We start from the raw sequence: 288358 nt of genomic DNA, 5'->3' as shown, positions 1-288358 counted from the left end.
TGCTTCAGTGAGTAGCAGCGATGAAGTGAGGCACAACGCTGACTTGAGTTCTTTCTCCAAAATGCCTCAGCTTCATGAGCTCAGCCTCTTTTTTCTTAGAGTCCAAGGCCAAAAGGGAACATTGGGATAATTTAGTCTGACCTCCTGTGCAATACAGGCCATAGAACTTCCCCCAAATAATTCCTAGAGCGGAGCTTTTAGAAAAACATCCAGTCTTGATTTAAAAATTGTCAGTGATGGAGAATCAACCATGATGCCTGGTAAATTGTTCCAATGCTTAATTACGCTCACAATTAAAACTTTATGCCTGATTTCCTGTCTGAATTTGTCTGTCTTTAACTTCCCGCCCCTGCATCATGTTATATCTTTCTGTGCTAGATGGAAGAGTTCAGTATTTGTTCTCCAAGTAGAATGTAATCAAATCATTCTTTAACCTTCTCTGTGTTAGAGTAAATAGATAGACTTAAACCGCTCAGTCAATGTAAGTCATGCTTTCTACTCCTTTAATCATCTTTGTGGCTATTGTCTGAATCCTCTCCAATTTATCAACTTCCTTGTTGAATTATGGGCACCAGAACTGAACACAGCATTCCAGCAGTGGTCGCACCAGAGCCAAATACAGAGAGAAAATAACCTCTCTGCTTCTACTCAAGATTCCCCTGTTTATGTAGCTCTGGATCGCAGTAGCTCTTTTGGCAACAGCATCATATTGGGAGCTCATGTTCAGCTGATTATTCATCATGACCCCCAAATCTTTTTCAGAATCACTGCTTCCCAGGATAGAGTACCCTATCCTGTAATGTGGCCTGCATTCTTTGTTCATAGGTGTGTATATTTGCATTTAGCCATATGAAAACACATATTTTTTGCTTGCACCCAGTTTACCAAGAAATCCAGATTGCTCTGAATCAGTGCCTTGTCCTCCTCATTATGTACTATTTCTCCTCATTTATAATTACATTTTGAGACTTATGACTTAGTCAGATTTTAAGCCATTTTATTAAGGATGATTTTATGTTTTCTTCTGAGTCATTAACAAAAAATGTTAAATATAATATATCCAAGAACCAGTCCCAGTGGGACCCAACTAAAAACACACCAATTTGATGATGATTCCCCATTTACAATTACATTTTAAGACCTGCCAGTTAGCCAGTTTTTAATCCATTTAATATAGGCCAGGTTAATTTTATATCAAAATGTCATGCAGTACCAAGTCAAATGCCTTATAGAATTCTATATATAATCTGTCAACATTATTACCTTTGTCAACCAAACTTGTAATCCTCATCAAAAAAGATATTAAGGAAGTTTGACAGGATCTATTTTCCATAGATCCACATTGATTTGCATTAATTACATTACCCTCTTTTAATTTTTTAATAGTTGAAACCCATATCATCCGCTCCATTATCTTGTCCCGGTCAATGTCAGGCTGGCAGACCTACAATTACCCAAGTCAACCAGTTTACCCTTTTAAAAATGGCATAATATTAGCTTTCTTCCAGTCTTCTGGAACTTCCCCATTGCTCCAGGCCTTATTGAAAATCAATATTAACGGACCAGTGAGCTGCTTGGCCACCTCGTTTAAAATTTTTGGATGCAAGTTAACTGGATATGCTGATTTTAAAAATGTCTGACTTTAGTAGCTTCTGTTTAACATCCTCCAGAAATACTAGTGGAATGGAAAGAGTGTTATTACCACCATATCATGAGACAACATCATCTGTTTTTTTCACCAATAAAGCAACAAAAATATTTATTGAACACTTCTTCTTTTCTGCATTATTATTGATAATTCTACCAATTCCATCTAGTAACATTGTTCATGTTCTTTTTGTTCCTAATATACTTTTAACACTCATTATTCTGAACTCAGATGGCCATAGATTTTGCCCTGGGTCTTTTTGCTTCTCATATCAATTTTCTACAGTTCCTAACTTCTGATTTATATTCATTACTCTCAACTTGCCCTTTCTTCCATTTGTGTGTGTGTGTGTGTGTGTGATGCACGTATATATAGCTGGGAGCTGTCTCCCTCTCTACAGCTGCACCGTGTTAATAACAATATAAGGCCACATTCTTTGCTTACTTCCAAAGATCTCAAAATGCTTCATGTGGGTGAAGTCTCCTAACTATGCCATATGAGGTCATTATTATGCCTATTGTAAAAGAGAGAACTGTAGGGGCAGAGAGGTTAAATGTACTGCCCGTAGTCACATAGCAACTCAGTCAGAGTTAGGAACAATAACCAGGCTTCTTGACTTCCACTCCCTTACTCTAGCCACAAGAAAATTTTGTCTCCCTAAGTCACTATGTCATGGTCCACCAAATAGTTTGGTAGGAGGTGTGAAGTAAACAATGCAGATGCTTCAAATGCTGGGCTTTAGTGCTTGGGACTTACCTGTACATGTGGGACTATCACATACACATATCTAATAGGAATAGGGATTTTTATTAAGATTAGCAGATAGGAAGGAGGAGAATCCACTAGATGCAATAGATGACAGTTGTAGAAATATAGAAGTCAATCCAGTACTATCCAATCTCAGTGCTCCACTTGGCAGGCCAGCAGATGGGCAGGTGAATAAGTAAATCAAGTTTGTCTCCCTTTGAAGGGCAAAGAGGCCTGTTGTCATGGATCTTACTGGCCGTGGAGAAATAACACTTCCTGTTTTTCCACCTTGTCCAGTTATCTTCTTGGGGATATATTCAGATTGCCTCACTGTCACCTTCTGGTCTTGTGGAGTCTCAGACGCCTATTGGTGTGTGTGCTCATGTATGCACACACACACACAAGAAAGCGAGAGAGAACTAGGCAAATCCTCTACTCCAATCAGTTGGCTTATTGCCTGGTCCACAACCCAAAGTGTGGTCTCTGATTAAAGTTGGGTGAAATTTTTCATCTTAAACTTTTTTTGCCAAAAAATACAGATTGGGGTTGACGAACACATTTCATGAATTCATGTTGATTTCAGCAAATTGGTTCAGTCTAAATGAAAAGAAGGGGGGAAAAAATCAGAAAAGTCAAAACAAACGATTGTTGTTGTAGCCTATTGGTGTGTGTGCTCATGTATGCACACACACACACACAGAAAGCGAGAGAGAACTAGGCAAATCCTCTACTCCAATCAGTTGGCTTATTGCCTGGTCCACAACCCAAAGTGTGGTCTCTGATTAAAGTTGGGTGAAATTTTTCATCTTAAACTTTTTTGCCAAAAAATACAGATTGGGGTTGACGAACACATTTCATGAATTCATGTTGATTTCAGCAAATTGGTTCAGTCTAAATGAAAAGAAGGGGGGAAAAAATCAGAAAAGTCAAAACAAACGATTGTTGTTGTAGCCATGCTGGTCCCAGGATATTAGAGAGATAATGTGGGTGAGGTAATGTCTTTTATTAGACCAACTTCTGCTGGTGAAAGAGACAAGCTTTTGAGCTACAGATTGCTCATCTTCAGGTCTGCAAACGGTACTCAGAGCGTCACAGCTAAAATACAAGATGGAACAGATAGTTTAGCATAAGTAGTTAACATATAATGTAAGAAACCATTAAAGGTAAAGTGGCCAGTTAACACCTTTGCAGTCATAGGACGGAAATGGGGGGGGAGGTAGTGGGTTACAAATTGTTGTAATAAACCATAAATCCAATGTTTTTAAGTCCGTGATTATTAGTGTCTAGCGAAGTTATGAATTTAAGTTCCCAAGCTCATCTTTTAAAGGTATTGGCAGGTTTCCTTTGAACATGGGGACTGAGAAGTCAGTTAGGGAGTGAGTGCTTTGTGAAAAGTGTTAAACCATGATATGGTGCTTTTGTCTTTTATCATTTTTCTGTGTGAGTTCATTCGAGAGCATAGTGACTGTCTGCTTTAAGAACATAAGAACTAAGCTGTCACAGATAAGAGAGAAGGTCCTCTCACGGATCAGTAACTAGTTAAAAGGCATGAAACAAAGGGTAGAAGTAAACGGTCAGTTTTCGGAATGTAGAGAGGTAAATAATGATGTCTCCCAGGGATCTGTACTGGGACCAGTGCTGTTCAACATATTCAAAAATTATCTGGAAAAAGGGGTAAAGAGTGAGGTGGCAAAATTTGCAACCTCATACAAAATTATTCAAGATTGTTAAGTCCAAAGCAAACTGTGAAGAGTTACAAAGGGATCTCACAAAACTGGGTGACTGAACAACTAAATGGCAGATGAGATTCAATGTTGATAAATGCAAAGTAATGCACACTGGAAAACATAATCTCAACTATATATACAAAATGATGGGTTCTAAATTAGCTGTTACCACTCAAGAAAGAGATTGTGGAATCACTGTGGATAGTTCTCTGAAAAGGTCTACTCAATGTGCAGTGGCAGACAAAAAAGCTAACATTTGAGAAGGGATAGATAACATGACAGTAGATATCATAATGCACTGTGTAAATCAATGGTAGGCCCATACCTTGAATACTGCATGCAGTTCTGGTCATCCCATCTCAAAAAAGATAAATTAGAATTGGAAAAGGTACAGAGAAGGGCAACAAAAATGATTGAGGGTATGGAACAGCTTCCATATGAGGAACGATTAATAAGACTGGGACTTTTCAGCTTGGAAAAGGGATGACTAAGGGGGGATATAATGGATGTTTGTAAAATCATGACCGGTGTGGAGAAAGTGCATAAGGAAGTGTTATTTACCCCTTCACATAACACTAGCACCAGGGGAACCCAATGAAATTAATAGGCACCGGTTTAAAACAAACATAAGGAAGTACTTCATCACACAGCGCACAGTCAATCTGTGGAACTTGTTGCCAGTGGATGTTGTGAAGGCTAAAAGTGTAACTGGGTTCAAAAAAGAATTAGATAAGATTAATGGAGGATAGGTCCATCAATGGCTATTAGCCAAGATGGTCAGGGATGCAGCACTGTGCTCTGGGTCCCTAAGCCTCTGACTGACAGAAACTGGGACTGGCTGCCGGGAATGGATCATTTGATAACTGCCCTATTCTGTTCATTCCCTCTGAAGAACATGGATTTTTCACATCCCTGAGTGACATAGCTATGCTGCTCTAACCCCTGGTGTAGACAGCACTAGGTTGATGGAAGAATTCTTCCGTTGACCTAGCTACTGCCTACAGGGCAGTTGGATTAACTACAGTGATGGGAGAACTCCTCCCATTGGCGTAGGTAATGTGTGCACTGAAGTGCTGCAGTGTTGCAGCTCTGTCACTGTAGCAGTTTAATTGTAGGCATACCTTCAGACTACAGAGAAGGAAAGGGTTTTTCCATTGCTGTAGGAACCTTCCCAAGCAATGGTAGCAAGGTCGACTGAAGCTTTCTTCCATCAGCCTAGCTGCATCTACACTGGGGGTTAGGTTGGCATAGGTGTGGCACTCAAGAGAGTGGATTTTGCACATCCCTGAACACCGTAGCTATGTCAGCCCAAGTTGTAAGTATAGACCAGGCTTTTGAGTATCCCTGAGGCAGCTCTAAACTGCATCATAGGCCATACTGGACCCTTGTAGTCCCAGTGTTTGGGAGAAGGGGTGGAGATATGGCAGAGAGATACCTTTGCCATCCGCCTTCCTCAGGTACACTGAGTGCTGCTCCAGTACATTTGAGGATTTGGCCAGTCTTTCTAGACTGGGTGCAAAGTGGATGTAAGGTGGTACCAAAACAGAATGTTAGCATTTTACACCCATTTTTTACTCCTTTTGTACATCTGTCAAACAGAAAAAGTCACAAGGCACTGGGACAATCAGGCCTCATGAGTTTGTTTCATTTATATAACTTGTTTGAGGAGCTGTGCTTGACTGTATTGATTACCTAACAGATATCTGCAAAGTTTAATCAGTTACTTAGTAGAGCTGTGCAAACAGATATTTTCAGTTTGGCTACTGAACTGGAAAGAAAAAAAATGTGTTGTTTCAGGTCAACCCAAAACAATTTTTTAAAAAAATTCTTCAGTTTGTCAAAAAAGGGTTTTTAACTAAATGTTTCAGTTGACCAAAAAAAAAAAAAAAAAGTCAAAATGAAACGTTTTGATTTTTTTGGATTTTTTTTTCCTGTTTTATTTTCCAACCAAAATAATTTGGTGAATTCAACTCAAATTCACTTGTTATTTTACCTGAATCTGTATTCTTCAAGTATCTCCATGGAAACAAATTTTTAATGATGGGCTCTTCAATCTAGCAGAGAAATGTATAACAGAATCCACTGGCTGGAAATTGAAGTTAGACAGCTTCAGACTGGAAATAAGGTATACATTTTTAACAGTGAGAGTAATTAACTATTGGAACAACTTACCCAAGGATTGTGGTGAATTCTTCATCACTGACAATCTTTAAATCAAGACTGGATGTTTTGCTAAAAGCTCATTTCTAGGAATTATTTTGGGAAGTTCTATGGTCTGTGTTATGCAGGAGATCAGACTACATGATCACAATGGTCCCTTCTGGCTTTAGAATTTATGAATCTAGAATCTATGGAAAAAAAAAAGTGTTGCATGAAGAAAATCATGCAGCTCTACTCCTGAATACCTGTGCATGTGTATATGGAAGGGAGAACTAATTGAGCCAAATTTAGAATCATTGCAAAAATAATTGGTTCAAGATTTAGAAAAGAATGTCAATCTTTTGCGTTATGCTTGGGTTCTAATGGTCTCTGGAAGAGCTTGAATTCTGGACCGCTACACAGGTTTTTGATGCTTCCTTTTTGGGTGAGAGAGGAAGGTTTTCCTGTGCAGGGCATGAATTACTTTAAATCAGAATCTGTATGGTTGGCTTGCTTAGCACAGGCTGACATTTAGTTAGTAAATATGTTTTAAATTAATTTCCCCTTTAAACCAATGGTAAACTATGGAGAAACTAAAGGAACAAATGTTTCATGATAGTCACAACTTAAATAAGATCTTAAAAGTTTTGCAGATTTTTCCACCTCGTCATCAGCCAGGTTTCTTTGATTTTGCCTAGCACTGATGTCAGGGTAAGCAGTCTGGAATTACATGGGAAATCACATTTGCTCTTTTTAAATACTTATTTTTTTTCCAGTTCTCTGGAACTTCCCCAGCATTCCAAGATCTATTGAAAATTAAAATCAATGATCCAGAGTACCTCAACCAACTAGGCTTAAACTCTGGAGAGCAAAGTATCCATTTTAAACATTTTTAACTTTAGAAGATGCTATTTATCATCCTCTTGTCCCCTTTCCCATTTCTTCTCTTTCTCTCTTTCCTCGACATTTCATTGATGAGAATCATGCCAGCAGATCTCAGTTATTCCCATTTTGGCTCTGTGGGCTTTTGTACATGGCAAGTTACTGTGCGGCAAGCCTGGGTGTGACTCTATAACACACCAGCTTGCTGCATAGTGTATCGCATGTGGACACTGCTCCAATGAACTGAAAGTCCTGAGTGCAGTTTGGCAAACTGGGACTTCCAGTGTGCTGTAGCAGTGTCCATGTGGACATTACCATAAAGCAGACTGGTGCGCTGTCAATTCCCATCCTGGCTTGCCTTGTAGAAAGATCTTATGTAGACAAGCACTAATTCATGCTGCTTATTTCCCGCTGTTTATTTGTGCACAGAGACCTGGGCTAGATTCCTTGCTGCAGTTCATGCCTTTCAGTCCCAGAGCCAGCAGCTAGCAAGTCCAGACTCAGAAGGATGGTCCCGCTGCAACAGGCCTCTTCCAGTGGTATAGAGCTAGAATTGGGGGCCTGGCCCCAATTCCTGGCTGTGGTTTTGGTCGATGGGAGTATTAGCGGCCTGTGTAAGTGAGAACAGTTTTCGGCCTGCTTTAGCCCAGCCCAGAAGAAGCAGCCCTGCACAGTGGCCCCAGCTTTATGTGATCTTTGCCCTGACACCCTGGACCCATTCTGTGACCCCCACGGGTGGCCCCAGGTCCTGGCCCTTACTTAAAAGATTGCTCCTTTTTATTCCTGTTTGTCTCTGGTCCCTTGTTTAACATAGGGAGGTAGATGGTACAGTGAGGTAGACGGAAGGGTGTGCAGTGATACACACACAGGTGCTGCACAGTTAGGCAGCTGCCGTGCAAATGTCCTCCACTCCTACTCTCTAAAGCATGAGCCCTGGCCTGTTCAGCTCACCCCTCCTCATTAGCTGGTCAGGAGGGCCAAACCATGTGTCATGAGTTCTGTGGTTGGAACTCGCTTCAAACCTGCCAGTCTTATTCCAGCTCCAAATCTGAAAGAGATTTGCAGCCCTGTCTAGGAAGAGAGCCACTGTAACTCTTGGCCTCCAAACTTCTTCCTGGGAACAAGTCAGAAAGAAAAGAGGGTATAAGTAAGAGGTCCCAGAAATCATGCTTTATTTGTATTTCTCATTGAAGCAAACCTGCCCTGCCTGGCGTAGGCCGGGCTGGGCAGCGTGGAGACTCTGCTCGAAGACAAGGGGCTCACAGCTCACATGATGCAATGGAAAAGCAGCAGGCAGGGATGAGAAACGGCTGAACTTTATTTTTACAAAGTGTGGCTCTTTGGTGGGCTGCAGATTACACTGGAAATCAGACCCTTCACCCCAGGATCCTGCAGCTGTCCCTCTCCCCTCTAATTTTTCTCTGTCAGATTTCAGAGCTATAATTAACTCCAAGACCTTAGCCAGACTGTGTGAGTGCGAATGTGAATGTGTGCGCCTGGGCTCCCTCGTGCAAGTGGGCCTAATCCTCTACGGAAGATTGACAGATTTTTGTGGAGAATAACTTTTTAACAAATTCACTTCTAAATGTCGCTGCTTTCTCCCACCCCACAAATCTGCTGATGCTCTGCAACCTGGACCTGAAACACACCTCGTGATTCCAGTGCTGGGCTCTGCTCACTCCTGGCAGTGCCCCTCAGTCCATTCATGTGCTGGAAGGGGCACTCAACCAAAAGAAGGTTGGGTTGATTTCCCATCCTCTGATGAACTGACTCCTCTCTGGAAACTGCTAAAATATCCTTAGCACACCTGACCTTTATCTATGGGACTCAGAAACAGCCAATTTTTGTATTTGATTTGATTTGATTTTATCCCTTTTTTTTTTTTGCTTCTGGGATGCACCTTATTGCACTAAATGGCAAAGATTTCCAAAAAGGCTTTTCTTAGGAGATGATCGCCTGGACCTGCTATTATTGTAACCCTCTCTTCATCCTCACGTTACAGACTATACACATTGTCCTATGCTACTAATATACTTTCCAAGGAAAATGATAAACATTGCCAGCATCGTACAGCTCAGTAGAAATGTATTCGCCCAAATGCAGTTGTTTTGCTTCTCAGCTGGGAGGGATAGCTTTTGTGGCAGCCCTGGGTTAAAGTATTGGCAGCATAGCATTGCCTCAGTTCTGACCTTCGGTACTGTTTGCTGTTCTGTTGCTGGGCTCCACAGACAGTCCTGCCAATGTATTGTTTGTATTGCCGTAGTGCCTAGGATCACCAGTCATGGACCAAGACCCCATTGTGCTAGGCGCTGTACAAACTGAACAAAAAGACAGTCCCTGGCAAGGAGCTTACAAATTTACCCTTTTTCTATATAATGAATTGTTCTGCATCCAAGCCTGATTTCTGTGAACATGTTCATTATCCATAAATATCTGCTGAACAGTTTGGGCAAAACAGTTACAGTCTATGGAGAGTCTGAAATAAATGATTCTGGGAGTGACTTACTGAAACCATGCCCTTCGAAAGGAACAAGGTATTAAGGGCCAAACCTTCCTCTCCTTTCTTATGTGAGGGGTCCCACTGAAGTCAACGGACCTAACGCTGAGCACACGTTGTAATGCAGGAGTAGCTCCATTAAAGTCATTGGTGCTTATGGTTCTCAGATGAATGAGGCGAGCAAGTTTTGGCACTTTAACAAGACAACGTGAACAGTTATTTTTGAATAAAATGTAAAATGAAAACACGCATAGAAATCATGAAAAATCACCACCTCTACCTGTGTTTAATGATGCAAGAGGCTGTTTAAATCATGTATGTATGCAGCTGCCCTTGTTGGGGCTGATATATGATTTTGTTGAACAATGGAAAAATATTACCCAGAACAGGAGTTGCTCTGTAGTGGATTGAAGATCAGAGTAAAGTCTGAACAGAACAGGAAGTTTGTTAGCCCTGAGGATAATAATGCTTAGCACTTCTTATCCATAGATCACCAAGAACGTTGCAAAGTTTACAAATCCTCATTTTACAAATGGAGAAACTGAGGCACATATGCCTTGCACATATGCCTTGTCTGCAAGTTTTACAAAGTTTAACTAAAATGGGTTTTTAAATTGCTTAATTGCAAGCCTTTAGGTGGGAAGAGTGGGGGACGGGACACTCTTAAATTAATTTTAAATTAGGCTTTTATCAGTTTAGCTTGAATCAATTCCTTACCTGCTTTAGCTAAATCCATGCAAGCCAGTTTCTGTCAGTTTAAGACTGGCCACACAGAAGTAGCACTTGCTGAATTAAATAGATTTAAAAACAGAACTTTGGCTTAACTGGTGAAACTTTAATATAGATAAGGTCATAGTCAGAAAGTGATACAGTTATGATCAGAGAATGAGACAGTAGCAGAATCAGAAGGATCATTCAGGTCTTCTGACTTGTAGTATAGTGTCTGGTCCACAGGACCACTACATTGCCCGAATACTGTGCTTCCATGCTGGAGACCAGAGTAGAAGAGCAACCCCACAGCTTCTTCAACTTGGACTGGCACCCTTTGGGATGTTGTGGGAGTGACAATTTCAGCATCTGGGCTGGGGGAATGCCTGCATTATATCTGAGCTCCAAAGTGGCAATGCAACACGCTCAGAGCTGTTGGCCCTTTTGACTCACGTTCTTTCTGGTGTTGCGGTTCCAAATGTGAACAGGCAATGCGTAGAAAGAGCTAATATCTAGATGATGGGTCAAGCCGCACTGTAAGGCTTTGGATGGTGATCTTGTGCTTTCGCTTCAAAGACCCTCACTGCTAGAAAGCCAGACAGTGGGTTGAAATAGCTTGTCAACAAAAACAGAAGAAGCTTTTTTGTTTGTTATTTAAAGTCAGCTTTTCTAATCCAGTCTAATCTATTTAGGTTCTTATACCGTATTAATCACTGACTTATATTAGCACCTAATACTGTCACCTCTGTCACTACAGAATGGTGCTGATACCACTGTCTCATCACAATCATTCTAATGACTTGTCACTAGATTTTATTTAAGCAACAAAACACTGAACAAGCCAAAATCAACCCTGTTGTAACTGTTGACTGTGATGGAGTGACAGTGGGGTGAATTTAGCTCCTCGGTTTTTGTTTATAAAGAGAACTACAAGCACACAACGTAAATTATTTCAAATATTAGTGGTAAATAGAGCTCGGAGAATATCACAACAAATTGCATATCAACTTTTGTTTGAAATTGTAAACAAATTTACATTGACTGGGTTTGAATCACTTCAGTGTTTTGCTCCCCGTGAATGCGTCAGCTGAATAGTTTGTACTGGCAGGAATGTTTGATGAAATCAAAATTTTACGTGAATATTGCTGAATATTCACAGAAAGTAAATTTCAAATTTGTGATCACAAGCATTTGTACCAGGAATCTTATCCTAAGATCTAATCAGGGAACAGAAACACACCAAGTGACCTCTGGGACCCGTCAAACACATTCTGATTTTGGATTGTGAATATCAAATACTTGAGTCAATATTTACAGCAATCAGTTTATAAGCTGAAATCTGTTAGTATAAAATAGTAGTTGAACAATTTCTAATAACAAATACATTAGTGGAAATCTTAATTTCTTTACAGAGAATTTAGGAGCAGGAAAAAGGACTAAATGTGACAAATTAATTGTCCACCACAAATAGTTTGGCCATCTTTAGTCACGAAGATTGAAGCAAGGTGTCTGTATGAAGTGAAAAGGCTTATAGTAGTAGTGTTACCTAAAAGTATAACTGGACAGCTGACCACATTTATAATCTTGGCATATATCTCCTGTCAAAACATATAAGGAATAAACTAATGTAGAAATCATTCAAAGTTGTTAGAAAATCTAAGTTATCTTGCGTTAAGCATATCACAGTATTTTGGAAATGTCTTGACTTAAAAAACAAACAAACACAGCCCTATTTATGTTCCCAACATACTTAACATCCAGCAGAGGGTGAATAACATACAGGACTATGCAGCTGAAGTACTTGAAACATAAATACTGTACACAGAATTCAATTAGATACCCCATATTGTGAGATATTCAGTCGGAAAACTACAACTCTAAATACTGTCTAAGATCACATACCCATATTTAGTTTTTTTGTATGGACATATACTATATATACTACTTTTATGTTCCACTTGGAGAAGGTAATTTTTGCTATAACTTTGGAATTTCCTTTCCCAAAGCACAGATGTAAGTTACCACTTAAAAACAGTGAAGGGTTAAAACTGTTCTCTTGAACTTAGCAGTGAAATTAGTATGGGGCTGAAAACGCCAGCTCCGTGATTGATGGGTTCATATGGGGCGACCTTCACATTAGCAACGCGACTTTGGTTGCTAGGTAAACACGGGCAGATGGATCCAGCTCTAGTGATTTTCAGCAGTGACGGGTGGCAAAAGTATTTCTGATCCACATTACACCATGCGGATCCAATGAAAATGACTTGGCATGGGGCAGAAAGTATTACATTTGCGTGACAAATAATTACCTGATATCAGCTGAGTTTTTTTCAGAAAGGTTATGCCGCAAATAACCAGCATTTACATAACTTAATTTTTATAAAGTGATTAAAAAAATTAGATAGCTATTTTACTAAAATTCAGCCCTGCCACTGACTGATGAAAGCCAGTCATATGAACATAACATGGGTTTCCTAGCAATTGCATTACAACTGTCACATTGGTTTGTTTGGACATAAAATGGGTATAATTTCTTTTTTCTTTTTTTGTTGCACATATTTTCCCAGTGGCAAAAATGTAGCATTCCGGCAGGGTACTAGCCAGAGCTGTTCTTGTTTCAAGGAGGCATCTTAGCCTATGAAGGACTTCAAATCTGAAGATATTATCTATTCCCCTCTTTATGTTGTTCTCCCTTCTTTTTTCTTCATCTAGTACTTTGCAGTAAAGCCCAAAATTTTAAATGGCGTGTGCCCAATTTAGTCACAACAGCAGTCTTTTCCTTCAATGGGAAATATTTCACACATGTAAAAACATTGTTGCAGATGTGTATAGAGGAAGCTTTGACGAACACTTTATACAATCACCCTCAGTGCTGTGTGTTATCTTCCCAGGACAGTGTCCTCAGTGTGTGGTGTGTGTGTGTGTGCATGTGTATATGTGTGAAATTTCCATTTACATCCTCTGTGCTGTGTGTAACCCTTCACCTGGGATAATGGTGTATGTGTGTGTGATATAATTTCAGTTACAGCCTTTGTGTGGTGTGTCATCTCCCCAAGATGGTGTGCCTTGTGTATGTTTGTGTTGTGATATAAAGTTTCTATCATTGTTCAAACCCTCTTCCCCAGTAATGGCAGCATTTCAGTGGTGGTTGAAAGTATTCCCTTTATCTGTAGGGTCATATCATTCGCCTTGCTCTGTAGCATAGAAGAGAACAAATGAGCACAAATACAGGCCATATGTTACTGATAAGTGTATTGAAGGAGGAGTGGAATGTACATAGCATTGTGCCCCTGGGTGATAGATACTCTTCCTTGAGGCCACCAGTGGGACTGGTCTCCATCCAATTTCAGCTAGAGCTGGGGAGAACATGCTCTCCTTGGCTTCAGCCCCAAGTAAATCAGGGAAGCATCCATTGCTTCTGCCTCCTTTTGAGGGTGATCTATCTATCTATCTAGTTTCTTCCATGCCTTCCCACAGCTAACAGAATTTTAAAAATTTAATCTATTCTTCTCCCCCCTCCCCCTTCTCTCTCCACATCCCTTCTCCCTTCTTATTCTTCTGTTTTCTTTTCCTTTCTTTGCTGTTGTTGTTGTAGCTGTGGGAGAGATAAACAAGAGAAGTGAGTTTTACTCTGAAAGTGGTGAGGTCTGGGACTGTTATCACATACTCTGGAAAGGAGTTGCATAGTCCAGGGCCTGTTGCCAAGAACACTCTGAGCCATTCTTACAAATTTGACCTTAGAGTTGGACAGTTCTGTAGCTTCAGTAGATCATAGCTGTCATGGGACATAATCTGAAAACCAAGGTCATCTGATGTTTGCTTTTTTCCAACAGTGTTATTGACTCATATTTAGCTTGTGATCCACTGTGACCCCCAGATCCCTTACCACAGTACTCCTTCCTCGGCAGTCATTTCCCATTTTGAATGTGTGCCATGGATTGTTTCTGGAGTACTTTGCATTTGTCCTTATTGAATTTCATCCTTTTTACTTCAGACCGTTTCTCCAGTTTGCCAGATCATTTTGAATTTTAATCCTATTCTCCATAGCACTTGTAACCCCTTCCACATTGGTATGATCCACAAACTTTAGAAGTGTACTCTCTATGCCATTATCTAAATCATTGACAAAGATATTGAACAGAATCGGACCCAGAACTGATCTCTGCAGAACCCCACTCGATATGCCCTTCCAGCTTGACTGTAAACCACTGATATCTGCTCTCTGGGAATGCTTTTCCAACCAGTTATGCACCCACCTTATAGTAGCTCCATCCATGTTGTATTTCCCTAATTTGTTTACGAGAAGGTCATGCAAGAGAGTATCAAAAGCCTTCCTAAAGTCAAGATATACCACATCTACTGCTTCCCCCATCCACAAGACTTGTTATCCTGTCAAAGAAAGCTACTAGGTTGGTTTGACATGATTTGTTCTTGATAAATCCATGCTGACTATTACTTATCACCTTATTATCTTCTAGATGTTTGCAAATTGATTGTTTAATTATTAGCTCCATTATCTTTCCGAATACTGAAGTTAAGCTGATTGGTCTATAACTCCCCGAGTTGTCTTTATTTCCTTTTTTATTGATTGGCACTATATTTGCCCTTTTCCAGTCCTCTGGAATCTTTCCTGTCTTCCATAACTTTTCAAAGATAATTGCTAATGGCTCAGACATCTCATCAGTCACCTCCTTGAGTATTCTAGGATGCATTTCATAAGACTCTGGTGACTTAAAGACATCTAATTTGTCTAAGTAATTTTTAACTTGTACTTTCCCTGTTTTAGCCTCATATCCTACCTCATTTTCACTGGCATTTACTGTGTTAGAAATCCAATTGCTACTAACCTTTCTGGTGAACATTGAAACAAAAAAGTAATTTCCACATTTCCACACTTCCTGTTATTGTTTTCCCCATCGCCCTCTATTGAGTAACTGGGCAACCCTGTCGTTGGTGTTCCTCTTGCTTCTAATGTGTTTGTAGAATGTTTTCTTGTTACCCTGTCTCTAGCTAGTTTAATCTCATTTTGTGCCTTGGCCTTTCTAATTTTGTCCCTACATACTTGTGTCATTTGCTTATAGTCATCCTTTGTAATTTGACCTAGTTTCCACTTTTTGTAGGACTCTTTTTTGAGTTTCAGATCATTGAAGATCTCCTGGTTAAGCCAAGGTAGTCTTTTGCCATACTTCCTATCTTTCCTATGCAGTGGGATAGTTTGCTCTTGTGCCCTTAATAACGTCTCTTTGAAAAACTGCCAACTCTCTTGAACTATTTTTTCCCATAGACTTGCTAGTAGATGTCCCAAGGTTCAGACTTAGATACCTTGTAGATCTTTTGGCTCCACCTCACAGTCAGGAGGCCATGCCCTCTGCGACAACACTTCCTAGAGAATCTCTCAGGGCTTTTCTAAATTACTCTCAGCTGCAGTGGTCCCCGAGGAGGAGTTCTACAACTGAGAATAGCCAGATTGCAACTGGTATTCTGCCACACATCCTCACCTCCCCCAACTATCCCTCTGGCTTGGCCCCTGTGCATTGTGCTGTGTGGTGTGTGTATGTGTATCTATGTGGTGTTGCATAGAGCCATTATGCCAGCCCTGCACTGCCCAGGGAATCCCCACAATACATGCATATTCCTCAGGGATTGCATCTGGCTAGTTTACAGCCTCTTTGTACTATTGGAATAATGTAAAGAGACCATACTACATCTGTGATTAGGGCCTCTGGTGCAAGGCAGTGCAGATGAGTCCCTATTATATAAATGATTGTTTGGTTTATTCAGTGTTTAGATTACAGACATTCACATTTTGAGCAAACATGAAAATAAGAATGAAAATAAAGAAAAAGAAATTGTGTGTGTTGTGGAGAGGACTCCACTGTTCAGACCAAAGTGGACCATAGTTATTTGATGCACCAAAATAGAAAGAGAAAACAATTACACAATAGCATCAAATCTCCAATTGTTGAACAATCACTGAAGCCGCATATGCATCATAAGCATCTAGGAATGACTCCACTAAATTGTGGGAAGACATGAGTTTTCAATCAGTTCTAAGTCTTCCATAGCCTCTTCATTCTGATGAAATAGAACTGAAGAAATTGGACTCATAGAGCATAGGAAATTACATGCCTCATCAAAATCAGCATATTTCCTTCGTTCTGCAAGACACATAACCTAGCTGGAAAATTCATGACAAAAGTAGATGTAATTGTAATGTATTAATCTTTTCAACAAAATATTTTCCGTGGGCTCGTGTTTCCTTCACAAGTCCAGAAACCTAAGTATTGGTTATATTTTTAAATGATTTATCAATATTACTATTATCAGTTCAGACTATGAACACTGGAAGAATTTCAATTAATTTAGTCTTAATTCTTTATATTACTTACAATGAAAACAGGCTAGTCAGTTTTATTCTTGCTTCTAATCAGTTTCTATGCAATTTCACTTTCAGGTTCTCATGCAGTAACACAGTGCTACAATGTTTTTGTGGCAATAATGCAGGAGAATGTTTATTCATTTGTTTTAATAGTCATAGCTGTTGGGTTTTTTAAAAATGTTGAAACATTTGTCTTTGCTTTAGTAAAAGCAAATTATAATTTTGTTTTTGCAAAGCCTAAATTCTGTGCAAGTTGTCCTGACAGAACCCCTTAATATTTATTTCACAGTAGCTTTACACACTTTTCAAGTTAAGAATATGATTAAGTGAATAGAACTATTGACCAGATAATGTCCCTAAGATCTGCAAGTAGAGATTGTGCTGAATTCTTCCATAATGGGTGTACTGTTTGCCTCTATTTCTCTGAGAAGCAACCTGAGAGATACTTCAGTAATAAATTACTGTTCAGAGGTGCATATGTCTCTGGTACAAAATAATATACAGTGCATTTGTATGAATGTGCAAATGCATGGATGTTGACAAAATTATTTAAATACAGATCATAGGAGGAAGAGAACTTATATACGAAGTTTATTTAATACACAAATACTGGACCATTATGAAAATGATGTTAGTGTAAGTTCACTAGAAAAAAAAAAAGCCCCCCAGGCATTACATGTGCATCTTAAGTTTTTTAAAAAATTGTATATTATATTCTGTTTTTAGAGAAATAGCGTGTGATCACATAGTCAAACAGTCAAGCATTGTGATAAATGTATCGACTGAAAGGTGCAATGGTAAGGTTCCATGTTCAAGGATTCAGTGGTTTGTCATTTACTAAGACAGCTATTATTTGAAGAGCATAAAAGTTCATCTGAAGTTTTCCTTCAAGCTACAGATTCTGATTTCTTCAGGTTTCAAGGCCATCTCTCATGCCACATTATTGACACCCTCACTCCAAACAGGCATACTTTACCATTCATGTCGGCCCATTGGTTTCAGTGGGACTGTCTGGGTAATAAGGTACTTCATAATGTGACTAAGGGAATCAAAGTCTGATCCTTAATGATTATGAGTCCGATCCAGTTCTAATTGCAGTCAGTGGAATGATTCCCATTAACTTCAAAGGACATTAGATTAGGCTCTAAGGGTATATCTGCACTGTAATTAAAAACCCATGGCTGGCCCGTGCCAGCTGATTTGGGATCTCAGAACTTGGGCTAAGAGGATGTTTAACGGCAGTGTAGATGTTGGGACTCAGGGTGAAGGCCGGGCTCTAGGACCCTGCGAGGTGGGAAGGTTCCAGAGCTCGGGCTGCAGCCTGAAGATCTTCACCACAATTAAACAGCCTCCTAGCCTGAGCCCAGCAAGCCTGAGTCAGCTGGCATGGACCAGCGGCAAGTGTCTAACTTCAGGGTAGACATGCCCTAAATGAATTCAATGTGGAAAGCAAGGGAGGGGGGAAGAGAGCATCAGAAGGGGAGCAAACGTGCAAATAGACTTGGGTGAAAACATACAACTGAGTTCAAAACCCACCACCAAAGTGTGAAGAGATGCTAAAGGGGCTCTGCACATCTGTGGCTCTGAGATATCTGATACAATAAAATTATCTCCTCCGTGGGGACAGATGGAGGCTGAGCCCTAAAATCAGGGCCATGTTGGGAATAAATAGGGGAGCTGCTTTAGAAGAGCACCACAAAGAAAAATCATAAGAGACTTTTATTGCCTTCTCTGTTGTGATCCAGTGAGTTTCCTTAAAATCACAGACTGCTTTTAACAGGTGAACTTTCCAGCGAGGAGACACAAATGCAGCTCTCTCTGTGTCTATCAGGGGGTTCCTTTGGCCTGTATTCGATCTTTTCTCTCACTCTCCTCCCCACTTACATTATTCCTATCCACATTACTTGTTTTAACTCAGCTTGTAACACATCATGGTGTGACTAGCACTAATTATGGCTTGTATCTTGCCCACAACGGGAAATTCTCAAAGGTAGAAGTGGCAGTTAGATGCCTCACTGCCATTTATGCTTATGAAAATCTCTCTCACCAAGGTTAATACTTGGTTAACAGTGGCAATGTTCCTGCTGCTAGTGTAGGCTGATTTTTGTCTTCTTGTAATCTGCACACTGTTGTTTTGCTGAGTACGTGTGACCTCATAATTGTTCCATAGGTAACCAGTTTGTCTAATCATCCTTCTTACCAGATCTCTAAGTGACAGGACATCCTAAAGAATGCAATGTCCCATGGTACCACTCTGTGCATGTCTCTGGGCACTCTGTCTCCTCCTGACTGAAGCACTGTGCAGTGAAATAAATGGCAGTGTCACCTCATCCTGGGGGGTGCTGCAGAAACCTTCCTCCCAGTGTTACCTGGCTCTTTGTCTGGGCATTGCCACTCCGAGTGACAAACAAGGATGTTACATTCTGACACTATAGTGTCATTGAAAGAATTGTCCAGTTGTGCTAGTGAAAGCTTATGCTCACATAGGAACATACAGAGAGCAAAGAAAATGCTCAGAAAGAGTTGAAATTTACAATGAGAGTTTAAGTTCCCACCCAGGGATGTTTGTGAAATGTGGCAGAGGCTGCCGAGGTCTCTAGGCAGCAGCATTAGCAAGTTTTTATGAGGTGGAAAAGCAGATCAGATATATGGTTTCTTGGGGTTGTGTTAATGTGCCCTGATCTCTGAGCACTTCCTCTTCTCTTCTGCATCCAGTGAGAGTATCAGGAAAGGGACTGCCACTATAAGGTTCCCACAGAGGAAGGACTTTACAGGCTGTGAAATGTCATTTCTGCTCTGACTTCAATTTCTGGTAAAGCTGGTTTCTTTTTTCAGCCCAGCTCTAATATGCCCTAGCTCTGCCTCCTCCCTGCCCTAGAAATAAGCTGAATAAAGATTAGGTTCATGAAAGGAAGCCCACCCTTCAGCTAGGGTTTATGGCTTTTGTAGCACTCTTCCTTCAGCAGTAAGTGTGTGATGATAATGCTTGATTATTATTAACACACTTCACTGTCAGTTGACCCAAGGGAGACCTTCAAAAAGAAAAGGGAACTCTGATGTATGTGGCTGAGAACCGTGCTTCCCAGCCATGGAACTGTGGACTGGTACTGATACTTCAGGCTTATGCACAAGGTATTCTGGGCTCCCCTTCCCTCTGTTAATGAGTATGGCCCCCAATGTATTGCCTACTTTCCATTCACATGTTTTCAACAAAAACTGCTGCAATGAAAACTGGTTTACCCTTCATTATGGTTTGGACAATCCAAGCTCCATGCAAACTGAGGAGACAGATAAATGGGAGATAGTGAGCAATGGCTAGGACAGCTGAGGTGTTCGTCTGGTAAACTGACATGGTTTTGCAAAAAAAGCTGGGAACCCTGGTTTAGTGGATCAGTGTGTATGAGAGTACAGCTGTGCAGATCATTGATTTTTCAGTTCAGGTAGGCCATACCAAAATATATTGGGATAAAACAATGTTGTTTTGAACCAAAAAAATTTTTTCCCTGTTTTTTTCTCACCAAAACAAAAAATTGGAAAAAAAAATTGTTTCACATGGAAAAACACCTGAAACTAAACTAACTAAATAAAAAACATTTTTAGGGGGAGGTGGGGGGATCATTTCAATTAGTGTTTGGAGTGTTTTTTGATCCAAAATAAATTGTTTTTCTTTTGTTTTAGTTTTGGGTAGTTTCCACCCCTTTTTTGGTCTTTAAAATAAATATAGCTAAACTTCAAAATGCAATGTCATTTCCAGATGAACAGTTGAAATGTTTCATTTGGAAATGGTTGGCATAAACTGATTTGACTTTTTAAAAAACAATTCTTTTTAGTTTTTGGCCAAGTCAAATTTGTGAATCGTTTTGGGTTCCCTGAAAAATGCAAAAGGACTATTTCCCAATAATTTTTTGTTCAGCGCTGTATGAGTTTGTGTATGTTTCACTGTTATATCGCTAAACCTGTGAGAAATGTTATCTTTGGGAGGTGCAGAAGAGCAGACTATTACCTGAATGCACCCAATGAATATGCAGGATGCTTCCCCAGCACAGCCAAGTCAGAACAGTAATCTGTTATACTCTGTTACCCTTCCCACAAACACACACAGAGGGATAGATGGCATTTCCCTAGATGAATCCAAAGGCTCATTCTCTTGAGTTTGGGTGCTATTTCCATTTTTTCACAATGCTGCTCCATAATCATCTCCTCATAAAGACAGAGCTGAAGTGCTAGCATGAAGAGAGTTAGAATCTCACAGACTCCTGGAGACAAGACAGACAAAGAGTGGAAGAAGCAAAACATTATTAAAGGTGTGGAACTGAACTATTTGCCGAAAGAATGGAAGAGTGGACAAAAGAAGAATGGAAGCGTGGACAGAAGAATGGAAGAATGGACAGAAGAAGAGTGGGCAGAAGAATGGAAGAATGGAAGAGTGGACAGAAGAATGGAAGAATGGACAGGAAAAGAGTAGAAGAAGCAAAACATTATTATTAAAGTTGTTGAACTAAAGCACAAAGAGATTAAGCTATTTGCCCAAAGAATCTGTAGAAGAGTTTAGACTAGCACCTACATCTGTGGGGGCACCAGCCTACTTCCTTAACCACAAGACTACTTTTCCTTTCTAGTTAAGTTTAAACCCAACAAAGTTTGGACCTGATCCTTCTCCTACTGAAATGACAATGAGTGTTTTTCCATGGACTTTAGAACACCCAGGATTGAGTCACAAGAGGCTATAATAATAGGCTACATCATTCCACTACAATCTCCCCAATCTCGCCTTCATATAGAATAAATGTATTGTGCATCTGCCGAAGAAAAGGAAAACATGTAGTCCCCCCCGGCTGGCATTCCTGAAGCTCCCTTCTGGGCTCTAAAAATACGCCTTCTCCTGATATATTTCAGTACTAATTAAGTTTTCACTGTACCTCCCAAAGAGGGTTATCAACATAGTTTACAAAGTGTTATCTTTTAGCAACTGCTCAAGAGCTGGCTGTTTCCTATCCCCCTCCCTCCACCCCATGCAGCCTCCATCATGTTTACATGTCCTCTTATATAAACACAGAGACCAAACAAAAAATCCCTGGTGTAGCTCGAATATTTCCAACCAAAGAGAAAAAATCTCTTGCCAAGTTGTTCAGTAGCTGGAAATGACTTCTCACGTCCACAGATCAGTCATTCTTTTTATTTTTAAATGACTAACCATACTGTGATTAATGGCTCACATAAATGGGCTCAAAATAAATCTGGCAGAAATGTAGGGGAGGAGGAGGGTAGATAGGATAGTAGCTGGATGGAACCACAGCAGGACATAGGTAGCGTGAATGGCATAGCGGGCACTGGGACAGGAAAAAATGTTTTGTGCTATTTGTGGCTTAGGATTGCAGCTGCAGATGGTTTCGCTGTCATGTAGCAAGGTTCAAAGCCCAGAGAAATGTAAGCCTGCATCACATACTCTCTCATTTCTCCCAGTTCACTGTCACTAGTACTTCTCTAGAAGACTCATGCAGAAGTTTGGTAATAATTCCTCTGTATTAAAATGCTAATGGAACTCTTGGCTGCGTACACACACATTATAAATTTACCATACATTGTATCTGCTTTATATTTCACATAGTAGATTGCACTATGTCTGTGCTACACAATGGACAGTATTTCCAACATTATTTTTTCAGAGGTTACCAAACTGGATTGTTATTGCTTTGTTTCTTTGTGGTGACACTTTAGGGTGAAAGTGCTGGACGGTCAGACCTGGAGACTGAAGACATTTGTTTATTCCCAGAACTGGTAGAATGTGGCAGTGCAAGCTGAGTGGCTGATAAAATTTGTGAATGACCCAAAAATTGGTAGAGTGGTAAATAATGATGAGGACAGGGCAGTCATACAGAATGGTCTTGGATCACAGGGTAACCGGTACCTAGCCAAACAAACTATGTTTTAATACAGCCAAATACAAGGTCATATATGTAGGAACAAGGAGTGCAGGCCATACCTACAGAATTGGAGACAGTATCTTGGAAAGGATTGACTCTGAAAAGGATTTAGGGGACATACTGGACAAACAACTGAGCATGAGCTCCCAGTGCAGTGCTGTTGCAAAACGGGCTAATGTGATCCTTGGACGTATAAACAGAGGAGTAGGAGTAGGGAGGCGATTTTACTTCTGTATATGACATTAGTGGGATCAGTCCTGGAACACTACATCCAGTTCTGGTGTCTGCATTTTAAAGAGGATGTTGCAAAAATTGGAGAGACTGAAGAAAACAGCCACAGAAATGATTTGTGGGTAGGAGAAAATGCCTTACAGCATTTTGCCTTAAGGCATAATAAATGCCTTAACATTTTCCTTTGTCAAATGGAATCAAATTATTTTGTTTTGGGTCAGTTCAACATTAGCCTGTGTACACCAGGTTTGCCATGGTGTCTGATGGGAATTGTAGTTCAGGTGCCTCATGCCTGAGTCACTGGGCTTTGCGCTGGTTTATGTCTCACATAATCAGGGTCCTGTTCAAATTGCAATTTAATGGACTACACAGAATTTATGAAATTTAGCCCAATACTATGTATCCCCTTCCCCGAAGCACTGTCCTACATGATGCTGCTGCCACACATTACGAGCTGCACTGAGCATGCATGCATGCCTTTTTCTACCTCCCCACTGTCGGAAAAATTGCAGCAGTTCAGGGTGGACCCAGCAGCCACACATATTCCACTTCTATACTTTACCCATGACCCCATAGGAAGTTTTCAATCAAATTCTAGTTTTCCCAAAAGGTCTGACCCATAATGCCCCATAATGTCTTCTCTCAATGAACTGTCATGTGCGCTATGGCAGTCAAAGGACCGCAAAGCAGGATAAATAAAAATAAATTATTATTTTTTCAATTAAAAAGTATTTTGAAATATTTTGAAAATGTAAATCTTAATACATTTTTATTTTTAAAAATGAACCTATTTAAAATTAGATTTGAATTTATGACACTCTATAGGAAGGCCCAAATCTTATGATAATTTATTAAAATAATTTAAATTAAATTAAATTATAAAAATCAATATTCAAGCTGTACATGTTTGTTGCCAACATTTTAAAGAAAGGCAAAGCACTGAACTGGTGAAAGTCACTGGCTAAGCATCAGCCAAAACAGCTTTTGATGGCAGTCGCCTCTTTCGCAGGTGCAGAGAGAATATTTTCTTCATTTCAGTTTATTCAACTAGTTCAATTCCAGTATTAGTTTATTCAAAGGTGAGAAACCAAATGGGAGCTGAAAAAGCAGGAAAGCTTGTTTTCCTCTTCCAACCTATGAATAAAAACAAGATATCACAAGAAGATATTTACTAGTTCTAAAATCTTGAAGGACATGGTGATCCGAACCAAACAATTCAATTTACAAACCAGAGATAATGCTTCTTTTGTTTAATAAATCAGTTTTAAATGCAAAACATGTTTTGATAAATTTACTTTTTTTCTTAGGTATTCAGCACTTTAAGGTAATTTTATTTAACTGATAAGAGCAATTTTAATGCTGGTTTTGTGCATTTTAACTGAATTCCAATTTCAGTCCAAATGCAGCTTATCACAAATCATGTGTTTAAAAAATCTAGTAAATAAGAATGCATCAGTCACTATTTTCTAACATAATAACACATTTAAAAATTAAAGATTTGAATAAATATAAGTTAGACTATACAGTTGCTTATATAAATGAGTATGGATATAGTATTTCCCCCCTGGATAGCACAGAGAAGCACCAAATTTTGTGTAAAGAGTGTATTTGGTTGCAAATCAACATGTTTTAATGGTTACCAAACAATGAGAATTAACCTTTTTTAAGGAAAATAACTAAAGTACAAATGCAGAATAATATTAAAATAAATTATTTAAATCAAGATTTCCTGCTTGCTGATTTAAATCACTTTGATTTAAATCAATCCACCCTGCCACAAAGCTTCATGGGAGATGTAGGCTGACTGAGGGCCTTAAACCGTAGAGGAGAGAACTACAATTCCTATGAGGCACTGATATTTATCTAGGCTTGGCAAAATTCATTTTTTTGTGTTTGTTTTTGTGATTTCAATGGATATTGGTGTTTATTTTAAATCATTTGTAATGTTTGAATCAATTTAAATTTTCACAGTTCTGGGAAATTATGGGTGGGGACCAGACAATAATTACTTAACTACAGTAGACAATGAAAGTCAAAAAGTTAAATTGTCAACATCATATATGAAATGTACAAAGTAAATATCCTGAAATCAAAGTCTAAAGATATATCTAGACTGCACACCTCTCATGGCGGTGTGTAGGATACATGCAGCTACATGCCACAGTGAAAAGCAGGCTGCATCCACCATATAGTATGTGGCAATGAAAGGCTCTGGCAGCGGGAAGCAACGGGGAAGGGCTCTGGCAGCGGGGAGCTGCTGGAGCCTTTTCCTGTGCCGTCTTTCACTGAGGCAGGGAAAGTCTTCAGCTGCTGGACTATGGTGGGACATTACTGCTGAAAATAGAGGTGTAGACAGGGGAGGCATGAAGAGTGTTGTGTACGGCATGTAACCTAAGCGTTCAGGTGTGTCTTTACTCACTTAAACAGTGCCTCACCATCTATGCTGCTATTTATACCTGTGTCGGCAGTGGGGGCATGCAGAATATATATACTGCATGCTGCCATAAGGACTGTGCAGTGTAGATGTACCCTAATAAGTTCTCAAGCAGCATTTTTCTAATTTTTCCTACCTATGCATTTTGATTATTACTGTTGGAAATATTTTTTCATTGGCTTGTGTGTGTACGGTGAAATCAATATTAACCAGTAAAACTCTAATTCTTCTAAGCCTATTTATATCAACCAAGCTGAAATTAAATGTTTTGAATCAATTCAACAAACGAACACGTTTTGATTCAAGGTTGTGTTCTGTAAAAAATATTCATATTTTAACTTTTGATCCAGATTTGGGACAAAAGCAAATTTTGAAATTTCAGAATAGAAATTGTGATTCTACAAAGGTAATACATTGGCCAAATTTGTAAGTGTTCAAATATTTTCTGTTACATTTTATACAGAAGCACAGTATATATGTTACACATATAATAAGGCCACATATTATGGAATTATTTAATATGGTTTTGGGAATTTCAGAGGGAAAGAGGGAGAGAAGTAGACAAACGGATGCTGGGGAATTTGCACTAGGTTTTGAAACCTACAAATTCTGCAGTAGTATCAAAAAATGAGTAAAAAAGGTGAGCGTTTGGAAGAATTGAAATGATAATTTAGAAAAGATTTTTTCCAGCAATGTTAAAGAAAATTAACATAAGGCTAAGATTTTATCATATAAAGTCAGGAAATTCAGAGTTCAGGTTCCCATAGCAACTCTAAGTCTGCCAATTACATATATTCATTCCAGAAAAGTCTTTCATTACGTCAGCACACAACACAAGGCATAGAACTTAGAAAATATTTATTTTACAGCTCTGGGTTAACTCTGCTCAGGCATAGAAATGTGACATACCATAGGTGATGCTGAAGGAATGCAGAGAGCATTATGAAGTGGGTGCTGGGGTGATGATAGAGCATATAGTTTGTTATGGACTGTGTGTTATGGCATAAAAATTTAAGGCAGAACTGAAGAATCTTGTATCCAGTTGAGACTCCAAGGAAAAGTAGGAAGGCAGTATGCGATCACTTGAATTGGAATTTGGCCAGGCACCACTGTTAACGCCCTCACTTTTATTAAAAGTGCTATGGGATGTTAAGGGCCAGGTTTTCACAACTGTTTATGCCAGCATTAGCTCCAACTGCTGCTGCAAGAGAGAGAGAAAAGAACAGCCAGTACTGTCAATAAGTATCACAGAACAACAAACAAGTTATGGGTGTTGGATTTGGTGACTGTAGTAAATAATACATAAATAGTAGAATATAATCTGTTTTTTGTTTTATGGGGTTTTTTAAGTTAAATGATTTTTCTCCATCATGAGGATAACTGGAACATGAGGATTACACAACTGAACAGCTATGGACACAGTCATGCTTCCGTGAAAACGAAGGAGTAAACATTGCTACCTTTCAGAGGAAAATACTCACGTTGTGTTTTGTAGGGTAACACAACATGAAAATACAGTGGGCCAGTTTCTGTGTATCCCATTGCATGTAATTTTGGGGGGGGTTCCAATATCAAAGTTAGTGAGACATTCTTTACACTATCTCCCAGTGGTGAGGAGACTGCGCCCCATCCTTGCTGATAATGACCTGGAACAATAATAGCTTCTTTCATCACCTTCTGTCTAGATTATTGCAAAGACAATGTGGGTGAGATAATATCTATTGGACCAACTTCTGTTGTGAGAGAAACAAAACTAGCTTTCAAGCTACACAGAGCCCTCGTGTAGCTTGAAAACTTATCTTGTCTCTCTCACCCACAGAAATTGGTCCAATACAAATATTTTCTCACCCATCTTATCTCTCTAATATCCTGGGACTGACACTGCTACAACAATACTACATCGATTAGTGCAATGCAGTCTCTGGGGGCTTGAGAGTATCAGACCTGAGAAAACTAAAGAGTGTGCAAAATACAGCAATACACTTAATCATCAACATACGTTACTAAGAGTACTTCACAAATCAGCTCCACCCCCATTCACTGGCTCCACATAGAGCACTGAATCAGTTTAAGGCCTTGGTCCTTATTTTCAAAGCATTAAATGATCTGTGCCCAGATTACTTAAAAACCCGTCTCATCCTTGAGAGCCCTTCAGAAACAATAGAGCTGTTGTCCTCCTGGGTGAAGCTCCTTAGAGGCTGAGTTCTCTTAGCGGCTGGTCCCAGACCATGGACCTCACTGTCAAAGAAATTAATACCTACCCAAAAACACATCGTATTCTGAGCTAAATGCTTACATCTCCTAAGACCAACAAATGGGGCTAGATCCACAAAGATACTCAGGTGCCTGACTGCCTCTTTAGGCAGAGACAGGTGCCTGCTGAAGGCACAGATCAATGGGGGTTATATACCTATGCTATAGCAACACAGTTAAGTTACAGCACTGCAGCTGTGTCATTGTAGCATCGTAGCGTAGATGCTTCCTTCATCAACAGAAAGGGTTTTTTTATTGATGAAGTTAATCCAGCTCTCCCAGAGTCAGCAGTTAGACTGATGGAAGAATTCTCCCATTGACCTAGCTTTGCCTTCACTGATCAACCTAACTACAGCACTCAGGGTACAAAACTTTTCACAACTGTGAGTGACACAGCTTGGTCCATCTAATTTTTAAGTGAAGACCAGGCCTAGGCACCTTTGTGAATCTGGGCCCTGGGCCCAACTCCTTTCCTCTGCTTTCGGCAGCTCTCTGTTCAAAGCCTACCTCTCCTCATGCATTGTATGGCAAGCCTGGGCACCTAACTCATGGCTCAGGATTTCACTAGAAAGCAGGGCACTCAGCAGTTGGACATGCCGTGCCTAAGTTTTTTAGAGGAGATGGAGAGGAGAACACATTTGTTTCCTAATTTGAGGCACAAGACACCCAGCAAATGAGGCATTACAGAGGACAGGAAGTCAGGTTATTGCTGTCTATCTAATCTGTCTATCAATCTAGGACCTGTCACTGGTATTTGATGCATATCTCATGAATATAGGTCAAGACACTATTGGCTAATAAATCATCTGCTCCCTTTGTGTGAGCATTTAACAAGATATGGTGACAGTGAGAGGGATGCAGCTGGTTCTTTTTATTTAAGGGAGGCTCCGCTTTCAAAAGCTTGTGAAGCTCGGCCTTAACTGGAAGGATTCGGAAAACTGAATCTTTAAAGAAGACACCTTTTCTGCAAAGTGTTCATTAGGCATTGGAGTGAAATAGATGTTGACAAAAACAAACAAAAATAAAGGGTCAGATTCTTCACTGCTCTGCTTTCTGCTCAGCACAGCAGTTATGGCTCCTTAAAACTGTGCCCATCCTTGGCACAAGTTAGTTCAGCCTGGGGTTTGTTCTTTTGGGATATTTTGAATTAAGGCAAAGATACAATAAAACATTAACATACTATATTACTTATACAGGATCAGGTATCAAAAGAACCCGTGTAAAGATACTAGCTTGCTGCCTGGGACACTCTCCTTCACGTTCAACCAAATTTCTAAATATTCGTCCTCTTTTTGGTGCTTCTCTTGTGTATGTACTTAGTGTGAAAGCTCTTCCATGACAAGGACTTTCCATATTTTACAATTCCATAGGAAGAGAAGTCCCATTTTTCCATTAATGTGCAATACAAAGTTTGCTGCTAACAATTAAAAAATAAATTGCAGTTGAAGATAGCTGGATAAGTACTCTAGCCATGCCTCCAATATGTCCTCTTGACAGGAGGGCATAGAAGACAGCTGTACCAGCTCAACAACCACTGGGGGCCACCCTATGCCAGAGATAGGGTCAATCTCCATCCCATTTGTCCCACTCACAAAGAAATGAAGTGAAGCAGAAAATCTGGCCTAAAGAGTTATAAACAGTCTAACTAAAAATCCTTCTCCTCCCAAGCTTTCAGTCTCATGTGATGGTCTTCCTTTGCTCATTCTGCAGTCACCATAGAGCCATTAGGGTGAACCAGATCTGAATGTCCATTTTTATAGTTACTTTGTATTTTATACATTTGGAAATGGTGGGAAAGAACACAAGTTTTACAGATACGTTTCTGGCTGAAAACAGTTTTCATGAATTTACACCAGCTGAATACATATGTCACTGGAGTTGGCAGATGATGAGGAATCTCACTACAGTCTTCTCCCAGGAGGTGACCTCCATCCTCCAGGAACACAGGGATTAGCTAAGCCAGTAGAGCATGTGCTTAATGCTGGTGTGGAGAATGGAAAGTCCTACACTGCGTTAGTGGAGTCCTGTTACAGACACAACGCTGACAACTGTAAAAAGAAAGAAGAAGAGGAACAGAGTGTGAGATGGACTGAAACATGTATTATAACATCACTACTAATGAACACTACCGTTAAGGTTTAAAAAGTCATTGCGTCCTGTACTTTTCTTTCAGTTCTTTATAACAGTGTCATTAATGTTGCATTTGGACTATAATTTTTACAAACTTGATTTGGTGAAAGATGAATTTTTTGAAAAGTTTAAACAACATTTATTTATCCGTCTCTGAAAATGTAAACATTAATATGTAAGGTTTTCAGATCTGGCATGTAGAGAGGCAGTGTGCTCCCCTTTCTGTGCTGCAGTTTTCTGATGGGGGCAAGACTCCCTCTTTTCTTCCTCCTTTGGGGAAGGGACTGTTTCTCACCATGTGCATGTACCGTTCCTAGCATGATGAGGTCTTGATCCTGGCTGAGGCCTTTAGATATTACTGTAATACAAATAGGTAAATAAATAATATCTTGGTTCAGTGAGAATAGTGACTGTAAGCAAATTTGAAATCAAATAACTAAGGACTCCTGAAAGTAGAAATGATCAGAGTGGGAGAAAGAGTAACTAGTTTGTCCTAACAGATTGTAGTCTGAGTAATCAATTTGCCTATGCTTATTTATCTATTTGTCTTAATAATTTGTAGCACATTCATGGTTTTTACATAATACCATTAAAAGATGTATTAGAAATTAGAATTAGAAAGTGCTGGTTACTTACATAGCCAAAAAATATCAATAAAAATGCTGCAGAAAAAAATATCAATAAAAACAGAAAAAAGTGAAGAGATGAAAAGACCATCTCTTAGATTAGCCAAGAACTAAACAAATTCACACTCAGATGGACCACAAATGGAATGAATTCTAGAGTTTGGGGGCCTCCTCTGAGGATATTCTACTTCCTACCACCAATACTACATATCATGAAACTGTCACCAGAAGAGTCTCAGTTAATCACTGCTATCACGGTGGTACATAGTATCTCAGTGGACATCCTTTGCTTCCTCAGCGTTTTCCCTTTGGGTGGTAGGGGACCTGGAGTAAACCAATCTGACTCCGGAGGGTTTTTCTCTTCACTCAGATTTTATTTTCCCTTATTTACATGGTGGGCCTCAGGATAGGCCCAAGAAGTTCTCTTGAGCAACACAAAAGAAATCCCCAAATTTACAGTGCAAACAGAAATACTTCCTCCTACCCCCTCTTCTGGGGTGTTAACCCACCATGCTCGTCCTAGTTGCCAGTGTTTCCCTAAGAAGCTGTTATCTTAGTTTCTTTCCCTATAGGGAGGGGAGACAGCCTTCCACCCAGGGGAAGCCTTTCCTTCCTGCTGCCACAGCCACTGCCCCTGCTGCAGCCTGTCTCTCATCTCTCCTCTCCCTTCTCTCACCAGAAGAAGGGTTTTTAAAGGTCACTGGCAGCCTTAACTCTCCTCAAATATCTCTAGTTAACCTGAGGTAACCTCTTTTCAGTTCGCAGGGAAGAGTGCCTTCACCATTCTAGGATTGATATATCTGCCCTCCACCACTCTCTTATATCTGACAGAACTGACTTTGTCAAAATAGGGAGAGACATCAGTTTCCAAAATGTGTAGAGCTTTAAAGAGTAAAACCAATACCTTGACCTGCACCCAGAAATAGAGTGGAACTAGCGCAATTCATGGAACACATACATCAATTAATGTTCAACAATAATTCCAAGAACAGGACATTGTATTAGGGTAGCCTAGAGACGACAAAGGCATGGATGACTGTGGTAAGGTCCAACAGTAGCTAAGGATGATGTTAAGCAGCATTTACTAAAGTTTTAACATTTAAAGTCAGATGATCTGGATAACTTGCACTCAAAAGTTTTTAAAAATTGATTGAGGAGCTCTCTCGACCACTGATGTTAATTTTTCAAGTCTTGGAAAATTGGAGATGTTCCTATGGAATGGAAGAAAACCTGTCGTGCTTACATTTTAGAAGGATAAATGGGATAAATAGGTAATTACAGGCTGGTTAGCCTGTTATCAATGCTGGGCAAAATAATGGCATGGCTGATATGGGACTCTACTCAATAAAGGGTTGAAAGATAGAAATTTAATTAATGAAAACCAACACAATTTCATGAAAAAACCAGGTCTCATCAAACAAATGACATAATTCTTTGAAAAGATTATGAGTGTGGTTGATAAAGGGAACTATGTTGATATAATCTGCTTAGACTTCTGTAAAGCATTTATCTTTGAAATGCTTACACTATACCAATGTAGCACATATTATGTTGATTAAAAACTAGCTAAATGATATACCTCAAAACATAGTTGTTAAAAGGGAATCATTATTAAATGGGAGCATTTCTTATGAGGTCCTACAGGGATCAGTTCTCGGCCCAATGCTCTTCAATATTTTTATCAATGATCTGCAGAGAAATACAAAATCATTTTTTTGTAAAGTTTGCAGATGAAACAAAGATTGGTGAGGTGAGAAGCGCTGACATGGTCGTGTCATGGATACAGAGAAATTTGGATCATACGGTATGCTGGGCAGTGTCACACATCTATTTTAACGGATAGCTGTAAGCCTGAGCTGTTGCATGGGCGTTATATGTAAATATGTGTGCAAAAAAAGCCGAAAGCAGGGGCTCGTGTTTCCATGCATTGTATTGCAGTGAGCAGTGTTGCTGTTTGTACGCATTCCCCAAAATCAGTGCACAGAGCTTTCCCCTGGCTGGAGGCACAACCATCTCTTTGTCACCCCACGTAGCTGTTACTCCCACCTTCTCTGATCAACTGTAGCATTCCAACTGTCACAGAACCTTTGGTCTCCAACGTTCCATCTGCTTTTCACAGGGGCCAGTAATGGCTGAACCTGGTGATATTATGAGCAAAAAGAACTCTCAGCCATGCTTGTAGCTATTTCCATCACCTCACCCTGATTCTACGGACAGAATGACAATCCTGAAAGATTTGTGTTGATTTGTGCATGTGACAAATGTTCTGTGTGTGTTTGAGGTTATTGTGTGTGCTGGTTGTGCTGTTGTGTGTGCATTGTGTTGGGCTGGGTGAGTTGTGTGGGTGGCAAATGAGGAGTGAATGCTCTGGTGAGAGGCTAGGTGTGTTTGGGGTTATTGTGTGTGCTGGTTGTGGTGTTGTGTGGGTGGTTTTGAAGAACTGTGGCTGTCAGGCCAAGTAATCCATCATCTGTAGAATAAGGGTGGTGATTTGTCTGATATCACTATTGTCTAGGACTCTTGACATGGCATAGATACATGCTTTACTGAAGCTGTATACCAGACAAGTGTAATTCATAAAGTCAAAATGGCAGAGAACTTAAAAACTGGATGGTAACAAACCACAAAACCCAGTGATGATTCACCTGGTGGTATTTTGAACACAAAGAGGCCTCAGCCATTCTTGTCATCACTCCAAACTGACTCTACAGATGTAATAAGCTTCAGAATGACACACACAGTGACATTCTTGGTATTTTATTATATATAGATACATCCAAATGCAAGGTCACAAATCTAGGAACCGTGAATGTAGGTGACTCTGGTAGGATGGAGGATTGTATCCTGGAAATCAGTGAAATTGAAAACAACTTATGTCCAGATTTTTAAAGGTATTTATGTGCTTAAAGATGCAGACAGGCACCTGGTAGGATTTTCAAAAGCATCTAGGGAGTTAGGTACCAACATGCTTTTTAAAATCCCACTAGGCACCTACCTGCATCTTTTGAGCACCTAACTACCTTTAAAATTCTGGCCCTTAGTGATCATCATAGATAACCAACTGAACATGAGCTCTCAGTGTGAAGTTGTGGCAAAAAGTGCTAATACATTACTAAGATATAATAACAGGGGCACACTGAGTGGTAGTAGAAAGGAGGTTTTACCATTGTACATGGCATTGGTGAGACCAGTATTGGAATACTGTGTCCAGTTCTGGTGTTGACACTTTAAAAAAGAGCTACAAGAATAATACGAGGTCTGGAAAATCTGTCTTACAGTGAAAGACTACCATAGCTCAATTTTATTTTGTTTATTGAATAGAAATTAGCGAGTCAATTTGAGCACAGTCAAAAATTAGTTACACAGGGAGAAAATACATGATAACATTCAACGACAGGAAGATTAAATGTCTGGAAGATAAAGCTAGCAAAATTCAAACTGGAAATAAAGTGGACATATTTAACAGTGAAGGAAATCACTGTTACTGGAGCAACATACTGAGGGGTGTGATAAATTCTTCATAACTTGGAGTCCTCAATGCAAATTCAGACTGGACGTCTTTCTTAATGGGTCCTTTAGCTGAACTGTAAGTTGCTGGATGAAATGCAGGGATCACTGGTGAAATGTTATGGTCTGTGTTATGCAGAGTGTCAGACTAGATGAGTGTGACATATGGGGGTATTTGATCATGAATATGGATCTATACCCCACAATATGTTTTATGTGTAGGATTTCTGAGGTGTTAGAATGTCAGGGGGAGCACAAAAGACAGTCTTGGTGCGCTCCACCACAGTCACAGGACCTGTGATTGAATACCATTACGGTTGAATGGGTCTAAGTGCCAAACAGGGCAACTATCACAGGGGCATTCTCCTAGATGGCCAAGCTGGCTGACTGAGAAAGAGCCTTTCTGGGGCAGAAGGAAGACTTCACACCTGAGCCCTATAACAAAGGCCAATGATCAGTGTGTTAACTGGGCTCAGTCTCACAAAGGAGGGTGGGGCTTTGAAAAAAGGTAGTTTTACTGAGATACTGGACAGATAGACTGGAACAGGTGCTCTGGAAGGCAAACTGAGGCCAGGCTGCTTCACTCTCAAGAGCTCCTTGGCTTCCTAAAAGAATGTAAATTGGGCCTGTTCTAGTCCAGTAACTGAAGAGGGAAGACAATCTAATTTCGTTTATAGCCAAGTGTAAGATTAGGTGAGTCCAAATATGCAAGTAGGCTGTCCATTGCTTTAAAATAATTTTCTCTAATGCTTTGTTCGGTTTGCCATTAAACATGCTTGTTTTAAGAAGGCTGTTATTCACTGTACTATTGGTTACAAGCTCCTGAGCGGAAGCAGGTGTCCAGTCAGACCTGCATGGTAAAAAGTACTTGACAATGAGGGGTGTTGTACCCAGGTTCTGGTCTAAGAGTAGGATGATGCAAAACCTCCCCCAAGACAGGTAAGGGCATGAGGCTTTACACCTGGGGGATGCACTCGGAGACACCCGAAAGAGGACAGATGTGTAATCAGCCTTGTATCTGTGATCGTAATGATAAACATTCTGGAATAAAATAATTGTTATTCTCAAAAAGAGTGTGCACATGGAGAAGTTATCGTAAAATAGCTGTAGCTATGCCAGGAAATGTCCTCATTTAGACAAGGCCTCAAGAGCCCAATGGCCCTGGAAACTGTGAGGGATCCCAGGCCCATGAGTCCCCCCACACCACTCTGGCCATGACTGCCACACAGCAGCTCATGTGAGTAACCAGGGAAGAGCTAGTTTGTAGAGGGCCCTGCACCTCCCTTTCTCCAGCCAAAGCTCTTGGTTGGGGGAAACATCCAGCCACCCGATTGGCTAGGGAGTACTATATAAACCAGGAAGTAACAACAGGAAGGTGCAAATAGAGGACTCCTTAGCTGACTGTGACTAGGGACCCCTCCTGCTTATCTGACTCCTGAGCCCTGCTACCCTGCCTACTCCTGGTTTCTGTCCTCCCATCCATAGACCCCCATTTACTCCCAGTTCCTGCTGTCCTGCTCTACTGCAGGCCCCTGCTCCTCAGCCTCCATCAGGGATCGCTGGCTCTGGCACTAGACATTATCTCTGGCTCTGACCCCTGACTTGGCACCAGACTCCATCTCTGGCTCCGACTTTCGGCCTGTAACTTGATGTTGTCTTTGGTTTTACCCTCTGCTCTGACCACTAGGCATGACTGCCCATTCCCTAATCACTGCAGAAACATGCTCTTGAACTTCCCAGCTCTGAGCTCATTGTCACCTCATTGCTAGAGTGGATTCAACCCCTCCGGCTTCCTCCTTGTAAACTGATAAGCTCCTCTGTGCAAATTGGCTTGGCAAGTCACAGAGGTATTGGGTGATACCGCACTTCAGTGAGTGCGTGCAGCATTTATGAATAATCCTTGTGATATAATAAGGTGACTGTGCTGAAGGATTTCAACAGGACAGGAGTCTCTTGTAGGGAGAGTGACTGATGTTTGGGAATGAAAGGGCAGCATGAGTCAGGCAAGGAAAGCAGGCTGGAGCACAGGAAATAGCTTGCCTTTAACAAGAGAAGAGGGAGAAAGCAATAGAAACTTCCAATAATATTTTGAAGCCAGCCATCTCACTCATCCTAGTGCCAGGCACCAGTGAACCCACAGGAAAGAGCAGATGGCTTATTTGGAAAGACTTAAAGCAACTTTTGTCTTGTGTGTTATTTTCTGTCTGTGTTCCTCGGACTTCAAAGTAGTTAGAGACCCTTTTTTTAGATTTGGTGTTGGGAGAGCTGTAAAGCAAATGCCAGTTTGGAAAACAATAATGTTTCTTTCTAAATTCTAATGATCATACACTTTGTCAGTTCCAGCGACTGTTCCAGTCATTTCCTTTTGGTTCAGCCATTTCACATACACATAATAAATCTGCAGTCATGTGGATGTATAATAGCCATTTCCTCTCTCCCCCTCTCTTTTTCCACCCTTGAGCGGGTCTACTGCTTTTTTGGAGAGTGAGGCTTGAAAGACTTTGGTGAAACATCGATTCACCTTCTATGTGGAGAGGGGGATGTATAGTTTGGATGCCTCCATCTCAGTGGAAGAGAAACCAATCTTCTAGGACAGTGTTTCTCTACAACCAGTCTGTGGACTGATGCCAGTCTGTGGCAGCCATCTTGCTGGTCCCTGAGATTTCCAATGCACAAAATATTAATATTTAAAATGTAAAGGTTTTTGTACTTACATTTTACATCGCTGTGTTCATTCAATTATTTCTAAGCATTTAAAAATAATAAATGATAAATAAATCGACTGAGTTGACATTGGTTGCCAGATACTGAGAAGCGAAGCACGTTTGTGCATATTTGTTGGAAGGAAGTAGTTAACAGAAAGTAGTGAGCAAAATTTAAGTTCTAGTGAATTTTTTACTTAGCTAAACCAGACAATGTCATTGTCAAAGCAGTTACCTCTGGATTGATTTTTCAGAACTAATAGAAGTTCAGAAAAACATAAATAGAGATGTGAGTGACTCCGAATGTGATAAGGAAGAAGGGGTTAGAAATGAAAAGGAAATGTACATCCTTCAATCGAAAATACGATCTGTCTTATATTAAGTATGGGTTTGTGGCCAGTGAGGATATAGAATGCCTGAAAACTCTCTGTGCTGTATGTGGCATGACTCTGAGCAATGATCCTATGAAACCTTCAAAAATTATTCCACGTCTTGAAACCTAACATCCAAATTTAAAAGAAAAGCCAGTGGAATTCTTCCAATGGAAGTGACAGAGCAAAAGAAACTACTGCACATTGCAAATTAAGGTATGTTAAAAGCATCATACCTGTTGTCCCTACGCGTAGTAAATTTCCACTTACAGCTGGTGAAGATCTAGTCATGCCTTCAATAATAGATGCCTGTTGTGAAATCTTGGGTGATGCAGTTGCCAAAAATGTGATTTGCATTTCACTGTCAAATGATACTGCCTCATGTCGAATCACTGATATTGCAAAAGATATTGAAGCTCAATTGTTAGAAAGGGTGAGCACATCCAGCTGATTTGCAATTCAGTTGGATGAGTCAATGGACATTTCTAACACAACGGTTCTTATTGTGTGCGCTATGCCTATGAAGCCACATTTCACAAAGATCTACTCCGCTGTGAAGAACTGCCACAAAACACAACAGGTGCTGAAATCTCCTAGGTCTTAAATGAATATGTGACAGGACATGGACTTCAGAGGGACTGCTGTGTTGGGATTTGCATTGATAGAGCAGCCACAATGACAGGCAGAAATTCAGGTGTAATGGTGAGTGATGGAAGTTGCACCAACTGCTCAAGCAACACACTGCTTTATTCGTCAAGAGATCTTGGCAGCCAAGGAATCATCTCCAGAGCTTAATGATGTCCTCGGTATAGTTGATAAAACTGAATTTTGTCGAAGCAAATTGACTCAATTTTTGTGTCTTCGCTACAATGTGTGAAGAAACGGGGTCCGAACACAATCACTTACTCTTACACACTGAAGTGCGGTGGTTATCCAAGGCAAAGTATTAAACCGCGTGTATGAACTGCAGCATGAACTTGCATATATGTATGGCAGCATACTTTCAGGATTTACAATGGCTCGCCAAACTTGCATATTTGGCAGATATAATTGATTACTTCAATCAGTTCGATCTCTCTAAGCAGGGCAGCCAGCCTTCCCTCTCCAGGCTCCTGGGATTGAGTGCCCCTGCTCTGCTTGGCAGCTCCTTTTATACAGGACTCCCAGGCCCTGATTGGCTATCCCGCAGCTCCCTGCCATTGGCTGCTTCTGCAATGGCCCTCTTAACCCCTTCCTGGCCAGTACAGGGCAGATACCCTGCCACAGGAAGTGTATTGATTGTCTTTGTACTGACTAAGAAGTTCATGATCTTTAAAAAAAAAAAAGCTCCAAGTCCAAAGAGAGTTGGGTGCAACTGTTATGACATGTTCCCATTGTTTGCATTTTTGGCTATTGATGACAGTAAAGATGTGAATCTGCCTCTCCTATGTGAAATATTACATCTCATTTTAAATCAATTCCCCAAAAGTTTCAGGACTATTTCCCATCAGATGCTGATCCATCGAAAGGAAAACAAAGGGTTTGTGATCCATTTTCCTTTCTAGAAACTGAGACCTCTCTGTCACCATCATTGGAGGACAAGTTGCTGGAACTGTCAAGTGATGAGGGCCTGAATTTACAGTATCATGAAGTGATTCTACCTGTTTTCTGGATCAAAGTCAGAAGTGATTAGCAATAACTCAGTGAACTCTCTGTGAAAACTTTGCTCCTGTCCCATTCCACATGCCTCTGTGATACTGGATTTTTAGCGATGACTGCAACGAAAACAAAATACCACAACCAGCTTAGCATTGGAAAGATGTTCCACTTGTCCTTCTCAAACATTCATCCCTGGATTGAAAGACTTGTGGCTACAAGACAGGCACAAACATTTCGTTAACAGTATGGTGAGTGAATCCAGCTGATTTTTAAAAAAAATATTTTTTAAACTGAGTCAATTGAATTCTCTCTAATGTACAAAATGAGGTATACAGTTGTAGACAAAATTATTAGTACCCTTCATTTGAAACAATGTTTAAAAATCAGGTTAAAATATTCATATCAAGTAAAAAATGCCTTACATGCAGATAGTGCAAAAAAGAAATGCCTGAAAAAACAGCAAGAAATACCAGTGAAGCGCTGTTCTTTTCTTTTTCTCTCTCTCTCTCAAGTGGTCCATGATAACTTAGGAAGGCATCAAGCTGGTCTCTGGTATCAAAAAGGTTGCAAAATACTGTTTTAGGGGACAGACTGTCTAGAGTAATTAGGAGGGCGATAAACTAAAAACAAAAGGTGAGGGTGAAAAGATGGAACAAATAAGCACTTGTGTAGTAGCCAAAAATAAAGCTATAGAGAACAAAAGTAATCAAAGAACCAAAGGGCATGAAGAGAAGAAATTCTTTAATTGCCTGTGTAATAAACAAGAAGAAATGGAATTGCTCATTTATTAGCATAAATTCAACCTAGTTGGTGTTACTGAAACCTGATGAGAAGATTTAGTTGGGTTTGGTCCTATTTTGAACAGGGGGTTGGACTAGATGACCTCCTGAGGTCCCTTCCATCCCTAATATTCTATGATTCTATTATATGCATGATTGGAATGTTAAAATAACTGATAAGCTATTTAGGAAGGATCGAATAGGCAAAAGGTGCGGGGAATGACACGCTATGTCAAAAATGACATTACTTACTTTCAAGTCATTGACAACTTGGAAGAAGATGATCTTGATTATTTATGATCAGTATTCTAACAGATAAAGCACAAGCTGACGTGTTAGTTAATGTCTGCTACAGACCACATACTAGAGAACAGGATGAATGGCTCCTTAAGTGCCTATTTCAGTGTTGGAAAAAACCCTGTATTATAATCAGGGAATTCATTCTGAGTGATTTATGCTGGAATCAGACTGCCAGAACTAAAACATTCTTGGAATTTCTAAAAATTACAGATGACTATTTCCTAATTCAAAAAGTGTTGCATCCAACGTGGGAAAATTTTGACGTGTTGACAGACAAAGAGGAATTGATCACAGAATGGTAGCATAGCTATAAGTGTTTATGATTTGATTCCATTTGCTATGTTCAAACAAAATAAAGTCCAGATCAATAATATATGTACTTGATGCTTTAAAAGAGCCAATTTCACAAAGCTGAAAACAATTATGAACCAAATCAGCTGGGGAAAGAATTTAAACAGAAAAATGTGAGTGATAATTGGGAACTGTTTCAGATCATTTTGCTAGATGCCCAAAAAGCCACAGTATCACACTGAGGAAGAAGGCCATACTGGTTAAAAAAACAACCTGGCTTAGATGAGATGTGAAAGCAGCTCTCTCTCTCTTATATATATATATATATATATATATATATATATATATATATATATATATATATATATATATATATATATATATATGAAAGAAAGGGGAAGTAAACAATAATGATACAAATCAGAAGCTAGCAATTGTAGAAAACTGATAAAGGAAGCAAAAGGCACAGGCACAATCTATGTTAAGGACAATAATAAGGAGTTTTTAAGTACATTAGGAATAAAAGGGATTCTAATAATGGTAATGATCCATTAATAATAGATGGAAATGATAGAATTGTCAGTAATAATGAAGAAAAGGCAGAAGTACTCAATAAATATTTATTTTGTCTATTTGGGAAAATGACAGATTATATAGTCATATCATATAATGGTAAATAAATTATTTCCATTCCAACAGAAAGTGAGGAGGATTTTGAACACCAGCTACTAAAGCTGAATATTTTTAAATCAGCAGGTACAGGTAATTTGCATCCATGAGATTTAAAAGAGCTGGCTGATGAGCTCCCTGGACCATTAATGTTGCTTTTCATTGATTCTTTGAATACTGGGGAGGTTCCAGAGGACTGGAAAACAGCCAATGTTGTGCCAATATTTAAAAAGGGATAAACAGAATAACCTAGGTAATTATAGGCCTGCCAGTCTCACATTGATCCCAAGGAAAACAATGAAATGGCTGTTATGGGACTTGATTAATAAATAATTAATTAATATAATTGATGCCAATGAACATGGATTTAAGGAAAATAGATTATAGCTAACTAACTTTATCTTTTTTAAATATGATTACAAGTTTGGTTGATGAAGGTAATAGTGCTGATAATGTGGAAGAAAACAAGTTTTTAGATGACGCAAAGATTGGTAGAATGGTAAATAATGAAGGGTACAAGTCACTAATAAAAAGCAATATGATTGCTTGGTTATCTGGGTGCAAGCAAACGATATGTGTATTAATCCAGCTGAAACAAAGTCATATATTTGAGAACAAAAATTATAAACCATACTAGATTTTCACAATGATCTCTTCTCTGAATCTAGGGTACTATAGGGTTCAGTTTTGCCTCCCTCCTGTTCAATATGTACAAAAGGCCATTACTTGGGTTAGTGAGTAACTGTGGACAGTGCCTTCAGTGTGTTGATGGCATCCAGGTCCATGTCTTTATTTAATTTAACCTGGCTAGAGAAACGGTGTCATTTACCCAATGCCTGGAAAGCTGGCTGAGGGCAAGTTGGCAGAGGCCTAACCCAGAAAGGTTAGAAGTACTGTTGGAAAAAGCAACCAGAAGAAAAAGCTGAAGTTATGTCCAGTGCCAGGCTGAGGGAGTGTACCTGCCATTTTGTAAACAGTTTTGGTGTTTAGGGAGTCATGATAGCTCCTAATCTGCTCCTGGATGTACCATGAATAGCTGTGGCCAGGGCCGCTCTCTCCCATGTACTGTTGGCAAGAAGACCTTTTCTTTCATATGTGAACTTTTCTTTGACTCCCCATACCTCTGCACCTCAGGTTTAGACCATTGTTGTGTTAATTACATCGGGTGACATCAGAAGACTATTTAGAAATGCAGATTAGTGCTAAACGTTTCTGTCCATTTATTAAGTACTTTTCATTCAGAGATACATTAGCTGCACTGGCTGCTTGTTAGGTCCATGTGGAATGAAAGGTTATGTTTAGACCTTTAATGCCCTAAGTGGTTTAAGACTTTGTTGCTTGAGAGACATCCCTTTCCTCTTGTGAGACTGTTGCACTTTAGATCAGCAGAGGTGCTTGTTGTAGGTGTCCCTGGGTTTAAAAAAGGGGGTAGGGCTGTTGGAAAGACTTTTTCTATAATCGGTCCTTGACTCTGGAATTTATTTGCCATTCATCTGAAATAGCAGGAACATGTATCGGCACTTGGCATTTTAAATGGACCAACTTTAAATCAAATAAGGACAAACGTGCACCCATAACTGCCTAAGAAGCAATGTACCAGGATCTAAACCTAAAGTCAAGGTAGGCACCACTTCCCTCTGCTCCACCCTGTCTCCTGAAAAGGCAGCCTTGTGCAGATATACTCAGATCAAATTGCACGAGAAGGCTGAGTTTAATTCCCTACAGGAGTTTTATGTTACAAAGAATATTTTGAGACCTAAATTCATGTTGACATCAGCAGGGTAATTCAGTTAGCTGTAGTCTGTACTGGTGTGGAGTCATTAGACTTTCAGGAAGGGAAAGAAGCTCTTTGCCTGGTAACCTGACACTAAGAGCCATAGGTTCATAGATTATATGAATCTATGAAAATTTGGCCCCAAGTTTTTGATTACCAGGAAACCCTAAGGGCCAAATTTTCATAGATTCAACCTGCCCGCTAAATTTGTGCCTACATTTTCACAAACTCAGCATTTGGAGTGTGCTATTTTCCATGCTCTATAACTTGGTTTTGCCTGAACAGACATGGCATTTGTGTATTCAGATCAGCAGTCTTCAAGCATATATTATATAGTTTGCACACACAAATCTGAATTTTACGGTATGCAAGTCTTGTGTTCCTAAAACATCACACCCAAAACTTGCACATGCTGGAGACTGTTGAATGAAAATTCAGAAGCCATTTTTAAAATGTCCCCCTCTGTTTAGTATCTGCTACAGGTCAGCCACATAGTGGGTCGTCAGTCATGGGTGGGCCCCAGGCACGATAGTAATCAAACACAAAGCAATTGAAATACATTATGAATTAAGTGCTGTTCATCTGGGCAGTGGCCCATGAACTGTGATTTCATCCAGGTAAAAAAACTTCTCCTGGAATCCCAGCTGTAGATGCTATTAACTTCACTCACATTTTGGTTTTTACAGGAGCCAGGAATTTTTCACAGGGGAAGTGGGTGGGACTGTGCTGAAGGGCCAGGATCACAGAAGGCTGCACCCCATAAGTACTGGCCACCTGCTAGACAGAGCTCCATCCTGACCCCAGCCCTTCAGCATAGCCCCATCTGCTTCACAGGGCCATGCTTCAGGGCCGAGGAGAGGAGGGGGCTCTGTCTGGCAGAGGCAGTGGATGGGGCTCTGTGCAGGCGGTCTGGGCTGCCAGGACCCAGCTTCTGAATCCTTCCAAGAAGAGTCTTAAACCCACTGAACAGGAGTCTGTACCTTTGGGATTTGATAATCTCATAGACTCATAGACTCTGAGGTCAGCAGGGACCAATATGATCATCTAGTTTGACCTCCTGAACGACACAGGCCACAGCACCTCACCCATCCACACCTGTAATAGACCCCTAACCTATGACTGAGTTATTACAGTCCTCAAATCATGGTTTAAAGACTTTAAAGTACAGAGAATCCACCAGCAAGCGAGCCATGCCCCATGCTACAGAGGAAGGCAAAAAAACCCCAGAGTCTTTGCCAATCTGCCTGGGGGAAAATTCCTTCCCGACCCCAATTATGGCGATCAGTTAAACCCTGAGCATGTGGGCAAGATTCACCAGCCAGACACCCAAGAATTAATTCTCTGTAATAACTCAGAACCCACCCCATCAAACATCCCATCACAGGCCATTGGCATATCTACTACCAGTAGTCAAAGATCAGTCAATTGCCAAACTAGGCTGTCCCATCATACCATCTCCTCCATAAATTTATCAAACTCAGTTTTGAAGCCAGCTAGGTCTTTTCCGCCCACTGCTCCCCTTGGAAGACTATTCCAGAACTTCACTCCTCTGACGGTTAGAAACCTGCATCTAATTTCAAATCTAAACTTCCTGATGGCTAGTTTATATTCATTACTTCGTGTGTCCATATCAGCGCTGAACTTAAATAATTCCTCTCCGTACCTGGTATTTATCTCTCTGATGTGTTTATAGAGAGCAATCATATCTCCCCTTAACCTTCTTTTGGTTATGCTAAACAAGCCAAGCTCTTTGAGTGTCTTCTCATAAGGCAGGATTTTCATTCCACGGATCATCCGAGTAGCCCTTCTCTGCACCTGTTCCAGTTTGAATTCATCTTACTTAAACATGGAGGACCAAAACTGCATATAGTATTCCAGATGAGGTCTCACCAGCGCCTTGTATAACAGTACTAACACCTCCTTATCTCTACTGGAAATACCTCATCTGATGCATCCAAGGACTGCATTAGCTTTTTTCATGGCCACATCACACTGGTGGCTCATAGTCATCCTGTGACCAACCAATATGAGTAGCTGCCTTTATAGGGCCCCTAATTAGGGAAGCCCCACCCTCTAATTAGGATCAGTTGATCTCAGTACACCAACCAGTGCCAGCCCCTGCAAACTGAAGGGGGAAAAACCCCAAAACAAAACAAAAACAAAGACACACAACTCAGTCAAACACACCCACTGCTCCTAAGGCTCACTCAAACTCTCCTGTTTTCAGCTCTGTTTGCTGGCTCCTGTCCTGCCAAATCTGCTGGACAAACTAACCTCAAGATGTGCAGATGTCCACATCTGGATGAGATGTGAAGATGATGGTTCATCTGAATTTGTTGTTAAACGTTAATTCTTGTTAAACATAATTTACACAGAAAAAAGTGGGGCAGATGTGAGGTGCACAGAAGAAGGGAAAAATTAATGCAAGAAAGAAAAGAGTTCTTTTCCCATGGGGCAGAGAGGTTCAAAGAATATTTTGAAGATGGTAGGAACTGCAGCAGAGAAAACTGTGTTGTGGGACCAAGTGAAGTCTGGTGTTACATAACTTGATGGAGTGGAGAGGCTGTGTCTTGAGTTAGGGATCTTTGTGGTCAACTTGGCGAAGTCCATGGACAGTTTTGAAACTGATTATGAACTGGATCTTGAAATAAATAGAGAAACAAATGTAGTTTTCTGGGAATGGGGTTATGCAGTCACAATTCTCTGTATGTGTGACTAGATAGGCATGACATTCTGCATGAGTTGGTGTTTGGATTCCTGGGATTTGGGGATGCCAGAAAGAAGGAAGTTGTGATAGACAAGGTGAAAGAAGACAAAGGTGGGATGAGGATTTCAACAGAGGTGGAGATGAATCAGTGAAAAAAAGAAGTAGAAAATGAGAAGAACAATGCAGGACTAGAACAAGCAGGACAGGAAATTGGTCATTTAGGATACACCACCCTGAACTTAACAGAGGATCTCTATAGCTACTCCAGAGGAGATCCTGGTTTGCTTGATTCCAGAATGTTCTTGTTAACATGCTATGGGAGAAAAAAGTAGCATCACTCCTGTATGCATGGAGTAAGGGTGGCACATTTCATTGCCCAGAGCTGATGCACAGACAAAACTCTCCAGATTTCTTTTGGGCCAGCACAGTATTTGTTATTCATAGAGAGGTGTCTATAGGGTCAGTTGTAGCAATCTCAGTGTCCTGACACTTGTGCCCATAGTGCTAATGAAAAGATGTTTCAGGGTTTGATTGGCAAGTGACATCACTGGGTGGTGGTGATATGCAGATTTTCTACCAAGCCAATGCTATGATACCTGGTAGGAGAGCAAGCTGTTCAGGGCAGATCAACTGGTTAGATGGCTGAGTTCCAACATTCTGAATTTTACAGAAGGGAATAGGTTGAGGTTCCTCAGATTTGACCAGACATTTTTTAATACAAGTGGGAAAGCAGGTAGTTTCTGTAGCTAGCAGCATGCTGGCCTTTGCATTTTACCTACAGCTATGATAGATATCTATCCAGAGCAAGCTCACATCAGTGAATAGAATGACAGCAGAGAGTAGTTTGGAAATGTCTGATGTGCGCTAGCAATGCAATGATACGTTAGCCCATCCTCACCACATTGAGAATCAAGGGCACTCCATGGCCAACGCAGTTACAAGAGTTATTGGTCTGGGTAATTGAAATAACAGATTTGACTTACACTGGCTGGTTGTAAGTCCTGGGTGTATTCTCCTGATCTTCCCAGCCTAGTGCGGAGAAGCTGCAGAGAGAAAATGATTTTGAATGCCACAGCATTGAAGCCACTGAGAACGGCAGTGGCCTTTTCCGTCACGTGCACACTGAGCCCCCCGTTCTTTCATCTCATGTACTGATGCCTAGTGAAATCTTATAGATTGCCAATCGTGACAATCAGATGTTATCAAAGGACTGCACAGAGGGTTAATAATAGTCATTTGTGGATGCCTGACTCTATCATTCTGTCAATTAGTGGGTCCCAGGTCAATGTATCCTGCAGGGCATCTGAGCTACAAAGGGTAAGAAGTCCCATGCACAGGGCCACCAGTAGTGCCCAGTGCACTCGCCAACCTGCTGGCCTTCCTCCTTGCTGTCTATTAATGTTTGTGAAGGTTACATGTCCCATGTCAGGAGGGAAATGGACCCCTGAGTCTGTTCTTTCCTTCTAACGGGGCTTAGGCCATCTGAGGTTTCTCTTTGAGGCGGTGCTCAGCTGTGACCCTACATCATTCTCTTCTGCTCTGCCCCCTTCTGATGCGATTCAAGGCCTCCCGTCCCCCAGGTGTGGTGTTCCAATGCTCCTGTGCAAAGCTGCAGCCTGTTTAAATCAATTCTGACACCCAGCACCTCTCTGTTTTCTCAGCCTGCCTACTCCAAATATTTCCCTGAAGCCTTGACAAACCGTGTATTCACAGGGCAGCTCCAGAGTAACAAGTTTTCATTTTTGAGGCCGTTGGATGGGGAGCTTTGTGGTGTGGCAGCCTGCCAAAGAGTGATCATTTAGCCAGGAGCGCTCACTATTGGGTAGTTAATTTGACATGCAGAACAGAGTGGTTAGGCTCTCTCCAAAGGCCAGTCAGACACTTGTAGGTTCCCGGTACTAAATTGTACCTGACGTTTAACTCCAAGCTTTAAGGCACTTGAGTATAAAACTTGACTTCAGCGAGACTGATCAGCCACACAGCCATTCATTCACTTTGACACAATCAATTTTCTCCAGTGGATTGTGTGACCATTAGCTGCTCTAAAGAGATGTGTGAGTCTCAGAAAGCTTTCCACAACCTCTGCAGTACACAGTCAGCAACAAAGATGAAAAATTAGTGCTGGCAAATAGAGTTCCCCTTGATGCATGCCATAAATATGAGCTTAGGAAGAGCAGGACCTCCTTATGTGTAACAATTTGAGGGTCTGAATGCATCGCTTTTATGCTAATTATAGCATTACTAGGAAGGAGCCAACCTGTTTGAAACATTAATTTCTCCCTCTCCCCTCCCCATAGTGTCTGCGGGTTGTTGAGACTGGGACTGAGAGGCTATGCCTGCATTGGAGCTGGGAGGTGTGCTGCCCAACTCACGTAGATGTACTTGCGCTAGCTCTGCTCAAGCTAGTGCGCTAAAAATAGCATTGTAGCCGGGGCAGCACAGGTGGTAGCTCAGCTGCCCAAGGACATACCTGCCTGGACCCCCCCAGATACATACCCACGTGGCTAGCCCAAGTTGCTGCCTGTGTTACCCCGGCTATGCTGCTGTTTGTAGCGCAGAGCTAGTAAGAGTATAGCGCCATGAGCTGGGCATCACACCTCCCAGCTCAAATGCCGGCATAGCCAAAGGTGTGATGTGAGCACACATTCACTAACAAATGCAAACGTTATAAAAGTCTAGTGTTGCCAAAACACACTGCCTATAACACATGCTGAATTGGTTGCATTACAACCTAAGTTCCCTTCTGTACTCTAAAATAGTCAGACACATTTTTTTTTCTTATGAGTCCCAGGTGGCGCCTAGATACTTTGCCAAGACACTTTGAGAAAGATTATTCGTGCGGTTTTTGTATCAGTGACAAGAACCAGAAGTGGTGGAAATGTGGAAAGCCCATCTGTGGGGAAAGTCCATTCAGTGCTGCAGATTTTGAGGAGTCTACAGAGTCCGGATAAGCTTTGGATTGAGCTTTCGGATACGTATCCAAATGGATCCTGTACTCAGAACCTTTTGAGGTTCCCCCATCACTGATGATTTGCACATTTTCAGGTGAGATTAGCCTCTGTGAATGATAACTCAGGGCCAATCAGACTGCTGCGCTGACCTTACAGTCAAGCCTCTGTCTCTGTAGCTAAAAAGGACGTTGTATCTATTGGATTCTGCCACTTGAAGAAGTGGGGAAAAACATATTACTATAAATAAAATAAATTTTGTATTATTTCAATTGCTATTGATCTTTCTTATTTCAATTCTCTCTCCAAAATGTGTGTAATGCCTTCCGGGCCTTTGCATCACTATTATTATTATTATCCTTGTTAGGCACTCAGATACTATGAAGGCAGCTATAGCAAGAGGCACCTGAACTACAGCTCCTACGAGGGACCGTAGCTTCCCATAGACACAGATTAATGTTGGGTTTACCACAAGTGAAACACTTTGAACTGAAACATTTCGGCCTGCCAAACTGAATCAGAGTTGAACCAACCCTAAATACTTCCTCTGAATTTTCCCAATGAAAAATTGAAGGAAAAAAAAGGCAAAAAAAATCAATATTTTCCCACAAACAAATTCAATGTTGCTGTAACTGCAGTTTCAGATGAACAAACACTTTGCTAAAAAATGCTTAACTGACTCCTTTTAGCTCTTTGTGTGTGTGTGTGGAGGGGAAAGCCTGAAACTTGCCAGGCGTGGTCTCAACCAAATGGTGAACTCCTGTGAGAAAGACTAAGGAAAATCCCTTCAGCCGTGTATGAGTTGAGGGACCATAAAGCCTGTCTGCGCTGCAAAATCTTGCTAAAAAGCGACTTTCAAAGAAGGTAAGGGAATGTCAAGGTTGGGGTGAGAGGGGAAGGCTGCAGCACTTTTATTTTCCAAGTGTCAGCCTGACAGCTCAGTGACTCAGACCAACGAGTTACCCACAGAACAGGCACAGCTCAGCGGCAGTGTATTTAGTGATTCTGAATATTTTACTACACTTTGACTCCTGTTGTTTTTCAGGTCTGCTCTCTGAGGAGCTGTCTCCTGCATTCATGGGCTCCTGCTTCAATGCTACCCCAGCATGCACTGTGCTGGTGACGTCACAGTTCCTGTGGAACACTGGAGCTGACCTTTAGGGATCAGGTCAGTGCTGCGTTGTGCCATATTTTAGGTCTGAAAAATAAGGCGGTGACTATATACATAGCAGCTCTGAGCTGGTATCTCTCACTGTCACAGGGCTGCTGCCTCTAGAGCCTGTTCCTTCCCCCTGCCTCCATTCTTTGGACTCCCTCCTTCAGCTCTCTCTGTCCTTTCATGGCAGACACTCCCCTCAGCCCTAGTTCTTTCCATCCACCCACCAACTCTAAGCAGAAATGGCTCCAACCCATGCATTGGAGAGCCACAGTGGGCCCTTCTCTGTTTGGAGACACAGCTGTGCTGTGTGTCATACATGAGGGGCCAATTGCAAGCGGAAAACAAATATGGGAGAAAGGGGAACATGGTTCAAGTTTGGAAGCACCAGCCCTGCTCTTCTCATGGTAATGCAATGCTCTGGTTGTAGCACTGAAAAATACTAGAATGGATCTACTATGCATATAGTTTTTCCTTTGACACGTTCTCTTAAGACTTGATCCAAATCTCATTTAAGTCAATGGAAGTATTTCTGTCGGCTTTAAGGGGATTTGGGTGGGCCATTGTATCTTATGGTGCACGAAAGAAAAGGATAACATAATTAGAAAGGGGGCAGTGGAGGGGAAAAAGGATTTCCCTGTGTCCTAAAGAAATGTTTGCACGGGCTCTAGGATTCTCTGCTGACTTTTAATGATGAGGCGAATGCATGCTAGGAGACACACCAGATGGAAGCTGGGGAGTCTGCACTGTGCTGAAATGGGCCTTTTCCTGCTTCGTTGGAGGCATTCAACACCTACTCTTAAAGCTGTAGATTTTGTTCCAAACACATTTGCAAATCACCTCTCTGGCAGGTTAATTGTGGCTGGCAGATATAGGGAGGGAGACAAGTTAGCGAGGGATGGGTTTCTGCTGTCTATCTCTGCACTTCTGAAGCTCTACATTTCTTCTACATACTCCTACAAAATTATAAAGAATTGGGGGAAGAATGGGCAAGAGCTGGCCATTGGGATGGTTACTGGAATAGGTATCAGAATGAACTTACTGTATATTTTTCGATAAAATACTACAGACGCTGAACATTGTGTGGTTGCCTTTGTCAGTGTCTTCCATGAGCTAGCCGCCTACCGCTTTCCTTTCCCCCATGATTAGTGTAACCAAAATGTGAATGTTATCACCTTAGCCCCCCAGTGCACAGGGCATGGGGGAGACACGCAGTTGAGTAAAAAGCAGCTGTGATTGCTGCCATAAATCAGAAGGATTTTAGAATCTGATGACAAACCTAATTCCTGTCAGAAAAGAGCAGAGCTGACCCCTCCCAAAGTGTCATCGAAACCGGGCCATAAAAATCACAGCTGTCACCAAAACATGTCTAGCCTCTGGGGAACATGCCATCTTGGGGACTCATCTGCTCTGTGCATGGCCAAATTCCGAGCCCTCAGGCACATTCCACTTGACATTTTGTCACATCTATTGCTGGTGCATCTGTTCAGGGGCATTAACTCTTCTTAAATCACTTTATCCCCTTTTTGCTCTGAAAAAACAAGGCTACAGGAGATGGCGAATGCTGAGCTGGGGCGATAGCAGGAAATATCGTCCATATGCTTAAGCACAGGCTGCAGGCAGCTCTGGGTGTAACTAATCCCTCTAGGCCACTTGATAACAGTAATAAGGTCAAAAATCAGATCTTGATTCCCCATAAATATTATAAAGACATGATTCTCATTCATAGTCATACTTAATTATATGAAACCTTCCCCGTCCATACTCCTGGCCCCAGTGCACTGACAAACTCCTATTTTCAAAGAGGAAGGATCACAATGCATGAGTTTAAAGCTGGACTACACATATGCCCACTGGGTTGGTAGGCATAAGTGCAGCTAGAGAATGAACAAGCTTGTGAAACAGTTGAAACTCAATTCTCAAGCCTGTTAATGGAATAAAGTCCTAACTTAGCTCAAAGAAAATGAATTAAATGAGAATTCCTGTGTGCTTCCTGTTTACAAGGTAATAACCCAGCCCTTGACTAAATCAACCTGTAAGCCAAAGAACAAGGAAATAAATAACAGCTAATATTTATTAACAGAAATTAATTAATAGCAAATAAACTCTAATACTCAAAGCGGATGCATTTATCAGGCTTAGATATGGTTATTATTAGAAGTGAGTGAATAGTTTGTTCTGTAATAATTCATCTGGTGTATTTAGCTTCTCTTCCAGTTTGGGAATTGCCCACAGTTAACTTGTGATTTTTCCTATCATACAAGACTATTCACTGATTAGTTTCAGTAACCAATTCTCAATCTGTAGGTAGCTTGTGAACAGTTTGTAGCACAAATATTGTGTATTGAAAATTCCAGTTCCAACTGTTAATTTTGATTTGCGATATGAGTCATGTGGCATTGCATCTGTGCTTTGATTAGATGAGCATAATTCTAGTCAATACTCAGGCTTACAAATTCAAACCGTGCTTTCTGCAAATACTGGGAAAACTCATTGCTCCTCCAAACGGTCCAGCCAGTAGCCTTCTTTGCTAACGTATTAACAGAGAGTTACATAAGGGACATAAATGCAGGTAAGGAAAATTTCATTTTTCTTATTTCAGTGAATAAATGTGGAAAACGTTACAAGGTATTTGCAAAACTCATGTCATTATTACTGACATTTATATTTCTTTTCCTTCTTCCCCTCGCTCATTCAAACCTTTCCATCCCTCCCACTCCAAAACATCTTCACTTCCTTACAGCAGAGGCAGGCTCACAGATCAAGAATAACAAGAATTGCCGTGCAATGCTTCAACTCACGTTGAAATCTGAATTTGGACATCGCTTATTCTCCCAGTTCTGTTGTGTTATTAAATATCAGGGAGATGGAGGGATGAGGATGTGTGTCTGAATGGAGGCTGAAAGCCTTCCTGAGATCAGCCAATTAGAGGAACTTTTAAAAATGTCAGTCCGGTATGCCCTAGCTGCTTTGCACTGCTCCAGCAAATCACAGTAGTCTGAGTTAACAGATGCAAAGTAGTTGAAACAAACCAGTGAATTTCATCTGCCAGTTTTCCTCACTGCTGCCTACAAACTACTCTGAGTGGTACCCCCATATGCCCAGTCTCCCATATTTAATTTTTATTAAAGCACCTTCCCAATAAATTATATGATTATAGATTAGCAGTTATGAAATGCAGACAGGTGATAAAGAATGCTAAAGGTATCAGTGCAAAAATCTATGGCCAATGAGGTTGAGAGAAATTAGAAGGTTTTTAAAAAATGTATCAAGAACAAAAAGTATAGGTCCAATACTAGACAGAGATGGTAAAAATCTCAATAGCGATGCAGAAAAGGCAGAAATAGTCAATAAATATTTCTAATCTATTTTTGTAAACAAGCTGGATGTGTTTATCCCTTACAGTGAAAATTAAATACTTTCTATTCCAAGTGTAACTAGAAAAGATTTTAAAGAGCATCTACTAAAATTAAACATTTTTAAATCTGCAGGAGTGTTTCAATTTGCTGAGGAGTTCTCTGAGACATTGATGTTGATATTTAACAGATCTTGAAACACTGAGCAAGTTTCACAGGACTAGATAGAAGCTAATGTGCCAATATTTTAGAAGAGTAAATGGGATGGCTCATGTAACTGTAAGTCGGTTAGCCTGATGTTGATCCTGGACAAAATCATAGAAATCATGGAAAGGCTGATATGGGATGCAAAATGTAAAGAATTATAGAGTGCTAATGTAAGTAATAGGTCCAGAGGGGTAGCTGTGTTAGTCTGTATACAGCAAAAACAACGAGAGTCCTGTAGCACTTTAAAGACTAACACATTTAATTTCTGCAGGCATAAGCTTTCGTGGGCTGCAACCCACTTCATTAGATGCAAGAAATAGAAATCAGATAGGGAGTATATATATACATCCAAGGGTAAGGAACAACAATGGGGAGGGTAGGTGTTAGCAAAGTCAGTTCAGTTAGAGTAGATGGGGCCTATTCACAACCATTGATTAGAAGGTGAGAATGTGTGAACAGTGACAATTACTTCTTGTAATGAGAGAACCATTCCAAGTCCCTATTCAGACCCAGTTTGATTGTGTCAAGTTTGCAGATGAGTTCCAGCTCTGCAGTTTCTCGCTGAAGTCTGTTTTTCACACCTGTTTTCCAGGTGGCTGAAGAAACAAATTGACAGAGCCAGACAGGTACCCAGAAGTCACCTACTACAAGACAGACCCAACAAAGAAAACAACAGAACACTACTGGCTATCACCTACAGCCCCCAGCTAAAATCTCTCCAACACATCTTTAAGGATCTACAACCTATCCTAGCAGATGATCTCTCACTCGCTCAAGCTGTGGGAGGCAGACCTATCCTTGCTTACAGACAGCCCCCCAACCTGAAGCATATACTCACCAGCAACCGTACACCATACAAGAAGAACACTAACCCAGGAACCTATCCCTGCAACAAACCCCGTTGCCAGCTCTGCCCGCACATCGACTCTAGTGACACCATCACGGGTCCTAACCACATCAGCCACACCATAAGGAGCTCATTCACTTGCACATCTACTAATGTAATATATGCCATCATGTGCCAGCAATGCCCCTCTGCCATGTACATTGGCCAAACCGGACTGTCACTACACAAAAGAATAAATGGACACAAATCAGACATAAAAAATGGGAACATCCATAAACCAGTCGGAGAGCACTTCAATCTCCCAGGACACGCTGTAGCTGACTTGAAAGTTGCTATACTTCTACAAAAAACTTCAAAAACAGACTTCAGAGAGAAACCGCAGAGCTGGAACACATATGCAAACTTGACACAATGAAACTGGGTCTGAATAGGGACTTGGAATGGTTCTCTCATTACAAGAAGTAATTGTCACTGTTCACACATTCTCACCTTCTAATCAATGGTTGTGAATAGGCCCCATCTACTCTAACTGAATGGACTTTGCTAACACCTACCCTCCCCATTGTTGTTCCTTACCCTTGGATGTATATATATACTCCCTATCTGATTTCTATTTCTTGCATCTGATGAAGTGGGTTGCAGCCCATGAAAGCTTATGCCTGCAGAAATTAAATGTGTTAGTCTTTAAAGTGCTACAGGACTCTCGTTTTTAATGTAAGTAATCTTAATCAGCAATATTTTATGGAAAACAGTTCCTATAAAAAAACCGTTATTTTTATTTATTTATTGAGATCACAAATTTTATTGATAAAGGTAATTGTGTTGGCCTAGTATTTTTAAATTTCTGCAAGGCATTGGATTTAGTCCCGCCAACATTCCGATTAAAAAAGAATCAATATAGCATATGTTAATTGGATTAAAAACTGACTAAACAATAGTTATCAAAAAGCAATGGTAAAAGGGGACTGCGAGGTGCGTGTTGCAAGTGGGATCTGTTCTTTGCCCAATGCTATTCAATATCTTTATCAGTGATCTGGAAGAAAATATAATTGTTGGTAAATTTGCAGATGACACAAAACTTGGTGAAAATATTTCCTAATATCTAAATTAAATTTGCCTTCCTTCAGATTAAGCCAATTACTTCTTGTCTGATCTTCAGCACACATGGAGAACAGTTGATCACCATACTCTTTATAACTCTTTATATGCCCTTAGCATATTTGAAGACTATTATGAGGTCCCCCCTTAGTCTTTTTTTTTTCTCAAGCCTACACATGCCCAGTTTTTTTTAATTTTTCATCATAGGTCAGGTTTTCTGAGCTTTTTATCATTCTGGTTGCTGTGCTCAACAATTTGTCCACATCTTTCCTAAAGTTCAGCACCCGGAATTGGGCACAGTACTTCAGCTGAAGCCTCACCAGAGTTGAGTAGAGGAAGACAATTAACTGCTGTGTCTTACCTTCAACGTTCCTGTTAATACACGCCAGAATATTAGCCTTTTTCACAACCGCATCACATTGTTGACACATATTCAATTTGTGATCCATTATAATCCTCACGTACTACCACCTAGCCAGTTATTCCCTATTTTGTAGCTGTGCAGTTGATTTTTTGCTTCCTAAGTGTAGGACTTTATACTTGTCTTTTATTAAATTTCATCTCGTTGATTTCAGACCAATTCTTCAATTTGTCAAGGTCACTTTTAATTCTAATCCTGTCCTCCAAAGCCAGAAGTCAAAAATTATAATAACAATTTATTATTATTTAGTTAGTTAGTTAGTTAGTTAGTTAGTTGCTAAATAACTCCTTTATCTGATTCCCCTGTCAGCTCCTAATTTGAACAGAAACATTTCAGATTGTTGCTGAGCATTCCCTCTGTCTGAAATGGAAGTTAATGAGCTTCAGAAGTCAACCAGATAGCAGGAGAATTCCCCACTTCTGTCCAACTATCCCCGTTCCCCTTCATCCTAAAATCTGACGCCTACTGTCTTGGGGAAATGTGTTGTTGCTCCGGAATCTGCAACTCTAGCATTCCAACATTTGCTGCAGAAAAAAAACAATGTGCCAGTTCCCAAGTCTTTTCTGTCCAGATTCCCAGAATTCCCAGAGAGTGTCCAAACACCTTTAGATTTGGACTCCTCATTTTAAATGTTAGCAAAGGTTGGATGATTTACCAGAAGTTTTGCTTTTTCAGTTTGAGCCAAGCATGCCTGCCAGATCTCTTGAGAGACGATGTAAGATTTTCCAATTCTGAATAAGCCAATGAAGCATAAAAATATTGAAACATAAAATAAATGTGTTTCATGAAAAGATCCTGTGTTGTCAAAGAGGGGCTGGCAGGCACCTAAGGACTCAGGGATCTTTTCTCTTCTGTGACCCAAGGCGGCAGAGAAATAACCTTTGCCAGCCGTTGGACACAGGACCGCAGTGATGCCAAACTTCCTATTTTCATGCCTGGGAAAACTTTATGGAAAAATCTATAACTGTTACAGGATGTCATGAATTGTTATGATGATGACTACTAATTTTTCCAGATATAGATACAGACGCCATATTTTATTTTCTTTAACTACTTTTTTGTAACCATAACTACTGTAAGTCAACCCATTTAAGGTGTCACCCATATAAGAAGTACATAGTGTCAATGGATTTGCATAGTAGTTAGAAGAGTTATAGTTACATTGCAAAGATACTTCTACAGCTCTTACTAATTCCTGGTTTTCCCCATATTCTTCCTTTGGCCTCCCAGTCTTCTTTGCTTGAACATTTCCAGGCTATTATTCCTCTATCCAAGAGCTGCACGATTACCATATAATTACAGTTCAATGTATTTACACTGCATTTTACGACCCAGGGCCAGTTTCTCAACTGGTGTAACTGGCATAGCTCCAGTGATTTATGCCAGCTGAAGATGTCCCCCACATTCCAAAGCACCTTAGATGGTCATCCAGATTATCCAAACAAGAATCGGTTTCTCAGTGTGGCTTTGTCTTTGTTTCTATCTGAACCTTGCTGTCTCTTTCCATCTCTGTCTTTCTGTCTCTAACTGTTGCTTTCTGTTTATATGTCTCTTTCACAAACTGCAATAAGCCAGGGCTTAGAAAGTCTGCTTGTCTACTCAAGAGGGACAAATCAAGCCCCACTGGGATTCACAAAACCGCTTAGCCAACTGCCACCAAACACTATCGGTGCCTAAACTCTCTTGGCACCTAGATTTTTGCAGTAGAAGTTCCCTACGCATCTTTGTTTCTGCCTTTGAGTGTGTGCGCAGTGCAGCCCCATGCCCGACATCCAGATGCCTAAGCCCAGAGTGAAGCAGAACCTGGGGGAAACAGGTGGTGCTCTGCCTAATTTGTCTGTGGAGCTCAATCCAGTAAGCAGGCTCACAGCTTGTCTACCAGACCATGCCCCATATGAGAACTCACACAAAATAGCCCCAAAGCGGGCGGTGAGGGGGGGGAAGAGGACCGCCCCTCGTAACTTTTAGCCCAGTGTATTCACTTGGGATGTGAGAGACCTCTGGTTCAAGTTCCTCCTCTGTCTCGGGGGAGAAGGGATGTGAGCAGGAATCCACCACCTCTCAGGCACTAGGCAATGCAATATTCTGAGAAAGGGGATCTCTCCTCTCTCCTCTTGAAGCTGGTTCACTGAGGATAAATACTTTAAAAATTACCTGGAGCAGGGAGACTGAATCCTGGATTCCCACCTGAGTGCACTAACCTGCAGAATACAGTCATTCTCATGCTTCTTTACTCTCCTGCTCTGGCCCAGTGACTCATTATTTATCAACAGTTATCCTAAATGCCTGGCCAAAAGTATGTGATCCTTAACAACCGCTTATGGTGCTGCTGCTGCTAAGATATGGGCAAATCTAACTTGAACTGTCTGAGAACAATACTGTTTGACAAAGGTGACCTTGGAAAACTCCCAGATTGTTTGCTTCCTGGGAAACTAGCCTTTCCTTTCCCCACCTTGAGAGTTGACTCCAGTTGTCCTCTCTTCATGGCAAATGGACGGAGAGATGATGACATTAGGCCACTCTCGCTCAGCAGCTCCCTTTTCACAAGAAACGCATTCAATTAGAGTATTTTAATTAAAATGCTTTGCTGTAGCATCCTGTTTCCAATCCCTGCTGTAAATTCAGCTTGACATTCTCCCTTTAACAGGTGGCTGGGATTATTTTGAAAGCTGCCAAATGGAGGGAAATAGAAACAGGGCTGGAGATTGAGCTACAGGAATAGAGAGGCAGGTGTGTGTGTGTATGTATGTATGTACGTACATATGTACATACTCTGGTGCATACCCTTCAGTATGTACTGTATTAAATGCTATCCATTTCTATTATGGTTCCATGTTTTCATGTGATTGTCACTTTCTGCAATTCTCCCTTGTGGTTGAAATTTTCCACTCTCAGTATCAGTCTAGAAGTGAATTATCTTTCTTTTACTTTCTGTTTGATGAGATCAATATCATCTAATGAGCTAGTAAACTTCGGCTTAGGTACAGCCAGTTTTGGTGCACCCTTTTGGAAGGGTGGCCTGATATGGAAACCGTCAGGCAGAGCAACAGCTGCAAACGGCAGCCAGGTAGGCATGGGGACCTTGAGGAGCGGTCAACTGGCTTGTATGCCTTTAGCAACTACAGCTGTATCAGCATTATGTTATTGGTGCATGGGAAATAAAGGGCTAAGTATATGGGGGTAGATGGAGGTGTTACCAAGAGGTTAAAGCTCAGGAGAAAGAATGGGTGGGACTGAGAAGTGAGAAAGGTGGGCAGCCTGGAGAGAGGGGCTGATGAAAAGCAAGACGGCCACGAGGCAGAAAGGGAGGGGACAACTGGAGCCCAGGATAGTAAAGGGGAGGGACCAAGGTGAAGGAGAAGTGAAAGAAAAACTTAGAGGAGGAGGCAAGGGAGGAGCCCAGGAAGTGATCAGAAAGGAGTGGAAATAAGGAAGGAGCAGAGAGAGAACAGTGAGAAAGTGAAAAGGAGGAGGGTGTACTCAATGTGGGAGGATGAAGAAAGAACAAAGTTTGTGTTTCTGATTTTTGGTTTTTCTTTAAAAACAAAACCCAAGGAAATAAAACACATGTTCATGTACAGTGCTATCTCACCTGGATCATCTTTTGCTTTGTGAGGCTGCATTATATTGCAGTCATGATGGTGCTAGGTGTCTGCTACATGAGGAAATCACTAAATACTCCCAGTTATATGAGAAATGGAGATAAAGTGTATGTCTACGCTTCAGTTGGAGGTGCAAAAGGCAGCCCCATGCTAACTTTAATCTAGCTAGTGCGTCTAAAAATAGTTGTGAAGGGTGGCAGCTCAGGCAGACTACACAAGCCCACCCCGCACCCTGAGTACACATTCACATTGCTAGCTTGTGCCAGGGTCAGTGCCACAGCATCTTCATTGCTACAGGAGAACCTCAAAGACAGGAACACCAGAGTTACGAACGGAGCGGTCAGCCGAACACCATGTGAAACCAGAAGTAAGCAATCAGGCAGCAGCAGAGGGGGGAAAAAAAGCAAGAAAAAAAGGAAGCAAATGCTATACTCCGCCTGAATTGCATCTTAAAGGTTGGCATGCAGAACAGAAGCAGCCTGGGGTCTGCGCTGTTTCCTGCAAGCCAAAGGTGCTGTTTCATCCCCCGCCACCACACCCCACTAGGAGGGGGAAGGTGTTTTCACCACCATCCCCTGTCAGCAGGGGGACAAACTTGCAAGCTCAGTCTGGAGCCCAGGAAAGAAGCTGCCATAGGGAGTTACTGAGCTGCGGCTGTTGGAGCCAAAATCTGGCCTGGAGCTGGAGTGAGAGCCAGAGTCCAAGGCTCCGAGCTGCTGCCTGCACAGTGCGCTCTGGGGGAGTTCTAAAGGGCCACAGACTGTGCACCGATGCGGCCTGAGCTTTGCCGGTGGCTGCACTCCTGGATCCTGCCAGCACCCCCTGGGCGTGCAAGGGGCAGGGGAGGGAAGGGCGCTGGCAGCGAACTGGCACCAACCCCCTGCCACGGGCTGCCTCTGGAGCCTGGCGAGCAGTGCATAGAGCAGAGTGAGCCCCGGGGAGAGGCGGCTGAGGGCTGGGGCTTGTCGTTGCCCAAGGCGCAGGGCAGGCCCCCCCAGTTCAGCCCAAAGGCAAGAAAGAGGAATAGGGCAGGGAGCTGCTCGCAAACCAGGCAGTGCTGCCAGGTACCACCTTGGCAGAGATCTCTGCCAGCCACAGCTGGAAGACACTGACTGCAGGGTGCTGTGCCAGCAGGTTTTGATCAGAGTTAGGAACATTTCAGAGTTACCAACAACCTCCGTTCCCGAGGTTCGACTGTATTTGTAGCTGTGCTGGCTACATCAAAGCTAGCGTGGGAATGCTGCAATGACATCTCTGAATGCAGTGTAGATGTAACCTAAGAGGCAGTCACAGCTATCATGGGGATGACTAACTGGAGAATGATTATGTGTAAGCAAGGAAGGATGATATTGCAGCCTCTCTGAAGGGTGGCAGTCAGGCCTGTCAAGTGTTTCTCTGCTTTATGGGGAGAAGTGTTCCACGTTTCAGGGCCATTCACACCAGAGCTAGGAAAGGTCTAAGGGACGCTCATTTATTCCATATGCAGCACCTAGCACAATGAGTCTCTGTTCTGGTTGAGGCCTTCAGAAGATACCACAATATAAATGCTCAGTAATAACATAAGAGAAATGACTGAGGGATCCCCTGTGCGGCACAACTTAATTTGAAACGCACGAGGCAGGACCCTGCCTGACACATCATGCAACCCGCCAATCCAGCCTCAATAATGGGCTACGGGGAGGGAGTTCCCTTCATAGGAGCATACAGATCACTGTACTAAATCAGATCCTGAGCTATCTATTCCAATATCCTTTAGCTGACAAGGGTTAGGACCAGCTGCTTCCATTGAAGAACCCTGCAATAGTTAATTACAGGATAATCTGTTTGTGTGTTTCTTTGGTTTTTTTATTGTTTACTATAACAATTCTGGATATCCTTGTGATCCATATAGATGGCTAAGCCTCGTAAGTATGGTCTAGGAACAAAGATCCATGAATTCGCATTTATCTGTATTAAAGCACATTCGGTCTGGCTGTGACCAACTAACCGAACATTTAATACCCTTTAGTATCATAGATTACAAGGCCAGACGTTATGACAGTTATGATCATGTAATCTGACTTCCTCTATAACATAGGCCATAAAACTTCCTCAGAATAATTCCTTTTGAATTTGACCATATTTTTAATCCAATTTTGATTTAAAAATGGAGAATCCACCATAACCCTTGGTGAATTATTCCAGTGGTTAATTACCCTCACTGTTAAAAACACATGGCTTATTACCAATATGAATTTGTCTAGTTTCAACTTCCAATCATTGGATTGTGTTATACCTTTCTCTGCTAGACTGAAGAGACCATTATCAAATATTTGTTCCCCATTTAGGTACTTACAGATTATGATCAAGTCACCCCCTTAAACCTCTTTTTGTTAAACTAAATAGATAGAGTTTCTTGAGTCTATCACTGTCACATTTCCTTCTTGAACTGTGGACATCAGAACTGGACCCAGAATTTGAACAGCATTTATATCAACTGCAAATACAGAGACAAAATAACTTCTCTACTCCTACTCAAGAATCTCCTATTTATGCATCCAAGGATCGCATTAGACATTTTATCCACAACATCACACTGGGAGCTCATGTTCAGCTGATTATCCACCACAACCCCTGCATCTTTTTCAGAGTCACTACTTTCCAAAGTAGTCATCCATCATGTAAGTATGGCCTACATTCTTTGTTCCTGAATGTATGAATGTACATTTAGATGTATTAAAATACATATTGTTTGTTTATTTCCACTTTACCAAGTGATTGAGATCACTATGTCAATGACCTGTCCTTCTCATTATTGACCACTCCCCCAATTTTTGTGTTATCTGTAATCTTTATAAAAAATCGTGTTGATGTAATATACTTAGACTTCTGTAACACATTTGACTTAGTACTGCATGACATTTTGATTAAAAATACTAGAACCATACAAAGATTTAGTATATGTAGACAGTGCTATTTTTTAAATCAGAATGGCATGTGCTACTAAGTCTACATTTACTCACCCAACAGTTATCTTTATAATCAGACTTGCAATCTTACAAAAGAGTGATTTCAAATTTGAAAAAAGACTCATATTCCCAGCAGTATATCTAGCACTCAGATGAGGAAACTGAGGTATGGAGAAATTAAAGAGACACTACCAAATCAAACATGGACAGACACTTAGTTTATGTAAAAATGAGGTTTTACGTAATCCAAGACCAATAGAAATGTTTTCATGAATTTTATTATTAAAAAACTTCCAGTGGAAATGATATGTTATTTGAAACACAACAACTCAAACATTGCAGTGTTGGGTTAGTGCATGAAAACTTAAAAGTGAAAATGACTAGAAATTGACTAGAAACAAAGGGAAACTGACCAGTTCATTGTCTAAGCATCATTGTCCTCTAGTTGCATTGACTGCAATATATTACAAAAAGTAAAAAGAGCATTCATGATGAAAAGTGCATTAGGAGCCAGATCTTTAGCTAGTGCAATTCACTGTAGCTCGCCCATGATTTTTAACTTCATTATCTGTATAACCCAGTAGGTGTCCATGGTGCTTTACAGATACAATGAAAAGATAAGATCCTGCCCCAAGGAACTGCAGTCTCAAATAAATACACGTTTAACAATTGTGTATTATGGGGGTTGTGCAGTTGTCTGAATTTGGATCTGAATATAAACTATATTAGTAATTTTCAAGAAAATCTAAATCTAAAGAATAAGAGAAGGAAAAATGCAGCAGCAGACGTTAGCATGGGTCCTGAATGGTATGCTCACATAGAATGCCAAAACTACCCACTGGGGCCCAGTAGTTATCAGGCAAATAATCTGACATATAAAAGATAGTAACTTGTGTCAGGTGTCAGAAAGGCTTCTGTAGATACAGGATGGCTTATATGGACATCAGTGTGAGTTTCATTTTAAAGGACATTTTTAAAAAATAAAAAGACGTGAACTTGATGGAAAGTGAATGGAAAACTACCCAACATTACACAAAATTGCTGATGGCAGTTTGGTACAATTCACCTTCTAGTTATGGGTTACAATGCAGACCCCAGCTAAGGGAGCCTGTATCTCAAGAGTTGGGGAATGGCCAATTCATCTTTCACTTCTAGGTCTTGAGTTAAAGTCCAATGATATTGGAATTGACCAAGACACTTCTTCCAGTTTAGAAGCTTATATAAATTGAGTGGACGGGTCCCAGTTCCTAATAGACGGGCATCCACACGTGTAACTAGCACTATGCTGCTACCTTTTTTGGCAAGCTCATCAGTGAGACCATGGAGGCTGAACTCACTGCTCATTCTAAAACTAGCCACTCCAGGTTAGGCTTGAGGGTGAGAGGTATAGGTTGGGGTGATGTGTACAAGTGTGGTCAGCTTACCCAGCCACTGCTCATGCTGCACCAGTCCTGTGAATAGAGGACTTCAGTTTTCAAAGCTGTCAGCCGAGTGCTTTTCACGAGTGCTGTAGTCCCTAAACATTTGAAAGCAATATGAGTTGCAAAGAAAAGACTCCCCAGTGCATTGAGCCTAAATCACTGAGATGAATACTGTCACTAGTGGCATTTTTGAGAGGTTAAGCAATCATGAGTCACTACGTTCAGAAAATTATTCTAATACTTTTGGTGAGACATGATTACACATTGCAAGCTCTGAGGTTTATTTCTGGAAACACCCATCTAATGTGAGTGGAAGTTTCTGGGGTTTCATGTAATCATATTACTGAGTATGAACCACAGAATAAAGACTCATTTGTGCCAAAAGTTAAATCAAAAATGGCCCATGCAATCACACATGTTCAAAACAATTTGTATGACACCACTAAAACGTTTCTTTAAAAGCCCACATGCTGAATCTGGATCACTGCCCATTGCTATAACTAATGGTTCGTCTACACCGCAAAAAACCAAAAAATCACGGCTGTGAGTCTCAGAGCCTGGGCTGACTGACTCGTGTGCGTGCTACTGGGCTAAAATTAGCAGCATAGAATCTGGGCTGCGAGATCCTCCCTCTTTGCTGGGTTTCAGACCCCGGATTCCAGTCCAAGCCTGAATATCTACACAGCTATTTTTAGCCACGAAAAGTTGAGACCCGCGCACCTGAGTCAGTTGACCTGAGCTGTGTGACACGCTCCCGGGTTTTGTTTTGTTTTCCGTCTAGACATACCCTACATTGCTTGGGCATTCTGGTGTGCTTGAGCTCTGGGAAGTGTGACCATACTTTACATCACTTAACAGTTCATAATTCCTTTCCCAGAAATGTAATGGTTGTTCCCCACTGTGAGATGCTGCCACAAGTTCCCATTTGACTGCCTTAGGGATGGGAATCCTAGCTGCCGAGAGCCAATCACTGGGAATACAGTAGCAGCAGCAGCAGCTGGAGTTTGGAGATCTGACAAAGTAGGGGAGGATCACAGTTACCATTAAAAAAAAAAAAGCAATTACATTTCTAGCCCTTTTCCTTGCAAAATAGTCTTTAAAATGTCACCAGTGTAAACTGGTCACTGGGGTGGAAAGTTGTCAATGACTTTTCCTGAAGCTCTAAGTTATTCCCTGTTTCCTCCATAGATGCCAGTCACAAAACCACATGTCCCTAGTTAGAGAAGACTGCAGGGCCATCCGTAGTTCTGAGGGATGGTGCAGCACTGGGTTCCCCAATGCCCTTGAGTTCCTCTCAGTCGGCTGCTTGAAGTGTTGCTAGCTCTTCTGCTTCACTGTGTCTGGCAGCTCAACAAAATGGTTGAGCAGACTAAGCATGAAACCGAGGGTACGTCTACACACTAAGATAGGGGTGTGACTCCCAGCTGGCATAGGTATACTTGTACTAGCACACTAAAGATAGTGGGGTAGCCATAATAGTTTGGGCAGTGAGCAGCAGCATGCCCCGAGTACTTGTAAAGAAGTGTTTCATCTGACAATTCTAATGGCTAACCAGGCCTAGCAGCTACACTTCCACAATCAGAGACTGGAAGGTCAGTGGGGTGGTGGAGAAAGATACCCCATTTTATATAAAATAAATTAGTTACATTTGAGAATGCTCCAAAGAAACACCTCCCTGCCATGTGGTTGGGCTGCATTCAATCTAGGTACTGGCCTGGCATTAGCCCTTTGTTCCCTGACTCCTAAATTTACTTATGATGGTTTGGTCAGGCTGCTGCCTACCTAGTCTCTCCAGACCATGTAGTCAAACTAATGTAAGGGACCAGGGCATAGGCGGTCTGGCCTAGCAGTCACAACTGGGACAGATCAAGGACAGCCACAAGGTGGTAGTTAGCGAGCAGGGATCAGAGTAGTTGCTAGCGCCAGGATTGAGAAGCAAGAGTCAGGGTCAGAGTCAGGTTGGGTCAGAGACCAGGGATCAGAAAGCAAGGTGAAGTCTGAAATCACAGAAGGCCAGAAATCTGCATGGTTGCTCAATTCCTGGGGCACTCTCCAGGTTTAAATAGTGAGCATGGGTGAATCAAAGGGCCGCAGGGTGTTGTCACCCTGGGCTCTTTGGGTAATACTTCCTGCAATGCCTAATCTCCACAGTGGACCTTGGATACAGCTCTCTAAGACCTCCTGGTAGCAACGTGTGACCATCAGCTGTCACAGGCTCTACTGACCTGGCTTCTATTCTCATGGATCCTTATAACTAAGATTGGGCCATCTGCATCTTTCAGCAATGAACAGCCATCCTTTTCATCAGTTGAATGCATACACACAGCTCCAATCCCTGGCTCCCTACCTGGGGGCCTTTCTAAAGCTTAGTTAAACTGACCAATGGCTGAGCCAACTTGACAGAGTGCACTGAGTGAGATGGGCCCATAGCCAATCAGATCATTGAGAAGAAAAAGAAGTATTCATGTCCTACTCCAAGCACTAAAACATTGAGAGTCATCACCATTGTGGCATTCTGCCATTCTTTGATCTCCCTGTAGTCCAGAGGCCTGTCTTCCAATATGGAGGATGAATTCACACTCTATATTCTAATATATCCTACAACAACTGCTCCACATAGCCCTTCATTCTTTCTCCTAATGCTCACCTTCCCTTGGCTCCTCATGGTTTCCTGTCCAGTTTACTAACACATTCTCATTTCCTGCTTCCCTCTCAGTCTCATTCCAGGCTTCTCCATATCCTCTGGTGATTAAGGGGGCTACCATCTTCTTTAGGGACAGCCTGGTTTCAGTCTCATTAGAATCAGTGGAATATGGTGGACATCTTTACTAGGGAAAGCCTTATTTTTACCATCAAAAGCTACAGGGAAATGGCAACCATTTTGGCTGAAGGCATCAGCCTTATTGACAATAATGGGAGATGGTGGCCATTTTGGATAAGGACAAAAAGTTGTGAAGCTGAAGATGGAAATCAACAAATCATGAGGAAAAAAACCCCAACTATTGTAAGGCTTGTGAAACAATCATGAGATATTGTAACACTGGCTGTCCCGCCCCTTGTTGTCCTGTTAGCTGCTGCCTCAGCCTTCTAAGGGATATGTAAAATGACCTTATAGGTCTTTTCCGTCTCTGATTTCTATGATAACCAACCACTACTGTTGTAGTGTTTCTGCTGAAATGAGACAATGTAGACTTTTAAATCACCTGCAGTCAGATTTAGTGTTAATACCCATTGAAATGGATGCAGGCAGTTCATGTCTCTTAGAATTCAGGCATTATACAGATGTAGGAAAACAGTCATGAATTTCTTTACATTGGGCTCACATTTGGAAGTTTTTAATTGCAATGAAAAAGGCTAGAAACTTTTTTTTAAATTAAAATTCAGGTTCTGTGGAAATTGGAGCCACAAGAGAATTTCTGAAACAGCATTACAGCCTATCCTGACCCATTTTGAGTCCTGCATCTAGTCCCAGGTAAGCAGGGTGCATGTTCCCCCACAGCACTTCTGCCTGAAGTAGCTTTTCCATTTCCCGAAGACTAGGGTTTAATTCTAGTATCCAGGCCACATTCCTACTCGAATAAGAATATTCTGCCTCCCTGCTATTTCAAATGGATGCAGTATTCTTTTTCTGTATTTTCCACTCTAAATTGCTGTGTAGCATTGCTGTTAAATGACAAATGCCTTCTACCCTTGAAGGGGATGGCCGCATTTCAGCAAAGAATGAAGTGATCCCCCTGTTATGTTTGGAATCTTTTGGAATTAATGGTGATACATTAGTGTAAATTATTGTTGTCATTATAGCTGTTATAGTCTTAAATTTACTTTAATTACTTAACATTGTTATTGTGCAAATACCAACAGGATGGAGAGAGGGTAACAATTCAAACTCAGTACCTTGAACCTATGAGAAGTTGTACAGAACACAGATAATTCACTGGGTGTATTTATAGTTCTAAAGCAGCAAACCAATTTAAGTATTTTAGTTAGGATTGTACCAAAGGACTGATACCAAAGGACTGATGAGAATCCTGGAAAAAGAACCCTCAAAACCAAAATGCATATCTGACTTGGAAAGTGAGGGAGGGGTTGGAGTGGGGAGAAGAGGAAAGTGTATGAGAAATCCATGTGCGGCATGCCAGACAGCTTTTGTCTGCACAGTAATGGTTTTATGGGATTTTCTACAAAAAATGGAACCAAAAAAAAAAAAAGTTTGAGTTCAAAAGATCAAGTTGCATTTTCATTGATCTCAGACTTGTAAGAGCTGCTCCATCAATCACAGTTGTTTAAAAATTCCTATTAATGACTTTGAGTGCTAGGGCTTCCCATATGGTTTGTCTTTATAACATTTGGGCATCTCTCTGGAAGCAGTATGAGAATCTGTCAGTGTCAGAGCCAGACGCCATGTATTCATTTTCACTTCCCTGCCTATGGCGAAAGGGAAGTGTTATCATGGAAGAATGAAGGCTTCTGCATTCACTAACGCACCAAAGAGCTTCATATCATTCATGACAAAAGAAGAAGAAAACAAAAGGATGAAGAAGGCAGCAGGACATGTCCTTGAGGAATGCCAGAGGAAGCAGGAAGACAAGGGAAAATTCTGCCACATCCACTTTTCTGAATGTGCTCGTTCCACAAGGTGCAGGATAGAACTTCAAGAATGGATGGTGTGTCACAGTGGAGCAGAAGTGAGTACCTGCTTGTTCAGAAGGAACTGACGAAACCATGAAATAGCAACGCCTTTCATGAGCAGAAAGGAAATGTAAAAGAATTCCCTCTTTACACTGGACAATGTGATACAAATGCTGGTGGGGGTAAAGAAGAGCTCTTTAGTTATGTAATGAACAATACATCCAGCACTGTGGTGGTAACTCTGTTGCATGTGAATGATGCTTTTAAGAACAGCTACTCAGGCATCTGTAGAGTTGTATTACTAATGAGAAGGAAACTCATGCCAGACTGTGGCTCTTTTGTGTACAGGACAGGCACACATCTGTGCAGACTGTGTGCTTTTATAGGACCATGGCCTGATATCTTTAGTCAGTCCTTCTGCAGGATTTGGCACATTTAGGCTAAGTCTTCACTGATGGCGGCAAATTCGCCGCTGTCAGATCGATTTCTCTGGATCGACTGAGAGGTCAGTGAAGACCCGCTCAGTCGATCCAGAAATCAACATATTAAGATCACCTCCACAAGTAGCGTAGCGCTGCATTGATGGGAACGCGGTTCACGTCAGCACAGTGCAGTGAAGATGGTGCCCAGAAGAGAACCACAGCAGTCGACGGGAGTTACGCTAGTTTTTTGCGAAGCTCGTGTAACTCTGGTCGACTGCTGCCAAATCTCGGAGGTAAGTGTAGACAGGGCCTTAATTACATATTAATATGTCCTGAGTATCAACAATGTGCCTGTTGCTGAACAAACTTGCAAGCAGACACAGTCCTTACATCAGATAATTTACAATCTAGTTCCAAATAGCCCAGACTGGAATACCAGTTCCAAACTCTTATGCTGACCAAACTTGGAGGAAATTCAGATCTGAATCCAATCTTCTCCACTCAAACCTGTCTCCGTAATGGGCCAAAACCTCTCTATAGGGCACTGAATCTCACCCCCCCTGAACTTTGAAGAGGTTTTCATAAGGACACATTTTTGGATCTGAGCTTCACTATTCAGGTCTATCTCAGGTTCAGAGACAAAATAGTTCAGAGTCATATGATACAATGGGTCATGATACCAGCTTCAGATCTTGGAGTCTTGTATAGGTCACTGCTGGAAGGCTGCACAGAAAGTGCATGATGATGTGTATGATATATACAGCATACAATACCCCTTTATTATAATATGCCCTGTCAAATATAGGACAGGGCTGTCCTACTTTTAATATAGAATGTTATTTCTTGAAGCTAAATTCTCATGTTAGCCACATAATCTATGCAAAGGGTTGCCAATGTATTGTCATGAACTCTAGCTATTACTCACTGCCAGTAGCAGATCCAGCTCTGAACACAGTGACTGGTATTCCCCTTCTGCTGCTTGGCCTAATCTTAGACCATTCAGAGCCTGAAGAGCATTGATTAGAGCTGTCCTAGATGATCTTGTCACCTGAAATGAGACTGCCACTCCTCCTGGCTGCAGGGAGGTCGGGGAATCTACCTTCTTCGTGACTGATGAAATATGGGAAGGCATCAAACGCTTTCTGGTGGAATGCTGGATGCACATTAGAGGTTGATGGTAAATGTGTCGCAAGTGTGTGTTATTATTTATTACTAGTGCCATAGATGTGCACGGCACTTTACAAAACATGACACTCCTGCACCAGGAACCTTGCCCTGTACAGAGACAGTGGATGAAAAAATACGATAAAAATGACCATTGCCACTTTGTTTGCAAACCACAACATTTAAGACCCAGGTGGCTGGAACCCTAGAATTGTAAAGGAGTTTAAGGCCTGATTCAAAACCCACTGAACTAAACAGGAGTCCTTCCAATGATTTCAGTGAGCTCTGGAGCAGGTTCTCAGAGAGGGTATTGCATCCCTCTTGATGTAAGCAGGTAGCTAAAGGCCAGAGAGTCTCTAAACTTTTACCTGGGAGTGAAATTAAAGAAACCAGCAGAATTAAACATGGAAACTCATTTCATTTTATAATACATAGATTATACTCTCACTTTTTAAGGTTATTTAGAAGGGCAATGCAGAGGATGTTGTCCAAGTCTATTACTGAAGCTAACTCTCGCCCCCTCCCTAATCTGGATCCTGGTACTGAATAATTTTTAGGAATCTTTTTATTTTTAAACTAGATAAATGCAGACTCGAATTCAGTATAAAGTTAAGTAAAGCACATGCTTCAATACTTCACTGAATTGAGGTCTAGAGCATGTTGCATCTACAGGGACTCTCTTCCTACTCTCATATGTATATATTTTTTTTCAGAACAAAAATTTTCAATTAAAATGTAAAGAAAAAATAGTCATTCAATTATTCACCTGTTTCCATATGAAAAAAGTTCAGTTTTCTGAATTTTTATTATAACAATTTTCATGGGTACATAATAGTGAAAAAAGTTGTACACATTTTTATAACATACGTTTGCCTGTTTTTCCCAGCTCGACAATGTAGCCTTTATTTAAAATTCTGTTTGTTTTGTCTTTGTCAGTTTCAGTCTGCAACCCATGTGCTCATGGGAATGGGTGCACTTTCTCAGGTGGCTGCCTTGGAAGCCTGGCCAGATGCCATGATTTTTGATGATAGGCTATTTTTGTTAAGCGACTCTGCCCTAATGAATCAGGGACCTAGATTTTGGGCTTCTAGTTCAAAATCCCACCAGAGTTTGTGTTTTCATTTCAAATTCTTCCCAAAAATCTGATTTTCTCCACAATACTGTGACTAAATGACTTTATGCTTTGCCTCCTCTCATTAGGGTTTTAAGCAGAAAAAGTTGATATCATCTAAGGCATTTAAAACTCACCAAAAAGACAAGACATGAAGTCCAATAGTATGAAGGTGTGAGCTGTCCAGAAACAGACAAGGCAAAAAGAGTTAGAGCTATTTAACACAGCCAAGCTAAATAAGACTTGGGGTAACTTGTCCCCTTGTTCCCCATCCCACTGCCTGAAAGCTCTCAAGTGTGGGCTTGTGAAATGCCTGGGAGGTCAAGTTGGCCGCCACTGAATCTTGTTTAATTCAGCCGTTAGAAGGGCTAACTCTTTTGTGACTTGGCTTTTCCTGTGCTCTTACACCTTTAGATAAACATCCTTTCCATTTCAACCTCTCCTTTTGCAGAGTACTGTATATATTATTGATTGTATCAGTAGCACTGCCTGCACACATACCTGCTCACTGGCACGCATGCACATATATTTGCGTGCAGAAAAAAGGTAAGCAATCTGAAAAGAGCAAAGACACGTAACAGGTTTTTTTAATAAGGTCAGTTTGCTGGTGAGGTGGTTCCAATGAGGAACTGGCAACTGCTGTCCAGAGTTTCCTAATGACTGGCAGCATCATTGTTGGTGTGTTTCTGGAGCAGCATAAATTAACAAAAGGTTTCTTCAGTTTGTGCCAGCTACAACCTTGGCAGTCTGAATGGGAAACCTTTGGTGGCTGATAGTAATAAGAAATGTTGCCATGACTCTCATAATGCAACAACTATGTGAAAAATATGTTCTTTGCTGTCTCTTCCCTGCTATTAAAAAGTAATGTATTGCAGTAGTTGGAGCAGGGGACTAGTTGTTGGGGATTCTAATCTTCGCTTTGCCACTAACTCGCTGTGTGGCATTGGGCAAATCACTTCATCTTTCTTTCTTGCTTCCCCACCTGCAAAAAGCAGATAATGTTACCTTCCTATCACCCCGGGTTGTTGTGAGGATTAACTACCTAATGATTGTCTGGTGTTTTGAACATGTAAAGAACTATATAAATACCAAGCACTAAGAAGATGATGCTTTAGGCACCTCACCATCAAATGAAGCAGCTAAAATTATCATTAACATTTCCTCAGTATAAAACAGGAGCTAAGTGAAAATATGAAGTTTCATACTGTTGCCATATTTTCAAACAGAAGTGTCTGAACGTTCTGTTGAAAAGCAGCTAATTCTATATCCAGGGACTGGCGGGCAAGCATTCCACAGACACAGCACTGTAGAAGCAAGCATTTCGCAGTTCCCATCAGAGACTAGAAATATGGATGGAAGGCCAGGGCCTGGTGGTGGCGGAAAACATGCAGAGATGGAAGGAACTTTGGCTGACAGGACGTGGAGGGATGGTTGTCGGAACGTGTCCTCGTGCGTGCAGCTGCACAGTTTGCACACACAACTCAGCTTCATCACTCTGAAGATTTAGCCTTCGTGTTACTTTCCAGGAGGCACATTGTTCACTTCCGCAATATGCTCTGCTGCTCTCCTCTTTGGACTGCAGTTGGGACAGAGCTTGTGATCTTTCAATCACACACTGCAAAGTTTGCCCAAAAAGAGGGATCACTGTATATTTCTTCTGGCATTGAATGCCAACAGCCAATAACATTTTTATTTTGATTATTGTCATGTTAAAAAAAAAATCCAGAAGGAAATTTGAAGAGTGTGAAGCAGCGAGTTCAGGCAATGAATGAATGGACGCTTTGGGAGCTCTGGTTCATTGAGATTTGCTTGGCTGCTGCTCTGCTGGCCTGGGAGATGCATTAGAAGATGATATTTAGAAATCATAAATAATCTTGTAGTATTACAGCTGTTAGAGCTTTGGGAAACATGCATAAAGTAGCAGAAAACTGAATTAAAGAACCCCCAGTGGCACAATTGTGGCAGCAGTTGAAGGGGGAAAAAACAGATATTATGGCTGGGTGAACCTAGAGAATTTCTGGATTTTGGGTTCAAGCTCAATTGAATCTCAACTATTTTGAGAAATTGTAAACTCCCAAATTTCCATGTAAGGGTGGCCCAAAGGACTCTGTATGCTGCTCCCTCTGTCATGGAATTGTAGAACTTAGACATGGAAAATATCATTAAAGTTGTTCATCTACTCTATCTCCCAGCCCAGGAAGGATTGTTCCCATCGCACATTTTCTAGTGTATTGTCCAGCCTAGTTTTAAATGTCCCAAAGCATTTGGAGATTATTCTGCAGCCTAATACAATTCACTGCCAGGAGATTTTCTTTCATTTCAATTTCAATTTCCCTTTTCTTATTCCATCCTCTCCCCACTGCCTTGTCTATGATACAAAACTAAACTCTTGTTGATAATGGGTGTCAACAGTAGCTGCAGCAGAACTGGTGCTGAACAAGTTTAAAGTGACTGTGTATGAGCACTGACACATGGACTGAAATGTGGCTAAAGAACCATAAAGGATTATAATAAACAACAAAGTGAAAAGTACAGAGAGGTGAGCATTTTATAGATTCATGCTGCTTATTGCTCATGGTTCCATTACCATTTAGATTTATAGCAATTTTTTCTTAATGTTTGTTCTATTATTTTACTACTGATTAAAATTAGATTGAACGTATGGCAGCTACCAGGGTTACCTTTATCTCTTCTTTGGAAAATCAGTATTGTGTTTGCTTTTTTCCAAACCTCTGGTTCTTCCCCAGTTCTCCATGGCTTTTCAAAATAAATGTCCACAGTTCAGAAAGTCCACTGGCTAATTCCTTTAGCATTCGACATATCGCCCACAACCACAGATTTGTACATAGTCTCATTGTCTCCTATTCCCTTATCTGTTTTTAATCAATAAATATTTTACACGGTCTTCATTATTTTATAATTGTCCAAACATTTTTTAAAGAAGTGTTTAAAGTCAGATATCTATAGTGCATTGAGATTTTTAGTAAAATAAGAGTTGATATGATTTCCTCCCTTTTTCCTAATATCCATATGTTAATGAGCCCACTTTATTTCTAATATTTTCTCCCATATTCGTTTTCTTTCTTCTTTGTCCTTATCTTTTATTTGACAGCTTTAACAAATTCAGTACTCTTGTTTTGTTGCTTGCCTTTCTCTCCTGAATCACAGTTGGCACTTTTTGTCAATGGAACTCCACGAGGGCACAGCTCCATGATACGTGATCCTGATGAAGGCTCAGAGCCCAAATTTCTTAATTCTCCAGAATATATTTCTTGAGACCTAATTCTCTAATGTTAGTACCTTCACCATTTCTTTACAGTGCTAAACTGAAGTTCATAATGCTTAATTCCAAGCCTTTTTTCTCTAACATTTCTTCATTATCAGCAAGAAATAGAGAGATACTTGGCTTACTTATTAAATTAATAGCATTCACATCATATCTGTCACAGATGGAAAAGCTCCCTATGATATGAGTGAGAGTAATATTCAGTGATTTATGGAACCAAAGTCCCCTGGGAAGTCATAAACACATATGATACTAGCACTAGATTCTGTGTTTGGGTTGCTGAGATAAAGAAGGGTGCAATTGTATCTAGGCACATGACTCACGATTAAATGTCTGACAGCTGCACTTTTTTATTGCTGCTAATACATGGACTATATTATATGCCATTAATTTAGGACCTGATCCTGCAGAGAAATGCATGCAGGCAGACTCCTGTATCTGCAGCGTTCATCACTGAAGATCATAACGCGAGTGTACTCTAGATATACTGGTATTAGAAAGGAGCATGCAAATAACTAGTACTGTTTGTAGGCTTATCCCCCTTCCCCCCTTTTTTTAATCCTATCATAACCCTTCTTTGACATCTTCAAACACAGGCACATAGATATGCATTTCTCACCTAGCACTTCTTCCAGAATATGGCCGAATCTCAGCAGATCTGTGTTGCTTAGTGGAGGATGCAGGATACTGGGGTATAGGATGGTTTTTTCTCAGGGTTTCATAGGTCATTTTTGCCTCAGCAACAGATGCAAACTATTCGCTATTTCTGCTTCACAAACAATTAACCAGCTTGTCATAGGTGGTGAGCTTCAGTAGAAACATACAACATAACCTTCACATACCTTTTGTTCCATGTTTTAGACATATGCATAGGTAGATCTGAGATTGGACTCTAGCCCTTCATTTTGCTGTTGATTTTCAAGATTATTAAAGAAAATCAGTAATGATTAGTTATAAACCAATGTTAGATGATGATAGAAAAATTCCTTTACAAGAACACTCAGAATATCTGCATTCCAGCGTATTCCAGTGATTAATTGCATGTCCTAAATTACAGAGACAGACTGTTAAGATGGTGGTTTCTACAATTTTTCAGTGTAAAACTGCACTGGGGTATTTACAACATAAAATAAATAAACCAAACTAGGAAATCAATAATCAAAATGTATAAATATGTATGAGATACTGTAACCCATTTTTATTTTTTTTGGATTGTGAGTAATAAAGCATTATTTCAAGTTGCCTACTGCAACCAACACCTAATATGCATATCCAGAACACAACACTGGAAATCATACTACATTTTTGTTTATAAAGAATGAAATACTTTAATTATAGAGAGCTGATTTTTCATGTTGTGATTGATCCACTTGTCTTTATGGATTGAATCAGTAGCATCATAGAATAATTTGGGTAGAAGGGACCTACTCCACCTTCTGCATCCAGGAAGAAATGATTGTATTGTCCTAGCAATTTATTCCATGGCCTGAACATAGCTAAATCATATTCAGATCATCCTCTGCTATAAAGCCCAAATCCTCCTGTTTGCTATTAAAGCATGGCTGGTTAACCCTCATGTTGGATTTGTGCAATTTGTTATTCTTTCCAATGTGGCATTCTTTAATTTTGTCCCTGTTTAATCTCCTTTTATAATCTTTTATTTCTTGTGTCCAGTTTGCCAAATTTCTGCTATATTCTCCTCCAGTCCTCCAAAGAATTTGTGATTACTCATAGTCTCATACCATCCAGGGCATGTAATCTTTGGCTCTTGTAACAAGAGGCTAGAAAACACTATGGAAAACACTATAATACCATTATATAGGACAGTAATTTTGTCCTCAGCAGCTATGGACAGATTAAGACACAGATCAGAATGCTGTGTTATAGGAACAAACTACAAACTGCCCAACAATTCAGGCAGTTATAAACCCTCCTCTCCCACCCACCAAGGTAGACAGACAACACCTTGAGTGTTGGCTCTGCTATTGAATAGTGCTGGCTGGTGGTGTTTAGGTTTGCATTCACTTTGTAAGGTGTTCAGATAGATAGATATCCCAATCATTAGTGTGAGCTATGTATTTAATGAACTGTACTGATAGTGATTTGTCCTTGTGCCTATCAGTAGGACTGTTACACTCGTTTACAACACAAACATTAAACAAAGCATATAAAAAATATATATTGAAAAACAGGCCTCCTGAAAAGGGGAAACCTTACCAAGGCCCTAAAAAATCCCCTCTATGGGATCTCTCCCCCCATTTCCCAGGGAAACTCTGGGAGGACAGACATATAGCATGCCCTGAAATCACCAATCCTGTGCTTTGGAGGAGAAATGGGAGAAGCATATTCCAGAGTCAAGGAGCCTTAAGACTATTAGCTGAGCTCCTCAGCCAATCTCAGACATATGGTGTCACATGGCAGAAAGGAGCTCACTCAGATTGCAGTAGTGGTAAGCAATGAAGAGGACAGGTCACTGATACAGAGCAATCTGGATCACTTGGTAAACTGTGTGCAAGCAAACAATATGTGTTTTATATCTGGGAACAAAGAATGCAGGCCATACTTACAGGATGGGGGATTCTATCCTGGGGAATCAGTGACTCTGAAACATTTTGGGGGGTTATGGTGGATAATCAAATGAGTATGCGTTCCCAAAGTGATACTGTTGCCAAAAGAGCTTGTGTGATCCTGGGATGCATAAGCAGAGGAATCTTAAGGAGGAGTTGGGTTATTTTACCTCTGAATTTGGCACTGGTGTGACTGCTGCTGGAATCCTGTGTCCAGTTCTGATGCCCACAATTCAAGAAGCATGTTGACAACTTGGAGAGGGTTCAGAGAAGAGCCATGAAAATGATTAAAAGATTAGAAAACCTGCCTTCTAGTGAGAGACTCAAAGTGCTCAGTATATTTAGCTTAACAAAGAGGTTAAGGAGTGACCTGATTACTATCTATGCTATCAGTATCTATATGGTGGAACAAATACTAAATAATGGGCTCTCCAATACAGCAGAAAAATGTATAACGTGATCCAATGGCTGGAAGTTGATGCTAGACAAATTCAGATGGGAGATAAGGTGTGAATTTTTGACACTGAGGGTAATTAATCATCAGCACAATTTATCAAGGGTTACGGTGGATTCTCGATCATTGCCAAATTTTAAATCAAGATTGGATATTTTCCTAAAAGCTTTGTTCTAGGAATTATTTGGGGGAAGTTCTATGGCCTGTGTTATACAGGAGGTCAGACTATAATCACAGTGGTCCATACTGGCCTTGGAATCTATGAATCTATGAAACACCCAGGATTCAAACAACTCAATGCTTTGTGGGTCAAAAATGATACCTTAGAGTCTACCTGGAAGTCTTTAGATAGTAGCTAGTGCAGATCCCAAAGCACTAAGATAATGTATTCGCTGCATGAGGCCCTGCCCAGCATGCAGCCCACCTGGAGCTGCCCTATTACAACATCCAGCCCATTTGAAAACGAAGCTGCATGTCAAAGCCTTTGAGCTCCTTGAATAAAAGTTACACTCTATCTGTACAGTAAGTTATTATCCACTTGAGTAACATAGCTTGGTGAGATACAAATCAAGGTTAGAAAATTATTTGAATAAGAATAGCATCTCCAGGAACATCGGCTAGTGTAAAATTACACGCACGATTAATCCTTCTGCTCTGGGGCATAAGATGATCTCCAGTTGGGGTCAGAAAAAAAAATCCTTCACCTCAGCAAAGGAATACTTTGAAATACACCAAAGGAATACAATTTACATTATGGAGGTTTTATGCCTTTCTTTGAAGCATCTGATATTGTCCAACGTAAAGACCGTATTGACCACTGGTTGATTACGGTGTGGTGCTTCCTGTATTCTGACAAGTGTATTTTCCACTCCATTCCTCAGGTCGGGGGTTCTTGATTTTTTTATAGTTAGACCACATTTTGAAATAGAGATATTATCTCATGGAGACCGCTCCTCCAGTTTCTGATCACATAACATCCCTGTGGCAACAACAGTAGTTGCGTACATGGAAAAGTAATGTTTGGAAAATATTTCATGTATTTTTAGCTTTCTTTTAATATGAGTTTCCAGCTGTTCAGCCAGCTTTAGGCAGCCCACCAGCAAGGGCTCTATGGACCCAAAAGTGGTCCACAGAACCTCTTCCCAAACAGACAATAGACAATTATCATAGTATTCTTTATTAATGGACCAAACCACTGCATTTATAGCCTTACCCCTTTCGGCCTGAATGGTTAGCCAATATATTCGAGGTCTTGCAGGTTGTTTCCATTAGGAGTAGCAATTCATGATAGTTAGGTATTTCTTGGATGCAGTCTTGTTTATTTAGCAAGAATGTTCACAAAGTCTAGTTTCCCTAAACAGAGAAGGACTCAAACAACAGAAGAGAGTTTCTTTGCTCACGTTTCCAAGTCTCTCTTCAGCTAGCATTCTGCCCTAAAAGCTCTTTCTCTTGGCTTGCTTCTTCTGCTGCTGTCTGCTGTGCTTTTTCACTACTTCTCTTTGCCCATTCTCTGGCTCGTTCCGAATGCTTCTGTTCCCAGACACACACACCTTCATCAAACAATACTCAGTGAAATCCCTTCCCCCACATAAGTCTGTTTCTGTCTGAATGGCCTGTGCTTTGGGAAGTGGCTCCTATTGTTTCAGCAATCTTACTCCAAAAAGGAGCTTAACTGCTTCTTATGTTTTTCCTCAATGAAGGGTAGCTGTCATGCCCACCAGCTTCAATGGAGTTTTCATCCACATTCCATCATGACAACACCCCCTGTCTGCAGAATTGTAATGCCCCATTTGACGCTCCCAAACAGAAATAATTTGTTTACAAATTACAAACAATATACGTTTATCTATTTACCTGGTATTTTCCTGTCAGGATATTTTCACATCACCGACACAAATTGATTTTACTCCCATCCAAATCTCCTTAGGGTCTTTCTCGCCCTGCTCATTTTTCTTGTACATGGCAGCATCCACTTTCAATGAGCCTCCAAGGAATATCTGTTGTTTCTGTGAAATCTGCTTTTTGGCACTGTCTTTGCCCATTTTGTTCTAATGAACAACCCATTATTGTCACAACTCGCCCAGCCTCGGGTTCCATGGCTATATTTTTAGTTTCTGGGGGCAGCCACACTGAAATCCTGTCCCCATGGTAGCTCTTCATATAGTCCTTATGGATAACTTGGGGTTTAGTCCTGGGACCCAACTGTATCCTATACACTACTTAATTTATTTGGGTCTGTACTGTATAGGGTCCCTCACAAGGTTTACCAGATTATGGCACCTATCCTTCCTTCTCCCAGGACTGTGGAACCAGACTAGGTCCCCTCTTTCAAAAGTTTCCCTATATAACTGTATATCATTTTATCAGTGGCTATCCTCACATTTTCCCTAGCAAAGGTGTGAACTTTTTCACATTTGGATTATGGGGTTTCTACATAGTCCCAATGATCCAAACTCCTTTGTTCCTTCTTTGGAACTCCACACAACAGGTTCCTGATGTCTTTAGCTCATGTCCAGACATGAGGAGTGCTGGGGTACAATGCACTGAATACTGTTATAGAAGCCATCGAAAGGAATGGGATATGCCCAGTCCCTTTGGTGTTGTTCCAGAAAGGTTGTCAGAGTACTACTGAAGTTTACCACCATCCCATCAGATTGTGGGTGTGCTCAGGGTTGTCAGATGTGCAAGTTTTGTTGATCTCTAGAAACTCAAACTTACTGAAACACATTGGATTCATAGGTTCTCAGCTGATCTGTGTGTAACTCACCAAGGGCCCTACATCTGATGAAGAATTCATAATCATAGATATATACATTCCAAGGCCAGAAGAGATCATTGTGATCATCTAATCTGATCTCCTGTATAACACAGGCCACAGAACTTCCCCAAAAATAATCCCTAGAGCAAATCTTTTAGAAATAAACATCTAATCTTGATTTAAAAATTGCCAGTGATGGAGAAGCCACCATGACCCTTGGTAAATTGTTCCAATGGTTTCCATCTAGTAATGGCCCAGTACTATGGTTAGGATTATTTTTGTTCCTTATAGACTTCAAAAACTCCTTTTATTGTCCTTAATTCTGCTGGCTATAGATTTTTTGCCTTGTGTCCCTTTGCTTCCCTTTTCATTTTTCTAAAACTCCTAGCTTCTGATTTAAATTCAATACTATTTACTTCCCTTTTCTTCCATTTGTTATACAATATTCTTTGTTATGTATTATTTTTATGTTTATACCTGCCTTCACTTCCTCTCTAAACCAGGGTTGTTGGTTTTTTTAACCAATACGACCTTCTTCCTTTATTACAGGATTGTGGCTTTTGGGCCTCTAGTAAAGCATTCTTAAACAATTCCCAATTGTCGTTTATATTTTTCTGATTAAGTTCTTCCTAGTGCTGAGTTGGCTCCCAATTGTTTTCCGTTTTGTGAAATTGGTCCTTTTATCGTACCAAGTACATATATTACTGGTCAGAATTTTACTCTGTTTGCACATAATAAATCTGATCAAGTCATGATCATTTGTACCTAAACTACTAACTTAATTAATTAGTTAATTAGTTTAATTAGGTTAATTCATTACCTAAATTAACTAATTTAATTTTAAATTCTGGATCCGTTCCTCTTTATTTGTGAAGATGAGGTTTAATATAGAATTCCCTCATGTTCTGTGCAACACTTTTTGAGTTAGGAAATTTTCATCTATAATACTAGTAGCGTGAGACCTCCAGCATATGTCACTCAAATTGAAGTCCCTCATGATCATACAGTTTTTTCCCCCTACACATTATACATAGATGTGTAAGGAGCTGGCCATTGAATTCCCTAGTGTGATTTGGCGGTTTAGAAAACGCCAACTAATAACCCATCTTGTGCTTTATTTGTTACGACATTGATCCATAAGAATTCAAGATAATTTTCTTCTGAGTTTCAGTGATTCAGAAACAGGTAATGCCATTTTCTACATAGAATCCCACTTCCCTTCCTCTTTTGCCCACTTTATCCTTCTTAGATAGGTTATAACCATTGATTTTAACATTCCAATCATATGAATCATCCCACCAAATTTCAGTAATACCAAATAGATTGAATTTATGCTCATACATGAGCAATTCCAATTCCTCATTTTTTATCATGGCGCCTAACATTGGTATATAAGCAATTAAAGAATATCTTCTGTTCATATCTTTGGTTAATTGATTAATTTTGACCTCCATATCTCAATTATGTGCTAAGTAAGTGCTCATAACTTCCCTTTTTAACCCTTCTGATTACTCTAGCCAGTTGGTCCATGAGGAGATTGGCTCCCCTTCTACAGAGGTGGATACCATTAAAACTATACAGCCCCGTGTCCCCAAAGAAGGTGTGCCAATGTTCCACAAAACCAAAACCCTCTACCCTAACCACTTAGCCAGCAGTTCACTTCCAGAATCTACTATCTCCTGTCTTCCCTCACTCAGGGGACAGAAAGGAGATCATTTGAACAATCTTCTTCTCCAGTATGCTTCTGAATTCCCTGAAGTAACCTATTATCTGTGAGATGTCCTGCAATGCAGTGTCATTACTGCTGATATGAACCATCACCAATGGATCCTTGCCCATCAACTTCAGAATCCGAGCCAATCTTAGGGTGCTGTCTTGTACTTCAGCTCCAGAAAGGCAGAACACTATCCTGTTATCCACTTGTCCCTTGCAGAAAGTCTTCCTGGTCATTTGGAGAACTCTTTATGGGCAAAATTAATTTTCTTACAGGTTGGACCAAGCTGCCATCCACAGGTATGTCTCAGACATCTCTCCATTCCCTTGGACCTTGGATCTTGAAAACTATTTTCCAGTTTCCACATGGAGGACCTGATATGGATTGGAAACTTATAACAGTGTGGAATTCCTCCTGGTCCCCTTCTGTCTGGTGGCCACAGCCTGCCCATCCTCGTCTGTCTCCAGCTGTTTCGAATGCCATGGTGACCTCTTGCCTCTGGTGGTTACAAACTGCTAGGCCTCCTCTCTGACTCTCTCTCTCTCTTGGACTCCTTGGTAGCAAGTTCCTTTCTTCCTTGAACCTGGAGTACTGATGTTTTCCAAACCTGGCTGTCCTCAGCTTTTCTGATTCTCAGTAGCATCTCTACTTGCCACTCCAATCTAAGACTCTTTTTCTTCAGTATAGCTACCAACTTGCACTTCGTGCAAAGGAAATTCCTTCTGTCTCCAGGCAGGAAAAATAACATGGCATAGCCATTGCAGCTCACCACCATTGCTCCATCACTGGTGTAATGGAATGCTAAACTGCATCATATGTTCAGCCACTTGGTGGCACTGTGTGTAGAATACCTTCCTTAAGCTAACTGCAGCCATACCTGGTAGTGCATTAAAAGGTCTTATGATGAATACATCTGGTGTTGTCTTGCTCAGAAGTAAATTCTGTAGGCAATCTATAGCTGATACAAGAGTGTGACGGTGACAAGAATAAAAACAGAAGGAAAAGAGCAAAAAAGGTTGCAAACTATTAACCAATGTATGCTGGCTAGCATATATATATGATATTAATCATATGTATTATCCATACCATACATATATTAGTATGCATTAAGCACAAATAACAATAAGAAAAAATATTATAGCAGTTATATAGGCTAAATTGGTTTATACTTTTACTTTAATCCTGGTCACTTGTGCTAAGTATCTTATAACTCCTTGCATTAGCTGAAGCTTTGGGTTACATAGATAGGAAAACTGTCAGGATCATGACATATGAATATTTTACCATAGCAAGAGGTAGGACGTTATTCTCACAGGCCTATACTGTAATGTCCCAAAGGAAGAAGACAAGACATAGGATTGTTCTACCCTAGTGTAGACCTAGGAAGTGCCTTCATGCCCCTTTGTACCTGGAATGCATGTGTTCAGAACAGAGAGCCAAGGATACACCATAGTACCAGAAAAGGAAGGTGGAAAACTGATAGGTTAAATCTAGTTTTGAATGACATATACTGTACCTTTTACTTGTAAACAGGAAGGTTATAAAAAGATGGCTTTAGGTGTGTAACTTTGGGGAGCACACCTTCTGTCTAAGGTCAGGGTAACAATGCTGTGTGAGACAGCTTCCCTGAGACAGGTATTATATTGAACCTTTTTCCTATACTTTATTATTATTGGCTGATAGCAATAAACCTGACTGATACTGGGTATTTGGTCTCTTGAATATATTTCATGATGACTCAAAGTGTGGTCAAGCAATTGACTATATAATTTATCAACAAAATGGAAGGAAAAAGCAACAAAGGTTGCAGGATCTCATCAACATGCCACTCTTCAGTGTCCCAGAGAACTTCAATTTTCACAGTGGACATACTGAAAGCAGCATTTTGCATGATTTTTGAATTGCAAACAAGCCACACAAAGAAACTGGAGATATACAGTTATCTTCTTTAATTTATGCTATGGCGAAGGAAACAGAGCATATCTTTCAATATTTTACTTTCAGTGGAGACAGAAGATGTCTATAAAAGGGTTCTGACTATGTTTGATGAATAATTTATACCTCAGAAAAATGTGGTTTATGAAAGAGCATTATTTTCACCAGAACCAGGGAAAATGCTGAATGTTTTCTAAGAGCTCTGCATGCATTGGCTGAAAACCAATTTTGGAACTGCAAAACATGAAAATATCAATGATAGGCTGGTTATGGGGTTAACAGATAAAAACCTTTCACAACAGCTATAATTAAAAACAGATTTAACCCTACGCACAGCTATATATACATGTATACCCCCAAATAGCCATATACATATAAATATGTATATATTTATCTATATCATTCTTTTTTGAACCCAGTTATACTTTTGGGTGTCACAACGTCCCCTGGCTACAAGTTTCACAGGTTGATTGTTCATTGTGTGAAGAAGTACTTCCTTATGTCTGTTTTAAACCTGCTGCCTATTAATTTCATTGGGGTCTCCCTGGTTCTTGAGTTATGGGAAGGGGTAAATAACACTTCCTTATCCACTTTCTAGACACCATTCATGATTTTATAGACATCTATCATATTCCCCTCCCTTAATTGTCTCTTTTCCAAGCTGAAAAGTCCCAGTTTTTTAATCTCTATTCACATGGAAGCTGTTCCATACCCCTAATCATTTTTGTTGCCCATCTCTGTACTTTTTCCAACTGTAATATATCCTTTTTGTGATGGAATGACCAAAACTCCACTCAGTATTCCAGGTGTGGGCATTATGATATTTTCTGTCTTATCGTCTATCCCTTTCCTAATGTTTCCTATTGTTCTGTTAGCTTTTTTAATTTCTTCTGCACACTGAGCGGATGTTCTAGACAACTGTCCATGAAGACTCAAAGACCTCTTTCTTGAGTGGCAACAGCTAATTTAGACCCCATCATTTTGCATGTATTGTTGGGATTATGTTTTCCAGTGTGCATTAGTTGGCATTTATCAACACTGAATTTCATCTGCCATTTTGTTGTTCAGTCACCCAGTTATGTGAGATCCCTTTGTAACTTTTCACAGTTAGGTTTGGACTTAAGTATCTTGAGGAATTTTGTACCATCTGCAAACACTGCCACCTCAATGTTTATCTCTTTTTCTAGATACTTTATGAATATATTGAACAGGACTGGTCCCAGTACAGATCCTTGAGTAACCCCGCTATTTACCTCTCTCCATTCTGAACACTGACCATTTATTCCTAGCCTTTGCTTTCTATCTTTTAACCAGTTATTGATTCATGAGAGGGTCCTCCCTCTTATCCCAGGACTGCTTACTTTGTTTAAAAATCTTTGGCAGGGGACCATGTCAAAGGCTTTCTAAAAGTCCAAGTATATATATCCACTGTATCACCCTTGTCCACATGTTTTTGACCCTCTCAAAGAATTCTAATAGGTTAGTGGAGCATGATTTCCCTTTACAAAAGCCATATTGACTCTTCCCCAATATATCATATTCATCTGTGTGTCCGATAATTGTACTTCACTATAGTTTCAACCAGTTTGCCTGGTACTGATGCTAAGCTTATCAGCCTGTAATTGCAAGAGCCATCTCTGGAGCCTTTGTTTAAAAATCATTTACATTAGCTATCCTCCAGTCATCTGGTACAAAGGCTGATTTAAGCAATAGGTTATATACCACAGTTAGACCTTCTGCAATTTCATATCTGAGTTCTTTCAGAACTCTTGGGTGAATACCATCTGGTCCTAGTGACTTATTACTGTTTAATTAATCAACTTGTTCTAAAACCTCCTGTATTGACACCGCAATCTGGAACAGTTGCTCAGATTTGTCACTTAAAAAGAATGGCTCGGGTGTGGGAATCTCCCTCACATCCTCTGCAGTGAAGACTGATAGCCTTGTCTTCCTTGAATGTTTTTTTAGCACCTTGATCATCCAGTGGCCCTGCTGATTGTTTGGCAGGTTTCCTGCTTCTAATGTACTTTAAAAAATTGTCATTAGTTTTTGTGTGTCTTGCTATTTGCTCTTCAAATTCTCTTTTGATCTGCCTAATTATACTTTTACCCTTGACTTGCCAGAGTTTATGCTCTTTTCTTTTTCCTCAGTGGGATTTCATTTTCACTTTTTAAAGGATGCCTTTTTGTCTCTAACTGCCTCTTTTATGCTGTTTAGCTATGGTGGCATTTTTGGTCCTCTTACTTTTTTTTAATTTTTTTTTATTTGGGGGTATACATTTGAGCCTCTATTATGCTGTTTAAAAAAAATTCATGCAGCTTGTAGGCATTTCACTCTTGTGACTTTCCCTTTAATTTCCATTTAGTTAGCTTCCTCATTTTTGTATAGTTCCCCTTTTTTAAATTAAATGCTACTGTGGTGGGTTTCATTGGTATTTTCCCCCCAAAAGGATGTTAAATTTAATTACATTATGGTTGCTATTACCAAATGGTTCAGCAATATTCACCTCTTGAATCAGATCCTGTGTGCCATTTAGGAATTAATCAAGAATTACCTCTCCCCATGTGGGTTCCAGCTGCTCCAAGAAACAGTCATTAATAGTTATAGAAATTTTATCTTTGCATCCTGTCCAGCAGCTATTGTCTATAGTCCCAGCACAACTCCTGATGGGAAGACAACTCAGAACTACTGTTTCAACTTTGAAAATAATCTGTCTCCAAAGTGGCCAGACATGAAAAGAGAAGCCTGTCTGGATACAAAGGTTAAAAGAGCTTATGAATATTTTTACAATAAATACCTCTCAGTTAGAGAACTTTTGGGTCTAGATTCTGGTGACTTTGTTCATGCCAAATTGGATGAAGAAAAAGGATGGGCAACTCCAGCTGTCGTAAAGAAAAAGAATTCAGTGCCCAGATCATATGTGGTTGAGACTGACAGTGGAGTGTTCAACAGAAACTGGCGTCTATAGTTTGTTCCTCAGAAAGAACAGTCAACAGAGCAACAGATAGCAGAAGCAGAACAAGACGATGACTCAAGGATTCTAGACTGACCACAGGTAGAAGCTGCAACTAACAACCAGATGATGAAGTTGTTATGTGTTTGGGTCATGTAATTAGAAAACCAGTACGATTCAGAGACACTTAACAGACTGATAGGTATTGAACTTCAAAGATAGCACGATAGTGTAAATATTGTATATGGTAGGAATGTAGAACTTAAAAGGGGAGATGTAATAGAATGCTAAACTCTACTGTTCAGCCAATAAGTGGCACTATGCGTAACATACCTTATTTACGCTAACCTCAGCCATGCCTAGCAGTGCATTGAAAGCTCTTATGCTGAACACATCTGTGTATCTCGCTCAGAAATTAGATCCATAGTCAGTGTCTATCTGATACAGGAGCATGACAGCTGGCCATCTTGAAATTGCATGTAGCGCTGAACCTGGAAGGAAAGCCTCTCACACTCCTTCCCTAACCTTCCTCTGAAACTCTCCTGTTAGATTTTCACGGCTCTCAAATTCACCTAGCAAGTGACTTTTTATACTAAATCTCCCTGTTTAACTCAGTTTAGCTTCACCCCTCACCACCAGGGAGTGAATAACCACTCAGAGACTTCAAACAGAAGAGCTGATCAAACCTCCAAGGGTTGGAGCCTCCACCTCGAGGCCCTTATCAAGGCACCAACAAACAAACCTGTCTCAGCTGTTCACTCAGGGACCCCTACACAGAAAAGAAATAAAGTCAAATAAACAAACCACAGACAGACCAAGCGCACTACTCACCAAGTCCCGCTACCTCCAAGCACAGTCTTCAGCTACACCCTCCAAAACTCTCCTGTTAGCTGCCTCTGTTTGTATTTACTAGAATCTCTGCGATTGTCACAAACTCTTGGTTCCTTATTGGTTAAGATTCAGGCCATTTTGTGAAGTAGTCCATGGCTACCAATAAATATTGATTGCCACAGTCTGTCTCCGGCAAGGGCTGGGATCCAGCAAATAGCACAAACAGGGTCTAGTGTCTGATACTGGGGACGAGCCACCCTGGGCCATGCCCTCTGCATACTCTCCCCCCCACACACTCAATTTCCCTTACAAACTCCTCCTCACACACACACAAAACCCCTTCCCCCCCAAATACAAACCCCTCACCACACACACATTAAGTTTAATGGGAATTGGACATCCAATTCCTCTATGTGGTTTTTGAAAGTGTCAGTCAAGTTGTTGTTGTCAGTGACTGTTGTCTGAAAGGTTTTATGTTGGGTTTCCAGTGCTGATTTTTTTGGTGAAATTGGGTATTTGTTTAAATTAAATTTTGAAGATATATATTTTGGTTTTTACAGTTTAATATTTTTAAGTCAATGTTCAAGGCACTTTCAGTTTTTATCAGTTAAAAATCCTAGCTCACTGGGGCTAAAGCGAGCAATTAAGTAAAATAAAGACTTCGCTTTTGAGCAATATGATGTCTTTGCATCACTCTTCATCACAGAGGATACTGGAGAGTTATTCACCCCAGATCTGATCTTTTCTGGTAATAAGGGTGTGGTACATTTAGAGATCCACACGTAAGAAGAAATCATGCTGGAATAAGCTGATAAATCAAAAAGCAGTAAATCACCCAGCCCAGATGGTGCATATCCAAGAGTAGTGAAGAAAAGGGGCTGAGCTGCTAGCACAAATATATAGCCACTTATTAAATACCGCTGCTATAGTGGGGGGTTGGAGGGTAGCAAATGTTGCACCTCTATTTTCAAAAAATCTCTAAGGGTGATTCAGAAAATTACAGACCAATAAACCTCACATCTGTGCCTGGCAAACTGGTCAAAACTATCATTAAAAATGAAAGAATAAAACATCTAGGAGTTCACAATATGGCAGAGTCTAACCACCACTTTTTCTGCAAAGAGAAATTATGCCTCACGAATCTGTTAGAATTCTTTAAATGTATAAATAAAGTAGAGGATAAAGGAGTTTGGGCTGACATGATTTATGTAGATTTTCCAAAGTCTTTGTCCAAAGTCCCTCATAAAAGGCTATTAAAGACTAAGAATTTATGGGATGAGACACAAAGTATTGTCGTGGATGAAAAACTGGGTACGAGACAGAAAACAAAGAGTATGCATAAATGGCAGCTCAATGAAGACCTTGGCACAATGTGCAGCTGCAGTCAAAAAAGCAAACAGGATGTGAGGATGGATAAGGAATAGGACGGAGAATAACACATAAAATGTCATAATGCCATTATATAAATAAATGGTTCGCATTCATCTAGAATGCTGAGTGCAGTTTTGGTTACCCCATCTCAAAAAGGATATTACATAATTAGAGAGAGTTCATAAATGAGAGATCAGAATGGTTAGGAGCCTGGAAAAACTCTTATGAAGAGAGGTTGAAATTGTTTTCTTTATAGAAGAGATGAATAGGACATTCACGATCAAAGAACACAAAATAATGAATAATATAGAGAAAGTGAAGCAGGGATTTCTATTCTTCCTGCTTCACAACACAAGAGAAAGGGGACATTCACTGAATCTTAAAGGGAGCAAATTCAAAACTGATAAAATGAACTACTTTTTCACACAATGCATACTTAAACTGTGGAACTCATTGCCACCCGGTGCCATAGAAGCCAAGAATTCAGCAAGATTCAAAGAGGGTTTGGACATTTCTGGAAATATTTAAGAGTGTTGGAAAGGATATAAACCCCACTAATTCAGGGATTAAACCATTAGCTAACTATTAGGGGTTAGGAGAAGAAACCCCAAGGGATGCAAATTTTTCCACATCTGTCTTCTGCAGGGTTTTTTGCATCTTCCTTTGAAGCATTTGGTGCTGGCAATTGTCAGAGACACGCCATTGCACAAGATGGACCACAAGTCTGACCCAGTGTGACAATTCCTATGTTCCTCTTTAAAAAATGTTTAGAGAATTAACTTCCAACATGTTTTCCTTCTTCCCAGAAACAATTCACAATTCAGAGAACATTTTTCATTTAACACTGGACAAGCTATGAGCTGTAAAACTGCATTTTTCAGCTTTTTCCATTGCTTGAGGTATTATTTAACTCGGCTACAACGTATGTAGGAATATAATGCAACAGAAAAGTTGACAAATTAAAAAAATTGGAATTTCAAAAAAATTTACAATCTGTAATTTTCTGTGTTCATTCTAAAATTAACTGTAAATATGGTCTTCATAAGTTCACAGATAAAACCGGAACTCTTGTTCCACGTAAAATAATCCTTCTTACTAGCACAGACAGCTCACGATTCCTGTATGTTTGACTTTTCAAATCTTTCTGTGAAGCTCCAACATTTAAAAACAAAACATTGGTTGAGAAGTTGTTATTCTGTAAAGGAATTGCTGCTGTTTTCCCCAGCTATCAGCTTATCTCCTGAGACTAATCAAATCCATGGGGAAGTTTTAGTAGTTAACGAGAGATCTGATTATAGCTATGTTAAGGTTTTCATTTGTATAAAATGTCCTTGTTTGAGTGGAATCTTCCACACAAGTTGTTTATTACAATGACAGCTGCACAGCAATATTCTTAACTTGGCGCACACTTCTCTTTTATTGGATCAATTCTGAACTGGTCATGCAAATGTGTGCACATATATTTGAACCTTCTTTAACTTCCATGTGTGGCAATCTTGTGTTTGCAATTCCTGGATTTTGCACATAAAAGCATGTCAGCATTTTTAAAACTTGATGGCCACAGACTATGAATTGACTCTCACAGACAAACAAAACACAAAAGAAACAATTGCAAAGATTTATTTAGCGCATTCTGTGCTTGGCACTTAGAAACAGAGTTCTGTGCATAGGGCAAATCTTTATACACCTTTTTTTCTTCATACATATTTTACATACCCTTTTTATTGCCCTCTTTTATATTCATAATATTGAATCCCCCACTAGGCACATAAATACATTTATACAACACCTCAAAACAAATCTCAATCATATCTGTATTCTGTTACTTGGTATTTGCATTTTCACACGACTTAAATGCTTAGGTTGCACCAAGCTACAATTGTTTTCTTATTTTTAAAGGATTTGAAGAAAAAGGAGGGGAAAAAAACAGAAAAGAAAGAAACTTCTATTTGGTAAAACAGAGATCCAATGGCAGGCTGGGTGGAGAACACCTGCCCTGAACATTACTTAAATGCTAAAGGTTTTCTATGGAAACTCTTGCATGCAAGATAGATGAAATTGGCCATACTATATGTTTCAGGTCTGCAGAAGAGCAGAGCTCTCTTTTCTTGCCACCATTCACCATCAGCTGAGTCTGGAGCTTTTTCTCTTGTTGAGTTGAATGCTGAGGGGCATATATGTTCCAAGCACAGGTTTTAGTTTCTTTTTAGCTGTACCACTCTGGGTAACATCAATAGGAGTTGCACAGCTGAGACACCTTTTCCCTTCTGCATCATTCTGAAAATGGACCCCAGTGTATGGCAGAGGTTCACCCCCTGCTGACTAGGGTGTTCAACGAAACATTTAATTTATGAGTTAAAATGCCGTTCTCTGGCTCTCTCTTTTTGTGCAGGCATGGCATCTTTGTGAGCTTGACCCATGCAAAGAAAACTGCCTGGCAGGCAGAGCCATGGTCAAAAAGTAAATATCTCTTGAGGAAAAGAAGTTCCAGTTCAGCAATAAAGTTCTCTTACTAGAGCGGGGAGAGGGGACCACAGGATTTGTGTTGACTTCAGAGATATGCTAAACCACTCAGGCAGCAAGGAAAAGTCAGGGAAGGGTGAGGCCCTTAGAACAATGGCCTCTCATGGGCAGTGCAGCTTTGAATGACGAAGTCTTCAGTGACTTCCTTCCTTTGGTATGGAGGAGATAGCACGCATACAAGACTCCCTCAACATCAAGAGTTCACACTAATTGAGAGTTAATGCATAGACTGTATTTTTTCTGCTTCACTCCAGCTTCTTTTAAGTGATGCCCTTCTCTCTGAAAAGTCCATTCGGCACAGACACTCCATTACAGATGCTAAGGCCTGGGATTACAATGAGCGGCAATGGGTGTCAGATCAGGGGCTTTCCGTTGGATTCTTTGGAGTGTAACATAGATGGCTTGTGTTTCCATTTATAATTAAACTACTAGTTCCACTATAAGTTTAAAGGCAAAAAGGTACTGAGATAGGATCACCCATGGAGACAATGAGGGACTTGCTGCCTTCATTTCCAAGGAGACAAATCATTGGTTAAACCATGTGCACAGACATCTGTGAGGATGCACCTGGAACAGCCCCGTATTGTCTGTTGTCACAGGCATTGGCTGTTTGCTGGTTGCCGGATGGAGGACTGATCATGTGCATCCCATGCTCCACCCCTGTCGAAAGGTATTGCCTCTCTCCAAAAGCCCCATTGGAAGGGGAAGAACAGAGTAAAGTGCTTTGAGGGGTGGTCAGTTTCTCTGGGCTTGCTGCCAGCCTCGGGGAAGCCGGGAAATTGTATCCATACAGGTTGTAAGGGTTGTGAAGGGAGAAGGCATTGTAGGAGCTCTGCTGCATGTGGCCACCACCAAACATGTGTGAAGAAGAGGAGGTGGAAGCAGGGTTGCCTGCTTGCATGACATATTGAAACTGAGAGGCTGGGAATGACCCCAGCTGGCCACCAAAGGCTTCCATCTTACCGTTGCTAGGCAGAGAGGAAGGAGTAGGCATTCCTGAGATCAAGGATGGAGTCCTCTGAGGCATGAAGGTTTCTGAGGGCTGAGTGGCAGAAGCCGTGCCACTTTGGAGCCGGTTGTACCCACTGTCACTTAGCCCTGGGTAGCTCTGTAAGGCAGCCATGTTGCTTCTGGCACATGGGGGATAATCAGACAGGTTGAGATTGCACAGCTGGCTCTCCCGGCAGCCAACATTGAAAGTGTTGGGGGCCAAGTGAAAGGTTGGGGGGGAGCAGGAGGGAGAGAGAAGATGAGAGGAGGCAGAGGGTGATGGGGTCCCGGTGCTGGAGGTTGTTGGTGAGGTGCCTGTGCTGCCCCCTGAAAAAACAAAAGACAAAAGAGGATTTTAAAAGGTCCACAATACAGGTGTAAAACAAGATGGTCCCCTTAGAAATCAACTTCTCTTAATAAACAAACACATACGGCAAAATGGCCACCATATAAACTAACCTCCCTTGGCTAGGACCTGAGCTTCCCAAACGAAATTTCTCGCTCCTTCTTTTGTTGTTATTTGATTTTTAAACAATTTTTCTTCCCTTATATAATAAGGGAAAAAAGCAAAACACCTTAAAGCAAATTCCAGATCAGTGAAAAGAGCTGCGGGGAAAACCAACTCCATCTGCCAAGAGCTCTGTGTTGTACAGGGATATTAATCTAGTGTGCTCTTTTTTAAAGTCTTGTCTCACTCTCTGCTGGTTTCCAGGAAGACCGCCTATTCAGAGTCTGTACTGCACTGCTACACACATGATTTATCATGTGGCAGGAAGGGACAAAGAGCAGGTAGGATTTTTTACAGCATTCAGCGATTTTCTTTGATGGCTCATGGTGGAGTCAAAATTACTGATTTAAACCACAGGAAAAGTTACACTACAAATGCACAATGGTTACAAGCTACACTACGTTCTGCACAGCTGATGAACGGCATGTTTGAATACGGTTCTTCCATCATCTGCTTTCATTTTAAAATGGTTCTGGATTGCATACTCCTCATTCACTATTAATTACTATTATCATTTCTATTACAGTATTAACTATACTGCATAATAAGCATGTGCATGGTGCGTTACAGAGAAGTAGAACACCAGGACCTTTCCCCTTTTTGCTGATAACATGAAGAAGCTGAAAACACAAAAATACAAGAAGAGAACATGGTAGGAAGGGATGTGGGATGGGGGAAAATGGAGGAATGGCTTTGGGGAGTGCAATTTTACACAGAGCACAGACTGTAGAAGATATTGTCTTTCAAATGCTTCTTTTTACATGTCACGTATTTCTTTATCTGGAGGGTTTGCACGGAAGAGCTCTGCGGAAGAAGTATAGGGAAGCCGGTGGAATGATATGATTAGAGGCGTGATGGGGCCAGAGCAGAGGGAGAGGAAGATGATTGTTGAAACTGAATTTAGGTTAAGCTGAAAGCAGCCAGAGGAGAGGCAGGGGTATTAGAGAAGAGGAGAGTACAGCAGTTAGGGTGAGAGCTGACCATGGTATTTTGGTCAGTGAAGTTCATAAGGAAAGGACAGATTCTGAGGTACTGTAGTGGGAAAAAATAAGAGGAGTTGGAGACTGCCTGGACATGGTATAAAAATGAGAGAGGATTGAATACAGCACTGAGGTTCTGCACCTGGATGACGAGGATGGTGTAGCTATTGTCAGTGATTGCAAGACAAGTTCCATTTTCACCATGTTGAGTCTGAGTGGGTGGTGGGCCACTGATGATGCTATGTTAGAAACTAATCATGTATTTGAGATGAAACTGAGTGGGGAGGTCAAAAGGAGACATGTCGATTAGGAAGAAATGAATAATCTTGTTTTCATTTTCACATCTATTTGGAATGAGAACCAGAAATGCTGAAATACAAGAAGAAAGGCTGGTCTTGGGTATTTCCAGCCAGGACAGAAAAGGAGATCCTGGACATTTTGAAGTATAACCTGTTCTCATGAGATCTACAGTCTGATTCTGCAAACTCAACCTGGATAACTCTGAGAAGCATCCAAATTCCTGGTGATTATCAGACCCAAACTACAACTCTGAAGCATTCTAACTTCCTCTCCTATGAAAATTTCTACCTGATGCTGAATAAACTGTAGAAAAATTTCTCCTCAAATATTCATTCAAATTCAAAAGCTAATATTAATTCAACAGCATTGAAGGACCTTCACTTTCCAAGAACATTCAAGTGTTCATGCTTTCATAGCCTGCATACTCATGAAAAGCACATTTTAGCTTGAATGTTCAAAGATTCACTGAGTGATTTCTGAATTTTGTATTTTGTTGTAAAATTTGCAGTTCTTTGTCTGCTTGTTAGATAAAAAAGTCACTCAGTTAGGGAACAGATGCAATACCGTGTCACATGTAAATAACCAACACAGCACAAATGTCAAAACGTGATTATTTGAAATGAACTTGTCATGAACAATCTGCAGGCCATTAATTATGATGACAGCATTTGGGAAAATACGAATAACAAATCATTTCTGTGAAACTTGTGAGAATGTTGAGATCTGTTTGTGGTAAAATTGTTGAATAAATTATTCATTATGACTAATTCACTTAGCTCTTCTTCTTACCCCATAATAATGTACGAAAACGGTGTACAAAAACAGCATAAATTCCTGGCTGCCATATATGCTAGGCTCAAAATGTTTCTTCAAGAAATTGGGATAAAATCTTAGCCATGGTAGACATTCTGCTTCCTCAAAGCCAGGATGGGAAGATCTGTGTTAGTAGTATTACAAAATTAAATCTTTTTATTGCACACCTAAGATTACCCATAAACAGGGATTAAAGTGATTCTACCACAAGTCCTCCCCATCCATTGACCAACAGTGAAAACCCAATAATTAAGACAAAAGGCAAACTAGAAAGTTATTTTGCATCAGGCCTAAAAATGGCCAAGATCTGAATGACACAATAATGGAAGCAATTCCAGAATGGACGACTGCCCACCTCAGGAGTTCAACCCTAAGCATGGAACACAAGAGTCTTCGGGCAAGTCCCAACACATACAATAGGCATGAGGCAGAGGTAGTCACTTGAGTAGTGAGATCGCAGGTTATTTATAGAGGATAATCATCATCTTTATTTGCCATCCTGAAGCAGGATGGGAGATAACATGGGGCAGAAGTACAGGAGTTATTTACTCATATGAGCTTGCCCTGCTTAAAAGACAAGCAGCTGCATTCTGCATTAACTGAGCTGTCCTCAAGAGTAGCACTAAGGTACCCCATATCAGCCATATTTTCCTAGAGTTGAAACATGTCTGGTTTTTGCAAAGATGGGTAATACCCACTTTAGTCCAACAAGTGCAGTCCCACTAAACTAAGACTTTGTCTACTCATAGTATTGCACCAATTTAATTAAAGACGTGCTTTTAAGCCAATTTAGTTAAACTGGCGCAAAAGGCCGTGTGGACATTCTTATTTCATTTTAAATGAGGCATAGTTTGATTTAGCTTAAATCAATTAAAATAGGTTTACATTTAATCAAAATAAACTCAAACTGAAATAAGAATGTCCACCCAGGGATTTGCATCAATTTAACTAATCCAGTTTAACTGGTGCACATTTGTGTGTAGACAAGGCCTTAATCACACTTGACCCAAGCCTTAAGATTTGGCAATATGGGTGTAATTGACTGGAATTCTAAGTAAACAGTTCTTCTCATGAGTCACAGGAAGGAACAGATTCCAGCTCCTTCTCTTTAGATATGTTATCTCTGCAGGACTAATAGGAATAAAAAGCAGTAAACATTTATTCTAGGCCTTAGTCACAGACCAACTTCACTGGTTTAAATAATATGTTTCATTAAAGAGGTGTAAACCTTTGTGTAGACACTCTTATTTTGATTTAAGAGTGCTTTATTTTGGATTAACTTAGATCTGTTGCTAATTGATATAAGGCAAACTGAAAGCCTGATTTACACTGAAATACATGTTTAAACAATTTTTTGCACTGGTTTCAATGAACTGGTTTAAAATGACACCTTTAGGGCTTGTCTACATGGTGAAGTAATGCGTACTATAGGGTTGTGATTTCTAAAGTGCACCAATGCGTTGCACACTAATTGGTCCATGTAGACCCCGCTAGTGTGCACTGAACATTCCCTACTGTGCTTTAAAGTGAACTTTTAGTGAGTACCAGCAGGGTTTACATGGGCTAATGAATGCACAACACGTTAGTGCGCTTTAGAAATCATACTCCTGTAGTGTGCATTATCCCACTATGTAGACAAGCCCTTAGTCAAACCGATGCAAATTTGCATGTAGAGAAGCCTTTAGGATACAATTTTCAAAGACATTTGATTGATTGATTTAGGAGCCTTCAAACATGATGCAGGCACTCAGGGATACAGCTGGGAAAAAGAATGTTTAACTAATAGTAAATTTGCCAAAAAAATGCATTTAGTGAATGTGGATTGAATTCAAAATATTGTTTTGGCTGAAAAAAAAATTATTTTTTCCCCCTTGAAATAGTTAAAACAGTTTATTTCAACCATTGTAGAGTTCATTTCAAAATGGAGTTTTATTTCAAAATTTAGCTATATGTTGTTGTTTTTTTTAAACAAAGATTTTTAAAACCCTGAACACGGCATGAAATCACCCCCCAAGAATTCATTTCTGATTTAAAAACACCCTGAAAACACCCACCAAATTTAATTTGTTTAAATTTCATTTTGTTTCTGGTGGATTTTGATCAAAAAAAAAGTTTGGGAGGTTTGTTTTGGTTCTTCATTTTTCATTTTGGCAACAAAAACAAAAATCCGTTTTGGTTAGAAACTAATTGGAGTTTTTGTTCTGGGGTTTATTTTTCAGATTTTTTCATTCAAATCCTGAATCAAAAAAACTCAGCTTGACTTAGGAGTCTAAGTCACATTGGCTTTCAGTGACACTTAGGCGCCTAGCTGCCTAAGTCACTTTTGAAAATGGGTTTGGGGCCAGATTTTTAAAGGCATTTAGGCACCTAAAGATGTAGATAGGTGATAATCCCAGGTGCATAATGGGATTTTCAAACGCTCCTAAATCCCACTGAAATCACAGTAGACGCTTTTCAAAATTTTGCCCATTTAGTTATGACAGTCATTTGATGACTGCATGCATACAGAAAAAAGATTTGTTGCGTAAGAACATATAATAATCCCTTTCCCCTTCCCCTCCACACATGTGCACACACACATACTTTTGATTTAAAAGTCAAGAGATCTTATTTCAACTTTCCAAACTACTTTGACTTTGCACAGAGAACAAGAATGAAAATGTTAATCCAAAGGTGAGCATTTCAGAAGGTTATGAATAAGTGAGGGTTTATGCAAATTTATGTTACTTTAATCATACTGGTCACTACTGAGTGGTTGCTGTTATCTACTTCTAAAAAGAGTGTCATAGTTCATATTTATTCTGACTATCCTCCACTGCTCAGATGCTTTGCTGATCAGTAAGATTCTTTGCTTTAGCCATCCATTTAAGGAATATAATCTTGTATAATACCGGATTCCTGCATTAATTAAACTCCACTGGAGGTCCTGAAGCTGAAGTAGCTAGTTTAATATGACAGATTTTCACTTGCTGTAACCGAAAACTATATATTGAGACTAAAAGATCCTCACCTCCCTTTCTGTTGTCCTTCCAAACTTTGCATTGCAAATATGACTGACAAGCAACAGATTTCACCGTCTCATGCTCTCTCTACATCTCTGTCTGCTTTGCATAATTTTCAAGAACTCAGTTGCACAGAAATCTAAAAAAGGCAGAAAGATGGGAAGACGAGAGACACCAGAGAGTTCTTCATCACATTACCCCTGCAACCTTTCAGATTAACTTAGTTTCTTTTTTCCTCCTGCACTGTGTCTCCATCAGTGAAGACTTTTGGAAACAACATAACTTTGATGCCTCTTTCTAGGCTTCTCAATCCCAGCAGGTGCAGTGCCATGTGACCTTCCAGTGGAAAAGGAGTCCACAGTGTTCATAAAAAAAGCAATGACCTGGGCTTAGCAGTTCTGTCCAGGCTGTCATTCCTGTGCTGATTATCCCCAGAATGCTGAGTATTGAATTTGTGAGTCACTGGAATCCAGTCCCATATTTCCTGCAAAAGTCAATGGAATTTTCCACCCGTGATTATCAGAAAGCTAAGAATGGAAGCAATACAAATTGCTTCCAAGGTCTGCAACATGCTAGACTAAATCGTCTTTCTTTCTCGGTTCTGAGAACTATACCATCCCTTTTCATGAGGTGATGAGACTGATCTGTTTCTCCATAAAGTTTTGTTCCATAAGAACATACCTACTTGTTTCCTTACTACAATTTTTTGGCCAATCATCAAATTATCCATTCACTGCAACCTTTTAACAAGGATAGAGATGAGTCTGAAAGGCTGTTTGCACAGTTGTTGCACTGGCAGGGAAACAGCCAGGATTTCTCTGAAGCTCTTTTCTGTCTTATGTATGATTCTATGAAAAGATCCACAAAAAGGCAACAAAGATGGTTACAGGGATGGATTGAGGAGGAGAAAGGACTTATTAGAGGACACACAGACAAAGAATTAGACATTGAGATATTCAAAGCTAGAAGGAGATAATGAAAGCTGAACAGTCACTTCTTTTAAGATGCTTCAAAGTTTAAAATTGGTGGAAGTATCAGTACATTTAGAACCAGTTACAATAATACTTTCCATTTCTATAGCATTTCTGTAGGGTCCCCCGATAGTTCACCTTGACCAACCATCATGTTAAAGCAACAACTTGCCTTGTTTACACCAGGATTTTAAAACATGTTAGCAATCTGAAGTTAAGAGAAAACTGTGTAGTACTAATGTGGACAAACCCAAAAAGGGGCTAAGAACCCATGACACTAGGCGCCCAGTCCTGGATGTTAATCAGTAGGCTGTGATTTCTTAAAGGAAAAGAGACAGTAATACCCATATGGACAATCTGTCACACAATGGTTTGTATCCATCATGGCAATCGTAGGATTTCCTGTACTGCCTCCACATTTACTCAATCAGATGCTCAAGACATCTGATTGCCAGCCTAGATGTAGACAGCAGTAATGTAATAAACAGACCTCTTTCCTGGACCATATACCATGTTCAGACATTAGTTTCCTACTTCCCCAATTCAGATACAGACCTGTTAATCTGATTCATCCCTGTAGGCGGCTTGATCAAGTGAGCTTTTAGGATATCTTAGAGGAAAAACTGTCCAGCAGCAAGAATAGTGCACTGACCATTACAACAATCATTTTGGCACAATCATGGATACACTGGCCACAAAATGGCCACTGCGCCAATGAAGTATATCAAAGAATGGATGCAGATAATGAACACTTGTGACTCCCCTCAGTGTCTGATATCGATATCGTCAAGGAAATCTTTCAGTTTTGCTGCTAAGGTTAATCAAATCTGAGATGGCATCATCAGCACCAAAGAAACCAGATTGAGACAAAGATCAATGACCCTTCCACCATTCTTGATAGAGTTCAGTCCAGTCCAGTAGAAGCCCTGGAAACTTTAGGCCAGTACATGCTAAGCAGATCCGTGCCCCACAGGCCTCCTGCTGACCAAGATTTTTGAATTGTGGGAAATATAGTAGTAGTATCCCAAGCCCAACACAGACCAAGCTCCACTCATATGATGCCATCACATCATGAGATGCCATTCACAGTAGATTGTGTAAAACTTCATAATATGACTATCCCTTCCTTTCTTGTCTGATTTGGCCAGCAGTGAAATTGCTAATATTTAAATTCTGGAATAAGGCTTCAGAATTAACACCAGCAGTTCACCTGGAGGCTCTGGTGGACTCATGGACCCCAGGTAATTTTATGGAGTAAGATGTGGCTGAGGTCCACGGGATCTCTGCTGTGTGTAAGAATATCCTGGATCTAGTGGAAACCATTGATAGGTCATTCCTTGCCTTGGTGACGATCATCCACCAGACCACCCCTTAGTGGTCATTACTTTTCAGGATCACTGGGAGATGCTTCAGTTCAGGTTGATTCAAGCCCCCCACTTTCCCGTCATCCTGGGAATGCCCTGGCTCACTGCCCATGACCTCTCCCAAACAGCTTCCAATGGTCAGCTGCACCCTTGCACTTTTTATTAGTGCAATCTCACCCCAGTGGAGGAAAACTATGATATCCTCGATAAAGAGCTACCAGTCATCAAAGCAGTCTTTGAGGAATGGTCGGCATCTCCTGAAAGGTTCCAGATTCCCATTCAAGTCCTCACTGACCACAAAAACTTTGAATTCCTGAAGACAGCTCAGCATCCAAATCAGCGACAGGCCCACTAGTCCTACTTCTTCCCATGAATCGAATTCATGGTGACCTACAGCCCCAGGACCAGGAATGGAAAGGAAGAGGGGGAGTGTTGTGTATGTAACCGAGAGACACCATCCGTGATCCTCAAACCATCGATTTTCATCTCGGGTACCACTGTCTACGACCTGCTACACTCCATATGTGCTCTGCTGCCCAATGATCCCTTTGCAGTTCAGATCTGCCAAGCTCTAGACAATGCCGGTGCCCAGACTGCCTTGACTTTCACGCTCCATGAAGGAATTATGTATCAAAAGGGGCACATTTACATACCCAATGGCCAGTCCAGGCTGCAAGGTCTACGAATCTGCCAAAATTCTTCTCTGGGAGGTCTTTCAGTTGATTCAAGACACAGACCCAGGTGTCAAGGAGTTTCTAGTGGCCAGACCTCCATGCATCAGTAGCAACCTGTGTCCAATCCTTTGACTGCTATGCTCAGACCAAAATTCCCCATGTGAGTGCATGCTGTCTCCTTCAGCCCTTGCCCATTCCACCTCAGCCTTGGTCCATCATGTTGACAGATGTCATCATGGAGCTACCACCCTCCCCAAGGATACACCACAACTCTAGTGGTAGTCAATAACCTGACAAAGGTGGCACATTTTACACCATGTCATGGTCTCCCGACTGCCCAGGAAACAGCCATCGATTTGAAGACAACCTTCATGGACTGCTCAAAAGTGTAATATCTCACTGAGGGTCTCAATTCCTTTCCTGCTTTTGTGAGGAATTTCTGTATCTCCTGGGCACTGAACCTTGCAACTCGATTGCAAACCACCCTATTATCAGGCTGAGAGAGTGAATCAGGTCCTGGAGCAATACCTATTCTGCTCCTAAATTGCCAGCAGGATGATTGACAGGCACGTACTTCCCAAGCAGAATTTGCTGACAAGTCCACGCATGCCATGACCCACCAGATCCCTTTCTTGGCGAATGCCCACCGTGCTGATCTCATCACACACATCCACCCAGTCCATCAAGAACTCAGGCACTGGCTAGACGGACTAAGACAGCATACAAGCACCATGCTGACCAATACTGTCAGCTGACCCTTAACCTCAAGGTAGGGGATAAGGTTTGGCAGTCCACCCAAAACCCTTGCTTCCATTTGTCCATCCACAAAACTGGACCACAAATACTTGGGGACCTTTTGCAATCACGGAACAAATTACCCTGGTAGCCTTTCACTGCAGCTGGAAGAATCCCTCAAGATCCACGCTGTGTTCCACATCTCTCTATTGAAACTTTTAATTGAGACTCCCTTTCCACAACGCACTACTCCTCCCGCTCTGCTGATAACCAGACAGGGCCAAGAGGAACACGTGGGCCAGCAAATTCCAGAATCCCACCAAGTCCGGGGAGGACTCCAATATCTGACTGACTGGGAGGGATATGGCCCTAAGGAGTGTTCGTGGGAATCCATGGAACACAACCAGGCCCCAGACCTGCCCCAAGAAACCCATTCCAAGGTCACCTGGCAGGCAACCCAGAAGGATAGGGGACGCTGTCAGGCACCAAACCAGTGAGGAACAGCTGCTGGCCTGTTCCTTTACTAACTGTGTTGCTAGGCAACCAATCAGCCCTGCTGCGCTGCCTTAGAACTCTCAGCGTGGCCACGGCCCCTGATTGGCTGCTGGTGTAGCAGGCCTGCTTATAAGCCTGGCCCCCACAGCAGGTCAGTGGCTGCCCAGCACACACCAGGCCTGCAGCTGTGCTTGCCCTTGCTCCAGCCCTTGTTCCAGCCTCTGCTTCTTCTCTGCTCCAGCCCCCGGTTCCCTATGGCTTTGACCCTCAGCTCTGCCTCTGGTTTATGATTCTGGATGACCCTCAGGTTCTGGCATTCGGTTTCTGTCTCTCCGGTACTGATCCTCAGCTCATTTTCTGGACTCCACATGCTCTGCACCCAGCTCTAACCAGTAGGCCAAACTCTCACTTTTACTGCTAGATCTGACTGCCCAAGGCCTGGTCAGCAATAGTACTGCACTGCACTGGTTACATTTAGGTCGCATATGGAAGGTTATCTGAACTTTTAACTATGGAAGTTTAGGTTCTGGAGCACCATACTGCAGCATCCCCAAAATGCAACAGTTTGCCAAGCAACCAGACGCTAGCTCAGTTTGTCCTCATTTAAAGGAGGCAATGCTGGCCATATGCATTAGCCTGACTCACTCTTAGGAAACCAGCACTTCATTCCAATAATTCTGCCAACAATTGCCCTGTTTCCAACGTCTCTTTCTAGGGCAAACTAATCAAGATGATAATGGAGACCAAACCCTAACATCTGACCTCTGCAATTATCCGAGAGCACTCAGAATTGATTTTCAGACCAGAGAGAGCACCATGATAGCTCTTGTGACACTTGATAAAAAAATCATGGCAATGATCAGGGGGCAAATATCCAAGCATACACATCCATGGATCTCTTAGCTGCCTTTGACTTCTTCAACTATGTTCTCATAGGAGAAACTCTTTTGGGGATCTCAGACAAATCCCAAAGAGACTTGACAAGCAACTGCTCCTTCTTTCCCCTCAAGAGCCCTTGTATCTGGAGTCCTGCAGGGCTCAATCTCATTTACGTTCTAGCACAAACACCCAACCACACATACACTTTCACTCACAATCTTTTTTTTTTTTTTAGCAAATGTGATCATGGCAGTGACCCAGGGTTACTGGGGCCTGACGGAAATAAGCATAAACAGTGCTGAACAGCAAGTGGCTCAAACGCAGCCTAAAAAAACCAGAAGTGATGCCTATAGGAAGAGAGGAACACTTAGAGAAAGACTAACTAGACAATCATCATCACTCTCAATTCAGGGCCTCTGTCCTTCAACTTCAAAGTACCATTCAGTCTCAGTTCCTTTTGCACTCATCTCTGTTCCTGGAACTATAGCCTTCCTCCATTTTGCCAGTAAATTAGCCAGCTCCTGTGTCGACCTTTTGGCTGAGGACCATGCCTTTGTCAGCTCTAAGTTACACTGCTCCAGTGCACTCTACCTGGGGCTGACTGTGAGGGCTACACTGAAACTCCAGTTTGCACAAGCTCCAGTAGGCACAGCAGCCTGCCTGTGAACACGAGAGAGCAGTGAAAGCACATCACGTCAATACTCCAAACGCTCCTTTGGCTGCCTATTCCGTTCCAGATCTACTTCAGCTCCTTGTCCTAATCTTGAAGGCTATTCATGGGCTGTGGCATGGGAGAAAGACAGCCTCTCCACCTGTGAGACGCAAGACATCTGAGATCAATGCGGATGCCGTAGGAAATGGGACTCAGGAGCAGATGGTACAGTGTTCCCAGCGAAGGCCCATTTCAGAGCAAAGAAGTTCCATTTGAAAGGAATGGTGCCTTAAAATTCATTGTTTGGAATTAAAACTTTGAATTTTTATGGATTTTTTTTTAATGTGAAAATAACTCTTTAGTGGAGGAGGGAACTTTGAGGGGTACAACATAGTTGAATGAATATAGTTCACATGAATATTCACATAGTTGAATGAAAACATAGTTCACATGAATATTTTGCCAGCATTGCAATTCTTCTCAGGCGGAAAATCCCTCTCAACAAATAAAGCTGGTGGGAGCACAGCTGCCTGGGTGCATTCATTTTTACTTGTTGCATATTTCATTTGCTTTCCTATGAAGCATCAGCATCATTACCACAGTATTGGTGAGAAAAGGAATTTAATGTCTAATCCAGCTTGTTTCATCTATGTTCTTACAATCATTGGTAGAGATCTGCTCATCTTACTGTCTTGTACAGAAGAGCCAGCAACAGATCTTTCAGTGTTGGAAAGTGACATAGTCCAGAGTTATTGGAACTCTTATTTCATTTATTATTTGTTTTATGTTCTTTGTTAGAGTCAAGAAACCAAGCCACATATTTTTTAATAATGAGAATCTGGATCAGGTTCAGTCTAAATTTCAAAAATATATTCCAATTAAAGAGTTTAATAGATTCTTGGCTTTCCCCCCATCTCATTGCCATATGCATTCAATAATCCCAAGTTCTTTTTTCCCTGGTAATAAGTAGATTTCAATGATGGTGACATCATACTTTGAAAGTTCAGCTTTTCCTGAACCATTATATTTTCTAAGCATCTGTCAGGTTTTGTTTTGGTTTTGTGTTTTAAGCTAGATGAAGATCTGTTGCCATGGTGGCAAACTCCACTTATTGTAAAACTGGGACTCATTTGGACCCTCTGCGCCTCAGGAAACATTCTGTGCTCAGCCGTGAAGGGCATGCTGGGTCCTCACACAGAAGCAGAAGACTAGAAGGTCCATGTGGTGACCTCTAAAGCACTAATTCTGCACTGGCTCCCATACGTGATTAATTTTCCTGCTGCGTCCCTATGAATTCAGTAAGATACATGCGTTAGGAAAACTACACACATGTGTAAGTGTTTGCGGTATCATTTGTGCAATTTCAAATGCTAACAGAAACCCGTTGGTTTTTTTTTTAAACTGCAATGTTGTGTAGCACAACAGCAGCCACTGCACTAGACGTTTGATTCTGGGCAATGTCACAGTGTGCTCTGCCAATGTGCAGCTGCGGGTAAAAAAGCAAAAAATGTTAGGATGCCTATGGATTAGGGCAGAGAATAATATGGGAAATATTATAATGCCCTTATATAAGTGAATGGTGTGGCCTCAGCCAAATACTGCCAGCAGTAATGGTCACCCCCATCTCAAAAAGGATACTGAAGAATTAGAGGATGGAGAAAAGTGTAAAGAAAAAGATTAAGGGCCTGACAAAACTCTCGTATGAAGAGTCTGTAAAATAAAGGCTGTAAAAGAATTAACGCTATAGAGAAGACAATCAGCAGCTTCTTTTCTTCTTGCGTCATAACACAACAGGGAGACATAAGTTAAAGGTGGCAAATTCAAAACTGATAAAAGGAAACACTTTTTCACACAACGTATGATTTAACTATGGATCTCATTGCCATGGAAAGTTGTTGAGGATCCGCTAGGTTAAATAGCCCTGTAGTACCCAGTATTTTCTCCCTATAAAGGTACTTATACTCTAATCAAGTCACCTCTCAATCTTCTTTATGATAAGCTAAACAGACTGACTTCTTTAAGTCTCTCAGAATAAGGCATTTTCTTCAGCTCTCAAACTATTTTTGTGGTTCTTTCCTGCATGCTGTCCCATTTTTCAACATTCTTTTTAAAATGTGGACACCAGAACCGGACACAGTATTTCAGTATAGGTCTCTCCAATGCCATGTACAGAGGTAAAATCACCTCCCTACTCCTACATGCTAAGCCTCTGTTTGTGCTTCCAAGTATCGCTTTAGCCCTTTTTGCCACAGCACTGTACTGGGAGCTCATGTTGAGTTGTTTGTCCAGTATGATCCCTAAATCCTTTCCATAGTCCCTGCTTCCCAGGATACAGTTCCCCATTCTGTAGGTGTGGCTTGCATTCTTTGTTCCTAGATGTAGGACCTTGCAATTAGCTCTATTAAAATACATGTTGTTTTAATAGGCCTGTAGCCAGGAGGGGTGGTCCCCCTCTGAGAGGGAGAGCCAGACCCAGCCTGGCTGGTAGAGCCCCAAAGGAAAACCCCTGGCTGGAAGCAGGTGGGCGAGTCCAGGCCTTTAGAAGCCCCAGGGACACCACCTGACCGGAAGCAGGGGGGCGGAGCCAGGCCTTTAAAACCCAGGCCTGAGAGCCCAGTCAAGAGAGGATAGCTGAGGGAAAAGGGTGCTTCTCCCCTGAGCTCCCAGCTAAGGCCAGGTCACAGACCCATGCTGACAAGGAGCAGCTGGTCTTACCCCGCTGCCTGGGAGCCGGCGGAGGGCCGACCCAAGCAGTACAGGGCCTGGGACCCGGAGAACCTACCGGCCCTGCCTGCAGCCTGGGGGCTGGAGGACCTGGAAGAGCTGCCCTCCATGGAGGAACCCATAGAGTTGCTGGCGCTGTCACCCATGGATGAGGAGGGCCTAGTAGGGCTAGCACATCCCAGCAACCTGAAGGAGGCAGGTACCGGGGGTTTCGGGGAGGAAGAAGCCCAGGGGCAGCCATAAGTTTGTGGCTGAGTCTGGGGCAGTGCAGGCGGCGTGTTGTGGCAGGAGCCCTGCCAACCCCGTGGCAAACGCTTTTTGCCATTGCAAGGGCCCTGGGCTGGGATACAGTGGAGACAGGTGGGCCTGCGTCCCCCTAACCCGTTACCTAACAACCCTGAGAGAGCCTCACCCTCCATACCACTCCAGACAGTGGGCCTGCTTACTTTGCTAGCCCTGCCCGAGGGCCGGGCGAAAGATTGCTTGCCCAGGAAAGGGGCTCGAGACTGCTAGCTGTAGTCCCCCTCTGAGAAGGACCCAGAGGGAGAAGCCCGGATGCTGCCCCCTGCTTCCAGGGTCTCGTCCACAAGGCCCATGTTACCAAGGGACCCAGATCATGCTGTGGGACTGCCCTGTCCTCATCAGTATTTACCACTCGTCCAAACGTTGAGTCATTTGCAGATTTTATTAGCAGTGATTTTATATTTACTTCCAGATCATTGATAAAAATGTTGAATAGCACCGGGCCTAGAACTGGTCCTTGTAGAACCCCATAAGAAACACACCCATTCAATGATGATTTCCCCATTGACAAATACTTTTTGGAATCTGTCAGTTAGCCAATTCTTAAGCCGTTTAACATGTGTTTTATTACTATTGTATAGGGTTAAATTTTTAATCCGAATGTCATGCAAGTCAAACACCTTACAAAAGTCTAAGCATATTACATCTACATAGCACTTTTTATCAACCAAACTTGTAATCTCATCAAAGAATGAAATCAGATTTGTTTGACAAGATCTATTTTGGAAAGGGTCTCTGGACTAGAGCCACAAAGAGACCTAGGCGCCTAGAAAAATCACAGGAATAACACTGCAATCCACAAACCCTGAGATGCGTGCCTAGATCCCCAATGCAATGAATAGACATCTAAGAATGTGATCCAGAAAAGCCAGCATGCTAGGTGGTGAGCTGCCTAAGATAGCCAATGGGAGATGCCAATGAGCAGGATGTATCCTCAAATGCTCCCCTCTGACAGATCTAGTCATCTAAGTCCAGGCTGCAGGAAGCGCCCATCTGTGCTAGTGATCGACAGATAGGACCCCCTCTTCTGGAGCCAGGCAGCTTAGGTACCTAAGTAGTTGTTTGTCAGAAGGACTGAGGCACCTGCCTCACTCCACACAAACCCACCAGAGAAGGAAGAAGTGGATGTAGCAGTTCCCACCATGCAACTTTTAGCTCAGTGATTAGAGCACTCACCTGGGATGTAGAACCCCCACCCCAGTTCAATTCCCCCTTCTGCCTGAGGGGAGAAAAGGGATTTTAACAGGGGTCTCCTACTTCCCAGCTGCATGCTTGAACCACTGAGCTATGGGATAGTCTGATGGGGGGACTCCCTCAGTCTCTCCTGTTGACGCTGTTCCACTGTGGCTAAATACTTGAGAGTCACTGGGCAAAAAAGAGAGGAAGAGCGTGCACATGGTGATTAGGGCACCCATCTTGGGGGTGGGAAACTCAGGGTCCAGTCCCCCAGTTCCAATGGCTCATTCATTAGTTACACAAAGCAGAATAACTTTAACAGGAGAGTGTCAGAGCCTGAGGGCACTTTGTACTAGAATAGCCCATCGTTTAGTGGTTAGAGAACTCTGCTCAGAGATGCGTGACTCATTTTGCCCAGGTCTCCCACATCCCAGGTGAGTGCTCTAACACCTACGTTAAAAGCTATAAGGTGGGCATGGGCAGCACCACCACCTCCTTCTCTGGCCACATTTTGAATTCTACCCAATCTTCTAGGCATGCTCAGAGGGTTAGAGTCCCCGCAGGCAAGATAGGCGGCCAAATGTTTGTCTTCCCCCAGATCATGAATCACTTTTGGTGCGTAGGTGGGAGATTGGTGTCTTGACACTTAGAGGGAGGCAGCAGAGCACAGACTCAGAGGCAGCAATCTAGGCACTGAAGGAACTTTTACTGCAAAAAGTTTTGTGCTGAGTGAGTTTGGGTACCTACGGAGTTGGGCAACAACCACATGGGAGTTTTGTGGATCACAATGGAGCCTAGAACTGGAAATGAAGGGCCTAAGTATATTTGTGGATCCGGGGCTCTGTGTTTCTAGACACCATTTCCATCACGAGAGAAAATAAGTAAATGAGAATAAGAGTTAAAAATTGCATTACAGAACTATAAACTCTATTTTTTAAGAGTCCGACAGGCAAGCCGTGATGGTCCAAATGCAGGTCGCTTCTCATATACTATTTATGGCCAGCAGGAAATACTGGTTTTAATAGCTTTTATGCTGCCCTCAATGTATCTGCTGATTTTGCTCCATCATTGTTGCTTTTCCTATGCCCTGGAAATCATGGTTTTTAACTTCATTGAGCAGTAAGTGGGTGCTATTAAAAATCCACTATCAGGATATACTGGCAGGATTCCTGGCTAATAGAATTCTGTGGTTTGTTGTACGCTACTAATGGCATAGAACAGCCATATCACTTGGAGTAATAGGAAGAGTCTGTGTGGGCCTGGTCTTTATTCCTAACAAGAATGAGATCCTGCAACAACCACACTTTATTGCTATTACAGTCTTACAACACTCCTTCCTCTTTCCAGCTCAGAATTCTTGAATTTACTTGCCTCAGGCTCACGGCCATATCAGGAAATGTACATTTCATGGGTGTCCCAAAGGGTCTCCTCCCAAAACAGACACTTACCTTGCATACAAAATATGCAGTTCGGGGAAGCAAATGGATTGCTGCAGTTTGTCAGTCTCTCAGTCACAGATGCCATACAATCACCCATTTTAGGAGGCAACAGCATGCTCTGTGCACAATTCACGTGCACGTGTATTAAAATAATGCCCTACATTTTCCAAATCATAGATCTCAAGGTGCAGATGAGAGCTACATTCAGCCCAAAATTTTCAAACTTGGGGCCTACAGTTAGGCCCCTACATCCATATTTAGCCCCCTAAATAAGCCAGCTGGATGATCTTCAGAAGTACTGAGCCCTAAATAGCTCCCACTGGAGTCAAGCATGCTGACCAGTAACCATATATTTACTTATCACTAAGGATATGATTCTGTCACGGAGGTCATGGATTCCATGACTTTCTGGGACCTCTGTGACTTCTTCCGGGGCAGGGCTGGAGCAACTGATTGGCGGCTGCCCATGGAACAAAGAGCTGATTGGCAGCTGCCCCAGGGGGCTGCTGAATAAACAGCTGACCGGCAGTCAGCCCGCTGAAGCAGCCGTTGTCAGCCCCTGCCACTGGAGCAGCTGCAAGTCCCAGCAGCACTCTGTTTGTCTCCCCTACCCCAGGGTATTTTTAGTAAAAGTCAGGGACAGGTCCCAGGATTCCATGAATTTTTGTTTATTGCCCGTGACCTGTCCCTGACTTTTAGTAAAATATCTGACTGAATCTTAACCATACCTATCACATCATTTATGCAACCCGAGTGGTCAAAAGCAAGGAAATGAGTAGCTAAGGACACCAAATGGCTTGTTCAGCATAAGTCTGAGAGATGGCTTCAACCCCTGGGTCCAGCAATCCTGGGTCTACTCTATCTGTGCTGTCTGCCAATGGCCCTCGGGATCTGTTCCAGCAGCTGGTGGTGGACATACAAGTGCCACAGTTAGGTCTTCTGTCCCACAGGCTGGGGAGAGGAGTGTGGAAACCACTATGGAGGCTCTAGCCACTTGAGGATTCCCTTTGGCAGGGCAAATCTTTAGGTAGCAGGATTCGCCAGCTTTAGAGTTGCTTTGGTACAAAGCAGATCTAATGCTCTGGAGAATCAGGACCTAAAATTTTCAGTGTTTAAGCATGGCATGATTCTTCAAAGGCTTCACAAGAGCCCCAAACCAGTCGAGTCTGAAGAAAATCAGTCATGTAGTTTTAAAACTATTTAGATACAAGTTTGGCAAATCAAACCCAAATGGGGACAGCTTTAGTTAAGGCCATCCTGAACCTAGTGGTCTGTAGGGCAATTAGTGATGGGCTGCAGGGAGCTGGCCAGTCACATCATACTGGCTCTCTTCCTGGTTTTTCAGCTGCCAAATTGCATTAAAAGAAGCTAAAGCTACATGAAATACTTTCCTTTCCTAATATTACTTTACCATGTAAGCAACTGCTGTAGTTGCTACTAGGATGTTATCTGGTAACCAATGGAAGGGGAAGTGAACAGTACAAAGAGGAAGCCAGTAGTCCAGCCAATCAGCAGTGATGGGGGGGAGGGTGTTGCTTTAATGATCATGAGTAGGAGGGGAGGTGTCCATAAGACAATTTTTTTTATTAAGATGTGGTCCATGTAAAGAATGTTTTGGACTCCAGGCATTAAACAGTCTTTAACTACAGGATCACAGGTTTTCTTAGCCATGGGTCACCAAGGTTATAGAAAATGCACTCTCTTCTATTTGTACTATTTGAGAAACAGTTTGTGATCAGGAAATGAGCATGTATAAGAAGACTGACATAACTCTGTCCACTGGAAAGCTGGCCAAACAGGCTACTTGGGGATTACACTGGTGCAAAAGAAAATCCCAGGTAATGCAGAGCCAGAATAGCACCTCTATGCTAACCCGTCTTCTGACCCTTCTCCAGCAGTGTGCATTCTCTGGAGAAAAGGTACGTGGCTGATGCATCACTATACTCCAACAATCTTTAGCTATTGGAACTGTCCATAAATAGCAGGGCATAAATTTTAGCAGCCTTCAAGATGCTGTAATTTATGATGGGGCTAGATCCATCCCTGACCTAAGACCTTGGAGACCTATTTTGGTCTTGTGACAAGCACAACTCAGACTAGAGAAAGTGGCCTTAAGATTGTGCATTCAGTCTGACTGTTTGCATTTCTTTTCTTTTGGCTGCTTAACTGCACAACCTTAACATGAAAAGATGGGGATTTTTTTTTTTTTTTTTTTTGCATTTATATCTGAATATAAAAGGCCAGTTTGTGATATCTTTACTCACAGTGAATAAATGGTACCTCCTGCCATGAGTAGTCCACTGAAGTCAACTGTAAGAAATTACTCAACACAAGAAGATGTAAATTCCTCATCGCTTTGGGCCAGATTGTGATACATTACCACTGTACTTAAAATGAGATTTTCACACTGCAGCAAACTTTAAGGGCCTAGTTACAAAGAAATGTCCATGGCTACTTCTGTTCTGTATTTCTATTAGCTTTCAGGGAAACGAAGTCACATTCTTGTACTTGTGATCCCGCAGTCTGTTGCATGACAGAAGAGTCTGAGTTTTAATCCTGTGTGTAGCTAGCATTATTATGTCACTGCAGAATCCAGTGAAGCCAACTAGTAAATGCTTTGTCTTCACTGTGCACACAAAAAAAGTGTGTTTTCACATTGAGATAACTATCTCCAAATAGCTAACTTCGTGTAAAATCTGAGTGGAGACAAGGCCTGGGAAGTTTTCACCTTGATGTAGTTAGAGATGAAAGCCCCATTTAACACACCAACAGATATGGTAAGCGGAAACTGTAGTAAGATACAGGATGAAGAACCTGTGAAAAGGATATGTCTGGTATACTGGACAATGTCCACCAGTCCCACTTTAACACAGAGGGGTTTCCTGCGAGGGAGACTGGGTTTCATGAGAGAGGTGGTGTTATTCTATTGGCATGTACATGATGATACAGGGTCATGGAATCTTTTGGCTGGAAAGGGTCTAGTGGACCAGGTAGTCCAGACTTCTCCTGCCGACCATCACATCAGAGCATGACTCAAATGGTAAACATGTAACAATACCCTTCTCTATCACCTTCTCCTCAAGCAGGCATGTCTCCCCCACTTCCCTTCTGCACTCTCCGCACATTTGCTAAACTATTCCAGTAGTTCCCCAAATACCTGTGTTCCTCCTCATTCTAGCCCTTGCATACCCCAGAGATTCAGGGGATATTTAAGTAGTTATACCACATCTTCTAAATTATAAAGCCTTCATATCTTTATAACTGGATGCTTCTCTTTTCTGTTTTATAGCTTTTCATGGCAATCAACTAACCCTGTGACTCAGCTGGACACCAGATGCACAATATAATGTGCTGTTGCCTCTCTGCCACCACTTTTGTGCCCTTTATACAATGGCTCACCTTGCTGTTTCTGCATGGTAGTGAAATCTTCAAACGTGAGGGTTCGCACAGGGGGCCTCCAGAACGCATATGTTTCCATAATGGCCTCCAGGCCGGTTCTGTGGAATGAAAATAGAGTAAGGAAAGAAAATGTCAAGCAGTTAGCAAGAGTATCAGCTTCAATAAAGAAATAGTCCTAACCTCATTTGACAAACTGCCAATGGCCACTGTAAGGTCACCTTGACATCTGTGAATTCCTCAAGAAAGCCCTATTGCACAGTTGTTGTTCACCAGAATAAAACTGAATTTTCCCAGTCCGGGATATAAATAGATTGTACCAGTATTCCCATCATTTTTCTTTTTAGCCAGGATCCAGCAATCTCTGGCCTCTTTGTGAAGGACAGTTTTGATGGTAGTTCCTTGCTGATGATTTTTCCAAGCTGTGCAGCATGAAATGTGTGTGAGTGTGTGTCTCACTCACACATACACGCAAGATGGCATTCAGCATAGTGAACCTCAGGAAGATATGAGGAAGGAGGATTTTTTTAATGAAATTCCCCCTTCCCATTTGCCCCCTGTATTTTGGATACCTATCTGAACCATTTTCATTTCAAAATCAGTGTGGAAACTTTACCTAAGAAGGCTCTTTTGGGAGAGTCCCACTGCTTTTTAGCTTTGCTTGCATCAGAAATGCAGTGAGAGGCCTTTTTGTTGGGATATCTGGCCCCTCTGCTTTGGGTTCCTCACCCAAAACAAGTGCAGAAACAGAAAGAAAAAAAATGAAAATAAAGTGAGCTGAGCTTTTTCTTGGTTTTCTAAAGTGTTTGGGTTTCACATTGAAGGTGTCAGGTGGGTATTTATTTTACCCACACCAGCGTACCCTTAAATGCATTGATTTTAAGTTCTTGGTATATAGGTAGGCTGTGAAGAAGAGTTAGCAGGAAAAGAGCTGTATGGTCTTTATGCAATGCATTATGGGATCCTCCTCCCCAATCAAGCTCTCCTTTCTAGCGTGGAATCTGCTCAACTCATCCCACTATTGCTTCATTTCCCATTCTCCGCCTGTCTTTCAGTGGCATGTTGGGTTCCTTGTACTGCGTAAGCACAGCTAAGCGATGCTTCATTAAATGTGCAAATGTATCCCCTTTCAGTGGAAGTGGCTCTAACATCCCCAGAGCCTCTCAGCAGACAGTGTGCTGATACTGTAGCTGGCTTTTACATTTGCACGTGCCTCCACTCACTTAGTTAACTTTCCAAAGTCTCCCCGGAAGCTCAGATGCTTTAAATATATTGGAGTTGGCAAACCAAACTCTGTATTTTAAGAGGCAGTTTAGAGGAAAGATTGTTGCCTGGTGTTTATTAGCTGCTAAGCTGTTAGAAGTAGGAGCAGAAGACATCTCCACATAGCAGTCTCACACTAGCACTGAATCTATTACAACACAACTATTTGGTTAATACGGAGGCCTCTGGCAGCCTATGGAGCTCAGAGGCAACCAGACAAAATAACCTGTCAACCAGAAAACTAAGCCTAGAACTGTGTGTTGAAGCTGCATGTAAGCTTCTGGCATCCCCACAACCTTTAAAATTTCCTCTTTTCTTTTCTGAGAAATCAGCGCCTGTGTCACTCCACTGTCTTAGCTCTCTCACACAGAAAAGTGAAGTTGTGGGGAGACAGGTACAGTTTCTTGGTCTCATGAAACCATCAACAGCCCAAATCCTGAGGGAGGATTTCCTGTCACATCAGAAATAAAGGGAACAAAGTACCCACCATGACAACAGTAACACTGCACAAGTCAAAATAGCAAAATACCAAGAAAAGCAAAAAGAAAGGTTCCAGCGATGTTGACTTGGCTGCTTTGCACATCCCATACCATATAGTGACCTGTCCGCCCACATTACTCACTAGAAAACAGGATCTAGGCACAGCTTTTGCATATCCTCATTCTCTGCAACAGAACCTGACCTGAAGTTGCATGCCCTTTCCTCCATTCTGGTGGTGCAAAGAGGATGGATAGCTGCCCTAACAGTGTAGCTGAGGATTCCCCTGACATAAGTGTAGGGGACTGTGACACACTGCATCCCATGTAAACCCTTATGGTGTGTTTGTGTATCATTCCTGTTCACCCTGACAGTGTAACCGTGTATTGTTTAATGCAAAGGATGTCATATAAAGTGTTTTTGAAATGCTCATGACACACTGAACATTATTGTTATAGTAGTATGTTTCTTGCAGTGTCATATGTATGGTTATGAAGCTCTGCTATGTAATATTCCCAAATAGGTGTCTCACCTGGCTTGAAGCAGATGCAGGCAAACACTAGAAGCAGAGAGGTAATTCACACCTTACTAAGGCATGTATAAAACAACCCAGCTCTTCCAGGGACAATGGTCTGGCTTAAGCATCTGATAAAGTGATGATCATTGACTCAGGACGTGCAGAAGACCATGCAGAAATACTGTTTGTCACCTGACCCTGAAGAAGGTAGGTGAGGGCCCAGAGGAGGCACAGGGACATTTGAAAGAGGGGGACATTTTGTGCTCTCTGGCCCTCTCTCTCTTTTGCAACCCAGCTACGAATAATACCAAGTAACTGAAGCATTGACCAAAGGGGAGAGCCTGGTTGGAGGCTGACCAACCAGCCTGTGGTGGGAACCATCTAAGACTCTAAGGCTACTGAAAGTGTTAAGCTTAGTTTAGAATGTGATTTGCTTTTATTTCATCCTGATCAAATCTGATTTATATTCCTCTGGTTTATAATCACTTCAAATCTTTCTGTACTTAATAAACTTGTTTGTTTTTATCTAAAGGAGTGCATGTGGTTTGGGTGTGTGTGGAGACTTCATTTAAAGTGACAGAGCTGGTGCATATCAATTTCTTTGCTAAGCTGATGAACACATGAGTTTGCAGAGTACAGTGGGCAGCACTGAACTCTGTAAGATGGCAGTTCCTGGGGTGCATCTGAGACTGGGGGTGTTTGCTGGGGTCACTCTATTGCATAATCCCATGAGTGGCTGGCCAGAAGCACTCACTCACTAGGTTAAGTACCGATTGCTTGCAGGAGACTGTGCGTGGGCTGACCTAGGAGTGGGGGAGTCATACAGTGGAACACGTGCAAGACAGGCTCCAGGAGTGAGGGCTTGGGGTGACACAGCTATACACCAATCCAGATTGCAGAGGGGAATGTCACAGGGACATTCCTGGAGAACATGGAGCATGAGAAAGGGCAGTCCCCTAAAACACTCTGAAATTATGCCAGTGTGGCCCCCAGTCAGGCCATGGATCAGAGGAGCAGAAATGCCCCTCCCCCATCCTCGGCCCTGCACCAAGTATGGCTCAGCTTGAGCCAGGGCTCTAGCTCTCCAGTTCTAACTGAACAGCCTTTCATTGTAATCTCAGGTTTTGGTATTTCATTTTTTTTTCGAGGAAAAATGGGAATAATTTGGAACAAACGAAAAGGAAAACCGAAACCAAAGTATATAGCTCTCTGGCTTGTAGCGCTTCAGTCTCTGGACTACATTGGGCCCGTTCGGTACAGTTCAGAGTAAAGGATAGTGTGAGGCTGCACCATGCCAGGAGCACCATAGGAACATCCAGCCTATAGGGGAGATGAGCCCATTAATACACACTCTGTGTGCCAGGGCATTCCTCGCTGTCCCCTTTAGTGTGCTCTCAGGGGGAGTAGGAGTAGTTGCTCATGGAATGACTCTATCTATAAATGCTCAAGTCATGCATGGCAGAGATAGAAATGAAACCTAGTTCTCCCGTAGGCCAGTTTAGTGTCTGAACCACAAGGACATCCTTTCTCTTCCTGCAGCCCCTGCCTCATTCACTGCATAACTCCCAGCAGCTGCAGCAAATGAGATCGGGATCCTACACACAAAAGCTTCATTTCCTAAGCAACTCTGCCTTATTCACTTTCCATTCTGTGCCCTGACTGAGGTAAGGGTCCTGTGGAAAAAGTAGTGTGTGGTCATGTGTATCATCCATACGCACAATGGGGCAGAATTAAGGAGGCATGAGCTACTTTCTTTCCTTCTTTTCCTAACGTTTGAGGCCCTGACTTTGAAACCCTAGCTATATTCTTTTAGCACAGTTTTTCTGTTTTTCTTTTTTTAAGAAAAACTATCGTCATCAGCTCTAATGACTGCCCTTGAATAGATGATCAACTGGGCTGGAGCCCAAGATCTTCAGAGCTCTAGCTCTGACCACTACCACTGGAGCTAAATTCATTACTTCATTAACTACTGCCAGTATCAGGCTTTTATTTGTATGTGCACTAGCCACTAGAGGGGGAAGCAATATGCACTTTTAAAGCAAATTACATAAATGTTTGCAAGACAGCAGTAGATGAGGCTTCCTGGGATCCATTCCTGATAGGGGCATGTGGTCTAGTGGTTATAGCATGGCTCTGAGAGTGCTATTTGTTTGTTAAGGCTGCTTTGTAAAAGAAGAGTGCTCTTTCACTATTGGGTCTCCATGCTCTTTGGCCTTGATTCTGCAAAGCACTTAATCATATGCCTACATGTTATTGAAGTAAAGGGGAATGAGACATGGTTAAACAGGTGTCTGAGCATTTTTCTGAATTAGAATAACCCAACATGCTGAGCTCCTCTGAAAAATCTAACCACTTATTTTGCTGCCTGAATGGGAGCTGCTGTGCTCTTTTGAAAGCCCGGTCCACAGAGCACCAGTGAGTGCTCACATAAACTCCCCTTTCCTTTTCAGAGGACCCCACCCAAAATTCCAACTGTCCATCCAGCCCCAAATCCAAAGGAGGGGAAAAATATCTGAAGAAGATTCACTGCCAACTTTATTTTCATAAGGCCGACCCCTTTAATAGGTATCCAGAAATTGTTCTCTTTTTTCATATGAATATGTTGATTTTCAGCGCTATAAAATTTTAATAATGGGCAATAAATTAAACAATTCCATTGTCTGAAAAATGAAAAAAGATGTCCCAGCTATCTGTGTGTGTCAATAATCCATTCCATATGGCTAGCCCGGACATGTTGGCTGCAGGCAGAATTCATGTCACCATTTCATTGTTCACTCAGGAAGCCAATCCATAGGCTTCAAGTATCCTTCCTGCCTCTCCTTCCCTCTCCAAAGGCACTGAATGCTGCTGTCACAGACTGCCCTTGTTCATCTCGGGTGCCAGAGATCTAGGTAAAGAGGAGAGTCATTGTTGCCCTCTGCTTAGTTTTTTGCCCTTTGTCTTCTCCTCATAGATTTCCAGTTGTTACTTTTTGGTGGGTGAGTTGCTGCCTGCTGATTGCATGAATACCACAGTTTCAGGGGGATGAGGAGCCCCTGCAAAGGGGAATCACTCAGGCCTCCAAAATGTGTCTTGCAATTTTGCATTGTAGATTGGCTAGCTAGACATTCGGCTACCCGAATTGCATGTACAATTCAGAGGCTATTTTGGAAAATTCTGGTTCCCACATGCCTGCCACTTTTCAGGAAACCAACCAAACCGTATCTGAGTCTAACTATTTATCTTGGATACTTGTATAGCCCCCCTCATGCTGCTGTCTGTCCATCTCACAGCTTTTCATTTATTTGCCCTCACAACATACCTGTGAGGTAAGGCAGTATCCTATCACCATTTCACAGATGGGGAACTGAGGCACGGAGAGACTTGTCCAAGATCACATAGAGAGTATGAGACAAAGAAAGGAATTGAACCTAGGTTTCCAAATTTTAAATTAATCCCCTAATCTTCCTTTCAAAATAACAGCAAGATCACTAGCGACCATCACCTAACCTGCTTTAAATGCTAATGTATTTTAAAGCCCAGCTCATCACCCTGAGATTGTTCAGCTGGTGAGCCATACCCTTGTTTCCTCTGAACCGTGTGCTCCTCTTCCTCCAAACATATTTCCTGGTAACCCAGGAACCACAGTCAATGAGCTCCGCAGGGGTCAGTTCTGACATGCAAGTGGCTTAGAACCTGAGGGAGACATGCAATGATGCAGAAAAGCAGGGAGCGAGGGACATGCCAGGCCTGCAGCTATACTAACCCAAGTTCCACCCCATCCTCATTAGGTCTAGAGTTGGCTTGTTGGTTCATGATTTATAATCTGCCTGTTGTGGAGCTCAGAAACAATGAGACAATCAGCCAGAGGCCACCTTACAAACCTCAAAGCTTTGCAGTAAAATATTCAGCATTAGGGTGGGGATTTTATGAGAGATCCTCCTCAGATGGATTTGGATAGTCGTATAGTCATACAATGTCCCCAAGGCAGCAATTCATTCAGCCTTGTCTTGTACTGTCAAGCCAGGTTCTGCTCCAATGGAGAGTATTTGGGGAAAGTTATGAGCAAATGAAAACCAAAGGTTTATAATAGACTATTTTGCAGTTTTAACGACACTATCTAGTCCCTGTGCATGCTGCAAGAGGTTACACAAAAAGAAAAGTGAACAGTGTAAGAAACAAACAACAAAAAAAGAACAGTGTAAAGAAAAAGAAAAAAAAAGGGATTTCACGAGAGTGGCCTCAAAACCAAGTAAAAATGCAGTTTCAGATGCTGATAATCTTATACTATATCTAATATTTTAATACGAGTCTAAACAAAATGAGCTTACATTCTTGAAATGAAATACTGTGATGGTTCTGAATCAAAACCTTTTGGAATTTATGTTCTGCAGAAAATTTTGCAATTTTGGCATGTCATTTCAATTCTGAACAGTTTCTTTCTCCCGGTATTTTGGAATTTCCCACTGAATGGAAATTCTGGTTTCTGACCAACTGTAACTATGAGAAAGAGTAGACAGAACTACCTAGTTTACCCTGTCTGTGATATTTTTTATTTTGCATGCCTTTCTCGCGTCTCCTCTTATTCTTCTGTCTAAATTTACAGTTCCAAAGTTTTTAGAGTCTCTTCATATAAAAGTCTCTGCATGCCACTTAACAATTTTTATCACCTATTTTTTAAAAACTTTACAATATTTTTACTATATCATTATTAGTTATGGAAAGCCCTATCTATATTATGGTACTATGGAAGCAATAGATAATAATTATAAATGACGTGGAAGAGAGAGTAAAGACCATAGCAATTCAATCCGTAGACAATACTAAATTGAAAGCAGTTGCAAACTTCAGAGAGAACAGAAAAAATATAAAGGTATCTTGAGAGATTTGATACATACCAGGTAATTAGAAAAAAATAAGAATTGTCTTGGAAAAATTCAGTGCTAATATACGTCAAGAAAAATAATGTGAAATACATAAACAAAATGGAAGAAAGTGCTCTTGAAAGCAGTAGTGCTGAAGGAGGCAACGACGATGATAGTGGACAGCAAATTATCCACGAGTTTGAAATCTGATACGTTGGCAAAATAAACAATTGCGCTTTGGGGTCATGAAGCAGGGAGATGATATCCATCCCTCTTTATGATGGTATCCATCCCTTTTGTGTAACAATGCCTAGAACATTGCACTGAGTTCTGGGAACCATGTTACCAGCAAGATACTGACACACTGAAGTGCATTCACTGAAGAGCAATAAAATGGAAGAACTGATTTGTGAGGAGAAATGTTTAATCTGGTCATCATGTTTTTACTGATGCCACCTGTACACAGTGGATTTGTTTAGGCAAATTAAAACAGCCATTCCTAATTTCTGTGGTAAGTAGGCTACAGCAATTTTCTTCTGCTGTAAAACTGAATTACTCAACAAAGTGCTTTTCTGGGACTTAAAAAGGATAAAAAAAGTAAGGAGGGGTGGGAAGGGAAGAATGAGCTAAATAGATAGAAAGATAAATGAGATCTTCTTACCTGTTTCTCCCAGAATCTCTGAATCCTTTAGCAAAAGGGTTTCGATCAATTTTTAATCTAGTGATCTGCAAAAGAAGGAGCTGAGAATCAGGAGTTGTTTTAAGTTTTTTATTTTGAGAGCAACTAAACTAACCTTAATGCCCTAATATATGCTGCCTCTATTCACCCAACATGTTTTATTTTCTACTCATTAATTTCCCAAACAACGCTAAGGGAAAAAAAAGCAGCAAAGCTTAGAGTACAGCTTCCATATATTGGGCAGGACTACAAAACACAGGATGGTCCAGCCAGAAAGGGGTTGTTGTTAGCTCTGCTTGCTGGTGGTTGGTGATTCATAATTACTCAGAGTTGAGTTGATTAGTTTCCCTGGCCATTCTGATACCAACAGTCCTGTTTGTGTCAGGTAATTGTTTCACAATAGAGGACTGCAGAGTATATACATAATAAACCAACAGCACCCCAGAGACAAAGACGGCCATGCTGAATATAGCTCCTTGAACCATATTCAGCCTTGTGTAACTCCACTTCACTGACTTCAATAGAGAAATAATAGGGATGAAACTGACCCCTTTCATTGTGCAAAATTGGACTGAAAATCTCACAAGAACAAGCTGCGATTTCTGACACTTCCTCTCCTGAGGATCACTACCTCCTGCACAGTATTTTGAACATTTACCATCTTGGCTAGAAAATGAAAATGACAGAAATTTACCTGCAAATTTCAGACCTTAGAAAAAGCTTCGGTATGAGTTTAAGTGTCAGATGGTGAAAGTTCAAGGAGATGGGGCATAGCTGGTTTGTAAACCAGTTCTCTGGTCCCTGCCTCAAACCCATCAATCAAAATCTTTTAGAAATCATTTAGGTTTATGTCCCACTTGAGGACATTATTGTTATTTATATAGTGCTCTGAATGTACATGGCAATGTACAATAGATTGGAGGAGTCAAAGATCCGAGACATGGCCTGCTGTGGCTGAAAGCACACCAGTATTCACACTCTGTATACGAGTGTAATAATCTTTGTGAAAAATATGCCTTGTGAAGCATAATTTAAAAACTAATAACACACTGATCATCAATATTATTGTGTAATATATGTATGAAATGCATATTAAGAGTTATAAACATAAAATGAAATTATGACTATAATGTGTTTATCAGACAAGTCTTGAGAGTGGGTAAGCCAGTTTCTTACAAAGGACAAGTTGACACCTCTAGCTAGGTGCCATCAAAGTTGATTGGCAATCCCCTGTTAAGTGGGCATTCTTTGGCAGCGAAGCGGTGCAGGAACAGATTGATCTGCATTTTAGCAAGCAACAACATGGAACCTCTTTCACTATGAGATTCCATGTCTCTGTTCCCACAGCTGGAGTGAGCTTTATCTAGGAATAACCATAAGGAAAATGCATTTCAAAGGGTGACTGGACTATAAAAGTGAGGGGCAAAAACACACCAAATTATCACTCTTTCACCTAAGAAGACAAATGAACCAGCCTTTTGACTTTGGGGGCAGGATCCTGACCTGAGAATTTGGACAGGCTTGTTGCTGGGAGCCTGTGGTAAGGATTTTACCTTGAACCAAGTCTAGCTTGTTAAGTTTTAGCTACTAGGAAGCATTTTACCTTTATTTTTCCTGTAACCATTTCTGACTTTAATACCTTATACTTATACTAATGTGAAACCTATCTCTTTATAGTTAAACTTGTTTTATTTTTAATGTAAACTAATCCAGTGTTGTGTTTAAACTGAATTGTTTCATAACTCCAGTTAAAGTAGCAAACTGTTGAATATTGCCCCTTTACAGGGACAATGGACCTTTAATATCTGATCTGCCCAGGAGAGGGCTGGACAGTGCAGAACACACATTTCTGGGGAGGGGGTGGAAATCTGGGACTGAGAGAGTGTTGGGGTCACCCTGCAAGTGATAACCCAGACTGGTGGAAACCAGAGTGTGACTGATGTGACTGGAGTGCTGCTGACAGGTAGAGGTGATGCGTGGTGGGGGGAGGGCATGCAGGGTCAAGTGCCCTCCCCAGATTTCAGCCAGGGTTTATATCCCCTGCCCTGAACACTTCTGCCTACCACCAGAACCTTTAAATTGTGCCCGCCCCCACCATCAACAGTTACTCATCATCTCTGCTGACAGGCTGCTGAGATCAGAGCTGCTGGAGCCTGACTGCAGCTACACACAGACACTCAGGGTGTGACCTGCGTGTTGTTAGGCTATTTGTCAGCAGCCCTGGTTCAGAGCTACAACAGCAAAGAATTGAGAGGCACCCCAGGTTTCAGGGCATGCAGTGACATCTTCCTTCAGTGGACTAGATTGCACCCCTGAATGTGACCCCAAAGGGCTCATAACCTAAACTGGGTAAAATATGACATAAAACAATATAGAGCCTTAAATTGTAATTCCCATTATGAGAATCTAATCTGACCTCCTGCGTAGCACAGGGCATAGAACCTCACCCAGGAAAAAAGTCAAAAGTCTGGTATTTTTAATTGCAAGGCTACCAGGGATTTGAACAGCTGATCTCTCGCCCCATAAGTGAGCAGCAGATCTTTAAACCATCAGTGTACCCTAAAATTAGTTAGGAACTGAACCTATCTCCTCCTGCACTCCAAGGCACTATCTTAACCCCACGTTAACCAGTCCACCTTTACTGATACTTACAATCTTAACAAAGTGACTGTGGACATGGCATCCATTTGTCTAATCTATACAGGGTCCTACACCACACACATCCCCTTGCAGCTAGAAGTTTTCATAGAAGGAGTGGGATTTAGGAGGGATTTGGGTATGAAAGGAAAAAAGCCAATCTCATAATAGGAAACCTCACATACTCAAGTTTTCTCCTGGCCTCCCCTTCCCTTTTTTAGATTTCTCAACATACCAATTTTCAGATGGAATGAAAACATGACAAGATTGTAAGCTCTTTGCAGAAGGAAATGTATCCTTTCTATGTTCTATAAAGTTCTATGGTGCTGTATGAACGTTTTGTAATAATTAATTAATTAATTAAATGTGACAAACTGTCTTGAATTGTTTTGACATGACATTGTCACTTATTTCAAGGTTTAAGATTTAAATATGACTATGTTTCATTAAAAAGAGGAGTGATTCCTAAAGATCGAGATTACAGTGTTATTGTCTGCAAAATATCTATGCTGAGAAACGTCTTTTCCTTTCCATTCGTGATTTAAGACAAACTCTCTTGTCTCTGCAATCTGTAGCAGCAAGCTGCAGACCATATTTCCTTTTCAAGTCAGGCTACAGGATCAGATTTTTCCTTTCAAGCTGGTTTATGTTGTCATTCTAGTTTATGATGCCGGTTCATGATGTATAACTGGACCACCATGCTATTGGCACACGGCATAGGACTTTGTTATGACATCTTACCTCAGTTGGCTGTGATAAATGCTGATAAATTGCATTCGCACTGACATTTTGATCCCAGCACAAATTACTGTTTAAGGCAAAGATGGTGTATGGAGGATCCTTTCAATTAGTTGAGGATCCAAATTAACACTCTCCTAAGCATGCAAAGTATAAGAAGGGCTCTCCAAAATCAAAGAATTTGAGAACCACTGTTCTATCACCTCTGCTTCTGTGCCACCTCTTTGTGGCTCTCAGACTTTCCTGGACATTCAGGAACTGAGCTCACATTCAACTCCCTGAACTCAATTATACCCAGAGCCCAGAATCAGGATAGCTGCTCCAGCCCCTTTAAAGCTGTGTGACATAATATAGCCTCACAACCAAAATGGTTAAGGCCATCAGTATGGGATTTCTGAACCAGCTGTTTTCTTCTTCAATTTACCTCTTGACAATTGGACTCTGCTCTTTGAGCCCAACTCTCAGGCATTGACTCCACTCTGAGACCAGAAGTCTGTAGTTACAGGAAGAGAACCAATTGTTTTCTACAAGCCATGGAAGGAGAAAGCGTGAACCAGACTTTGATCAGGATGTTTTTTTGTGTAATACAGAACTGGCCATTCCACTCCAAACTTCATTTCTCAGTTAAAATCTCAACATTGTCTTATTTTCCTTTTGGTCTCAAGAAATTCATGTCCTTTTAAAACATCTTTTTGAAGCCATTCCTAATTAGGACAGCTATGGAATGCTATATAGATGATTTATAATAATTTCCTTAGTGCATCTAGAATGCCCATTTACTCAGGTGAATAAATACAGCTCTCCATGGTAAGCTCTTTGGGACATGGACTGTCTGTGTTTGTACAGCTCCTAGCATGATGGGGCCCTGGTTCTTGACGAGGTCTCTTAAGTGTTACTGTAACACAAATAAATAATATGGGCTAAGATGCCAGTTCTGGATGTTTAAAAGTCTGCATCAAGGAACAGGATTAGTCCATAATCAAATCATTATCTGTTCCAGGAATAACTAGTTTTCCAGATCATAATTTCAACATGGCAATACCCTCTTCTGAATGTATACTAAGTTAACATGTGTCCTTTCCTGTGGAAAGTGGGCAGGTCCTGGATCAAGTGTGAAACACTTGTACTTATAAGTAAAGTATTAAGGCATTAAGAGTTGCCTGTGTGCAGTGGCCCCTTTCTCTCATCTGACTAAGGCTTTGTCTTCACTGCCAAAAAAAGGTGTGTTTTCACCAGGGCGTAGCTATGGCTATGTCTACATGGTAAGGAAACAATCACGGTACTGAGTCTTAGAGCCTAGGTCTATTGACTTGGGCTTGTGCAGGGCTAAAAAGAGGCAGTGTAGATGTTCAGGCTCAAGCTGGAATCCAGGATCTGAAACCTGATGATGGGGGAGAGCCTCGCCTGAGCAGAAATGTCTGCACTGCTATTTTTAGCCCCACAGCCCGATTCCCACAAGCCTGAATCGATTGAACTGGGCTCTGAGACTTGGCACCATGGGTTTGTTTTGGGTTTTTTTGTAGCACAGGCATACCTTAAGGTGTGTTGGCTATCCCACTGTAAAATCCTACTGGAGGCAAGGCACTGTGGTTTTTACCACAAGGTAGATAGAAGAGGTCAACAGTATTCCCTCTCCTCATGGTTGGCCTTCTCTAGCTACCTCACGGTAAAATGACAGTGCCCTATCTCCACTAAGATCTTGCAGCAGGATAGCTCGCCATCTTTTTTTGCAGTGAAGACATAGCTTAACTGCACCTAAAGTGCATCTCTTTTTTTGAGTTGCCTTTCTGAGAGATTTAATTCTCAGGGAGACCAAGAATATGCTACTATTTTTATAAATAGAGGGGGAAACACTGCAGGTGAAGGAGCTGCTGGGTGTCAGGGATGCTGCTTTACCTGCTGGTTTTGATAGGCTGTCACGGTGGTGAAGACAGTTTCAGGGAAGTTGAAGGTTTTCACTCCATCACCTGCAGGGACTGGTTTTGTAGGAGAGAGCTCACTGCTGAAGTCCTTGCGGATCACATGAACTCGAGGCTGGTACTTGTGCATTGAATGTAGGATTATCTTTAATAAAGAAGAGAGGGGGAAATGATTTGCCTTCAAGGTTCCTATGTGAGGCCCACAACTACTACATGGGGTTGGGGGCAGGCTAACGAATCCCCAAGTCTCAGCCTGTTGTGATAAAACTACACAGTCTTTATGCTTGTCTGAGTGGGACACAGCCAGCAATCCTTCTACACCGTGTGTATATGTGCAGCCACCCTAACAAAAGCACAGGGACGCAGGGACAAGGGTTTATACATCTATATGCTTAGGCAGTATCCCAGGGTGAAAGCTGTGGGGGAGGGCAAGATGTCTTCCTAACTTTTGTGTGGAATGGCTGCATCCCTGGGCCTGGAGCAGGAGAAGTGTTGTAGCTCTGTGGGACATGGGCGGGGGTTGTCTCAGAGCAGGGGTAAGGGCATTGTGATTAGCTTCTAACTTACATGGCCTTGATCGTCGAGCTCATTGTTGGTCAGCTTGAGTTTGTCAAAACTGACCACCTGCCTCATCCAGGTGTCCCCAGAAGCCAGCGAGTCAGGATGGATGTACACCCTGGGAGGCACAGGGGAGTCGGCGTTGCCTGCCACCATCCACTTGGAGCTGTGATACACATACCTGAGAGAAGGAGGCGAATCCTTATTGCTAGGCAAACTGACAGCCAATGAAAAAGGAACATTGCCAGAGCTCCCCTTCCCCACCACCCTGCCATACTCGTGCCAAGCCCTCGTGCACAGCCAGGGGAGAATGTGCTTCACTGAAACCTTTCACCTTGCAAACTCAAACCAGATAATCAAACTGAATGAGCAGCTGAGGGCTTCCTTATTAAAACCACCTTCCCGGTTACTCTGCGCTTTAGAGCTCTGCCACATGTGCCATCCTGGCTCCTTAACTCTCTCTGTGCTGGAATAAGAGTCTGAAAATACTGGTGAGCACGTCATTCTTTTTAGAAGACAGACATGGCGAGCGAGGGGGACTCTCACACTGGGTTGTTCAGTACCTACATTCAGGGTTAATTGATTTGACTCAAAGTGATTTAAATCACTGATTTTAATCATATTTTAAATCAGCAAGCAGGAAATCTTGATTTAAGCAATCTACTTTAATCTTGGTCTGCATTTATACTTTTTAGTTCTTTTCCTAAAGAGGAGAGGATTCTCACTGGTTGGTAACCATTCAAACTTGTGGATATGCAACTAAATATAGCCTTCATACTACATTGGATACCTCTTTGGGTGCTACTGGGAACTAAACTATATCTACATCCATTTATTTCAGCAATTATATAGCTGAACATACATTTATTCAGATTCTTAAATTTTACATTTTGTATTATGTTAGAAAATGGTGAATGATGTACTAGATGATGAATTATTTTACTTCTGATTTGTGTCAAATTCTGTTTGGATGGAAATTCAAATGCCATCAAAAATGCACAAAAACAGCACTGTGAAATTGTTTATTAGTTAAAACTAATCAAACTACCTCACTTGTGCTGGATACATAAGAAAAAGAAATTTATGAAAAAGTTTCTCAAAACATGTTTTGCATTTCAAACTAAATTATCTCTTAACCAAATGAAGTAGTCTCTGTAGGTAGTGAACTGAACTGATTGTTTCTGGTCTCCAGGGCTCAGAGCCACAAAGGTACTTAGGCACCCCCAGACTTAAACACCTAGGTCTCATTTTTAGCACCACTGTGATCCACAAAACGTCTTGGCTGCCACCTGTCTCTGTAGGCGCTTAACCTCACTTGGCATCTACATTTTTGCAGTAAAAGTTCCCTAAGTGCCTGTATTTATGCCTCTGGGCGTGAGCACTGCTGCATCCCTCAAGGTGTCCAGGTTCCTATCTTCTGCCAACGCCCCAGTGTAATCCACAAACCAGGGGAAGATAGGCGCTTCTCCGCCTATCTCAAGTGTAGGGCCTGATCCAGTGGGCATGCGCAGAGGCTGCCTAACACCACATAAAACTGGGGAAGGAAGAGACCAACCGTCCTTGTCACCTTTACCCCCATGGGTAGGGTACTCCGCTAGGATGCGAGAGATCCTGGTTGAAGACTCAGCCTCAGCCTGATGAGGAAGGTGGGAGTTGAACAGGGATCTTAGGTAAATGCTATCCACTGGGCTCTAGTCATTCTAATGCTTTATCTGGTTCCATAAATACTAAATGAATTAACGAAAGTGGAATTAACTTTAACAAGAGAGACTGACACTCCCTGGTGTTAGAATATTCTATAGCCTGGCGCATTCATCTTAGAAGTAGCAGGTCCATATTCATGTAGAGGGAATACTTGAACTGGGGGTTGCTCACATCCTAGCTAAGTACCTTAACCTCTGGGCTAAAGATTACAAAGGAGCACCTTTGCCTTCTTCCCCACTGGCTGCTTTGTGTGGCATGAGGCATCCTCTAAGCACCCCTACAGATTGGTCCCCGCACAAGTCATGTGGAGAAAAACCTATCTTCCTCCAGTTCATGGAGCACAAACAGAGCAGGTGCCTCCTTGCAACCTGGATTTAAGCACCTAATTCTGTGAAAGGGGTGGGGCTTAGCACACCCCTCTGGTCAGCATCTCCCATTGGCTAGCTTTGATGGCTCCCCACCTAGCCTGCTGACTCTGGAGCCTTAGCACCTCACTCAGGCTTTGTGGATAGCGATGTTGTTCCTGTGATCTTCTAGGTGCCTAAAAGTTAGGTGTTGCAACACTCAGCTTTAGAATGCTTAAGTCCCTTTGTGGATGCGGGCCCATATCCTTTAAGATTTTAGAATTAGTAGATCTCATCCTTTCACACCAAGTTGCTATTCATAGATAGAAAGAGGAAAACAAACGTTCCTGCTTTTTCAGCCCCCCCTGGTTTCTTAAGTTTGAATGAACTAATCATTGAACTGAATGAACTGTTGAACAGTTGAATAAACTGAAATGAAGAAATTACTCTCGCTGCACCAGCCGGAGAGGCTATTGCTGTCACAAGCTGGTTTAGCAGTTCAACCAACTCTGGTTCCAGGTGCTTAGCCAGTGACTTGCACCAGTTCAGTGGTATGATATTTTTTAAAACTTGGCAGCAAATATGTACTCTTTAATATTATTGGTTTTATTTCATTCAAATGATTTTAATAGATTATAGTAAGTTTAGATAATATAAGTTGTATAATTTCACATTTAATTTTACACATTTTAATTAAACATATTTAATACAATCATTTATTTGTATCCACCGTGCTATATGTGGTTTGTCCAGAAGTGATGAAATTCAGTGATTGCCCACCATGGCTCTCCCAATGCACCTTCCTCCTGACCTGCATTCCCTATTCAGCTATTCTATCCTGTCAGAACCATGACCAGAGAAAGCGGCAACACAACTGAGTAAAACAAAAGTAACACCTTGTGCTGAGCTGCATTTTCCTGGAAACATCTGTACTTTGTTCCTGAAAAGAACACTGAGTACACTGTGAGGAAAGCTCAAAGTTTAATGTGTGTAATCCAAAGAGTCCTCTCCCCAGGAAATTTGCTCAGCATTCCTGATACTTGATGCCTTTTGATCCATTCTGATGGGAAAATATTTGCTCGATAGCAGTAATTTCAGGAGCAGCAGAGGGGCCATTTGGGAGAGTCCAGAGGGTGACAACCATCAGCAGCAAAGAAATCGCCTCATCCCGCCTTTCAATTTGGTGGTGGAATTTTATCACAGGGCTCCTGGAGGGGCCCTGAAAGGCTTCTGCCAGTGGATCAGTGCTTGTGTCACCTGCTACTCCAGTGCTGCATCCTAAATACAGCTCTGCAAATGCAGCTCAGTCCTGACCTGTGGCACTCCCGGCTATTCCACAGGTTGCCAAGACCTTTTTGCTGATGCACCCTCAAGCATGACCCCTGCTAATCCAGTTACTGACTCTCTTGGGGCATGATTGCTAATCATGGCTGATTGTGAACAACACACAGACTAAACAGAGACTGGAAAGAGAAAAAATCAACTATTGCTTGAATCAGAAGGCAGGATTTGAATCCTCGTCTCCAGAAATGCAAAGGAGCGTATTAATTCCCTGCTTCAGTGAGACCTTCAGTACGCTAGGTCAGATCCTCAGATGATGTAATCAGCATAGCACTACTGATGTCAATGAAGCGATGCTGATTTACAGCAATTGGGGATCTGATCCAGATTCTCTCTGTTCGAAGCATACACCTTTACACTTGTATATAGTGATGAATGTTTTCCCCAGGCTCTCATTCTTTAGGTATTCTGAGACTAGCTCTCATGGTGTTCCTCATTCTACCATTGAAAGTCTTACCTGTATCGCTTGTTATCCACTGGCACGATGTCCATGGCTATGTAATACTGCTGGTGAGGGTCTAAGCCTGTAATTTTCACTCTCATGGCTGGAAACATTCTCCTAGAAAAACAAAAGTAGAAATAAAGAAGAAAATGGTGAATGCAGGAATTATAAGAAAAGCTTAGGAGACTCTTTAGGACCTGTTTGATGACAGAAGCAACCCTAAGAATATCAGCACATGAAGACTGTAATGCAGGTTCTTCTTGTAGGACTGACTCTTATGGGTGGTTAAATGACATGAGCTTGGTGTGGATTGTATAGTTGTTACCTTGATAGGTTGCCGGACACCTTCTTCTGTCCTAGTTTCCTGGTGCACAGTTCTTCCATAGCTATTTCAGGGTTTATTGTCTTTGGCTCATCAAGCTTGTTAGATATTGGCATTAAAAGTTTTGTCCTTCTGCTCAAGAGTCTTTGAACTGATAATGTTAATCGAGTATTGCGAGCCATGCTTCAATAGTCCACAAATACGAAATCTGGATCCCTTGAATCTGCCAAGGCTGTTTTCATCAAGTTCTTTGCTATTTGTACTGACTTTTCTGTTATGCCCCTACTATGCACAGTTAAATGGGTTGACATGGCGTACTTGAACTGACCTATCAAAAATATTGCCAAAATGAGCCACTCATAAACCGTGAGGCATTAACTATCACTAACTCAGCTAGAACCCACAGAAAGCAAACTGTGATTTACAAAGAGTTATTACATTGCTTTTCAATGTGTTGTGCAACAGCTTAAAAAAATTAAGTATTGGTCCACTAAAAAGAGACAGCCTTTCCCTTTTAATTCAAATAACTCTGCATCAACCTTGGACCAAGAGCAATGAGGAATCTCTTGTGGTTTCTGTCATTGTTTTGTATTCTGCTCCCTATATTGACTGCAATTTCTCACTTGGATTCTTCACCTTCAACTAAAACATGTATAGCTGGCCAGAAACAGATGTCACGGGTGTTCTTCTGACACTTTTCAGTACCCAGGTGGGCACTGTGGATTATGCTTAGCATTTCTGACTTCATGCTGTACAATATTATGACATCAAGAATCCTGTTATATGAAGCAATTTCATCTGTACAGCCCCAGAAAAGTTTTTATGATTGAAGGTGCCTAGGCTTTTTCTGTTGGCGGTTCACCTAGCACTGTCCTCTCTAGCCATTGTAAAGCTGGAACTTTTTGTGTTTCTTAGCTGAGCAGATCAAGTTTAGTTTTGGAAACTGGTACTATCTGAGTCATAGTTACATCCAACTCCCCTTCCTGAAGCTCCTTGCTTTGCTATTTATAAGCTCTCTTAAAAGCACATCTCTTATATGAATTTGCTTTATTGTGCCTATGTTTCACATTTAATGAGAAATGTTGTCATTTCATAAGCATTTTTTGAAGTCTAGGTAGTGCTTTGCACGTTAGTTTTTGTAATATTAATACCAGTGATTTATGGTCTATTTGTATCTTGATTGATTTCTACCCATAAAGGTCCCCCTGAAAATGTTCAAAACCAAAAATCAGTTGCAAGCATTTCTTTTTTCAATCAGAGCACACTGGGCGTAGCTCTGTTGTGATTAGGAAGCATAAGCCATTAGGGAGGCATCTTGCAGAAGGACAGTTTCCAACATTTGTGAGCTTGCATTGCCTGAGATGGTAAATTCTTGTTAAACTCAACATATTTCAGCACTGGTGCTTCTGTGGCAGCATTTTTAATTTCCAAAAGCCTTTCTCTTGCCAATCATTCCATGGCCATCCTCTACTGCCCTCAGACAGCATGCTAAGTGAAGCAGAGTGAGACTGGTGTAGTGGGATGTGTGAAAGCATCAGACTCTGACAAGTAATGATAATCCTGTTTCTCCATTAGGTGGCAAGCTCCTCCTTATAGAATGAGAATAATTTGGGATGTAGAAGCCCTAGTAAGGCATATCTAGACCATGTCCCTCTCTAGAGTGTATTCTCCAGGGCTTTGTTTTGGCTAGTTTTAATGTTTCAAGTAATGAATCCCTTTCTACATCCCTTGAGAGACTACTGAACAATCTAGTAGACCTTACGCTTTTTCCTTCTTTTCAGCAGAGAAGAGGGACATGCTTGAGAAAAAAAAATTGCATCCTCCTCCCCCTTTGCTTATCCTTAAAACTGAATTGAACCTCATTTGAGGCTTAGGCTACATCTACGCTGCAGTCAGAGGTGTGACTGCGGCATGTGTAGACGTATTGAAATTAGCTTTGATCTAGTGAGCTAAAACAACAGCAGTGGAGCTGAGGAAGCATGGGTGGCTGCACAGCCTAGAAAGTCGAGTCCACATCCAGGGTCCTGGGCATGTTTGTACCGATTGTGCTGCTGTGGCACCACTGCTATTATTATGCAAGCTAGCCGGAGTACGTCTACTGCCGTGTAGACATACCCAGAGAAGTTGACTCAAGGCACCAGGGAGGTTGTAACAGCAACACAACATGTCCTCCTAGTAGATGCCCTGCCCTAACACACACACACACACACACACACACACACATACACACACACAATTCTCACTTTGCTGCAAATTGTCTTGGGGAGGGGAAATCCTGCCAGCAGCCATCCGGAACTGGGGCCTGTCAGGCAGTCAGCCCTTTCCCCTGCTACCCAACATGCAACAAGTTCCATCCAACGTCAAACAAGTCCGCAGGGACATGCCACACCATTAGGTACAAAGTAGAAGACCACAATGGAAGAATTAACTGTATTTTCCCAAACATTTTTTTTTAAAAAGGCTGTGTTATCGGGGCAGTGGGAGACGGGAGGGTATTTAATTCTTCGCAGACCAGTTCACATTTTCCAGCTGGGCAGTGGGTGGGTAGGAGGAAGCGTGTCTCTGTACTGTGCTAATGCCCCACCTAAGCACAGCTCTGCCATTTTTTCCCCAAAACAAGGAAACTTTAGATCGATTCATTATTGAATCTCACTTTCCAAGGGACATTCACAAGGGAGGAAAAGGAAAAACACTGTGGTCCAGCCACACTGGGGACCCAGCCAGCTAAAATGAGAGGCGTAAAACTGTCAGAAGAATTCTATGCAGAAACCCCTTAGTGAGAAGGCATATTTGTGCATTTGATGGGGTTAGTTTCATAGCTGAACAACTAAATAAATTAAAAGAGGAATAATGCGCTAGCCTAGAGCAGCGTTAACTTGTTTCTACCACAATGACTCGTTAAACCTGCCAAGGCGCAGGAGTACAGGATGTGGCATTTTACCACCCAGTTCTTCTGAATTGGCAAGAGGAGCAGTTTAAAAGATAGGTCGTATTTCAGAGGGTTGATGAGGAATCCAGAATTAAATCGGAGGCTCTTTGGTTCTCAATCTGCATACCACATTGGGAAGATTGAATGCAGTGTGTTCCAAGCGGCTCTCTCCAAAGCTAAATGCAGAATAGCCAAAGGGGTTGTTGGCATAGGAAATACCTTGTAAAAGATTACCACAGCCCATTCAACAGGATTAAAGGATAATCTCTGAGATAACTGGAAAAAAGTGTACAGATCCCACTACCTTCCTGAAAATGCTACAGCTGAAAACATTGGGTGCATTTTTAAAGTTGTTTTCTTTCTCTGGGGCTGTAAAAGTAATTCGAAGTTCTCATACGGAACTATCACAGTGAGCATCCAGCAGGGACTGATGGATGAAAAAGAGGAAATAGAAGAGAATGGGATAATGACTTAATTAACGTTCAAGCACTCTTGATCTAGAAAGATACCAACTAGCTTTGCAATTAATACTTACACTCACAAACAAATGCTATATATATGTAAAGGGAATACATTAGTCTATGGTATGGTACAGTCCAATGGTTTTATTTTAACATGAATTTGGGACGGCCAAGTTACTTACCACTCAGCAGTAAAGTGGTCTTCCTAAACGTATGCTGGTATAAAATCTTCATAACACACCAATCCACCATATATTCTATAGATATACACAAAAATCTGTGTGTGCCTGGTAGCCTTCTGGATGAAATGTGCTTGAATTAAATCACGACAATTAATTTAGGAATATTTTGGGGGATTTTTTAAAAAGTCCTATTGGTTCATCTCACTCCTCCTACAATGCCAGGCTGCCCTAATATCATTAATTCAAATGTATAGGATGCTTGGGGCACAGAGAGCTATAAACTAATAATATTTCTAAATCTCTAAAAACTACTTAAAATAGCTTTTGCATATACAATAACAGACTGATTGTGAGCAATATATGCAGACCTTTCAGGGCTAGAAGGAAGTGCTAATTTGTGGGAGTCAGCACATTTTTTTGGTTTAAACTTTTTTGTTTAATACAGCGACAAGATCTCAGTTTTCCTTTGCAACAAGTGTTCAGATATTGTGATGACAGGGATCAGATACACTTTCCAAAGTTGGGGACTTCCTCATTCCAATGGTATAAATCTCTCTTTTCTAACTCTGATGAGTCATGAGATACTGGCTCTTCACTCTGTCACAGGAATGTGCACATCTAGACTTTGGTCAAGTTTGATTTTAGGGGAAAAGCCACATCTGAGGGAAAGAAGGAAACACTTCTCTGGGAGGCTAGTTTTAAAACACAATGGTAGTTTCTTGAAGCTGTTCAGATATTGGAAGTAGTCTCAGTGTAGACAGATTAATGAGCAGAGGGCTGGTGAGGGATTACAAGTTGATGATAACTGCAATTTAAAATAAAAGGACAAAACCATCGACTTTGAAACACCAAACTTCTCAGCTACTCACTCTTGCTTTAGCACTAGCTTCATGTAGGGCCTCCAGGACCCAAACTTTATTGGCAAGAGACAAGTCCCCATGTCCGGCACCCATGGCATGCAGCAGAAGTGCTCTGGTGCGCATGCTTGGACCCAGCACATTGATTACAGGTAGGACCTCTCTTTTAAAGAAGTGGCTAATAAGCAGCACGCCTCTTGTTCATATCCAAATGGCTTTAACATTTTCAGGTTAATGGGATGGGACTGGTTCCCAGCAGTATTTTGCTATTAACTAGTAGTTGCTAGCAGCAGGATTTCTATTCAGTAGAATCTTAATGTATCACCTAAGTGCTGCTCATATCACAAAAAGTCACTTATTAATTTCAATGCCAAAATTCCCAACACCAGATGGAGCTCTTGACTCCCCTCCCTTCCAGATTCATCTCCCCAGACCAGCGTGAGTTGTTCGAGCCAAGTGGCAAAGGAGAGCGAAGTGCTTTTTCTAACACTGCCCACATATAAATGCTGGTAGGCTAGGGACAGAGCCGGTTTTGTGGAATTTACTTCTGCTTTGGTCAGCCGGAGCATGCAACCGTTGGCCATTAGAAGACAGACAGTGAAGGCTTTCTCTTCTTGCAATGCTTTTGCATGAGTGGACATGATTTGGGGGGCTGGAAGAAGTCTATGGTTTTGCTCAACAAGTTGGTTTTTTTTCAAGTTTTTAAGTTGTGTACCATGCCCACAGACTTTACCTTTCTTGGTGGAAAAATAAATTAAATAATCAAGTCTGGGATTTTCAAAGGCACCTAAAGGAGCTATCCTTGGGACTTGTCAATGAGCTCATGGGACAAAACATAGAGAAAGAAGTGTCCATTTCCCTAATAGACCTTTAAAGACTTAATATATCCCCAATTCTGTTCCATATGAAAACGACTTAAATAAATGCCATATCAGCCTATTTAAAATGGAGATAGCTTTAAGGCTCTTAACTATTTTAACATTTGCTGCTAAACCTCTCAGAAAAGGCGTTTCAGGACTAGAGACTGTAGGAAAATTGTGGGTGGCAGGAGAAGGTCCATGGAAAATACTGACAAAAACAAAGATTTTCCACAGAAAAGTTTGACTTCTAATGGAAAATCAAAAAACTGAAAAATTTCAGTCAAAAACTGAAAGCTCCCCTTCAGAAAATTGAAAAAAAAAAGATATTTTATTTTGGGTTATATTGATCCAAATCAAAATATTTCAGGCTGGGGAAATGTCTTGTTTCAGGACAGTTCAAAGTTAAACTTGCTCCATTTTTGCTGCCATGGCACCTCATGTTCAGCTGTCTCATGCCCCCATTTTCCCCTAGTTTCTTGGCTGGACTACTCTCCTATGATAAACCACAACCTCCTCTCATGCTGACCCATCACAGTGCATAAAGGGAGTCACATGACTGTGCATCATGAGACTCGTAGTCCAGCTGGGGAGGTCAGCCCATAGAGCAGAAAGGGAGATATGGCGCACCCGAACTACAACTTCCATGAGACCCCCTGGCAGCTCCAGCAGATATGGTTTAATGTCAAACCAAGCTGAAACGAAATGTTTCAATCCAGAAATGTTGAAATGTTTTGTTTCAATCAAAAATCTCAAAACAAAATGTTTTTGACAATTCCAAATTGCAAGTTTATTTTCAGCCAAAAATTTTTGGCTGAAAATTTTCAATAAAAATATTTGTCAATGGAAAATCCAGTTTCTGTTAAACTCCAAAATGTTTGGAGGAAAGCAGAAATGAAATATTTTGTTTTGGATGAGTTTGACCCAAATCTAAATATTTCAGTTTGTTGAACTGATCTGAAATATTTTGTTTCATTAAAATATATCTTTGTATGGTGGCACATTGCCTCCTGGGAGTTTCAGTTCAAGTGTCTCACGCCCCCCTTCTCTACAATGGGTCAGGGTCCTTGGCTGGACTACATCTCCCATGATGCACTGCAGTATCCTATCTGACTGACCCAGTTGGTGCAACATGGAAAGCAATGTCTACAGGTGCATCATGGGAGGTGTAGTCCAGCCAGGAAGCTTGGCCCATAGAAGAGAAGGGGGGCATGAGGCAGTTCAACAGACTGAAAGCAAACATTTCAGTTGGGGGGAATATCTAATATGTTTTATTTTGATCAAAAATGCCACACAATAATTTTGTCATCACAATTTGTTGGAACTTTTCAATCCATGTAAAATTTCAATAGTTCAACTTTTTATCCAAATTTGAGATGAAAACAAATATATCAGAAATTCCCATCGGACAGTCCTGACAACGGCAGAAGAGATGCATGGAGCTGACATCCCCTCATATAAATCACTCATTCAAAGTATGGTTCCCAGTGTGCAAAATACCTGAGAGAGAAAACAGGATGTTAGCTCCCTTGGTCCCAATAGCATCATCCACACTTGTTTCTCATGCTCAGTGGGAATTTAAGTGGTAGAAGATCAAGTAACTGCAATTCATCTTCCAAAAGTTCTCAAGACAGAAGCATCAAGACATTTGATGAATCCCAAAGTAGATTTCAGCTCATAAATATATTTTTCTTGGACATGCTAATTAAAAGCCTCTTGCAAAACAACTGCAGAAGGAAATTGTGCCATAAACCCAGCCACTGCAAAGTGTTTTGGGATCTATAAATGAAAAATATTATATACGAGCAAGTATTATTATGAAGTTATTCCTTTTACCTCTCCTTTTCTATTTGTGATAGGAAGGCATGTACTATAGTCTGAAAGAATGACAGCTCAAAGAGGATTGGTGATTTTCTAGTGATGAGGGAACCTCAACTTAGTGATGAGAGAACCTTGAAAGGTCCCCAAAGTCTGTTGGTTCTGATAAGCTGTCAAAAGATGGATCGTTCCAAACTTTCCCCAAGCTATCTGATCCTCCTGGAGCCACAAAACAAAGGTGAACACCCCACAAGAACAGCCTAAAAAAACCAGATGGCCAGACTCAGGAAGCATAGAGATGAAACAAAATTATAAACAATGAGAAACATTTTAATCATTTTCTCAAGCCTTCAGAAGGGTTCTATATGCATTTGTGGAAAAGGGGCAGAGCAGTTCATATCTTAGCCAAACTGGTTCACTCATCTTTGTCATTTCTCTGTCCATGGTGCTGATTTGTTTTTAACAAACTTAATTGGAATTAAAACCCCAATAGTTTCAAATATACAGCATTAAATTAACACACATACATCTAGAATTTCCTCCTCCCCACTTCAAATCTGTGGAGTCTAGAAATGGTAGGGCAAATCTCAGCTTCCATTTTTGGCTCACATACATTTCTAACTGTTTCAGTGAGTGAAATGTCTTCAGTCATGGCTGATGGTGTGACAGGATGAACTGTCTTTAAAAAAAAATCCCAAATTACTCCTGGTTCCTCCATACTCCCAAATGAAATGCAGCTACTTCTGGGGTGGGAGATAACAGCTGTCAGAAATCCTAGGTATGTACCTGTTAGTACAGGAAGTCAAGAACGTTGTACCCAGCTGGAACTGGAGGAAGATGTTAGATTGGCACAAACCTGAGTTAATCCCACTCAGAACTGGGATTAAAGGTGCTAGCCTCATGGAGTGTTATGGGATCTTTAGAGAACATGAATGGGCCAGGTTACAATTGTATATCTCAGTATTCACTCAGCAAGAAGACCAGCACCGACCACATCTTACAGGGCATGAATTTCATTGGGAGGTCACCTCTCCAAACAGTAACCTGGCTCAGCCCTGTTTGATTTGTTAGTTCTGACAAGATCACAGCACAAGGAGGAACAGCTACACAACTGTTCTTCTAATTCATTAATTTATTCATTCTTCTTTAAAGAAAGAAAATGAGTTTAAAGCCCAGCCATAACCATATAAAAAGTGTATCCTTTGTCTGTTTGCTTTTACTGGGCAACAAACCAGGAGTATCTTACCTGCCTGCTTTAGTGATGATCATCTCCGTCCCAATGTCATGGAACCTTTTCCAGAGATCAGCACACTGCAGCTCTACCTGGATCTCCTCCATGGATGAGGGAGGAGGAGGCTGGGGACCTGAGCCACCAGATGTGAGGTCAGAGTGGGAGCCAAATGAGCAGGATGTTCTCTCAGCCAACACCTCTGTGTCTGAGCCAGTACTCTGCTCTGAATCTGCAAAGTAAATACACCAGGTAAGACTCTTCAGTTCTACTGCGCCAGTGGGGGAAGGAAGGAAAAGAACCAACAGTGGGAACCTCTGGAGAGCAGTGCGGCGACCTTTTATTATATGCTTTTATAGTTTGTTCTGATTTATGACCTGATTACTGGTTTTGTGTTTCCAACATGACTATCGTTTTAGTAAAATTTTAGAAGCAGCTGAATGAAATTGCCCACAACATAAAACATCACCATGATGCTGAGAATGAAGCACAAAGTGTAGATTAAAAAACAGAAAGGAAAAAAAAATAATTCAACCCACAATTTCAATCCAAGATTAGATGGGCTTGCTGGAAAATTATGTTCCCTTGAATTGCACATCATCCCACATTAGTATTGCCGAGTTAGCTCTTCTTAAACAAAGTACTTTTTTTCTCTTTTAATATCCTTGCCATCAGAAATAATGAAGGGTTCTTTGTTTTTGTTTTTTGGCAGCACCACTTTTAAAAAGGATTTTATTTGTTCCTATACTATAATTTTTGGAACAATGACATTTCTCTGGGAAAACAACTATGCAGCCTTTGGTGAGGAAAATGCTATAGGCTACTGAAGGACAAGGAGGAGGAGTTGTAAACATATGGAATCAGTTTCTGGGGAAAGCGATTGACGCAAATGGTATAAAGGATTTCAAGGGACCCCTAGATCTCTTTGTGGAGAAGGAAGGGAGTAAAGAGGTCTGGCTAAAAAAAAAGAGCTGGAACTGAGATCAACCAAAAGAGAACTGTTATGTTGAGCCAGATAGCTATACTGAAAATATCTTTTGTATTAACAAGCAGAAGCACAATAATCAGTATAGTACTGGAGTATAGCCATATTAAAATTATGTTTAATAATGGTGCTTCTTTGCACCAGTATTCACACCATCTTTAGATCAAAAGAAATTCATAACGTATTTTAAAAATAGAGAATGCCTTACAAACTGGTTTTGTGGCAAATTACTTACTAATATATATATATATTATATATTATATATAGTATATATTATATACTAATATTTATATATATATAAAATAATCAAATGCAATTGATAATAAATGAACACAGGGACTTTCAGAGCAAAGGATTGCAAGGAGCTTTGTAAATTTAAAAAATTGATATACACACTAAATATAGTGATGACCTCACCAACCACTCAAATGTAGCCATGTCCATGCGGGAATAAGACTGTTTAACAGTGCACAGGAATATTACATACTGTTTAAGACAGGAAATGAAGAAGAATACTGCCCACAGGGGACATTAAGGGAGGGCTAGCGCCAGGGTTAGCATCTATTCCATTGCAAAAAGAGCTGTGGAATCTTTAATAAGCACAAGTGGTCAGGGTCTCAGATTTACAGTTTGTCTGAAAGACATACCTCCAGCAGCAGAGTACACCTGAAGGCAAAAAGTACTGGTTCAGTAAAGACTCAGAGAGAAAAGTATCACCTACTGAACCGCCAACAAACTTCCTGAACCATACAAGTGTTCTTTGGAAACCGCCTAATAATAATGACAAGGGCACAAACTGCTTAGCTTTTATTATCTGATGAATTTACAGAACAAGATGTCAGTCATAAACCTTTTTCTTCTGTAACAATCCTGAGTAAACCTGGCACTGGATATTTATACTCACGGAAAAGATTTTCAGTATAAGTCATCCCTGTGATTTCTCACAGGACAATCTCTGGCTTTAAGTAGATGCCTTGTAGTCAACAGTGTGCCAGTGAATTGATTAGAACTGTGTGCTACCGAGATCTACAAATCTTGGGCCTGATTCTCCTCTCTCCTGTTTTACTGTGGTGTAACTTCAGTGACTTCAGTGGAATTGCTCCTGTTTGACAATGACGTACATGAAAAAAGAATCAGATCCTTTTATTATAATTTGCTGTCCAAGTGTGAACTGTTAGTCCATTCAGCCTCCAGCAGTGGCCAATATCTTATGGGTCAACATCTGACCCACTGTGCAATGTTACACATGGGAAAATCAATTCCTTCTTTGCCCCTGTAACTATCACTTTTTGTGCACTGAAGTATGATCTGCAGTTACCCCTAGATTAGGGTTCAGAAGAGCAAATGCTATTGTTCAGAAAATTATCCATCTTCTTTTTTTTTGATGTGGAAGGTGGGTGAGGAGGTCTCGCTGGCTGGCGTTGCAAGCTCTTTGTTCTGTAAGCACTGAGACTTACTTTGCATTTTCCTTCATTTTTGCTAAGCCAAGTCCTCCAAACTGGAGTCAGCCTGAATAAGAGACTGATCCTGTGAAGTGCTGACTTTGAGATCCAGAGTTCATTCTACTCGCAATGAATTCAAAATAATCTCAAGTTACAGTGGGGGAGGTCTAGACTGGATATTAGGAAAACCTTTTTCACTAGAAGGGTGGTGAAGCACTGGAATGCGTTACCTTGGGAGGTGGTGGAATCTCTATCCTTAGAGGTTTTTAAGGCCCGGCTTGACAAAGCCCTGGCTGGGATTATTTAGTGGGGGTTGGTCCTGCTTTGAACAGGGGGTTGGACTAGATGACCTCCTGAGGTCCCTTCCAACCCTAATCTTCTATGATTCAAAATGAGTTGAGGGCATTCACCACCTCAAAGACAGCTCCAGCAATTGATTTCCTGTTCTGCATAGTGCAGTATTCCAAAACCATAGCATGCTATCTTTGATATGCACTAGGATACTGAGGATCAGGGACTTCGCTGTCTCCAAGTGAGTCTGAAAATGTGCGAATACATAAAGAGGAATGGTCAACTTGCCATGCCTTTTTTAGCTTTATGTCCTAACGGAAAGAACTTGCTGCCTCAAGTTCCAATATAGGGTTATTCATTGCAGAGACCAGAGGCTGGCAGTAGCATAGATCATTTTAGTCCATCTGCTTGTTTATAATGGGATATAACAGCAACACAGCCTGAGTCACTTCTGATGCTTCCACCTTCTGGGCTTTGCTCTCCTCTCTTTGTATGCAACAGATTTACTTCTGATGTATACCAGTATAATTGCGGGGAGAATGAAGCCCTATGATGATTTTGGCTATGGAGGAAGTGGTTCCTGATGCTCAATCAGAGCAGAAAAGTTTGTGGACTTGCTCACTGGTGAGTAATGGCAGGCACCAGTTACCGTTGCTGACTGAGATGCTAACTAAAGGGCTTCCAGGTGAGATACGCTTAACATGGCTTCTTCTAGCTCCCCCAAGGGAAGATCTGTCAGACTCCCCTAAAAGAGCTGCTTCGTACAAAACATCAAGTACCTAATCCAAGATCCTGCTGTGAGGATGTGCAGGACACACAGGCAGTGATTCTACTTGAAAGATGGGACACTATACTGACTGGTACCATATGAAGGCTGGTTACCTGCTGCCATAGACAGCACAGTTGGGTGTGTGAGGTGGGGGATTTGAACTATTTTCTAAGTACGTTTGGTTCTTAGCAGTTACAGACCCATTAGATGGAGTCTCTCCTCATTCCAGGACAGGATACAGTCCCTCAGAAAGGACATATCAAAGCTGAGCTTGTCCATTGCCGACGTTGGTGAGAGTGGGGAAGGAGAGAGTTGAGGATTCTAATCCATTCCTACAGCATCCTCACCCCATTCACACTTAGGGTGAGCTCCATTCAGATCTGCCCTCCTTGTTTTTAAGAGCCTCCATGGACTTGCACCAGCTGACTGTATGGACTTTTCTCTATGAACTCCTTCCACTCAAACGTCTGCCTCCAGTATGTCCCTTCCCAAAAATCACACAGCTAAAAGTGTGAAAGCTCCTGCCTGTATCCCTGTGTCACTGACTTTCCCCCGCTTCTCAAATCTCTTCTAAAAACATCCCTATTCTCCTTTGCCTTTACCTCATATGTTCTCTTTCCCGCTGCTGTTCTCAGGTGTTTAACTCAGCTGTGATATAATATGTACTGCTGTAACTGGAAGGAAACACTGACATTCTGTTTCCTGCGTAAAGAATTCCCAACCTACCACAAGGACATGCTGTCCCTTCAGCCAGCCCAGGCAAACTTCTCTCTCCAGAGAGGCTAGAGAAGGAGAATAGAATAAAGAGTCCACAACCTGCTACCCCTCATCACAAAGAGCCTGCTGGACCTGTCACCTGATCCCGTTTCAGAGGATGGAGAATTTGTCTGACCTGCCAAAAGAGAGCTGGGGCTCTTTGTGAGGATCTTCTTGCAACAACATTGACAATTACAATCAAAGAGTTGCCCGGGGCTTTTTGTACACACACAATAAACGTCCCGAGACCTGAAGAAATGACCTTCTGTCTATGTGGCTTGGTGTTTATAACAAGTTCTCCTCTTTCTATTACCCTATCATATGGATTTCTACTATCACGTAAGGCCCTGACTGTCACATTGACCACACATCCAGCTACTGCAATCTGCTAGCATTGGGCCCGAAGCAAAAGGGAACTGCTGGAATGGTAAACAGTGCCTGCACCTATCAGCAAGACCACGGGGTCACCTTCTGAGCCCTCAGAGATGTTGGCTTTTGAGCAGACTGGCTGGGATTGGGAGACTAGAAGAAACTATTACGGCTGAGTTGATGTTATGATTGATGTTTTGATAGCTTTACTGATGATCCACTTTCAGATCTCCTTTTCCCTTTCCCGACAAATAAATTGAACCTCCTTGTGGCTTGCACTAAGCGGTCTCACAATATGTTATTTTCCGTCTACGGCCTTCACGGAGCTTTGTGTGCGCTGGGCCCTGAAACTGTTTCTCAGAGGCCGTGTGACACCAGATGTGCACATTTCTCCCAAATGCTACTTACAGACAGCCATCAGATCCTATGGCCAATAAACTGACTATACAGTGAAAAAAGTTACCACCTTCCCTGCCACAGAACTCATCTCATATCAAAGACAAGCACCTCCTAGTGGACAAACAGTGTCACATGGATAAGAAATGGAGATGAAGGGGTGTCCCTGTTGTAACAAATCACTTTTTAATGGGGTGTTAAATATGACATTGACCCTGCTGCTTAGTTAAAAAACTTAAAGCCCACTCACCTGCCTTCTGAAACAACGACCCAGTATCTTCTATCCATTTTCCCCATAAAAACCAGCCCAATGTCTTCCTCACCCAAGGCTAAATTCTGTCCCCTTCTACAACCCAACAGTGCAATCCCACCATATGCATTACATGGAGCACAACAGGCCAGCATCCCCCATCTGCTTTCTGCAGCAAAGCCGCATATCCCCGCTTCCCCTGAGTCCCAGCCCACTTCATACAACACAAGAGTCTACCATCTTCAAGGGCTTTCTATAAGCCAGTTGCCCAATGTTCCCCACATAGACAACCTACTTTTTCCACAGCAGCCAACTTGTGACCACATAGCAACCCAGTGTTGGAGATTAAGTCATCTCAGAGCTATGAGAGGTGGAGACTTTTTTCCGTTATGCCACACATTGTTTTTCAGCAGGGCTTTATTTGTATTTAGAATACAATGGAAATTTTGGGCCTCATATTCAAGGATTAATAAAAAGGGCCCTTGGTCATATAGCACAAATCTTGCATTCATGTAGTGCAGCTCTTGCACTCAAAAAATGCATTACTCTGAAGTACCCAAGCATAAACAGAGGCAAAGCGTGTAGGAGTAGGGGAGTGATTTTACCTCTGTTTATGGCACTGGTGAGACCAGTTCTGGAATACTGTGTCCCATGCTAATGTCTATGTTTCAAAAAGAACGTTGAAAAATTGGAGAGAGTGCAAAAAAAATAGACACAAAAATGGTCCGTGGGCTGGAGAAAATGTCTTATAGTGAGAGACTTACAGAACTCCGTCTGTTTAGCTCATCAAAAAGAAGACTGAGAGGTGATTTAATTTAAGAGTATAAGCACCTTCAGGGGCAGAAAATATGATGAACTAAAGGGCTCGATCATCTAGTGGAAAAAATGCATACAAGAACCAATGGCTGGAAGATGAAACCAGACAAATATAAATAAGAAAGTAGGCACAATTTTTTAACAGTGAGCGTGATTAACCACCGGAAACCACTACAAAGGGAAGTGGTGGATTTTTTCATCTTTTGATGTCTTCAGATTAAGACTGGATGCCTTTCTGGAAGATATGTTTAGCCACAACACAAGTGACTGGGTTCAATACAGAGGTAAGTGGGAGAAATGTGATGGATTGTGATATACTGGAGGTCAGACTGGATGATCTAATGGCCCTCTATTAATAGATGATCTATTGGGCCCCTATTGGATGATCTAAGGCCCTATTAAGTTTTCTGAGATGCCTACAGCCAGACTTTCGGAGCAACAAGACAGATTTACATCAGGACCAGTCAGACGTGTTGATGGGCCATTAAGAAGAATCTGCTTTCCCAATGGACATCCCAGAGATTCCTCAGGGAGGGAATGTACGCAATGAGGACAGCCTAACCCACCTCACAGCCAGGATCTGTCTAGCAGCTGGAAGAAAGTATAAAAGAGGAACAGTGATATCATCACTTGGCCTCTCATCTCCCCCATCTCAACACCTGGAAGATCATCTGGAAGACAAAGACTTCGAATTGAGGAAATTGGTCCCAGGTTGAAAGGGAATACAGCCTGTGTAGCGAGAACTCTAAACTGCCAGTAACATCTATTAGGGGAGAAACTGCTTGATTCGAATCTTACTTAGTCTGTAGAATTTAGACTGCGAGTTTATTTTTATTTCTTATGTAACCAACTGTGATCTCTAATCAACAAAGGTTTAAGGAAAATAGATCCTGTCAACCTAACGAGATATCATTATTTGATGAAACTACAAGTTTGATTGATAAACATAACAGTGTTGATATAATGTACTTAGACTTCTGTAGGGCATTTTACTTGATAAAGCACAAAATGTGATTAAAAAACTAGAAAAATATAAAATTGACATGGGATGCAGTACATGCATTAAAAGATAGATAACTGATATGTCTCAAAATGTAATTGTGAATGGGGAAATATGGTCAAATGGATGCGTTTCTAATAGGGTCCCAAATGCATCATTTCTTGACCCTATGCTATTTAAAATTTTTATCAAGACTTGGAAGAGAACATAAATCTGATAAAGTTTGCAGATGACACAAAGATTGGGGGAGTAGTAAACAATGAAGAGGACAGGTCGCTTATACAGAACCATCTGGATTACTTGGGAAACAAACAACATGCATTTTAATATGGCTAACTGTAAATGTACACATCTAGAAACAAAGAAGTAGGTCGTATTTACAGGATGGGGGACTGTATCCTGGGAAGCAGGGACTCTGAAAAAGCAGCAAATAATCAGCTGCACATGAGCTCCCAATGCAATAATGTGACTAAAGGGCTAATGCAATCCTGAGGTGCATAAAAAGGGGAATCTCAAATAAGAGTGAATGGTTATTTTATCTTTGTGTCTGGCATTGGTGCAACAGCTGCTCGAATACTGTATCCATTTTTGGTGTCCACAATTCAAGAAGGATGTTGAAAAATGGAAGAGGGATCAGAGAAGGGCTACAAGAATGAATAAAGGATTAGAAAACGTCTTAGAGGGATAGACTAAAGGAGCTCAATCTGTTCATTTTAACAAAGAGAAGGCTAAGGGTTGATGTGATCATAGTCCAATCAGTACTTACATGGGGAACAAATAATTAATAATGGACTCTTCAATTTAGCAGACAAAGGTGTAACACGAGCCAATGGCTGAAAGATGAAGCTAGACAAATTCAGACTGGAAAAAAGGTGTACATTTTTAAGTTAAAGTAATTAACCATTGGAACACTTTATTAAGGGTCATGGAATTCTCCATCACTGGCTAATTTTAAATCAATATTGGATTTTAAAAAGATATGTTTTAGTTCAAAAGGAATTATTTTGGGTAAATTCTATGGCCTGTGATATACAGAAAGTCAGACTAGATTATTACAAAAAGTTAAATGACATTAATACAATTAGAAATGTACTAAACCTTATGGTAAATGAACAAAACAAATGTATTACTAAAAGCAACTATTCTTTGAATTAGGATATACATCTAATTAAAGGTTTGCTACATTTTATATGACTCGACATATTACTGTACTATGAAAAGCATAAAATACTGGTCAGAACCACAGACCACGCCATATATTATATTCCTCCCCCCATATAAGTATTGCCACAACAAACTTTACATTTATCTAAAATAAAACAACTTCAGAAGAGCCTTGAAATTCTTAGGCAATCTGCAGAAGTCAGCAAAAGGTTCATAAGGATGATAATATCCATAGAAACTGTGAAAGCTATCAAAGTTATCAAAGTTGGAAAAACTCATCCTCAACCCACAAAGATGGACTGAAGATTGGCTAAAAAGAACACAAATTAAGGGACTTGATAAATGGCAATATATCAAGTTGTGAAGAAGTCTCCAGTGTGGTGCAATTTGGTATTAGAACAGGTTTTATTAATTAATAATCTTTAATAATGAGCCGAAGGAAAGCTGTAAAGAGTATATCAAATGCATTTGTAGATAATACGAGATTGGGAGGAGTGAGGAAATGAGGGAAGCCATGGCCAGCAGCTGAGTTGGGTGGAAAACAAGTCCCAGGGCTGGGTTGCTGAGCAGAGCAGGGGCTGGGCAGGGACCAGCCTGACTCAGCTGGGACAAGGAGGCCTTGTGGTTTGGTTCGAGAGAGGAGAGCAGACAATGGGAAGGGAAGGGAAGGGAATGGGGGGGAGGACCGCGGGGGAGGGGGCCAAATGGGAGCTGGGGGGGAGCGTGGGCGGGGTCTCAGGCAGGAGCAGGGCAGGGCAGGGCAGGGCAGGGAGGGGACCCACCCTTCTCACATTGAAAAAGTATAAGGAGGCGGCTAAGGCCAAGACTTTTTTTTAAAAAGTGTGCTTAAAGGCAGGCTCCTAAATGCATAGCTAAACAGTTCAACCAGTGATCTGATTTCCAAAAGCTCTGAGCACCTAGCAGCCCCTATAGATGTCAATGGAGTGACACCATCATAAAACTGGCGTATCAGCCTGGTGAACCAGTCCTCGTGGGCATTTTCTTTCCAGCAGAGAACCTCATTGCTGCACAGACGGTTATTTGTGGTTTGGCTTTCTCTCTCTCGCCTTACAAGCTATTTTCGGTTCAAGTTTCCAAAGTAGCATCCTGACACTGTGTGCCAGTCACGATCCCGGACAGCAGTACACCCACACGCACTCCATCCGGCAGATCCTCAGCTAATGTAACTGTTGACTTTGACGGAGCTGCCCTGACTTACAGTAACTGAAGATTTGGCCCATATATGAACACACAAACACCCTAAAATTGTCCCCCCCATATACACTCTTAGCCAAACTGTAGGAGCACCCACATTGATGCAGACACTTTCAAACATCCTGGCAAACACAAGCTGAACCAAATGAACCTACAAGCTCCATTTATATTTACAAACTCACACATTCCAATCACCCAGGCACTGAAGAGGTCTATAAACTCTTTCCCTTAAGTGAAGGAAATCTTTTCTCTTGTTCTGACAGTCACTGTCACACGCACAGAAATGCATTCAAACATGCATCTAGAACCTACGTTCTGTCCCCCACCCCAAATACTAGTTCTGTATCTATCCACACAAACTCCCCACAGATAATCAAACTTTCTCCATACCTCTTCAGTCATATCTGCAGTCACATGCACATACATACACCCCCTCTGCCTTCCGTCTGACCTGATTTTCCACTCCGTTACACCAGCTCTCTGCCAGCAGCGTGATGCTGGTATAAAATTGGTGCATCTGAGTGGAGAATCAGGCATAAAATGTCCAAATGCTGTAGCATTGGTGCTTGATTCAGAAAGTCTGCTTGCGTATCTCCTAGGGATGTAAAAGCCTACACGTTTAAACGGTAACCATCTGTTTAAACGTTTTAAACAGCTGATTGCCAGTTAAACTGGGGGAGGAGCCAGCTGGGCTCAGCTCCCCATGAGCGAGAGCAGCTGGGCAGCTCTTGATCAGGGGGAAGGTGCGGAGGGGGGAGAGACACACATGCCGGGGGGGGGGGGAGACACAGCTGGGCTCAACTCAGCTCTCTGCAAGCCAGTGGCGTACCGATGGGGGGGGGGGGGGGGCAGGTCCCCGGGTGCCAGTATGGCTCGCCATGACGCTCAGGGAGCGCAGGAGGCTCTGAGTGGGACAGGCACCGCACCATGGGTAAGTGCGGGGTGGCAGAAAGTGCTCGGGGTGCAGGAGGAGGAATACGGTGTTTCCTTCCCTCTGCAGACACAGACCCAGCTGGGGGCGGCACCATCTGGTGGGAGCCAGGGACCCTTCCTGCCCTGCGCAGGGGGCACATGAGGCCTGGGGGAGGCGCAAATGTAAGCACCGGAACCCCACCGTACAGCACTGCTGCGAGCGAGAGCTGCCCAGCTACGGTTCTGCACGTGCGGCGGGGGAGCTGCAGCCAGGCAGCTCTGGCTTGGCAGTGAGGAGTGGAGCCCAGCACGGCTCACTCCCCCCCACCCGTTTAACCGTTCTATTTTTAGAACGTTTAAACGGCTTCTCTATTAAATGACTTTTTACACCCCTAGTATCTCCACATCTCTGGATGCTCGAAAGTTCAAAACGGTTTTTATTTCATGGCTGTCATCTGACTCTAAAGATCAAGGTATGCGGTGAGAAAGTGAGTGTGCTAACTGTAGAAGCGATGAATGTTTAAATCTGGCGTATTCTCAGAGGTGCTTATACCTCCCAGATTACTGGCACTGGAAACATCAAATGATCTCGTTGTGTAAATCTCACCAAACCTTGAATGACAGCAAGATAGATCTGAAAATGACGGCTATGGCTACATGACAGAGCTGACAGCGCTGTGGCGGTGCCGCTGTCGCACGGCCCGTGCAGACGTTCTAAGTAGGTGGGAGAAAGCTCTCCAGTCGACTTCATTACTCCAGCCCCCACGAGCGGCGACAGCTATGTCGGCGGGAGAAGCTTTCCTGCCAACAGCGAGCTGTCCAGACCAGTGCTTAGGTTGGTGTCAGTTACATCGTTCAGGGGAATGGCTTAGTCACACCCCAGAGCAATGTAATTCAGACTGCCCTAAGATGTGGTGTGTACACAGCCAATCAATCTGGCAGTGTTAAAAGTTCTGAAAGTGTCACGTTATTAAGGACCTAATCCCACGGCCATTGAAGTCAATGTATCATATGCTCTTGACTTACAGGGTGTTGGTTTGGGTCCTTTTAAGATCCAAGCCATCTCACACACAGGGACATAAATTTTCTACATACATCCACAGCTGGTCATTTTCAAACATCCATACCTCGCTTATTTCACAACCAATGTTTTTAAACTTTGAAAAGCATGTACTGCACATGGAGAACTATGTGACAGACATCAAGGCTCCAGTTCAGCTGTTTTTGCCTCACCTTTCACACCCGCCCCCCAAAAAGTCATTTTATTTATGACAATGGGAAAAATGCTTTTGTTCCATTCTCTCATAACTCAAAGGCAAAATCACACTCAAACATTTCAAAAGCATTCATTCGGGGATATGGACCAAGCATGACAATTTTCAGATAAAAAAGATAAACGCATAGAAAACATGTGAGTATCTCAAAACAGGGTCATAACAGGAACTCTTCTTCAGTCTTAACTATAGAAAGGACCCAATTATTCCATGATTATTTGCCCCAGACACTACTGAGGAATCTCCCTTGCCAGGAGTTTCTGCTTTAGTATCTAGGTTTTGAGTTTAAAAGAATGTTTCTAGCCCTCATGGTTGCAAAAAAAAACTTCAGAATGTGAACTGAGTAAACCAACGTAATAATGTTGACTACCTGAGACTGTAGACAGCCTGAAACGTAAGTGGTGCAAATTCATATCGCTTAGAACTAATCTCAGTGGGGAGTTAATTCTGAAATCTAAAGATGACAATTTCAGTTAACCATTTCACTGTTGATCATTTTAGCAGACACAGATCATATATTTATCTCACTATCCCTAAATGCCTTCAATACCTTCCCAAATGCCAAAATCTCCATTTCCCCCCTACTCAGCTGCCAAAACCCACAGCTTACCCACTGACAAATTCTATGATTCATAGATTGCAAGGCCAGAAGGGACCAGTATGACCATCTAGTTTGACCTCCTGTATAATACAGGGCATAGAATTTCCCAAAAATAATTTCTGGAGCATCTCTTTTAGAAAAACATCCAATCTTCACTTAAAAATTGTCAGTGGTGGAGAATCAACCACAATCTTTGGTCAATTGTTCCATAGTTAATTACTCTCACCACTAAAAATGTACACCTTATTTCCACAACGGTGCTGTTATGCGTTACCAATATAAAAAGCTGCGACATAATGAAAGCTGAAAATATAAGAAAGCATAAAATAAATGGAATTTAATATCAAAATAATTCTCGCCGTGGCTACTGTACTTACTGAATTCATTTTTATACTTAAATTAAAAAGTGGTGATTTTTATTGAATTAAATGAAGGTGCCACAAAAATTTCCTGTTTGCCAAAGAAATCAGGAAGCCTTGTCACAGAAATTAGAACCAGCTTGCAGCAAATTGACTATGGGCCTGATCCAGAGCCCATTGACAGAATGATTCCCATTGACATCAGTGGACTTTGGATCAGGTCATGTAACAGGCACTACCTGCGCCTATAAGGATGTGGTACAGGAAATATACAATATGTGATGCACAGATGTTCCACCTCATACATCCCAGACACTGCAGCAGAGTAATCTTTCTAGACAATAATAGTAATTAACATCATTTTTGAACCTGGACTATTTGGACCTTTTCTTCCTCTTCGCATCCTCCGTTATCCCAGCTACACTGTCAGCTGCCGTTTGTAGCCCAAAAGCCATTTTCAGTTCTTCCTTTCTAATAGTGTAAAATGGCCAGAGGTCTGTATTGATCTCATAAAAGAGCAGCCAGCCCTGGCCTCACAGGGGATCAAAAAGTAGGTTCACAATGTCAGTACCCTGCTTTTCTCCCAGTCTTTCCACTTCCCTCTGACCACCTTCCTGCTACCCTTCCGGTTCCTCTTGTACAGTCAATTTGAAGTGAAAAGCATCCTAGCCATTTCTCCCATGTGGCGGAGCTCCACAGCCAGGCTGCAGGGGCAGGCCGTAGTTTCCTTTTGAAGTCCCATTGTGAACTGCCACAGTGATGCTTCCAAGGGCAACTGTTACTTCCCCTCCCAGCCCATCTGTATTGCTCAGCAGGATCTCAGAAGCAGCTGGACTGCTTTTCAGGGAAGCTTATTGCAGAAGTCTGAGTGGGGAAAGGGGGGGACAGAGAGAAGGAAGGAAGGGAAACAAGGAGAAAGCAGAGGTTAAGTAAAGGTGCAGAAGGGCTGGGACAGGAAGGAGGATAGGGATGTGTGAAGGGTTTATGGGTATTGACTTCTTATTTCTGAAGGTTGTAATATATTTAAACAGAAGACAGTCCCTTTAGCCAGAGCAATGTATAGTCTGTGGCTCAAAGAAACCCAATTCTACTGAAACAGCCCCATAAATGTCACTGTAACATTAATCCTTCCCACTGCCATGCACTGCTCTCCATTCCCATCTCCCCTCCACCACACAAAGCTATGGCTTATAGTTGAAAATACTCATTAATATGAAATGTGTTGATTTTTTAAAATGAAGATTTATTTCAGGGACTTCCATAGTAATACTGGGGAGGGGCCTCAGAATCCATAATGTATTTACATTCATGACATCTCTCTGACATCAGACAGTGCTTTTAGCCCCATTTGACAGATAGGGAACTGAGGCAGTGAGAGGCTAAAGGCAGGTCTACACTTAAAATGCTGTACCAGTGCAGCTGCACCACGATAGCACTTTAGCATGATGACTCTCCTAGGCTGATGGGAGAGAGCTTTCCTGTAGTCATAGTTAATCCACCTATGTTGGAGGCAGTAGCTATGTCAAGAGAAGATACTGCCCGGTGACGTAGCACTGTCTACACCAGCAGTGAGGTTGGTATTAACTTCGTCATTCAGGGCAGTGGATTTTTCACACCCCTGAGCAACATAGTTACACTGACACTGATCCGTAGTGTAGACCCTCCCCGATGTTTGTCGCCATGAACAAATGTTTATCACGTTTCCAGATTAGCTTTTGCAAAAACATTAGCTACTGTGAGGTAAGAAACTGAAGTGAAGACAAACTCTTGGAGCACATATGTGAGCAAAAGGGTTATACGGTCAATGCACCGGGCAGCGCTCCATCACCGCAAGTGGCAACACACGACACGTCACTCACCTTCCTTCCCCCACATACCATACCACTGCACTGCTCTGCTCAGCACTTTCCTCCTGCACCCAACAAAGCTTTGCCAGGCCGGGCTCTCCTCCCCTGCAGCACAAAAAGCAGCACAGCGCTCCGCTTTCTCCATGTGGCAACATGCTGTAAAGCGCTCCCCTCCCTCATGAAGGAATATGACAACATTCCCCTCATCCGTGGGAAAACAGAGCATTTCCATCCTCCACATAAGAACACTTCTCTCTCCACAGCGTACCCCTCCCGCCCAGCGTCACAAGGTGCACCGCTCCTCCTCTGACTATGGGATCCCATTATACCGTGCACCTCAACAAATTATATTACAATACACTTTGTCAGCTGCACATGGAGGAGGGGGAGTGTATGCCAGGAATGTATGCCATGCCGCAGCTGCTTCTGCCATTTAGCTACGGGATTGTTTTGTTTGTAGGCTTTTTTTTTTTTTTTCCCGGCCTCTTCCCTCACCATGAAACTTCTAGAAATCAGAATTCAAAACCGCACGAATCAAAGCTGCATTCGGAGCTATTCCAGCCCAAGTTCATGCTCACCTGCAACGGTGAAAATGCAACCGAGCCTTGCATGGGAGACTGGAAGGGAAAGAGGTTTTTGCCACCACTTCCTAATTCTTCCTCACACAAAGGCCTGGCTCAATGGCGGTCCCAGTACCGAGCGCAGGAATGGTTTGCTCCTAATGTCCCACAGTTGCAAATCACCCCAAGGTGGGGGAGAGGCAGGGCGATGGTTCCGCTTTTTAGCCACACCACCCAGTAGCACTGCATGGGTATGCCAGTGGCAGCTAGCTGCGCCACCCTTCTAAGGGAAGGTGGGGTTTGTGCATTCCCCCTGTATGCCAGGAAGCTGAGAGAGAGATGAGACCTCCTGAGATCGATTACTCCTGGACTTTCTCTTAGGTAGGGTAACACAACACTGTCCCCATGGAGGGCCTGTTCCTTATTGTCATGAGCTCGCCCATGAGGAGGTGTGAGAAAGTATTGTCTGATCAGGAGTCAATGTGTTGAAACTCATCTTCAGAATTAAAATACACTTGTCTTGCTTTGACATAACCTGCATATTTCTGTCTCACAAAAGGCTCTTCACTCATTGGACTTTTATTGGCCCAGATCTTCCTTCAGCTGGTATAAATTGGCTGAGGTCAATGGAGCTATGCTGATTTACACCAGCGAAGAAGCTGGTCTGTTATATCCAGACAAGGTTCCCAGTAGTTTAGTTTGAACTGAAGCTAAAAGAAAGACTTTTCCTTAGAAAAATCACTTCCAAGTTACAAAGAGTGATAAGAATGATCAGCAAGGGTAGATGGAGAAAAACAACAGATCATCATTGTGGCATTAAATGCAACAGTACCAATCCAAACGTTCAAAACTCCTGGATTAGACCCCAGAATATCATGAGATAAAAAAAGAAAATCAGGATTTTTGGGGCAAACAAGATTTAATCACTTTTTTTGGTCTGTCTTCTGATTTTTTTAATTAATTAACTTAATTAATTTAATTCCTTCCTCCGATAATGGTGATGCCAACTCACACACATTTATAAGGCCATTTTGACCCTTGCTGTATGAACTCTAACTAGAGGATCTGACTGGGGTCAGGGTGCCATTGGGCTACGCTCGGTACAAAGACACACCTAGCGACCGTTCCTGCCCTGAAGAGATGACACTCTAGTCTAGTGAAAGGCACAGCGGTCAGTTTGTGCCGTGGGACCCGGAACTGGGACTCGTCTGGAACAGAGGCCACCAAACGTCCATTAGATGTGAACAGCTGTTAGTCCCTGCTGAGCCGGGCAGGATCCAGACTGTGACCCTGTAGCTGATTAGGAATGCTCTGAGGCATTCCATCCCCATAAATACAAATGTCCCCTTAGAGAAGGGGACTTCCTTTCTGTACAGACATTGATTAAATCAAGTTCTGACCTTTTCTGGAGCTTTCACAGCAGGGGCTTCCGTGCTCTGGAAGTAGAATAGGGCAACATCTCCCACCCGCTGTTCTCAGTCTCAAACTCTCTAAATCTGCCACAGCCTGTTCTTAAAGGGACAGCTCCCATTAGCCAAAGGCAAACAATCAAAATGCAACAGTAAAACAATTAGCACAACATCCAAATTCACCTTTAAATGCAATGCTTTACAATATAATAATTACTGCAGGATCCCTACACTAGCTCGTATACGTATCTTTAGAGCCACGGCCTAGACCTCCTTAGCTATAGGAATAACTCCTGGGTAGGGGCGGCAGGTGGAAAGTAGCGATGTAAAAGCCTAACCCTTTAAATGTAATCAGCTGTTTAAATGGGGGGGAGGGGCTGGGAGTAGCCGCAGCTGAGCTCGTGGGGAGGTGCGGGGCCCAGGGTGGGGGAGGGTGGTAGCTGCATGTTTAACCGTTTAAACGTTCTATTTTTAGAGCATTTCAATGGATTTTTTAAAACAAATTTTTCCATCCCTAGTGGAAAGCAGACTGCTATCCTCTACCCAGACAGGTCAAGGCAGGGAAACCCAACACACACATTGCAGTGGGTTAGACAAGTATTTATGAGCCAACAATGCAACACCTGGCATCAAGATTCTTGGTTTCTATTCCTGGATTTGGGAACAGAACCTGGTCTCGTGGTTCCAGATAACGTGATCTAAGTAAGGGTGTTGGAACATTTGGCTGTCAGCTAGGACTGACCCAGGAATGTCGGGATGAATCTCTACCACTTAACCTAGAGAATGAGCTGTCTTAGCATGCCCACAGTAACAGATGCGAAAGCCTGTACGTATGACCTATCTGCTGGAGGGTGACACAGAGCCACCCAATGTTAGTGGGCTACCCAAGCATCTAATCTGGTGGCTATTTTGAAAGACCGTGTAGCAAGGCAGACGACTCAGCTCTGTTGTGTTAGAGCCCTGCATTCTATTCCCAGCTCTACTTGATGTAACCTTGTGCAAACTACTAATCGTCTCATCTGTGAAATACGGGACGCACAGTGACACCCTGAGGGATGAGGCCCTGGCCCAGAATAAGGGCTTGTGAAAGCCACAGAAATGCTAACACCCCCGTCAATAGAACAGCTAGAAGTAGGCCTCAGGAGCTCTGTGTTTGCGATTCAGTGCACCATCCACTTCTCTAGCGAGCACAACGTCTCAAACTTCATGTGGAGGCTGCAGGTTTCCGCATCATCATGACACTAGCTGCACCAGGGGCCAAATGTGTGTGTGTTGGCAATACTGATGTGTGACAGCCGCAATGGCCTCTTCTCTGACCTTGCCCTGCTCATATCCATTCAAACACCGCTCCAAAGATAAGCTTCTTATCTTGTCACGTGGACCATGTCACCCCTCTTTTTGCCTCCCATCATGATATCAAACAAAAATTACTTGTCTTCTCTTTCAAGCCCCTTCCTACCTAACCCCACCACACCCACCAACTCTCAATCTCCCAGAAGTGTCAGTCCCCACCTCCAACTGCCTAATGATGCCAGTTTTCATTACCCACTTGTTACATTTTTGAACAAGCACGCTCCTTCTGTCCCTCATGCATGAGAGAAGTTCTCCCATTAGCCTCTACAAAGCCACCTCATTCTCCATAGTCAAAACCCTCCTTAAAACTCTCCTTTGCTGTGATACCTACCATAAAACTAGACAACTGGTAGGCTGCTGGTGTGCTGTGACTGCGGCCTATCATGCTGACCAGTATCGTCTCAAGGTTTGCCTACATGGGGAAGTGTACCAGCATAATTATATCCCTATAGTTATACCTGTTTAACTCCCCATGTAGACGCTCTTAATCCACAATAAGAGTGCCTTTTTTCAGTTTAGCTTATACCACTTTGGAACAACAACAACAACTACAAATGAAGAGAAGTATTTCATGTAAAGTTGCAAAAGTCATTTCACTTTGTCCTAAATGAGAAATAATGTTCATTGATTGGAGATCATACTTCAGTGCACAAACACAAGGGGGCAGAACTGAGATGAAGCTTGCAAACCTTTATCCTGCATTTCTTCACTTTTGTGCTTTATTTCCTTAATGCTCAACTTATGCTTTTTTCATTAAACAAGACAAATGTGTTTATATACAAATTAATCACTATCTAGTTACCCCATTGATTTCCACTGAAGTTACAGGTCCCCATGATTCCCTTTATGGCTCCCCCTTACTGTTGCACGTAGCAGACCAAGCACACCAAAGGCCTGAGCTCCGATTATGAGCTTAGCAATAACTTCAAACACAGAAGCATTCATGCTGAGAACATGAGTGCTGTCCCATCCGTCAACACCAACCTACAAAGGCACACACACAGAATTGTAAATACTATACAGGTACTTTCTAGACGGTCCTTGTATGACTGTTTCAGTCTTACTGACACTGTGGCATTTTTCCACCCAAAAAAATTCAAACCAAACAATTTTGTGCAAAATTTTCTCACTGACTTCAGTTACAGCTGTGAGTGCTCACCACTTCTGCAGATTAGACCCAGGGTTTCAAGTTGGGCACGCAGAAAATGAAGAACATGAAATTAGTGAGCACCCATGAAAAGTCCAGTTTATGTGACTTGCCCAGCATCTCCTAGAAACTCTGTGGCAGAGGCAGGAATAGAAACCAGTTCTCCAGAGCAGCATTCAGCTGTTTTACCCATGAAACCCTCCTTTCTCTTCCTGTAATCCCCTGCCTCATTCTCTACAAAAGAAAGGTTGCAGGAATTTTGTAACATGAGCAAAACAACCTATTTTCCCCTAAGGTTGTTCTCAGAAACAGCTGAATGGTTTCGGCTGAAATTTTCCAGAATGATTCAGCCTGAGGCAGAGAACCAGCGTGGCCTATAATATGTATTCTTCATAAAACAGCAGAACACACATACAAATTCAATAGTCTTACCTTCACATGTTTCCATGAAAGATGAGCTGCTTTCTCTGCACAGAGCTTATCCAGATGTGGAAGCATTGGCCTACCCTGAAACTGGAAGGTAACCTGAGAGTCCAGCATGGGAAACAGGACCACAAATGGAGTCTCCATCCTTCCAGAATGTTCCCCCTTGACACCCATTTTGCACATTCTATTCCCCATTCCGTCTCTGCCAGAAAGGCCCTAAGCAGCTAGCTTCTGCTTCCTTCTCCTCCCAGGAGGCTCCAGATTAGCTGCGTACCAGCAGGAGGCACTGTGACTGGAAGAACAGACAGTCTCCCTGTCCTGCTGCCAGCACCACAGCTATAGCTAGGCCAAATTTTTCATATGAAATGTTTTTCAGCAAAAAAAGCAGACTCAATGTCACTAAAAAGTTAAGTTAATTTCTATTGATTTCAGTGAATTGTTCAGGTAGTAAAAAAAAATTATTTCTGAAAAAATTCAAAACACTTTGTTTTGACATTTTCAAACTGAAACATTTTGATTTTCTTTGGAAAAGTCTTTAAAAATTGTCAAAATAAAATCAAAACATTTTGATTTTTGTCTAAATGAAACATTTGTTTGGCCCAAAACAAATTTTATTTTTACTTTTTGATTCACTGAAAAGTTTTTTAAAATAATATTTTATTGGACTCACAATTATTTTTAGAGTTTTTATGAATTGCCCGCAGGCCAAAAAAATCAATTATTTTGATTTTCTGCTAATGGAATGGCTAATCTTTGCCTCCCTTTTCTTATGAGGTCTATTTCTAGACCCTTTTGGTGCATCAGTTGCCTTCAAAATATAAATCTGGTAGTCAGAGTGAAAAATCTGTCTCAGTGCTAAAAATTACAGATTACTCACAACATAAGCAACGTAAGACTGGCTTTTAGAGCCCTAAACCCCCTAATTTGGCATGTGAAACCCTCTGGACTAATTTGTGGGCTTTCAAGCCCAATGTTCAAGCTTCTGCTGTTGGTTCTATGTCTTCCATCAGTTCCCTTCTGACCGCAGCGACAAGGGGAAAAGGGGGAGGAGGCATCACAGTCAGCACAACTGGGAACTGAAGAGAGGATCTCCTCCCTGCTATGCACATATATACATCCACACAGTTTCAATACTGGCAGCTGAAGTCCACCTGGGGCTTGGTGAAAGGAAATAAGAGTTGGAGAAGGTAATCCAAGCTCATCCTACCAACATGGCAGTAGCATTCACTCAGGCATGAAAGACAACATAGGAGTAGTGGAAGAGACAACATGGCCTCCTAACTCTCAGCAGCAATCCAACCCTGGGGAAGAAGAAGGAAGACTCCCAATGAGGTATTGAGGTACAGGGGAGAGAAGGACGCACAAGGAGTCAACCTGGAAAGAGGGAGGGATTGGCTTCTTGTATCAAGATAAAGATATGGGGCTCTGGGTGGTTGGGGAAGGGAGGGTATTAAGGAAAGACAAGGGATAAGCAAAGTGAGGTAGGAACAATGAAAGCAAAGCTAATGGGCTCTTCAGTCTAGCAGAGAAAGATATAACATGATCCAAAGGCTGGAGATTGAAGCTAGAAAAATTCAGACTGGAAATAAGACGTAAATTTTTAAGAGTAATTAACCATTGGAACAACTTACCAAGGGTTGTGGTGGATTCTCCAACACTGACAATTTTAAAATCAAGATTGGCTGTTTTTCTAAAAGGTCTGCTCTAGGAATTATTTTGGGAATGTTCTACAGCCTGTGTTGTACAGGAGGTCAGAATAGATGGCCAAAATGGTACCTTCTGGTCTTGGAATCTATGAATATGCAAAGTATGGAGTTTTTGGGAACACCCATTCTAAATGTGTTGAAATATATTAAAGAAAGAGAGTCTGTTCATTTCTTTAAGGTGACCTTGCAGCAGGAGACACTAAAGGATAGAGACATCATCACTGCCGCTTTTGAGAGAAAAGTTGCTATTGGACTATGGTCTCAGTCTTTTGTCTACAGATAACCCACTACCACCACCATTAGCATCATTCCTGGCATGCAAGTCTGTCTGCAAACGTCTCCACACAGTTCTGCCTATGCAATTCAATCCTGAGCTAATAGTCAGCCAATACAACATACTGACACTTTTCTCCATTCCATTCCATCCCCACACGCAGTTCCACTCCCGTGGTAAGCAGAGCAACTGGAACTGCACATTTCACAAGCCCTGCAAAACCCTAGCTAGCTTGTTTGCTGTTCTGAGGAGAACAATGGATTGGAGCAGCGAGGTAAGAGAGAAGTGCACCTGATGTGTGTAATCAAAGAGGGGGAAGCGAAGCAGCACAGGGGGCAGGAAAGAAGGACAACCAGACACAGAATAGCGAGCATGTAATGAGGGGAAAGGAGCCAGGATCCAGTAAGGAAAGGAAAGGGGATATAATTTCCATAGTTCTGTGAGGTGCCCAAACTTTTGAAAATGTATAACCAGAGTCAGGAGCACATAAAGCCAAGTATCACGGAGTGGAAAGTAGGTGTGTGTGAGGTCTTGCCATGCACCTTGTATAGTCATGTACATCCGTGTAAACTGATCCTGATTCTGCTCTCACTAACAACAGTTTTACACCAGCTTAACTATTGAGTTCAGTAACATTTCTCCTCATTCACATTGGTATCAGCGGAAAAACTGGATAATTTAGTGTTTTGCCCTCCTTTTGCACACGTGTAAATGACTTTACAAGGAGAATGGAGAATCAGGTGCTATATCTCCATGCCAGGTTGGGTTCTGGTAGTGTCTTGCAGAGGATCTTGGAGGGGACCTAGCCAGACAGCAGATAGGCAAAATCTAGGACATGTCTTGAGGAATTTGAAAGGAGAAGAAATTGTAATCAAGATAATAATAAAATAATAATAATAATAATAATACCTAGGAAATTAAGGTTTCTAGGTGCTCATATGGGAAGACAGTTTAAGAGAATGGATGAGAGCATGAAATAGACATTATTCTTTCTTGTTTGCGGTGTCATTCCCAGGATATTAGAGAGACAAAGGGGTGAGGTAATACCTTTTATTGGACCAATTTCTGTTAGTGATAGAGACAAGCTTTCAAGCTACACAGAGCTCTCCTTGCTTCTGATGATGAGCTTGGTGAAACTGGGCGGGGCGGGGGGGGAGGTTGTCTCTAGGCCAAAAGAGGAGATTTGGGAAAGATTTCTTTCATGATGTGGTCCCCATCTAATATAGGTTGTAACTGTTTAATGATATCCTCTATGGGTTCCAGTGTGGAGTGGTAGGTGACAAGTAGATGTCTGCCACAGCAGAGTTTTCTGTTTCCGTACTGAAGCAGGTTCTCTCAGAATATTTGGATGGCCTGTTCCATGATGCGATTTACTTCTCTGGTGGAGTGGCCTTCTTCGATGAAAGTGGCTTGAAGTGTGTTAAGGTGTGTACCCCGGGCGTTCTTCTCAGAGCATATTCTGTGGTATCTGAGTGTCTGGCACTAGATCACAGATTTCCTGGTGTGTTTGGCATGGTTACTGGATCTGTGAAGGTTAGTGTGGTGAGCCATTGGTTTCTTGTTTATAGCTGTCTGTTCTTCATGGGCCACCTTGAGGAAGAATTCCTGGACAAATGCATCATGAAACCAATGATATACCTGATATACCATTGATGATATTTTCATACTCTGGACAGTTGACCTAAAATCCCTCATAGATTTCCACCATAACTTCAACAACCATAACCCATCCATCAAAATCACTTCCACACCAGCATCAACTTCCTGGCCACCACAATCAGCTTCAACAGTGGAACTCTACGGACAAATATATACAAAAAACACCTGGATCACCATACTTAGCTTCACGTCATGTAGATGACATCATGGAGCAGGACACCCAAATATCCTGAGAGAACCTGGATCAATACAGGAAAAAAAAAACACTGACTGTACACTCCTTGTTGTCCCTTACCACCCCACTCTGGAATCCCTATGGGGTAACATCAAACAATTATAATGCATACTTGATGGAGACTGCTTCCTGAAAGAAGGCTTTCCTGAACCCCCTCTTCTGGCCTTCAAACAACACCCCAACCTCATTAAGCTCATCATCAGAAGCAAGCGCCCCACACACCAAGACACACCAGTAGCACCAGGCCCTGCCAGAACAACAGATGCAAAACTTGCCAACATATCTCTACTCCTACATTGTCAAAAAAAACCCATAACACATCTTTCAAGATCCATGCATCTTGAAAAGTGCCTGTCACAACATGTGGTGTACTTTATCCAGTGCATCAAATGCCCCAACAACTCTATGGGTGAAACCGGACAATCACTACACTCTCGAATTAACTCACAATGAAAAATGATAAGACAAAAACACCCTATTCCCTCTGAGTGAACACTTTTCACAAAACAATCACGCCCTGTCTGACCTTTTAGTCTTCATCCTCAAAGGAAACCTGCACAACACCTTCAAAAGACAAGCCTGAGAGCACAAATTCATCACTTTGCTAGACACTAAATATCATGATCTTAATAATGACACTGGATTTACGGCGCATTACAAACATCTGTAATCCACTGACCACACTCCTTCTTTGTCTTGTGACTGGAGAGATGTTAATTGGCCATTTCACCTTGAATGCTCGCTTAGCACAAACAGTTAACACATATTCTAAACAATCTGTTCCATCTTGTATTCAGGTGTGAATACCTGTCAATACCTTTCCCAGACCTGAAGAAGTACTCTGGGTAGCTCAAAAGCTTGTCTTTTTCACCAACAAAAGTTAGTGCAATAAAAGACATTACCTCACTCACCTTCTCTCTCTATTATTCCTTCTGGCATTCCCAAGACCTCACACCCTCTCCCCACTGCCTGCTGAAATACCTTGGTTGTTGCCACAGGGGCAAAAGCCAGAGGACTCCGCATCCCCAGGCCATGGAGCTGTTCAGTAGCCATTACTCCAGCATAAAGACTGGAGTAGCCACCATGTAACAGCTTTGTCACCTCACCTGATTATTGGAAGAGAAGGAGCTGTACTACATCCCGTCTGCCCATTTGTCATATGCATAGGCCTTTTACAGAAGTTTTTCTACCACGTAAGAATGAATAAGAAGTGTTTTCTATTTTCTGGACATATTTTTGCCCAACAATTGTCCTTTTGCATCGGCAATCAATGTCTGTAAACAGACATAGGGTAAAAATCATGCAGCTTTGGGGGGAAAAAAACCTTATGCATGCTCCTTACAAGTTATCAATAGCCTTAGATTAATAAAAAATCTATTTAACTGTTAACTTTCCTTTCTGCATTTCTATCAGCTTGGACAATGAAAACAGACTCCTTAGTTAGATCCTATCATCCCCATTTTACATATAGAAAAACTGAGGTATTTGTCGAAGGTCATGCAGTGATTACATGGCAGAGCTTGGATTAGGCCCCAGGACACTTACACATAATGAACCTAAATGACAATCTGATTTTAATCCTCATTTTTCTTTTCCTCATTCCTCCACCTGCCACTTCGGTTTTCAGGATTAGGCCTCAGGGCTCTCCTAACAGATAGCCGGAAAGATTTTTCCACGCTGAATTATGCCAGTTTGTGTTTGTCACCATGTATCATGTGTGTTATTTCACTTATATTTCTGTACCTTGTAAGCATAAATGCCAGGAGCATGGGAAATAACAATACTTAAAAGGGATGGAGTTTGGCCTTCTATCCCCTGCTGAAGATTCCCTGGCACTGGGCTCTCCCCAGTGTGTTTAGAGACTGCAGAGCTGACTCTTGTACCAAGCTGCTCTTCAGCCCCCAGGGCAGGGGATGTGTCAGGGGTGGGGAGGAGACACTCTGTGCTCTAGCTATCCTCAGAAGATAGTCAGCCTCTTGGGACTGTTACTAATGGAGGTCAGCCAGATAGTCAAGGAGCTGGAGTCGGAGAGCCAACTGGCTGCCTGAGGGGCCTCCCCTCATATTGCAGCAAGCAGAAACTCAGCAGAGCCGAGAATCTGACCCGGAGAGTTTTTAAAAGATGGCGCCACAAAAGCTCCTTCGCTCGACTCACTGAGACCAGCGGCGAAGTCCATCATTGTGAACTGTATTGGTCATGGCTGCATAGCACAGCCGTGCATGTGGGTCTGAATCAACTCCAAAAGTCCGGGCCCGGTCTGGTCTCCGTGTAAAATCTGAGATGGGTACTCTGCCAGCTGCCCTCTTCTCTGGCTTTTCCCAAGTCCTGCTCCGGGGTTCTGCGGGACTGAACGACCTTTTCCTTGCTGTACTCCTCCTGGCTCCCGGGATTGCGGTAAAGATGGGTACGAAGCCGGCAGATTGCGAGAGGTTTATGGAGAGAAGGGGAGAATGGAGGAGGCTCTCCCACTGGTCCCATCTAATCCCAACATCCCCAGCCCAGGATCCCCCTCCCACTCCAAACAACCTCCCACTGTCTGCCCCCCACACCCAACCACCTCCCCCACCCCCTAGCAATCTCCCTCTCACCTGCCCCCCACCCCCAATTCACTCCAATGATCCCCAGGTTCCATCTTGCCCAAGCCCTCCCATCTCCAGTTTTGAGGGGTGCAGGGAATAAGCTCCTGCGGCTCCCCACCTCCTGCTTCCACTGATCAGGGGGAGCCCTGCCCTCGTCCTCACTAGTGACAAACATCACAAGGAGCCACACAGAACCTGAGCCCGAATGAAGAATGTACTAAGAACAGGCGGGTAAAAGGGAGGCAGGGTACCAGGGGCCACTTATTCATAAGCACAATTTACCAGCACTTTGTCTTGGCTCTTTTTTCCCTGCTATTTCTGCTCCACATGAGAAAGCAGCAACAAAATGAAACTGTCAATATTCCAGCTGGTCAAAAAAAACCCAGACAGAACAGTTTTTCGTCAGAAAATACAAAACGTTCTGTCAAAATCAAACCATTTCACACAAGCATGTTGATTTCAATGAAATTTTTTATGTGGAAAAAGTCCAAATGAACCATTTGGATTTTCTTGTTTCATTTTGATAATGTCAAGACTTTTTTTTCTTTATTGTTTCTATTCATGTCGTTTCAATTATTTCTAGGATATTGCAATAATGGTTCAATGTCATTGAAATGAAACAATCCAACATGCTCAAAATGAAACATTTAAATGGTTCTGAATCAAAAGTTTTCAGAATTTTTGTTCCTGGGGAAATTTCAGTTGCTTTCTATTCTCCTTTGCAATGAAAAACATATTCAAAATGTCAGAATCCCCACGCCCGGGGGAATTTTGGTTTCTGACCTGGGTAGCTAAGATCTCTGAAGGGGCAAATATCTTGGACCCAGTTCTCCATTCCTCTCTTCCTGTGCCAAGCAGAGGAACGGAGGGAAAACAAAGCTAGCCTTAACTCATCTTTGTGTCCCTTTACCTTAGACTGCCTAAATACTGAAGGGCCCTCGGAATGAGACAAGCAGCCTCAGTGCTCCTTATGTTCTGGCCACAGCAGCCTCAGGTGGACTTTCTGCCAGTTGAAAACAGAAGCGAGCCGTGCCCTCTGTCCTGCCCCCTCATTCTCCCTGACATACTGTGATCATGCCTCCTAGGCCAGTGGCTGGGATAAAATTATTCTGGCAGCTTTACCCTGACCAGGAAAAACCTCGTACTCATTTCCCACATGGTTTACTTCCCTTTTATGCCGTTGGAGAGGCCTTTGGATGTGGCAGAGCAACTGAAAGTGGGCCTCTCGTCTGTTTTGCTTTGCTGCTCCACTGATCCTTGGAGCAGAGCAGTGAAGTGAGTCCTGAGCTGAGCAGCAGTGTCAGAGACCGAGTGACTCACTGCACTGCAAAGGAAAACAGAGTCGCTCTTGCTCGCTCTCATTGTGACGCTCATTTCTCATTTACAGCGTCCGTGGAATATGCAGCTGCCAACATTCCACCCCTTTCCCTCGCGAAGGGACGTTACCTTCCGATGTTTGAGTAGTTACAAAAAAGGGAAAATAATAATAGCTGGTGCGTACCCTGCTCTGTTCTGTTCTCTGTACGGCTGTGGGAAGAGAGTGTGTTTGACCATTTCCCAGACATGCAATGAAATATTTTTTAGAAGTTTTGCTCTGAAGAACTGATGGTCAAAATGGCATCAAGGGGTCCCATGTTCATTGTCCCTCAAACGTTTCTGGACCAAATCTGTTCAATTTACAAGTAAAACATTTTTCAACTGCCAGCCCTGCAAGCTTAGTCTGGGATCTGAGTCAACTGGGCTCGTTTTGGGACATGCATCCTCAATAATAAAGATTCTGCACCTGGAACTTAGGTCGATGAAAATGAATCACTCCCTCTCTTTTAACTGTGGCTCTCATTGACTTTAAGGGGAGCAAGACTGGTCCCTTAAATTGTAAATTAAGACTGCTTTAAATTTAAGTTAAATAATTTAAATAGGAAGCATAAGAATGGCGCCATGGCTCAGACAGTGGTTCATATGTTCTATTAGTGGATCGCACAAGATGCTTTGGAGGACAGTGCTAGAAACCCCTTAGAGTATGTCTACACATAAAAAAGCCCACACAACTAACAGCAGTAAGAAATAGTAAAAATGTATTTTAAGTAGTCAAATAGGCAGAAAATTACTCTGAAGAAAAGGAAGAGACTTTCTGAGTAAGAATGTGACATTTTACGTAATCATGTTTCAGATTAAAACAAAACTATAATTTTGGGCTCCATTAAAAGTTTTTTTTTTTACTAGTGTGGGTATAATCTGTAAGCAGCAGCTACGTTCTCTGACTAAGAATGCTTCTTAACCATGTACATGCTATAACCACACAAGTGAACACAATTGTAAATGATGGTAAAGCATCACAGCTTGGTCCTAATAGGGCAGAACTGACCTTCCCGGCAAAATGTTCAGCTTGTAAAAAAACCATATTGCGGCTCACAACATACAGTATCCTAAGATAAACGTATAATATGATCTGTAAAAGTGCCATCTGACTATCTGTTTTAATGCAACACAAGCTTTAAAGACAAGCAAATCATTGTGTACATCTCAAAATGCATCCCAAAATTTGGTGTTTCAATGCTGTCTCCATACAAAGTTCCTAGAGCAATTAACTCAACTCATTAGTACTCCTACTATATAGCAGGGAGGCACAAGTCAACTGAAAGCCATGTCTGTAATGATCTCATGTCCTCTTGCCTTAGTTCTGTTTGAGTTAGTGGGTTTTCTTTTTTTTTACATGAGATTGCAACGTAACTGAAAAAATCTCATAGCACGGACTTTGCAGCATGCTGTGAGTAATTTACAGCTGCCAAAACTATCTAAATCAACTCCCACGAAGGATTCTTCTTTCTTCGAACCATGCACATTAGAAAACAAAGATGGCCAGTTGCCATCCTCTTCCTCCTCAGAGCAGATTCCTGCAGCTGGAACAGTTTCATTAGAGGCTACGCTTATGGATTCCACACGAGCAGACATGCACAGTTTTAAAACGCTACACAAGCAACTAGACACAGCACAACAATGACTTCACCTTTTTTCTTTTTTTAACCTAAAACAGGAAGGGAACTCAGAAAACATAAGAGGTAGACTCTGTGGTCTAAATTCTCAAAACCGTGTCATTTGTTTACTCTGCAGTAATTTATATGTACTGTTGCCATGACTGCATGCACAGTCACGGGAGAACTGCGGATTACTAAATAAATATTTGAACTGGCCATGTACGTGTGCAGTTATCATGACTCCATGCAATTAGAATTAATAGTTTTTTATATAAAAATGTTCATACAAAAACCTATGCACTTAATGCAAATTAATTAGGAACATGTATTTTTGGCCCACAATTATAGGATCATAGAAATGTAGGGCTGGAAGGGACCTCAAGAGGTCATCTCCACCTTCCCCCCGCACTAAGCCAGGACCAAATAAACCTACATCATCCCTGACAGGTGTTTGTCCAAACTGTTCATAAAAATCTCCCAGTGATGCGGATTCCACAGCCTCCCTTGGAAGCCTATTTCAGAGCTTAATCACCCTTATAGTTAGAACATTTTTCCTTATATCTAATCTAAATCTTCCTTGCTGCAGATTAAGCCAATTACTTCCTGTTCTACCTTCAGCAGACAGAGAGAACAATTGATCACAGTCCTCTTTATAACAGCCCTTAACATATTTGAAGACTGGTCTCCCCCCTCAGTCTTCTTTTATCAAGAATAACATGCCCAGTTTTTTTTTTAACCTTTCCTCTCAAGTCAGATTTTTTTAAACCTTTTATCATTTTTGTTGCTTTCCTCTGGACTCTTTCCAGTTTGTCCACATCTTTCCTAAAGCGTGGTGTCCAGAACTGGACACACTAGTCCAGCTGACGCCTCACCTGTGACAAGTAGAGGGAGACAATTATACTCCTGCTTGTACACCCCAGAATGATATCAGCCTTTTTCACAACTGTAGTCACATTATTGACTCATATTCAATGTGTGATCCACTATAACCCCAGATCCTTTTCAGCACTACAGCCACCTATCCAGTTAGTCCCCATTTTGTAGCTGTGCATTTGATTTTTCCTTCCTACATGAAGTGCTTTGCACTTGGCTTTATTGAATTTCATCTTGTTGGATTTAGACCAATTCTCTAATTGATCAGGGTTTTCTGAATTCCAGTCCTGTCCTCCACAATGCTTGCATCCCTCCCAGCTTGGTGTCATCTGCAAATTTTATTAGCGTACTGCCCACTCCATTATCCAAGTCAGTAGTGAAAATATTGAATAGTACCACACCCAGGACTGACCCCTGCAGAACCCCACTATATACACCCTCCCAGTCTGACAGCAAACTATTGATCACTACTTGTTGAATAACATCCTTCAACCAGCTGTGCACCCACCTTATTGTAATTTCATCTAGGCCGCATATCGCTAGTTTGCTTGTGAGAATGTCATGTGGGGCTGTGCCAAAAGCCTTACTAAAATCAGGATTTATCAAATCTCCAGCTTCCCCCATCCACTAGACCTGTAACCCTGTCAGAGAAGGAAATTTGGTTGGTTTGATATTGTGCACATGTAGTTCTGAAAAAAGTGTGCCTAGTTTTGCTGACTGAGCAAGTTGTTTTCCAGGAGCCCTGTTACACTACTTTCCAAACTCTCAGCTTCCAGGGAGAAGCCCCAGGGTGGTTTATATACAGGCTAGCATGTGCAAAGTGGGTGAAAAGTCACCATACATAAAGAGGTGAAGACCTTCTGCAGGAAAACCAGAAAAAGGGTCAAGGCCAAGGTGTTGGACCAATTCTTAGCCTAGCAAAAGACAGAGAAAGACGCTCAAGGCTGACAAAATGCTAGCTGAAGGCAGAGGAGTACGAAAAGATGCAGCAGCAATATTTAATGCAGGATCAAGAACTTGTAGTATTTAAGGAGAAAAATTCCAATTCCGTAGAAGCCTCGGCTGAGTAATATATGCCATGTGTTTTATGGCTGTAGAGCACAAAATTAGTCCTACTCCATCACACCCTGGCTCCCCAGGCAGCAGACTTGGTATGATTCCTATGTGCAATTGGGGCTGGATGTGGAGTGGGAGGGGGGACCTGCAAAGCTCAACTCAGCACAGGCCCATGCACAGCAGATCACCAAGGGCAGAGGGGCAGGGGCAGAGGTGGGCAAAGAGCACCAACAGGACCCTCTTATCCTCCTCGCTGAGGGGAAGGATGGCGTGAAGGCCACAGGCTGAGATAGGCTCTGTGGAGAGACTTCAAAGTTGTCCATGGCCTGGAGAGAGAATTCTTCCCACCTGCCCTCCCCACTACTCACCTAGCCTGGGCCAGGCCAGGTGCTGGAATCTGGATTTTAACCCGTGCGCCTTTTGCTTGTTCACAGCACTTAGTCCATATTGCTCTTCCTGCTTATCAAAGTGAATAGGAGTCACTCTGTTGAGGCTACGGTGACAAGACAGCAAGTGTGAAAAATCAGGACGGGGTGAGGGGTAATAGGCGCGTATATAAGAGAATGCCTGAATATCAGGATTGTCCCTATAAAGTCAGGACATCTGGTCACACTAACTGAGGCTGACAAAAGGGCTGTTCTGAAACTCTGTAAGGGCGATGGGCTTTATAATGGGGCTATATGTCACTGAGTTCCTGTTCCTCAGGAGAGAAACTGGTTTGACTGGATTTGGCCTTTCCCTTGTGGTTTGGCTTTCTTCCTTTTATTTGACGAGTTTGTAGAATGTCTAATCCTATGCAGAAAGATTCTATTCTAATATTTTACTTTATTGTTACAATCCCATAAATAATTATTCCTTCCACTTCTATGTTGAAGTTGTATGGGCTGGCTCATTCACTGTCTGCATTTATCAGTCCTAAACAGGGAGTCATAGCACAGTGGTTCTCAACCCTGGGTACATGTAGAGGTCTTTCAGTGGGTACATCAACACATCTAGATATTTGTCTAGTTTTACAACAGGCTACATTAAAAGGTACTATCAAAGTCACTACAAAGTGTTTATACTGCTCTATATACTATACACTACAATGTAAGTACAATATTTATATTCAAATTTATTTATTTTATAATTATATGGTAAAAATGAGAAAGTAAACAATTTTTCAGTAATAGTGTGCTGTGACACTTTTGTGTTTGTCTGATTTTGTAAGTTTTTGAAGTGAAGTGAAACTTGGGGGTCCACAAGACAAATCAAACTCTTGAAAGGGTTACAATACTTTGGAAAGGTTGAGAACCACTGTCATAGTGGCCAAAGTCTTGCTGGAAGACAACGTTAAAGGTGAACTGCAAAGCAAGAATAGAAACTGAGTTTCCTGGATATCTGTGCTGAATGATTCCCACTAACCAAGCTCCATGGGTTGGTCCACACAGAAATACAAACAACTAGCTTTTTTAAACCTTCTTTTGCTTGTTACTTCCTGGTTCGCCAGCAGTATTGCATAAAATATTGTTCAGTGGCATTACAATAGCAGGGATTGTGTGGGTTGCTGTGCAACTTCAGGTGTTGATAGTTTCACATTCTGAGAGATCTTCAGTGTATCAGGCAAATGTCAAAGCCATTTAAGAGAAGATACGAAAAGAGAACAAGCGAAATATTAGCTAAAACTTATTTCTGCTTTTAATGTATCTTTCCATCTGGCTAGTGTAGATCAGCATAGAAAACCATGTTTAGCTCAAAGTTCATGATTGCTTTTGTAGTTCACCTGTAATAGTCAACATGGAATGAATTTTGCTTTGAATGGGCTTTCCCTATGTATTCCGTGAGAGGAGTCAAATTATCTCTGATCTTCCCAGTATTTTGTGTTTATAATTATTTTAATGAGAACACATCGCTCTTTGTGCTGGTTTTTCATGCATCATGCCATTTCCCACATGATTTTCATTTTAAGGTATTGTCCTTTTTTATTAGCTCACGTCACAAAAACTAATGTTTTGGGTGGTTTGTTTTTTTTAATATTCCTATTTTCATCACTCTCTCTATTTCCCTTTACTGAGTCTCCAAACAGCGGTTTTCTGTCGAATCTCCCTGGGAGTCTGTCTTTCATCCTCCTCCCTCAGACTAGTTTCTGTTTCAAGCCTCCAAAGCAATTCTTCTTGCTAGGCCATGGGTTACCTGAAGCATGGCTGGATATAATCTGTGCTTGGAGTATTGTCTACACAAATTTGCACTGGTTTTGTTATAGTGGCTTAGTTTGTTAAACTGGGTTAGTTCAATCCTGTCTTTGGCTCAAAAGACAATTTTAAACCAATCTACCTACTGAGCTAAGGAGAAGTATCAAGTAATAACCGTAACCGGTGTCTTTAAAGATAATATCACAGGATTCCCTGCTGTAGTCCCGGTGTTTCCATTGCGAGACAGAACAGAACTTCCTTAGCTCTGTTTTTTTAGTTTAGTGGCAACAGTAGCGGGAACTTGAGACCCCACACATACATATGGCTACACCTGGCCATACACGGATTTTGGCCAATGCCCAGAACAAACTGCCATCGATTTTTTGGGAGCTCGGCACCTCTGAAGACCAAGCCATGCATTTCGGTACCCAAATGTAGATTTACGTACTTAACTTGAGGTTTCCAAGTGTGAACACTTTCAATCTAGAACTAAATCATTTAGCACAATGAGAGAACCCATACAAGTAATAAGCAGTAACTTGCTACTCCTGCCGTTCACTCAATGCGTCAGCCTTCACAACTTTCATCTCCCGCATCTCTCAGTCACTTTCCTATGTCCTTCCAGTGCTTTAGGCAATAATACTTCACCATGCTATTCTACCTCTTCCTCCGAGTTCCCCATGCCTTCTTTATCCCTTCTGGTTTGCAGTTCTCTCACTCCTTTATCCAGTCTCTTCTGTGTTAGCTCTGTATCTAGACCCCCTTTTAGCCATACCAGCTTTCTCTTATTTCTCATCATTTTCTTTCTTAATGGAGTGTCCTCCTCTCACCCCTTTACCTTGTAAAACTCTGCCTGATCGACTCTGCTCAAAAAAGACCCCATTCTTGTGAGGTGCTGAGAATCCTGATCAACTCCTACTGAAGTCAATGGGATTTGAGGGAATTTAATGCGCCAGAAGAACACGTCCTAATTTCTGTATGTTCCTAAATGGGCTTGTGGCAGGGCCACTCACCTCGCAGGGCCACCCCTGCCAGCTGGGCCTGTCTGCCTCTGCACCCTCTCTGCTTTGCTCTGCTTGCGGTGACCCCGGTTGATAGTTAAACTTCTCGAGAGTTTTTCAGTGACTCGGCCCTCCCACTGAGTCACACACAATCTGTAGGAGTACAAACAAAACAGACCTCTTCCGGGGTACAAGTCCAGCAGGGCCTGTCATGATGCTCTCTGTAACATCTTGGTTTGTAGCCAGGTCGCTGGGCTCGGTTCTCAATCAATCTAACAGGACCTATCACAGCACCCTGATTAGCTTCAGCCCCTCCAGGGTTGGTTGCCAATGGTACTTCCTCTGTTAGGGAGCAGTGTCCCAGGGCCCCTCCTTGGTCACTCTTCACTCTGAAATGAGCTTTCCTGATCCCAGCTCTCCGGCTGAGTCACTAGTTCAGTTTGGTCCCCTTCCAGAGGTTAACACAGTTCAGTTAAATGCTGACCCTCTTCAGGGTCTTCTACCCCCTTCTCTGGGCTCAGGCCATGCTGCCAGTGACCAGTGGGGGGACCCGGGCCTGCTCACTACTCCAGGTCCCAATCCTGCTGCTTCCTTTTAGCTACTTGCTGCTTTGTTTCCCTGGGCCACTTCTTCTTAGCCCCAGTGCCTTCAATTTTACCCTTACCTCAGGGCTAGGGAGACCAGCTAGCAAGTGTGAAAAATTGGGACAAGGAGTGGGGAAGTAATACGCACCTGTATAAAAAAAAAAGCTCCAAATATCTGGACTGTCCCTATAAAATCAGGACATCTGGTCACCCTACTCAGGGCTGAAGTCTTGCTTGAGTACCAGTCCTCAGCCAGGAGCACCATCCTTGCTCCCCTGACCCCAACCAGCAACTGCTCTGTCCAAATACCGCAGCTCTTGCACTTAGCTAGGAGCCTTGTTCTTCCCCCCCTGGCTCCAGCAAGAAACTGATCTGCTTTGCCCAGCAGCTCCTTTTATATGAGCCTGCTGGATTCTGACTGGCTGCTCCCTGCAGTCTTTCTGTGCAGACTGGAAGACCCACCGCTACTGCTCTTTCCTGGAGTGGGATGTGATAGGACATAGAGACCTCTAGCAGAGTGTCTCAAAGGGCTTGATGCACACTGTCACAGGGCTTTTCTCAGGTACCCTAGTCTAACTTCAGGTTGATAATCTCTGATTTAAGGTGCTATAGAATCAAAGAAACATAGGGCTGGAAGGAACCTCAAGAGGTCATCTTGTCCAGCTTCCTGCGCTAAGGCAGGATCTCTTTGTTCATGGACACCAAGCTGCATGATTTCCACTAATACTGGGTTCTGGAGGTTGGAGTTAGGTACGATACTGCTTGCTGCAGGGTTCATTGCTTTTTTAGAGACAGGTTACCAGTTAGCCTGTTTAACATCGCCAGCTAAGCTAGACACAGTCTCCCTGATACAGGAATTACTAGAGTAGGCAATGCCATAACTTGGCCCCCACGCACTAGCCAGTCATGATTGCAGGTGGTGGACTATGCTGTGTTGCAATGGGCTGATATTACATATTTCTGGGGCGTTCATGACCAATTATATGGCTACTTAGCAATTGTCCAAATAAAATGACTGCATGGTTAACAACAAACTGAGCACAATGCTTTCATTCATGAATATATTAAAGAATTTTTTTAAAAAAAGAAAAGCTGACCTGCTGCAGTGATTCTACACATTCTCTTGGCAATTTATTCCATTGGAACTATTCTTAGAGCTAAAAAGTTTTCCTAACGTTTTTCTGCAACATTTTAAACCCACAAATTCTAATACTAGTCTGTCTATTCAATGATCCCGTCTTGCTGTCTGTAGCAGACCCCATTGATTTAATTCCATTTTGTTTTTATCCTCTCTTTGGTACTACTAGGGTTATTATTGTTTAACATTGACGTTGCAGTAGGGTCTAACGTCCACAATCATATTGGCCCCACTGTGCTAAGCTACTAATCCATGGGCTCACTCTTACAGCCATAGATGGTTTGGGTGTTCACTCCATAAATACATTTTCTTCTCAGGTATTGTCATTCCAGGCATGAGACTTATCCATCCAGACATCTCTGACATGCACTATAGCAAATTCATTTCTATCTCATCCTGTATATTGCTCCTGGCATTCGTATGGGCCCCTGACTATTTCTGCTGATTTCTTTCTTTACTTCCTTTGCTTTATTTTCGCTATGCCTTGGCACCGTGGTATTTGCCATGTCAGTATAATCCCTGTATAATACACAATGACCATACAGGTATGTTACATATAATTACACTATGTTAAGATGTTAAAGTTTCAAAGTCAAGCCCTCAGCAGTTAGAAAATGGCATATGGAGCCTTGGTTCTTCCCCCTTGTGCATATGTAGTATGATAATCCTGTTTCACATCGCAAAGAAAGCCTGAGGCGTAGGCAAGAGTAGCACTCAGTTCTTTCAGGTCCTAATCCAGGGTCTAACCACAAGAGAATAACTTTCTCTTCTTCTGTCCACCTGACTCATTCACCGTTTACCACTGTTGACTCAGGCAGTTCTGACATGTTTTCCCCACGGGTTAAGGATTTTCAGATCTGTCACCAAGTTTGCAGAGAAAATGTATAGTTTATGGGGAAATCCCCAGTGAACGGCTGCCCCTGTCCATTCACCCGGCCAGTGGGGAAGGGCAGCCAATCAAAGCGATTCCTTGTGTTGAGGGACAGCCTAATCTGATGGGCTGGTTACTTCTCAGTGCTGCAGCTGGCTGGGTAGCAACTGTTCCTGCTGCTCTAAACCTGGGAGAGAGTGGGGCAAGTGAAGATCCTCCCTCTGCTGAATCCTGCAGGGTTAGAAGCGAGGGAGAGGAACCTCCCTACACTATCCTCCTCCTCTCCTGCTGAAGGAGGCAGAGAGAAGATCCTGCCAGCTCCCCGGATTTATATAGGTGGTCTTTGTGTGTGAAAGAGGTGGACGCTAGGTGGTGTTGATTTCTTAAATGAAATGGGTGAATTTGTGCATGGTTTGGGGTTTGTTTGTGTTTGTGAGTTTGGTTGTGGTTTTTTTAATTGGTGGATTTTCTGAGAGCTTTCAAACCCGAGATTGGGTTGGAGGAACGTTAGCGTTTTTCAAAATGAGTGCGAGGGGGCTGTGTTTCTAGCATGGCATTTGTGGGGGAGGAGTTTGTTTTTCACAAGCAGGTTGGGGGGATTGTTTTTAAATGTAATCGTGTCTTTGTGGGGCGCGGGGAAGGTGTTTTTAAGAGGGATTTGGTTTTGAAGGGAGTGTTTTTGGAATGAACTTGGGCCTGGGGTAAAGAAGAAAGCAATTCTCGGGCAGAGAGGGAAAGAGGGAAGGGACCTATTATTTATTATTTGTGGCCCATAGAAGCACCAGTCCTGGGCCCCGTTGTGCTAAGAACTGCACAAATACACAGCAAAGAGAACATCCCTTCCCTGAACAGCTTAAACTTAAGGAAATGAATGAAATGCTCATGCTGAGGAGAAAAAGGCAGAAGAGAATGAAATGTTGGAGTCTCTTTGCCCCTCCTCCCTTCTCCCAAACTCTTACTCCCATCTCCTTCTTGCTAGCTCATTATGCAAACATCTGCAAATTTATTTAAACAGATGCAAATTTTCATATAGATTTATGCAAACCTTCACACCACTGGTTGTCATTGTGAGGATGGTGGCCAGTATGCCTAAACCAGGGAGCGGTAGGAGAAGAGCTCCTTCTGCTGTTTAGCAGAGGACAGGAAATTCTGCTCCAGTCCCCGCTCCCCTTGCTCTAACTCTTGCCTTCCACAGGCCAAAGGGGCTATGGTAGTTGCTGCTACTGCTGCTGCATCTTCTTCCCATCCGGAGCTCCAGCCCCGTGCCTGGGTTCATGCTCTGAGAAGTTGTCATGCAGGGACCTCAGTAAGGCTGGAGCATGCCTAGTGCTGATGGGCTGGTCAGAGATTTTTCGCAATAAGCCTTTAATACGTTTTACTGAGCATGTTCAAATTGCAACTTTCAGTGGTTTCTCACCGAGCCAAGTATGGGTGGATTTTCATGGGAACAAAAGCATCTTTCTGCCAAATTTCAGGTTCCTGCTCTGAACTTTAGAGACATCAGAGTTCTGAATTGAACCCATTGGGAAAAAAATGTAATATAGGCAAAGCTGCTCATTTCCCCCCAAACTCATTCAAACAGCTGAGCTATTTTTGCTAAAACTTTAAAAAAAAAAAAAATGGAGGGCGTGCAGGGAGCGAAATAGAGAGAGAAATAAAGAAAAGAAAATCAGCCTGAGGCAATGAGCAATCATGGAAAGTTTCAGCCCAGACAATTAAAGTTTGTCAAAGTTGTAAACAACTGCAAACGGGGGCTTGTAACGGAAAGTGTTGGGCAATCTTAAACATAGGTGCTGCTTCCAGCCCCACTTATAATTCCCTGTAGAGACCACGACGCTTCTTTTCAGACACCCATACAGCATGACATAACACGCAACAATGTGCCCACAATTCCAACCACTCCACGTGGAAAGAAGCTATTTTCAAAGTTTGGTAACCAATATTCAACCCTTCGGACATTTTTCTTTTCACTGCTGACGGCAGAGGACTCCCAGGCATGCCCAGGGGCTATCTGTGGTGATGCCGCTACCGCGGCCCTGTGCACTCCGACACCTCCTGTGCATGTGCCTTCCCAGCTTCAAACCCGAGGCATGGTGGTGCAAGACACTTCGTCCTTTCCCCCACAGGTCGGCCAATAACCAGCTTGCATTGGACAAGTCACTGCACCTCTCTGGGGTTGACTAGTAATCGTACCACTGCAGTAGTGCCTACAGGCCTCAGCCCAATGCTGCTTGGCATTATGGGGTGTGTAAAAAGGTATTTCATTTTACACTGATTGTTTTTCAGTTTCATTGGAGGCCCCTTTGTTTGTGTGTTATGAGAAACTGCAAATAGCAGCACCTGAGTTACCTTCTCTAGCCCATTCTTTGTTTTGTATTCCCTTCTTATTCACCTTCTCTCTAAATTGAACAGCCCTCATGTTTTTCAGTCTCTCCTCCTACGGAAGCTTTTTCATGTCTCTAATCATTTATGTTGCCTGCTTCTATTTCTGCCGTGTACCTTTTGAGATGGGGTGACCAGACATGAGTACTCAGCCCCCTAATTTTATGTGGCTGCAAGAAGAAATTCTCACCCCTTTCTTCTAACTATGTAGTGATGGAGTGACTTCCTCTCCCCTGTTCCTTCAAGTGCGTGGGGCTGTCAGGGCCACTCCTTTTTCACAACCATGCTTGACTGGAAAGGGGAGGGAAGAATCTCCATCCCTTCTCCCCAAATAAAACAGCAACAAATATATATTTTCATTAAGCAAAATTCCAACTCACAGATGCAAAGGCCACAGAAATGGCCTGTCCCTCTGCTAGCTGAGTAAATAGCAGGCATTTATCCTCAAGAGCCAGGCGAGGGAGACGCAGTCACCCTGACTCACCCAGTGTGTCACGCTGTAAAAACCAACACCGCAGCACAGGTCCACAGGCAGAGGAGCAAAAAGTGACAGCCATGTGAATAATAGTGAGGCCAAGAGCTTACACGCTGCCTTAACAGCTGCAGTGCTAGTGTCACAGCTGACTATTAGCAGGCACCAGAGTTTCCTGTGAGCAGATGTGACTGCTGCTTCCATTAATATGGGTATTTTCATAGATACGTTATCTAAAAAAAAGGAACCACAAGAAAACAATTGACAATTTAAGAGTCAAAAATCTGTCCTCACCCCAACACCACCGATTGACTTCCTTGGGGTTGCACAGGTGTAACTACGGGTAGAAATTGGTACAATACATTCACGGTAAATAAGACCTCGACAGTTCAGTTTGAGTTTGATTAAGAGAAAAAGAGGGAACCCATGGAGAGACCTGAAGAGGAGGATGACATGACTGAAACAATGAGCTAGGAAGATGATTTTGGGCAGCAGTGATTTGAATGGACTTGAGTGGAACAGGGATACCTTAGCGAAAGCCAGACAGGGTGAGGTTGCATTAGTCAAGATTAAATAGCATCTGAGAATTTACAAGCATTAAATCTCCCACCAAAAGGCAACGATAACCATTCCTTGAGGGTGCAAGAAACTCTGAAAATTGCAAGTTAAAAAAATGTCTAACAAAAACCTGACCTGTAAGAGCTGGAGCCATGAAAGAAGACTCAGGAAAATCAGGGATTTGCAGCTGGGGTTGTGATATCCTAGGTAAGTGCCCTGCCCACTGGACTACTGTGTATTCTGGACTCACTTTTTTTGCTCTTTTTTCTTTTCCTGGGTTTGTCCTGATGTGAAATGGGAAAATCGTTGTTTTCCTGTCCCATGAACATTTTTAAAATTTCATTTTCCCACCCAGCTCTAGTCAGAATTTAGAGTTGCCTGACTGCCAATCCTGTGCTCATTTCAGCAGCCCACGCAGCCCCACTGCCGGAGGATGTACATCTTCCCTTTATACAGTTGCAGTTGCGAGTGCTCAGTACTTCTCAGAATCAGGTGCCTGAAGCTGTGCACCCAGAAAAGGAGACACTCACAGTTAGTGGCTACCTGCAAACTAATTGGTTTACATGACTTGCCCAGCATATCACAGAAAGTCTATAACAGAGCAAGGGACTGAGCCATGATCTCCAGGGTGGCATGCAACTGCCTTAACTACAAAATCCATCCCGTCTCTCTTTTCACTGCCGTTTTCCCTATACACCCTCCAGCTTCAGCAGCAGATGAGGCCAGGGCCCCGAAGACAGCCTCACTCACTACACATCCCGGATTCACTCCAGAGCACAGTCCTTTCTGGGCACCGAATAAGCCAGGGATCCTGTGGGGAAAATAGTGTGTGGCCCTATCATTACAGACTGTAGCATAAGGCATATGCACAAGGAGGCGGAACTAAGGTTGCAAGGGCAACTTTAAGTCTGGCGTTTCCTAACTGCTGAGTGCTTGACTTTACAGTCTTAAGAACATTATTTTAACATTGTGTGTGTGTGTGTGGGTGGGTGTGTGTGGGTGGATGGGTGTGCAGCGCTTCAGAGGCCTGTCTGACATTAGTCGGTGGATCTCAGTCCAGTTCCTACTGCCCAGGTTGCCTCATCACAGAGCTAGCACTAAGTGGCCATCTTGCTTTCATTCTCCTCAAAGAGGCCCAGGACTGAAGGGGTCGTGATGGTGGAGCTCTCCTCCCACTCTTAGAGCTGGTCCAGCCAGGGAGGTGCTACGGCCTGGTCATGGGGAGAGGGTGGGACAGGTCATGGGGCAGCTTGGTGTCTGCGCTGGTGGGAAACAGAGGGTTTCTGGTATTACTGTTGGTATTGCAGTAGCGCCTAGAGGTCTGGGTCCCATTATGCGAGGCCTGTAAAAATATATATCAAAGAGACGGCTCTGCCCCAAAGGGTTCACAGTCTGTCCCAGGGCTGTCACTCCAGCGCCTTTTGCCGGCATGAAATTCCCTTTGAATGTGCACGTCTTTTTATTTAATTGAATTTAACTAAAAAGGAAAGGTAGGTCTCTCAAAAATCAGCTCTGTCAGTTACCTGCCCCAGCTAGCTTAAAACCAGAGGCCGTTTGAATGGTAAAGACAAATCAGCACGATCGAAAATACAGCGGCAGAAAACGTCAGATGAAGAGCAAACTCCTTTTCCGGCTGAAGATGAAGGCCCAGATTCTGACCTTTTTTGCAGTGATGTAGATTTGGAGTAACTCCATTAATTTGCACCCGTATAACTAAGATGAGAATCTGATCCCTTCGGTGCTGAAGATGGCGACTAACGCAACACACGTGCTGTAATGCTTTGACAGATTACATGCAAAGCCGTACAGGAGATTTCGGCCCTGGTATTAGGCCCTGTATTTGGCTGCTTTGTGAGTTCCCTTTGCCTTTCAGAGTCCCTGCTGCTCTCCTCTGCAGGCTCATATGGAAGGAGCCAGTTGACGGGAGAAGGATATTTCTCCACCTTTGCATTTGGCAGCCTTGCATCTTGCAATGTTTATGGCCCTGACGTGACTTCTCAAGCGAAAGCTTGTTCTGGGCTTTGTGTGGGCAAATTTGCCACATTTTCCCTCTTTCTGATTTCATCCAAACCATACACGAGAAGCTCTGGTTTTAATATCCTCATGCATTTTTGCAGTTCTATCACAGAAAAATCAATACACAAGAAAGCATCCCCCCCCTTGAAATATGTAGTTTCCCTGTTAAATTACCATCTTCAAACACTCTTGTTCATATCTGATTTCCTCTTTAAAACCTTTTAAATCTCTTCTAAGCCCTGGATGTCATTGTCAAGTGTATCCTGCTTTCAAACATGCTTTTGTAACCACTCACGGCTTCAAGAGACTTAATAGCAAGCAGCACTTCCCCGGCTGTGCGGCAGAAATCAGTCGCTCTCTAGCTAGGCAGGGTGCCTTCCTTGCCTTGACTTGCAAAGGGAGCTGATGCTTTGGGGACACCCATAGTCTTTTGCACTGCCAAACCACCAGGACCAGGAGGCCACCCCTCCTTGGTATGACATTGAACTGATCACAGACACCCTCATCTTTAAGAAGGACCTGCTACATGCTGAGACTCCCATATTGATCTGAGCATAACGCCATTCAGAGCTGGACGGAGCATTTTAGGTTGGGACCTTTGAATTATGTGAACAGACCCTGCCGTGCACTGGGTCCTAGCATGGAAACTCACCATTGAAGTGAAAAGGGGAACCCAAAATATTCTTTCAAAAGCCGGAAGTACTGGCATGTGGGCCAGTGGATGGAAAGTACTGCTCTGGGATTTCTGTCATCAAAGAGCATCTCTGTCCTTTCATTAGCTAGCTAACTATGGGCCTATCCTTTGTAAATCAGGCCCAGACCCTGACATGGCTCCAGTAAAGAACAGAGCCTGTACAGGCTGCAGAATTTACATCTCTCTTGGGCTTCTGATTTACACTAGTGTAAACGAGAGGAGAATCAGGCCCAGATATCTCTATTTGCAGATTATGGGACAGAGTCTGCTCTCAATTACAATGACGTAAAGCTATAACTCCATTCAGTCTGTGGGCCAGATTTTGAAATGAGTTTCCTTGGTGAAAATCTGGAGTAATTCCACTGAATTCAGTGCAATTACTCCAGATTCACCTTGGGGTGACACATAATTCACACTTAAAGAAAGAAAAATTCCTTAGAAAGACTTTCTCAAGGGAGTGTACCAGCATCATGTATTTGATCTCATCAATGAAACAATCTATTCTCCCCCATCCCGCTCTTGCCTCTCCCTGTCCCCTTTTCCTTGCATTTCTTAGCCTCTTTAGCTCTCTTATCATTGCTATCTATAGCAAAGATATTTGACCATCTCTGAACTCTTGCGCATCCTGCAGTCTCCTCTGACTGAAAGATTCTGCAGAATCAGCTGTTTCTTGTCCATGTGCAGAAAAAAGGCTACAAACTCATAAAACCATCAGAAGGGAAAAGGTGAGTCACATTCTCCTCTGTCTCTAGTTCATCACCCTACAATTCCGTCCTACTTTGCTGGCTCTGTCCTCCCGTATTTTGGTGTAGAGCCAATATTTCAGATCCACCCGTAGAGCTGACACTTGGTGCTGGACATTACGAAAACTCACAATCACACAGGGTACGTGTATACCGCAAAAAAACCAAAACAACCTCCGCAACAGCAGCAAGCGTCAGAGCTGGCTCTGTAGACTTGAGCTCATGCTACAGTGCTAAAAACAGCAGTGTAGACATTCCCACTTGGGATGGAGCTCTGCCTCTGAGACACCCCCCCAGCACCGTTTCAGAATCGAAGCATCAGCCTGAGAAGAAATGGCTATACTGTTCTTTTTAGCACCATAGCACAAGCCTGAGACTGTAGACCCGGGCTCTGAGACTCGCTGCTGCAGGTGGTTTTTTGCAGTGTAGTCACACCCATCGAATAACCACCAAATACACTGGCAAAGACAATGCCTCCTGGCGCTTCTTTTCCTCCAAAACCATATACAAGTAAAATATTGTTTTTCCTCTGCACGATACCTTCCACCGCCCAGACAATGTGGTGTTTATTTCAGGTGTCCCCACCCAGGCTGCTTGCAAAGACGTATCCACAGGGGTGTGTCCAAAATGGAAGGGACAATATTCTAATTACATTTCCAAATGCAGCAGGCCTTGACAGGTGATATTTGCTCTGGCTAAAAAAAAATAGCACCAACAGCAGACAAACAGAAGAAGCACAATACGTGGATTACACCCCTAATTCCTGAACTGGTTTTCAACTGCGAAGCTGAAGTGCTGGGAAAGGAAAGATGAAAAAAGGCATGTGACTTATAGATTAAGACAGAAAATGGCTGAGGATAAAAGCAGGAGAAGAGCGCTAAGGACCCCTTGTTTATCTTCCTTTCCAGTACTGTGACACGGCTTGAGTGAATTAGGGAAGAGCCTCTCCTTTGGCTTGTGTAATGGGAATGGAATTGTTCCCTGCTGCTTCCTTTTTCTGTTCATGTAAACATATCTGCTTTTGGATGGAACTTGCATCTTTAGCTGACATGTTATGAGCTGTTTGCATGGAGGGACGGTTACAGCAATTGGGCCCATTTAGTTCGGTCATATCTCAGAGCTCAGTCTCCAGCGAGACTGCATGGTTCAATGTACAGGCACCGGCCTGACAACCAGAAAACTAGGATTTTATAGCTCTTTCAGCCACTAATTTCGGCTCTGATCCTGCACTCTGATGCCCGTGGACGGACCTCTCAATCTGTTCAGAGACTCAGGGCAGGTCTACATTTAAAATGCTGCGGCAGTGCAGTCGCACCAGCGCAATTGTGCTGCTGTAGCGCTTCAGTGACGATGCTTCCACACCGATGGAAGAGCTCCGCCCATCGGGACAGTTTGTCCACCTCCGCGAGAGGCGGTAGGTATGTCGACGGGAGATGGGTTTTAGTCCATCTCCAGCTCTGCTCATTTCCTTCCTCCATATCTCTGTTCTGTAACAGACACCCTCAAACCTGCCCTTCCCCCAGCTGGAGGCAGAGCTGTTAACCAACATAATAGCACCCCACATACACACACACTTTGCCATATACATCTCAACAGCTGTGTGACCGATCCCACAGACGAAGAGCTAGACGGTAACCATTACTTCTGTTACTAGCCCGCGTGAATTAGACCGCAAGCCCTTGGAGGCAGGGACCTTTTGGTTAAATGTTTGTACAGTGCCTAGCACAATAGAGCTGGGGCTTCCAGGCATGAACTGTAATAATATTAACGATAGTTGGAATGACGATAATATGAATTGTGGTAATGAAAGTAAATAATAAATAACGTAAGAAGAAAAAATTAAACTGGGACCCAGCAATGATTTTGCCACCATTACAATCACTGTAACTGTGTGGGATTTCCTGTGTGGACCATGACTGACTGGCTTGTTCCGAGTACTCCCAAGCCATTTTAGCTTGCAGTCACATAGACCAGATGTAGCATCCTGGGATTTCATCCTGCTGGCCTTCATTGTACAATCCTTGTTCTTACAGATGATAGGCAAAAAGACAGGGAGTTTAAGTCAAGTTACGTAGATCATTCCTATGTGAATGTGATTATGACTAGTTGACCATTACTTAGATCTTTATTGCTTATTATTCTTGTTCAGTCAGATCCTCAGCTGGTATAAATCAGCCTGGCTTCAATGAACTCAGTGGAGCTGCTATATAACAGTTGAAAATTTGGGCTTTTACTTTGTTTTCTTTTATACTCCCCTCTTTTCCTTTCTTTTTTCTTTCTTTTTCTGTCTTTAATAAAGATATTTATTTTCTTAATGCAGGTACAATTCATAGGCCTGATTCTGGAAACACACATAAGTAACTTTATTCATTGGGCTAGTTCCTCGGGTGTTTTACATTTATATAGCTCTGTGAACTGCATGGACTTGGAGGGTCTGGCACACCATGGTCACTAGGACTAGTCGTTAAAGTGAAGTTACTCATTCTATGTGTTTGTGGAATCAGGCCTTAGTTTGACATCAATATAAATGCTGCACTACTATAGCTTTCTTTATTCTTATGACTGTTGCAAGACAGACTGGGGTTTTATTGTTATCGTTACCTTTGGATATGTATGTATTTTGTGTGCCTATCAATAATCATTAATAATCATTAATTGTCCTCTTATCTTTCAGAGCTCTTTAGAATCCCCAGCTCTCTTCCTCTTTTTCTCTCATTTCCAGGCATTCTTGTAAAGCGCCTTGAACATCTGAATATAATTGAAGCCAACACAGCACGCAGCAGTTTTGAGTGAAAAACCCTTTATCTTCTCTCACAACAGAGAGTTTGCAACTATAATTCGTTTACACCTTCATCTGATTCTGCACTTTATTAATGATACTTTTATTAACAAAAAGGATGTTGTTCTTAACTGTCCCCGGCTTGTGTACCTGCAATAATGCAGAAAACAAACCCAAAGTAACAGGAAATAAGTCTTCATATGTAGCTGCTGTTCCAATTACCATTCGTTGTTCCAATGTTTCAATCGTACTCAATTTCATTTTTAATGTTGCCATGTTGCATTGCTCTTTCTTATTTGATGTTTGTTTATATATGAATTATTTCATGATATTTTAACTCTTTATTTTGTATTGTATCTTGGCTGTGCAGTATTCCCAACAATTAGTGGGTAGCCACTTTATAAATAACAATATTGGTATAATTGTAGTTATGAAATGATTGGCTATTAATTGCATTAGTAATTTTAGTACAGAAAGGCCCATTATCTTAAGAGTCCTGGTCCTGCAAACTTACTTCTTCTGGACTACCACAGCACTTACAGGACTGGACCAATAACAATCATTTTTCTGTGAGCCCTCATTCCTTGATATGACACTGAATAAATCTGCAAGCATTTTAAAAAGTGTAGCTGTTGTTCTCTAGGTCCTGCTGCTTTAATGCTTACTAACAAGTAGCCCCACTAATGCCAGTGGGTAAGGCCCACTCATGTGAGTAAGGATTTTTGGGATCCGGCCCATAGATTTGGGGAATTATTGCAGGAAAGCCCAGAATCTTGGCATGCACCCGAAACTCCAGAGGCAGTTAAACAAAATAGAGAGCAGTTTCCGGTACTGGAGTGATGGTTTGTATAAAGTCTATTTGAGCTCAGGCCACCCCCCATTATGGCAGCACAAAACTCATTGTATTTTCTGACACAAATTAGTGAAAGTGGCTCATTTTATTGTTTAAGAAGAGCAACAAGGAGGGTGAAAGAATTTTTGCTGGCACCAGAGGCTCTTTACTCACTGTAACCAACTCCCCAAAAGCAAAAACTCACTTATTAAGAGAAATTTCCTTTTACTGGACAGACAAGGGTCCAGTCCTGCAAACACTTAAGCTGTAGTGCTTAAAATTGTGAGCAGACACACATGCCTAAACATGAACACTCAGCACTGAGCCACGTTCAAAGTCACCTTCAGTCTTGTATTTTTAGCCTTTTTATTTTTTTTACCATGTTTAAATTAATTCCCCACTTCTAGAGGCTAGATAAATAGATTGATACGTAATTTGAAAAGCCTTTATTTTCTTTCTGTTTGCAAACGTACCTGTTGGAGGGGATTCAGAGAATAAACTGATGATTTTTCAAAAATCCCATCAACTACTCAAGAAAAAAAAAACAGCTCGGAAAATGTGTGGAAAATATTATTGTGTTAAAATCATTGCTCCCTGTCTGGGCATTTATAGTGCATTAATCACCTCGGTCTCATTGTCACGTCAGCATCATGCTGGCTATGAAGATGTATTAATAAAACACACTAATATGTGACAGGAGGCAGTCCAGGTGGATGCAACCATATGAATTCATCACACCTTCTCATATGTGTTGACGCTCGACAGTATAAGGGCCCGATCCTGCTTCCACTGCCATCGCTGGGCCATTGATCACAGTGAGAGCATGACTGGGCTCAAAGTCAGCACAGCTCTACTAGTCATAAGCTGCTAAAAATAAAAATCAATATTATTCCTGGTTTTGGTTCCATTTATATTGTAATTCATCTCCTGTTTGTCTTTATTTTTGTTCTGTTGTATTTATTTCTGTTGTCCTGTGGTGCCCCGAGTGCTTTGTAAGAGGAAGAATGGGAGAAAGTGGATACACATTTTATCTATTAATACACAAACGAGAGCCAGATCCTGCATACTTTGTACCCCCAAGACTCCTGGGGCATTCAAGGAATGTAGGCTCAGGCCTATGCATAATACCTCATGCTTCTGTATCCACTGAGAGGTGGTGGTGGTGCAGTTATTTTAATAGCACATCTTCACTGTTGCTCGTATGTTAACAGATTATGACTTGCACTGACATAGGTATAAGCTCCAAAGATGGGTCAGGGACACAGAGGTGGTGAGCATATGGTGAGAGGAAGGAGCTTGGGCAATGCTGGAAGCCTGAAGCAGGGCTACATTTAGGAGCAGGCGACTCAGGAGACCGCCTGGGGTGCCAGATTTGGGGGTGCTGTTTTTGTTGTTAGCAACAAAAGGGAAAATAGAACATTTGAAGTAAAATGTTTCAGGTATTCCATTCGTGGATTCCTTTTTCACTAACCCCTGAGAATGTTCTGGAACTTTGTAGAATCTCATGGAACGTTCCAGACTTTCTGAGAACTACATTTTCCGTAGCTCTCCCAGAATGTTGTCAGCCGTGCCCTCGCAGGTATATAAGGGGTGGGACATCGCCAGTCAGTCAGTGAGGTATAAGAACGAACTGAAGTGAAGTGAGGGCCCAGCTGTGATAGTGTGAACCTAGTTTCATTGTGTAATTGTGAAAGTGTACTTGTGTTTTAAGACTTGAAGAGTGGAAGCAGTGACTAACAAAGGACATATGTACTGAGATGGCAGAGATAGCTATCAAAAGGAATTTTTTTTATTTGCTTATATATGGCACGAATAAATACAGATTTACAGATCCTAGTGTGCAAATTGATCTTATGTGAAAGGGATAAATCATGCATGCAAATCATGCATCAAAGTCATTAAATGGGCTACAAATGCAACAAAAAATAAGATATTCAAAGGTTTAACACACGGGGGTAGGGGGCGGAAGAGTGCTGAAGATGCTTGCATGGGGCACCATTTGGTCTAGGGCTGGCCTTGGTCTGAAGTATCTATTTATATTCTGTGTATATTCATACCTAAATTTCCACACAAGCGCCAATGGGCCAGATTAAACCCTTAATACAGGATAAAAATTGATCTTAGGTGGTAAGCAGGGTACTGGGCAGGGTTTCCACACCAGGAGGATTTCACCCAGAGGCGATAGCTATTTGCATCAAGCCAGTGGAAATTTTTACAAAATTCTGTATTAATTTTATAAGAAAATAAATTGTATAAGAACATATGCCAAACAAACAGAGACATTTCCTACAGTAAGCGCAAGAGGTCAGAAAACACTCAGGGAGGGAAGAGTGGTACTCAATGCTCTAAAAATATTCTGTAAAGAGAAGCTATTGTTACAGCTGAATATCTCACTTACATGTACGACGCATCTCTCATTCAAAATTATCATACTGAAATAAATAAAACCACAAATATATTTTAACAATATTTTAATGGATTTTTTATTTTATAATATTTTTACCTTTAAAAAACTATGATTAATAAAAATACTTTATGAAGTGCCTTTTATTTGAGGATCTCAAAATGTTTTCTACAGGTGTGTGAATATTGTATTATTAGCTCCCATTTTACAGGTGGGAAAACTGAGGCACAGAGAAGTTTATGTGTCACTAGCTGGGCACTGAAACACAGTCACACAAAACTAGTAAACCCTTGAAAATCTGGGGTTAAGTGACTTGCCTAATATCACACAGCAAGTAAGTAGCGAAAACTGGAACAGAACTCAGGTCTCCTGAATACAAGTCCCCAGCTCTAATCATTAGGAAGTTCTGTCTCACTTAAAATAATGTTTCCTAAAGTGTCCAGCATAAACTGCTGGGTGGGGCTATTTAGGGAGCACAGATACACTCCTCAATTGTTGTTCAACGTCTCACTTTTCATTTAAAAAGAAAAAGTCAGACTCTTGCGGTTATGGTTGCAAAGAGAGCCTTCAAAGTCTGACACAAGTGTACCCAATGCAGAGACATCTGCCTGAGTTTGCAGGGAGTCTGGAACAGTAGCTCTGAGTTGTGAATGGCACTGATCATTTCAGTGGCTGCTAACTCAGATGCTGCTGATATTTTATTTAGTTTATATGGCCACATTAACTATTGCACTGCTCATCACATATTGTAAGAAAGAAGAGGACGTGTCATATTATAAAGATTCCCCATGATACGGGGGGCATCCTCCTGGGTGGGTGGGATGAAGGACTAGCTGGGAGTGAGGGGACACAGAAGCAGTATTAATTAAGATGGGGAGGCCTTTAACAACACATTCCAGGGCTGCAGGGATAGATACAATTGGTTTCACTTTCCCAGAATGGGGCTCAGCTTCCAAAAGTTTGGGAAATACGGCCTTGAATTATAAAGCAAATTATATAGAATACAAAAGCAATGTTAAAATAACCTTCACTAGAAAGAAACAGAAACTTTCCCAAGGCACTGTAGTGAGTTCATACTGAACCTCTATCATAAAAAAGGATTGAGGCCCCCTTTGAAAACTTGGTTGTAAAACTAGGGGGTTTTGCCGATCTGTACCACAATTTTTCCAATTACCCAAATGAACTTTAAAGTCAAGCAGAGTCTGAGGAGTGGAAGGAATGCAACGTCGGGCCCTCGGAGTGTAAAATGTTGCTGCGACCTTCCAAATGCGATACCTTACTCTCCAGTTGTTTTCCCCACATGTGTTAAAGATCAAAGGGCTGACATCTCCCCCTGAGCTGTGCAAATGGTGCTCAGAATAAAATAGCTACACAATTGTGCGGGAAACGAGGGCTGGGAGCTGGAAACAATAATTGCTTGTCTCCGTTGCACATTCTCTGCAATCAAAGCCCAAAAATCCGGGGGACAGCAGACTCCCTTCTTTTCTTTTTGTCCTATACCTCAGGTAGATACTTACAGAGGAAACAAACTTTTCACCAAATAGTTCTCAATCCCCAGATTACTCTGACTTCAATATTTTGGGTCTGATCACATTAACTTCACTGGCCTTATCAATACTAGTATTTAAGGTGTGATGTCGGGAGTGAGGGAGGTCCCTAAGCTTTAATTCAACCGGTTTAGCATGTGCCTAAAGCAGTATGCCTCATCTAGACTAGACTTTTAAAACATGTTAGTTAACCCATGCCAACATAACACTTTAAAGATTGGCCTAGGCAATGGGTCAAATTTTCAAAAACAGCTAAGTGACTTCGAAAACTAAGTCCCATTTTCAAAACATACAAAGAGACCTCATGAGGCAGGTGAAATAAAAAGAAAGCTTCTATCGCCACTAAATTCCAATGGAGAGCAACCAAACGGATCAACAGTTTTATATTAAAAAGAAAAGAAAATTTGAAAAAGAATCAGCTTTTGTCCCTCGCCCGCTCCGTTCTAATATATATCAAGTCAAACCGTCTCTTAATTACAATGAGCAGTTCTGTTTAAAAGGACACGCTCAACATGAAAAATCACAGTTCTCTGAAATTTGTGTATCGCTCTAGTTACTAATCACATCTAAGACTCCTGTGAGTAGGGAATTAGGGGACAATATTTTACTCTGTGTTCTCCATGTGTTTCATTTGTGCCGCTGCCGGCACGTTGTGCACAGGCAGGTTCCATTTCCCCTGTACTGTGCTGGGCCCTGATCCTGCAACTACAACTGAACGGGTTAGCTTTACTGCCATGACTGATGCCCGTGGGGCTGCCCAGGGTTGTAAAGTTAAGCACATGCATAGGCGTTCGCAGGTTTGAGGCCTTAGCTATCAAAATGGGGTAACTGGCTAACTGAAAAGATCTTTATAAACATGAAGAGAGGAGCAGAAAAGCTCTAATAAAGATGTTAGAGGCATTTTAAAAAAATCAGCCCATAATATTAGAAACTGGGTGATTTTGAAATTAGGCAGTTTCAAAAAATTCATATTGACAGTGTCCCTTTTTGGCAGAATAAAACCCCAGCTTGCTTGGTTGGCTTTTACTAGACTGTTTTTGTCTTTGTTTAAAGGACCAGCAGCTCAAAGTCCAGTTTGCTTCTCCTCATCCCTGTTTTGCTCCCACATTATTCAACATTAAAACATTCTGCTTTGCCCTCGCCTCACTCGTTGGACGTAAAGGCTGCAGGAATTTCTCCAGCTCTGCTTCACTTTAGCAGAGTGAGAGTGTCAGGCAAATGTTTTCAATCTGTCTTTCATTAAAAGGGTCTTCTTCTTCCTGGTTCTTTTCTTTTGTTGTTGTTGCTTTGTTTTTTTCTACAAAAAATAAAATACCCTTCTGTTTAACACTGGGGATTTCTTGAACTGCCCTTTTGGAGGGAAAATTTCACCTACTTTCTGGCCTCGTGGGAAGCCCTGACTGTCACAGAAACAAATCTATAATATAAATGAGAAGGGGGGAGGTGCAAAGTGGCTCTGATCGAAGACATGGAAAATTTTCCTTCCATTTCAAGATTTCTAAACAGCTCCTTTTTAAAAATGTGTGAAACTAAAATGACTAGTGAACGTTTAATCAATAGACAGATAAGATATTCCCCTTGCTACTATACAAAAATAACAGATCATTCCCCCTCTAAACAGGTGTCTGAATTCCAAAAGGAAACAACTGGCATATCAGCAAAACCTGGAAGCAGCTTTCATTGTCCAAGACTTGAAACCTCTTGCTGACAAAGATTTTCCTCTCTCTATCTACTAGTCCTGCCTACAGTACTTATATACTGTCACCATGATAGACTGTAGATGCTGAAAAAGAATGGAGCCAGTGCCTTTTCAAATACAGTCATTTTAAAAATGTGTTTAGATCATAATCTTTAGGTGGTCTAGATGTTTAGTTCTCAGTCTTACTCAACAAAGTAAATTGCACCAAAAAGACTATTAAAAAATCATGAAGATAGTCACGCACAATTAAAACTTTAACTGACCAAAATTGTACAGCTGTTACTGCTGAAATGACAAGATCAATGGGCGTCAAAAATCCCCAGCTGTTAAAAGAGTGATACATTTTAAAAATGCAGAAAAATAAATTATATTCATCCAAAACAGGTGATGCAAGAAATTTAGTAAAGTCTAATGGTTCATTCCTGCAAGTTGCTGAGACCTCCGACCTGATCCATCAATGTTCTTATGCACATGCTTAACTTTAAGTATGTGAGCAGTCCCACTGAAGTTCATGGGATTATTCACATGCTTAAAGTTAAACATGTGCTTAATTACTAATTAGTATCTAACTAAGTATGCAGTACAGATGCAAAGGAAGCCATCATTAAAAGTGTTTGTCCAAGTTTCTTGCTTCTTCCTAATTAGTAAGTTTTTCTTTTCTCTGCCACTACAACTTGGATTTTAATTGGAGAGAAAAAATAAACTGTTATTGCTCTGATCTTTGTAAATTCCTCCCTTAAAAGACTAAATTCTGTCTTCTCTCTCCTGCATCACCCTTACTAAGACATTTGGATCTGGTGATTCTGAGAGGTGACGCTCTGCTGTGTTTTAATCTGATTTAAAACTTTATCCTGATCATTTGCAAAATGGATCAGAAACAGAAGGGTTTGACATGTCTCTGTTAAGTAAGCCTTCTTACCTCCGCAGTTCTTTGCATGCAGAAAGGCAAAAAGCCATTTCTTTCTATTAATTTATGTGGGACACATTTTACCTTTAAGATTCCTTCCAGTATGCCAGGTAGAATAAGTGGACGATTATGTCAGGAATCTTTTCTTTTTCATAGACTGGTTTCACTGTTCCCTGGAACGCTGGAGCAGCTACGCTGGTCAGCACAATAAGGGGAGAGAGTGGAGCCTGTCTCTGGTCTATTCCTCCCCTTCACAATCAGCTGCAGGAAGTGGAAGCATAGAAGCTCTGTTCGGGCTGGTTCCCTCTCACACTGCTACTGCAGTGTGGATAATCAGTGCAGGCTGTGTCTCCTCACGTCCCTGCACTCCATGTAGGCCAGGCCACACTTTAGCCTATCGTGAATATTGAATAACTCCCTTTCCAGGACAACTGTAGGCCGCGTCAGCCCTCATGCTACAAACATTTCCAGGAATACCCAACAGTCGTCCGAATACTCACAAAGAACCAATAAAAAGGCCCCACACAGATTTCACGGGTGAATTCATGACCCAGGTTTCTCACTATTCCATGAGCATCTGTGACAGTGTGATTAGGATCCAGCCTTGTTCATAACGTTTCAGATTAATCTAACTGGCCCTGGCCAGCGTTCTTAGTCGATACTTTACCCAAATGCCTTGTACAATACATTGAACTGATTTCCAGTACCTGCGCAAATGGCATTGGACTGTAGTTTATACGTTCTATCTATCCCCTTCAAGAGCCGCACTGCTCCCTATGTGCAAAATCTCACCAAGGGAACAAAAAGATCTCAAATTCCCATTCATGCGTTGTACAATCTGGGGACGTGGAATGTCTAGGGCCCTATCCCACCCCTTCCCTTTCTTTCTCTCTAGTCCCTCTTCTGTCCCTCCCTCATCAACATCCCCTGTCTCTGTCTTGTTCCTTATTTTTGTGCTCCTATTAACTCATCTGTTCCTGATTTCCCCATCACACCACCCCAGTCGTGATTGTATATATATATATTATCAAAACAAAAATGAAAAATTATGGAACTAACATGAGGTTGTCAACCATCACCTGATCACCTGACATATGTTGCACCCTTTGCTTCCCCCCTTTGTTTATCTTGTCTATTTCGATTGCAGTCTCTTTAGAGCAGAAAAGACATAGCCAGTACAACAGCCTGACCCTAACTGAGGCTGTTAACAACAAACAGACATAATAATAATTGATCATTAGTGTGGCTCTCAGGATTCTCTCTGCTCTATTTCATTAGCACAGCTTCTCCGCCTCTTCAAGAGAGGGGTTGACATGGTGGAAGCAGAGAAGGGCCCACCAGTGCCCAAAGCCTTCTTTTGGGTAGATTTGATTTGTTAGAGATTATGATTGCATTGGATCATTTGCTATTGTGTCCTGTATGTATTTGATTGATCCTGTCTTTCTTTTTTATAAAAAAGTGAATCATTCCCCCAAAGTATCCTGGATAAATACACACACCCCAGCTTCTTACCGCTAATCAGTCAACAAATCTGAAGCACCTCTGATGAGCCGGCACTTCTTCATGGATTCCTTAATTAAGGAAATGGGTAAAACCGTAACACGTAAGCGTAGTCTCCCGAAGTCTATTCATCGACACCATTTTCTGCAATATTGAAACAAATCTCTACAAATCTCCACCGCCATCCCAGCTCCTTGTGTCCAGGAGCAAACAGAGCTGCTGGTTACGGATTAATCTGAGCAGTCTCTAAGAGGGCAAGACAACCGTTCTGCCACCCAGCCAGAAAGTTACGAGATTTGCACAGCAGACCGGCCATGCTACAGTCTCGTGTGGGCAACACTTAGGATTATTAAAGGGGATAATGCGCCTCAGGTGCTGCTGGGCAGACAGAGCCTTGACTGAAGTTGTTTGATGGACACTTCTCTACTTGCTCCAAGCAGCCAGGACAGGAAACCCCACAATCCTAGAATAATAAATCTTTTGTTTCTTTTTTAAATTCGAGAGTGAACTAAAACCATTTAGGCATCCAGGGCTATGTGCTGTATTATATATCTCCAGGGCTCCCCACACACCTCAGACACACTGATTCAAAGGGGCAACCCAACATCTTACTTTAACAACACAGTCTCCCAGCCGTCTTGCATAAAGTGCTGTGAAGCAGTTACACAATAAAGAAGTCAGATGCGAGCCTACCACAGTGATGGGCAAGTTACAGAAACGTAAACTGGCCACCGGATAGGAAGCATGAGGCGCACTATCAACTGGTGACTTTACACTAGAGGCGGACTTGACTCCTTTCGTTTGTTAACAGCAGTCACCCAGGCCAAGAGCCACAAAGAGACATAAGCACTACAGCAACTGATTTTATGCGCCATGCCGCCCAGTGGAAACCTCAGCCTTGTTCTAGGCACAGCAGGATGTAATGCAGAGGGAGAGTTAGGGGCTTAAGAAAGGGAAGCTCAGAAGCCAGCAGCCGGAGCAGGAAGCTGCTTAAGCTAACAGGTAGGAAAGGACCAGGAGAGGGGTGTCGCCAAAGGGAGTTAGGCACCAAACTCTGGGCTGACGGGACTTGAACTGGGATTTCTCATATCCCAGCACAGGTACCTGACTCCTAAGATATTGGGTGCTCTTGGGTGGCTCTTTCTGGTCTCTCTCTCAATCACGCTCATTGAAGCTGTTCCACTGTGTAGACATAATTTTTGGAGTAGTCTTGAACCCAGCTCTCCCACACCCAAGGGGAGTGCCCTGGCTCTGGACTATTGGGTATTCTGTAGACCATGTATGCGTACATACAGGCACAAGTCCCAATATTCCCAGCCCGGTCAGTCCTGACCGTCTGTTGGGTGGGGTAGGCAGGCTTTGAATAGGCCTACCAGGTGGGGCCCCACAGGGGAATTAGGTAGGAGGGAATACCTGGTCTGAGAACCCCACCGGGGCTTAGGTGTGAGCGAGGGCACCAACCAGCTCAGCGGCAGCAGAACTGAAGTCAGCGGTGCACCTGCCCACCAATGGAAACTGAGGCTACGTCTACACTGCACGCTCCTGTCGTTGACATGCAGCATATGTCCTCGGGCGACAGGCAGCCCCGCGGCACGGGTTGAAGTAGCAGGGTAGACGGTGAGGCAAGCGGAGCGCAGACATGCCTGAAGGCTGTGGGTCTGAACTCGAGTACATGCCTTACACAGCTCTCTACCAGCCCAAGCCATGCCTTCCTGTCTACACTACTACTCTTAGCAGTGTCGTGTCCTGCTGCCTCCCTGCTGCTGGAGCTTTTCCCCGCTGCAGAGAAAGAGTCTGGCCTGAGGGAAAGGCTCTGGCAGGGCGAGACAGTGGAGAAAGGCTCTCTCCTGCCAGAACTTTTCACTGCCACGTGTAGCTCCACACAGCAGTGTGGACACGGTGTGCTTTTCAGTGTGGCCTGTAACCACGCGCATGCTGCACAAAGTGGTGTGGAGTGTAGACGTAGCCTTCGGCGCCATGGGAAATTAGCGGCCTACAGCATTAGACAGGGTTCGGCAGCAACTGAGAGGGGAGTTGAGGAGCTGAGTGGCATAAAGTGCATCTTAGGTGCATACAGTGGCAGTGAGGCACTAAACGTCGTCCTTCCAATAATTGTATTCCTCTAGCTTTCTCTCTGATTGGTCAGGCACCTCAGCACACCAGAGAGAGATGCCAGGGCATAAATCAGGAACACCTGACGACTCCACAGATGGGGAGGGCACTGCCTGGCAGGGAAGGCCTGACTGGAGTAGCTGGGACCCCAGGTGATTACCTAAGTAAGAGGTCAGTGGGAGTTTTGGGTGATTGGCCCCTCTGAAAATTAGGCCATAAAGGCTCAGCTCTAAAAGATCAGCACCATCAAGCCCCTGGGAGTGGTGGGTCCTCAGCACCAAACAGGATCTGGCCCTAATACAGTAGCTAGTAGGTAAACCAGGCTTCAGCACAGCTTTAGGTTTATCATCATCCACAACAGGATAAAGGATAGGCACTTTGTTATTTCATTTCCTTTTTTAAATGTTCTATGTCATAGTCAGAGAGTTTAAGGCCAGAAGAGACCACCAGGTCATCTGGTCTGACCGCCTGTCTATCACAGGTCACCAGCAACCACCCAGCACCTGCACACTAAACCCAACAGTCGGAATTAGACCAGAGCATCACAATCCTGTGCCAGTCCGAGAAGCACACAAAAGAATCATTTCAGGGGCAATTGCGACATTTGCCAGAGGACATGTTGTCTAAAGGTTTATGATCAGCACTCTCAATTATCTCATGGAGATTGATTTAAGCTTAGGAAGCGTTCAGTATAATGTCTGGGCCGGATCTTGCTCCCATGGAAACCAGTGGGAGTGTAGCTACTGACTACTGGGAGCACACGAGCAGATCCTATTCATTTTATTTCCTGTACTTTTATCACCCAGATGTACAGGAGTGCTAATGGCAAAATAAAACCAGGTGAAATGTAACGCACATCCCAATGATTTCAGAAGGACAGACTAAGATGTAGGGATAGCAGAACAGCGCTGGAAAGATCTGGGAGCCAAGTTACACAGTACATGATTTGTAAAGGTCTTAATAATAACAAGCCAGAACACCTGGATCGTTAAACGAAAAACATCAAAGTGGGATTGAGGCTCCTCAAGACCGCCAAGCTGGTTCATAGTAACTGAGAAAATCACCTTCAATCTAATTCTCCTGAAGGAATCAACTGGGATGAGGAGATGGAGAGCACCTCCCTTCCTGAGCCCTACTTGTACACTGCTATCTACATCTCCGGAGAGTGGCACAAAGTAAATACACTCCCCAACGTGAAGTCCACAGTGGTGGTGCTAGACTGAGCAAAGAGACCAGAGCCACTCTGACATCTCTGGATCATGAGCGTAAGGTTGGTGTGTAGCAGGCCAGATCAATTCCACAGTCTGATAATAGTGTATTATAAGAATTGTTAATTGTGACGTTTAAGCTTGAAAGACCACTAACGGGTTTAAAAATGTTACCCTGGTTTCTTGAACCATAATTCTTCCCTGCCCATGGCACTTGTAATACTGCACTTGTGAGATAAATATTTATTTCTTAAAATAATGTGTTGATTAATTGAAAATCATAAAAGTGCAAAGGTTTAACAGCATGGCCTTGAGACAGATCTAGTGTGTGCAAATTTCTGTGCAAGCTTCCACAAATCGCTCTGCCAAGTCCCCTCAGTCCTGATCTGCAGCATCCCAATTTCAGTCCTGGGACGTCTTGACTTCAGCAGCTCAGTTGTATAAATTATGTGGAGGTTTTGCCGGGTGTGCAGATGTTTATTAGAGTTTTTGATGACAGACCACCAAATGTATGGTCACTTGTCTAATCTAGAGTTGAACGCAGCTCTCTAGAGGTAAGGTGAGGTGCTAATTCACTAATTTACTGAGCACCAAGGCCTCAGTATTGAGACCACAGCCACAGAAATGGGTTGATTATTAATATAACTTGTGTCAGTTCCTAACCCGTTTGTAAGCTACTCTTCAGAAACTGTAAATCAGTTCTTTTAAGGCTGGTTGGCAATAACTTCTTTCCAAACTATACCCCGCAGCTTCCTGCCTGGTGTGGATGTCACTGGCGATGTCCATTTGACAATGCGTAGGCGTTTCCTAGGTGCTTGTGATGGAATCAGGGTCCTTGTCAGTATAGAGTGGGAATAGAGATGAATTAGATGTTAACATGAAAATAAATCCTAGAAAGAACCAACAGTCAGTGGCTGGCCTGAAGTATTTGCTGGGTTTGCCCTCCCGCTGGCCTACATTATGCTCATAATTTCAATTTACCAATATAAAAATTCTTGATCTTACATTGTGTCTGGAACACTCTTTGGACAAGTATTTTGCATCTGTCAACCATCTTCACAATATTGTCAGATCAATAACGCTACTTAGCAAGTTGCACACGGAGATATTAATCTATCTCATCCTTTTGTCACTTCTCCGACTGATTTTGTAACTCCTCATTTTCTAGTATTCCAGTCTACTCAATTAAAATATTGTATTTGGTACAGAAGCTGCTGATAGAGCTTTAACTGAACCTAGATTTCCTGATCATGTTGCAGTTTTATTTACTGGCTTCCAACAAGATTTCATTTTAATTTTATAATACTAACACTTTATATTTCTCTAGCCACTTTCACCAAAGTGCCTTACAAACATTACCAGAAGAAGAAGAAGATGTAAATCAGTTGTAAAGCATTTTCTATCCAAGGATCTTAAAGTGCTCCACTACTCAGTTAGGTTAATATCATTATCTGTATTTTACGGATGGTGAAACTGAGGCTCAAAGGGCCTTGTCTACACTGGCATTTTTTTCTGAAAAATGTCCCCAGTGTTGCTAACAATGTGCAGTGCATCACTACGAGTGGTGGCAGTTGTGAAAACCCTAGCGTAGATATGGTAATGGAGAATGCTAACATTGTGTTGTGTAGACCAGGTCTACGCAGGGTTAGATGACAAGGTGCTTTAAAAGCCAACGGCTGCCTGGAGTCCTGTTTACACTACGATTCCCTTCGTTGCTGCTGCCGGTGGAGTTGTCCCATTTTTAGCAAAGGTGGAAGTTTTTGTTTGTTTGTTTGTTTGTTTGTTTATTTGTTTAAAAGGCTAATGTGGGCTCAGCCAAAAAGATTAAATGAAAGCTGGGAACACCATGTACCCTAACTAATAAATTCTCATTATTTTACCTGTGCTTCTCCTATGTAATATTAAATGCTTCCCTTTCCCCAGCTGCAAACTATACACTATCATTAAAAGTGTTTACACAGGTTGTTTGTTTGTCACAAACTAATAAAATTCTATCACTAGGCATTGGCAGACCTAGTCCCTTCTGGCAACCTATGATCATCCTGGAACCCTTTTCATAGTAAAAAATTCCCACCCGTGTAACTAAAAAATGGATCTAGTTACACCAGTGTAAACTCTTACTATAGATGCACTTTAACTGATTTATGCTGCACTTAAACTGATTTAGCTTAAAGCATAAATGGGTTGAATTGCTATTTAAACCAATTTCAGTATATATACATTAGGGGTTTGCCCCCATGTAATCAGATTGATTTGAATGGGTTTAGTTACACCAGCACATTTTATAATATAATAATAGACTATGGCTCAGAGTGAGACCAAGAGAGATTTAAAAAACATGTTGGTCCTTGAGGGCCAAAGACTGCAAACATTGTTTCATGCAAGAAATCCATTGACTTCGGTAGGAATACTTGATTTACATGAATAATTCTTACTCACATGAAGAGAGGTTTGCAGGATCAGGCGGTATAGCAATAGAAATGTTCTTTTCTGGCGGTACCAGATTTAGAATTATAGAATCATAGAAATTTAGGGCTGGAAGAAACCTCAAGAGGTCTTCTAATACATCCCCTGCACGTAAGCAGGGTCTCTCCATCTTTCTCTGTGCTTTTCCATCTGAAAAAAACATCAGTTTTCTGTAAAGACAGATATAGATAGACCAGGACACCTCTGCCCAAGGGAAACTAGCTAAGCTGATATTTGATATAAGAACTCAGTCTGAAGAGGGAGGAGGGAGAAGTGATGGATGGTTTGTAAGGAATTACTTGACTTGGGCCTGTAACAGAAGCTCTTCAGATTTTCCCCGAGATCTCGTCACAGACAGGAATGTCCTTTGAATTCCCACCTTTTCCCATTTCCTGCAGATGGAATAATTTTGTATAGAAAGAAAGAAAGAAAGAAAGAAAGAAAGAAAGAAAGAAAGAAAGAAAGAAAAAGAAAAAGAAAGTGTTTGACATTCTGTCTCTTTTCTAAGACTCTCCTGTCTTGGAAACAAGTTCCTGAATTTTTCCATATTATTGCATTACCTGCAATCTTAGTTCAGTGTGAGTAATTCACCTCCCTGCAGGAAGAGTTTAACAGGCATGACAGCAAAAGCTCACCAATTCAATAAGATAGAGATTATTACAGAAACAAACCACTCTTGTTCGCTCACTCTTTCCTCAAGAATGAATGGTCAAAGTTGGATGAACTTGACCAACACAAACCTAGTCTGAGCTCCCACACTGTTCTCCTGGTTCCCATCTAGACAACTGAATCTCCTTGTCTCTACTATGTCACCTTATGACAGCAATAGTGTCCACTCTGTGGCCAAAGTGTAGGGGGAGCACAAACGTCCTGGAGATTTCATTTTCATTATTTCCTCAAATAATCAAATACAGTCTATCACAGTCTCAGCCACTTCTGCTCAAAGACACATTCAGAGCTTTCTATCTAACACTTAGTTCTAATACATCAATTGTGATCTCCAGATCATAGAGGGGTGGCAGATCTCATCCCCATTTTACAGATGGACAAACTGAAGCACAGAACGGCAACTTGACCTGCATGAGGTTCCACACCAAGTAAGTGGCAGAGCTAAGAATGGAACTGAAGTTTCCCAACTCCTCTTCCCACGCTGCAGTTGCCTCACCACACACTATCAGACAGGTCTTAACCAAAACTCAACTCTAAACAACCAAATCTGGAAACATATTTTGCAGCTTAATCTCGTGGAGGACAGGTCCATCAATGGTCCAAGATGGTCAAGGATGCAACCCCATGCTCTGGGTGTTCCTAGGCATCTGACTGCCAGATGCTGGGACTGGACGACAAGGGATGGGTCACTCAATAATTGCTCTGTTCTGTTCATTCCCTCTGAGCCATCTGGTGTTGGCTACTGTCAGAAGACAGGATACTGGACTAGATGGGCCATTGGTCTAACACAGCATGGCCATTCTTATGTTCTTATTTAGAAACTATATACAGGTATATATGTCTAGTTGTGTATTTACATGATACACACATTCACATACATGAATATGAATGTATGTATAATGGATATACATAAAAATAACAGATATGTGGTGGTTATATCTCTACGGTCATACGTGGAAGCATGTACTCATTTTTCTAGGAATTACATTTGCCCTGGCCTTTTGACTCTCTTACCTGCTTTCTGCCCGCTATTCCCTCTTGGCCAGGATTACTTCCCAGTTCTAAAGCTCTGAACAGTTTTAAGATGGATGCTGTTTGTTATCCTTGTTATTTTCGACATCCTCGCTTTCTCCTTTCCTCAAAGTCTGGAATTTCGCCCATGAAATTGCATGATGCTAACGTGTTGGACGGCAGTATTCAGTCCAGTGGCCTGTTTCAGATGAATATCGCATGAACACTCAGATCCAGGCATACGAGCTTTAGACCATTGGAAAAGAGCTGGGAATTCCACCCTCACCAAGGGTGCAAAGCGTTTATCTCTAATCTTGGTTGGACACAAGTCATCGCACCATAAAATGATGACAGTGTTGTGGACAGAAAGCTTTTTTAGATCTTTCTAAAATGTATTATTTTCTCTCCCTCTAAAGCCCCACAGTAACTAAGCTGCATGCCTTGACAAGAAGAAGGATATGAAATCATGGTCCAATCTGACAAAATGTAAAACTCTCAAACATTTCTCCGATGTTTTTTTCTGTAAAATATGAGGCACAAACAAGATCCTGGAGGACTGTGTAGCATCACGGTGTTACAGGCATTTGCTTAGGGAAACGTGCACATTTCACTGGTGAATTCTCTACTTGTAATATGGCTATCCTAAAGAATAACAACGCGTACCACACCAGTACAACCTGCCTGTGTATATCTCTAAAAGTACAGCTGAGGCATCTGAGAGAAAACCTGTGTTTCAAAGGGGAATCCAGATTTCAGAGGTTATCAGTCACTATGAAAATGTCCGCACAAAAATTCAGGCACAAACTTCTGATGAGCAGATGAGCCCACCAAACTCTCATCCCAATCTGCTACTGTCACTTCGGGGGCAAAAGAGGGCTAATGAAAGACACGGCTATAAATGCGGGTGAATACATTATACAGGAAGGATTGGGCGGTACAGTGGTTAAGACACAGTACACAGTGTAGGCTACAGACACCTAGAAACCAAGAGACACCAGGGATGTGTGTTCATTGTTTCACTGTCTAAAACCCGTCCAGGACTGGGCATTGCAGAGTCTGATTCAGCCCAACCGTTGGTTTTCCCCATCTTCAAAATGCAGAGAATTTGTACCCACTTCCGAGGGGCATGGGGAGCTCTGATGCACGGATGGTTGCGGCATGCCCCGCTGGAAGGCAGCAGCCGAGTGCCCAGTGTCATTGGTGATCGCGCACTAAGCGGCCGGGATAGAAGTAACCGGGTCTGCGGGGTCATTCCTGGCCGGTCACGGCCAGACCCCGACAGCGCTTAGTCTGCAGCTCTGGAGGGGTCAGCGTCACGGGACGGGACCGGGGAGACGTTGGTCCCCCCGGAGGCGCTGCAAACTCTTGGCTAGGAAGGGGCCGCAGTGTGGGAGAAGGGCTGGGGGGGGGGGCAGCAATAGTGGGAGGCTGGGGGGGGGGGGGGGGGGGGGGGGGGGTTGTGAGGCTCTCACCCGGGCTGCCTCGGGTGTTGCTCTTCCCTCTGGCCGCCTGCAGCTGCTCCCCGCCCGGGCGCACAGCCAGCCCCCACCGGTTACCCCGGGCCGCTTTCTGTGCCCGATCACCCCAGCCTGCGGGGATCTCCGCGCCCGCCTCCTGAGGCCCCGGGCTGCCGCCTCCGTTAGCTCCCGGCCGCGGGGGCAGCTCCGGGTCCCGATTCTCGGCGCTGGCCTGAGCCGGAGCAGCCGAGGGCTGCGTCGTCGTGTCCTGGGTAGCCTCGGGGCAGGGCGCAGCCGGGTGCAGGGGCCGGCCCGCCCGCTCGGCCCAGCCGGCCACGGGACCCGGGGGAAGGGGGGACAAAACACCCGGGGCAGGGAGCTCGGTCACAGGCACGCATCCATCCTCCGCTCCGGAGACGTGCCCGGCTGCCGGGTCTCTCACACACACACACTCACACACACACACACACACTCACTCACACACACACACACTCACACACACACTCACACACGCGTGTGCACAGGCTGCAAACAACCCCTGCCGCCCCGGGGGCCTCTTCCCCGAGCAATCCGGTTCAGCCCCACGCCGGTTCCCAGCCCGGATTCCTTCCCTGGCCCGTGGGGATCCAAACCCCGCTCCCGGCTCCGGGCGGGCCGGTCTGGTCACACGGCCCCGGTTCCCCGCAGCCCCGGCCGAGGCTGGGATACCTCGGGCAGAGCGGCGCGGTGGCTCCGAGCCGCGGGCATGTCTCCGGCTGGTTCCGCACAGCCGGGCCGCGGCCGCTGCGCTGTCTCCCGCTTCCAGAGCCGGGCGGCTCCGGCCGCGTTGGGCGCCCAGCTCGCGTTACTGCTGCATGCACACGGCAAGGGCTGGGCTGGGCTGGCCGGGAAGCCCCGGGCTGGGTGTTTTCTGTAGCCGAGAGGGGAAGGGGAAGCGGCGTGTGCCGAGGCCCGGCTCCCGGGTTCCCCGCAGCACGGCGTGTGTGCAACCCGCTCCGAGAGCCGCACGAAAAAGGCGCCTCCAAAGACCGAAAACGCGACGCGGGGCCAGATCCGATTCCGGGCCACGAAACCCGCCAGCGACCTAAACACACCCAGCCGCACCCCCGCTCAGACACCCCCGGGAGAGGCGCGCACCCCCAGATATCGCCCTTTCAAAGCAACCCCCGCTCGCCCGGATAACTAGGAGAACAAAGTGGCGGTGAAAAATGAAAGGAGTCCCAGGCAGGCCCGGGTTCAATGAAAGGCCGGTCCATACAGCCAGGCACTGCGGTGTATTGCCCTGAACGATGATCGCCGTCTTTTACCCTCCACTTACCTATAATGGGTTTAACATTCTCGAGACCCAGCTGTGTTTCTTTCATTTCGGTGTAATAAAATACAAGTAAACCCTGAGCGACAGTGGGAAACTTTAACAAAAATTAGCTTGAAAGTATGGAACTTCTGGGAAGGAATAATAATAATAAGAAGAAGAAGAAGAAGAAGAAGAAGAAATCCATTGTCAGCGTGCAAAATCCTCGCTGGTTTTTGCTGTAAAATTTGGTGCAAACAGTTGTGAGTTTTATCGTTTTTATTTAGCTTCTAAACCACCGTTTGAGATGTATTAAAATTTTAAAACTTTAGCTTTAAAATGTGCATTTGATTGGTAATTGTTTCTGGTAAAATAGGCACGTTATTTGGTGTCATATTATCTGTGTGTGTGTGTGTGTATACATGTATATCAAAATCTGTTTTGCAGCAAAGGAAAACTGCGGGAGATTCGGATTGAATGAAGTGACTCTGCAAATTGCGCTCTCCGATTTTTTAATAGTTTGACTTCTACCCTAAGAACGATTTTAAAATCTGGTCCTGATTTGCTTTGCTTTGCTTTATGAAAAAGGCTCGATTTGCCTCCCGACGTCTCAGAGGCTCGCAGTTGTGCTTACCCGCTCTCCACGACGGCGCTTTGGGGTGCCCCTCTTTATTCCGAATTCATGCAGAAATGGCCACGTTACGCGGTCTTTAAAAACGCGTGTGACCTCCAATAAAGGGTATTAACTGGAAATTAATGCCAAAAAAAAAATCCTGAAAGCGCGCAGATCTGACAGATTATGGGGGAAGGAGTTTGTTTGTTTCATTTTCCTGAGGAATAATTTGTAAACTGGATTCACTTCTTTTTTTATTCTTGTCTTTTATTCTTGTCTCATTGCTGGGGCGCGTTTTCTCCAGCTGGAATTCCCTAACCGTAAAACGTTACCCAGGTCTCTTTGGGTTACAGAGGGAGAAGAAATGGCTGTTGTTGCAATTCGGATTACTATTATTAATCATTTTAAAAATTCCTTGGGAGCTGGGGGAGGGAGCAAAGGTCTCTAGAATTTTCTATATTTCCCACCTTCCTTTTTCAAACTTCCTTTGACAATTGGAACCGTTTGATCCGTGACTTTCCGCCCGACTCTCCTCCTGGATGTGAGAAAGGCGGTCTGTATGGAATCGTGCAGAAATTGTACACGCACCAAAATTACGGGTTGGCTTCCCAAAGTCCCGTGGATCTGAGTACGGGAGGCACTGATTTTTTTTTCAGCGATGAACAGAAAACTCGACCCGTTCCCCACAGACACAGAAAGTCACTTGGAAATGACAGAGAATTTCCTTGCGCCCGTAACGGTAACAATCACCGCAGTCAGAACGGCTGGAATCACAGCTCAAGAGACGACGTAGCCGCAGAGGGCCGAAGGCGACTGAACTCATAGGAGGGTTTTCATCCGGTAAAAGGACGAGTCTGCACCCCACGCCTATCCCCGCAGCCCGGCTGTGAGCTCCGTGCGCCCCGCCGGCATTCACAGCACACGGGATATTTGCTTTGCCAAATGGGAAGTAGGCAGGAGTCAAATCACCCGGGATTTGCCGCTGAATTTTTAACTCGCGGGCAAATCTCAAATTAAGTCACTCTCTCCTCTCTAGATATATTTAAAAAACCTAAAACTGGCCGGGAATTGTTCGTGCCCTTCGCCTAAGCGGTCTGCTTTCCAAACCGGTCCCGGAGGGCAGGCGGGCAGCCCTCAATGGCGGGGTGCAAGTCTTCGCTTTGCAAGGACGCCGCGTTTGCACGCACCGCTCTCACTTCGTTTCACTTCCCGGGCTGCCAGGCTCCGGGCGCTAGCCGGGAGCTGATTCCCCCCGGCCGCCCAGCGCAGGGCAGGGCAGAGCAGAGCTGCCCGGGAAAGGCACGGCCAGTCCCGCTCCGAGGCGCACGGCAGCGCCTGGCCCGGGGAAGGGGGCTAGCTCGGTCCGACCCCTCGGCGGGCTGCGACGGGCCTGCCACCCCACCGCCCCCGCCTCGACACTTAGTTGCACCTCGCCCCCGTGGGCCTCCCCGGGGTCGGGGCCCGGCTCTCCGGCGAGACTCCGGGCGGGTGCACGGCGCTGCCCGGGTTGGCATTTGACCCCGGCCCGCGGCTCGCCAGCTTGTCGTGCTCAGTCACCGCTCAGCCGGGCCGGCTGCAGCTTTCCCCCTGCTGCCGACAGCGGCTCGCCGCCCGCGGGCTGGGAGCTCGCCTCCCCCCCCCGGAGGAAACCCCGGCGCCCGCGGGAGCAAAGCGGGGGAAGGGGCAGAGCGCGCCGGGGAGCAGAGCGCGCTCGCCCCGCGGCATCACCCCCCAGCCCCGCCCGGGAGCCGCTCGGCCAGGGCTCGGTTCTCCAGCCGGGCAGGACGCGGGCAACCCGCGGGTCCCCAGCGAGCCAGCGCAGAGCCGTGCCCAGCGCGCCGGCGGCCGCAGAGCGGGGTCGGGGGGGAGGAAGGCGGGTCACTCACCGAGGTGGAGGTCCAGGCACTGGGTCGGGTCTTCGTGCTCCCCCAGCGGGCCGGCCGGGCTGAGGCTCTCCACGGACAAATCCAGCCCCTTCTCCTCCCAGTCGCGCAGTTTCCTCTTTTTATTCGTCCCGATCAAGGCTTCCACCGAGAAGGCGTGAGCCCGGGAGCTGAGCGCCACGGCGCATCTCCGCCGCTCGCTCATCGTCTCCCCCCAGCCCGGCGCCGCGCCCGGGGGCCCAGGAAGGCAGAGGCCGAGCCCGTCGCCTCTCTCCCCAGCGGCGCCCCCAGACGAGCCCTGCGTCCTCTGGAGGGCTACATGGGGCGGCGGGCCGTGCAGGAGCCGGGCCGGGCGGTGCGGGCAGCCCAGGTGCTCGGCGCTGGCTCAGAGGCGCTGCCGGCTGGATTTCATCTTCTGGTGTTTTTTCCCCCCTCTCTGCCTCTTTCCTTCTGCCTCCCTCTGATTGAGCCAAACTTCTGGGCAATTTTTTTCCCCCCCAAGAGTCAGGCAGGCTGCTCGCGCCTGTCAAAAGAAGAGGGGGGGAAAAAAAGTCCCCGGCCAATAGGAGGCAGGGAAGGAGAGAAACCCAAAAGCCGCGGCCCAATGAGGAGCGGAGAGAGGCTCGGGCTGAGGGTTTGGCCGGCTGGGTCCTGGCGGACCGGCCGCAATTAACTCTTTGCAGAGCGGAGCCGAGCCGGCGAAACTCCAGCTCGGAGCGCAGCGAGGTACCAGCTCCAAGGCTTCGCCAGCCCCCTGCGCACCCGCTCGCCGGGAGTGACTCCGGCCCGCGGAGCAACCAGCGAAGTATTTGGAGGGGCCTTAAACCTGGGACCTGAAGATGAGGGGCCCTGGGCAGGACGTCCTCAAAGGCCGGGCTCTTGTCTCGGGTGCCGGTGTCTTGGTGGTTTCCCATTCACAAGCAGCGGCCGGGCGTTGGACCCGTTTCCCCTCCGACTGATCCGCTCTCGAAGTGATTTGAGACCACTCGGGCCGCGAAGTCGGGGGTCCACGCGACTGCGCCATTTTGCCCTAGCTTTAAATAGATTTAAACATCTGCTGCCGCTGGAAATATTTGGATTTTCCATGTTCTTTTGCTAGCGTGTGAGGTTATCCTGCGAGAGGAAACCACCGCTGGCCCAGGCACTTCTCTGGGTACTGAGTCAAACACTGGATTCTGGATGTTAAGACAGCAGCATTTGAGATGTATATACACAGAAATAAACAATATTATAGATCTGTATATAATATAATATAATATATATATAATACAGATCTATAACACAATATAAAATACAGATATATAACTATAACACAATATATCATATATATAACGCAATATATAACACAATATTATATATCTATATAACCCTACAGCTAGTGAGTTCGTAGTCAAAAGAAAACCAGCTCTATTTATCAAGAAAAAACTCTTTGTATGTTTCCACTAACGTATCTGAGCAAGGAACATTTTCATAGACAGACAGACAGACAGACAGACAAGACAGACAAAACGTTAAACATTTTATGAAGTAAATAATAAAGGAAACATGGAAACTCCATCAACACAAAAATACTAAATTAGCAAGCTGAACAATATAATTTGCTTTTCAGCATCAAACGCATTAGGAGGCAAATGTAAGAGACATTTTAAAGTCGGTACCGGCTTGTTTTATTTGCATGTATGTGTTTCCTGGTAACCGAAGAGGGGGCAGGGGCACGGCTGGCCTGGAGTTGTTTTCAGACTACGGGGAAGGTCTGGGTGCGCGTAGCACAACTTTCAATCGGCGTTTGCGAGGGATGCGCCATGCGCCCTCCCGGAGACGTGGGCAGAAATGAAAACGTTGGGGGCAGCCCTGGCTGAGTTGCTCGCCCTGGACACACACACACACACACACACACACACCATGGTGTGTGTGTGTGTGTGTGTGTGGTATCAGAACGGCTTTCCCAGCTCGCTTCCTGTAGGCCTCGGGCAACGTTCAAACAATAACCTCTGCGCGGAGCAGGTTTTTAGATACAAGTCGAGGGAGGTGCGATTTCAACAGCTAAGTGACACGGGGCCGCTCAGTGCAATGGTCCTGGGCGGGACGTGGCCTGCTCGGAATTGTTTGTCTCCAAATATATGGCTTTTGACAGCTCACGTCCACACGGGCCGGGACCTCGGGCTCGCCAGCAGCGATAAAGTGGGGGGCGCCGGGGTGCGCGTGTTCTCGCCTTTCCCTGGATCCTTATGCCAACCGGGGCTTCACACAGTCCCAGCTAGCTCTTGTTCCAAAGAGGCCAGTGGGAAGGGAAGATCTGAGGGGACTCTATTTAATACTAATGAATAGCTACCTTCGTAGGGAACTGGAGCGATCAGACTTCTTGAAATACGCCTGGTCTCCAGGAATTTTCTCTCTCCAGCTAATGGAGAAGAAATGTCCTGGGAACCGATCGCCTGAGTTCTGAACGCCTGGTCGCGTTCTTCGGCGAGATGGAGACCCCCCCCCCCCGGACCATTTCACAGGAGTGTCGCTAGCCAGGAGGTAGATTTGAGGGAAGGCTCAAGAAAACACAGACTCCCCGGTGAAGTTTAGCAAAAACGGAATCGTGTTTGAAAAGCAGGATACTGCAATCAAACGCTGGGCTTGTGTTCCCTACAGACACGTTTCCCAGCCGTAAACAAAAGTGTTGGTCTAGCGGACGGACAATAGTTTTAAAATTATCGATCCATTTTCATTCTGATTTTAAGACGTATCGATTATTGTGTGTGTTTGTTTGTTTCTCTGCAACGTGCCGTGCAACCTTTCCTTTCAAAGGTGCTGGTACAAGAACAAGTTTATTTAATACAATTTACAAACCCCCGAGCATATATACAAGACAGCCCATAATTACCCGTTAATTAGAGATCCAAAGAGCCACAAAGTTTGTCCAGAATTGAGAAGGAGCAAGATTTTCAGATACTACATTTCGTTTAGTGAAGTTCTTGGGAAATTTGGACACAATCAGGACATATTAAAATTCAGGCTGTGTTTTACATTTCTCAGTTTGAAGATGCAGAAAGAGGTCACGATTCCCTGGTATCACGGTGAGCTGTAGATTTTACCTACGTGATACAAATTCGTACTTCTACTGAACGGCGAAAATGTGTCAAAAGTTGTGATCAACAAAACCCAACCTGTTAGCGGCTGCTCGTCGACTTTAAAAAAAGACCAGAACAGAAAGAAAGAAAGAACGAAAGAACGAAAGGAAGGAAGGAAGAAAGGCCTCTGTTCTCTGAAATGTAGCCACCGTTAAAACAAACACTGTCCTCTTGCAAAGATTTCTTCTTGCGTGTTAATAACGCGGGTCCTCGCTAATGAGAAGCAAACATAACGTGAAAATCTCCACTCATTCTTAAAAGGCTAGGGCCAAATCCTGGTGCCTTATTCACACCACGACGAAGTCAAGGAGTCAAACTCAGTGGAGTTGCACCAGGAATTAATATGGCCCAGTGGAGTTCTGCTCGGGTGAACTAAAAGAGCAGTATTTGGGACCAGTCTCTTGGTTACAGCTGTGTAAATCTGGAGTCACTCCGCTGAAGTCGGTTTGGAGTGACTCCGGATTTACCCCAGGAACCGATGTCAGAATTTGACCTTCCGTCATTAAAAAATAATGTATCTATCTCTTAGGAAAACCCTGATCCTTATTCAAGGCGAATAGCCCTGACGTGCCGGAGCAGTCCCATTGTCACGGAAACCGCTCCGCCGAAGAAAGACCTGAGGTGGCAGGGTCGGGCCCTAGGGTTTAGAAAGGAATCAGCTTCCCAGTTGTCGCCGTGCAAGCCTGAATATACTTGTTTATACATGGCAATAGGAATCCAAGAACTACATGGGGGTGCCCGCTGCGGGGTGGGGGAGCTGCGCAGATGTGCTGCTCTCAGAGGCGGAAAGGAGCCGGTTTCAGCTCCAAACGAGAAACGTGAACTGGACTCCTCCTGCCAGCCCTAGCCCGGGGATTTCTGGAGCTAGTCATTGAAAACAAGGTTAAAGCGAGTCAGCGGGTGTGGGCCGAAGGCTGCCTTATAATGTGAGCGAATGATTTACGTGGCTTTAATTCCATTTAGATTGTCTTTAAAACGGATCGGAGTATGTTTAAACCGGCGCTAGTTTAAGAGGCGCGATTAATTTCAGAAGAATTGCAGTTTGCCCTGGGAATGTCCAGAGAGGTGATTTTCCTGTTCTGTGCAGGCCCATTGATTGTGCCCGTAAAAAAATACGCCTGCAATTGCTTTTTATGGTCTGCACAAACGGTATTGTTATTTATGATGAACTAATTCCTTATTAGAACCCGCCCGCCTTTTACACCCGACTTCTCCCGGGTCGGAGTCAGGCTCGGGGCAGCGAAGCAGGGCGAACCATTTACAGGCTCGAGCGTTTTTAAGTGGGCTTTGTTTGTTTTTTGCAGAATAAAAAATCTCTATGAGTGTTTTAACCAAACACCCATGCCAGCCTCTTAAACCGGCCAGATGTTTGCCATAAACTGGCAGGTTTTGCCTCTGGGACTCGAAATAAAATTTAACTACTTTCACCCTGTAATTATTCTCTTAGCTCTCCCTCCATAAATTTATCTGCTTTCTATCAGGAGAGAGAGGGGGAAAAAAACCCGGTTATACACTTACACTATAAAACCAGCCCCCACTTTCCCTCCATTCCCAGGAGTTCTGCCCTGTGTGCTCCGGGCCCGGCGGTGCAGCGCCGCACACTGTGTCCTGCTCGGTATCGGCCTTTCTTTTGTTTTCGGGGCGAAAACTAAAAACCCGCAAAGCAACGCTCACCCAGGAGATTTCCTTCCGCAAATGCCTCCCTGCCCCGGCCACAGGCCTCCGGGCCGTAGTGCTTTAGGAGCGGACACCCTTCTGGGGTTAAAATCGCCCCTGACCTGCCCCCAGCTCCGGGCGTCGCTGCCTCCCGGTCAGTTCATACCCAACCCGCTCCCCGTAAGCGTCCAGACGAGCTTTGCAAAGACCCCGCTTTGCAGACGACGCCCGGCTGGACAAGGAAGGGGTTAACAGCCCCGCCTGTGGCTGGATCTCACGGTCACCCGGGGCAGCGAGCGGCTCTCTTTCCCTGGTAAATCTAAAACTGCCCGGCCCCGGCTCTCACGCACCGTGTCTGCGGCGTTATAAATCTCTTTGCACAGAGTCACGCAGCCGCGTCCACACGCTGCTTTGCACATTTTCTGCACCTGATCTTCGCAGCCCAGTCCTACACAAACAGCTCGCACACAAACACACGTCGGTATACACAACCCCCCCAGGCACACACACATAGGGATGTCTGGCCCGGCGGCTCTTCGGTGGCCTGGCTTTCTTTGGAAACTCGCTGCCTGCTTCTGCGGCGGGCTCTGGTGACAGGTGAGCCCGTGCGGCCGCTGGGCTGCCTCGGCACAGAAAGGGAACTCGCCGAGCACTGCAGGGGCTGGTTACAGCGCTCGCGGGTGCTAAAGCGGCCAGTCCGAAAGCGATACGGGTGCCAAAGTCTGGCCAGGGGGTCTCGGCTTCTCTGGACCCGCGGGCAGGCCCAGGAGGAAGAGAAGTGTCTAATCCGCAGTTTCAGTTACCCTGCCCGCAGCTCACGGGCTTGCTTGTCTGACAATTGCCGACACACCGGAGCCCAGGCTGGAAAGGAAGCGAACGCGGGGCGTTGCGTTCTTCGGACAGTATCTGCGGTTGTTTTTATGTTTACATGGGGGGCTCCTACCTCATCCGCCGCGCTCCTGGGTGGCAGGTGTGTTTGTGTTTCCACGGAGAGGAGAGATGGTAGCATGCATTTTGAGAAACCTCAGCTGTCGTTTTCTACATAAACTTCAGAAGAAAAGAGGCAAGACGATGAAGAAAAAGGGGAAGGTGGAAGCCTGGAAGGATCAGGATAAATTCAGAGCAGAAGCGAGGTACAAGTAGGTTTACACCTGGCAGACCGTTAAACCGGAGCTATAGCTTACGTCGGGTCTGTTCTGACAGCAATAGCAGGAGTACGTGTGTGTGTGTGTATGTGTGTATAGGGGTGCATGTGAATATTTATTTCTGCGGTCGGTTTTTTAAACATACATAATAATCAAGTCACAAAACGAACTGGAGGGTTGGGGGACAGACGCAGTTTGCTCGCTCCTGTGTGTAAACAGAATATTTTCAGTACCTAACAGACAACATAAAATAGTGTAATCGTTATCGCGGTGGCCGCATCACTTCAATGGCGCTGAGGCTGCCCTGGCTCGATGGCAATTGGGATAAAACGATTTTCACTAAAACAATCCGAGATTTTGTGGCTCGGGGGCGGTTGTTTTTTGGATAAAATGTGACAACTCCGGAGCAATAGCGCGTTGCTGGAAGCAAGACGTTAAACGGGTTTGAATAAAGGCAGTTTCTGTACGTCCGATAAACCATAACAACGGTGCGAGGGGGTTACACTGGCTGAGTCAGTGGGTGAAACCTGCGCTCCGAGAACCCGGGAACCCGAGGGAAATGGCCCGTGTCTGTGCAGACGGCTGAACCTTCTCTGCGATCTTTTCACCCCGTAGCAGACCCACGAAGCGCACAAACAAAAGCCTGTCGCTTTCTGGCGGGCAAGCTACATTTACACGCCTCAAGACATAGTTTGCTCGGGTGCTCCTGTTCTAAATCCCGAGCTCCTTTGCTCAGTCCTTAGACAAACGCCCGCTGACCGCACCCGGGAAGCGAGCTCTGCGGGGTTCGACTTGCAATTCGGAAACGGCAACGCGGAGCAAAGTCGGAAACCGGTTCGAATCCGCCCCGCTGTGCGTTTGTCTGTTTGTTTGTTTGGGGGTTTAAACGTCTTGCGGGGTGACCGTGTCCGCGTGGACGTGCTCCCCTCCTGTGGAACAAGCAGGTTTTCCTTTCTGCGTAAAACGTGTCTGCTGCTCCCCCCCCGCATCCTCACATAGCCCCTGCAACCGAGAGCGATTCGCAGCGCCTTCCTCGGCCGGAGGGAGCCCAGCCCAGGACACAGCCCCGAAAACCGGGCGCCACAGCGAAGCAAGGCCGTGTTTGCTGGCCAAGGACCGGGCCTCCTGCCGGGACAGGCTACCGCTGGCGCGGGACACAAAAGCACTGTCATTGCCCCCCCCGGCACGACTCCGGATTCGGGACCTGTTGGGGGCGGGGGGAATTGAAGGAGGACGAGGCCTTTTGATCTGATCTGTCCCAAAGCGGCGTGAGAAGGGCGGGCGAGCGGCTGTCTGCTGTTCAGGGGATCGGGGCCGGCTGGCTAACGGGGGATCCCTTCCCGTGGTGGAGGAGAGCGGGGCAGGGACCCCTCGGGCCCGTCTTACAGGCCGAGAAAGCGGCGGGCTCCGCAGACCCGGATTTCAGAGGCAGGAGAGGAGACGCGGCTGCGGGGAACCAGCTTTAGGAGTGTGAGAGCCATTGAGGACAAGAGAAGAACAAGGCAAATCGCGGGCCTCCGAAGGGAGCCGAGCCGAGCCGAGCCGATCCGCGTCCCCCCTTCGCCCGCGCGGGGCAGGGGCCGCTTTGCAAACTCGGCTCTCCCGCGGCAGAGCCGGCAGCTGCTCGCTGTAGAGGGGGGTGGTTTCCCATCAAGTGCTGCGGCTCACACACACACACAGACACACACACAGACAGACACACAACGGCTCTCACATGACCTCAGACAACCGGCCATTGTTACCCAAGCAGGCTCCAGGCCGGACTAGCACTACTTCCCCTCCAGGCCGCTTTCCCAGGGTATAAAGTCGAAGGTGGCCGGGCATTTCAGTGCGCGCTCCAACAAGAAATACGAGGGGGGGGGGTGTTTTAGGGGGGGGTTTTCTGGGGGGGGGGGGAAGCTCTTGCGAACCAAAAATGGAGTCTGGAAAGATCTGTGCACTGCCCTCCCCCCATGATGTGCTGTGGTGTAAACGTTCCCGCAGCGGGTCTGGTCCCGAAGCGTAGCAGACGTCACCGGCACCGTTCAGACAGGGAAAGGCTGCAGGAGTTAGCCACTAGAACAACCTTTTCTGTGCGGTTCTCTTATGCTGCTCTGTATTCCGAGTTATTGCAAACCCTGCCGTTTACACAAGAGAAATGATTGGAGAAACAGCATGGACGTTCCCGTGAGCTAAATCCGACTCCAGCATTTATAAAACGGCCGCGACTGATTTCGATCGGCCGGCCACGCCAATAAAATAATAATAATAATGATAATAATAATAATGAATGATCATTAATAAGCTGTTGTGCTTTTTGAAGAGAGCCGATGAAATGTCAGGAACATTCACCTCCCATTTGGCCCCTCTGGCTGTCTCTAAGGTCCCTCTCCCGATTTCTAGGCCTGGGTTTGTTTATAAAATGGACTGAAGAGTTCCTCTGGACACACCTGGTCACTTCAATCACTTGCTAGTGTGTGCGCGGGTTTCACCCTCCCTGGCTGGGTGCCTAAAACCTTCTAAAGAAGAGACTAGCGCCAATGGCTCACCCACCTCCTGAGACAGACTTTCCGGGGACTCCTGGACACACATTTCTTCAACTCTCTGCCCGTGTGCACGTGTTACAAGTCCCAGCCCCGCTCGGCGAGAGGAACCGGCGCCGGCTGACTCGCTTCTCGGGTTATTTCACCTGCTCTGCTCCACAAGGAGACTCTGCGCCCAGAGGTTTATCCTGAGCACTAAGGAAGACGAAGTCCTTGGCCTTCGTGCAGACGCAGACCCCAGACACAGGAAGCCTGCGCGGCCCGTGTAGACGGGATTTTGTACCGCACCAGTAGTTTCGTGTCTGGGCGCCTCTCTGCTCTGTGCGGCCCGGCCCCGGAGCAGGGAAGGGTGTGAGAGCAGAGCTGTGCCCGGGGTCGGGGCAGAAAGCTGGTGTCAGCTCAGAGCTGAGCCGAGCTCGGGAGCAGCGGGCAGCCTGACACGGGAACCCCGACCCGACAGGGCAGGACTGCGGGGCAGGAAGCCCGACGCCGGCCTGGGGACAATTGGAAAGGGAGACAGCGGCTTCACGGCCCGTCACGGTGCGTGCCCCGGAGCCGAGCGCTGTAAACCGGTGCCGCACACGAGCGCCTCCCGCTCGCACAGCTACAGGGGCAGGAACTCGCCCAGAGGCGGGAGATGTCGCAGCCCCAGGCTGCGGGCACCGGGCCGGCTCCCCTGGCACTAGCGGGGCGTACCCCCGCAGCCGGGGCGTCCAGGACCCAGGAGGAGACGGGCTGTGTGCACGCAGCCCTGCCCCTGACAGTCCGCTTTACTGCCCCGCAAGCCACCGGGGAGAGAAAGGAAAATAAGACCCCGCAGAGTCCGAGCCACCCTCACTTGATCTCAGAAACGTGCCTGATCCCCCAGCCAGAGCCGGGCGGAGGGGAGGAGAGGGCTTCTCCTCCGGTGTAGACAGCGCTGCAGGCTGGGCAGCCCTTGGCGAGGGAGATCGGGCCTGTGTGGGCGGCAGCGGGGTCTTTCTGCGTGCAGGACTAGCGGCTCTGTGGCCTGGTGCGGGGCGGAGAGCTAAAGAAGGGTTCCCAACAACCCGCAACACAGCGTGCGCCGGGCGCCCCTGCCTCATTCCTTGTGGACAGGCGGCGCTTGGCGGAGACAGGGCCCGAGGCAGGGGCGATCAAAGGGCTGGTGAGCTGGGTTTGGTGTGTCTGCTCGCCCTCGCCTCGCCTCGCTCGCCTCTGATCCGTGCACCCGGCACGCTGGGCCCCGCGTTCAGATGGCCTCTCCACACCGGGGAAAACCTCGCCATCTGTGCAGACCCAGGCCTGGTGTTTCCAGTGCAATGGCCAAGTGAGAATCGTTTGTTACACGGACTCACACGCGAAGCTGCCTTCTGCACAGACGAAGCCCGTTGCTAACCCGCCGCAGCGACTCTGCCGCGCTGCACCCGTTGCTGCTCGGCCGGTGTGACGTATCTGGAGCCGGATCCGGAGTGACTCCGGATTGCAGCGCAATGTTGGCAAACACGCCGCGTCTCTTCCCCGCGGCTGGTTGAACGTCCCTTGCGGACGCTCCCGACGCGCACAATCCATCCCAAGTGCATCTCAAGCCATTTCCCTGTTGCTCCGCGTTTCTTTGATGTGGGCAGCGGGCACCAAATGCGGGTGTCGCCCTAATAACTTTTTTCCCCTCTCCCCTTTTGACGGAGCCTGGCTCCTTTTCTTCTTCTCCACCACTCCATTCTGCGATCCACCCATTTGTCTCGCAGACACGCAGGCGGACTCCCCCGGTTGCCATTGAAGCCTGGGCCGAGTCGATTTGCGAGCTGAGGGAAATGTCAGCCCCGTCTCTGCCGGGAAGATTTGGGGAATGACGCGGGCGCTAAACCACACGGCGGCACGCCAGGGTGCGTGTGTGCGGAGAAACGCGTCTCTGTGTGCGCCGGACACTGACACGTTAGTTCTGCGCGGCTGTGCTCTGCACGCGTGCACACAGTCCCGGGCCAGGGTCTAGTCCGGCCCGACAGCAGTTTGGTTGGTTGGTTTGTGGTTTACAGCTGGTTAATGCACTACACCTGGGCCCGATTCTGCAAAGCCTTTGAAAGGGGAGAAGTCACTTTGAAATCATTGGTAAGGACTAATCAGGAGTGAGGACTACTCGTGTGAACAGGGGGCTGGCAGTATCGGGCTCTCAATTCGTATTAACCTGGCAATACGCCATATAACACACAGACACCAGAACCCGGTTTATACTTCCACTGTTTGTTGCTCAGTTAATGTATCCTTTTCTGTGGATGTTTTCACCCGGGAATTTGTATTTCATCTCATTAATGAACGGGTGCGCTTTGCTCGGTGGACTGGAAGCAATTGTACTCGTTTCGTTCCATTTCTTTGTTAGGGGAATCGCTCTTCCGGAATAACTGCACGTGTGCACACTCCTGTTCCGGAATGAGAGCGCCTTGTGGCGTTTACATTCAATCCACTTCCACTGTGACAGTGACAGAGTTCAGTCGCTGGGAAATAAGGAGATGTGTATCCCATGAACTCTGAGCCCTCTAGGCCCGAGGAGTAGACGGCTGTTGTGAAGCAAAGCTCTGATCCTTTCCCCCCCTTAAATCTCCTGGGCCCTGGGCCTTGGCTGCTGCGTCTCGACTTCGGGATTTGCTTCCCTCTCCCAAGGAGCAGCGAGCGGGTTGTTTGCAGCTCCACCCGCTGGCAGGGGCAGAGCAGAGGGCCACGGAGCCCCGGCTCAGGGCCCGCCGCGAGTGGCTTATGGGGCCCCGGAGCACGGCGCTGTATACCCAGCAGCGCAGCGCCGGATCCCCTGCCCGCCACGCGACAGGCCTCGTGGAGGGGGCCCCGGCGGGGTTCCCTGCCTCGCAGCCCGGCTCCCAGCCAGCCCAGCCCGCCGGCTGCGGAGCGTGGCCGGCGCGGGTGACGTATCTGGAGCCGGATCCGGAGTGACGAAGGAAGCCTCAGGAAACGGAGGGCAAGCGGAGCGCTTGGCCCTTCTGGCGCGGGGCAGGCGGGATGCAAGCGGCCCCGGCTCTGCGGCTCTTGCCCTGCTCCGCAGGCGAGCTGGGCGGATTGCGTTCACACCTCCGGACGCGAGACAAACTCGCACCGCTGGTCTGGGTTCAGGCCGCCCTTCCTGGCCGGGGGAGCGGCTAAGGAAAGCCGGAGCGGTGCTGACATGTCCCGAAAGCCCATCTCCCGTCCTCCCGGGAAGGGCGTGGGCCCCGTGCATATGGCTTTCCCGTCTCTACGCTGTCTGGCCCTGGGCCTCCGGCTCTCTGACACCCGCACGTTGGGTTTTCGGCAGGCTCCCCCCCGCCCAGTGTAAACGATCCCAGGCAGTTTACAACCCCCAGGTGCGAGTCTCCTCTCGGGCACCTTGCCCTGCCCCCAGCCCTCCAGAGAGACACTTCCAGAGACAGGAAAGTGCATCGCCTGCGTCGGTTCCGCCCATCTGCCCCGGCAGAAAGTTCTCCCCTGTGAGCAGGACCGGGTGTCAACCTAGCCCGGAGCAGATGTCCCTGTAGCCCCGTCTCGGGCGGATAGAAAACCCAGCCCGGCCGCGCCATCCTCAGCTCCGCTCCCTCGCTGTCTGCCCCCTGACCTGACCCCGCAGCATGGTTGCCATTACGCTCGCAGTCCCCGGCCATTTTTGAAAAATTAAAAAATAGAAAACGCCGCCTCGGGAGATCAAAGTCCGGATTTCTGGTGCATCTGGAGACGGGCGAGGGGGGAACCGGAGCGGCCGCAGTTGCGCGACTTCAAAGTGTTTTTAACAATGATTTTTCTCCTTCCTTCCCTCCCCCAAACCTTTCAAGCATCAGATAAAGACAATGGAGTCTGGGGCCGGGCTCCAAAGACGAAACCTGCTGCAAGAGCGACGGGAAACCCCGAGACAGCAAACACCTCCCCGGCTCTCCTCCGCCCGGAACGCAGGAGGGACGCCGGACTGGCCCCGCTTTCCCACTCGCCCCGTTTCCACGGGTGCTTGGCAGGATCTGGAGGCTGCAGTTTAATGGTGCGCAGGGAAGCCAGTCTCAGAGCCAGGCTCTGATCTGGGCTTTATTCTTTGGCTAAAAAGCAAGCATACCTTCCAGTCCGCCTCCACAGCCGAGCATAAGCCGGCGCCGCGCGGGGCAGTCACACGGGAGGGGGGCAGGATGAGTCTGTTTGAATAAACCGGATCCCAGCCGGGTGCTCAGGCCTGGCGAAGGGACTGACGCAGCCATGCCCCCTTCCCTGGGGGTGCCGGAGAAACGGGGCTTTCCTTGCACACCAGAGAACTGACCACGCCCGTGTTAGAACAGAGCCACACTCAGGCGAGCGGGCAGCCAGCGGGCAGGCGGGGGTACGCGAGGTTAGGTGGGTTGGTTGGTTGCACACCCGGGTTGCTTTGCTTCGCTTCGGCTGGGTTTGCAGGATCGGGCCCGGCCTAGACCTAAGACTGCGGCCGGGCGGCAGGAATAACCGGGCAGGACAGACGCGCTGGGGACGAGACGGATTCCGGCCCCCCGCCCGTAGTCCGGCAGGATCCCCTCTCGCCCACCGCCCGCACCCGACAGAAACAAAGGCCCGGGACGCGGCCGTGTGCCCTGGACTTCCCCCCCGGCCGGGGTGCTCCGCGGAGCGGCTCCGTTAAACCCCAGGCGAGCGCGCTTTCCTTCCAGGCAGCAATGCCGAAATCGCGCCTGTCACAGCCGGCACCCACCTTTTCCTTCTCCAGTTCACCTTCCTCCGAATGAAAACCGCCCCCCCCCCCGATATTAGACACGCGGGCCGGCCCGCACAATCCGGATTGCACAGATCCCTTCCCACCCCAGCTGTCGGGTTTTTCTGAGCCGCTTCCCTGCTAGCCGTGCCTCTCCCCGTTTTATTCTGTAAATGCCAGGCGCGGTACAGGACTGACCAGCTTCTGCCACCCGAGCCCCCTCCTCGTCTACCGCGGGGAGTTCAGGGTACCGGGCCCAGCGGCAGACTTCATAACTGGCCCCCGGGGGCCGTTCATTTTCAGGGTTGTAACAGCACTTGAAAAACAAAAAGGCCGGGTTAAAAAGTTTCTTTAAACTTTTAGAAGACCGTTTAGACAACGACTCCCCCGAGATCCGGAGTGAAACGGAGCCCAGGTGGTCGGAATAACCAGTGTGTGTGTGTGGGGGGGGGGGGGGTACTTGAGCGATACAATGTGGATTGGGGGGAGCTCTGCAAAATAGTCCCCAACTGCATTCAGACAGTCAATCCGTTGGGATTCTGTAATCCTGCGAAGGTCCGTGCCCATGAACCGGACGATAATCGCCCGTTGGGCGGCGCAGGCCGGATCCTGCGATCCCACTGCCGGAGCGGGGAATCGTTTAGACTGGCAGAGAGCAAAAGTTTCAGGATCGGGCCCTGCTTCTTTCCTCGAGCCGCCGGGCTCTGCGGTCCACAGCGGCATGCAGCTCGCGGCTTCCCCGGGGTGACTTCTAGCGTTTTATTGCCCTTTTCCAAAACCTGTCCCCAGCTAGTAACGAAGGTGGGTGGTAGCATTGACTCTTCCCATCTGCATCACCAGACAAACCGGCATTGCTGAGTCCCGGGTTTCTGTGTGTCTGGAAGAGCACTTACTAAACCGAAGGGCTGGACCTCGCAGGGCAGAATTAGTAAGAAAATCAGACCTCGGTGGCTGAGTTTGTGTAGTTTAAAGTCACGTTTATTCTCGAAAAGTAGCAGCAGCCTGTGAGCGGACTTTGCTGAGCACTGAACTGCGGCTCTGTCCCTGTCCCGGGGCCAGGCTCTGGCCTGGTTTCGATGGACTGACACTCCGGACGGTGTTGTTACACTGCTCTCAGAGGAAGCTCAGCTAAACACATTGCCCCATACAAAGCTCACTCCGCCGAAGTCCCTCGCCTTTCCGGCTGCTGGTTTTCTTTTAAACGTCTTGGCTTTTTAAAAATTCGTTGCATGAAAATCAGAGCAGCCAAGGAAAAGGAGCTACTAAAGTGAGGGGCCTGTTCTCCCCTCACCTCTTGTGTCTCGTTTCTAACGGGCCCACCAGGCAGCGGGACTAGAGCAGGGCTAGAGCTAGCGGGATCCGCACCTTAGAAAAGGCGCAGGCCTTCGCTTCGGGAAGGAAAGGCAACTCTGAGAGAAGGTATTGTTCTGTATTTATTGTTCTGTATTTCTGTGGGTGGGAGGCTCAATTCTATGTGTCTCTCTTGAAATCACCACCCCGCACAATACAAAACTTTGCACTGACAGCTTTCTGTTGCCTCGCCACAAATTCAGAGCAGGGGCGAAGGGTTGAGAGTGTTGCTAGAACGTGGAAGATAAAAACAAATATCCAGTGTGGCCGCCTGGACTCCCGGGCCAGCGGGACGTTTGTGAGCAGCTAGTCTGCCCTCCTGTGTAAGACAGGCCCGGAGCTGCCCCCGAATCATTCCCAGAGCAGAAACACATCCCAACGTGCTGTAGAAATGGCCAGAGAGGCAGAATCCACCGGGCCCCCTTCGGAAATTGTTCCCGTGGTTAATCACGTTCACTGTTAATAATTTACACCTTATTTCCAGTCGGAATGTGTCTCGCTTTAACCTCCGGCCATTGAGGGCCAGGGGGGCGAAGAGAGGGTCAGACCCAGGGATCTGCACCAGCAATACCGAGGGACCTCAGTCTGCCCACGGGGGGGGGGGGGGGGGGGGGGGTGAAAGCCCGAGAGAAATCAGGGCTCGCCTTTAACACGGACACGGAGAAGAGAGGCTAACCCACAGACCAACACACGCACACACAACGCCCGCACCAAAGCACGCACAGAGCACGCTGCTCCACGGAGAGAGAGTGAAGACGGGGCGACTGGCTCGCGTGTCCTCACACAGGAGGCATCAGGAAAGGTGGGGAGTGTCGGGGTGGCAGGATATCTGCCCGCAGAGGGGTCCCTCCCCAGCTGCGGCGGGGCTTTGCGAAGCCCCTTCCTGTCCGAGCGGGGTTGGAGGAATTCTAGTTTGTAGCTAGTGAAAGGATCAGTTTCGCGGGGCTTTAACCATTGCACGGCAAAACACTGGGGCTTCCTCGTGTGCGCCCTGCTCCACAGCAAGCGAGGGAAAAGCGACACGGGACCCAAGATCTGCAGGAGATCCTCGACTCCAGAGCCTGAACCGCTTACAGAGAGCGAACCCCCAGAGCTACAGCGCCGAGCAGCGCGGCCCGGGTGAGCCGGAGGGACCCGGGCAGGCAGCATTTACCGGGGTCGCGTGTTTCGGACAATATCGCGTTTGCCGCCTTGTCTGTGCGTTACACACCAGTCTCGTGTGTGCGATCTGTCTCTGTGTACACACATACACAACGCATACCCCACACTGCCTGTGCACCCCCGTGCGGCATTTCCTACGCAGATTTGCACACACGCTCCTTCTGCTGCATCTCAGCTCGGATCTGTGTGTGGCTAGCGCAGTTTAATGCAGTGATTTGCTAATGATTACATGAATTCGGTAACAAAATTAGCCATTTAGTATTCTCTAGAGCACGTTTAGACGTGTCTTATGTACAGACCCCCCCCCCCGCAATCTTCCTTCGTGTGTTGGAATAGGACCGTGTCTATCCACGGATCTCAAAGCCACAACAGACCAGTGTGCCGCGCAAAGAGCCAACCAGGTGTAAACGCCCCTGTCGTCAGTCCAGACTGATTCAAGAATTAAAGGGGACAATCCGGACTCGTACGTGTGCATCGCGCGACACGCTACAGAGCCGCACAGCGAGGGAATACCAAAGAATCCGTCCAGGTTTTGAAGTGAAACGTTGGTTCAGACAAACCGGGGACCCGGGCACTTGCAGTAAATAGTCTTGGAAAGTCTTCGGGAGCCGGGATGTTTTTGTCTGTGTTGAATGGCGGATTTCGTTCCCTTCCCCCCGCAAATAAACAAGGCGTTTTGCTGAACTGGAGGCTGAGATCCCAGACGTGTGTGGGGCCAGCGAGTCCCTCGCCCAGACCCCATCACAACGGGGACATCGGCGAGGGAGGGAAGGCTGGTGCGGGAACTAACCCGAAACGTACCGACACCTAATGTTCGTTGTGGTGCAATGTTCTACACGCCGGAGTCTAGCGTTCACACGAGCCTCTGGCGCACTCCTCCTTGGTCTCTGAATCTTTCCATGGGTGGGGGGGAGAAGGAAGGGCAGTAACTAACGGGACTCGGGGCAGGGAATTTTGTCCGGAGTCTGGGACTTCACTTCTTTCAGGAAATCAGTCCTGTGATGGTGTTATGCGTTCGTGTTTCTTTTAAACGTGTTTCCCTCCCTTGTGAAACCACTTTCATTGCCCCCGCTTAGATACTTGGGGGGAAAGGACAGAAGTATGTCTGCCTGCCCGCCCCGGTGCCTGCTGTGTGGTTCCCGTCCGCATTCTCGTGTAAACGAGAAGTCGAGGCGGTCTCGCTCTGTCTAAACGCTCCGACTGTGCACCGGCTGGAAACGTCCAGTCTCGGGGTGTTCCGCACCTCACGGGCTCTTCTCTGGCTTTTGCAAACGTAGCGACTGCGGCTGACTCCGGAGCAGCCTGGCGCCGACTCGCTTTAAAGCGAATTCTCTCCGAAAAGCCACTCGACCGGGCAATCGCTGAGCTCGCCCGTGCAACTCTGCGTGTCCCACCCGCAGCCCCAAGCGGACTGTCCAGGCAAATCCCCCCCTGCCTCTGCCAGCCTGGTCCGCTGCATGTCCGCGGTGAACGCTCAGAGTCACCCGCAGCTCCCAGCTCCTGCCCGCAGCGCCCTTCCACCGGCATCGGCAGCCGCGGAACCGCAGAGCCGGCGGGCCGGGCGACACACCGCCCTCACTCCGGATCAGCAGCCTCGTGATTAGCTGCAATGGTTTCAGCCAGCGTCTCACACTCACGGGCATAAACCACGGCGAAGAACCGTCCCAAAGACACACCAAGCGCCGTGTAAAACACCGAGACGTCCCCCCCTGCCTCTGGTCTTGTTAACGGCTCGTGCAAACACATCCACATGTAAATACCTGCACATAACGGGGGGAGCAGATCCGGAGTCACCCCCCCACCCGGCTTCTGCTAGGGCCAGTGTGTGGCTTGGCTGCAGTGTGCTTTGACTAGAGATGCGCAGCGCCGGGCGCCCCGGGGGAGATGGCCCAGCCCCGGGAAAGCCAGGCGGGGTTGCACCAGGTGGGCTTTCGGGTCCCGGGGTCTGTCTTCTTCCATCCGCGACCAGCGTCCCGGGAAAGCGGACTCAGGGCTCCCGGGGCCTTTCCGCGCCCGGGGAGCGCTGTCTCCGCAGAACCCCCGGCCCGCCCGCCCCCTTCCCGCAGAGTCACCCGCCCGCCCGCCCCGCCGCACCAGGCTCCCAGCACTGCTCCGCTCCGCCGCGTTCCGGCCGAGCCCGGAGACCAGTCACCACGCTGCCCCCTGGTGACCGTCCCAAGTAACTACTCCCCTCCCTTCCCGCCTGTTGTCAGGCCCCGCTTCCCCCGGCCCTTCCTCTCCCTTTGAACCCGTGGCGTGCGCCGCTGCGAAGCTCTGGGCTGGAGTCGCGGGGCGCTGTCATTCCCTGCAGACGGGGAAACCGCCCTGGAAGAAACTCCCGCCAGCCCAGAGCCCTAGAAGAATTCCTTCACTGGGTCCTGCCAGGCCCACACCGCTGCTACTTTTGAAACCAGACTCTCTTTTTGGGAGGGGGCTGGAGCAGCAATAGCCCAAAGGGCAGCAGGCCCCTAGCTGATAGAACAGTGCAGGCATCGCCTGGCAGATCCTGGGCCCAGCTAGCAGACGGTGCAGGGGGTTTTAAAGAGGTTTACCATTCAGGAAGTTTGGTAATTATCCCCCCCTCCATGTGGTGGCATTGCCCCTTCCCTTTTGATATTAGATCCTCTGGGGAGGCCCTCCCTTTCAGGCTGCAAGGATTAAGAAAGATTAAGGGGCTGCCCTACTGCTGGGCTGTGTGAGTTTCTTTCAGGACAGCTGAGTCCTTGGAGCAGAGCAGGGAAACCCAGCTAGAAAGGTGGAGCCTGTAGCTTACTGGAAGACCACAAAGGCATAATGCTTTCATTGGTTTCCTTATTTATTATGCCGGGATTGAATTGTTTAGGCCCTGGCACCTCTCATTATGTTTGTACATGCCAGGAACTCCACTGCCGCCGTGTCTCCGCTTGAAATGCTACAGCCAGGGTGCTGGAACAATTTGAATAGTGGGGGTGCTGAGCGCCATTAAACCAAACTGTAAACCTAGTCTATGATGGCAGCATCCCCCAGCCCCTCTGGCTATACCTTTAGGAATCCCTACAGCACCTTGCACTGGAAAGTTGCAAAATGCTTGACAAACAGTTGTTTATCTCTGTGAGGCAAGGATGGCTTATTAGCCTCATTTTACAGCTGAGGAAACTGAAGCACAGAGGAGTTAAGTAACTTGCCCTAGGTCACACAGGAAGCATATGCAAAGCCAGGCCTCCTGTGCTTCAACAAGATCAATCTTCCTTCTCTAGAATACAGTAGAATTCAAGGGGCAAGGGAACCACGGCACCAATAACGATCCATTACACCCAATGGACCAAACTCAGCCCTTACACTTATGCAGTTGTTTCTTGTACAGTTCCAGGAGCATATCCTGAAGGGAGAATTCGCTCTATATTTACTACAATTTATCAGACTCTATTTTTGCTCCAGGCCCTACGGAGATTTTATTAAAAAACACAGATGTCCCAGTATCCATAAAATCTCCACAGCTCACCTAGACTTTTACTCTGGCAGCCCTCTCACCAGCCACTAAAACTTTCCCCCAACTCACACAGACATTGCCACTTCAACTAACTCTTTCCCTCAAAAGCAGCTTGAGAGTCGAGTTAGTGTACATTGTGATCATTTGTCACGCTGGTTTGATGGTCAAACACAAGAGAACCACCATTTTTACCATCTAGCTGAATTTTGGCTCCTAAACCTGTTATTGCATCTTGTGTCACACCATAACTGACAGATTATGATGGTTTTTAACTATAAAGCTTATTTTAAGGATATTGTTTCACTGTGTGAATTAAATAAACCACTAACAAGCAAACAAGCCAACCCACCCTAGAAAAAACATGCCTCTCTTTTGTGACACCACATCCCTCTTCCACATGGGTCAACAACAGAATCCAAATCCTGGACCTCTAAATCCCCATCACATATCATTACTAGTTGAACTACTGGGGAAATGACTAGCCTGCGTGGACCAACTATTACAGGGAGATTTGACACACACTTCCAGTGGGTTACACAACTATTTTGATTCCCTTAATGCCAAGAAGGATAACGGAATATTGGAACATTGCCAGTAGATTGAGGAAAGTGATTATTTCCCTCTATTCAGCATTGGTGAGGCCACATTTGGAGTATTGTGTCCAGTTGTGGGGTCCCCACTACAGGAAGGATGTGGACAAGTTGGAATCCAGCAGAGGGCAACAAAAATGATTAGAGGTCTGGAGCACGACTAGGGAGCGGCTGAGGGAACTGGGCTTGTTTAGACTGCAGAAGAGTGGGGGTGGGGGAATTTGATAGCAGCCTTCAATTACTTGAAGGGGGGTTCCAGGGAGGATGGAGGTAGGCTGTTCTCAGTGGTGGTAGATGACAGAACAAGGAGCAATGGTCTCAAGTTGCAGTGGGGGAGGTCTAAGCTGGATATTAGGAAAAACTTTTTCACTAGGTAGGCGGTGGAATCTCCATCCTTAGAGGTTTTCAAGGCCTGTCTTGACAAAGCCCTGGATGGGATGATTTAGTTGAGGTTGGTCTTCCTTTGAGCAGGGGGTTGGATTGGATGATCTCATGAGGTCCCTTCCATCCCTAATCTTCTCTCTCTATGACAGCGGTAGCATACTGGAGACCAAGAATCCCAGGTCCTATCCTTCGTTCTGGACAGGCAGTAATGGTTACAGATAGGATAACCAGAGCACATAGATTTGGCTCATGCAAGAGGAAAGAGAGCATGGCTAATTTGATGAAATTTAGTGCTGCTGTATTAGAGAGCAGGAGTTCAATTGTCAGCTCAGCTTGAAATGACATCATACAATGTTGTTGCTAACATATGTAAAATAGAGAATGGATGAATATTTGACTGCCTTCTAGGGCTGGGGTATGAAACTTTGTTCAGCAATATAGGCTAGGATGTATGCTGAAGTATAAACAGCAGGCACTAGAATTGAAACCACAACTCATGAGCTCATGACTTCCAGCTCAGTACATATTCCTTTATACAGCAGTGTAATTAGATGAAAAGTCTCTCTCAGGACAGGCAGCCTGTTAGCTCACCTGTGGAACACTCTATACAAGCGGGTAGGGCCAAGGGCTCTCGTTCGTATTCTCCAGCTTTGTCAATTCATGACATAAAATGAAATCCCATTCACAGTTGACTGGGCAAACATTATCAATAGGCTCTTCCTTTGTGTGTGTACTTTGATCAACAATGAAATAGTAAACAATGTTGCCACTTAACCATTAGGTTTCAGAGTAAACATCCTATTGAGATGAATGGGACAAGTTCACACTTCTTTCCTGGTTATGTTTTTAGTCCATGTGTAGACGCAGGCAACAAAAACTGCACTCCAGTTGTGCTGCACATCTATGGCCTGCACATCTATGGCCTGTGCCAGGGTGGAAGTCATACTCCCCTCAGCCTAAAGCCTCCAGCCAAAACCAGTTTTTTAAAAAAATCATATTTTTAGTTTGTATGTTCAGTAGATGTAAAACTTTGGGGGGGGGGGGGGGAAGGAGGGAAGAGGAATAACAACAAAAAAGAAATATAAAGGAAAAATCAGTGCTCTTACATGCAAACAAGAAAAGGAAAGCAAGCAGCATTCTTTCTGGAAACAGTAGTAAAACCTTAAATTTAATAAAGCCAAATTACATTAGAGAGAGATCTTCATAAGAACCACTCTTCTTGTCCCAAGCACGTTTTTTGGCTTCTTAGAAAAATCTCAATGACACCTCTTAGAGAATGTTAGAACCATTCTGTTCACAGTCCATTTCTCCAACATGCCAGGAGTTCCTCTCTTGTCCCCTTCCTTTTTATTTTACTGGTATGAAAAATATTTCTATTTTAAGAGTATACTTGGATAGTGTTTCTTTTCAATTTAAAGGGAGGAACGTTGAACCCCAAACCCACATAGAACTAAAGCAAAATAATGCAATGTAGCTGCAGTCCATACATGCTGTGCTGCAACATTAATGCAGAATTTGTACGCTCTGATATCTCAGAGCTCTGAAATCTCTCTTAACAAAACAACCCAATCAAAAGAAAGAAACCAAAACAACAAAACCCTAGGAATATCAAGAATTGTCTTGTCTTTCCTGATTTTGCTGGAGATCCCCCTTTGAAAGAGGGAGAAATAGATAGGGAGCCTCCAATCTTAGCTGATGGAGTATAGCATAGAATTTTTAACAAAAATATTTTATCAACCTTTGTTAGGCATTTGAATTAAATAAGTGTCAACAAAAAACAAGAAAGTGTTTTAAACAGGTTGAATAAAAATCACTGCCCCGGCCAATTAATCAGGTTTATCTTCCTGGTACCTCTGATGTCATTTGTAACCATATGAGTTCTCCAGCCATCCATGCTGTCCCCTAGGAAAAATACAGCAGATGAGAGCTGAATTTCTAATGTAAAAAACAAGCACGAAAAAAACATTAAAAAAATACCTGTGGGGCCTTCTGCATACATCATTAAGAAACAGAAAGGACACATTTTTGTTTTCTTTTATAGGTCATTTATACGAATGACCAACTCAATTTGAACAATTCAAAGCCCGTAAGTGAGCTATTTTTGTACCACTGAGAAACATCTTCATATATGACTGCATGGCTAGATGGGTGACAACTGAAAAATTGTAATGCGCCTAATCAGTGTCTAGTGATGGACATCTTGGTTAATCTAAGTTGCCTTTACTTAGTGGCAGGTCCAAGTCCCTCCCATTGTGGAGAAATTTCTGATTATTTTCCTGATAAAATGGTGTGGATTTGGACACAACCGTTTCTGTGTAGAAACAACAATTTAAATTGTGAGCAAATTGCTTCTGATAATCCTAAACCAGAATTTTAATGCACATTGCCATTCTGGATCAGAGCAGTTGTCCATCTAAGTTAGGTATCCTGTTTCTGATGGTAGTCAGTACCAAATGCTTCAAGATGAAGGTACAAAAATCCTCATAATGAACAATTATGGAATAATTGGCCCACAGCAGAAGTTTCTTCTTAAGCCTAATCAGTCAGTTTCTTATCATCAATGTCTTATACCTTGAAGCAAGTAGGTTTATATTCTTTATCCATGTACATGTGTAATTTTTCCTGAATCCTACTAAATACTTGCACTTTAATATCTTGTGTGAATGAGTTCCACAGGTTAGCCGTATATTGTGTGAAAAAATATTTTAAAAAATAAGTTGTTTGTTGTCTTTTAAATTTCAGTGGATGTTTCTTGTTCTGATATTATGGGACAATATAAGCATGTAATCCGCCTTCTCTCTGTTTATTATTTTACATACCTCTATCATGCCTCCCCCCCGTTTTCCCTGTAAAGACGACAGTCCTAATTTTTTCAATCTCTGCCTCTAATATTTATTCACCTTTTGACCCCCTTCTATTTCTGCTTTAACTTTTTTAACCTGAGACATCCAGAAATGAACAGTATGTCTTTATCTTCAGTATTATCAACTCAGAAGTGGTATTGCAATATTTTCAGTAGTACTTTCTATCCTATTCTTCATGAAACCTAACAGTTGCTTTCTGGTCTGCTGCCCCCCATTGAGCAGAGATTTTATAATGAGGTGTCTACAATGACACCCACATCTTTCCACTGACAATTTAGAAACCAGCAATGTGTATGAATAGATACAATTAATCCTTCCAAAGTACATTACCTTGAACTTGTTTTCTAACTGACAAGTTTTACACCATTTTGTCCATACACATATCTTCTCCAGTCTTGACTAATTTTAGTAAGTGCCTTATCTGAAAGTTCTCAGCTCACTCTTTCCTTTCTACAGATCAATTATATATAAACCGAGGTCTTAGTATGCATGGTAGGGACAGCCAATTGTGAATTTCTTGCTTTGCAATATATTGGATGTACTAAAGGATGCTGTGTCAGTGAACACTCACCACTTTACTCCAACCAGTAACCAAATTCATCAGCTTTTTTATTGCTCTGTATTACACAGAAAAAAGGATCAGGTCACGCTGATTCAGGAGTATAAAGTTGCTCTAGTTTCTGGATATAACTTCACCTTTCCCAAATCAGGAGAAAAACACTGAAGACACGTTTCAGACACTTTTAAATGTGCCTATTCCCTCTTTGCAGCACCTGCCATGGTTGTGGCACTATACACTTTTAAGTTTTAACACAGTGGTTTCAAATGTGAGGCATCAACGCACGATGCAGCTAAATGCCCCACAGCAGAACAGCAGCAGCTTTTACACTGCTTGACGCACTTCTCTACGTTCTGTTCAGAAGAGTTTATTCCATTTTGCCAATTTCTCCCTTTCCCTCTGCTTCTCAGCAGCAGCTCATTCTGGGCTCTCTCACACTGGGGCTTGGGAGGAATAAAATCTATGGAGGCTGAACCCATTTCTCATTACCAGTCCTATTCATTTTGAGAAAAATGCTTTGATCATAACCATGGCTTTGTATTCAGCTAGTCACTTACACAAGCAGGTTTTGTTCATTTAACAGGGAGTTCTCTGGTTTCTCAGCCAAAAGTCATTTCCCCACAAGATAGAGGTTCTAAAATGAATCCTGTAGTTGGTGCTGAACTGACAGCACTTGAGCCTTTGTTTAGCTACAAAATAGCTATAAAATGGACAGCTGCGGAGCAAACGTCACAACACAGATAGTCCCCTGCCAATGCATCTTAACTCTGACCTGCAAAGATGACCCAGAAATCAGAGGGGAGTTCAGGGTAGAGGGTACAGGTTCCACTCACTCCATGAATTCTTTACTGGGACTGCTGAAAAAGGGCCAACTCATTTCAATGGTCACGGTGGTTTCTGTAATATGGACATTTGTATATCAGGAAATGGACTGAAAGCCCAGCTCATGTCATACAGACTAGATGTCATTACCAAACGAGGCTGCATTTGAACTGGGGATTTAGGTGAAAGGCTCTCTCCAATTACCACTGGCCTGGGCATTCCAGGTCTCTGGTATATATTTTTATTCTGTTTATCCAGAAGCACATTCTGCCAATCACATTTAGCATAATGTAATTACCACTGGAGTTTATGAAACAGTTGTCTTTCTCTGGGGTTGTGTGTGTAACGGAAGGATTTTATGAAACTTGTGACTTCCTCTCCTGCTGGAGTAATCAGGAGTGCAGCAACTCTGACATCCCAATGACTGTTCTTTCTATTTCAACTTTTTATGTTGCTCTATGAAAACAGACAGTTCACTTGGTCAGCTTCACTGCTCTGGTTTTGAGAGTTGCTTTGGAAATTGTGTCCCTCTGCCTTCTCCTTTGGCCATCCAGAATGGCTTGATGCTGGTCCCATTGGGTGGTGTCTTATTCACAAGGAAAAATCATCTGATTGTTCTTGTCTGATTTTTCAGGACAAAGAAAATTCTCTCTCAGCCTCTGAGATGGGAGACGATGAACAAGAGCTAATTCAGCAAATAAGAGAATTTGCTATTCAGAATTTGTTATATACTATTTCAGTAGGTTCTATTGAAACCCCACTAAACTTCTTATTTCCTGATACACTGGGGCAGCTAGTTCTTTGGCTTTTTTTGCTCCAGCCTGTAAAACCTTCTCCAAGTGGGATTTGTCCTGCTGGAGCCTCTTAATTTCACTCCTGATTGGTGCAAATTTCTGAATAACTGCCTCTGCCACTACCCCTTTGTAGTGAGCAGTGTCAAGACCAACAGACTGGTGCACCACTTCCTTTACGCTGAGTCCCGTTACTGCAGCATGAATGGCCACCAGATTGGAGACACCTGGGCGAGTGTCTGGGTCATAGGTCACCTCGGAGGTGAAGTCAGTCACTGCCCTGCGGAATTTCAGAACAATCTCCTCTGGACTGTCTATGATGTTAACTGTACCTAACTTCTGAGGGTCTGACTTGGACATCTTGGCTGTTGGATCTCTGAGAGACTTCACCTTCTTTGTTGTACCTAAAAACACAAACATATAATGGTCTTCCATTAATGTTTATTAGGCACCTTTTTTTTAGGAGAATACTACACCCTATAGCAGGTTGCCTTGGCTGCTTGCTCTGGCTTTAACAATTAATTTCCCATGTGTTACAAAGTACACTCACCTTTGATCTTCATTCTCTCCCACCAAAAGCACCCCAGCCATTCTCTTTTCCCCCCATAATCACACAAAGAACTTGAACTTAGTTCCTCCTTCTCCTCCAATTACCTCCTGCTTCTGGGATGATTCCTGCCATTGTCTACTGTGGCTCTATGCTGATTTCCCCACCAACCCACCTCCTCCGTTAGGTACCTGGCACTGGGGAGGCAAGTAATCCAGGGAGGACAAACTAGAAGTGTCTGAGGGTTTCCATAACGGTGGGGAGGGTTGTCAGAGGGAAGTCCCAAAATGATCAGCTTCCTCACCATGAGAAGAAGCTGTCCCACGCGAGAAGGCCCTGAAACTTCCTAAACCACCTTAGAAATAGCTCCCTTCAAGGTGTTATCTACCCAAAAACTAGCCAACTTCCTAAGGGGGAAAACGTTGCTTAGATTATAGCAGGGTGATAGGTGCCTTAGAAGTAACTGAGATGCAAGCATGCGAGACAGGATACAGTAAAGCACTCTGTAACATTCATCTAGTTACACCACTCCATAATTCACTGTCTCATCCCATTATTAAAATACTCAAAATGCACTATGAGCCATTGATCTGATTACTAGAATCACATAGCATATTCCACTGTTGCACAGAGTATTTGTGCTCAAATTACTCACAAGAGACTGCACCAAGGTTTGTAACACCCAATATTCTTGTGGGTGACCTCTCATTTTTAACTGGGGTTTTAAAGCTGAAAGAGGCCTGGCAGAGTATTCCTTTCTAAGGGGAGAACTCCCTCATCCGAAGGTGCTGCACGTTCCTTTAGATTATGAACTAATGCAATGATACAACACTTTTTCTGTACTCAGCTGCTCACATTTCCTGTCACATGTCATTTGCTCTACAGAAAGATTCAGAATTTCTTCATGACCTCGTAATTCAAAAAATGGCTGAAGACATTTTTCTTTAAACCTTCTAACCTTTAGGCTGCGACCAAGAATGGAAAGTTTTAGCTCTACTGAACAACCTTTTTGAAATTTACAAGCATATGTCAAAGCACTTAATGAACTTTTGGGAGCTACAAGAAGGAAGGTAATAAAATGGAAACTGCTTTGCAACCTGAGTAACAGCATTGACTACGAGCAAACACTACTGAGTTATGCTAGTTGGTGGTCTCCTACCCAACTCCTTAAAGGGCATCACAAATTGCTCCATAATTGGCACCATGGAACATGCTCTCTCCTCATGAGGCTCATGTCTACAAGAGCAGGGGCTGCAACCAAGCAGCATTGTAAGGCAGTAACAGAGCACTGGAGGGGGCCCCAGGACTGGAATAGCAGATACTGTTCACATTCCTTCTGGGGGTTTGCAAAGCCCCATATTCATTCTTCAGAGTTCAATTCCACAGACTCCCCTATTTTCAAATGTTTCTTTTCTTTTTTTATTAATCTTTGCCATCAGTTTGCCCCCTTTCCTCATCTGCTGCAGCTGCTCCCACATACATTTACCTTACCTGTAAGTCAAAGCTCAACCCTTAATAACACGCTGCAATCTAGTGTCTAACCACACATTTCCCTACTCACTTAAAATGGCTTTAGGAACAGGAAAGAAGTCTCCATATTTCTTGTTAAAGCGTTTTGCTATATCTCGAGTCAGTTCCAGGTGCAGGACTTGATCTTCTCCAACAGGAACATGTGTTGACCTTTAATAAAAGGCAGATACAGAAAACTCAGCAAAACTCTCTGGTTCTATTGAAACATTACCCAAGACCATCACAGCTCCTGTCATGGTTGAGAGCCAGACAGAGCCAAATGTTCAATCACAGCTAAATCTAGCTCCATTGGGTGAACAAGATTCCAGACGGATCCTGTCTAATATGGTCCTGCTGTGTCTGATGGGCTGAAATACAGCTTCAGTAGCAAAAGAACAGTCTTTCACCAAAGTCTGAATGCAAATGGGAAATATACCAGAAGGAGTAACAACACCGGCAAGCATCCCCCACTTCCCATAAGATTTCTACTACCCACTGTCTTCCATTCATTAATTCATTCATGGATTTTAAGGCCAGAAAGGACCATCAGATCATCTAGTCTGACCTCTTGCATAACACCGGCCATACAAATTTATCCAATTACTCCTGTGTTAAAGCCCAATAACCTGTGTTTGGCTAAAGCATATCTTCTAGAATGGCATTCAGTCTTGATTTGAAGACTTCAGGAGATGGAGAATCCATCACTTTCCCTGGTGGGTTTTTCCAATGACTAATAACTCTCACTGCTAATCTGTGATATTTTGGATGAGATATAGATTTGATATCATGTCCTCTTTTGTTTATTAAAGCTTCCACTGCATTTTTTAAAGAGTTGGAGTATGTTAAACCAAGTCCTGGCCAAATTCTAATTTAGGGAATTACATTTTGCATCTCTAAATAACCAGGCAATTTCAATTCAATATGGTATTTTTTAAACTTATGAACCTGAACTACAGGGGATCAATCTGTCCACCCTTCTACCCACTAAGAAGAAAGCAGGACAAGCTAAAACTATTACAGTAGCCCATAGGAAACCACAGTGGTTCACAACATAGAAAAATCAATTACCATAATCAATACACTTAAGCAGGCCAAAATGAACATTTCCACATGCCAAAATGGTTCCAGATTCGCAAAGTTATCCCACTAAACAGAAAACATATTGTGTTTTTATAAATGCCTCTGCATTTTTCTTTTTCTTTCTGATTTTCTTATGTTAGTTTTCTTGCTGTTTTTGCTCCTGCTTCTCATAGGAGATTTATTATTATGCAAAACCATGGTCTGAAGTGTCCCTAGTCTCTGTTTGGCAGAAGCTGAGAATGGTCAACAGGGGATGGATCACTTGACGTTAGCTACTCTGTTCATTCCTGGCATTGGCCACTGTCGGAAGACAGGATACTGGACTAGATGGACCCTTGGTCTGACCCAACATGGCCGTTCTTATGTTCTTACTTACCTTCTGTTAGTTTACTTTTTTCCTTCTCCCTAATCCTCTTTTTCCTGCTAGGGCATCTCAGTTGGTTTTGTTTCTCCCTCTCCTCCTCCTCTTAATTTATTTATTTAGTTTGTGGTATTTTATTTGCTGAATCTTCTCTGCCATTTTAATTATGTGTCCTTATTTCTGCAGTTAGTTTTGCTCTGTACCATTTCAGTGTGTGTTTTTCCTGCTCTTTCTTCCTCCTGCTCCTTTCCGAATTATACATTTTCTCTTTCCTCTTGTCCCATTTCCTATCCTTTTTAATATAAAAGATCTCTCTTGTTAAATATATATCTTTTAATATATGCACTCACTCTCTCTCTCTTTCACCTCCTATCTGTCATCTGTTTCTAGTCAGCCAGCAGTTAACATGCAAACGTTGAACTTCAATAAGAACTAATAACCAAAGTATAGAATCTTGTTAAATAGACATGGAAAAGACCTAGGTAATTCAGTCCATCCCAGGGCCCAATGCAGTATGGTTTCTGACAGTGAAGTTGCCAGTGTTTTGTCCAGTCTTTATTAAAATTATTTTAATTGAGGGGGCTTCTATTATTCCCCTTGGGGAACTATTCAACAATCAAACAGATCTCTCTTAATTTTTTTCTAATATTCAAATTACATTTTCCCTGTACTTTTACCCCAATATTCATAATTACATTACATATAAACTAGCAATATCATCTCTAGGTCTCTTGACAGGACTGTTTCCTCCCCCATTGACGCTATGCTTTGGATTGTTTTACCCCAGATGTATTTTTCCAGGCTGAAGCCTGCCTATTCTATGTTCCCAAACCCTCCATGCCCTTTCGAATTATTTCTCTGTCCTATGGTGTTGATGAACCCACACACCTCAGTATATTATGTTTGCAGATTATGTTATTTACTCTCTCTCTTCAAGATTCATTAATTAAGATTTTACATATTACTTAACTATGATTCAGTCACAGATGCATTCATTACCAGGTATTGATCTCAGTGTCAGCCAGCCAGCCTAGGAACTAAAGTGCTGGTAAATCAGCCATGTTCCCATGCAGAGAATGGGAGTATAGGTAGGAACAACAGAGAAGCTGGAGTGGAGAGGGTATAAGCCTGGAGTCAGGCTGCCAGCACGAGGTAGGTGGGCAGGGAGAAGAGGAGGGATTAGGTTCGCAAGAGATGTGCGGGAAGATCCAGGAAAAGAAGAACGAGTAATTGAAATAAGGATCATGTCCACATTGCCTCAGTACAGTAAACTTCTCCTCAGGGAAGTAGGAAAGAGTTAAAATGTGAACAAAAAAAAAGTGAGTTTCCCCAATTTGCAGAAGACTTCAAACACTGTTACACGACATACTAATGGTGCCAGGCATTAGACCTCATGTCAAAGCTAGGACCTCTGCTAATCGAACACTGAACGTAACTGGCTAGTATAGGACAACGGTTCTGCAACTGGTCTCAATTTTCACGTGGGGGCAACACATGAGATTTAGTTTCCCCTTCAGGCAGAGAACTCTTCCCCTCCAGCCACAGCATAATACGCCACAACATTAAAAAAAAAAAAAAAAAAAAAAAAAAAAAAAGTAGGTGAATTTAGTAGTCGTGTAAAGGTCTGGAGACTAAATTTCTCTGGCTTCATAGCAGGTCTATCATGGGAAGCGCCAACATGACTCAGCCCTGACTTTAGGATCTACAACTAGTTTAGTTTCCGTGGCCCATTCAGCCAATCAATCCAATGCAACTGCTAAATGGGTCAATTAGGGCTTGCTGTGCCACTGGAAGAGCATTTGTGTAGCTGCGTTGTGTTGATGGGAGAGAGCTAATAAATAATAAAGCCACCTAAACGAGCAGTGGTAGCTATGTCAGGGGAGAGCGTCTCCCACCGACATAGCACTGTCCACACAAGCGCTTGTGCTGGCAAAATGTATGTCGCTCAGGGGGGTGTTTTTTCACACCTGTGAATGACAAACGTTGTGCCAGAATAAGTGCTAGTGTAGACAAGGCCTCCGTGTTAATTGTATTAGTGATTTTAGTGACATGAACTAAATTGTTCTGAGGTGACTAACTCTTCTTGGACAAAACCATTCAGCGGCTTTTCAGTGGACTGACATTTAATCGCTATCAACCTGGGCGAGACTTTAACCAGTGACTGAGAGATGAAAAGCTGTCATCCATTCCCAATCCTCTCAGCTATTCACGCCCCTTCGTAATTGAACACGTTGACCCAAAGAACTTTCATCTCACAGCAGCTGAACAGAGATTGCCTGTGAGCTCACGTTCTGTGTCTTACTTGTACAACAGAATATCTGCAGCTTGAAGCACAGGATATGTGAACAGCCCAACGGTTCCTTCATAATTCTGGCTGGCATTCTTTACCTGTTTGCAAAAGAAACACACAGGGAAATCATCCATTTGGCTAAAGTCTCTGACTTGGAAAATCAAAATTCTATTTTGATTTTTTTGGTTGTAGGTTTCAGCTACTGTGTCCTCTTCGTTCACGGTCTGTGTAATTCTAGCAAAGATGCAGAATTTGTGCTTTAATCAATGCTTCTTATTGCTCATGAATCAGTTATTTTATAGAGATATTCATGTATCTTGTCTCATATTTCTTCTGTTATTTTAACTAGGGAGAGAATTAGACTTCTGGGATGGTAACTGCCAGAACCACTCTTATTTTTGTTCTTTGTTGGAAGACACAGCTCTTGTTTTTATCCAAAGCTATGGTATCCTCCAGATTAACCCATCTTTTTGTAAATAGTTATCAGAGGTTCAGAAGTTCAGTACCTAATTCCTGTAACATCCTAGATGTATGTCATCTGAACCAGCTGGTCTGTAGATGTTAAAGTATCTAGTTTCCTGCTTTTTTGTTTTAACTGTAGCTACATTTAAAAAAATCCTTAAAATCTGTCCAGACTTCATGATTTCCTATATCTCTTTCCTCTCTCCCGGTCGTCCAGATCACACTCTGCTGAAACTGTCTCCAGGCTCTTCAATGCCAGAGGCCTGCTGCCAAGCACCTGTAGTTCCCATGTCTGTGTTCCGAAAGTCCAGCCACTTCTATTTAGATGCCTAAACATGGCTTTACAAGTCTAACTTGAGAAACTCAGGTTTGAAAAGCTTGGCTTTAATCTAAGCTTTGCATTAACACTAGTTGTTGCTTTTAAATTTGAATGGGTTTATTTAATTGAGAAGGAAAACCAGGGTGTGGGGGAACACGCACAAACATCTGGAGGTATTTAGCCTACTCTGATTGCGAACTCTGCAAGCCAAATTGCTCTGGATATTTTTTCTTCTCATTGCTCATTTTTCTCTCCTGACTCCTTGTAAAACAGTCTCTTTGGTTCAGGGCCCCTTGCCACACCCAGATACAACCAAAGGGTTGGCTCAGTCCAGGCCCCAGCCTCTTAGCCCTTATAGGAGACTCCACCCTCGTGGACCTTCTTACTTTGTTTATGGATAGGGAAAAGCAAAAGATCAAACTCAACAGAGAAGCCGCCCCTGCTGGCGGTCAACAAAAAGAGAAAAGGTCAGTAGGGCCACCTTACTTGGAGGGTGCCTAGGGAGCAGCTTTACTGGAGTTCTTCCAGCTAGGTAGCTGGATCCCTCTCTCCCTGCCAGGCTTGTCTCTGAGGTCTACTGGGCTCTTTGCAGAGCTGGGGGGTTTCTGGCATAGGGGTTCTTCCAGCTGCTTCACAAGCCCCTCCAGGGTTCCCCGTTGCACACTGCAGCTTCCTTCTTTTAAAGCTCTCCTCCCTTATCATGCATGATTGGCAGAGCCAGAGGGTCGGGGCTACCATAGCGCTCAGAGCCTCCATAGCCCCTTCCCTGTCAGTGTGGGGGTTATACACCCCATCACATACCCTCCTCTTCAAAAACAGCACCGGGACATCATGTTCTGTGGTGGGTTTGCTGTCTTTGTCAGCTGTATTATCCACACTGAGAAAAGGAACCAACATTTGTATGAGCCTCGCCTGCACTGTGGGACACCTGAATCTGTACGGTTGTAGGGCTAGATACCAAAGCATGATCCTCGCATTCAAGTCTTTCATTGTGTACGGTCATTGGGACGTGTGGTCTGTAATCAGCAAAAAGCAGGTTCATAACTGGTAATAAGCTGTCCATAGCCCACTTGACAGCCGAGGCTTCCTTTTCTATTACTGAGTAGGTCTTTTGACCAGAAATAATTTTTGACTCAGGTACAATATAGGGTATTTCTCTCCCTAGAAGATATGTGAGACTACTGCCTCAAGCCTCACAACTGATGTGTCCACCTGAAGTATGAACTCCTAAGAAAAGTCCAATTGAAGAGCACCGCTTTGCGACATAAGCATTGCTTTAAATGTTCTAAAGCCTTATCACAAGCATAGGAGCACTGCACCTTCCATGGCTTCCTGTCCCTTGCCAGGTCCGTGAGGGGGGCCGCAATGGTTGTGAAGTTAGGCACCAAGTGCCTGTAATACCTGGCCAAACATAAAAATTGTCTAACTTGCTTCCTGGTCATGGGCATCGAGTAGTGGCCAAACCCTGCACTTTGTCCATAAGTGGATGTATATGCCCATCTCCCAACATACATCTCAGCAATGTGGTTTTTTTGTTCCCAGTCTTGCCCTTAGCCTGGTTGGCGGTTCGGCTGGTGCTGACAAATGACTGCAGTAACATGGCACAGATGGGTTTCCCAGTCTTGCCTATATCCAACTATACCATCCAAATAAGTAGCAGCGCATTATCCCATGCAGAAGGAGGGCCCACATGTCTCTGAAAGGTTGCCGTAGCTACATGCAGTGTGACTCCTCCATCATGCCCTGGTCTAGCAAAGATTGGATTTCACTCTTTACTGTGTCCCAGATCTTCCTGGGTAACGGCTGAGTAGTCTCTCATGTTGTCTGTCCAGGTTCCATCTCAGACTGAAAGTTAGGTGGGTATGTTCTGGAAGGACTGGAAATGCCTAGGGGAATGCCTGTATCAGCTGATCCAGCGGAGTCTTTTGGTTTGCCCGTAGCACCTCCCCCATCCAGACAGAGCTGGCCGTTTCTGTCATTGGAACCTTGAGGCCTAACTCGGGGTTTGTGGCAAGGGGAGTAATAAAAAGGGCCTCCCTATCACGCCAGGCCTTCAGTAAATTGACATGGTAGATTTGGGTTTCTCCCCATTTCCCTGGGTGCCATACCTCAAACTGCAGGACCTATCCATTGCAGTACCTCAAAAGCTCTTTGCCATCAGCCCAATAACTCAGAGCTTGGCAACAGTAAGAGTACCAGCTCAGCTGACTGGAACATGTGTAGTTGCGCTCTTGATATTGTTGGGCTTTCTGTAAGTTTTCACAGGTGAAGATCCCCAACCTTTTAAGCCACCTGCATAAGCGGAGGACATATTGGACCATGTTTTGTGTTTGTGATCCTTGGCTTTCCCAAACCTCTTCTAACAAACTGAGGATGCCTCTGGGTTGCCAACCATACAGTAACTTAAAAGAGGAAAAGCCCATAGATGCTTGGGGTACCTCCCAAAAATGGCAAACAGTAACGGGGACAACAACTAGTCCCAGTGCTTGGGGTCTGTGGTGACAAACTTCCTTAACATCTCTTTGAGAGTTTTGTTGAAATGTTCTCCCAGCCCATCAGCCTGGAGAGGGTAAAATGATGTTTTCAGTTTTTCTATCTTCAGGAGCTCGCACAACCTTGCATCAGCTAAGCCATCAAGATTTCCCATGACAGGCCTACCCTGGGAAAAAGCTTAGTCAGCTCACTCTCTATCATGCTCGCGTAGGTCAATCGCAGGAGAATGGCTTCCGGGTAACACATCGCATAATCCAGCTGTTGGATTGCAAGTTGTTGCTGCTGCTGCTGGTTTTGTGACCCATTTTAACAGCCATTCCAGATACATTACAGGGTTGTTTCTGTCAGGACTTTCTCAACAACAAACTTTTCTTCTCCCCTCTCCCCCCTTTTTCCTCTCCCTTTCTGCAGGGCTGGCCGAGTGCCCACATTCTCCACCATTTGTAAGAGATTTTTTCTGGGGTACTTCTCTAGCTGGGTGGGGGCCCCTTGCCATGCACAGTTACCACCACAGGGTCGGCCCGGTCCAGACTTCAGCTTCTTAGTCCTTGCAGTGGGCCCTGCCCTTGTGACCTTCTTACTTTGTTTACAGATGAGGAAAAGCAAAAGTTCAAAGTCAACAGAGAAGCAGCCTCTCCTGGGGTCAACAACAAGCAAAAAAAGGTCAGTGGCAACGCCTTACTTCCGGGGTGCCTGGGTAACAGCTTTACTGGAGTCCTTCCGGCTAGGTAGCCCAATCACTTTCTCTCTGCCAGTCTCTCTCATGGCCTTCACTGGACTCTTTCCAGAGCTGGGCGGTCTCTGGCATGGGGGTTCTTTCTGCTGCTTCAGGAGACTCTTGAGCTGCTCTGTTCTCAGGGCTTCCCCCGTGCTGATTGCAACGTCCTCCTTTCAAAGCCCTCCACCCTACCATGCCTGGTTGGAAAGCCCAGAGAAGTGGGGCTCCCTAAGCCCCTTCCCTGTCAGTGTGGCGTTTATACGCCACAGCACACTTCTAATTTTTTTTCTTGTTAAATAAATAAAATCCAAGGAAATTAAATGCAAGAAATAGTGTTGATGCAATACTAAGATTAAGAAAGTAAACACATATGTCATGAATGGCAAAGGGAAGATTTTTCAGATCAACTCAACCATAGTCATCGCTATGAATGTTTATTTGTGTATCCCTTTTAAAATGCAAACTTTAATATATCCCCCCTACCATACAACACACAGAATGGCCATCCAGTGTTACAGGAGACTTACTTATGGAATCTCCTTATTTGTGACTGCTTCATTTTTTAGCCTTAATGTTGTGTTGTAGTTATTGCATTTTATTATTTTAGTAGGCTTGAAATAAGAACTTTAAGGATTGATAAATGATTAAAAAGACTAGTTTAGAATTGGAACCCTTTTTTAAGGTACCTCTGTATTTTCTGCTTATACAGGTATGTTACTTTGTAACCGCCCACAGCAACAGCCTCACTGACTCACAATATCCAGTTATGTCTCTTATAGTAATAGCTTTGTACGGGGTTGTTTTCTTTCCTCTTTCTGAAGTGACTCCATCACCTTTTAGCAAGAATAACGGCTCAGTGTTTATGCCCCAGAGGCAACAGGAAGTTTTACAAGAAGGACAATACTGTTCTTATTAAATTCCCTTAAATCTCCTTTTAGTTTAATATGCTGATCATATAAATCTTACCTTCCACTGGGGAAAGCATTGTAAACGTGGCATACTAGTTAAGCACCCAAGAATCCAACTGAATTCTGCATGTTCAGGCACCTAAAAAAAAAAAAAAAAGCCATAATAAATCAGAACAGGTTTAATGTATTTCCACCTGAACACATCATTTCTAGAGAAAGTACAGCCAGTAAAGGCTATCAAGCCAGAGGAGATTAGTAAGATTATTTTTAACTAACATTTTTCCAGTGAATTTAGTGCTGATGAGAAGTAACAGACAACCCTGGTGACTGAAGTCCTATTATTGATCCACAGTATAAGTACAGTTCCTGCAGCAGCAGTACAAGATTCCCCATCCTATCTGGCCAGCCTGCCCTAATTCCGACCAAACCCACCCCTCCCCCCCCCCAAAAAAAAAAAAAAAAAAAAAAAAAAACTGGAGGGATGAAACAACAGTTTAATTTTCATGTTCATTCAGTTCTTGGCTTTTATGCTGAGTGTTCCAAGTGTCCTGAAGCAGTGGTCTAGGACTGTTAGTCAGATCACTTTGCTTCTAGTCCTAGTTCCAACACTAATTTGCTGTGAGAGTCAAACACCTCTCTGGGCTTCAGTTGTCCTGTCTGTAAAATGGGAACACCTAGACTTCTTAAATATCCTGGATTTTGTGGAATGTTCTACATTTTGGGTTAATCAACCTGCCTGTTCTGCAGCACCAAAGGCAGGAGATATTCTGCAAATGAGGAAGAATGACTCAAAATATCCTTTTAATTTAGGGAAGGATGCACTAGGCAGAGAGCCAGGATGCCATATCTAATCTGGGACTACAACCACCAAAATGCCTTCAAGAAATGAAATGAAATGATTAATGCATTTTAGCATTTGTAAGATTAGATTATTTTTAAAGATAATTTTAGATATTTTTTTCCTGATGGCATCATTCTCTACAGGGCAGAGTTAAGGTTGCTTTGGTGCCCTCACAGTACATTCCTACAGTGCAACATATTTGGATTTCTGTTAAAGTTTAACTTTAATTCTGAATTTCCTGGATTTATAATGCATGTTCTGGAAATAATTACAACATTGCTGTGTTTTTTAAAAACAACAACAACACATGAATCACTGATGTGTGTTCTCTATCTTAATTCCATTTTAACAGCTTTTGTCTGGAGGTAATTTGTGAGGTGCAATAAAACATAGGCGTTCCACTTCTGGTCATTTGCCACACATTTCAGTTGCCTCTGTCACATGCTGGCAGGTCTGAAGGTTGAGAGGTATGATAATACCTAGCACAGAGGTGTTGAGAAGCTTAATGTTTGTGATATGATCTGAGAGCTCAGATAAAAAGCATTAAGAGCAGTTTATTAAGAACAAGTGGGACAATTACTAGTGTCATCTGCAAAAATCATTTTGGTGTTATAAGTAGACTTGGAAAAGGACCGAATCCATGACTGACTAAATTTAATATCCACCAAATACCCCTAACATTTTTTGGTCACTAATGACAGGGTCCACAGCTGAACTGATGACCTGGGGTGAATAGCTCAGGAACAGATTACCATGACGTAGAGTCTCCTAGATTGTCTCTTTTTTGGTTCCTTCATGTTCATTTGCCTGGCAGACTTTAATACACAAGACAACGTGTGACAAGATGGCGCCAAATGTGTCCTCTGTGCAATACGTAATGTAAACCGAGCTGGAGTGAACTGACTTAACCCATGCCTATTTCATTTAGAAGGAATCATCATCTGGTGCAAAACAATTTCTCAGTTCTTTCTTCTAGTCACAGAAAGAGGGGATGTTGTTCTGCTTCATTGGTGTTGACAAGGACTCCCATTCAAAGCAAATGCATTCAATGATATGCCTCTGTCATGGCTCCCTCCCTACAACCAAGGCTGCATGTGCCAATTGTGCCAGTGGCTTTGACATCCCATGTATTACCGGAACACAGAGCAACCGGCCATTTTTGCAGCCCTGCCTCTAAGCAGTGACTTACATTCACTTCTAACCCCAAAACGCAGATTCACGTGAAGCATGGTCCATTATTAACAAAGTGACAAAAGCGCATGCTAGTGCCAAGAAGAAAGGCTGGGGGAGGGGGTGGAGAAGCATGGAAGAAAAAGAAAAAAAAGTACACACAGGATAAAATAAATAAAAGACTTGTTAACTCATTCCACCAATACTACTTTGTATGCTCAGCAGTGAAGGATTACAAAAAGCCAGAGCTGCAACTCAGTAAAGGCAAGCAGTTTCCTTGGAGGAACTCAATTTGTATAAACGAAATGAAATTAATTTAATATTCTGCAGGATGTCCTTCTCTATGCTGCTAAAACAGGGGCCATGGAGTTAATTCAAATAATAGAAAAATAGACAAAAGTAAAAAAGACATGCTCCATCTCTCTATCATTCAGTCAATCCATTTTCAATAGCTTTGTATCAAATTTCATAACATTTAACATGCTAACATTACTGAAGAGCAAGATCTTTGACACAGCAATAGCTCCTTTCACAAAGGGCAATAGCTTCAAAGAACTCTTCGATGAAGATCCCTTTGAGCTGGGAGTGTGATGCTCTGCTCAAGGAGACATATTTGGGCTAACTCAATCAATCTAGCGTGCTAAAAACAGAGCGTAGTCGTGGCAGTGTGACTGGAGGGAGGAGCTAGCTGCCCCAAGTACATGACTAAGGTCTTGAACAGGTACATACTCGGGGTGGTTAGTCTCGCCTGCCAGTCACGCTGTTGCAGCAACATACTATTTTTAGCATGCTAGCTCCATCAGAGCTGGTGCAAGTTTGTTTCCTTAAGCAGGGCATCAGACCCCCACCTTCAAGTTTAGACATATCCTCAGATTCACATCACAGACCTCTACCACTCAAGCTAATTCAAAAAGCTTAAGGACATAAAGGGACAATTATCATCTAGTCTGACCTCCTGAATATCACAGGCCAAACAAACTTCACCCAGTTATCTCTATGTTGAAGCCCAATGATTTTTATTTGATGAAAACATAACTTGCATTTGGCTAAAGCATATCTTTCAGAAAGGCATCCAGTCTTGAACTGAAGACTTCAAGAGATGTAGAATCCACCACTTCCCTTGGTTGTTTGTTCCAGTGGCAAATCACCATTACTGTTAAAACATTATGCTTAATTCCTCATTTGAACTTGTCTGGCTTTGGTTTCCAGCTATTGGTTCACGTTATCTTGCCTTTTTCTGCTAGATTAGGAGCCATATTGTATAACAGAGTAACTGATAGCAGTTGTAGGCTGTTAACCACTATGGGGACCAGCTGGTTTCACAGCTATTTCCTGGACAACGGAGGAAACATTGAGACTCTGGAATCCTAAAATCTATTCCAGGCTGGGGAGAGGAAGGAGTGTGCTCTAGTGATTCTATCCCCACATTCTGCCTCTGTCACTCTTTTGAATGTGAATGAGGCTGCTTCTTCCTCCACATTGCCTCAGCACCAGCATGAGAAGCCCCAGTGTTTAATTTGTGCCAGGAATGGAACCTAGCACTTCTAGGCTTGGCAATTCATAGCCCCAACACCTCTGGGCTTGCTGCATCAGTTATAAATGCAAAAAAAAAAAAAAAATTGCTTGAGCCCTGGCTCCCCTTTCATTATCAATTAAGAACTGGGAAGCCCAGATCACAGGCGAGATCATCTTGTTGTGCTCAGTTCCAGCGCATGGTGCAACAGTGGCCCACTGCAGCCAAGAGGAATAACTGCAGGGAAAGTTGTGCTCTGCCTCTGCAGTGGTAGACTGGAACATGCTGAGGGCAGACAATCTTCAGGTAGTTTAGATGCCAGACTAAACAAACCTCTAGTAAGCATGTGTAAATAGTGATTTTCAGAGACTTGTAACTTGGCCAGATATGGATGGATTTTCACAGGGATAGCAAAAAGACACTTCTTTAACCCTAGGTGACTCCACCCCCACCCCACCGCCCCATATACACACCAAATTTCAAGACTGCTCCGAAGCATTAAGGAACTAAAGCTTCTCAACTAAATGGCTGTGAAAGTTAACATTTGCAAAACAACCTATTTTTCCCGAATTGCATTCTCGAGAATGACCGATGCTGAAATAAAAATAAATCAGGCACCTGGAATGAAAAATTTCAACTCAAATGATTAAACTTGGGCGAAGTTGTAAGCAACTGAAAACAGGGTCTTACAAGAGAAAGTGTTTGGCAAAGCTAACTAAAGGGGGAACTGTCTGCTTTGCTTACAGCAAAACTCATAAGGGATTACATATGCATAAAGTGATGTAAACTGATCAGAAATTATGGGAAGAGAATGGAGGTTCAAAGGACATTCTTGCAAATTGTTAAATTTAATAGGAAAGAGAAAACCTAAGAGCAAAATCTTCTCTAAGATTTCTACAAGTCTTGTGACTATTTAAACAAGCCAATTTAACTAGATTTCAAGCACCTGCATGAAGGAGCAGTCAGCAGATGTGTGGGCTGTATGGAGATGAAGAAGAACCAGAACAAGTCCATACATGGAGTAAAGCAAATGAACATCTTCAAACTCCCAAAGCACCGCTTAAGGATTTCTTCTGCAGTGAGCAAAACCACAATTTAGGAGAAATCACTGGCTGCATGTCAAGTCAACTGTCCTACTAGAACATCACTATTAGAAACCCTGACTAGCAGCTATCTAATCTAATCGATTAAATCCTGCATGTCAGCTCCAGCTGCTTTTGTGTCCTGAAGGATATAAATATCTTCTCAGAAAATCTCTCCTGCAGCTTGGCTCAAGATATTTTGAATATAAGCCTTACAATTCCCCCTATTTATTGCTTCCCTTAGGGAAACTAGCTATTTCCCATCTAGTAGTTTTCACTAAAAAACTAACCACGTCCACATGATGAATCCCTCTATTTGGCCACCTGAGATCACACCTTTGCTAAATGCATCGAGTTTCTGCTGTTGGCCTGTTATGTACGTTTGTGTGCTCAAGTTCAAGTCTTCACTTCCCCCACTCCCACATCTTTCCAAATTTTTCACAAGTCAAACTTCTTAACACCTCTTGGAGGGTTGAGACTGTCACCTCCCCACTCCTAACAGCGATGTAGAGTTGCTACGTCCCCTCACTTTCAATCTTCATTGCATCAAATCAGCATTGCAACACAAGAGTATTTCCTGCTGATCACTGATCAAAGTTATTTCCAGTGCAGACTATTGGACCTCTTCCCAGTGAGGTTCACATTAGATCTGTGTTTAATCTGCTTTCAGACTTTTAAAAACTTCAGTGATATTCACAGCAAACACGGTCACATGCAGATGATCCAAGCACTTCCCTGGAACTCCAGCATATGTTACCCTTCTTTCATCCAAAAGAAACTTGTCTGGTTTGCTGCCCAGTTTCTCCCTCCTTACAGACACATAGCTTTTCAGTTATCCACTCTTCTCTCTACACTTTAGGATCCTATGATCATTTGCAATTCCCATGCTGCTCTAATAAAATCTGCACAATGCTATATATGGTCAATTTCACTTTCATCTTGACATTTGACTGTATTAACAAAGGAACTAACGATAACAAATTGAGTCCCAAATTTTCTCCCAAAGCTTGACTGTTTCTAGAGGTTCTCCTGCGTGACAACTTCTATCCTAGACTCTGGTTCTGTTCTACGGACGGCTGCACTCCTTGGATCACAATCCTTGTTTCAGGGGAATGTATGATTTTGTCAGTTAAACCTGGCTGGTTGGAAAATACCTGCCTGTGGTGTTGCAAAAGGCCCAATGTCTCCTGCTTTTGGGTGGGGTTCAAACCCTCCCACATCTCAAGGCTCTCCAGAGGAATTTCTTCCTTACTCTCCCAAATCAATTAAAGGGGTACTAAACATTCCCTCATCAGCACAACAAATCATATTCACTCCCTTCTCTCTTTCATGGTAAGCTTTCACTCTAGCAACATGTAGTTTGCAAAGTTCCCTTGCCATAGGGTTTCCTTACATCATGAGTGACCTCATTCACTCTATCACCTCAAAAGGTCCTTCCCAACACCATTTTGTTCCTCCTTCCTGGGAATCAACACCAACACCAAATCATCTATGTCAAAAGATCTCTCTTCAGCATGCCTGTAATACCAAGCTTTTGAGTCATCTGACGTCTTTCAATGTTTTGCTGCACTAAATCCATCATAGCCTTTAAAGTGACTTACACTGTCCTCTACAGGCTGTCCTGTCTCCTCTGTACTATCCTCCCAAGAGCCTCGAATCATCCCCTCACATGTATCCTATAAAGAAGACCAAAGGCGGTGAAGCCAGTAAATTCTTGGGGTACTGTTCTGTATGTCAATAACAAATAAGGAAGTAACACATCTCAGTCATTCTATTGCCAGTTCCTCACCTTCAGAATTCTGCTTCATTTTGCCTGCAGACTGAAAGAAGAGTGCATCCAGTTACATTCAAAGTTCCATCATAACCAGAAGGACTAGACACTTACTTCTCTTTAGAAACTGCAGATTTAATTCTGCAGAAACGGATGGAGCTCTCAGAAAAATGGTGCTATGGTACCAGTCAGTACCTGCTGAATCCAACCCTTGGATAAAAGTTTTGACTGCTCTTTGAGCATCAACCATGCATCCACTTCAATGGCTGGATAGAAAGATCTTTCAGTAGGCTATCTTGAAATCTCTGAACACTGTTTGGCTTGGAACAAAGGCAGGATCAGTCCATAAAATCATATTTTTACTGTAAATGCAACAATGGGATTATGTCTAGAGTCACTAATTTTGAAATTCTTCTAAGTGATCACTGACAAAAAAATCTTCTTTAATAGAAGAAGAAAATAAGGAAATTAAGCTTAGGTGCTGAAATCATGAAAGGGTTAGCACTCCAAGGGCAGAGTTAATGCTCCAGACTTTGCACAAGTTATGGACTGCATAGATGCTGCCTTTGACAATTTTCTTACAGGGGGAATAGAAAGATATGACCTGGTCTGTCTCAGCTAATTATATTGGCAATTACTGAGACAAAGCCCTTCGAGGATCTAGGCTTTATCCCCAATAACCAATTTTGAATAAAATTATAATAAGAAAATTATTATATTGATATAATCTGCTCATTTGAATTTGAATTAGCCCAGGAAGTAATATATTGGTTGAGTCTTCTCTGGATGCCCCAGCCGTTTCAAATGGATATTTGGAGTACCTTTGCTAGGTTAGTCTTCCCCTTTAAGTATTCAAGCTGCTAGACAGGTCTTCTTGGCTAAAGGAGAAAGATCAGATGCTGGCTAAACAAGTCTTATCTTATTAGATTCCCATTAGTTCTGATGTTAGCACAGCCAGGTTTGGAAAAAAAAACACAACAAAACAGGGCCTCTGACTTGTGAGGTGCAATGAAAAGTATATTGGCTTCATCCTTGATTTTTCAGACTGCCCTGTTTCGACAAAGCTGAGTCAGAACTTTTCCTGGGCAGGGGGAGCAGCCCTGTGACTGTTTCTTGGTGCAAAATGGACCATCAGCTGGATTTCATAGAACATTTGTAGATTTTGTTCCCCCATTTCATTATTTACATAGCCCGTGACGTTGTATCATCTGACTAGAATGTAACAGGTTAATTGGGAATTCTGCATTTAAAATGTAATGCAAACTAGCAGAATGGCCATGAGTTTCAAGCATGATAGTCATGATTCACTTGGGGGGTGATCATTGTTCTTGTCTAACTGGAGATGAAATGCAGACAGCCCTGTCTGAGATGCTTGTTCCTGTCCAAATAATTGGGAACAGTTTTGTTTTCCTGAAGATTTGGGCTTCAAATTTGGGTGCTGAGCAACAACCCCAACTTTATATGACAATAAAATAAGTTTGAACAAATTCCATAAAAATTGTGAATTTCAGAAGTTTTCAATCAACTCAACATGGCACTACGGAGGGCTTTAGAGTGAGCAGTTGGTCTCACATCCCTCAAAACAGGAGTTCTCAAACTTCTTCATAGTGTGGAGAACATTTTAATACAGAACTTGTGAATGCAGGGAAAGGTGGTCTCCACAGCAACAAAACAGCAAGTGCTGACATGGAAAAGTATTTACGATATTTTTAGCTTAATTAAAGCTGTTCAGCAGCTAGAAAAGAGGCCCAAGCAGCACCATACAGTCAGTCACCTTTCTGAGCAAGTGCTCTGTGGATCAGTTTGGAAATCTGCACTACAGATTTGATCAGTAAAGGAGGGATTAGGAAAGTAATCTTCACTGGCACTAACTTTCCTTGCTTCCGAAAGACAAATGTAGCCATTGTAACATTTTTGGTAGCATGCCGGACTCTACAGAGCACAGTAAAATCGCTGGTTGAAGAGAAAACAAAACAAAACAAATGATGGAGAGGGTTAGTCAGGACAGCACAAAGCAGCAGGAGGTGACTGCAGTGGCAGCAGCCTGAGGTCTTCCCTGAGCTCATCCAGACGATCTGAATGCATTTCCTGGTGAGATCCACAGCCATCCAGATGAAGACACTCACCTGCACAGTGTCTTTGAGATTAGACCAAAGAAAAAAAAGGTCTGCAAAGAGTCCAGGTATAACCTGTCACAACTGGTAAGGAATCCCCATTCCAAGAGGCAGTGATGGATTCTGTCCCCAGCCCAAAGAAAAAGCAAAATTGTCCCAGAACAGTCACTTGTTTAGCCAGGGATAGATGTGAAAACCTTCTTATCAAAATTTGGCTGCCACCTCCATGAAGACCTGGGGCTGAGGTGAGATTAAAGGATAGATCATCTACTAGCAGTGAGTCAAACATACCATGAACATGAGATTAGGTGTGGGTTGCAGGAGATGTGAAGATGAACCTCAGGAACTTAATACAGGAAATTTACCTGCAAAGAAGTGTAGTTTTCTAGGCAGAATCAACTCTTTGAACAGCCTGGAGGCCAGCCGCTGAAGTCTGAGTGGAACCTTTCCCAATAGTTTCCCAGACCAGGAAGCAATGGAAGCAGAAGTTGTCCGGTGAATGAAAAAAAATGACCTGCTTATTAGTGATTCATACACTTGCAGGGTCTGTCTTCTGTCAGAGAAGAAGCTAAAACAAAGAGGGACAAGGATGGGAACAGAACACTACATGACAAATGTTACTTCCATCCTTGTAAACTGAGGATTCCATCTAGCTCTCTGCAAAGAAATTATAATGGAGAAAGGAGGTGAGGAAAAAAGAGCAGAGACAGTACTGGCATCCTTCAAAAAGCATCCATCAATGGCCAAGGACTTATAGTAGGAAAAAATGTTGATTTGAATGTTCCTGTCTCTGTGGACTGGGCTACCCAAGACAAGAGTCTATTCTCTAAAAGAGGAGACCGAGGAAAAGGAAGACATGGAAAAATTTCTTCTAGAGAAGAACCAGGGCAGGGCTTTACAGCTGACTCGGGTTGTTATGAGAGAGGGTATTTCTAGGAGTTAGAATTGCTTTACCCCCTTAGACAGCTTCTCACCTTTATAGGGAGGGCAGAACATTTTGTCCTGGGTGTTCCAAGATCATAGCCAAAAGGAAGAAGTGCCCCAAGTGGAAGTGTTTATAGCCCTAGCCACCAAGTATGCCCATCACAAGAAGGCACAGTGAAAGCAGGCTCCATTCTTACAAACTGAAGGAGAGCCCAGTCCTACAAAGGGCAAAGTGACGGACAGCCTCTTACCTCCCAATTCCTGGTGATAGTCATCTTCTTCCACTTTTATTCTAATGCAGAAAGAGGCGATAGTTCAGTCTTTCATTTCACGTATACCTCTCATAGGAAGCCCTAACAAAGTTATCAGTAACAGAAGAAATCCATTTTCCACAATTATATTTCATTTAATATTTCTTACGGCACTTCTATCATATGAGATATGCATCATTACGCCATTACATATCTTTTAGCCTAACAGAAGAAGAACGTTACTGAAAGAATATTTTGAAATGATTTGGTTTTAGGGTAAACAGCACATCACATATTGACACTAAAAGCACGACACCATCCTGTCCCATATCTTAGATAAAGATTCATTGTAATCTAGGGAAGTCATGTAGTCATTCATTTACATCTAGACTCCATGTCAAGATTTATTAACTTGTGTAATTCTGAAATAAGCACTTTTGTTTTTACAGGAATTTTCATTACCCCTCTGTGTTTTCCTTTTAAATCCCTTAACCTGGCCATGCTGTATTTCACAGTACTTGGTTTGTAAATAATGGTGGGACTTTTACTTCTTTCCTTCAGAATCTATTCTAGTGTCTAACAGATTTTACATTAGCAAGTTTTTCTAGATTCTAGATATTCATCTTAAATTTTCTTTTGCTTGATTTCAATCTATCACAGCTAATTATATTGAACCACTTTGCACCTAAATAATTATTTGGGATCTGAGGTAATTACACACTTCAAATACTTGTACATCGTCATGTCTCCTTTAAGTCACCAATTAGGCAACCTACATAGATTTAGTTTTCATATCGCAATAACTATTGATATTAGGCATACTATGTAACATTTGTACATACATAGAGCCTAATATTTAAAGGTGTCTCAATTCAGCTTCCATTTGTACCCATGTAATTGACACATTATCACTTACACATGCAAATGATAGACTCTATGCACAAAAACCTGTTTTTACCAAATCTGCCCTTGATTTTCACGGACTACATGTATGATTATGTGCACTAATGGAGGCCACATTTGATTTAATTTCCTCAAATTAAGCACTTTCCTCAAATTAAGCAACATATGGGCCTTAATTTCTTTATAATCAATTTGTTCACTGTTACTGCACTGACATATTTGTTAATTTTACCCATACTTGAATGTTATTTCTTCGTTGTTGAGTGAATTTGTTAGTGCAAGTTATTGGGTTGAGAACACTGGAATCTGCACAGGTACAGAACAGGCTGTAATGCTGATCTTGTCAGTTCTATGAATTCTCTGTCTTTTTTGTGGCACACCTGTAGTACATCTTGTATCATACACAAGGGTGTGACATTAGGTTTATGAGATTGTCACTAAATTGTTTAAACTGAAACAGTATTTAGATTGTCAAATACCATTAGGATTAAATTTGTTTTCAGCCAATCTGGATAGCACAGACAACTCAAATACATTGTCTCTTACTGTCTGTCAGTGTACCGATGGCCTTTTAAAATCTCCCAGAATCCACTACTTCTGAGATCTGAACTGGCAACTGTGGATTAGGTACTTCTCAATGAACACAGCAATTGAAAGTTTTGAATAGCAGTAGCATGGTCATGGGGCAAAACTGCAATGGTTCAGAATGTGAATCAGCATGTCTAGATACAGCGAACTGTTTGTGTTTCAACTGTTCTGTCCCTCTACTTCAGTTTGGAATCACTGAGATCACTAACAGACAACCACTAGATAATAGTGCATTGGTAACTTGAACATTTTTCCATCAATGGATAATTGGAGCATATTAATGACAAAGGCCAAAGGCACAGAATCATTTAATTGAGGCCAGTCTGCCAATTGCATAATGTGAAGAGTAACCGTTGGCAGTAATTTTTATGTTTGAGAGTGCTTCCTTGTTAATGTTAAGTATTCTTGAAATCCAGATGGATGAGGTTTCTATCAAGATGTGACTCTGTATCATGGCTCTGTAATAAATTAGAATTTTCTTGATTCTGATACCCCAAAATGAATGCAAGCTGTTGTGTCACCTATAATTTGGCTTTACGATAAATGAAATATGATGGATAGTTGGTAGTGTATAATCTCTATAGTTTCTAAGAGGACACTCAATATTAAGGGCCTGATCCTACAAAGTACTGAGCATCCTAAACACCTAAAGCACGGCAAAGGGAGCTCAGGATAGTCAGTATTGCCTTCTCAAGAGACAAAGAATCAACTTCTGCATTGCTTGTTATGCAAGATGCAGCAAGGCTTCCATCGTGAGGTAGGGGCTAGAAGCCTTATTCAGATGCCTTCTGAAGTCAAGGGAGTCTTTCCATTGCATTCTAGGGCTTGATTCAAGGCAGTCTGGATCACATTAGCTCAGCTTTCAGACTTCTCTGATGTCACCAACCCAATTCTCAAACTGCTGCCCAAGTCCTCTAATAAAAAGATAGACGTCAGGACACAATATTCATCTTATATTTTTAATGAAAATAATACAAACAACCCCTAAAACATTATGAAGTCATCTTTAGTATAAAGCAGCAATAAGACAAACACTGTTTTGGTTTAAATTTCACTTTTATAGTTCTCTAGGTAACATTTTCACACACTTTTCCAAACATGGGAGCATGACAGGGAGATACATGTCAAGAATTCATACAGTAAAAATAGGAAGGGGAACTTGTGGCAAACACAATCCTAGTTGCTTTACATTTGAGATCAAGAACACACTGAACTGGCTTCAAGTTTACTCCTAAAGTCTGAGAATAAGCATTTTAAAAGAACGTAAGCTGATGCAGCTTTTACTAGCACAGGATTATTCCTGGGTCAAGCCTTCTTTGGCCAGAGGCCTGGTACGGCTAAGCTGAAATCTTACAGGTCTTAGCCTGCAGGTCTTGCATTACAGCCTTACCTTACCCCAATACACACTCATCACTCAAAAATACCTGTCAATATGCTGAATTGATAGCTCTGTGTTAAACCATAGTGTCCGCAGTGAAGGAGTCCGGCTCTTGTGTTGCTACAGTTTTAAGATTAACTGGGTGAAAAATCACCCTTAGTGGTTTCTTAGGTTGGGAGACTCTAAGAGCACACAAAGAACAAATACAGTGACCATAAAAACAGTTACAAGTAAGAAATCTTGTTTGTATTATAAGTTATAAAACTGTAGCAGCAGAGGAGCTGGCATCACTAGGGACAATGTGGTTTAACACAGAACTACCAATTCAATTTAATAAGAGGCTACACTGGCTTCCCAAAAGAACTCAGCTATGATGCATATAATCACTTTGATGAAATGAAGGCTTGAGACAGACTGGTTTCTGGTCTGTCAATAATTCAGATTTCCTATAAAGAAGAAATATTGGCAAAAAGGAATTTTGTGCAAAACATAAAGCCTGCCTCAAAAAGACAATGAACTATCTCTTGGTCAACACCTATGGTCAGTGACAGAAAATAATCTGAAGTTAATTAGCATCCCAAATTTATTTCTGACAACAGTCATACTCCCAGGGTAGGTCTACAGTGGAAGAATTTTTAAACTCACGTTAATTGGCAAACATGTCTGCACATGCTAATGACACTGCACAAAACTGCCTGTGGACTTGTCCAGACAAACATGTACAAATGTGTTAGCTAACTTGAGCAAGTTAACTGTCAATTAATGAAAGTTAAAACACTTGTGTAGACAAATTTCCAGAGGATAGCATGTTGTAAACACGGGTTGAAAAGTTAACTAATAAAAATAAACACACCTGGAGGATAAAAAGGAACCTCTGAAAAGGTTTACCAAAAGAGTAACTAGGAGAGTGACATAACACACAATGGACATTTAATGGGTAGACAATAAGCACCTCCCTAGAGATATTATCTGCATAAATATCTTTGTGAGGGATGCCAGATATTATAAACAGGCAGGATAGTATGTTTAGGATCAAAAGGATCAGTTTATCCATATCTATATTAGAAAAGTTGCAACACCAGTTTAAATCAATCTAGTTAAACTGGTGCCAGCCCCAATTTAGATGCACTTAACCAAAGGTTCAGACAGTTTAAACCATGCAGTAATTTATCAAATAGAAATATATGGATTTGGGCAAAAGTTGAACTGGCTTAAGTGCAGCTATATTAGAGGTCTTCAGTGGTTTAACTAGACTGATTTAAAATCCATTTAGTTAAGCCAGTGGAATTTTCTAATGTAGACCAGGCCTTAGTAGCAGTGAAGGAAGACTATATGGAACCTATCTTACTTAAGAATCTCACTCAAAAGGGCAGGGAATTAAGGAGTCCTCTAAGGTTTGTCTTCTGCAGCACTTCAGTTTGACAGATGCACAGGAAACTCCAGACAAACCATGGACAAGAACCAACTTCAAAGAGGAGGATAATGAAAACTAGGACTTGTCTACAATGGGTAAAATTCAGACCCTTTATTTAGCAACTCTGTAGCTCCACTGGTGGTTACAAGAGTGGACTCTGCCTTTCTATACTACAATCTTCCACTCTTGCTATCACAGGTGGAGCTGTATCCATGGTGAATTATGGGTACAAATTGTCCCAGCATAGACGCAGCCATAAAAAATTAACAGGACCAGACAGACAAAGTTGTGTTCTGCAGTCTCTGAGAACATAATAGAATAAGTTGGAATGAACAAGTAGAAATAATTTAACAGGGATGGTTAAATATTCCCCCAGGAGAGGGGCCAGATAGCACTTTAGAGTGGAACTGAGTGGAACTTTAGAGGCCAACTGAGCAGTGGAAAGATGGTGGGAAAGGTGAAAAGAAATGGAGGCACATGTGGGAGAAAGGGAAACACCTGATCTCAGAGAAGACAGGAGACAGATGTCCAGGGTTGGACCTGAATGAGATTTGCTGTGCTGACTGTCTGCAAAAGAAGCTGAGAAACTGGCAGGCTGGTTGACAAATACTGACATCAAGAGATCAGAGAGTGTATTTTGTTTGTTTATGTAATTACACAGACTGAATTATCCAGTTAAGCTTTTGGGAGTTTTATAGGAGACTTGCTTCTAGTAAGACTCACTGTCTTCTAATAAGTTTAACTTAAGATCCACAGTAGGCTGTTTGGGAAACACGTATCCCAGGATGGACTTTGATCTTTGCAGAGAGATAGTGAAGACACGAATTTGGAATCTAACACTGCTAGGAATTTCTAGGAGAGTCAATAGAAAGGAATAGAGACTTGCACAGCATTGTGTGTACTCAGCAAAGCGCAAGGGGAACACCAAATGGCCATATCTGAGAATCAAGTTTTAAGTAAAAGGGACACTGACCTGTGACTGCTGAAAAAGGAAGCACTTCTCTGGGTTGATACCACAGGCAAGGAGGGTGGCAGTGGTGTCCAGGATGCTCTGACGTAAGAGCGCTGGTTCCTGCGGTACTGTGAGAGCATGAAGATCTACAATACTATATAACATGGAGCTGCACTCTTCCTGAAACCTCACCCAGTTCTGGATGGCTCCAAAGTAGTTGCCGAGGTGGAGCGTCCCAGTTGGCTGAACACCAGAGAAAATGCGATCCCTGCCAATATTCTGGAACAAAAACATTTAGTAAAATGTATACCACCATTGCTTTTTCACAACCTCTTTCATCTGTGGCTGTCAGTGTTTTTCAGACATTGGTTACGTCTCACCTACTCTTCATTTCCTCCTACTCCCCCATTTTGCAGTGTTTGCTGTCAAACTGGAAGGATTTATGTGGTGGAGACCTGCAGGGATCTGTCCTGGGTCTGGTATTATTCAATATTTTTATCACTGACTTGGGAAATGGAGTGTAGAGAAGACTTATACAATTTAGGGATGACTCCTAGTTGGGAGGGGTTGCAAGGACTTTGGAGAACAGGATTAGAATTCAAAATGACAATTAGGTACTATACTTAGAAAGGAAAAAGTCAAATGCACAAATACAAAACAGGAAAAAAGCAGTAGTAGTGCTGAAAAAGATCACTGTGGATCACAAATTGAATGCAGCTGAGAAAAAGACACAATTCTGGGATGTAATAATGGGGCTGTCATATGTAAGACATGGGAGGTAATTATTCTGCTGCACTGGCATTAGTGAGGCCTCAGCTGGAGTACTATGTCCAGTTTTGGGCACCACACTTTAAGATGTAGATAATAAGCACTGGAATAGTTTACTAAGGGACACTGTGGAATCCCCATCATTGTAGGTTTTTAAAAACAGGTTAAACAAACACCTGTCAGGGATGGCCTAGATATACTTGGTATTGCCTCAGTGCAGAAGACTAGAAGGACTAGGTAACCTCTTGAGATCCCTTTTCAGCCCTATAAATAATAAAACTTCAGATATTTTACTAAAGTAACTGGTTGGCAGTGTTGTCTTTGGTGAGATCTGAAGTGTACCTTGACCTGGGGGTAAGTGACTAGCTCTTTGGAGCTGGAAGAACTTGATGTGTGGTGATTATTGGTTTTTATCATCTTTCATCACAGTTTGTCTGTGTGGTAAATGAGGCTAGCGTGCTAAGGGGACTGTCAATGGCTTTATGATGAACTAATAAAGTGATCCAGGAGCACACATATATTGCTGGTTTGGTTAAATCTAACTATACCACCAGTTTGGGAGCATCTGCCCAGTTTTGATAGTCTGACCCATGCTAAACACTGTTGACAAACAACCAATTTTCTTCCTAATTTGTTAAAAAAAATTCTCCTTTGCTTTCAGAATAAACTGCCACTCTTCAGGTCAAGTCACTTTTCTTACTCTAAGTTTGAGCAAGTAAATACAGGGCTTCTAATGGAGCCTTGTCTGCCATTTTTAACACCTGGTCATAATTAAACTATTTTATACTAACAGAATCCATCCCAATTACCATTAAGATAAATCAGTTTCCTGGGAGATGTGTCAGTAAAACAATTATTCTGATATTACAGTATACTCTACCCAATTGCAACACTATAATATCTTATGTTTACATAACACATTTCATCCCAAGACAGTTTGCTAAAGCAAAAATAATGTATCAATGGCAAAAAACGACATTAATGCAGAATTAAGGTTGTGTGGTGGTAAGTTGTCCCTCTGAAGAACATTGAGCTGAGCACGGGCAACCTTAACTGACGTCAGAAGGGTCCTACCTGGCCGTAGAATCCATGAACGCTGCATTTTCTGGTTTTCAGAAATTTGAGTTTTGCTCAACTCAACAGTCTGCCAGGGGATGGATGACACACCACCAAACAACCTTAACTCTGGGTTAACCTTGTTTTTTGGCACTGAGTTTCCTACTTTTTTTTTTAAACAGGAAGAGACATATAGTTGGTAGGAGTTTGCAGTCACTTAGACAGCGGTACATATCATTTCCCATAATTAGCATGCGGAGCCAGCCTGCCCTCCCCCACCCCCAGCCAGTCAGCTGTGCCCCATCAGCCCTGCTTCTGCACACTTCTCCAGCCATGCCCCTGACCCAGTCAATGTGTTGCCCACCTCCTACCTGGCCCCTACCCAACTGCTGTATCGTGGCCTCCCCAGCACAAACAGGGTCTCCCTGAAGTCTTCACTTCCTGGTATACAAATGTTTCTATTGCAATTCCTTCCCTCCCCCAACCCCAAACCCAACTCACGTGCAATACCTGGAGCAAAGGGCAACTGTGTTACAGGGGACTAGTGTTCCTGGTTGTGGCTTTTTTTCCCCAAGGCTTATATCTCCAGAACCCCACAATCAAATGACCTCAAATGGGGGTCATTAACTCTACCTTCTTTGCACCTTCCTCATGCACACTCAAATTACAAGGAAATCTGACTGAGCATATCGATTTTAGAGGATTTAGAAAGGTTGACCCTTATGCCATGATGCAACCTTCACAATAATGGCGCTGCTGCACCACTATAATAATGTGTTAGTAAAACACATCCCAGGGGTACCCAAGGTTGTGACGCCTCGCTACCACCTACCCTTAGCATAAGGAAACCTCATCTGAGCCGGCTGTGGATCAGTTCCGCAGCACCAGCAGCCTCTGGCAACACAAGCGCTACCTGTTTCCATTCTGACCCTGTTTTCATTCACTCACATCGTAGCAAAAATTTCAGCTATTTGGGCTGAAGTTTTCCAGGACTGGTCTCTCTCCAAAGTTGATTTTTTGGAGGAAATGTTTGCTGTGTAGACCATTCCTCTCCTATCTGCCATCCCCCAGCTCACATCTCTCCTCCCATTCTCAAATTACACGAAATCCCTGTGGCAATGACCACAGCAGAATAGGCAATCTTAATTCTCCCCATGTTTACTAGTTATATTTTTATGCGTTTGGATCATTAACGCAGGACTGCTGTGGCTTTCTAAGTCATACTGTACGTAGTTCTGCACCTCGTTTTGTATGGTGTGCATAAGCAAGAGAGAGACGGCGTTAGCTTGCAAACGATGGCCTAGAGACTTGTTTATCTATCATGTTTAGGAAAGCTTGCATGACTGTGTCTATTAAGAGTTACTACAGTAGCTTTTATGTAAATGTTAGACAAACATCCTGCCTTACCAAGGGGAGATGGATTAGATGACCTCTTAAGGTCCCTTCCAGTCATAAATTTCTATGATTCTATGATTACCTTCTGCGAGGCAAGTATAATTGTTACATAAAATGAAGAAACACCAGCTCATGATTGTCCAGAAACTTATGTGATGGAGTCATTACATGAAATCTGTATGTATGCAGCCTGGTGTATTGTGCTCACAGCTGGAGTTCAAGCTGCATTTGGCCTGTGGGCAGTGGAAGAGAGGTAGCTGAATCTGAAATGGAATCTAGAATGACTTGACTCCTATTTCCTTGTTTTATGTGATTTGCACTGATAGACTCTGCAGTCCTTAACGCAAAGTTAAAGATGTGTAGGAATTTCCCAGCTATTTTTTAAAATAAGTATGTATCAATAATGACAGTTATACACAAATAGCCTATCAACAAGGATAAATATCCTCCTATATCCCTTTGCAGAGCTCCAGTATCTCCCATGCATGACACTTCTCCAAGCTCCGGAAATTGGTATTTCTCCCTCATCTCCCCCGTACAGCCCCATTCTCCTCATGGTCACAAATTCCACACCATGCTCCCCTTCATACCTCTTCCATGTTACTTTCCTAACACATTCAACTTTTAAACATTGGTCAATATCAAAAGGTATCAATGTTTTCACGTGTCCTGGATTATTACGATCACCATTGACAGCAAAGCTACAGAGGGGGGTGTAATGCCCTCCTTTGCTTCAGCTCCTTCCCTTACTGTGCTAGAGAAACTGTTTATCAGAACTCTGAGGAAGAAGGGAAAATTGGTGGGGAGTGTGAATATGCAGAGTCCATTTCTAAGAACTCTGGTTACAAGTTAACAACCTCCATTTCTTTCAAGTGTCTTCTGCACATTGCCTCGTATAGGATGGTTTGGCAAGCAGGACCAGAAGGAGGGACTCTGTTCTAATTAAATAAGGATTGAAGTATAGCTCTAACAAACTTGTGCATTAGCGCTAGCTGTCAGATCTGATGTGTAATGTTTTGTGAAAGTATGTAGAGTTCCAAGTGACAGCTTTACATAATTGCTGAACAGTTACGTCTAAAACAAGTTATGGACATGACCATTGCTCTAATAAGATGCAATCTAATACCCACAGGGGGAGAGAGAGCTGCTATACGTAACTTTTCTGAATGCACTATTCAATCCATCTGAAAATGGTTGGTTCTTAAGAGTGTCCACATATGAAATTAAACAATTTACTAGATTTGTGAAATTCCTGGGTTCTACCAAGATAATAGGTGAGGGTTCTTTTCGCATCCAAATCATGTAAAGTGGATTCCCCAGTTTGGGAAAGAAATCTGGTAGATTTATAATTTGATTAACATGGAATTCTGACAATTTGTGGTAAAAATCTAGTGTCGAGCCTGAGAACTACCTTTTCTCTTTGAAAGATAGTGAAAGGAGAGTGTGCCATAAGGGCATGTAATCCACTAACTTGGATAGCTGAAACTCTAGCAATAACAAAGGCAATCTTAATGGACACATTAAATAATGAACACTACACCAAGGCTTCAAACTTTATCATCACCATTTTATTAGGCCAGGTCTACACTACAGACCTATATTAGTATAACGACGTTGCTCAGGGTGTGAAAAAAATCCACATCCCTGAGTGACATAATTATACTGATCAAACCCCCCGCATAGACAGCACTGTGTCAACTGGAAATCTTCTCCTGTTAACATAGCTACCACATCTCAGGGAGATGGGTTAACTACACTGACGGGAGAAGCACTTCCACCAGCATAGTAGCGTCTTCATTAAAATGCTACAGCAGTGCAGCTGCACCGGAACAGCTGTACAGGAAGACAAGCCCTTCACTGTACCAATGCTAAACTGAGGTTCCATTCAGGTATCACTGGTGGATATAGATTTGCAAATCCCTTCAGGAACCCTTTAACTGAACCATGTGTAAACACCAATTTATTACTTAATTATGGTCTGTCAATATAGCCACTAAGGGAACCTCTCCCACGAATCTGAAGGACCCTCAGAGGCTTCAAATGCAATAAATATTCTAGAATATATTGAAGAGAAGTCAGTTCTGGTTGCTCTGGTTTGATGTGCATCCAAGTCATAAATCTCAACCACTTAAGCTGTTAACATCTACTGGTCAATTGTTTCCTAGAGTTCAAAACACCACTAGTTGAACAGTCAAAGAACAAGATCTTAGAAGGTTCATTAAAGTCTTATTTCCCCATGCTACAAGATGTAGAGAGAGAGTATCTAGGTGAAAGATCCTGCACTGTTATCGTGACAGTAAATCTGGTAACACTGGGCGCATCCTGTGTACACCCTGACAGCTGATGGGGGTCCATATACCATTGTTGTCTCAGTCACAGTGCAGTCACATATGGTGGGAAATGTTCTTGTCTACTTCTCCACCTACTGATAATCAGTAAGACTGTAAGGAGCAGGATGTGAATGAAAATAAGACAATCCTTCATATTGCAGGTGGTATAATTTATCAGCCTTTCTGGAAATGGTCTGAGAAGCTGGTGTAAACCAAACATATTCGGCAGGCTATAGTAACCCACCTAAAATGGGTAAAGAAAACTTGCTCTTTGATGGAACTCCCCATGTGTCAAAAGCTGGATGGGAAGACTCTTCCATTAGCACAGTAGGCAGCTTTAGAATTCCTGCCATCCTATCCACCAATTCAAGAAATTGTACAGCAATCTCCGAGTGAGAAGAAGCTGAAGTTATTCCCATATTTTCATTAAATGAGTCTGCCTCTAATTCTGTGTCAAGATGCTGAAAGTCCATCTGTGGGGCAAAGTGTTCCTCCTCGTCCTCAGAGTGTCTGGTACTACCATCTGGGATTGCTCCCTGAAGGCAGGAGAGGTAGCCTGATCTTGGAAACTTCGAACCATTCCACAGTCTCCTCCTGGATCTTCATTAGAAGGGAGGTTCTTCTACCACACTTAGGTGATTGCATAAATTCCCTTGTGAATGCCAATAGGGCCCTGCAGCTCAAGAAGAACAATTTTCCCAATATCCCCCCATACAGCACCATCTTACAATTAGGAAGGCAGGGAGGCCTAAAGGCATCATATCCTGGATTATATTCCACTCCTGGTAGAATAGAACCTAGGTGGTGCCTCAGGCTGTTTAAGTATCTCTTGCTTTTCTTCTCAGTATGGCTGCATTCTTGGATCTGCAGCTGACACCATTGGAGGCACTACCAAAACTGGAATATGTAACATCCATATTTCCAGGGAATCAGAGTGCCTTGGAAGGACGCAGAGAAGACTTTGGATAAAAGCAAGATATATCCTCCACTCTTCTTCACTTATCAGAGGAACTAATCCCAACGGAGGCTAAAGAAGCTTTTCTCTTCCTTCCCCCTGAAAATACCACTTGCAGATCAGTAGATCATTCCAGTTGTGCACCCATGGGGTGAACTGCAGCTACCCTCCTAGTTCCATTCAGTTCCAAAGATAGCACTGTTATTTGTTCTGTCATGCCTCTGCCATAGCCTTTGTTCAGATCCATATGAATCACGGGTTCCAATAACAGAATGTCCTATTTAGTTTTCAGTCTGGGAACTGCTACTGATTCCTGAGTCTTCAGAGGCCACGTAATCTTAGTCAGAGCCGAACCTGAAGCTAACACCAGTCTCTGCACCTTGTCTTCCATGCTCTTAGGTGAGTTAGATCGTATAGACTTTACTGCCAAAGCCTCTTGAACCAAGGGTGCCCTGCAGCCTATTTCATCTGTCCTTACACACCGTTCGAATAAATGTATAGCTGATGGAGCATCAGGACAGACAATGTCCTTCACCAAGACACGAGAGGCACCTCAGATGAGAGTCTGATGCCAGGAACACTGCCAGATATGAGGCACATCTCTTGAAGTCTGCTCTTCTGTTCTTCAGATCCACCATTACAGGTCTGATGAAACTGAAATTAAAATCACTTTTCTAACAGTAACTATCTCAGCCAATAATAACTAGCTTCTAAAACACTTTACTACTGAACACTAATAGCACTACAGAAAAGAGATGCTCTGGATCTGAGAAGTATGCTTCTGTCCAGGGTCGGAATAAAGAATATGGGGGCACTATGAACTATGGAAATTGTGCCCCCCTCCACCTTCTGTAAGGGACCCAAGAAACCAGACACATCCCAGAAGCCTCCTTACTTTTACATTGCTCTGATCCCCATGGCCATGTGAGAGAGCACTAAGAGATCCAGCTGCCTGGGGCGCCAAACCGGAGAGGCACTGTGACCCATGTGCCAGCGGCTGCCACCTCCGAGAGCAGGAAAAACTGGCCACTGCCCCTCCCCACCTGCCTGATCCTCCTCTTCCCTTTCCAGTCATCCCCCTGACCATCACCAACAACCTGAATCCCTTGGCCCATGAGCTCCTACACCCCCCAAAGAGCACCTGCCTCTCCCACCCTAGTCCCCACTCTTTACTCTTCCTACTGGCAAGCCTCAGGTCCATCTTGTTTTCCAATGTTGATAGAAGCAGGAGCTGCCGTGTCAGCATGGTGATGACCGAGCAAGGGGCAGGACCCAGGTGCCATAGTAGCAGTGCTACCAGCGCGCCATAATGGAAGGAGCTGCCAGCAACCCTTCTCCCCCCGCCCTCCCGGTGCAGGCAGCAATGGCTGCTGGTTGCGAATTGCTGGAAGTGGAGAATGAGGAGGGTTCACTTGTAACTTGCAAATAAGTTACCAGTGAAAAAAAATACACAGCACATTGCACCAACAATTGGCAATGCAGGGAAAAAATATGGCCAGGGAGGTTAAAAATGGCTAGGTGGCAACCCTAGGCCCAAACCTGGTTGAGGGCCCCATGCAAGTGCACACAGGTTTATCTGGGTCTGCTTCTGTCAGACATCGTGGCTGGAGGAAATGAGACGGTGGAGTGTGCCATGCCCCTTTTACAGCTTCATCCTCGGAACACTTGGGGGGAGGGAAGGGAGGGTGTAAGCGCTGTAATAAGCATTGCTTAGAGAAGGTTCTGCAATCTAGTTTGCACTGGCCAGCAGAACTCATGAGTGTGGATTGCAGAGTACACTTGAAGAGCCACCAACGGTTAAGGTAAAACTGAAAAATTATAGGTTTATCAGAGCGGAGTTCCTTTTTAATTCTCTCTGCCTCCCCTACTCCAGCTCGAACCCTACTAGCTTCCCTGCCCTGATCGATCTCCTCACATACAAGCCTGCTGCCCACTACCATTTGTATTGTCCCTATTTCTCCACACCTCCTTCCACACTTCTATATTGCCCATAGCCCCTTACAACCCTACAACCCATATTTCTTTCATCCAGTCTACCTCCCATGCCCTCGCATTGCATTTCTTCCCTATTCACCCTCTACACAGCTGCTCAACCCCATTGACTGTTCGTCAATGGAGCACAAAGGAAACCAAAGGGACAGAGGTGAAGGTGTGCGAGGGGCTGGCGGCTAGGGCTGTGAGAACTTTGGTGGTTTTGTCTAGCCTACCTTTTACAGTTGTGTTGTTAAAACGTTCATTACCACAAGCTAACATGTTCTAAAAATCTAGTGTAGACAAGGTAAGTATAGACTTTCACATATGCTAAGCTGATTAAGTTAGCCAGGGTGGAAACCTACACACCTTTACACTGTTGTGTAGATAAATCTAGCAGCACTTAAAATGTTCCCTCAAAGCTACCCCACAGCACACTTAGGAGGGACTGCCACGCAGATACACTGAAGCTGCAATGCAGAAATGCTCTGCTCCCCCGGTATACCAGCCTTGAGTGTCTCCGCGCTAAGGCGTCAGCACTTGAATAGATCCCCAGAAACCTCCAAGCATAGAGCAGCAGAGGTGGCAATAGAATCAGAAAAGCTCAAGTGCCAATGCCTTGGCATGAAGACACTGGGCTCACCTCCAGAGACTCAGTGCCCCAACCCACAAGTCCCTTCGCCATCCCCCCAAGCCTCCCACTCTTCCCCAATGCTAACCCCCACTCAACATTTCATGCCTCTCCATGTTACAGTCACTTTGCCTGCTCTCTAGCCCCCATCCCCACTCCAAATGTGGGGAATAAGGCCTGGTCTACACTAGAAAGTTAAGCTGGCTTAACTACATCAATCAAGGATGAGAAAAATCCACTCCCCCTTTGCAATGCAGTTAAACCGACCTAACCCCCAGTGTAGACAGTGCTAGATCCATGAGAGAATACTTCAATCGACCTAGCTACCACCTCTCGGGGAGATGGACCGCCTATACCAACAGAAGAAACCCCTCTCGTTGGCGTAGGTAGCGTCTACATTGAAGTGCTACAGCAGTGCAGCTTCGGCGGCATAGGTGTGCCACTGTAGCATTAAGTGTAGACATACCCTAAATTAAAGAATTAAAGCATGTAATTGATGCAAATCAACCTAGACTTAACTATGGAGTCACTACAGACCCCTCTATACCAAAAAAAACCCAACACAACAGGTCCTTGTGGTGTAGAGCCTGGAAAATATTGAGATCTTAAAGGGTATTCCCCATTCAAATACAGATCCTGTATTATTCACTGATATCAATATTTGGAGTAAGCTAACAGATGAGCTCAAAATTAAATATGGGTTTAATGTCCAATAAACAGTGTGGCAATGGAATAGGCAGTATATGCTCCAAGGAAAAGCCCAAGCATAACACAATACGGATTGTGGACAGAGTTTTTGGATTCCTTGCAAACAGCAACACATCTGTGAAGGGAAAAGATATTGAAAACGGGCTAAAAGTAAAAAAAAAAAAAAAAAAAAAAAAAAAGTGTTTTTAATTTTGTTTGCTAATGATAAAAGGTTTGCTTGGTACAACATGGATAATGGTGGAGACAATGAGAGGATTAAATGGTAGCAACCCTCTACTGATTCAGAACTCAGCAATTATCCAACATAAAATGGGGAAGTTGCAAAAAAGATGCTACAAAACCAAGCAAACAGAATAAGAATTAAACAAGCCTGGAAATGGATACAGCTCTAGAGAACACATTGCCAGGAACAACCTCACACTGGCTCCCAGCTGAGAGATCAGTTAATGAGAAACCTTTCATCTTTAACTCCTTTGATTCTATTCATTAACATAATGAAAGAAATATTTCAACAAGTTGTGTGTGTGGGGGGGCGGAGGGGGTGTTGGTTGGTTATGAAATATTCCACTGTGTTAGCAAAAGTCTGTATAAAAACCCTTAAATGAATCCCGGATTAATTTCTACTACTAAAAAATATACAGAGAACATTGCTTCTTTGGATAGAGTTTATGTTCCTCGTTTGAACACCCTGTGAGAATTAGCAGGTAGCATATCAGCATGGCAGGGGAGTTCTGCCTAACAGTATGAAATCATGGGGCTGGAATGTGCTTCAATGGAGTTTTGAGAACAGGAGATGGAAGTTGTGTATTCTAGAGTACAGAAGTGAGAAAATGACAAAAATGAAAGGAGTGAGGCCTTCCCAGTGGAGCAGAGTGAAAGCCACAAGACGTGGCACGGGCTTTCTCTCAGGCATCTGTAGTATGTGCAGTGTGAAAGTCTGGTATGTGTGTGTTTAAATCTGTATGTTGAGCACATTAAGTCCATAAGGGTTGTATATAAAGGTTAACGTACATATGAATCTACAGAGGTGTCAGAGGAAAGGGGAACCTTTCAGACACTTGATTTGCTTTATCACATTTCCCTTCAATAAGGCTTCTGCACTGATTACTACATACTATCACTGCATGGCATTCCCAAAGGAAAGAAAATTCCAAACCTCAGATTTTGAAACTTGCTACTCAGCCTAGGTGTGGTGATGTGTCTCTCCATTTAAAACAAAAGTGGCACAGAAATGTGGCAAGTTCAGCCATTCCCTCACCAAATACTCTCTTTCATGAGAAGATGAATAGCTGCCATTCCTGACAAATGCAAAAGCATAGGCCACTGACTTCCACATCTCTTATTCTTATATTATCATAAGCAGATTTGGTACGATTCAATTTCCCCCCCCCCCAATCTTGATGATTAATACTGATTTTTTTTTTTAAAAATCTTTAACCACTTAGTTTCAGGAATTTAAGGGGGGTGGGGTGGGGCAGTGCTGACAGCACAGTGGAGGGGTCCAAGACATCTGGGTGCAAGGTGCAGGGAACAGTGCAGTCCTGGCCTGAAGAAGCAAGGGCTCCCAGCCAGGGTTGCAAGGAGGAGGACAAGTCCCTGGTCACAGGGGAGATCACGACACTGCTGAACAGTTCCTGCCCAGGGATGGCCTCCGCATTCCTGGCTGGTGAATGAGAGGGCAGGTCCATGACAGCTAAGTTGTAGAGGGCTCCCTGCATGGCTGAGGGGCCCAGGACACCCGATTCCTGCAGGGAGCCATTCAGCAGTGGGATGGCTTTCCCTATAGCCTCCGCAACTTGTGGCTGCAATGATCAGGTGTCACGAGCCCTACGGTCATGCAGGGAGCCCTCTGCAGCCCTGCTGTCACAGCCCTGTTCACTCACTCCCATGACAGCAGGGCTGCAGAGTGTTGAAATGACTGTTACAGATGGGGGGGAGGCGGGGTATGTTGATTTCACTGTGTCATTTGAAATTGACATTTACCGACATCTACCCCTTTAAATCGAACCCTGTCAAGACTAATCCTAAGTAAATCCTCTGTGCTTACCTTATTGCAGGAAGGCCGAAGTGTGGCCCACACAGAATTCTACACCCTCGTTTTCAACAGGAGGTGTGTTCTTTAGAGACTGCGGCCCATGCATGCAACGTTGCCTTCCTTTTGACATCAAGATGGAGCAGTGCATGCCATGACCCAGCTTCTCGATAGGCTACACCTCCATATTAGAGATGAGGATACATACAATATCTGGACCGCCTCCTCAGCTACCAAACTTGGTTTCCATAAAAAAAATCCATCTGCTGAAATTGGAGAATGTAGCGCAATTGCTAGATAGGACGACGAAGTCTGAGTGTTCCCTGCACTATTGTATATACTATACTATAAACTGCATTTTTTAAGCCACGATGGCACTAGCAGTGTGCTTATATAGCTCATTCGGAAGGGTCCATTCACACTTACACTGCTGGGGTTGTATAAACACACACAATACAGATTCTTCATACCATTATCAGGCTGATTCTGAATACCCACTGCAAACCAGGCATTTCAAAGGTCCACTCAATCTGTCTGTACGTTTGCAAACAGGGCACTCTGCCAAATAAAAAATTTTCTGAAAAATTTGAAACAAATAAAGCAAGACATTTCCAAAATTCAGGAGTGCTAAAAATGGAGTGTTTGTTTATGAAACGTTTCCTCATTTGTTTTTGCCCCTTCATAGATTAAAAGTGGCTTGACCTAGGAAATGACCAGCCCCCGTGTGTTTTACTAAGCTGGCCTTAAGCACCAAGAAGGAGTGCCTTTTGCTATTTTCAAGGAGTCTGGAAATGGGTTATCCATTATAGGGACTAAAGCAAATACTTCAGGAAAAGGTCGAGTCCCCAAGTGCCATTCCTAATGTACATGGAGAAACGTCCAAGCTCTTGACCAGATAGACATACGTGCTATGTTCCAGGTTATCTGTAATGTTCCATTTACTATTCAGAGTAGCATACCACATGCTTCTTTACACAAGAAGGTTTCTCTATTATATGCTGTGACTTTCAATTGACATTTATTTCAGTGAACCTGACAAAACCTTGAAAGCTTGTTTTTTCACCAACAGAAGACGGTCCAGTAAAGATATTATATCACCCATCTTGTCTCTCTAATACCCTCGGACCAAAAAGACTACACCACCACTGCAAACAAGTTCTTTTTCTTAATGCTCCTCCAAATTATAAAGATGTCCAAATTAGTATACATAACTTTTAGATATCCATAACAGATGTCCAAGTGACAGACACTGTTATAAAACTCATTCAAAAATCTAAGAAAACTCTCAGGCAAAACTTTAATCTTTAAATAAGTTTGTAAATATCTATATTGTAAGGAAAATGCTTGACAACACTGTAGTTTTCTCAAAATACAGTAACATAAGCTTGGAACTTCAGAGTCCAGGTTACATAAAAAAAATCAAAACGCGAACAGTAGAAAGCACGGTCATGGAAAGGCAGTAGATAATCCCATCTTCAAAAGCACATCTAATCATTGTGTCAGTGACTAAAGTTACTGTACTGTTGATTAACTGAGCACTACTGCTGTAGCATATAAACCGAAGTACACCTGTTCTTTAAGGCTATGAGCAGTCACTGAAAAAAAAATATCCAGATTTGAATCTCTTCACCAGAGTGAACATCTTTTAGGAATTATCCTGAATGATATTCCATGTAATTTCAAATATGAGTGCTGTCATACAGCAAAAGTTAACATGGACAGATGGACTAGAGATTTTCAAAGGTGCTACTTATTTGGGGTGCCTCAATTTGTATGTGCTCACTGACACATCTTTACAGGATCTGATTTTCAGAAAGTGCTGTGGATACAACTTCTGAAAAATATCAGACCACTTCAAGCACCCTCAATAAGCACTCAAAAATTGAAGGATCCAAAAACCACTACTCACTTTTGTAACATTTTGACCATGGGTATCATATCTAGGCTTATGAATTTCTTAAAGGGTGAACCACAAATTAAGTAGTTTTACATAACGAGGTCATAGGGGAATCACTATGTATCAGACACGTATTAATAGTTTCTCTGCTCCTCAGACAACTCAAGCTATACAAATAAAGTGGATTTAAAGCTCAGTTCCTATCAAAAACCCTCTTTTTCAGAAGTCCATAAGAATATCACCCTTGTGCATACGCTAAGAAGTGTATAAAGTGCCCCACGTGCAACAGAAGTGTAGCAGCAGATAAGAGCAGATTTAAGGTTATCTGGATGCCCTTAAGTGGACATTTCCATTCTTTCCAAATATTCTGTTGTTTTTAACAAAATCTTAGTTTTGAACCGACAGGTCAACGCCTGCTGAGGTTTTGTAAAATCTATGAATGTTCCTGTAAGGGTTTTCTCCTTAAATACCTGAGAAGCATATTACTTACACCTTAACTCTACCAATGCCATGAACAATTTCTTTTGCCTAGAAAGTTTATTTAGATACAAGCTACACGACAGCGTGAATAAAGGTTTTACTTGGCCACATTATTCAATAGAGACAAACTGATGAGATTATGGAGTTGAACCTGGAGGTGCTAATTAGTAGTCAAAAGAGGAGTATTTTTCAATACACCTACTAGCGAGATGCAGATATTAAGACCAAGACCCAAACGGTACAAAAGCTTTTTGATAAGAACCCTCCCAGGAGCTGAGCATAAAGGCTGGGCTTCTAACCCAACTGTTGCTTGTGAACTTACTTTGCAGGCTGTCCCCAACCCTCATCCATTCACCTGCTATATTTCCCTCTAGCTAGCAGATGTAGTCCTCTCACTAGAAAGTGCTTAGTATAGATTTCAATCTCTGCAGATAATACAAATGGCTAACTAGAGGTTTTTAAAACTCTCTCAAAAAGTCACCACTGGGATGAGGTGAAAGCAAGCAGTTTCAGCCCTATGAGAGAATGCTGCAGAAAACAGAGAGTCACAAGTTATAAGGGAAATTATTTTACAATCCAAAAACAAGCGGTCATTACTTACAAATGCTATAACAGTATGACCACTTGCTATTTTACTTTATAGATATTTTCTCAGAGCAGATCAGGTAAGGAAAAGAGTGAGATTAGTAGAATCAGAGCTAATTCTAAACACAGGTGGTGTGTGAGACAGCGAGAACAGGAAGTGGAGAGGGGGAATCACTGTTGGCATGTGGTGACGGGAAAGATTGATGGCTTCCCTCTCTAGTTTTCCCCACTGTGTAGGCACACAGGGAGTGGGGGAAAGGGACGGAGGGGATGCTGTGCTGGCGACATAGCACACCACACAGCCTCTGCAGCACTAGCACTGATTAATGGGGTTGGAATGACTCAGGAAACAGAGAAGAATCACTCAGAGACTTTTCTCCTTTTATCGTTATTTTATCCAAGGCAGTTCACACAGCCCTAGTTGCGTCCAACTGAAACATCTTGAAATTTGTCAAAACAAGAGAAACACGTATGATTGAAAATCAGAGTGTCAGAAAGAAGAAAGAACAGTATGTAAGTAAATGCAGTCAAGAGAAAGTGCGTGAGATTGTAAGTGTCTCATCAAACATAACTAAGGATCTTCCCAAGAGGGTTAGAGAATAAAAACAAAACAAGAACAAAAATTTGCCTCAGTTTCAGGAACAGGAGAAATTTTTTGGCTGTAAAATGAAATCTTTTTTCAATCTTTAGGGTTTACACATAATTTTTACTTCTCTTATCAATCTTTTGCAAATTCAAAGCTTTTGTTTTCTAGATGATATGAGAGCCTGTTAATCTAGGCTTACAAAAAAAGTCTGAAGCCAAATAGCAGTAAGAAAGGTAGGAACTCACCCTACTTCATTCAACCCCCGCAACTGAGGTATACATTCAAAGTCTAACTGGGATCATCTATTCTAAGTGCTTTTCATCATCAGGTATAGGCATTTGTTTCACTTTCTTTTAAAAAGAAATAGGAAAACCAAGGGCTGGTCTAGACATGGATTTTTGTGCTGATGTAACTAAATCAATTTAATTACATCAGTGCACACTCCTAATGCAAGATGTACTTAAACTGGTTAGCTTAATCTGGTAATCAAAATAAACTAAATTTGTATAAGTGCAATTTTAACTGACGTAAGTACATTTAGGCCTTATCTACACTATAGAGGCTTGTTGACAAAAGTCAGTTTTTGTTGACAAAACAGTGGAGGCCTACACACTACAATGCTCCTGCAGACAAAAGTCTCCTGCTTCGCTGACAAAATAAAGCCACCTCAATGAGAAGCAACTTTTTGCAGCAAAGTTAGATCAACCATGTCAATGTAGACACTGAACTTGGTTATGTTGCTGTAAATGGCTTCCAGGATAGTGGATGCACAGTAAACAGGGACCATTGAAAAATGGCACGAAAAGCATCAGAAGTCCATGGAATGATAGGATAGGAAAAAAACTGCATCATGGGACATTGAACCTGCACCCATGATGCACTGCAATCCACTCCCCCTTCCCACAACTCCTAGCTGCGGAAGGTGACGAGTAGCACAATGGGACAGCAATCCACAGTACACTGCTCTCTCTGTTGATGTTAGAGCAACAACTGTGGACGTGCTCTGCTGAAAGGAGAAGCATTGTGTGAACTCACACAAGTGATGCAATTATAGCAGTTTATGACCATCAGTGTAACTTGTGTCAACAAAATTCTGTAATGTAGACAAAGCCTTAGAGTTAGGTTTGCACTTATGTAATTAAATCAAAGATTTATCCAGTGCAAGTTTTTGGATATAGACATGAACTTAGAAACTACCTTAATTCACTGGCCAGAAACTTGTCCAGCAGAGCCTTGTACACTTCTAAAATGTCAACACTTTCAATATTTACACTTGAAAAACTGAAAACCAGAAAATAAAGATTTACGATACACAACAGCCCCGCCCTACAACCTTAAATTTATTCCTAAAACTGGCAAGCACTGAATGTATATTTTAGCCAGGACTGCCCTATAAACAGACATAAAAACGGCCATACTGGGTCAGACCAATGGTCCATCTAGCCCAGTATCCTGTGTTTTGACAGTGGTCAATGCCAGGTGCTTCAGAGGGAATGAATAGAACAGATAATAATCAACTGATCCATCTAAAAATTGATGAGGAATGATGAAGTAAATGGGCCATTTTAAGCAGGGGCGTACTGAAAGGGGAAGGGGGGGGCCGGGGCGCCAAGTCAGCCCTTCATGACGCACAAGAGGCAGGGGGCACAGGACACTCTGAGCCCCGCACCCTCCACGAAGGGCCAACCCGGAATTCACTTACCCGCCGCTCCAGCTCCGCAGCCCAGCACCATCTTGGGTGGGGCCGCCTCACCTCTGGCTTGGGGGGGGAGGGGGGGGAAGAGGGATCCTTCATGATGCACGGGGGGCGTGAACACAGGAGTGGAAGCGGGAGCAGCTGCCCCTCAGCCTCCTGCGCCCCCCCATGCATCATAAAGGACAGGCCTGATCTCCCCTCCACGCTGGGGGGGCGAGGTCCCCCCCCATCCAAACTGGCGCCAGGCTGCTGGGAATAATTATACTGATAGAGCACTTTTACGCTGGTATAACTATGTCCACACTATAGGGTTGTACTGATTTAAACTATACCAGTCCATTTAAAATCGCAACTTTCCAGCATAGACAAGGCAAAAAAAAAAAAAAAAAAAAAAACCAAAAACAAAACATTGCCGCACAAGAAATGAGCAGTGAGGCTTAATGGATTCATGTGATCTGATCATGTCTTATTCTGACAAGTTTTGGGGGAAGAGAAATTATAAAAACCCATTATAGGAAAGAACTGAACACTGACAATATTGCAACCTTCTGTGTTCTACTTAGACAGAGATTTTCTGGAAACAAAGAAATGTGGCTTATTATTTATTTCTTATAGCCTCATTGTACTGTCATTCATAAATAGCATTGCATTTCTTTGCACCAAATAAGATTGGTGGACGGAAGTTCGATTTGTCTCCAAAAAGAAAAGTGATTTTAGAAATGAGCAAAAAGCAGCAGTTCTGCTACCATATAGAGGCAAGACTTATTTTCAGAATATGAAACAACATTATGCATTTATTACCTCTAAAAAATAATGATCATTGGACATACAAAGGGGCTAATAGCTAATTTACTGAATGCCTCCTTTTTCTGATCTCTGAATTATGTCAACAATTATTTCATTTATTTGTAAAAAGACTTCCCAGTCTCTTTTTAGGAGAGGGCAACCAAATTCCCAACTGCCTGCTTCCTTCCCAGTGAACTAGTTAGCTACATTTTTATACTGCAATCTTCACAGTAATATCCAAGAGCCATATAAACATATAATCTCAGTTTCTCCTTCTCTGACCTTCAGGTGAAGGGGACATTTTTATTTTATTGCACTTTTGGTTCAAGTGTGTAGTTGCATGCTAGCAAGACCGGCCCAAAGGAGCACAAAGAAGGACAAACACTATCAAGTCACATTCAGAGTGGCTTTTTAAAAATATATGTTTTATTTTTAACTATTCAGTTGTTCATAAAGCCTCTTAAAAACCAGAAAATAAATTTTTCTACTGATTATTTTCTTTGGCAATTGCGTGAAGGATGCAAAGGTTGGCTACTTTTTATATGGAGCCAAAATTAACACAGATGTTTAAAAACTTTCACCTTATGTCTCTGCCTCAAATCTAGCTCAGGTGGAAATGAAAGTTTTTACCATCCGATAGTACTCTGAGGTCTGTGAGAGTTGCGAGTCTCAGGGTATGTCTATACTGATGGTGGCAAAGTCGCCGCCGTCAAATCGATCTTTCTGGATCAATTGAGCAATCAGTGTAGACCCGCTCAATCAATCCGGAAGTCGATGCAGTAAATCCATCCCCTCAAGTGGCATAGTGCTGCTTCGATAGGAACGCGGTGCAGTGAAGACGGCGCGCAGAAGGGAAGCACAGCAGTCAACAGGAGTTACGCAAGCTACTCTGCGTAACTTGTGTAACTCCTGTCGACAGCCGCCGAATTTCCAGGTAAGTGTAGACCAGAACTCTAAGCATTTCCTAGTGGGCAGATGCGAACATCACAAAAACCACAATTGGTCTTTCTTGTCCATATTAGAAAGGTTATACTAATTTAAATGGATTTAAAATGGATCTAATTAACTCAGTGTCATCCCCCCATATAAACACATTTAAACTATTTAACCCTTACTTAATCAATGTAGTTTGTGCTACAAGATCACTGAATTAAGATTTAGAAAATTAAGAAAAAATCTTTTCTAAAATTGACAAGGCCTAAATCTCAACACACACACACCAAGGACTAAATGAGCAACAGAAGCTGCACTCCCTTCTCAAGAAGCTCATTCTAGGTCAGGGTTGAGGCACTCTAATGGAGATCAGGGAGGTAGGAGGCTTTCACCTTCATTTTCTGTGCCAGACCTATTCTTCAAATAGACAATTCTTCAAGCTCCACTTCTATATATGCAAGAACTTTAATCAATGTTGCATTCACTTAAAACATTGTTAAGAAACCACCAATTCAACCTAGCACCTTCTCGCATCTAGACACCTAATGTATCAGCATATTTAACAGACACCAACACAACTAACAGTCATTTTTTCCAAAAGTGGAAGACATGTATTCCTTAATGTCTCAGTAACTAAGGGGTGGACTTAAAAGAAATTACTCATTTATAGGTGAAAATGTGAATTCCACCCTTACCGAGTTCCAGGGTGTTTAGCAGAGTGCCACTTAATGGAGTTCTAAGATATTAAAAATCCAAAGGACTCTTCTAAGTGCAGCTCATGAAAGTCACAGCATGAAACTCTCAGTCTTATTTATCTTGAGCCAAACAGCATCACATGCTGGGACCTGTAGTCTTCATGGGCCATTCCTCTGCAAGAAAGATGAGAGGCCATTTGCAATCTGCCCTGTTTTATGCAAGTCTGGTGTGGAGGGATGGCCTATAGGTTAATTACAAATTACCAACACAATATTCATATGACAAAGTTGGGCACCCATCATTAGACTATTCCAAGTTTAAGGCTGCAGAGATGTTCACAGCCTCCTGTTTAAATGGATGCTGCACTTTAGCAGTCGGGGGTGGAGGGATAGGAGGGGAATGAGGAGAAGTACAAAGGTTTGGCTGGGGCTGGGACAGCTCCAAACTGGGAAGGAGGGTCCTGGGGTTTCCTACCTGCTTCCAGGCCCATTCTAGCCCTTCCAGATCCCACTCCCTGGACTGATTGCAGGCCCTAAGCAGTTGGTCCAGCCCCTCTGGGTCCCACTCTCATTTCCACCCTCCACCCCTTGTTGTGCATGAGTTTACGAGGCAAAACTCCCCCACCCTCTCCAATCCCTTCACTCCCAGGCAGGAGTGACCTCATTTTGAGAGACAATGAGGTTTAAGTCCAAGATAGACTTGAAAGCATAAGTGAATATTTAGGGGTGCAAAACAGAAAAATCATAAATTTTGGCAATTCTGATCTAATTCTAGGATGTCTCATAGCCATGTTTTTGAAAAAAAGTCAATCCCACAGTGTAGGCACGATTTCTGATCTGGCTCCTTTGATGCCCAAGATATGTTATTTTCTGGATAGTATCCAGTAACCCAATGCAAAAATATCATCCCTTCTACTGTATCCAGATGGTAAAAGATCAAATTCATCAGTTCAAGGTCTCCACTTGACTGATGTGAAATGCTGGCTTCTCAGCCAACTCTCAGGGTTGGGCAACAAGCAAAATCCTTTGAACAAGTCAAGAAATCACTTGAAGATTTTTTCTTCTTAACTTAACTGAACAGGGTAATCAGCTTGTTTAAATCACTCATCAGAGGGGATGCAAAACTGAGAACTTGACCACACTGAATTATTAAAGATCCCAGGGCACTTTTTGCAAGGCTTGGGCCATTAACCACAGCATCCTGATGAAATTTCAACTCATATTACATCTTAGTACCTCACTAAATTCCCCTTGCCATTTCAGCTAGATCAAAATTCTGCTTCACTTCCTGTCCTAAATTCTTGCACAGTTTTGCCATGCACCAAAGAATTGATGCCCAATTTAATCTCAAACATGGCAATGGTCTTTATGTAGAATAAGTACAGGAAGATGCTCAGACACAACAGTGACAAATGCACATTTTCAAAAGCAACTTAAGGATCACAAGTCTCACTGAAAGTCAATGGGACTACGGGCTGGTCTACACAGCTTTTGTACAGCTATAATGACATGAATTTAGAAACCAATAACTAAAGCGATACAACCCCCTCCTGTGGACAGTTACACCAATAAAAGGTGCTATAAGCACCTTTGTGTAGGTCAACCCATAGTTCCACTGACTTTCAATGAGAGTTAAGCTTCTAGAGTGACTAAGTCACTTTTGAAAATGGGACTTGGGAATTTCTGAAAATTTTAAGTCTAAGAATCTAAGCACTATATTACAGTTTAAGGTCATAAGGTGCTTTTCGAATCCTTCAGGTTAAAAGGAGCTATTCAGAAATATAGGAAATTACACAGGAAACCTTCATTTCCTGAATAAAGCCTCTCTGGCACGAATTGCTGTGCATCAGCATGAACTCTGCATTAAAATAGATATGCCCTGAACTGCTAACTTTCCAGTATTTCATATCAGTACTTGAGACAGGCAGATAAAGTAGTGGCACAGGTGTAACCCAAATGCCAGCTGTAATGGTCTCTAACTTCCTAGCAGAAAACACAATGCAAGACAGAAATGTGGTGGTGTGGTGGATACTGCTACTTTTGAGCATGTTCTCCCAGATATAAGCAAGCATCTTAAAAATAAATACATAAATACATAAATAAAATGTTCCAAAATTTTCACTTGCTCCTAAGAATTAAGTATCTTATAGCCACGCTTCTACCCTAGAGAATCCCAAAGCTATTTACAAGCTTAACATTATACACAAAATATACACAGGAATCACTATGATTCAGCAACCTTTGAGGTGGACCATGGCAGCTGTTTAACTGCTTAGGACAGTAAGTGAATACCAGATCCATATAAGGATCTAAGTTTTGTGTTATTCAGTAGATAGTAGCACCTCCAGCAGCACAATGTTCTTCCCCAATACCACTCCAGCATCGGTTCAACACTGACTCACCAAGTAAAACTGCCATTTACTTGTACTTGTACAAACACCACATCAGGCAGGACATGCATAATCTTTGGACTTCTCCAATCCAAGTGCTGACCCATCCCAACAAAGTACATCTTAAAAGATGTGAGTGGATCATACCTTGAGGTGGTAGAGCTGAATACACAGAGTCACAATGAACTGCATTAGCTCAGGGACAGTCATGCATCAGGAGATGAAAGCAAGAGTTTCCAGATCATTCAGACCAGAAAATGTGGCTGATTTTGGAGTGCAGGCAGACAAGTGCACTAGCCACTTGGGAGGAGAGTTCAAATCTTAATTTAGGCATGGTACTTGTACCTTAGATCTTACTGGACAATGGTCCACATCACAAAAGACACTACACTCTCAGAAACCTCCCAGTCCAAATCCTTATGCATGTGAGCATCTGTTTGCTGGAATAAGGTATATATAGATGGGAAGGGTGCAGAGCATGAAGAATATAGATTTTAGTGTCAAATCTAAAATGAAACCAAACTTCTGTTTTAGAAGGGACACTAAGCACTGCCACTGAATCAGATCAGGCTTGACAAGCCAGTAACCTGACTGGTCAGTTGACCATATTGTCAAATATTCCAGCAAGAATATCCAGATGCAGGCAGTGGCCTCTCTTTTTGATTGCACCATTTTTGTTTTTTTATCTTAATTTCATTGTGTTACGCATTTTTCTCAGTTAACCTTTTTTTGTAATTAGGCATAAGTACATATGGCTAAGTCTTGTTCTTTTTTGTTACTGTTATTGTTCTAACAAATTAATGCTTTAAAATATTTAATCATTTGTTACATTATTTGACAATATTTGACCAACATGCCACTGGTCAAATGACTAGCTATTTTTGGACTGGTCAAATGCCCAACCCTAGATAGTAAGAGACCCAGCTCTTCGGGGTGGCAGAGTAAGCCCAGTGTGAAGATTGCATAAAAAGCAAATCATTACCATCAGGGCTTGAAAACTCCACTCCTGCAAACCATAAGCTCTCATTTTAAAAAGTTATAGACTAACACAAATATTGTAACTGGTGTGGTTCTACCTCGGCTGTTGATCACTGGGTGCAACAGCATGAAAACTGACCACAGTATAGTAAACTGTCCTTGCTGCTATTCAAAGTCCTGTGAGGATCAGTGAAACTAATAAGAATTTGGTCAACTTCATTCAGCTGCTGCTGAGAAAAACAGCAGCAAGCCCTGGAAGAACTCACAGAAATGGAAGGTGGGGGCTAAGAGTAATGGAGACTCCCACCCTTGTGGCAGTCAGTCAGTAACAGCATCAGGGAAATGACCAAAGAGAGAAAAAATACTCCTCCTTGCAGCAGAGATTGGGGAGCACTTTCAAGCTGGACACCTGTGGTAGCTCAAGTATTGTTTGTTCTGGCTAAGAGGAATTAGGTAAATCTTTTAAGACTAACAAAAACAAGTGAGGCTCCCTGAAGGCTGTTCATTGACCTGTCTGAGGGGGGGGGGCGGGGGGAGGGAGATGTCAGCCCATTTCCTTGTGAACAGTCACTAAAAACTACCATGATCAGCCCTTTTACAGGCAATCTCAGCTGAGGTCAAGAGCTAAATGGTCCAAGGAGATTTAACAGCCCTCACTCTTCAGGTTTGTCTGAACTTGAATTACAATAGGAAAACTAAGTAAAATTAATTCCAAAGGTGTTGGTTCATTTAACCTTGGAGTCCCAGGGTAAACCAGCAACTCTGTGTCCTGTAACAAACTAGCATTTATAATAATATTTTAGTTAACTTGTGTTAACTGAAAGTTAAAATTGTCAATTAAATTCAATTAATACAGGACTACACACTTTAGTCTAGACATACCCTAAAGGGTATGGTGGTCCCCTGAGGAGAGGTCAGCTTGGAGGAAGTTTGCCATTGCCCCATTGTATCTGTCAGTCTGGCCAAGCTCCCCCTACTGCACACTTGTCAGAAAACTGTGAGGGGATCTAAATGCTGAAGCCACGTATCATGGGCTCAGCCCCAGCAAATTCAGTTTATGCACTGTCCCTGCCTTCGGGCCTCTAGGCATGCATTTCAGGTGCAGACCTTGTGTCTGACACCACTCTTGGTATCTAGTACCTGACACTAGTGCAATCTTCCTCAAGGCTCCCCAGCAGCTCTTGCACGTTTCCCAGAATAACCTGTGAGCCTTCTGGTTTAGAGTGTGCTTCTTCAGAGACATGCGATAGTGGAAGCAACTAGACAACATTAGCAAAAGGTAGTCTTTCTAACTCAGTTACCCTTTACTTAAGAGAAAGCACTATTCATTTAGAAAACAAGCATCATGAAAGCAATGCCTCTTACTCCAGCTCCCCCTATCTTTGGGAGTCTCTCTGCCTCCAGACAGGCAGGGTTCACCTCGGCCTCAAGGTTCCTGCAGCATCTCTCTTCAGCTTGGGCTGGTGAAAATGGCTGGAGATGCAGCAATGGGTTTTCAATGTTGCGAATACAAATGGAGCTAAACCGGTATTAGCAATGGTTGAAAATTTGTAAAAATGTTCCCTAACGTAGAGATATATGCGGTGTGGTTGTAGCCGTGTCAGTCCCAGGATATTAGCGAGACAAGTTGGGTAAGAGAATACCTTTATTGGACCCACTTCTGGTGGTGAGAGAGATAAACTTTCGAGTTTACACAGAGCTCTTCTTCAGATCTGGGTAACTTCCTCAGGTCTGCTCTACACAACAGAGCTATATCAGCATAATGGGGGCTAGATCAGTATAACTATGCTGTGAAAAATCCACACCCCTGAGCCTTATACTTATACCCACCACTTAGATAGTGCTGTCAGAGGGAGAAAGCTACCACCTGTCAGGGAGGTAGATTAACTATGTGTAGAGCGTCTTCACTTAAGTGCTGCAGCTGCGGCGACACATTTTAAGTGTAGACCTGCCTTCACAGTGTCACAGCTAAATACAAGATGGAACAGATTGCTTGTTAGCATAAGTAGTTAACACATTTCAAAGGACCCTTCAAGGTGATGTGGCCTGTTAATACCCAGAGGCAGCCAGCAGGGAAACCAGAGGAAGAGAAATCTGCTTCAAGGTAATACCTAGCCACACCTGCAAGCAGCATCTCAGCATTTGGGACATTTTATTTGATAGCAGCAGCAGCAGCTTTTGCTGCCATCCCCTTTGCCCACCACCTCCAAATTCTGGGGTGGCCATTATGTCCCAATATTCCTATTTCTTCATAACATTTGTGAGCTTTCTCCTGAAAAAGGTTTTTTCTACAAGAGGAAGACTGGTAAAACCTGGTAATAGTTGTAAAAATATTTTCATTACACTACATACTTTTGTATACCTGATTCACATAAGTTGGCTGTAAACAGTTTACCAGTTTTCTAACTATTCCACTTCTGGGCTGAGAACAGAGTTGAGAAATTTCAGCCCAAAGGATTTGCTATGAAAAGTTCTAACACTCTCATATGACACAGTAAACTATGGAGAAAGGGTTAGAAAGTTAGGATCTAGCTTCCCATTACCCAGAGAAAAACTATTACCAAATACCAAATCAGTGGTTGCAAGCTGCAAAACAGAGAGCGTGTCTAGAGAAGGATTTAATGGTGTGCTGTTAGTGAATACCTTTTAGGAGTCTCACTGAGATAAAGTACTCTTCCTTTAGTGCTAAATGAGACTAGCTCTCCCCAGTCTAGACAAGGCCAAACACTGGGTCTTGACTAGGGGCAGTGGATGCGTGTAAGGTCGGGTTTAGCTAACAGGTGTGCTAGCTATGCCTGACTGACATTGGACTCTTTTCCTACAGTAAATACAAGGCAACACGGCGGTACAGTAACGCGGCGCGGAGGGCAGGTGATGCAGAGCAGAGAGGCAGGGTAGTGAGGGGCACAACGCTGCAGAAGGCTAGCGACGTGGTGCAGTACACAGGGCAATACAGCGGGGCGGTGCACAGCAGACAGCAGGGCGGGGAAGAGTGCTGGGGCGGTGCAGGGCGGGAAGGGAGTGCAGCAGGTGTGAGACATACTGAGACAGAGGGAGGTGGTCCAGAGAGTGGGGCGATGATGCTGGGCAGGGATGGGGTGTTACGCGGGAGGGGGAGGGAGCAATGCAGAGAAATAGGGCGGCGTGGTGCACAGGGGCGGCGAGGCGGGACGGTGCCAGGGAAGAGCAGCGCCGGCTCCCAGCTCTGTGCAAGGCGCTGCACGGGCCAGGCAGGGGATTTCTGGGAGCCCGCGTGCGGGGGAAGGAGGCGCGATAGGCCCCGCCCAGGAGAGTCAAGGGAGGGGCCCCGGCCCGTTACCTGGGTGAGGGTCCCGCGGTGCAGGGCCCGGATCACGCGCACGCCGCACGACGGCGCCGCCATGGCTGGGGGAGGGACTGGGGAAATAGCAGCGACAAGGCAAAAGCGCCGGGAGGGGGCGGGCCTGCGCCTGCGTATTTGTGGCCAGCTCCCGCCGGCAAGGGGGCGGAGCTAGAACGGGGGGGAAAAAAACAAAAACAAACCACCTTTGACCTTGCCCAGGGGCGGGGTCGGTGGTGTCGTCACGGCGCCCAACGGCCGCAACGGCTGCCGGGAGCCTGCCGGCTTGTGGCGTAGCCGCCGGCGAGTGCTGTCCTTCCCTCCCCCCTCAGTGCGTCATCCTCGCCAACGTCCGTCCCCCAGGACTGCCCCGCCCCCCAATCAGCTAAACCCCGCCCGTCCGCCCGCCCGCAACGGCCAAACTGCCCCCCGGAGCCGCTCCCTCACCACCCCAGGGCATTTACCAGCTGCTTCCCCCTCACGGGCCGCTCCTCCTCCGGCCTGGCTCGGCCCGGCCCGGCCCACCCCACACAGCGCCCGGGCCAGGCCAGGCCGCTGCTCAGGGATGCTCAGCTCGTCTGCTCCCCGCATAGGCCCAGCTCACGGGTCGGTCTGAACCTCGCCTGCTGCCTTGATCCCAGAGCCCCCCCAAAGCCCGCTCCCCCCTGCACAGAACCCCACCGCCTCTGCCCTGCCGACAGATACCCCCACCCCCCCGTCCTCCCTGCACACAGCATCCCTGCACTGCCCCCCCCGTCCCTGCCAGCAGTCTGTCAGCGCTCCCTAACCCCAGCCGGATCCTGCGCCCCAATCCCTTCGCCATGCTCAGGTAACAGCGCCGAGCGCCATAAACGTTAGCGGGGTTATAAAGACTAGATTACTTGTGCCCTGCTTGGGATCGGAGAGAGCCACGCCAACAATGCTGCCTAAAAGTTAATTGTCACAGAGATACTTTGACTTAGAATCAAACTGTTGGAAAAAACAAATACAGCCTTAGGCAGGCTAATGAATTAAAACGGTCAGGTAATGAAGAGGACAGGCCACTGATACAGAGCGCTCGGGATCACTTGCACAGGCACAAGCAAACAATACGTGTTTTAAAACAGCTAAACATATAGGAACAAAGAACGTAGGCGATACTTACAGGAGGGGGGACGCTATCCTCAGAAGCAGTTACTCTGAAAAAGATTTGGGGGCCCTGGTGAATAATCAGCTGAATGTGAGCTTCCTGTGATGCTGTGGCCGAAACGATTAATGCAATCCTTGGATGCATAAACAGGAATCTCCACTAGTGGAGAGGTTATTTTATTCTGTATGTGGCACTGGTGCGACTGCTGCAGGAATACTGTGCCCGGTTCTGGTGTCTACAGTTCAAGAAGAATGTTGATAAATTACAGAGGATTCAGAAAAGAGCCACAAGTACAATTAAAGGGTTAGAAAACATGCCTTCTAGTGAAAGACTCAAGGAACTTAATCTATTTAACTTAACAAATAGAAGGGTAAGGGGTGACTTGATTACATTTTGTAAATTCTCTAAATGGAGAACAGATATTTCATAATGGGCTCTTCAATCTAGCAGAAAATGATATAACATGAGCCAATAGCTTGAAGTTGAAGGTAGCCAGAATCAGACTGGAAATAAGGTGTAAATTTTTGAACAGTGATGGTAATTAACCATTGGAACAATTTACCAAGGGTCCCTGTGGATTCTCCATCAGTGGCAATTTTAAAATGACGATTGGATGTTTTTCTAAAAAATATGCTCTAGGAATTATTTTGGGGACGTTCTATGCCCTGCTTTACACAGGAGGTCAGACTAGATGATCACCAAGATCCCTTCTGGCCTTCAAATCTATTAATAGTTAGTTTAGTCTTCTGAGGATTGTAATACATTGGTCTAATTCCAGTTGTTGGGTTTAGTGTGCGGATACAAGTTTATTGGAGATTTGCTTTGAATATATAATATGCTATAAAAATGCTAAGTATTCTGAAAAAATCAGGGCCTCAGGCCTGTATCTACAGAGGGACTTTGTGATAGTGAGTCTAATTTATAGGCACCTAGAAAAAAAATCACTGGCACAACACTGTGATCCACAAAGCCTGAGTTTGGCTCCTAAATTCCCAATGCAATGAACAGGGAGAGACAGGTGCCTTAAGAGCGTGATTCACAAAGTCAGCATATGAGGTGGGGAGCTAGCCAAAGGGAGATGCTGGCAAGAAGAGTGTATGCTAAGCCCCGCCCCTCTCACAGAGTTCAGCACCTCGGTCCAGGCTGCAGGGGGGTGTTTCTTTTTGCTAACAATTCATGAACCAGGAGAGGTAGATGCTCCTCCACTTAAATCACATGTATAGTACAATCCAGTAGGTTTGTTTAAAGGCTGTCTCCACAAAACAGCTGGATCTAGAGGCAGGCCTCTGATAAACTTTAGCCCATTGGTTAGGGTACTCACCTAGGATGAGGTAGACTCCCAGTTTAAGTCCCTCCTGTGCCTGATGAGGAGAAGGGATTTGAATAGCAATCTGCCACCTCTCACATGAGTACTCTAACCACTGGTCCACAGAGTCACTCACTCTTTCTCTGCCCAAATTAATATTTAATTATTCATATAAAGTGGAATAAATTCACTGGGAGATTGAAGAGTACCCTACATCAGAATATTCTATACCTGAGTTGTCAGAGTACTCTCTTGAGAGTATTTAAATTCCTTCTCATCAGGTGGAGGGGAGGGGACTTGAAGTGGGGGTCCCACATCCCAGGTTAGTACCCTAACCACTGGGCTAAAGGTTATAAAAGTGTGTGTGGGGGGGGGGGGGTTGGGTGAGTGGCTGCTATTGTGCATGTTTGGTAACCTCTGAGCGCACCTTCTGGATCAGGCACCACACATAACTTAGGCAAAGAAGTGCCTATCTTTCTCCTGATTTGTGGATTGCTCTGAAGCTTGGGCAGGAGATAAGCCCCGGGACCCCAAGTGTGAGGCAGCAGGGTGCATGCTCAGAGGCAGAAATATAGACACTTAGGGAATTTTTACTGCAAAAATGTAGGGGTTGAGCAAGTTTAAGCACCTGCAGGTTTAGGGGGCAACCAAGTGGGATTTATGTTTCATAGTGGCACCTAAAATTGGGATTTAGGCATCTAAGTACCTTTGTGGATCCCATCCTAAGTGTCTCAAGTTGGACACCCACAATTAGTGACATTTTTGACAATTTTAGCCTTAATATCTCTGTGCCTCATTTCCCCATCTGTAAAATGGGGATAATAATACCTTCTTTTCTCACAGAAGTGATGTGATGATAAATTCGTTAATATTTGTGACGCACTCAGACACTACAGTGAGAGCACCATCAAAACACTCAGGAAGAAATCAGTAATTTTGTATTCAATGGAGGGTTTGAATGGTGTACAGTAAATAAAGGCTGGCACTAAGCATTGAATGGGGAGGATAAAAAAAATAATCTATTCACTGAATGAGGCAGGAATCCTGTGAAAAAATAGTATGTGATCATGTAAATAAAGGCTATATCATAATGCATAAACCACAAGGGAGCCAAAATAATGATGCACAGCCATTTGGGATTGGTACGTAATTATAATTATGTAACTGTATATTATATGATAATTATGTTTGTTTCAGTAGTGCCTAGAGACCACCCAAGAATGGGGCCCATTGTGCTAGACACTGTACAAACCCAGAGTAGCAGAGTCCTTGCCTCGGGAAGCTCACAGTCTAAATAGACGAAAACAAACAAAGGGTAGAGGAAAGGGGTCTAACACACAAGCAGAGTGATCAATATAATGGCCTGTAAACACCGTATTAGTACCCTGATTTTTCTTTCTTTAAAAAAAAAAAGTTTAGAGGTGGGAGTTAGTTAGGAAAGGTTAGCTAAATGAAAAGACAAGGGGAGGGAGAGAGGATGGTGAAGAGTGGTGTTGAGGCAAGGAAGAAAGGAAGAGGGATGAATGGCATGAGTGGAATGAAATTGAGCTGAAGAGTCTTTGAGGGAGTAGGCTGGAGCAATCAGCCATTCAGCACCAGGCAGAGAATGTCCAGTGTGACGCTGTATGAAATATGAGTGACCATTTATAATATTAATACCAATATGACAAAATTACAATGAATCTTACAAGATATGCCATGTAAGGTATCAGTGGAAAAGTTATGATTTGCTAAATATGTTAAACTTATCTGCATATATCAATCATCTTTGTATTTTAAGATATGAATAGCTGGGATAGATCTGTATCTCAAACTTGTGCTGTTACTGAGTGACACCTCCAGACAGATTAGCATCAATACTATCCAGCCTGCTGGATGGCCCATCAAGGGCAATCAGCTATACAATGCACCCAGAGAAAGAAACCAGGGGCCAAGTCAGCCCCTTATAAGCTGACTTGGGCCTCTTTGCAACCCAGGCACTTGTTAGTTGAGCAACACGGATCATTTTTTTTGGACCTGTTCCCAGCAGGCTTGCTGTGGCCCAACGTCTGGGTCGTTTTGCCAAGTTTTGGGCCCAGTCGCTTCCAGCACCACGTGACTGGAACCGGAAATGCATAATCCTCCATTTTTTTTGTGGGGCACTGGAACGAGAAATGCAAAATCCACCATCTTTGTTGTGGTAAAAAAATTGGGCGGGGTTGGTCGCATTTTCGTCGGACGTGCTTCACTCTCTCTTAGGGCAGGGCATGGCAACTTGACATGCCTGTGAAAGGAGGATGTCAAGAGCTTTTCCATGCCCATGTCCTGTGAGCTTGTGTTTGGGACAAGTCACATGGCAAAGGATGTATATGGCAGCCGCAACATCTCCATCTTGTCTTTAATCTGGCTTCTTACTTCTGGATTAATTTCTCTACAATTGAAGCTTTGAACAAAGGACTGACAAACCCATCCAGGTACTGGATGTGCTCCAGAGGAACTTTACAAGCCAGCAAACTCACTTATACTACTGAGAATCTGATATATATTGACTTTGAAGTCATATGTATTATCTGATTGCTTTGATCATTTAATATCTCTCTTTTTGTTGTTTCTTTTCTTTTATAATAAACTTCTAGTTTTAGATACTAAAGGATTGGCTGGCAGTGTGGTATTTTTGGATAAGATCCAAACAAGTATTGATCTGGTAATGTGGCTGTCCCTTTGGGGATCAGGAGAACATTTTATACAGTGAGGAGAGTTTTAAATAACTTATCACTTTACTGGACCTAGTTCCTGATTGGTAGCCAGAGACTGAAATGCAATAAAGGGGGCTGTGTGATTTCTTTTTGGGGGCTTCTTGATAAACAGTGGAGGGGGGGGGGAATCAGAAGCACAGTTTGTGACTGGTAGGTGAATCTAACTACAATGTGAGACACCAGTTTGAGGAGAATTTGCTCTCCTTTTTGTAGCCTACCCTGACCTTGGCATTTTCAGTGTGGGTTACCCTAAGCACCTCAGGTCACATCCACTCAAAGCTCTAAAG

General features: G+C 43.3%; 2 protein-coding genes across 5 annotated transcripts; both read right to left on the bottom strand.

The window, feature by feature from the left end:
- Nucleotides 1-89872: 89872 nt before the first annotated feature.
- TBX15 (T-box transcription factor 15) lies at nucleotides 89873-206214 on the bottom strand. Its single transcript, XM_067546365.1, has 8 exons — nucleotides 206013-206214; nucleotides 138322-138535; nucleotides 129665-129766; nucleotides 125828-125999; nucleotides 125238-125405; nucleotides 119949-120013; nucleotides 112190-112287; nucleotides 89873-92102 (listed from the first exon to the last, which is right to left on the bottom strand). The coding sequence occupies exons 1-8, from the start codon at nucleotides 206212-206214 to the stop codon at nucleotides 91318-91320; spliced, it is 1806 nt and encodes a 601-aa protein (XP_067402466.1). The 3' UTR covers nucleotides 89873-91317.
- Nucleotides 206215-227233: 21019 nt separating this feature from the next.
- On the bottom strand, nucleotides 227234-284126 carry WARS2 (tryptophanyl tRNA synthetase 2, mitochondrial). Of its 4 annotated transcripts, XM_067545959.1 has the most exons (7): nucleotides 282902-282965; nucleotides 256732-256989; nucleotides 241868-241948; nucleotides 236922-237007; nucleotides 233231-233349; nucleotides 231455-231526; nucleotides 227234-230406 (listed from the first exon to the last, which is right to left on the bottom strand). In XM_067545959.1, the coding sequence occupies exons 1-7, from the start codon at nucleotides 282962-282964 to the stop codon at nucleotides 230339-230341; spliced, it is 747 nt and encodes a 248-aa protein (XP_067402060.1). In that variant the 5' UTR covers nucleotide 282965; the 3' UTR covers nucleotides 227234-230338. The 4 variants fall into 4 exon arrangements, with proteins under 4 accessions (XP_067402060.1, XP_067402058.1, XP_067402057.1 ...); XM_067545957.1 differs by lacking the exon at nucleotides 282902-282965 and adding an exon at nucleotides 284046-284126 and having other exon boundaries at nucleotides 227234-231526; XM_067545956.1 differs by having other exon boundaries at nucleotides 227234-231526.
- Between the last annotated feature and the right edge of the window lie 4232 nt (nucleotides 284127-288358).

Source organism: Emydura macquarii, unplaced genomic scaffold, assembly GCF_026122565.2.
Source record: "Emydura macquarii macquarii isolate MOO-44397 ecotype Brisbane River unplaced genomic scaffold, CSIRO-AGI_Emac_v2 contig_1119, whole genome shotgun sequence".
Taxonomy (NCBI): Eukaryota; Metazoa; Chordata; order Testudines; family Chelidae; genus Emydura; species Emydura macquarii.
Note: the sequence above shows the minus strand (reverse complement) of the source record. Positions and strands in the feature narration are given on the sequence as shown.

What these genes read in the sequence shown, in the direction of transcription:
- WARS2 (XM_067545956.1), bottom strand. Translation starts at nt 282,964, where the DNA reads ATGGCGGCGCCGTCGTGCGGCGTGCGCGTGATCCGGGCCCTGCACCGC. An exon ending in ACCGCGGGACCCTCACCCAG is followed by an intron (nt 256,990 to 282,901) that starts GTAACGGGCCGG and finishes TTTTTGTTCCAG; the next exon opens with AATATTGGCAGGGATCGCAT. An exon ending in TCCTTTTTCAGCAGTCACAG is followed by an intron (nt 241,949 to 256,731) that starts GTCAGTGTCCCT and finishes TTTTTTTTTTAG; the next exon opens with GTGCCTGAACATGCAGAATT.
- TBX15 (XM_067546365.1), bottom strand. Translation starts at nt 206,214, where the DNA reads ATGAGCGAGCGGCGGAGATGCGCCGTGGCGCTCAGCTCCCGGGCTCAC. An exon ending in AGCTCGACGATCAAGGCCAT is followed by an intron (nt 125,406 to 125,827) that starts GTAAGTTAGAAG and finishes TCTTTATTAAAG; the next exon opens with ATAATCCTACATTCAATGCA. An exon ending in CAGCCTATCAAAACCAGCAG is followed by an intron (nt 120,014 to 125,237) that starts GTAAAGCAGCAT and finishes CTTCTTTTGCAG; the next exon opens with ATCACTAGATTAAAAATTGA.